The sequence below is a fragment of the Cavia porcellus genome, unplaced genomic scaffold, assembly GCF_034190915.1.
Source record: "Cavia porcellus strain 051 isolate PalLab524CR breed Dunkin Hartley unplaced genomic scaffold, mCavPor4.1 scaffold_8, whole genome shotgun sequence".
Lineage (NCBI taxonomy): Eukaryota > Metazoa > Chordata > Mammalia > Rodentia > Caviidae > Cavia > Cavia porcellus.
Window position 1 is genome coordinate 62,311,897 of NW_026947491.1, and position 246,416 is coordinate 62,558,312.

At 39.0% G+C, this 246,416-nt stretch overlaps 3 protein-coding genes and 1 non-coding gene across 16 annotated transcripts; 2 read left to right on the top strand and 2 right to left on the bottom strand.

The window, feature by feature from the left end:
- Positions 1 to 61,438: 61,438 nt before the first annotated feature.
- On the top strand, positions 61,439 to 180,973 carry Frs2 (fibroblast growth factor receptor substrate 2). Of its 13 annotated transcripts, XM_063255117.1 has the most exons (12): positions 61,443 to 61,576; positions 75,150 to 75,258; positions 113,770 to 113,951; positions 139,597 to 139,692; positions 140,545 to 140,588; positions 164,812 to 164,906; positions 169,149 to 169,177; positions 169,469 to 169,560; positions 171,846 to 172,032; positions 173,081 to 173,239; positions 173,574 to 173,737; positions 175,928 to 180,973. In XM_063255117.1, exons 6-12 carry the CDS (start codon positions 164,851 to 164,853, stop codon positions 176,876 to 176,878), a joined length of 1,638 nt encoding a protein of 545 aa, XP_063111187.1. In that variant the 5' UTR covers positions 61,443 to 61,576; positions 75,150 to 75,258; positions 113,770 to 113,951; positions 139,597 to 139,692; positions 140,545 to 140,588; positions 164,812 to 164,850; the 3' UTR covers positions 176,879 to 180,973. The 13 variants fall into 13 exon arrangements, with proteins under 13 accessions (XP_063111190.1, XP_063111185.1, XP_063111189.1 ...); XM_063255120.1 differs by lacking the exon at positions 75,150 to 75,258 and having other exon boundaries at positions 61,439 to 61,576; positions 113,895 to 113,951; XM_063255115.1 differs by lacking the exons at positions 75,150 to 75,258; positions 113,770 to 113,951 and adding an exon at positions 141,626 to 141,787 and having other exon boundaries at positions 61,439 to 61,576.
- A 4,577-nt stretch (positions 180,974 to 185,550) lies between these two features.
- Positions 185,551 to 197,162, top strand: Cct2 (chaperonin containing TCP1 subunit 2). The gene is made up of 16 exons (XM_003475927.5): positions 185,551 to 185,687; positions 186,520 to 186,594; positions 186,678 to 186,743; positions 187,329 to 187,440; positions 187,976 to 188,052; positions 188,165 to 188,277; positions 189,105 to 189,307; positions 190,138 to 190,238; positions 190,325 to 190,452; positions 191,713 to 191,816; positions 192,612 to 192,731; positions 193,084 to 193,212; positions 193,535 to 193,638; positions 194,052 to 194,151; positions 195,126 to 195,267; positions 196,896 to 197,162. Exons 1-16 carry the CDS (start codon positions 185,685 to 185,687, stop codon positions 196,924 to 196,926), a joined length of 1,608 nt encoding a protein of 535 aa, XP_003475975.2. The 5' UTR covers positions 185,551 to 185,684; the 3' UTR covers positions 196,927 to 197,162.
- Positions 197,163 to 202,233: 5,071 nt separating this feature from the next.
- Lrrc10 (leucine rich repeat containing 10) lies at positions 202,234 to 203,535 on the bottom strand. Its single transcript, XM_003476079.2, has one exon. It carries the CDS (start codon positions 203,440 to 203,442, stop codon positions 202,603 to 202,605), a length of 840 nt encoding a protein of 279 aa, XP_003476127.1. The 5' UTR covers positions 203,443 to 203,535; the 3' UTR covers positions 202,234 to 202,602.
- Positions 203,536 to 210,451: 6,916 nt separating this feature from the next.
- Positions 210,452 to 210,595, bottom strand: LOC111753334 (small nucleolar RNA SNORA12). Its single transcript, XR_002788149.1, has one exon. It is a non-coding gene; the product is annotated as a small nucleolar RNA SNORA12 (small nucleolar RNA).
- Between the last annotated feature and the right edge of the window lie 35,821 nt (positions 210,596 to 246,416).

Genomic DNA, 246,416 nt, shown 5'->3' on the forward strand with positions numbered 1-246,416 from the left:
TTACAAGGACTTAACATTACAGCAGTGATCAGAGAGGTGACAGGATTCTCTGACAACCTATGGGTCACATGCACTTCCAAAAGATAGTATCTGTGCTGGCACCTTCATTACCTATAGATAAGGAGGACAAGGCAGCCTGGCCTGGCCTGTTGGAAAAGATTGAAATCCTTATTTCTAAATAAAATGTCCCAATTTAGAAAACACTGGGTCAATAAAATATCCTATGGGTTGTGTGTAGTATTTGAGCCACCAATTCCACTAACTCTTTCCAGAGTCTGTTTTGAAGCATGGATGACTGGCCAGGGATCTTTTGAGATGTAAAACAGCAAGGGATGCCAGTCAGGTGGGCATTCAGGGTTAGGAGGAGACAAAAGTGCTGGCAGATGTCAAAGGGAAGATTGAAGATTCTGGATGCAGCAGTTCAGGGAGTAGGTAGGAGACACAACATACTTAGGAAGAAAAGAGATCCTTAGAAAGGAAAGACTTTCTCTGTTTTCAGACATAAAAAGAGAGTGACAACAGAGCAATGTTGTGTTGAGGGTTGGGCACAGGGACACATACCTGAAATTCCAGCTACACAGAAGACTGAGGCAGGAGGATCACAAATTGGAGACCAGCCTGGGCAATTTAACAAGACTGTTTCAAATAAAAAGGGCTGAGGATATAGTTTAGTGGTAGAGTAACTATGCGTTCAACCCCAGTACCACCCGAAAAAAAGGAAAAAATGAGCGTTGAGTGAAGAAAGATGAAAGACTTTGAAATTAGTACTATCAGTGAATCTGGAGTATGAGTGAAGCTCCCACTTCCAAGGTGACAGAAAAAGAAGAAACAAGAGTTACGCTGAAAAGACTCAGGCTACACGCAGCCTGTTCATCTCACCAGCTGCACCAAATCTGTGCTCAAAGATAAGGCCATTAAGTTCATCTTTAGAAACAGAGAAGACACAGCTGACAAGGACACTTCTAATGTGTTTCCATCTGTGTGCCTTCCAAGCATACAGAGCAAAGGAGTCAGGAACTATCCTGGCCACACCCTGAGGGAACAGAGACTCCACTCTGATTTAGCCCTTCAAGTGCTATACCGTGGACTTTCGCCAAAGCTCACATAAGAATCAAGTCGGGCTGGGGATTTAGCTCAGCAGCATAAGCACTTGCCTTGCAAGCGTATGGTCATGAGTTCGAGCCCCGGTACCAAAACAAACAAACATACAAAAAAAAAAAAAAAACACCAGTCAGAAGGACTGAGGAAAAACTGTTCTCTAGGGGGAAAAAGAATTGAAATTGTACAAATGAGGAGAAAGAGGAAGAGGAGATGGTCTAGGCGCATAGCTCAGTGGTAGATTTGTCTAAGGCCTTCAGTTTGAGCCCCAGCATTCAAAAACAAAAGGAGAAGAAAGAAAGCAAAGCAAAGCAAAGTAAAAGTTGTGATCACTGGCTGAAAATAAGAGAAATAAAGATTAGACCATGGGATCTGGGAGCCTGGGGAGGATTTGAAACAGTCCCCAGGGTTGGAATTCAGTACATGACAAGTCAAGCAAATAAAGGCCCGCTTGAGAGTAAAAGTACACATGCACAGAGAGTTCCCACTTAATTAGCACTATTTAGGTGGCTTCTGCATTCTGGCCACTAGGCTAAGCCCTAGGGAATTCCAATCAAAGAAAAAGATAAACAATGAAATAAGTAATTGCCATAGGGCTGTAGAGGTCATAAAAGGGTTACTAACAGGGAACTATTGAGCAAGCAGACACTTTCTGGAAGGCTTTCTGATGCAGAGGCATTTAAGTCTATGTAAGATGAGTTGCAGTCATTATAAAGATAGTGAGAAAACCCCAAAGAAGCAATAAACACGAAACACTGGAGGTACAGAGTGTGGTACATTGTGAGAATTTCAGCTAATTCCGTGTGCCTAAAACAGTGCACCCTTGACACAGTGGGAGAAGTTAGAAAACTGTTACAAAGAAATGTGAATGGTCATGAACGTTGGGCTTGCTCTAAGACAGGACAAGCCATAGGAGAATTTTAAACATGACTCTGATAGCATCAGTTTGTAAGAAAAACTACATTAATTAGAAGCAAGAACATCAAGACAGAGGCCAATTTTGATGTTTAAGTATGACTCAGAAACAGCAGGTTTATCTTGATTGTGGTCATCTCAGTTTCTTTGTGCACTGACTGATCTAGGGTTGGATATATCGCCCAGTTTGGGTCACTAGATATAAAGAGATGTCTACAAGAGCCTTTGGTAAATAATTCTTTGATTTGGGAGAAATGCTGGAAAGGAAACTTCTATTCCTCTCTTCCTTTTTTTCCTGGATATTTCTCTGTAAAGACGTAATGTTTAAAGCTACAGGGCCGGGGATTTTGCTCAGTTGGCTCGAGTGCTTGTCTGGTAAGTGTGAGATCATGAGTTCAATCTCCAGTATCAAAAAAATAAAAGTATAATAATCATTTGGTAGGATAAGCCAATAAACCTAAGGATGAAAGTCAACAAATTAAAGATGGCAGAACAAAAGAAAGACCCTGGGTTTTTCTTAACACTATAGGTTTCCAAACCTCTCTGGGTTGACCTCGAATTTACCAGCTCACTAGTGAATGCTTTTGTGGATCATGCTTAGCTGGATTTTTTGTTAACTGACATACTGCCTTATCTGTGGCCCTCATAGGGAAAAAGCTTCGGGAAGGAAAGATCCAAGTCTGTTGGTGGAAGTCACTTATGCACAGTCCTATTTCTGTGCTCAAAAGATAGGGTGCATACTCTTGGTTCATCGTCTACTTGTCTCATTGCTCCATCTTTTATTTCCATGTGTTCTGTCTGAATTAGATAAAGTGGCCTCATTCTTCCACGTTCTCTTATTCCTGGCTTTCCAATAAAGTCACACGCTCTTGATATTACATTAAATTATAGTCAATTATGCGGACAGAGCCTTGTTGTCTTTATCTTAGTATCCATGGCAGAAGGGAAGCTAAATAACAGGTTCTCAATGTGATTTAAATGGAATTTTGAGATGGAGGCCTGAATAAAGAGAACATTGAATTCCTGCCCTCCCCAGTACTGGTTATCAAACTTAGGGCCTCACAAATGCTAGACAAGCAATCTATCGCTGGGCTATACCCATTCTACCCAAACATTGGGCTTTTTAGTGTGTTTCCTCAGATTTACCTTGCTGGACCCTAAATTGCTGGCTAACAGGAGAGCTCAGATGCTGTGACCCCTGGTGTAAGGACAAGCTCTTCTTCACACCCACACAGTAAGAGCTGCAGCAGAACCAGTTCCTAAACCAGCTCAACCTGACGAAGAATAATCATATAATCACAGGTCCTTTCACCTTCCAATCCCAGCTCCGTGCCTCAGGCTGTGACTTCCCCAGTGGCTACCTCCAGGAGTCTTGGATTGTGCAGCAGCCTGAAAGTGCAAAGAAATTACCATCCTGTGGGATCTATTTTGACCAAAGAGAGACACCAGGTGCAGAGGAGCGAGCATATTAACTCATCCCTCTTCCCCCATCATAGACCGCTCATGACTTCATGTAGTCTCACTAAGTGGCCATTGTGTGTTCTCATAAGGCTATAGTCAACCTCCTAATATGTGTACATTACCTGGTTTTAGATTTTTCTCCATCCCTAATTGACTTCCTTTTAACTCACCCTCAGTACTCTGGAATTGTAATCCCTCCTTCCAAGTAAACATTAGCATACCTTGCCTCAACCTTTGTTTTTGAGACTAGGACAAAGTAATACAGCTATTATTCAGAATCCTTTTTTTTTTTTTTTTCATTTAATTGTATATTTGTGATGCTATTTCAGTTCAAATTCTCTTTTAAACATAGGCATCCAGGAATACCAAAATGGGACAGAATTTTAAATTTTTGTTTAAGTAGACCATTATCTGCAAGGGCATTTCTTAATAATCAGTCTGAGCCAGGTATAGTGGTGTGCACCTATAGTCCCAGCTACTTGGGAGGCTGAAGTGGGAGGATCTTTGAGCCTAGGAGTTTGAGACCAGCCTAGGCAACATAATGAGACCCTATTTCAGAGAGAGAGAGAGAGAGAAAAAGAGAGGAAGGGAAGGGAAGAGAGAAGAGAAGGGAAGAGAAGAGAAGAGAAGAGAAGAGAAGAGAAGAGAAGAGAAGAGAAGAGAAGAGGAGAGGAGAGGAGAGGAGAGGAGAGGAGAGGAGAGGAGAGGAGAAGAGAAGAGAAGAGAAGAGAAGAGAAGAGGAGAAGAGAAGAGAAGAGAAGAGAAGAGAAGAGAAGAGAAGGGAGGAGAGGGGAGGGGAGGGGAGGGGAGAGGAGAGGAGAGGAGAGAGGAGAGGAGAAGAGAGGAGAGAAGAGAAGAGAAGAGAAAAAAGAAAGGAAAAGAAAAAGATGCCTGGCAATGGCAAGGTCCTGAGTTCGATTCCCAGTAAAAGAGAGAAAGACAGAAAGAAAAAGAAAAAGAAAATACAGCCTGTCGTTTTAAAAAACAGTTTTAAAGGAGATGAAGTCCCAAGGGTAAGCAAAGATGTGTCTTTGATTTTAAACACTGAGTTGTTTGAGCTTGATAATGATTCCTTTAAAGTGGCAGTGTTTCCCAATCTGTCAAGCCTGTGTTGACAAGTTTCCTGAAAGAGAGTTGGAAGAATAATTTAAAGACATAATTATCATTTGCTTGATGTTTGGTTATCTAAATGCTATCTAATACCAGAAAAAGTTACAGCAAATAATGAGTATCTGAATTATTTTCTTTTCACAGAAGTTGAATTACTTCTAGCATTATTCTGTTTATCACAGATACCTTTTTCATGCACTTGATTTTGTTTTATACTGAATACATGTAGGAGTTATATATAAGTAGTATATATATACTTATATATAAGTTATATATAAGAAAAATCCTCAAGACAGAGAAATGAGACTCGAATCTTAGTGGCATAATCATGTATGGATGCCTCTGCTGTAGGAGTCTGGAATCATTGGCCAAAATAAATGAAAAGCATAACTTATAATAAAGATATTAACCTACACTGTCTCACTGGATATAAGAAACAAAATCTAAAATTTTTTGCATACTATTAAATCATCCAGGACAGGAATATATAAACAAAATGAAAAAGAAAATAAGGATGAATAGTCTGCTCTGGGAAAAAGCACTAGAATTGTACATCTTGAATGGGACTCAGTAAGAAAAAAAATGAAGTACAATCAATCTGGCAAAGACAATCATTTCAGTTTTAAATTACTCAACCCATACTTTGTCTTCCTTCCTTCCTTCCTTTCTCTCTCTCTCTTTCTTTCTTTCTTTCTTTCTTTCTTTCTTTCTTTCTTTCTTTCTTTCTCTTTGTGGTGGTTGTTTGAGACAGGGTCTCGCTATGCAGTTTGGGCTCACCTTGAGCTTACTTTGTAGCCCAGGCTGGTCTCAAACTCACAATGATCCTCTTGCTTCAGCCTCCCAAATGCTGGGATTATAGGCATCAGCCACCACGCCCAGCTTCAGCCATACTTTCTTGAGAGAAAAACCTTCAACTGGGTAGAACTCCAACCGAGACTGAAAAGGCGAGCACCGCACTGAAATGTGAACTACATACTGCGCGTTAGTCACCTCTCAGCCATCCTGCTAATCATGGGAGTGCAGCACCTGCAGAATCAGGCAGCAAAGATCTGCTAAATAGTAGAGATTAAAGAGAAGACTTTCGCCTAAAGACCATTGTCTAGGTTCTTGCAACTATTCTCTTGATCAAACTGGAAATTGCCTGTTGCGACTACGACCTGCATTCTAATGAGCTTGCCCTTTTACAGGTCCTCCGGAGAGGAAAAGATAATGACAAGCAGGAGAGAATAGCCATAGCCAGGAGTGAGACAGGATGGTACAAGGAAGATTTTAAGGGGGCAGAAGCCAATGACCAGATTTACCTAAGAACAAAAGCATAAGGAAAACATTTGTATTTACCTAAAGAGAGTTACTGATTTAATTTCATTGATTTATTTTAAGCCAGGGTCTCACTATATAGTTCAGGTTGGTCTTAAACTCACTATGGAGCTCAGGCTGGCCTCAAATTCACCAAGATCCTCCTGCCTCAGCTTCCCAAGTGTTGACACTGCAGGCATGAGCTATACCACACCCAGCAAATGTTCTTCAATAGAACAGATTCCTATTCGATTATGACCAGCTTCTGGCCATGGAACAGGCAAGGAAATCAAAATGCTGACTTCTTGATTTCAGATTCCTAGCCTGGCAATTGCGAGAGAATTAATTAATATTGTCTTTTGTCATCCAATTTGTGACATATTGTTACAGCAAACCCAGGAATCTAATAGAAGCATTATCTTTTTTTTATTTAAAGAGAATTTTAAAAAACAATAAAAATGATACAGAATTTCAAAAGACGACAGGAAATTAACAATATTATTGTATCACAGATTGTTGTCTTCAAAATAGTTGCTCAGATTACAAAATATAGGCATGCAAAATTGATCAAACCATATATGCGTTGGGTCAGAGATGTAACTCAACAATGTAGTATCTGCCCAGCAATCACAAGGTCCTGAGTTCAATTCCCAGTACAAAAAAACCAGAAGCACTAACTGTTCCTTTCAGTGAACTAATAGAATTAGTAGTACAACTATCTCAGCTATCATGTGTGTGTGTATATATGTGTATACACACATATATATGTATATATATAACCTCCTTCTCCAGAAACACTTGGTTAGAGCCAAGATTCCCTGGGAGTGAGGTAGTAGAAGGACACCAAAAGGAGACTGATATCAGTCTGCTTAATAGGGTCACTACATTGGACAGTCAAACTAATTCAACCAGGAGATATAAATACTAAATCACAAAGAATAAACATAATCCTAATCCACAATGTCTTTATTTCATTTCTCCGCAAGCCCACAGACATCCTCATCTGGGAAGCTCTGACACTAGGAACAGTTTCCCAATGAAATGAAGTCATCCATGCAGCCCCATGATCCTGGTAATGGACCCCCGTTATCAGGGATCATCTGGCATGCTTCCTGTTTCAGCCTACCTTAGTCAACTGGGACTACCACAGCAAAATTCCATAGGCTGGGTAGATTAAACAACAGAAATTTGTTTTGCACAGTTCTGCAAGTTGGGAAATCCAAGATCAAGATGCAGCTAATTCCTACTGAGGGCAATTCTTGGCTTGCAGGTAGCCATCTTCTATGTCTTCATATAGCCTTTCCTTCGCATGAGGTAGTGGAGGGGAGAGGTTGTAGGCCATTAGTCCTATTGCATTAGGATCCCACTCTTACAATTTCATCTGAATTTCCTTCTAAACATCCTATCTCCAATGCAGAGGCTAGAGCTTTAATGTATGAATTTGTTACATTTGAAGGGGTTGATAAGGACACAATTCACCCCGTAGCAAGCTGTAAAGGAAGCTAGGTATAGTAGCACATTCCTATACTCCAGCTACTCAGGAGGCTGTGGCAAGAGGATCACAAATTTGAAGCCAACCTGGGTAAATATCTCAAAATAAAAAGGGCTGTAGCTTAGTCGTGAAGCAATTTCCTAGCATGCATAAGGCTGTAGATTTACATGACAAAATAACAACTCTTAAAGGATCAGTCATGGGTTAGTCAAAAGTACTCAAATATATAGAATAACCAGACACTTAATATATATTTTGAAGGATGCGAGTGGAGCAAATAAAGTCTGTCCTAAACTTTGCCACCAGTTTCCCCTCCTCTACACACAAGTGATATCCTGTGAAACCCCCCAATCCTATGACATCTCTTTTCCAAAGTGTCTGTTGGGGTATGGGAGTGTCCCAGCTTTACTGTAAGACAAAATATACCTACAGTGCATGCTCAGGGTTAAATTTATTTTCTCCCCTTAACATACTGTTAGATTCTTCTCATAAAATATCTGGCTTAATCATAATGCAGATGTCATACTGAAAGACAATCTCAGAGAATTTTTATCACCTCACAAATACTCATAATGCTTCCAGTTATATAACTAAAGATGTATCTATTCGTAATGCCTATATACCAGGTGCCGTGCAAAGAGATTTTTAATATGTTATTTCTCTTCATTATCACAACAGTTTCAAGAAGCAAGTTGTTAAATCTTCATTTAACAGGCAAAAACAAAACAAAACAAAAAAAAAAACCCTGAGGTAAATAAGGGTTTAAGTAACTTGCCCAAATCATACAGCTAATAAGTGCTAATTATGGGACTTGCACCACACAGCATGACTTCAAAGTCCATGCCCTTAACTGGCACACTTGACTGTTGAATTAATAGGCCATAGTGCCAGCTATGAGAAACTGCTAGTATAGTGGTTGGTGCAGGCCATGAACAAGGCAGTAAACAACTGTAAAATCAGAAAGCCAGGTATGGTGGTATAGTACTATAATCCCAGACTCGGGAGCCTGAGGCAGGATTGCCATGAATTCTAGGCCAGCTTGAATTATAGTGTCTAATAATAATAAAAATATAAAAAAGTAGCTACCATACAAAATATGAAAAGTTCTTTGATAAATAATATGTGCAAAGAGATATGGAATCAGAAAATTATTATGCAAACTGTATTCTTTTGGACGAAGCATCTCTCAACCTATTAGTTTCTACAGACTTTGGAGACTATAGAGTAACTGACAGTCCCAAAAGTAAACATGGCTCGCCCTGGAATAAACCTATGTCTGTGCATGGCACCACGTGTTAACTTCGTCTGTCTCTGGACAGCAGGCAGGTTATTTGGAATATGTGAAAAAAGCAGTAGGGCCTTTCTTGTCTGTCATATTCTGCCTGTCCTGAGCAAAGGTCTGGTCACCCTGAAGTTTTGTCCCCAGGGCAGAAAGGGAAGAAGACAGTGTGCCTTCCATTGCCCTAACTAATCAAGTGCCTCTGTGTGCTCCAACAAGAGGTTCTTATTCGGATGAATAGATGTGTAGAGAGGCAAAAGGCCAGGAGTTATGGGCTCAAAAATGTGTAAGATTTATTGGAGCTGCTGGTTAGTACACTGCTGTTTTCGTGAACTGGACCAAATGCTCTCCAAGCTTTCACCAATAAAATAAATATCCTCAGGTGTCCATCGACCTAAGAGGACCCGCTTGTAGTTGATATAATTGCCAAACCACTTGCTGGGAACTTGACAGATGAGTTCTTTAGCTTTCATTCCAGGATGAGAACGTACACCAGAAAGAAGACTAATGCTTTTTTTTTTTTGGTCTTTTTGAGACAGGGTCTCTCTATGCAGTTCAGACTGCCTTGAACTCACTATATAGCCCAGGCTAGCCTCAAACTTGTGGTGATCCTCCTGCTTCAGCTTTCAAGTGCTGGGATTACAGGCGTGTACACCATACCTGGAGACCACTACTTTTTAAAAGAGAAATACAAATTCCTATTTTCTTGACCTTTCATGAATTAAACAAATATTTATTGGGTGCCTATTATGTGAAGGCACTATTCTTGGAGATAGTGATAAGCAAAATCAAGATTCATGCCCTCATACACACTCTACTCAAGTGTCAAGAGGATAGATGATTAGAAAAAAATAATGTAGTGTATGCTAAGAGATAGTAAGTGTGACGGAAAAAGAAACAAAAACCAGAATAAAGAGGATTCAGAAGGGATTAGAATTGTCAACTAGCATTTTACACAGAATTGTCAACATCAGACTCACTGGGAAGATGATGTTTGAGTAAAGACTTAAAGATTTTGAGAGGATTAAACAGGAACATCTGGGAAAGATACACCAGACAAAGGAATCAGCCAGGCAAGGGTATGCCTGGTATGTTTGAAGAAGGTAGCTTGGATAGAGATAGACAGGATTAAGAAGGACCCAATAATGTGAGACCACAACAGGCCTCATACGGGGTGCGACCTTTACATGGGATGAGGTGAGATAGTATTTGAAATTGTGTTTTGTTTTATGACAAGATGTGAGTCTCTAAATTGCCCAACCTGGGCTTGAACCTGGGATCCTCCTGGCTCGGCTTCCCAGAGTGCTGAGATAAAGGCATATGCCACCCCATCTGGCTTATTATTAGGGTTTTGAACAGAGCAGTGAATGCTGCGTTCCGAAAGCAAGTGTGGAAATAGGAAAACCAGAGGGAGTGCGTTTACTGCAAGCGGGGCAAGTTGTTGGGTAGAAAAATCTGGAGTGTAGGAGAAAAGTCTGGATCAAGAATGTAAACAAGTGAGCTATTGGCATACAGATGTTTAAAACCAAAGGCTGATCAACATCACCATGGAAGCAGGTGTGAATAGAGAAAACCAAAAATTATTGCCTCTGAGCCTTCCAATAGCAAGGAGTTAGAAAAAGAGCAGGAAACTGCCAAGTAGACCAAGGTGCAATGATCAATGCAATAGGAAGAAAACCTAAATGTCAAACTCTGAAAACCAAGTGAAAACACATATCAAAGAGAAGATAAACGTCAGCTGTGTCAACTGTGTCAAGTGTTATTGAGAAGTCAAATAAATTAAAGTTTGAAAACTGACAGTTGGTTTTTACAACTTGGAAATCACCAGTGATTTTGCTAACAAAAATGTTGTTAGAGTGATGGTGAAAAAATTCAGATTAGAACAAATTTATAAAAACAGTGGGTATAATTACTATATGTAAATTATACCTCCACACAATTAAATTAAAAGCCCAAAGGTGGAAGCCGGGTATGGTAGTACATAGCTGTAATCCCAATGCTCAGGAAGCTGAGATAGGAGGATCTATGTAAATTTCAAGGCCAGCCTGGACCACACAAAGGAACTTTCTCTCAAAAATCACCCCCATCCCAAATAAATAAATAAATAAATAGGAGGTAGGGAGGGAGCCCTGAAATAGGATAACCAGAACATGGAAATGAAATAGATGTTACCCATCAATGTTAGAACGGATAAAAAGAAATTATGGCATATTCATTTTATAGAATACTGGAAACTAAGCAGCTCTTGGTAAACTATGGTCTGTGGGTCAAATTGAGGACAGGGACTGTGTCAAAATAAAGTTTTAGAGTTGGTGATTTAGCTCAACAGTGTAAGAACTTGCCCAGTAGGCACAAGCTCATGAGTTTGATTCCCGGTACCAAAAAAGTTTTTTTTAAAAAAAGTTTTACTGGAACACAGCCTTGGTGATTTGCTTAATTATTATCTATGGGTGTTTGGGGAACTGTGTTTGTGCCAGACTTTATGGCTTACAAAGCCTAAAGTATTTACTGTTCAATCTTTACAAAATTTTCTAATGCCTGGATTAGAGCATCAAGAATGAGCGAACCATTGCTATTTATTACAACACAGATCAATTTCCTAAATCTAAGGTTGACAAAAGGAAGCTGCGTGCAACAGAGTTCACAACATATGTGTCCATTTGTATAAAATTCAAAAACAAAAATGAGTTTATTGTATTAAAAGTAGAAACAATGTTTCCTTCAGGGGTGATGTCTGAGCCAGGTCAGGAGATAAGCTTCTGGGTGCTGAGAAGACTGGGCTTCTTGATCCAGGTGCTGGTTAGCAGGAGTGCTCATTCTGTGAAAATTAGCTGAGCACTTAGAACTTTGCATACATTTCTAAATGTCTAAATGTTTACTAAAAATTAAAAATAGAGAGGTGAAGACAAGCATTTATAGAAGAGTTTAATGAAGTTTTCTGCAGACAGGAGGAAAAAATGAAAGGTAATTCACAGAGAAAGTAATTTTAAAGAAGAAAGACAGAGAGAGACAGAGAGAGAGTTAGTTTTGAGAAAAGGTTCTACTGTGTAGTTCAGGCTGGCCTTGAATGCATGGTCATCCTGCCTCAACCTCCTTGATGCTAGGATTACAGGCATGTACCACCACACTCAGCTCCAAAAGGGTTTTTTTGTTTTGTTTTGTTTTGTTTTGTTGTATTTTTACCAGTACCAAGAATCAGTACCAGGAATCCCCAGTCCCTCCAAAAGGGTTGTTTAAAACTGCTAAAATTAGCTGGGGATTTAGCTCAGCAGCATAAGTGCTTGCCTGTCTGGCAAGCACGAGGTCATTAGTTCGATCCCTGTACAAAAACCAAACAAACAAACAAAACCCTACTAAAATTAATAGACTTTTTATATGCTGATGGAAAGAGGAAATAAAAGATTTAGGAGAGAAAGAGAAAAAGACTACGGGAATGATGTCCTTAAGTAGGGTAGAGGGGATATGTTCCAGTGAGCAGGTAGAAAGATGGGCTTTGAACCAGAGCACAGGGAATCCATCTGTATCAACACATTTTAGATAATAGAAGCCTGAGGTCTCCTATACATAGTAAAGAATAATTCTCAATTACCAAGAAATTCTTTGATAATCTTCCCAAAGCAATTCCCTGTTTGCCTGATCTCATTAAGGATGGTTACAAGGTGTCATGCAATACTCAATACTCATCTTTTAATGCAAGATATTTTCTGTCCTCCCAATAAGAAGGCACAGAGCAATTCACAGTGATAGCGCACAGTTCTTGTGACCATGGCAGGATTGTAACCAAAGGCTCTATATTCATCAGCTGTGAATGATAAATCAAGAGGCCTATAACAGAAATTTAAACCAAGTGGGATCACAAATTCAAGTTCAGCCTAGATAATTTAGGGACTTAGCAGGATGCTGTCTCAAAATAAAGAATAAAGGGACTGGGGATGTAGCTCAATGTGAAAGTTCTGGGTTCAGTTCCCAGTACTGCAATAAATAAAAATAAATAAATAAGCAAATAACAGAAATGTATTGTCTTAACCCTTCTGGGATATAGAGCCCTGAAAGCAAGAGGGTAGTGGGGTGGTTCCTTTTGAGAGTTGTGAGAATCTTGTACACCTCTCTCCCATACCTAGCCATTTGCTGGCAATCTCTGATGTTCCTTGACTTGTAGACACACACCCTAATTTCTACCTTCATATTCACATTTTCCATTCATAGCCAACTTTCTCCTCTCTATAAAGGCACTAGTCAAATGGAAATAAGGGTACCTTACACCAATGCAACCTCATCCCAACTAATCACAACAGCAACACTATTTCCAAACAGGGTCACATGTAGGGGTCCTGAGGATTAGGGCTGGAGCCTATGTGAATTTCAGAGAGACAAATTTCAACCATAATCATCTCCTAATGCAACAATTACTGTCAGCTTTGCTGGTAATAGATTGGACAACTACAGACAAGCCAGGATTGGAGGGTCAACAAGACTGAGAGGACCTTCCTTTTCCAATGCCTGATGTACTCTCATCATTGATTCTTTGGACTTCTTAAAAAGAGCAGGTGGTAAGACTGGAAAGGTAAAGACTAAAAGGATTTTCTCTAAGGCCTTTTAGCAGTTTGGCCCAGGGCCACAACACAAGTATCAAATACACGTTTGCCTTTTTTTTTTTTTTTTTTTTTTTTTTTGTCTTTTTCGTTTTTATCAGTACCAGGGATCGAACTCACAACTGCCTGCTTGCAAGGCAGGCGCTTATGCCACTGAGCTAAATCCCCAGCCCCATGTTTGCCTTTTATAACATAAACATACAGGCCAGGTGTGATGGTGCATGCCTGTAATCTCAGCACTCTTAGAGGCTGAGGCAGGAGAATCACTGTGAATTAAAGGCCAGCAGGGCTACAAAGTGACTTCAAGGCCAGCCTGAACTGCATGGTGAGACCCTGACTCAGCAAAAACCAAAAACAAAACAAAAACATGTAACCAGGCTTTCCCAAGGTTCTGATTCTGCAAGCCTACAGCCAGGAATCTGCATTTTCATATGCTTTCAGGTGATTTGGATGTCACACTTTGACAAAGATATCTCTAAAGAGTGAATGCTTCATGGTATGGAAAAATTGAAACAACAAAGCACTGGGTTGGATCAAGACTGGGCTTTGCCATCAAGACAGACAGCAGAGAATAGAACCCATGAGGTCCACGCTTCCAGGGCCCATCATGACTATCACGGGCACCTCTTCCTGCTCTAGACAAAATAGAGCCCAGAAATGGTAAAAGCCAGGACGTCCTAAGCACTTCAGAGCAGAGAGACAAAAAAAAAAAAACAGGACTTAAATATAATAAAAGGATTAAAATGGATCAAATGAAAAGAGAGAAGAGAAATACAAGCTGCTGTGCTTTAAGCCCATGTCTAGACTAGCTGACATCTCCTTCTCCCTAGCAGGTCACAGGGACCTGACGTGGCTCAACGTGAGCTTCAAGAAGAAGCCACATCCACACCATTGAGGCAAACCCACGTTCCTGAGGCAGATATTTACTCACAGGACAAAGAATGTGCCATTTTTAATAGTCATTTGTTGGGCTCACTTTTTCTCACAGCATTGCACTATCCTTAGAATTCTGAGACATATAAGACAGAAACAGTTTGCATGTATAATTAAATTAATTGATGACCTTCAATTAATTGTGATTCTTCTACTGTTAGACTTCATAACAATATTTTGAATATAATAATTTATATCTGCATATTTCTTTATTGTGCCATCAGCTTCTTGACCCTGTTTAGTGTTCACAATAATGTTGTAACAGGTATTTCCCTCACTGGAAAGATATTTTAAAGACATAGAGGGCTGGGGATTTGGCTCAGTGGTATAAGCGCTTGCATGGCAAGCATAAGGTTGTGAGTTTGATTCCCTAGTACCTAAAAAATAAATAAAAATAAAGACAAAGATATGATTACCTTCTTTGTCTGCTAATAAACCGTGGTGATTTCCTACTGTCAACCCTTGTGTTATTAATCCTTCCTTGGAAAATATGTTTTAAATTCTTCACTGAAGAGAAAAAGAGGCAGTTTGGACCAGGTGTGGTGGCGCACTCCTGTAATCCCAGCACTCAGCCTACTGAGCCTACAAATTCAAGACAAACCTGGGCTGCAAAGAAAGCCCAAGGCCAGCCTGAACTGCATAGTGAGACCCTGTCTTAAAAAGGCAGTTTGTACAAAAATGTACATGGTAGTTTTATTCATAATATAAAAATTTAGAAGCATACCAAATCCTAACAATACAGGTCAGCACCAGGCATGGTGGTGCATGCCTGTAATCCCAGCACTCAAGAGACTGAGGCAGGATTGCTAGAGTTTCAGGCCAGCCTGGGCTACAAAGTAAGTTCAAGTCCAACCTAAATTGCATGGTGAAACCCTGTCTGAAAAAACCAAAAAAACAAAACAATGTCACAGAGCAACAATAAGCCAATCTTGCTTTAAATACACCAGAATATTCTGTACCTACTTTTTTTTAGGCAGCAGAAATATAATTTTATTTGTGATATAACAATACGAGCCATATGTGTAATTAAAGAAAATTCTAACAGCTACATTCTTTTGTACTAGAAATCAAACTCAGAAACTTGTGCTTGCCAGGCAGGCACTGGTGCCCTGAGCTACAACCCTGGCCTACAGCCACATTTTTAAAAAGTAACATGTGTCATTCATTTCAGTCTGTACCTACATTTAATGATAAGAATCTAGGCTAGGCTTGGGCATGAGTATGTGTCTAAGTGTATGTGTCTGACATGGAATAAATGTAGTAAAAAGCATTAACAAGTTGGTTTCAAGTCTACCAAAATATACATGTACACATTACTAAAAGGAATGTTAAAAAGTGCCGAAGTATTTGATACTATATGTAAATAGGACCTTCTAGCTAAGTGTGACACAGGAGTTTAAGTGAGGGCAGAAATGCCTTTGAATGTTCTGGGTACACTTACACAGGATTTTATACCAAGAAGAGAAAACTGGATGGAATTAAAATCATAAAATCTCCGTGCAGCAGGGTGGGCTAAGAACACGGTGACAGTAGTGTGTTGGGGTGCCAGTGTTTAGGCCCATTCAAGTGAGAAGAGGGGCGGGGCCTGACCGGCCCACTGTGCTTGACTCACATCTGCTCACCCACACACTTGGCCTGTGGTTCCACCGGTTACTGCTGCCATGGCAGTTCAAGGCCAGCAAGAAGGCACAGAGCGGGAAAAGAACGAGCCTATTAACTGAGAGAAAAACTGGTCAGACTTGATCAAGCAGAATGTTAGTGTGCAGTGTCAAACTGGCCTTATGTATGATTTCAAAGAGGCTCCAAGAACAGTTCTCTTCTCTTTATGGGTAATTTTTGTGGTTGAAAGCATAAAAACATGGTGCCAATGGCTCATTACTAATGCAGGGCATATAAATGGCCCACGTACCTGAACTTTTTGTTTGTTTATTTGTTTTTTGGTACCGGGAATCAAATTCACAACCTTGCGCTTGCCAGGCAGGCACTGTGCCGCTGAGCTACATCGCCAGTACCTGACCTTTAGTATCTATTCAGATGTGTTTGTTAAATTTCTTCCATCTCTCTTTCAGGATTCATCTTCTCAACACACACACCTAAATCAAAAGTATGTATCTGCCTTTTGTTCTTTCAGTAAGTGAAGTTCTCTGAGGGCTTATTGTTTCACCGCACACAGGCAAAAGGTAGGCTGGTGGTCTAGTTTGTGGGTTTTCTGCCCTGAATCTGTAACCTTTGGGTTAACTGAGCCATGGGATTTAGCTCAGTGGTTCAAGTATTTGCCTGGTAAGCGTGACTTTGTGAGTTCGATTTCCAGTACCAAAAAACAAAAGCTGCCTCATGAATCCCAAACCATGTCGGTAACCAGAAAACCAGTGTCATCATTTTCAGTGAAGAAAGGTAGCAACTAGTGAGATGATATTTATATTAACCTGTGAGTACATTTTTTCCCCACCAACAAAACAAAATACAAAGTATGTGGTTGCTGTGAACCATAAATTATTGGTATAGGGAAAATGTCTGGGCATTTATTTACAAACTTATCTGCCTAAAATTCCTAGATTCCCTTTCCGTGTCTACTCTAGATATGGGGAAGGTGACACATGCACTAGGAGGCTGAGGCAGGAGAATCACTGCAAGTTTGAAGCCAGCCTGGGCTACCTCCTGAGTTCAAAGCAAACGTGAACTACATAATAAAACTCTGTCTCAAAAAACAAAACAAAATGTCTATTCCTCTAAAGGCCCAGCTCACACCTCACCTACTCTGTGTACCTTCTCTTACACCTGAGCTCTTGAACCACACTGACCACTGTTCCTGCCAGGCTACCATAACTTTTATCTTTTATACTTCTGTTATAGCACCTGTTATACTTCTGTTATATACCAGGAGCTGTTTATACACCTGCCTCCCCACTTTTTCAGTAACTGAGGGAGGGACACTCTGAGCTTCTTTCATTTCCCCAGGGCCTATCATCGCTCAGTACTGTACAGACACTCAGGGTATCACTGCTCAGTGAACGAAGTTACTTCTCTATCTACCTAGGTGCCTTTTCAGTTTTTACTAAGTACTTAATATTCATAGATACTAAGTGTAACTGAGAGAGCAAGAGGCAATGACTCTTGTCCCCTAACCAAACATCATTTGACGATGAACTCATAAAAGCCAGTTGTAGGCCACACCAATGCTTTTTCACCCAGGCTTCTCTGCTTGTCTGCACCATTTCTACTGTTCTCTGGCCTTACTTCAGGCCCTGATTCAAGTATGCCTCAGATGGCTTCCTTGTTTTACTGAACAATTTGGCCTCATTTTCAAGCACATGATTTAGATTCTCCTAAGTTATCTTTGCCCATCTTTTTTGCTCACCTTTACTAATCCACCAGATACTTTTTCTTAAGTATTTATCTATTAGTCTTTTTGAGAAAGGGTCTCCTTATACAGTTCAGGCTGGCCTTGAACTAACTTTGTAACCCAGGCCAACCTCAAAATCACAGCAAACCTCCTGTCAGCCTCCCAAGTGCTGGGATTACAGGTGTGTGCCACCACACCTGGCTCCACCAAGTATTTTAGGCCCATGATTCTCAAAGAACTGGCAGCAATGGCTTCATCTGAAGTTAGAAATGTAGAGCCTCGGGTCCCAGGACTGCTGAGTCCAAATCTGCATTCTAATGACATACCTAAGTGATCTTACACCCATTAGCACTGGAGAAACTCTGCTTCAAATCTTTAAGAATGACCATTCCTGCTAGCTCATGGTTTTCCTTGTCTCTTGTTATTCTTTAGACACCAACATCCATTGTGTTAGTTATCTAATATGTATAAGGTCACTCTGATTGGGTAACTTACACTAACAATTATTATCTCTACTTTTCTGTGAGTCAGGAATCTGGGAAAGACTTATCTGGATGCTTTAGCTCAAAGACCTGCAAACAAGGTATTGCCTGGGGCTTTGGGGACCTAAAGCTCAGCTAGCGAGAATCAAGAATTGACCGGTAAAGTCCCTCATGGTTGCTAGCAGCCTTGGACCCGTAGGGTGTTGGAGGGTCTCCCTTAGATACTTGTTTGGTAGGTCTTGCCTTCGGGCAGCTCACAACATGGCAGCTGGCTTCATTAGAGGAGGCAAGTGAAAAAGCAAATGAAGGCAACAAGATGGAAGTCAGATTTTTTTTTTTTTTTTTGCAGCCTAATCTCAGAATGCTACATTTGATAGAAAGCAAATCACTATGTTCAGCCTATCCCTGAGAGAAGCGGAGTATACATGGTGAGATTACTAGGAGATGGGAATTGTTGGGATTATTTAGGTGCTACGGGCCACTTCCATGCTGTTGAAAACATGGCTTGCTTCACTTTGCTTGTACACCTGCAAGGCCATATCTGGGATCTTGAAGTCACCTGGCATTTCATATTCTCCAGACTTTCATTCCCTGCTGCCTGTAGTGACCACAGCTTGTTATGCTCTCTACTTATCCCTCTTTATCACTCGTTGAAATATGCTGCACAGCAAGGTTGACTACTGGACTTACTCCTTTCAGCCTATCTGGGTGGTCCATTAATGCCCTACCAGTCTTACTCAAGGGCCACATCCAAGGCTGACTAGTTGTGGATGACCTTACACACATCCACACTGTTACAGTTGACACACTGTGTCAATTTAAGAAGTTTAGAAGTTTAACTAAGCCACTCAGCAAGGAGCGTAGTCCTCACTTTGTAACCATCCTGAACCCCTGCAAAGAGGAAGGAATGGAGATGGGGGGGACCTGATTACAATGTAAGGGAGGAAAAAAGGGCTACTCCCCCCACTTTTGCTCTTGCTGCTTTTGTTGTCTTCTGCCCTCTTAAAGTGTTGCCTCTGCGCCATGCCACCCTGCCTTGCAGCCAGCTGATTTCAGACTGACACCTCCACAAACTGTGAGCTAAACAAACATTTCCTTCCTTAATTTTGGGTGTCAGGTATTTTTGTCCCAGCAACAAGAAAAAAGTAACTAAGACACACACACTTTCTTAACTGAGGGGTTGTCACCTTCCTTCCTCCACTTTAGGAAAAATCTGGCATTCTCTGGCTTCTCACCCACTTGTAGGTTGATGCACACACCTGAAGGAAACTGAACAGTCATACTGATTAAGTTCACTCTAAATGAATGCTAACTACATCTGGGTACCACCGCTCTTCAGGAAAACATCCATACACAGTTTACCCAGCAGCATTTCCAGAAATGTATCATTCTCCTCAGTCTCACTCTCATCTTCTTTAATCTTGATTCACTTTTAGCTTACCTCCAGGAGAAGACTGCTCCCAGTTGGTTGTCTCCACTTCAGACTGCTCTCATCTCTTCACACATTATTTCTTGTTCATCTTACCCTACAAGAATGAGTGTTGATTACCTTTTCCGGGTCTTCTTTGCTCCATCAGTTCCTCTCTCTCCCTATTACCTTCCTCCCTTAAGTTGACAAGCAACCCATAGTAAAAACAATCTTACAACCTTGATGCTTGTATTTACTCAATCTACAACTCTATCACTGCCCTGTCTCCACCACTAGCTGATTGTGTGTGTGAGAGTGTGTGTGTGTGTGTGTGTGTGTGTGTGTGTGTGTGGTGCTGGGGATTGAATCCAAGGCTTCAACAGGCAAGTGCTCTGCCACTGAGCTAATTCCCAGCTCTTTAAATATATTATAATTTTTTTCCTGCTCCATCCAAGTGAAGGAAACATTGTTCAAGCCCCAAAGCTGTTTAGAAGATGGGTAAGCAGAGTGCTTCACCTGATCTTCTTCTTGAGGTGCAGGTTGTTGGTGGCTATATTTCTTGCATTAGTGGCTGAATGAGGGTGCAGGTGGGTGACATGATTGTGCTTCAGAGAGAGCTGACTTGGACCGCTGGACAATCCCACCTTGCCCATGAAGCATCAGGTACAGAGTAGATTCTTTTTGGATGTTGTAATAGAGTCTGGCTGTCCTGCAGCCCTTGCTGGCAAGTATCAGATGCTGCTGATCAGGTGAGACGCCTTCCTCGTCTTGGATTTTGATTTTGACATTCTTGATGGTGTCACCTAAGAATAGTGGTCTTGTCCGTCAGAGTCTTCACAGAGATTTACATTTGTGTCTTCCACTCGGCTGCCTCATTCAATATTTAAATATACAGAAAAGTAAGATGCCATAATAGAGTGCAAAATACTAGTACCTAGATTTAACAGTTAGCTATATTTGCTTTGTTTTTTATCTGAGATTATTTAAATGAAATTATAGACATGATACTTTACCCATAAATACTTTAGAATGTACCTCTTAAAAATAGCATCAGGCTGCATGTGGTGGTGCACACCTGTAATCCCAGCACTTGGGAGGCTGAGGCAGGAGGATTGTTGTGAATTTGAAGCCAGTTTGGGCTACATAAGGGAGTTCAAGGCCATCCTGCAATATCTAATGAGATTCTGTCTCAGAGAGAGAGAGAGAGAGACAGAGAGAGAGAGAGAGAGAGAGAGAGAGAGAGAGAGACAGAGAGACAGAGAGAGAGAGAAAGAGAGAGGATTGCATCAGACATTTTGAAGCAATACTTCTGGCCATCATAATTTATAATAAAAAATGACATCAGCTAGAGGTTAAACAGACAGAAACGGGGCAGATAGCTTTGTAAAAATAATTTTTTCAAGAGGTTGTGGTGACCTTTGTATAAGGCTGTGATCTGGCAGAATCTCTTGTGAGAGTTACTATAAGCCAGTCATATGTAAAACCCTTCTTCATAATTTCCCAGCTCTGTTTACATTGTTTTTGTTGTCATCAGGGTTGACAAAGCAACTCTATTTTGTATTCATCATCTTTCACACCTTAGTATTGCATGTGCAGGTTTTCCCAGTGATCTCAAGAAACATCTTTTACAGCAGCTTTTTTGTCAGTGTTCAAGTTATAGGATGTTGTATCATTAATTCACTTTGCATTTCAACATTGCTCCCTTCTTCTCTTTTTTATGTCATTGAATAATTGAAGAGAGTAAGCCAATCATCCCAAACTAATGTTCTGCCTTCTACATGCATCGATTGGGTTTCTTCTTCCTGGTGTCGTTGAACATGTTCATTTATCCCCTGTATTTCCTGTAAACTGGATTTATAAGAGCTAATTTGAATTCAGGTGAGGCATTTTGCTCAGGATATGAATAGTTGGTGCTGTGTACTTTGTACTGCATCACATCTTGAGCACAGTATTTGTCGCTATCTCATTTTTAATGATGCCAACATTAATGATTAGACGAAACAGCCAGATTTCCCCTCCATTAAGTTACATTTTTCCTTTTGTAACCATCATGTAATCCATAGAGTGATACTTTGGCACCATGTAATAGCAACATCCAACTGACCATGTAATTCTTTTGTCTTAAAATGAAACTTTTTTGTGAAAGTCTACTGGTGACTTGCTTATCATTCAAATCAAGAGCCTCTGTTTATCTTTCAGAAAGTTTCTGAACCATTTTATATTATTATATCTTTTTTGATTCCTATTTTAAACTAGGCATGGTGGTGAACACCTGTAATCTCAGTACTCAGGAGGCTAAGGCAGAAGGATCACTGTGAGCTTGAGGCCAGCCTGGACTACTTAAGTGAGTTCAAGGCTGGCCTGCACTACTCTCAAAAACAAACAAACAAAAAAGATTCCTATTTCAAGTGCATCTGCTTGCTTGCTTGCTTCCTTCCTTCCTTCCTTGTTTTCTTTCTTTCTTTCTCTTTCTTTCTCTCTTTCTTTCTTTCTTTTCTTTCTTTTCTTTTCTTTTCTTTCTTTCTTTCTTTCTTTCTTTCTTTCTTTCTTTCTTTCTTTCTTTCTTTCTATGCTTGTTGAATATTTTCTCTTCAAGTGACCAAAAAATGCCATAGTTCTATTTTTGGTTTTGAAACTAGTTTCTACACTGCCCACTTCAATAATCTTACCCATTTCTGTGGCACAAACAGATCATATAAAAATGTGTATCTTAGCTTGTTATGATTTCCTGGGAATCCATCAGATATAACTTAAAGTCAGCCAACATAAAAGTAAATCCATCTTCTCCAACAGCTACTTTTCTTTATCCTCTATGTGTTCTAATGGTAGCAATCACAATTTTGGCATCGACTTTGTTGTCTTAATCTCTATATTCAGTCATTTCCAAATCTTTTATTTTCTATTTCATTTTATTGGGGATAAATTTTATCTTTATGGGGTAAGAGATGTACATGCCATAAAAAGTCAAAGAAGTAGTTCTACAAGGTACCTCTTTTTAAAAAAATACAATAGGGACTACAAATGTAGCTCAGCAGCATAGCACCTGCCTGGCAAGTGCAAATCCTGAGTTCAACTTCCCATACAAAGAAAGAAACAAACAAACAAACAAAGAAACCAAGAAAGAAAATACAGTGAAACCCAGGAACCCAGGTGTGGTGGTGCACAACTGTAATCCCACCCACCATTCAGAAGGCTGAGGCAGGAGGATCATCACAACTTCAAGGCCAGCCTGAACTATATAGTGAAACCTGTTTTAAAAAATAAGATAATTCTTAAAACAATGAAAATAGCAGTCCCTAACTTAATTTTTTTTCACTAGACACTGCTCTGCATCTCTTTTTCACTGTCAACTCTTTTAGTTGTTTCTTCTATTTACTTTTATTCTTTGTTTTTTTTTAAGCCTAAGCCACTCCCACCATGTTGAAGTCTTACTAAATTCCCAGGCTGATCTCAACCTGATGAGCTCAAGTAAAGTTTTTACCTCAGCCTCACAAGTACCTGTTACTACAGGCGTACATGACCACGTCCAGCATTTTAATTCCAATTCACTGTCTACTGACTAATACTTAAAATTTAGCTATGTTCAATCATTTTTCCAGGAAGACATACACTTTCTCTCTTCTACTTCTGTTAGATATAAACCAAAGATCCGTGCTCTCTTCTAGAATCTAGAGTGGTGCTAGACAGTAATACCCACCTACAAACTGTTTGTCAATCCCTTTTCAATCCACACGCCCATTGGCTGAGTTTACCCAGTGAAATGTCAGGAGAAATGATACGCCCTGCTTTTAGGTCTGTGCCACCTACTGAAGATAGAAGGCAGCAGTGCTGTCATCAGCTTGTTCAGCCCATTACAGATCTTGAGATCTGTTTGTTGTGATAGTACTCTCTACCTAGTAAACCCTGCCATCATCCTCCCCTAGGAGGTTTGGTTAAATCAATGTCCATATTTACTTTCCAATGTTCATTACTGAGACGTAGAGCATACTATGATCACATTTCCTTTGTTTGTATGTTTGTTCATTTCTCTTCTTGTTTTTGAGACAGAGTCTCACTATGTAGCCCAGGCTGGTCTTGAATTCCCAGTGATCCAGCTGCCTCAGTCTCCCAAGTGTTGGGATTACAGCTGTGCACCACCACGCCTTGTACATTTTCTTTTTAATAGTGATTATGATAACAGTTAATTTGTTTTTCTGTTGCTTTGTTTTCTATGTACTTGTCACAATTTATCTTTTTCCTCTCCCACAGCTGTAGAACTCCTCTTTATAGTTAAATACATCAGCGATGTATCATTTTTGTAGTTTTCCCCTCTTAGCAGTGGAAGATGGGGGGAGTTTCCTTCATTATTGTGTTCCAACTTCCTATAACTCACTGTACTCTAAGCCAGTTCAGCTGGGCACCTGGGCCTGTGAGTACTCCTATATCCTCTTTCTATAAAAAGACTTTCTCTCAGGGTATAGCTCAGCAGCAGAAGCACCTGCCTGGCGAGCTCAGGGTCCTGAGTTCAAGTCCCAGTACCTACAAACAAAATTACGAATTTCTAAGAAAAAAATAAACTCTCCCTCCCTCCGTCTTTATTATTCCATGCATGTCTCTTTTCTTGATTTCTTCCATTGTTTTGGTAGGAAGCTTTCTCCAATAGCTTCCTAAAAAAGAATGCAAATTTTTAAAGAACTCGCATATCTTAAATGTTTGTATTTCACCTTTACATATGACCTTAGTTTTTAGAATTCAATATTAGAAACCTGTTTTGATGACAATTTTATGCATTTTGTTTGGTTTTGCTTTGCTTTTGAGAGAGAATCTTGCTGTGTAGTTCAGGCTGGCTTTGATCTCACTATGTAGCCCAGGCAAACCTCAACCACACAGTGATTCTCCTGTCTCAACTTCCTGAGTGTTGGGATTACAGACATACACAGCTTTGACAACAATTTTGGAATCATAGTTTTATTGTATTCTAGTGTCCAGTATCACTATGAAAAAGAAGTCTAATGCCATTCTCTTTTTCTCTCCTCCACGATCTTCTCTAAATTCCTTTAGGATTTTATGTCGATTAATTTTCATAAATTTTCTTTATTTCCTTAACAATTACTCTCATTTTTCTACCCTTTTTCCAAAATTCCTGTTAGTTGAATGGTAAAGTGCCTGAGTTGAATTTCGAGGATTTTGTTTTGTTTTGCGTTTGCAATACCAGGAGTTGAGCCCAGCTATTATCACAGCAAGGGGACCTCCCAATCCCCTTTTTGTATTTTTTATTTTGATGTGTGTTCTCAGTAAGTAACTAAGTCAGGCTAGGCTTGAACTTACAGTTCTCCTGCCTCAGGCTCTGAGAGTGCCAGGATACTTCTATTATCCCTTCTTTCCTATTTTCCACTTTTTTAGAAATATTAACATTATTTTCCAAACCCATCCTCTATTGGATTTTCTATTACTACTATTAAATTCTTAATATTTATACATTTTTCTAATTCTCTGAATGTTTTATTTTATTTATTTATTTATTTATTTATTTGTCTTTTTTGAGACAGAGTCTCACTGTGCAGTTCAGGCTGGCCTTAAGCTCACTTTGTAGCCTAAGCTGGTGCGAACTTGCAGTGATCCTTCTGCCTCAGCCTCCCAAGTGCTGGGATTACCGGCGTGAGCCACCAAGCCCAGCTTGAATGTTTTCTTTTAATGGCATCCTATTTTTGTTTCAAAATTCAATACTTTTATCTAAGAACATTAATTATGGTTGCAACTGTAACTTTTATACTTTCTTCTGTTCCATCTAGTTTTAATTATAAATTCATTTTTAAAAGTTTGGAGTTTGGGTTTTCTCCTATTTTTGCATTAGAATCTTTCTTCTAACGTATTTTTACTTCTGGTGGTGCCTTGTTACTAAAAAGGAGGCAATTCAGTGGTAGAGAACTTTCCTTATCCGGGAGGCTCTGGGTTTGTGCCCCAGCCCTGTAATCAGTCAGTCAATGCCAATAAAATGTCTTCGGGCATCTCTCTCTCTGCATGAGCAGCTGGATGGCACGGAACTCTTGTCCTCTCTCCTCAAACACTGCTGTCTTAGAAAGCTAGTAGCTGCCATGACAAATACTATAATATACTCTCTGAAAATGGGGTACTATAACCGGCCGGCAAATGTCTGAAGTCAAAAATATAAAAGCGTCCACTATGTAGCTTTGAACCCAAACTGTCTCAGAGTCTAGAGGCCTCCGGTTCACCCCGACAGATAATGAGTATCCTTGGTTACTGCAAGGGCAGGTGTATCACTCAGAGTTCATTAAAAGAACCAGTTCAGACTTTTTTTTTCAGTACTTGGGGTTGAACCCAGGACCTTCATATTGCCCTGCATCCTCAGATCCTCAGCCCTATTTTAATTTTCATTTTGAGACACAGTCTTGTTAAGTTACTGAGTTGTCCAGGCTTCACTTGAACTTGCAGTCCTCTTGCTTCAGACTTTCAGAGTGCTGGGATTACAAGTATGCACCACCACACCTGGCTACAGATATTTTTAACAGCAAAAGATATAAATCAAGTAATCAGAAGCTTCCAAATGCATTGGCAGGGATTAAGAAGAAGGCTAGGCCTTCTGCACATGTTACATTTGCTATACACTAAACACATACTGCACATGCAGCACCTGTTTGTGGCCCAAGGCCCAGAAAGCCACAACTTCCATGCTTCAGCTACATCTCCATCTATATCTTCACAGACAGGGTCTAGGATTACAGCAGAAAAATTCACCATCTCCATAACAGTGCTAGTCATAAGCAACAGTCAAGGAACAGCAGATGACCTGCGCCTCACTTCTCCCACCCAAAACTAATGCAAGTGCATTTAATTGTAGAACCTAACTTATATCTGGAAGCCTTGATGCAAAAGATTCTGGGAAATGTACAGTGTGTGTTTGTTCTAACTTTTTAGGCTCAGCACAGAGCACTGATTAAGGCAGGCCTTGTAATCTGCCACACTGCACAAGAACAGTGAAGGATATGGGTTTTAACTGCTCTGTGGATTATGTGACGCGAATCAGAATCCCTGTGTAGGTTCTCTGTATCCTCTGTTTGTTAGAAATGAGTCACTAAGTCCAGTCCACATTCAAGGGGAGATTATTCAAGGACGTGAATACCAGGAAGCAAAAGCATCCAGACTTTCCTCCCAGTTGAAAATCACTGTTTTCTGTGTCTTTCCTTATAACGTTCTTGAAATAATACACTACTTCCACAGAGCCTTGGATTAGATGCACACCCTCTCCTCCTGAGAGATGAATAGAATCTGATTGGCAGTGTTAAAACACAAACACTAGAGTGAAAAGTACTATTTTTGGAGTAAAAAGACACAAATTTGTAGACTGGCTGTAGAAATTCTGTGCTGTGTGAATTTATGAAATTGTAAACACTTGCTGAACTTCAGTTTTATCTCCTAAAAAATTAGAATAGTAAGCCAGGCGTAGTGGTGCATGCCTGTAGTCCCAGCACTCTGGAGGCTGAGGCAGGAGTATTGTTATAAATTCAAGATCAATTTGGGCTACAAAGTGAGCTGAAAGCCAGCCTGAATTGCATAGTGAGACTTTGTCTCAAAAGGGACACAGACACATACACACACACAAGAATAGTAAAGCCTATCTAATAGAGTTATTGTAAGGATGAATTTAAATGATACATAGAATCTTTTTTCATAATAAGTAATTATGTTTCAACTCAGTGGTGGTGCACACCTGTAATTGCAGCTCTGAAGAGGCTGAGGCAGGATGACTGACACAAGTTTGAAGCCAGCCTAGACTACATAGTGTTCAAAGCTAGCCTGAGCTACGTAGCAAGACCCTATCTCAAACTCAAATTTTGTTTTGAGACAAGATCTCACTAGGTTGCCCAGGCTAATCTTAAATTTGTGATCATCCTACCTCAGCCGCCAAAGTAGCTGGACCTACCATTGAGTACCACTATACCCAGCTGATACTTTGGTGTTTAATGATTGAGTTAATATGGCACTTCATGATGGGTAAACACTGTCTTTAGAATTAGATTCCAAATTCCCAGAGGACTCTCAGTCCACATCTTTTACATCCTTTTTTCCTCAATAGCTCCTCAATAGCACCTAACACCTTACCTGATCAATGAAAAGGAGAAAAGAGTGTATGGGAAAATGTACTACTCAATGACAAACTGAATAATCTAAAAATGATCCTAGGTGCTCACTTTGGGCTGTCAGGAAATCAACCAACTGCAACAAGGGTTACTATCTTGCCTAGAAAGAGCGCTGTTCTCCAATCTACGTTCCTACGTGTACCTGTTATTCTATGTTTGCTGTCAGAAGTATCTTTCATCCTGAACCTTCTCTGAGATGTCTCTAGGGAATTATGTTTTCCAGTGCCTTTACCTTGTAGGTTGTAAGTAATTTTATACAGTTTCTATGTTGTTGTGTTGGGCTGTAGGCTTTTTTGTTGTTGTTGTTTGTTTGTTTGGTACAGGGAATTGAACCCAGAATCTTGCACTTGCCAGACAGTGCTTATGCCACTGAGCTATATCCTTGGCTGCTTATTCATTTCATTGCTATGAAATATTCCATTGAATAGACATACCAAATTCATGGGTTTATTCTACTATTTGTCGACACTGACCTTCCAGTTAGTGCCTATTATTTACAATGCTGACATGAACACTGTCGTACTTGTCTCATGAAAAAGACAAGTTAATACTCAATTCTCAGGTGTATATCTAGGACTAGAATTGCTTGATTGAAAGGTGCATGCATTTGTAGTTTTTACTAGTTGTCTTAGTTACTTTTTACTCGTTACTGAGACAAAATGCCTAATGACCAAAGTTGGGAAAGGAAAGACTTATTTCTTTCTTTTTTTTTTTTTTTTTAACAGTACCAGGGATCGAATTCACGACTGCTTGCTTGTCAGGCAGGTGCTTATGCCTGCTGAGCTAAATCCCCAGCAGAAAGATTTATTTCTTACAGTTTTTGGAGCTTTCAGCCCATACTCAGTTGGCTCCAAGGCAGGGTGGCATGGCAGGGCCACAGTTCGCAGCAGCTGCAAACAGCAAGGCGGAAACCGGCAAGAAAGCAAGACCCACCTTCTTCCTGCCATTAAATCACATCCTGGCCAGAACTCACACCCCCAATCCAAGTGCTAGACAATGAATCAATCACAAATGCACAATGCAAATGCATGAAGCCTGGGGGCCACAGACATAAACCATGACATTCCACCCTTGGCCCCCAGGACTCATGTACATCCTTTATACAAAAGACATTTAGTCCATCTAATAGTCCTAATAGTTTCACTAAAGTTCTAATAGTTTCAGCATTGCTGAAAAATCCAAGTCCCAAGTCTCCTCCAAGATCTACAGCAAACTCTTAACTGTAAACCCCTGTACAAATGAAACAAGGTTAAACATTTCTGAAATGTAAAGGCACAAAATAAACATTAGCATTCCAAAAGTTACAAACAGGAATACAAAGCATTGGAAACAAAGCAAGTCCAACATCCAGCAGGTCGAACATTAAGTCCTAGAGTTCCATTTTCAGTATGTGAAACAATCTGGTTGCAAGCTCCAAAAGACTTGGGTGACTCTACCCCCATGGCACTTCCAGGGATTGCAGTTCCCGCAGCTTCTCTCTTAAACTCTCTCTCTGCTCACTTTTGCAGTTTTCCTTGGATGATCCACGTTCCTGGCTTTTCCAAACTTCTGGGGTCTCCATTGCACCTTTGATTTCACCCTTACATCTTTACAAATTGCCCTCTCAGTGGCACACTGCTTGGCCTCCCAGGCCCTTTGCAATCAAGGTGGAAGCCATCAAACCCTCAGAATTTGTGCGTTTTCCCTGAACCTAAAATCAACACCATGTGGATACCACCAAGGTTTGCTGCCAGCTGGAGCAGTAGCCAGGCTTTTCTCTCTCTTGGCTGTAGGGGCAGATTGCCTGGATTGTTGGGCTCTGTGAACCTGATTGTGAAGAGAAGTTTCTGTATGTTGCCATCATTCTGGAACCTCATGTGGCCTTATGCCATTCTGGAGCATGGTGCTCTGCAGCTTTCTCTTCTGAGCAAATTCTTTCACTTTTGCAGTTTTGAGACTGCAAAGGGTGGATCCTGCTGCTTCCTGGGATGCCCCAGGGTCGTCTTTCTTATGTCTCTGTTTCTCCTCAGCAGTCAAAGTCTCAACCCTGTCTTTATAATCCACAGCTTTCCTGGAATTTTCCTTTTGGCCAAATTCACAGAGTTGTAAATTATCCTGTTGGGCTCTTTGCTCTTGATTTGCAACATAGAGCTGGCTAAAAGCCCCCAACAATAGCCTGCCACAGCCTCAACATTTGACTGCCTTGAAATTTCCTTTTTTAGATTAATCAGTCCATTGTCCTTTGTCTCAGTCTCAGGCAAAGTCCCTGGGCATGAGCAAAATGCAGACAAACTTTCTGCCAAGCCCAACAACAAATGCAGTCCTTCTTCCCAAGCCTGTCTTTACCATCAGGCTTTCTATCAGCCTTCTGGTCTCCTGAGGTCTGACCAAAATCTCCTCTACAGAACAGCCTAAGCTGCTCCAGCTCTATGCATCCAGGCGACATGTCCAAACCTTTCCAAACTCTGCCCACAAGCCATTTCCAAAGCCTCTCGAAAAACAAGGTCAGGTATAGTCACAGCAAACGACCCCACTCTCGGTACCAAATTCTGTCTTACTTACTTTTTACTCATCGCTAAGACAAAATACCTGATGACCAAAGCTGGGAAAGGAAAGGTTTATTTCTTACAGATTTGGGAGGTTTCAGTCCATACTCAGTTGGCTGCAAGGCAGGGTGGTATGGCAGTTCATAGTGGCTGCAAATGGCAAGAGAGTGAGACACACCTTCTTCCTGCCATTAGATCACATTCTGGCTCCACCCCTAGGCCAGTGTAGCACTCACACCCCCAATCCAAGTGCTAGACAGTGAACCAATCACAAATATACAATGCAAATGCATGAGGCCTGGGGGCCACAGACATAAACCATGACACTAGGCGTGCACAAATCTCCAAACTTGCACCAGCAGCATGTAAGAGTTATAGCTTCTCTACATCTTTGTCAGTAGTTCAGACAGTTTTTCCTTTTTTTTTTTTTTTGAGACAAAATCTTGCTATATAAACTGGGCATGATGGCGCACACCTATAATCCTGGCACTCGGGAGGCTGAGGCAAGAGAATTACTGCAAGTTTGAGGCCAGCTGGGGCTACAAAATGAGTTCAAGGCCAGCCTGAACTGCACAGTAAAACTCTGTCTCAAAAAAATAGAGAAACAAAAAGTCTTGCTCCTAGCTAATTTTTCACCTAGTTTTCTTTATGTTTCCTGTGACATGTAGCAGTACTTTGTAAATTCTATATGTTAAGGCTGGTTATACTTATTTTCTCAGCAAATATTTTTAAGTGCTTTTGATGCTCACTGAATACAAGAACAAATGAATCGAAAAAATTCTGTGTTCATGAAGCATACCTCCTAGTGTAGGGAGAGAAATGATAAGCACAATAGGTAAGCAAAATTCATCACATTATATTTTACCCACTCTTTGATGAATGTTGCAGGGAAAAATAAAGTAGGGGAAAGGGATAGGGTGTTCTGGGGCAACTTAATATACAGTGTACAAGAAAACCCTCCCAAACAAGGTAATATTGAAGTAAAATCATAAGGATGGTTAAAAAGCAGGTCACAGAGACATTTGGGGAAGAACATGTTGGCAGATGGAACAATGACTGTGAAGCCCTGAAGTGGCAGCATGGGTGGTGTAATTAAGGCAGCACAAAGGAACTGCTGTGGCCACCGCCAAGAGGGAGAAAAGAGTCCTAAGACACAAGATTTGAGCGGTGAAGCAAGAAGCACGTGTGTGCAGAAGGCGAAGAATGTCATAGAGCACCGTAATGTCTTGCTTTTTTCTCTTGGTGAGGTGGGAGCTATCTGAGGAAAAGAACGCTTGGGCGAAGGAGTGACAAATCTGCTCAGACAGCCAGCAGGAGGACAAACAGCTCCTCGGCCCCAGTGGCTTCAAACCATCTCAGGTGAGTGACCCGAGATAGATAACAGATAACCAGACCTCTGGCCCAACACAGGGTGGATGCATTTGCTAGGTGCTTGTTGATTAACTTTTGTTTTCCTACTCTAGAGACTTTTTTTTCCCTAACCGTACTGAGGATTGAACCCAGTGCTTCCACACTGACCTAAATCTCCAATCCATTTTTTTTTAATTTTTGTAATTTAAAATTTTTTTATTAGTGTGTGTTTACAGTACATGGTGATTGCATTCATCACAAGCAGTTGGTACAGGGATGTAACACATCATTTTCTTTGGGTTTTGGGGGAGTTTTTTTTGTCTTTTTGAGACAGCGACTCACTGTGCAGTTCAGACTGGCCTTGGGTTCACTTTGTAACCCAGGCTGGTCTTGAACTTGCAGCAATTCTCCTGCCTCAGCCTCCCAAATGCTGGAATTTTAGAAGTGCACCACCACATCCTGCTCCACATCTTTTTTTTTTTTTTTTTTTTTCCTGAAGTAGGCTCTCACTGTGCAGTTCAGGCTGGTCACGGTGTAGCCCAGGCAGGCCTCCAGCTCACAGCAATCTTTAATGCACGTACCATATTTTAATCTTTTTTATTAATTTTAGTTTATGAATACCTGTGTATAGCACATGTTTACATCCTTGTGTTGGACTGGTACATGTGTAAGACACTAATTTCCTTTTCTCAGCCCCTAACCCTTTCTTGTCTTCCCCCTCCCCCATCTCTTGGTCTCCCCCCACCCCACTTCCTTTTTGTTTTCATACATGTTTGCTGTATGCACTGCTATAATCTTTGTTTGCAGGGGTATATTTACATAACACGCCCCAGTTTCTTTTTTCATCCCTTTTACTTCCCTCTCCCTCCATCTCTTGATCCCTTTCTCTTTAAGAACACACTAGCCATGAGTTCGAGGTCAGCTAGGATACATAGTAAGAGCTTTTAAAAAAAAAAAAAGACAACAAAGAACAGATTGTCTCCCTACATCCTATTATAGTAAGTCCCTGACTTACTGCAAACTTTCACAGGTGTACTGATAAAACTCACTTCACCAAATTACAACCAAATTTGAATTATGAATATTCTCACAGAACAGAACTTACTCATAAGTTGGGAACTTACTTTATCTATCTTTTATTTTGCTTTTTATTTTTACTCTGGATGTATCATATAAGAGAAACCATGTGATACTTAAGTTTATCTGTCTGATTTATTTCACTACATCTCAAGGGTCATCTCTTTTCCTACAAATTACTTAAGTTTCTCTTTATGACAAAGCAGTACTTCATTGTACCACATTTTCTTTATCAGTTTGTCTGTTGATCTGTTCATATGCTGCTTCCAAGATTTAGATGTTATGGATTGTGCTGCTATAAACATGGATATGTATGTGTCACTGTTATACAATGTCTTAAACTCTAGATGTCTAGAAAGGGAACAGCTGGGTCAAATGGAATTTCTAGTTTCAGTTTTTTGAGGACTCTCCATACTAATTTCCATAGTGATTGTACTAATTGACATTCTTTTTTTTTTTTTTTGTCTTTTTCCTTTTTATCGGTACCAGGGATCGAACTCACGACTGCCTGCTTACAAGGCAGGCGCTTATGCCACTGAGCTAAATCCCCAGCCCCACTAATTGACATTCTATAGAAAGATCACCAGTATTTGTTATTACGTGATTTCTAGATGATGGTCATTTTTTCTGGGTTAGGATGGAATCTTAGTGTTGTTTTAATTTGCATTTCTGTACTGGCCAGTGATGCTGAATATTTTTTCATGTATAGTTCTTCTGTGAAGTGCTTAATCATTTTGCTTGTCCATTTTTCAGTTTGGTCTTTTATTTGGGAGAGGTCCAATTTTTTTTTTATTCTTTGTGTAGGCTAGATACATGTCCTCTGTATTAAGAATGTACATTAGGGGGCTGGGGATTTAGTTCAGCGGCATAAGCGCCTGCCTTGCAAGCATGCAGTTGTGAATTCAATCTCCGGTACCGATTTAAAAAAATAAGAATGTATGGTAAATTCTTTTACCCATTCTAAAGACCTAAAAGATTGTATTTTCACTCTGTTGGTTGTTTCTTTTCCTGTGCAAAAGCTTTTAAATTTAACATAATTGCATTTGTTGATTTTTTTTTTTATTATTGGTACTGGGGATTGAACTCACAACCTCGTACTTGCAAGGCAGGCACTTAACGTTGCTGAGCTAAATCTTCAGCCATCTGTTGCTTTTTGGAACTATTTCCTATACAACTGGGATTCTCTCAGAAAGTCTTGTCTATGCCTGTGACTTCAAGAGTTTTACCTATTTTGTCTTCAAACAGATTGTTTCTGTTTTAACATTTAACTATTTGATCCATTTTGATTTTAGTTTAGTATGTGGTAAGATATACAGGTCTAGATTCAATCTTTTGCGTGTGGAGAGCCAGTTTTCCCAACATCATTATTAAGAGATTATCTTTCCTCCAGTGTGTATTCTGACCCTTTGCCAAAGGTCAAATAGTTGAATGTATGTGGGGTTGTTTCTGCATCCTCTGTTCTTTTCCCCTGATCATTATGACTTTTTTCTTTTTGTGCTAGTACCATGCCATTTTTATTACCGTAGCTTTGGAGTATAATGTCAAATCTGGGATTGTGATGCCTCCTGCTTTGCTCTTTTTGTTCAGCACTGCTTTCATTAATCTGAATCTCTTCTTGTTTCATATGAATTTTAGGGTTGTTTTCTCCAGCTCTGTGAAGAATGCTGTTGGGGTTTTGACTATATCCATTTTAGAAGTGTGACCATTTGGACTGTATTTATTCCTTTCTGGAAACAGAGGATATATTTCCACTTTTTAATGTCTTCTTCATTTCACTTTTTCGGAGTACTGTAGTTTTAACTATAGAAGTCTTTCATTTCCTGAGATTAATTCCTAAGTAGTTAATTTTTCTTGATGCTGTTGTGGATGATATTTTCTCCCTAATTTCTTTCTCATTGGGTTTATTGTTAGTGTACAAGAACACTATTGAGTTTTGTGTGTTGGTTTTGTATCCTGCAACATTGCTGAATTTGATTATTAATTCTAAGTGTCTTTAGGATCTTCTATGTAGAAGATATGTTATCTACAGATAATGCTAATTAACTTTTCCATTTCTATATTTATCCCTTTTATTTCTTTTTCTTGCCTAACTACTCTTGCTAATATTTCAAGCACTATGATAATTAGCAGTGATAGAGGACATCCTTGTCCTGTTCCTGATTTTTAGGAGGAACACTTCCAGTTTTCAGATGTTGGCAATAGGATTATCATAAATGGCTTTTATCAGATCAAGATAAGGTCCTTCTATACTGTTTTTATTCGAGGGTTTTTTTTCATCATGAAAGGATGTTGTCAGAGGTTTTTCTGCGACTGTTGAGATGATCATGTGATTTTTGTCTTCACTTCTGTTTATTTGATGTATTATATTATTGATTTGTGTATACTGAATCATTCTCACATCTCTGGGATGAAACCTACTTGCTTATGATATATGATCTATTTAATGAATCATTGCATTGTTTGCCAGTATTTGTTGAGGATTTTTGCATCTATATTCACTAAAAAGATTGGCCTTTATTTCTCTTTTTTGTTCAGATCTGTAGCTTGTTTTGGAATCAGAGTAATGATAGCATCCAAGAATGACTTTGGGAACACGCCTTCCTTTTCTTTTTTTTTAATCGGTACCAGGGATCGAACTCATGACTACCTGCTTGCAAGGCAGGCGCTTATGCCGCTGAGCTAAATCCCCAGCTCCCACCCCTTCCTTTTCAATGTCATTAAATAGTTTGATAAGCCAGGGATTAGCTCAGTGGCATAAGTGCCTGCCTGGCAAGCGTGAGGTCATGAGTTTGATCCCTGATACGCCCCCCAAAAAAGAATTTATTTTTAAAAAAAAAGCTTGATGAGAGCTGGGCACCTGTAATCCCAGCAGTCTAGAGGCTGAGGCAGAAAGGTCATTGCAAGTTGGGACCAGCCTGGGCTACAAAGCGAGCTTACTGCCAGCTTGAACTGCATAGTGAGACTCTGTTGCAAAAAGACAAAAAAAAAAAAAAAAGCTTGAAGAATATTGATGTTAAAAGTTTCCTGAAGTTATTGTAGAACTGAGCAGTGAAACTATTTGGACCTGGGCTTATTTTGAAAATAGAAACAACAAGTTTTTTAATAAATTGACAAGGAATATAAGCAAAAATGAGTCATCAGGATGACTATAGTTTTTCAGTCTTAGAATATTAGAGTTTCTATGTGTTGATAATGGAAAGAATCAAAAAACATATTTGATGACAAAGATCTGGAGTTTATATTTGATCTTGGTGAATTTGAGACCTTTTAGAAATCCCAGCATAAGTGTCAAATTGACAGCTGGGTCTATGAAGCTGAAGCTCTGGAGCGTTTAAAGAGAATTTTATTAATCAATATTGTTGATGGAAGTAACAACCATTGAGTCTCCATGGGCCATACCAGTAAACATTTTTTCTTCCTTTTGTTATATACGTAACATGAATCTACAGGTGGATTTCAGGCCTGCTCTAGGCTGATTCAAGTGCCTTTCAACTTTAGGTTTAGGTTGAACTAACAGGCACTGTCTGATATTTGCTATACTCATAGCAAAGGACAGAAGCAAAAGAGACCAAACCAGACAGCACAATCAAGTTTAAAACTTCAACTTACATGTACAGAACATATCATACTTTCACTCTACTGGCAAAACCAGAAACCAGGGGCACTCTTGGAACTCCTTTTGTTTCTCTTAGATGAAAGTTATCTTTCTTTTAATAAATACTTCTTACTTTAAAAAAAACAAGACCCAGAAACAAACAAAAAAATCCTCTGACTCCAGCCCTGCAGTGGAGCAAGGATGCATGTTCTATTTAGAAGGAAAGACTTTAAGGCAAATCCAAAGAGTATAGATGTACAATCTTCACAGAATAAAGAGTGGTGAGCCATAATTTAACCCACAACAGTGATTGTAAACATTAAAGAGAAGAACTCTAAAGTATTCCAATGTTCAGAGGTCATGGAGATAAGGAAAAACCAACAAAAGATACCGAGAAGGAACAGATAGTAAGGTAGGGAGAAAACGCTGAAATTCAAAAGAAGAAAGTGTCTCAAGAAACAATCAGCAATTAACTATGTCATATGTTGCCAACATATGAGACTGACATTGCCTGTTAGATTTAGCAATAGAAAATCTTTGGTAATCCTAAGAAGAAAATTTAAAACTTAGGGGAGGCAATTGTTGTCATTTGGATGTCTGTGCCCTCCCAAACTCAGGCTGAAATTCAGTTCCAGTTATAACAGTATGCAGAAGTTGGGCCTTTAGAAGATGATTAAGCCTTGAATAGATTGATGCCATTATTACAGAAATGTGTTCCTTACAAAAGGCCCCCCTTCGTCTCTGTCTCATTTTCTCTCTGCCCTTTTGCCATGGAACAGCACAGCAAGAAGGTCCTTGCCACTAGGCATGGTGGTGAATGCCTGGAATCCCAGCACCGGGAGGCTGAGGCAAAAGGTGCACCACAAATTTGAGGCCAGCCTAATAGTAAGACTTTGTCTGAAAAGAAAAAGAAGAAAAAAGAGGAGGAGAAGGAGGAGGAGGAAGGGAAGGCCCTTGTCATATGCTGGTCCCTCAATCTTAGACTTTCTAACCTCCATAACTGTGAGTCAATAAATTTCTATTCACTATAAACAGAAATATCTGTAGCACAGACTAGGACAGAAGTGAAAAACCTAATCAATGCAGGTTGATGACAAAGAAAAAGAAATTAGAAACAGTGGGTTTAAGCAGACTAATCTTTCAAGGGATTTTGCTAAAAGGAAAATGTAAGGGGAAAAAAGGCTGGATAGTAAAGTGATGATGAATAGTATATATATTATTAAGATGAGGGAAATAAATGTATGGTTTATGCTAATAGGAAAAATCCAGCCAGGTGTGTGGTGCATGCCTGTGATCCCAGCACACAGAAGGCTGAGGCAGGAGGATAACCTGGGCTACATAGTGAGATCAAGGCCAGCCTGTGCTACATAACAAGACCCTGTCTCAACAAAACAAAACAGTCCAGTAAAGAGGGAAAAGTTGAAGGTGCCAGTGCACAAGGAGAGAGTTTTTTGGTTTAGTGGCACTGAGGATGGAACCCAAGCAGGCAAGTGCTCAACCACTGAGCTATAACTCCATCCAAAGAAAAAACGTTGTGGTTAAGTCCTGAGTCAATAAGAAGACATGAATGAGATCTAGCAGCTGCTGGAGAACTGGTCTTCTTTAAGAACCCTGACAACCCATTCTTAGTAATAGGTGAGGCAGCAGAAGTGCAAGTAAGAGAGTAGGTGCAACAGTGGTGCAACAGGTCGGAATTCTTTGATTGTTCATATTGCTCAATAGTAATAAGATGCAAGGCATCAGGTGCAAGTGAGGATGAGAAGTCAGAGGCTTGAAAGTCAGGAGGAAGTCCAAGAGCTTCTCTTTCTTTCTTTCTTCCTCTTTCTTTCTTTCTTTCTTTCTTTCTTTCTTTCTTTCTTTCTTTCTTTCTTTCTTTCTTTCTTTCTTTCACATAGGTTCAGTACGTACCACTAACCCAAACGAATGAAGACTGGAATGGACTAGGGAAAACTCATGATGAGTAGGCAGCATTAAGGCCCACTGAGGATCGTGATGGTTGATTTTCCTTCTCCCACATTCAGCTACAGTGATACTGATGTAGAGAGTTATATTTATAACAGTAGCAAACAGGCAGGAAGTTAGACTTAAGTGAAAGTTGCAAAATTAAAATAAATAAACAAATACAACAGGGATAAGACAAGGAGGTCTACATTGTATCCAAATCAAAATGATTAATCACAGAATTTAGGTAAATTAGGGAGATAATGGAAGTTGAGGGCAGGGGTGTAGCTGAGTGGTACAATGTTTGCTTAGCATGCATGAGGCCCTGGGTTCCATCTCCAGCACTGGATGGGGGAAAACCAGCTGTTGGAACCTAATAGGTTAGGAGTAATAAAATGGCTGATGTAACAGTAGAGTATAGGGCCCCATAAATATATTCTCTGATGTTTTTGATTAAAAGTGTTAGAGATTTGATTTTCATATGTAAGTTTTAATTTTTCTTAAATTTAATTTAATATATGGTGTGAGATAAAAAAATAATTTTGTTTTTTCTATATAAGGAACCTTTTTTCCTAGTACCACTTACTCAGGACTCAATCTGTCTTTTACGTTTTCCAATAACTTAACCAGCATGTCTCTTAGTGTTCTAGTGTCATATCAGTTTCCCCATGGGCATGACTCTGTCCTGGGTATTCTTTCCATTCCATTGATATGTTGGCTATTCTCAGACTCGAGACATTGTCTTAATTACTACAGTTTACACCGTTTTTCCATCTTTCCCATTTGAAAGAATTAGCTGAGTGTAAAAATTTTGGTTGGTAATGGTATTGCTTCAATTTTTTAAAGATATTGCTCCATTATCTTAATTAAATCTACTGTTTCTGATGAGAGGTAAACTGTCGGTCTAAATTACGTTAACATTTTAAAGTAATCATCTTATTCTTTGTAGCTTTGAAATTTATCTCTATATTCCAGATGATTTTCATTTTATTTTAAAGCACATAGTTGTGAATTTATACTGATTTATCCTGTCTGATATATTCTGTGTGTATGTGTTTCAATTCTGCAATTATTTGTCATTATTTCTTCAAATATTATTTCTTCACCATTCCCTTCATTCTTGTCTTCTGTAATTTTTATTGCATATAGGTTGAAGTTTCTTAATGTCTTCCACGTTTTCCAACTACCATGATTAATATCAGATATGGATAGATAGATAAGGTTTGTATATAAACAGGAATGTACATGAATATAATACAATTTAAATACATATATGTATATAGAGAGAGAGATAGCAAGAGAGACAGAAAGATGTATAACCTCTTTTACTTTCTGTTGTGTAGCCTAGATCAGTGATGCTGAATCTTTTTAGAGCTTTCAGTGATAACAAACAGCCCACTGTAGCATGCATGCCATAGAATGGTTCCCTATTACTGTCTCCCAATTTAATAAGGTACTCTTCAACTGTAACTAGTCTAGAATTTATCTTATTAAGTTTTTAATGGCTATAAAAATGAGCGATTATGTTTGTTTCTAGCTGCTGCTGCTGTCTCCTGCTTCGCCTCCTCCTCTTTGTCTAGACTGTTTTGAACTTGTGTGCTCAAGTGACCCTCCAGCGTCAGTCCCCTGCATAGCTACAAGTAGTCATGCATCACCAAGCCTGGCTTTAAATGCTTCTGTTTTAATTCCAGATGATTTTTGTTTTATTTATACTTTTTAAATAAATTATTTTTCATTTTAATAGAAACCGTTCCCTTATTTATATTTGAACATCTTAAAAAATATTTATTTAAAAGACTTGTCAGCTGGGCATGATGGCACATACCTGCCATCCCAGCAGTCAAGAGCTGAGACAGGAGGAGAGCTGCAAGTTCGAGGCCAGCCTAGACTACATAGTCAGTTCAAGGCCAAGTTGAACTGCATAGTGAAATCCTGTCCCAAAACAACAAAAATTTTCAGACTGTTCTATAAATTAATTTACTTTATAGTGAATTCTTGTATCAATTATCTACTTTATAAGCTATTTTTCTTAGCCTTAGTTTTATTGTAATGTTTTAGTGTTTAGGTCTTGTGGGACATGGTGGTACATTCCTATAATACTGCTGCTTGGGGGGTTGAGACAAATTCATTGTGAGTTTGAGGTCAGCGTTGGTTATACAGTGAGTTTAAGGCCAGCTAGAACTATATAGTAAGACTCTGTCTCAGAAAAAACAAAACAAAACAAAAAAAAAAAAAACAGAATTTGAGCCTTTTGATGCATTTTAAGTAAGGCTGTGTGTGTGTCTGTTTTGTTTGTTTTGGCTTATTTATTTTCTTCCCCTAGCTCCTGTGTTCTTCCCTCTAAATCTAGCTGTGATAGGGCTGCTTCCACCTCCTCCCAGGCTCTGGTTCCTTAACCCAAAACCAGGTCTAACAATGACATTTCAAAATTCCTATACTGAGAGGGCCAGGGACATAGCTCAGTGGCACAGTTACTGCCTGGCAAGTGAATGGTCCTGAGTTTGATTCCCAGGATCCTGTACTGGAGTAAGAGCAGAGATGCACAGAACCGATTACTGAGACAGTGGTCAACTTTGTTCAGTTGTCATTTGCAGTGTACTTATCCTTCTATAACCTCATGTACACAGCTTCATACAATGTCATAGTGTCAGGAAGAGCAGGGACACCAACTTTGGTTTTAAGCCACTCTGTAAGTAGATTTAGAAAAGCTGAGGTATCTCAGAATGTCCTCTTGACCAGAAGTAATTTTATACTTTCAGTTTTTTTTAAATTTTATTTAAAAGGAAAAAGAGAAAAAAAAAAGCAGAACAAAACAAAACAGTGTAAGGGTACAAGCCTATTACCAGGTACTAAATTAAAATCTAAATGGATCAAATATCTGAATATTAAAACAGAAACACTAAATCTATTGGAAGACAAATTAGGTAGAAACCTTGAAGACATAGGGGTAGGTAGAGAATTCATGAACAGGACTCAAACTGCACGGGAAATACTTCCCAGAATCAATAACTGGGACTACCTCTTATTAAAAAGTTTCTGTAAGTCAAAAAAAATCTCCAGCATAGTGAAAAGAAAACCCACAAATTGGGAAAAGATCTTAGTGAACTCCCCCTCAGACAAGGGACTTTTGTCTAAAACATATAAAGAATTAAAAAAACTCAGACCCCCAAAATTCAAAGACCCAATCCAAAAATGGGCATCTGAGATGAATACACACTTCTCAGAGGAAGAAATACAAATGGCAAATAAATACATGAAAAAATGTTCATTATCATTGGTTATTAGGGAAATGCAAATTAAAATCACACTGAGATTCCACCTCACTCCTGAAAGAATGGCTGGATCAAGAAAACCAACAACAACAAGTGCTGGAGAGGCTGTGGGGAAAAAGGAACTCTCCTACACTGTTGGTGGGAGTGTAGACTGGTACAACCTTTGTGGAGATCAGTCTGGAGATTTCTCAAAAAGCTGGGATTGGAAGTCCCATTTATTCCAGCTATTCCATGTCTAGGCATCTTCCCAGAAGAACCGAAAGCATCATACCACAGTGATATATGCGCACCTATGTTTATAGCAGCACAATTTGTAATTGCCAGATCTTGGAAACAACCCAAATGTCCATCAATACTACAAAGCAACAGTAGTAAAATCAACATGGTACTGGAATCAAAACAGAGCAGAGGATCAGTGGAATAGATTAGAAGATACAACCACAACTACAAACACACTTAACCACCTTATCTTTGATAAAGGAGCCAAGCAGGTTCACTGGAAAAACGACAGTCTTTTTAATAAATGGTGTTGGAAAAACTGGCTCTCCATTTGCCAAAAACTATACTTTCAGTTTTTAAACATTCGGCTTTTTCATTGACCTAGGTTTAATTCTGATGCAGTTTTGAAATAAGGAACTCTTTTTCTCCAAATATCCAACCATCTGTTCCATATCGTTTATTGAAAAATTTATTAAATTGCTAATTCTTATAACTGCTACCTTTTAAATAGACTCTAATTCTGTCTTATAACTTATTTCTCATTGTTACTACCCTGCTTTAGGTCACCATTATCCTGCTGACTTTTATCTGGATCACTGCCATGACCTCCTAACTCCTTCTTGGTCTTCAATCCCTGAACATAAGGCAGAGAAAATGACCTGTGTGGAAGCAGAAGTGATCATGTTACTATCTCTATACACCTATCAGTGGCCACCCCGGCCAGTCAAGATGAGCTGCTAAATGAGGTGGTATCTTTCTAGCTAAATCTCTTGCCCTTTATCTCCCTTCCCCTCAACTCTATTCTCAGTCCCTAAGGCTTTGTGTTTTTCCTAGTTCTGGGTGTTGCACCTAGGGCCTTGCACGTGGAGTCCTGCTGAGCGACACCAAAGGGCTGCCTTGAGGCTTTCAGCATGTCTAATGTGCCATGCTCCGCCTCATTTTCTGATGTGTGCTATTCTTTGCCTCTTCCCTACTCCGCTGTATCTTCCATGACTAACTCCAGCCAGCAGGTTTCACTAGACACCATTGCTTACAAAAACCGTTTGTGATCTTCTTTGAGGCTAGAATATGGACTTCTTCTATATGATACTATACTGTCCATTATTTCCCTCATCATAGCACTAATTACAGAGCTACACTTCTTACTTTCCTATTTGCTTCCCTTTTAGTTTATAAACTATAGGGGATGGAATGTTTTGTTCACCTTCTTAATTCCTAATCCTAATGTGCAGTACATTTCCTTATTTCATGCATTTTTATTTTTAATTGACATGTATATATTCTATAATCTTTTTAAATTCAACAAGAATGTATTGACTACACAGTATACACCAGATGCTGTGCTAGGCAATGGGGATACATAAGAAAACAAGAGGTCAAGGGTTGTGATGCACACTTAGAATCTCTGCACTCTCAAGGCTGAGGCAGGAGGATTGTTGTGAGTTTGAGGCCAGTCTGGGTCACATACTCAGACTTTGTCTCAAAAAATAGAAAGAAAGAAAAAAAGAAAGAAAGGCATGATTATTCCCTTCACACAGCTTATCCTCTAGTGAGAGACATCTATACTCTAGTGAAACAGACTGACAATAAACACAGCAAGTAAACAAATCTAGTTTATATTAGGAAGAATATAAACAATTGGCTGTGATGAAGAATGTTATAAAGAATAATAGTGTTGAGGCTGGGGATTTAGCTCAGTGGTGTAAGTGCCTGCCTGGCAAGTGCAAGGTCGTGAGTTCAATCCCTAGTACCAAAAAAGAAGAAGGAGAAGGAGAAGGAGAAGGAGAAGAAGAATAGTGTCTTGCTTAGATAGGATGGCCAAGAAATTCTGCTTTGGAGAATTGACATTGAAGCTGGGAGCTAAAGAAAAAAATGGAGCTGGGTGTGATGGTGCACACCTGTGGTCCCATCACTCAGGAGTCTGAGGCAGGAGGACCGTGATGAGTTTGAGGCCAGTCTGAGCTCCATAGTTTAGTTCAAGGCCAACCTGAACTACATAATGACACCCTGTATAAAAAAAAAAGCAAGAAAAGAAAGATATAGATGGAGTTGGTCGTGTGAAAGGCTGAGAGAAGAACATTCTGAGCATAAAGTGCAAAAATCCTGAAACAGGAAAAGTCTTAGTGTGTTCTAGAAATGTTGCCTGAGGGAACACTTTGACTACAGAGTTCCCAACAATACCTAGCAGAAGGTACATTCTGAAGTTGGAGACCTTACACAGTTAGCCAGATCATGCAGGATATTTTGGGCCATAGCCAGGCACTTGTATTTGTTCTGACAGGCTAGAAATTGCAGAAGGGTTTCAAGGAGAGTGCCATGATCTAATCACACTGTAAGTGTTCACCTGCGTATGTTGACAACGTAAGGTAACCATACATGTGGAAGATCTAGTGGGGAAGCTATCCTGGTAATCTAGGAGAGGAAGAATGGTGCAAGTAGCAACCAGTGCTTACTAGAGAAACAGATTTAATGCAAGATATACAAATATGTAAGAATTTACAAGGTAGGCTTGCAATGGCTACCTGCAGAGTCAGGTGTGGGAAAGTGCAAAAGGGCTGTCTGCTTGCTGGAGATCCATCTGGTCAATGTGGTCGGAGGCCTGGAGCTCACTGTGTCCTGTGCGAGTTCATGTCAGGAGGCCAGAGGGTCTGCACTGGAAGTCCGGAGTGGCGTCCAAGGTGAAGGTGAAGACTGGAGCTTCTCGGAAGAGAGAGGTCAGCCTTCCTTCTTCACTTCCCCTTGAGTCCACTGATTGCTCTCGCTCATATCCAGGGTGAGTCTCTGTCCTCAGTAAATCCTTTCAGCCATAGCCAGAACTATGCTTGATCCAATTTAGTTGGGTGTTTCTTACTCAAGTGAATACAATTAATTATCTATCATATAGCTCAAATAGCATAATCCCAAGTGGAAACAGAGGAAAGTGAATTAACTCAAGATACACTTCGGATTGGTGGATGAATTGACTACTATATGGGTTAAGGAAAAGGATGCTAAGAAGACTCCTCGGTTTTGGGCTTCAGTAGTTGAGTGAGTAGTGTTTGCATTTTTGCACACAGTAATAATAATGAGGAATATCTCAAGGAAGGAGACACAGGGCAGTCAGACATCGTATTTTGACTATTTTGAAGTTTGAAGTGACTTGTGAAACAACAAAGAAGAGATGTCAAATAAAATTATGTATGCATTAATCTGGAACTTAGATGAGGGGTCTAATCTTGACATATAAATGTAGGTGTCAATATTTTGAGTTTTTTGTTTGTTTGTTTTGTTTTTTTGAGGCAGGGTCTCACTATGGAGTTCAGACAGGTCCTGAACTCACTGTGTGCTGGCCTTGAACTCCTGCCTCCGCCTCCTGAGTGCTGGGAGTGTGAGCTAACCACGTCTGGCAGGTATCATCATTTTATAGAGAAGAGAAAATAACATTTAGAAACTAGTATCTAATATCTGGTATTAGGGCTGTTGCTGCTACCAGACCACTTCACTGAGCTAGACATATATGTATATGCACAGATACATTTATTTTTGGTACGAGGAATCAAACTCAGAACCTTTTGCTTGCTAGGCAGGCGCTTGTGTTTCTGATCTATAACCCCAGCCCCCACACACGTGTATATATTTAAAAATATACCTGCATTTATTTCTATGTCTCTCTCTCTTTCCTTCTCTCTCTCTCTCTCTCTCTCTCTTTCTGTGTGTGTGTACTGGAGAGGTTGCGGGTACTGAACCTCGGGCTCTGTGCTTGCATCTGCAGCCTGTCTCTATGTACTGCAAACTGTTATTTCACAATAATCTCTTCTGTCCATTAGCATAGACCTCATTCTGTCTTTCCTCATGCATATTTATACAGCTCTTCTCTGAAAATGAGAAACTTTACTGTCAATAGCCTCCATATTCTGCCCATTTACTTTCTCTCTTTTTGTCTAGCAATCTCCCGACAGCAGTAGGCCATCATTTTGTAGAGCATATCTTTGGGCGGACCCTGGTTCTCATAAGGCCACCTTCTAACCAGAAAGAAAAAAAAATTCATTTTACTTATTTAGTTTCTGCACCTGGTTTATTAAGAATATTCTTTGGAGGGCTGGGGATTTAGCTTAATGGCTTAAGTGCCTTCCTGGTAAGCGTGGCATCCTGAGTTTGATCCCTGGTTCCCCCCCCCACCCCCCGCCAAATCCTTTGGCATTTTGTTTTCATTGTTTTATTTTGTTTTGTTTGATGTTAAGGTTTAAACACAGGGTCTCACGTGTGCTAAGCATGTGCTCTACCACTGAGCTGCACCCTCAGCCTTGTTTTGTTGCTAATTTGAAAAAGCTTTTCTTTTTATTATATTTTCTGTTTATTGCTTGGATTTGAAAAGGCTGTTATAGGGTAGTTTCTTTAGAAATGGCTTGCCAATCAAAAATATTCCAAGTTCTTGCCTTGATCAAAGAATTGGACAAAACAAGCCTATAACAGTGCCAAAAAGTTTATTTGAAAAGTACAGGGTAAAAGGGTATGGGAGAAAACCAACTCTGCAGAGCGAACTTGAGCCAAACAAAGAAAAAAAGAGGGTAAAGGCAAAAATAAAAGTACGTGCAGCATTTGAGAAACACTGTGGACGGGTTACTGTACAAACTCCTGCAGGACAGCACATTTTGTGATGGCTGCTCTTTTTTTTAGTCCTCATCTCGTGGGAGCTTGCAAGAGAAATCTTGCATATGTGTCCTCGCATTGCCCTGGGATCTTGTAATTGGCAGGTCACGCCCTGTCTTCTATATCAAGGCTAAAATATAGTTGCGTTTTTTTCTTGTTTACCAACCTAAAATTAAAAAAAAGTTTATATATCTTACTCTTATTGATTATGGTAATGCTGCATATTTTTCAAATATTTATTAGCTATTTATGTTTCTATGAGTTGTCTGAATCTTTTGTCTATTTTTCCTATTGGGTTCTTAGTGGGCTTTCTTTTTTTTAATTCAGCTTTTGAGTTCTTTATACATTCTTTCAATTAACTCTGTGTGTGCATGCACGTGTACACAAAGGATCAAACCTAGGGCTTTATGGGTGATAGGATTGAGCTCTACTATTGAGCAATGCTCTCAGTTCCTTGTTCCTTTTGTAATTTATGGAATTAAAAGGGCAGATCTGTTGATCCTTTTCTCTAAGACTTGTTAGGCTATTTTTCTTTCCTTTTTTTTTTTTCCTTTCTTTCTCTCTGTCTCTCTCTTTTCCAATACTAGAGGTTGAACCACGGCCTTGTTAACTGTCAAGCAAGTGCTCTACCTCTGAGCTACACACACACACACACACACACACACACACACACACACACACAGAGTGTTTTTAATTTTGAAACAGGCTCTTGCTGTTTTCCAACATGGCCTCAAACTTCTGATCCTCCTTCTTTGACTTTCCCAACAGCTGGATTTACAGGTATATAACGTGGAGCTTCAAACTCTCTTTCCTACCCAGAAGTCAAAGGATCAGTTCAGTTTGAGAGTAGATACGGCTCAGTTTGAGAGTAGAGAGTAGATACGGTTTAGTAACCGACCAGATTATGCAATAACCATGGTAGACCCCTTAGGTCATCTTTCTGATACCTGTTGACCTGGTCATCCCTGTTGCTAGCATTCTACCTTCGATAAAATGGGGGGTGTCTTTTTCTCCAATCCACTTCACAGAGAGTATTTCTCAGGCCTCAGAGAATTATTTGCTTCTTTGAAACATTTTCCAGCCAGGCGTGGTGGCACTTGCCTATAATCCCAGCACTTGGGAGGCTGAGACAGTAGGATTTTTGCAAGTTTGAGACCAACCTGTGCTCAGTGAGCTCAGGGCCAGCCTAAACTACACAGAGAGACCCTGTCTCAAAAAGACAAATAAATAAAGGAAAAGAAAAAAAAGAAACATTTTCCAACAGTACAGCATTCATGAACTAGATCTTCCATGCAGATGAAGCCACATTTACCAAGAAAGTAAGCAATCAAAGGGTCGTCTATTGAGGAAATTTGCTTCTTACTGATTTTACCATATGTATTCTTGTAGTTACTCAGTTACTATTCTCATGCTAGGTACAGTTTCATAATCCTCATCATGTTAATGTTTTTTGGTTTTGTTGCGAGGGCGGGCTTTTTGAGACAGGGTTTTACTATGCAGTTCAGGCTGGCCTGGAACTCACTTTGTAACCCAGACTAGCCTTGAACTTGAAGCAGTACTCCTGCTTCCTGCCTCAGCCTCCTGAGTGCTGGGATTACAGGCATGTGTCTTTTATTTTGATTTCTAGAAGTGTCAGATATTTTGTGGTAAATCTGCTAATCCTAACTGGGTGTAGTGATGCACATCTATAATCCTAGCACTCTGGGAGACTAAAGCAGGAGGATCACAAATGCAAGCTAAACTAGCAATTTAGTGACCTTAGCAAGATTCCATCTCAAAATTTAAAAATTTAAAAAGGTCAGGGATATAGCTCAGTATAAAGGCTCTGCATTCAATTCTTAATGCTATAAACAAATACCACAAAACTACTAATCTTGATTCTTCCCCTAGCTTTTAAATTTAGCAAGATCTTCTGTCTAGGGATGTTTTGTATTTTTTTTTTTTTTTTTTTTGTCTTTTTCCTTTTTATCGGTACCAGGAATCGAACTCACGACTGCCTGCTTGCAAGGCAGGTGCTTATGCCGCTGAGCTAAATCCCCAGCCCCTGGGATGTTTTGTTTCATTTTGTTTCCTTTCCTTTGTTTCTTCCATTTTGTTTCATTTTGTTTTGTCTTGATTTGACACAAGGTCTCATGTTGCTCAGGCCATTCTTGAATTCACTGTGAAGCCCAGGCTGGCCTTGAACTTGCAGCAATCCTCTTGCCCCAGCCTCTCAAAGTGCTGGGATCACAGACATATGTGTACCACCATGCCTGGCTCTATCTAAAGAGTTAATAAACAAACACACTGTACTTTTCTTTTTTCCTCTTCCTCTTCCTCTCCTTCCCCATCCCTCTCCCCCTCTTCTGGTTTTCTTCTTCCTCCTTCTTCCTTAGCGTATGCCTCAAGGGCAACCTTAATGAAACAAAGTCAAGCCAGGCATTGTGGCACACAATCCCAGCTCTCAGAGGCTAAGGCAGGAGGATCACTGCAAGTGTGAGACCAGCCAGGGCTACCTAGTGAGTTTAAGACCACTCTGAACTACATAGCAATACCCTGTCTCTAAAAAACAAAGAACCAATAAGCTAGCCAATCAATTTGGCCTCTTGGGGGAGAGATCTTATAGACCAAGAAAAATGTGAGATTAGGATGAGTTTCCATACCACCACCCTCCCCTCCCCCTCCTACATGAAAACAGCTCACTTCAAGCTTCCTAAGATATATATATATATATATATATATATATATATATATATATATGTAGACCTGACATTTCATAAATGACTGAAGTGAAAGGTGGCCTTCAGATATTCAGTACATAAATGTAGCCATTTCTACAGAGTGAATGAAAAAAAAAATATATTGCCCGATCCAGATCAGATGCTGCTTGTTTCCCTCACACCACAGGTTCTGTTCTGTGTGATTTCCTTTGAAGTCGTGGGAGCAGCGGCAAGGACAGCAACACCGGCTTCCACACACGAAGGTGAGAACCACCATTACGATAAACTGCTCAGCGGTGTGGTGGAGGGAACATTGGTCTAACACACTTGGTGGCTGCCCTGCAGATCCCACTGTCTGTGAGAGCTTTGTTCACCCAGAGCAAACAAGAACTTTTTGAATCTTGACCTACAAGGGCTCATTCAGCAGAGCATCCCCTGTTATGAGAGGGCGTACAGTGCTGGGCAGACCTTGCCAGCCAGCACACTGAGGGCATTTCTCTCACATTCTCTCCATCTGTACAGAGTCTGTTTTCAAGACCCCAAAATGGTTTTCTATAGATTGTAGAGTTGAATAAATATTTTCGTGTGTTTGTACTCACATAGAATGAAGGGCATACTTCAATCACATAAAACTGGCCAGACTTTTTCAATATGGAAAGAAAGAATTCTTTGCAAGTTTTAGCTGAGGAGGGTACTTGGTGAAAAACAGAATAATAGAAACAAGAAATTTTGACATAGAGAACATATTGAAATGAAGAGTCATATGAATTTGCTTTCTATCTCAGGAGCATTTTTTCTCCACCCTCATCCAATGGCTTAGGTGACATTTAGTAGAAATAGAAATCAAATGATTGGCTGCAGGGTATCATTCTGCCCATACTGGAATAAGTACAGGTCAAAGTGCAAAACTGTGCAAACTGAGTTTTTTCCAGCCAGCCTACTCATTCTCTAACTTTGTAATAATGATGTCTCCTTCCTAACTCCTTCGTGTAATCATTCCTTTCCTGTCCAAGGCTTTGCCCACAGTTAGGTTTCCTCAGTGGTAAGCACCCTCCCACCCCACCGCCAGGATGCTGGCAATCTGGATTTCTCCTGATGGACAGCAGTGGAGCAGGCATTTTCAACAGAAATTTTTGAGTTCTTTTTCAGAACACCTATATATTCAGGTTTCTGAATAGCTAGTAGATAAGGTCTTGAGACTTGATGAGATCCAGGGAGGAGTTGCTGAGGAAAGGCCAACTTCCAGAATACTCTAAATGGAAGACACTGAGGAGGGGAAAAACAGGAAGACAAATCTTCGACATGGCTCTGTAACAGTGCACATGGAGCTGCATCATTCTTTGGAATAATAGTTACACTGTATATAACTGAGGCTGAGGCAGGAAGATCACACCTTCAAGCATAATCTGGCATTTAGCTACTTAGCAAGATCCTATCACAAAATAAGAAATTAGAAAGAGGAAGGGGAAGTGGGAAGCTGTATAGGTAAGCAAATGCAGGAACGCCAGGTTTAATCTACATATTGAAAAAATAAAACTAGATATTTCTAGATATGGATTTCCAGGTGACTTTAATTAACCTACTTGCTGAACCAGAATACTGGAGAAAAACTCAGGGAAAGCTAAACTACATTCCCAACCCTTTTTATTTTTTAAATTTTAAATAGCATCTCATTAAGTTGCCAGGTTCACCTCCAATTTATGATTCTCATGTCTCAGACATCTGAGTAGCTTGGATTACAGTTCTGCACCAATATGCACAGCTCATTTTTAATTTATTTTTCATGTTTTTCTGTGTTTTGAAAATACCCTTCAGTAACAATGAAGTTGTTGAGGGAGTGGCACATGACTGTAGTTCCTGCACGCAGGATGCTAAGGTAGGAAAATCAGCAAGTTTGGGGGCAGCATGGGCCATGTAGTGGACTCAAGGGCAGCTTGAAGTACATTTTATATGTACTTTCACATTTTGAGCTTGTCTCAAAAAAAGGAGGGGAGGCAGGGGATTTAGCTCAGTGGTCTAAGTGCCTGCCTTAGGAGCAATGAGGTCATGAGTTCCATCCCTGGTACAAAAAAGAAAAAAAGTTTTAGGTTTCTTTTTTTTTTTTGGTCTTTTTCCTTTTTATCGGTACCGGGGGGGGGGGGGGGGGGGGGTCGAATTCACGACTGCCTGCTTGCAAGGCAGGCGCTTATGCCGCTGAGCTAAATCCCCAGCCCGAAAAAAAGTTTTAAAGACACATACTTTATTTTTTAAATTTTTTGCTTGCAAGGCTGGAAATCAAACCCAGGTCTCCACATATGCAAGGCAGGAGCTCTTCTACTGACCCAGTATTTTTTTTTTTTTTTTTTTTGAGACATGGTCTCTCTATGCAGTTTAGACTGGCCTTAAACTCACTTTGCAGCCCAGGCTAGTCTCAAACTCACAATGACCCTTCTGCCTCAGCCTCCCAAGTGCTGGATTACAGGTATGAGCCACCACGCCTGGCTACTCACCCAGTCTTTAAAAAGCACACTTAATTATGAAAAAATGAACTTTGATTTTTTTTCCCAAAAGGATAATCTATCTTAATTCAGTAGTAATGACCTTTTATTTATTTTTTTGAGGGGGGCTTTTTGAGATAGGCAGCTTAGGTTGGCCTCAAACTCACAGTGAAGCTCCTGCCTCAGCCTCCCAAGTGCTGGGATTGTAGGCATGCACCACCCCACCTGGCAGTCACGGCTCTTCTGACTGGAGGACTAATTTAATTGGTTTAGATTAACCTCTAAAGTTTTCTCCTGCTTGACATAAATCCTTTATTTCTGTTAAATAGATCTGCTCAAGGTCTCCTAGATGTGCGCTGTACTTTCCTACACCTATACTTCATTTGAATGTTAAGATCCTTTTATGTTCCAAATTTTTCTATAATTTCCACCATCTTTTTTTTGGTCTTTTTCATTTTTATCGGTACCAGGGATCGAACTCATGACCGCACACTTGCAAGGAAGGCGCTTATGCCGCTGAGCTAAATCCCCAGCCCCAATTTCCACCATCTTTTAAGGAATTAAATTCCATCTGATATTTGGTCCTAAGACTGTGATGCTGGATGAGGTCTCCAAAAATTAATGAGATTGTTATTATATTGTTATTCATTATTTATCACAGGATGCTGTTCATCATTACAGTTGTTTTTTTCTATGAGCCAATAACTTATCCTCCTGTTGACATTTTTATTCTCAGTGGACAGTTCTGGGACTCGGAGTTCTCTGTGGTGTCCTGAGCCTTGTTCACAATAAGCATTCAGTAAATATTCGCAGTGGTAGATCTAGGAATATTTCAAATAACAATATTGTTAAGATATGAAATAACTCTGGATATGTATATATGTTTGTATTTTTAGCACATTAAGCCTATTGTAGGAATAATAAAAGTTCAGTGGTTAATTTACTACAAAGGGAAACATTTTAAATTCAGTACAAGCTCTTGCTTTAGTATTCTTTCACCAAAGGTCATTGGTCTTTTCTTCAGGGAACGTTTTCCTGTCTCCTGAAACTCAGTGTAGCTTTCTTCTTTGTTCCCTTCTCTCAAATATAATCTCTGCATATCTTTGTAGGTCAAAGACTTGGTGCTTCAGTGCAACTCCATTTCCAAATGGATTTCTGTTGTTTAGAGAATATCATGAGGGCTCTGCACTGGGCCCGGGGTCTGTCTCCTGGGCATCTCTTGGCACCTCTCTCACTGTGTAGAAAGTTCTTGGTCTGCAGGATTTCTCTCGACCATACACTCTGATATGAGTAGGAGAGGGTTATATTACATTGGCTTGAAAATATAATGGAAAATGAAATTCAATTTACCAAGAAAAAACTTTTTAAAAAAAACTTTAGTTTATTAGTACTTGTGTGTAGTACATGATGTTTGCATGCCTTGAGACACTAAGGATCTAGGGGTGCAGTTAGATCAGGGGAATAACATCTAATGTTCTACAGTATGTTAACTTTAGTTGACAACATTTTTTTAAGGCCTCATATATGCTGGCTAAGTGTTCTACCACTGAGCTACACCCCCAGTCCAACAACTATTTTCGAATTTTAAAATAGCTATAAAGATTTCAGATGTCCCCAACATTAAAAAGTGATAAATATCTCTTTCGTTCTTTCTTTTTTTAATGCTGGGGATGGAGCTAATGACCTCACACTTGCCAGGCAGGTGCTTATGCCTCTGAGCTAAATCCCCAGCGTAAGTATTTGAGGTAATAAGTAATAAGTAATTACTCTGATTTGATCATATATATCATAAACTTGTATTAGACTATCATACTGTATCCTGTTAATTTGTACAACTGTGTTGATTAAAAGTTTTTAGGGCCAGGGATTTAGCTCAGTGGCTTACATGCTTGCCCAGTAAACATGAGGTTGGGCATTCAATCCTCAGTACAAAAACAAAAAAAACTTGTTAAAACAGATGAATGATAAATAAAACATCACTCACACAAAGCCATTTGCCAAATGATATGACACGATATTATTATATTTGTAGTTTAAAAAATATGGATGTACGTGTTCAATAAATATAAAGCAAGTTTTAAGTAAGATTTAACAACAACCCTAGCACCAAAAAGCAGACAGCATTATTGTTCAAGATTAAAGACATTTAAACTAAACTGCAAAAAGCTCTGGTTTCAATTTCTAACTATTTGTGAAAAAGCAAAAACATTTTTTTTTGCTTTTGCTATACTAGAGATTAAATCCAGGGGTGCTGTACCAGTGGGCTACATCATTCTTTCTTTTTTGTGATTGTTTGTTTGTTGAGACAGGGTCCAGCTTTGTAGTTTAGGCTAATCTTGAACTCATTAATGCCTAGGCTGGTCTCAACCTCACAGGAATCCTCCTGCCTCAGCCTCCTTAAGTGCTAAGATTACAAGCAGCCATCCCAATGCCTAGTTCTTTTCATTTTTTATTTTGAGAAGAGGCTCACTAAGTTGCTGAGGCTGACCTCAAACTTGTGATTCTCCTGCTTCAGTCTTCCAAGTATCTGGTATTACAGGCATGTACAACCGTGCTGGACAAAACACTAAATACTTTAGCAAGTTTTATTGGGCTTGCTGGTGCCTTAAACACTTACTTTGTCTGTATACTGGGTTTTGTTTATATGAATATAAATACAGCAATAAAGACTGAAAGATAGCACAACAAACAAACCATTTACAGCGATTCCATCTGTGAGGAGGAGCAGGCTGGGAAAAAAGGGACATTAGTAGTAAAGAAAGTACTTTTACATCCCCCCCCCCGCTACTTTCTAATCATCATCTGTATCCAAACTGTACTCATTTATTAAATGCACTATTATTTGGAAGCATTACACAGACTGGGAAAACTAAATGTCTCTTTTTTTACTACTTAAGTTTAATATTAAAGAGTTGACGTCTGATAAATGTTAGCCTGGTAATTCTAGAGAGCAGATGAAACTGTCCTCCCCATTTTTGTGTATTGAATACTTTCTCTTCTATCCAATAAAATGGTTAGAGTATTTATTTATTGGTCTTTTTTTTTTTTTTTTTTTTTTTTTTTTTGTCTTTTTGAGACAAGGTCTCACTATGCAGTTCAATCTGGCTTTGAGCTCACTTTGTGGCCCAGGCTGGACCTGAACTCACAACAATTCTTCTGCCTTGGCCTCCTGAGTGCTGGGATTACAGGCATGCACCATCATGCCTGGCTTTTTTCATGATTTGTTTGTTTGTTTGTAAAATGGTTAGATTGTTATCCACTGGGTTTTTTTTTTTTTTTTTTTTTTTTTTTCAGATATTGCTGAAATGTCATTACTAACATTCACTGAGTTTATAGTCTGTCAGGCATTCATACACCCAGGTATATGTTATACAAGTGTTACTTGCTGAATTCATTAGAAGAAAACTCTGATGATGTAGGAAGGGGCAGGAAGAGTAAAAAGGATCAGGATGTGATGATACACCTGTGTATCAGTCCCCCAAGCTGAATGTAATCAGTATATCATAAACATACACTATAAAATTTTTAAAAAGTAGATTTCTGTTGCTTTGAAAATCTTCTGAGTTAGGTATTATTTTTATTTCATAGTCAAAGAAAGAGAGGCCTCAAAGTTTTGCCTTGCACAAAACTGGGTCACACAGCCAGCAAGTGATAGAACCGAGTCCCTGGCACTCTGACTTCTAATGCCCTTTGGAGAAAAGGAAGGGAGTGGACCCACTTTGTGGTTTAAGTTTTTTACTTCATTTCATAGTCAGCATATGCACTTTTGTCTAATTGGGAGGTGACTAAAGGCATCTGGGTCTGGTTGATGTGTTGGTTGAAAATTACTATTATTATAAGGGTGATTATTATAGTATTTAGTAATTATGCACTGCTTTATACTTCAAAGAACTGTGCTTTACAATCATTTATTAGCTATGTCTCACAACATCTCTACTGTATAAAGATACATTTATTATGTGTATTTTGCAGAAAGAGAAACTGAGAATAGTAGCATGGGCCACTACCTTGATAGAAAAAGAATAAGAGTTGGGCATGATGGCTCATGTCTGTAATCTTAGCATTTGGGAGGCTGAGGCAGAAAGATCACTGTGAGTTCAAGGCCAGCCTGGATTGCATAGTGAAACTCAGTCTCTAAAGAAACTAAACCAAAACAACAACAACAACAACAACAACAACAAACAAACAACAACAACAAAAAAACCCACCCAAAAATAAAAAAACTCCCCAAAAGTACAATACGAATCCCCAAATTCCTGATATTTACCAAATAACTCAATTTGGGCAGTTCGCAATTTTAATTAATGTAAACCTGTATAGGATAGTGTGAAATTGAAGACATGCCTGTAGTAGCTATTCGGTAGACGAGGTAGGTGTATCCCAAGTTCCAAGTCAGTCTGAGCAAATTATTTTAGGTGCTATTTCAAAGTAAAAAGTGAAAAGTAAAAAGGAGAGATTGACATGTGAGCCCAGTGGTAAAGTTGCCTAGCATGATCCACAACCTGGATTTAATCCATGGTACTAAAACAAAAAGCACAAAAACCATCACCAGCAACCAAAATAAAAAAACAAATAAATAAAACAAAAGAGGTTGGGATATAGTTCGGTGATGGAGTGTTTCCTTGGCATGTGTGAGGCCATGGGTTCAGTCCCCAGTAGTGTACACACACACACACACACACACACACACACACACACAGATCTAATACTTTATCTTGACATTTAGTTATAAATTAAATGTAAAATATGCTAAAAGTTCATGACTATGTCCTTTTTGGTTGTCTATTTTTGAGCTTCCACCTCATTTGTGTCACTGTGATATTTTTGCTCAAATTCAACCTTGTTCTCTCTCATTTCTCTACACCAGCACAATTAGACCACAGATAACGGGTTTCCATTTCAATATTACATTGCTTCCATTTTCTTCTATTGTCTGTGAGAGATGCTTCTGTTCATTATAAGCAAAGAACTCATGATAGCTTTCAATAAAAGCACATTGTGTGAAAATTATAAGAACATTATAGAAAGTTTTGGATGCATGGCAGTTTGTACACTTCAAAATTGAAGATTATAAAGCATGCCAGTGTGATTAGGGTAGAAGAGGGAGAGAGTTGAGAAGACTCTGTGTGGGTTTATTACAACTCCCTATAAAAGGCCTGGAGGAGACATATGAATTCTTCTATAAATCTAGTGTTTTTCAGGTGGGAGGCAGACATGAGCATAGTACCTGGGAAAGACTCAATAAATATTAGTTTAGTGGTTAAGGGTATATCTCTGGAGACAGACTGTCTCGATTCTAATCCTGGTTCCATCATTTGCTAACTATCTTAACTAGCCTGCTTGTGTTTTTCCATCTAGAACAAAACAAGAAAAAGGGAGAAGGATCATACCTCTTAGGTTGGTTATCATGATATTTATTAAAGCATTTGCCATGGCCTTTTCAGTTTCCAATGCAGCACATAAACATTAGCTATAACTTCATGGAAACACTGGTGATAGCGATATTTATAATTTGATTCCTGAATTTGCCTTGCATGTTTAGAAATGATACATGATGCCACATTATCTGCTATCCAAGAATAACTACTTAAAATTATCTCAAAATGCCCTGGAATAAATAGTTATAAACAAGTATAAAATCCATAAGGCAAAATTTTATACAAGCTTTTTAAAAACATTCATATGATCTTATATCTTAGTGCCTCAGCTCTACCAAGGAGAAGAGTTTACATGTGAGTGAGCCCAGCTCACTGCACTACTGGGAAAAAACAGCTTGCATCTGAGCTAAAGATGATGCCTATGGATGCCCAGCAGATGTTCACTCCCGTGTCTTCATTTTCAAGAGGTTCCAGAAATTAGGTTTTTTTTTTTTTTTTTTTTGAGACAGGGTCTCACTATGTTGTTCAGGCTGAACCCACTATGTAGTGGGTTGGTCTCAAACTCCAATTGTCTTGCTTCAGCTTCCCAAAGGTTGGGGTTACAGGCATGTACCGCCACAGCTGGCTCAGAGATTAGAATTTTTTACATGAAATTTCTTAATTTTACAATTTTTAATTTATTTTTTTTAGTGCAAAACTGTGGATTAAACAACACATTTAAAGGCCTTTTTCAGATCTTTGTCATATGTGTTTATGCTAAAATATATATGCTAGTATACAGTGCCATTTTTCAAATACTTTTCAAACACGGCAAAGAAGGAATAGAAGGTGAAAAAGACAAAATATGACATTGTTAAGAAAGTCACAAGTCTTGGGTGATGGCAACAATGTCACAGAAATGCGTAAAGAATGTCAAAGTGTTGTAAGATTGAAGTTGGATGGTGAAGGATTAGTTCTGTGTTAAAACAAACAAAAAATAAACAAAGACCCGCATTATTTCAGTGCTTGAGAAAGAATGAACACCCAAGGAGATACCTCTTTTGTTAAACAAACAGCTTAATAGATTTTGGGGGTAGGAGTTAAGCAAAGACACAGCCACAGCCTTGGGAGGCATTGGGGTCTGTGCAATTGGCACCCCCTTGAGCAACATTCATGTGGTATTTTTTGTGAATGGTACCCCCTGGAATTGTGCAACCTGGCAATTGTGTCAATAAAGGTAGCCTGGAGTCTGGCCTGAAAGTGAGGACTGAACTAAATCCTTCTACATAATAAAATAAAAGGAATTTTAAGTTTTCCCTAATGAGTTGAAGCAGGAGGTCAAGAGGGATGGCTGGAATAAAGGGAAGAAAAGGTTTTGGAGAAAAGGGGGATGGTACTGGACCGACTAGGGCCTTACCCATGCTAAGCAAGTACTCTATCACTAAACTAGATTCTCAGCTCTGAGAAAAGGGATCTTTAGAATGATGATGGGTCAGTAGTGTAGCAACAGGTTGGATTTTATGAACCTGGTCATTTTTATTTATTTGGGGGGCTAGAGAGTAAATCCAGTGCCTTGTGTGTGCTAAGGAGCTACTTACCCCTCCCCTTTAAGTGAGATGCCTAAGATCCTCTGTCATCTTTAAGCCTTATGCAACACTGGAAAATGAAGTCATATAATGGGGCGGGGTAGGGGGTCCCACTTCTGTATGAATCAGGAGATAAACAGCAAAAACTTCAATACTCAGGTTCACAGAGCAGCATTTGTCTGAATATACGATAGAATAATAACTTGTGTTTTTAACTGTTTTTAACTGTTTTAACTGTGCAAAAAAGTTGAAAGTGCTTGTACATTTTTTTTTTGTACCCGGAATCAAACTCAGGACCTTGTACTTTCCACGCAGGCGCTATGCTGCTGAGCTGTATCCTTGGCCTACTTGTTTCCTCATTTGTTCTGACATTCCAGTGTAGGAAGGGCAGTTTATGATAACATTATTTATAGATGGAGAAATTTAAAAACTAGAGATTAAATCACTTACTCAATGTTGCATAGTCAGGGTGGCAGAGACCACACACTGAAATTTGGTCTCTGTGCTCCAGCCGTGAAGTGGAAAGTGCCTGAGTTTTGCAATTAGAAGGATCTTTGTTTGAACAGTTCAGTTTCTGCTCCTTAACAAGAATGTGGCTTTAAGTCAATTACTTCATCTAAGTCTCAGTTATTTTCATCTGTAAAATTAAGACCATAAAACGTCATAGTAGGATAGTGAAGATTAATTTAGAAAATGTGTGTAAAGCCTTGGCACTGAGCAGTTCTTAAATAAGATTTGTTCCACATCCAACTCATTATTATCTGGTTAAATTTGAGTACAAATTTAAAGTAATCAAAAGAATACTCTGCTAATTTTTTGCTAGCTTCATCTCTAGCAAAAACATGAATAAAAGTGCTCCAGAATGTCATTTAATCACTGTGAATAACTTCTGCTTCAGTAAAATGACTCCTGAGGATAACTGGAAAGGAGTCTGTGGAAGATATCAGTGTGCACTGGTGCTCCAATTTGATTGCCTATCACAACCTCCTGGAGGGCCTGTGAAAACACAGATTGCTGGGTCCCACCCTGGAGTTTCTGGTTTGAAAGGTGTGGGGCGGGGCCCAGGAATTTGAATCTGTAACAAGCTCCTAGGTGATACTGAGTTGTTAATCCAGGGGCTACACTTTGAAAAGCACCATAAAGTTAAGCAAAATGCTGATGGAGGAGCCTAAGGATTTGTTTAACAAGCATTGTGATGCATGCTCAAGTTTGAGAATAGTTGGCACATTGGAGAAAAGCATGTAAGAAAACAAGACTTGCTTTCAAATCCTGCCTACACCCTCTATCAGTTAATGGCTAGGTTAAATGGCCAAGGTCTAGCTCCTTTGCATTCTAGCTGTGTGATACACCACATCTGTGATTCAGGATTCCTCTAGGCTAACGGTAGCAAACCTTACAGAGCTTTCAGTGATACAAACAGCCCTCTCTGGCACACATGCCATAGGCTTGCCAGTAGGCCCTGGGTGGAAAAAGATCTAAATCTTGCCAGAGTAGGGTCTGTTCTGCATGTCACACTCTCAGGTATTATTTTTTTAATGAAACAATGTTTGAATTGCAAGGTATTATGAAAGTATTTACAGGGCCAGGGATTTAGCTCAGCAGCATAAACACCTATCTGGCAAGCGAGAGGTCATGAGTTTGATCCATGGTACCAAAAAAAAAAAAAAAAAGTATTTACAAATACTCAGGCACTGCAAAAACAAAGATAGTACTTTAGACGGAGTCAGTAGTAGTGGCATTGTTTGCATCTAAAATTTGTAATGAAAGTCCCTCATGTATTTCCATTTCTCCAATTTAGCAGTCTTTGTTAGCAGTCTTATAAAAAAAAACTTCTCCGGTGGTATTTGTTTCTCAGACAAGTACACTTGTTAAGTCTCCCCCTCCTCCTGAATTAAGCCTCAGATACAGAATCTGCCTCCATGTTTGGTGTCCTGATTTTGTGGGTGAGGAATCCCCTCACTCCTTTCTGTCTTTGTCTATCAACTCATTCAGCGGGTCCTCAGACTGTCTTGGCGTAAAGTTTCACAAGGATCCAGGCCTTTTCAGTTGCCAGTTGCTGGTGAGGCATAAAAACTGTTGACTTTTATCTAGTGCCAGATACTCCGAGATGTTTATCATGCATTATCATTTGAAATTCCACAACCCAGAGATGATTTACACATACACACACCAAAGGAGGAAACTGAGGCCTGGAGACATTAAGTAACTTGTCAGGATGAAAAAGTAAAACGGCACAATCCAGGCACTTAAGATTCCAGAGTCCTGCAGCTCTTGTCCTTTATTGAAATCACAAGTGGTGACAAAATATAGAACTGTACTTTCTTTTTTCTTGCTTTTGGTGTTAGGAATCGAACTCAGGACCTTGTGCTTGCCAGGTAGGCACCTGTGCCACTGAGCTATTATATTCCCCAGCTCAGAACTATAATTTTATTTATTTAGTTAGTTTTTATTCTGAGACAGGGTCTCACTGTAGTTCATGCTGGCCTTGAATTCACTTTTGTAGGTTGTAACTTGTAGCGATCGATTCCTATTCTTTTTTTTTTTTTTTCTCTTTTTATCGGTACGGGGAATCGAACTCACGACCGCCTGCTTACAAGGCCCTTGATTCCTATTCTTAAAAGAATTTTAAAAATCTTGTTAGGGGTAGATGAACGTTAGACACACAACATGTGTTATAGTAACATCAAGATCCAGTGTTTGGTTTGGTATCTTTGACAAGTTTCCTTTGCTGCAAGATGTAGAGAATACCATCAGCCTCAAGCGATTTCCAGATGATTAAAACAGTTATTGCACCCGAAGCACTTCATACAGTGCCTACCACATAATAAGCGTCTGGTAACTTTAACTATCATTATTTTTAAGGGGGACAGATCCCACCAGAGAGAATCTAGAAGTCGGGTGAATGTGTTGGGCTCTAGCAGCTAAATTCTTCGAGGCTCGGGTTTTGTCTTCCGTAAATTAGGCTGCTGGAGTTAAACGCCCAGTAGCTCGGGGAAAGCAGCACCGGCGGGCTGCTGGGGTCAGCGAGGCCAGCCGGGCGGCTGGGCGCCGGCGCCCGGCGGTGAGGCCCCGCCTCGTGCGCCCCGGAGGCCCCGGCCACTCCGCCGCGAGCAGTTCCGGTGCCGGAGCGTCCCTCCCCCGCTCCCCCGGAAGTGCTTTCCCCGGGCTCGGGCCGCAGAGAGGCCTGGTAGACACGGCCGCTGACGCTCGGTCGGCTCCGAGCGGGGGCTCCAGCCCGGGGGCAGTGAGGAGGTCCGCGCCCGCCCGCCGGTGCCCTGCGCCCTCCCACAGCTGGGCTGACGGTGAGTGGCTGGGCAAGGGGCGCCGGGGCGGCAGCGGGCCTGCGCTGGGACGGGCACTGCGGGGCCCCCGCTTCCCGCTCTGGGATCCGGGCTTGGGGTCCGGGCTGCGGGCTTAGCTGTCTGGTCCTGGGGAAGGGGGTGTCGGCCGCCGCGGGCTTCTCCCGGCCGCGGGCCGAGGGGAAGCGGGCTGCGGGGCCGCGGAGTGGGCGGGGCGGCGCCGAGGAGAGGGTTCCTGGGGCTGTTGTCGCTGTTGGGGCTCGAGAGTGGGCAGGGGGGGCTCCGTCCGTCCGTGCGACCCTTCATGCCCATGCCCCCAGATCCTCTCTCTCACCGCCTCTCCATTGGAGTTTTCGGTCGAACCTTGCGCTTGGAATCCAGACACCAAACTCAGGCTGGGCTCCGGCGCCCAACTTTCGCCACCTCTGGGTCTGTCCCCGTCGTGCCCCTCCCCGGCTGAGTAATTAGCCTGGGTCCCGGGGGTGTCGTCTCCCTCAGTCCTAGGGTGTGGCGCAGCCTGGTAGATGCCGGGGATCTTTTGCGAGGTTTTTCGTCTAGACGTGCTTTGGAGTAGCCCCGGGTTGACTCGAACTGCTCTCGGAACAGGGTCTGGATACGTAGGTGTGCCTCTAAAGGTCTTGACTTTTGAAAGGTTGCTAACGCTGTTGTTGAAGTCACTTGAAAAAAAAAAAAAAAGCTTACTTGAGACAAATAGGTAGTTCTGATAAATTGCCCTGTTTTGTTGCTGACATGAGAAAAATGATGCTGTTCTCTAACCGTACGTCTAATTCCTGTGGCTATCCGAAGTCACAGTTGTGTGATGAGTTCAGTCAGAGGTTATTGCACGAATTGATTGCAAAGGGTTGAAGAATTGTATCCCTTTTCTCCTAGAGTTTGTTTACTTTTATATTTGGAGCTGTCATTTTCTTTAACTTTGGAAGAAAACTTGTCGGGTTTCTCTTGAGAGGTAACTTGTACTGATTCAGCTGTTGCTGCAGTGCAGAGGTGTTTTACTTGTTTCAACTTACATCATGTAGTGTTACTTTGAATAAACTGAGAATTTCCTAGAGGAGAAAGAGATACGGGTACCAAATTTTAGTGAATAGACTTTAGGTAGTAAACTGCCGAGAAAAGGTTTGTGGGAAATAGGTGAGCAAATCACATTTGATGGTGCTTTAAAATTTTTTGATCTTAAGGAAATGCATTGACTTTAGATTATGACTGAGCAGATGACCATGGTTTTTGCAGTGTAAAGTGTATACAAACCATCTTAATGAAACCAGTGACACTGTCTGCATTTCTCATCTGCTTGCGTTAGGATTTATTCTGTAGTTTTTGGGGATGGAGTGTTGCTTATGTCATTCTCCCACAACTGGAAGAGAAAATACCAAGAATTGGGGAAAATACACAGACCAAAGTGAAAGTTTAGTGAGCTCTACTATACAGAATTTATTTTGGGGCCTTTTTTTTTTTTTTTTTTTTTTTTTTTTTTGGTACCTGGGCTCAAACTCACGAACTCGTGCTTACTAGGCAGACGCTGTGCCACTGAGCTATATCCACAACTCTGTTTCAGGTTTTTTGATCTTGAACAAAGGATGGATGATTTTTAAAGTCCCAGGAAAAAATTGTGAAGGGGAGATTAGTTGCACAACTTTTAATTTAAATAGAAACTCTAGATTCTTAGGCATCTGAAATGTTTTGTGGAGCTGTATGTAGATACGATAATGTACCTTGAAGGAAAATATTACAAGAATGATAGGTGCAGAAAAAGAAAATTGGGAAAAATTAAATATTTTCAAGTATTGTGAATTTTATTACTGTACTCAACTCAGTGACAGTAAATGTTCATTGTGCATCAGACTATGTTAGGGCCACCATGTAGAAGTAAATAAGAATATAGTCATAAATCAAGATTCATATTTTGTTTTGTTTTGTTTTCTTTTGTTTTGAGACAAGGCCTTGCTGTTAATTCAGGCAGGTTCTGAACTCACTATGTAGCCCAGGCTGGCTTTGAACTTTTGAACTCACTGCAGTCCTCTTGCCTCAGCTTCCCAAGTGCTAGAATTACAGGCATGCCCCACCATACTTGGGTGAGATATAGTAATACTTAGGAGAATTTTAGTGCTATTACTTATTGACCACTCACTGAGTACCTGGTTCTGTGCTATTTGTTTTATGTATATTTTCTAAGCTTCACAACAGTGTATAAGCATTTCTCTTACTAATAAGGACTCGAGTCTTAAATGTGTTTAGTAACTTCCATGCAGGCTAGGGGGCCTGTAGGTAACAGAATAGTGCCATTTGAATGTAGATCTGCCTGATGTCAAAGTCCCTGTGTTTCCACTGCAGGGTGCTATCTCCCAATAAACTGGTAACCTAGGGCAGTGTTAAAGACCATAAAATTTTTCTAAAACAAAGATTAGATGATGGGATTAGGTGAATGAAGGAGGTCTTTCAAATAGAGAATGACATTAACAAAAATGCAAAGGTGGGAAAACCCATTGTGTATCAAAAGAAGTTAGTGGACCAGTTACCTACAATATACTGTTTCTTTTTTGGGAACTTGAGATGAAATTGTGGCTTAAGTAGGAGCTGGATTGTTGAGCGTGTTTAAAGGCTGTATTTAGAAGTTTGACATTTGGGAGGTAATGAGGAGTGACTGAGGTCTAATAGTGTAGTCTACAGAATGATTTGTGGCAAGCTGATTTTTGATACAATACTATGAATACTGGGTAAGGACAATGGCAATAGGACAGAAACCTTAGTAGGACCTCACAGCTGATTTAGTATGTTGGTAGAGGAATTGATACGGAAAGTTTTCTTTTTTTGGTACTGGGAAAGGAACTCCTGACCTCATGCTCACCAGATGGGTGCTGTGCCACTGAGCTGTATCCCTGGCCCCAATCGTGAAAGTTTGAAGGAGATAAAAGTTGAAAGTTAGACTTTTTTTTTGGTCTTTTTATCGGTACCAGGGATCGAATTCACGACTGCCTGCTTGCAAGGCAGGCGCTTATGCTGCTGAGCTAAATCCCCAGCCCCGAAAATTAAGACTTCTTAAAACTATGGGCAGTATGGTATTGATAGTGGTAGTGGTTTTACTAGAAATCTGTGCAAGTAGTTGCATAATGGGATCAATTTGGATATGTTGGGTTTTTTATATACTTGCCAGATGTACAGAGGTTTTTAGAAATGTGAATTTGTACTTGGGTAAAGAGGTCAGGGTTAGGCATGTATTAAACATGGAGACAGGGAATGACACAGGTTGGTTGTACAGGAGATGAAAGTGCCATGGGAGAATGTGGAAGGGAAAGGAAAACAAAAACAAACCAAGTCCTGCATTCTAGATGGCATCTGTTTATATCAGGAGGAAGAGATGACACTAAGCCCTGTAGTGGGTGAAAGTTTGATGGTCTGTATGTATCTTTCTCACTTGCAATTCAGATAGAGTAGGATCTGATTATTAAAAATTCATTTGGGAAATTAATTTTTCTTGTTCTTGTCAGCAAGAATGTTGTGCTATTTAAGGAAGACAAACTCATACTCATTTGGTTGAGTGTGTGAGACACTGATTACTTAAGAGCTGTGATTGGTTGTTTCCTTTGGACATTTTTTCTGCAAAGTGATATGTGAACATTTAAAAATAAGTCTCTAGCAAAGAATCCCATTGATTTATGGGTATGAGAGATTTTGGTTTCAATATTAATTATCTCCTCTCCCCGCTTTTCTGAGACAGTCTCACTATGTAATTCAGGTTGACCTTAAACTCAGTGTGGCCCAACTGGCCTGGAATTTGCAGTGATCCTCCTGCCTCAGCCTCTCTCAAGTGGTGGGATTACAGGTGTGTGCTATAACACCTGCAAGAACCTTTGAATATTAGAATAATACTTGGTTCTCTAATTGTAACCATCCTTAATACTGCCTTTTATTGCAAATTATATTTAATTACTTTTTCCAACTCTCTATTTTTAAAATTTGTTTTATTTATTAGTATTTGTGAAACGCAATGCATTCATCAGGGGAGTTGGTACCTGGACCATCTTAAGTGTCTTTACTTCTCTCTTTGTCTCTTCTGTTTTGTCCATCCCTAGATCCTCTTTCCATGTCTTCAAAGTCAGCCTCCCTCTTTCTTTTACTTTTAAAATTGTATTATATTTTGGGTTTCTCATATAAGAGAAACCGTGTGATACATAATCTGTGTCTTGATTTCACTTAGTATTATGGCCTTAAGCCAAACCCCCTTTCTTTTTGTCACTGGGTATTGAACACAGGACCTTCACACTGAGCTATATCCCCAGCTTTTTTCAAAATTTTTTGAGACAGGGTCACCATAAGTAGCTAAGTTGCCCAGGCTATGACTTTAAACTTTGGCTCCTCCTGCCTCAGTCTCCCAAGGTGCTGCATTATAGGTGTTTACCACTATGTACTGTTTCTACTTTTGATTAATATGAATTGTTTGTGTTCTCTGCGTCGCTCTGTCTCTATTTCTGCTTCTGCTTCTTCCCTCTGTAGGTCTCCATGTCTCTTGTGCCGAGTATGAAAAGTAGGGCTTCTGGGAGGCTGGGTAAGTGCTCTTTCACTGAGGTAGGTCCCTAGCCTGAGCTTTTTTTTTTTTTTTTGAGACAGGGTCTTGCTGTGTAGTTCAAGCTTGCCTTGGGTTCCCTTTGTGGTCCAGGCTAGTCTCGAACTTGCAGTGATCCTCCTGTCTCAGCCTCCCAAGTGCTGGACTTACAGGAGTGCACCACCACACCTGTCTAGCCTCAGCAGTTTTATCTCTAGTATTTTGAATATCCTGTAAAATACTTTTACCTGTCATATAATGATATGTATATGAAAGTTACCTGTTTTAGTTCTGATAACTTTAAGAACTATAAATGCATAGAATTTGATGTGGTTTTCTGTTTATTTAAATGCGGGGAGTTTGTGTGTTAATTTATAAAAGATTATAATAGTTTGTAGAATGAGGCCTCGAGAGTAACTTTTTAGAGACAAGTTTATTATTTTTAGACTGAGTTACCATGGAAATGTTTATTTCCTTCTTGAGAATTAATACATTTCTTTTTGTTTGTCAAGAGTCTGTTTTTCACTATATCATCAGCACTTGGAAATGTCCAGAGTCCTGCATCAGTGTGGAGGCAGGAGGTTTTGTGTGTGCTTTGTCTGAGCTGGTTGGCTTAGTTTCAGTGAGCCTGGTATTAATGAGGCAAAGGTCAGAAGTTCCATTTAGCTTTAGCTTGAATGATGACCAGGGAGTGTACCGCTCACTCCCCCAGCTGTCTTGAAAATTCCTTAGTTGTCATTGGTCACAAAGGTGACTGGATGAGGGGAAGTCTTCATATTGTTACAAGAGTAGTAGAGGAAACTTACTATAATGGTTAGGAATTTTGACTCTGGAATTAGATAGACCTGTGTTAAAAATCCTTAAATCTGTGATTTAAACCTTCCCAAGCCCATGTTTCCTCATTATTGGAGAGGTTAATACCTGGTTTGGGCATGTCCTGAATCCTTGCTTTTCCTTTTCTAAGTGGGAGCTAGCTGTTTAGACCTATAGTCCCCAGATACTGAACTTTGTCAGTGTATGACAAAGTTTTTACTTGTTTGAGTGAAATGAGAATTTTGTTAGTTTTTCATGAAGCTAATGCTACTGAATTTATTTTATTTTTATTATTTTTAAAAATTATTTGTGGTTTTGGAGATCGAACCCAGAACCTTGTGCTTGCAAAACAAGAAATCTATTACCACTGGGCTACATCCAAGCCTTCTATTGAATTTAAAAGATAATTTCTCTCTCTCTCTCAACAGGGTTTCATTATGTAGTTCATGCTGGCCATGAACTCACTTTGTATCCTAGGTTGGGCATTGATCTTCCTGTCTCAGCTTTCCAAGTGCTAGGATTACTGGTGTATAGTGCCACAACCAGTGGTATTTTTTTTTCTAATTTTTATCATTTTTGATAGAACATACTATTTTATGAAATAATGGTAACCGATAGTTTCTGTTATGTCTTTGGCAGAATAAACATTGGCAAGCCTATGCTGCCCCACCGAGGTTCTGTGAAATTTGAAAATCTTGGCTTAATGTAGGATAGAGGGAGAATACTTATTCAGTATATTTATGCCTGTTCAAGTTAGGTTTGAGGGTACATTCTGCCCTTCCTTTGTCGTACAGAACAGTGGTGGCATGACATGCATGCCACAAAAGGCATGTAGAGCCCTCTCCTTGGCACATGAGCCAAGTCATCTGAACATTGCCCCAGCGGCCAAGCATTAGAGTTTTTTGGGGGAAGGGGGTTGAGACAGGGTCTTGCTGCATAGCCCAGGCTGGCCTTTAACTCACTATGCCTCCCAGGCTGGCCTTGAACTTGTAATGATCCTCCTGTTTCAGCCTCCTGGATACTGGGATTATAGGCCACCATGGTTGGCAAGCATTCAGGTTTAATTGCAGTGTTGGCATTTTGCACTGAACAAGTGAATTTTGGATTGCGGTTTGGGCACTAGGTCTTTTAAAGTTTTGCTGTCACTGCTATGGAAGCAGTTATTTTCACCACCATTGAACTTAATTTTGCCGGTGTCTATTACTTTTCTCTCTTTGCTAAGACAAAGTATCCAATGCCCAAAATTAAAGAGGGAAAGGTTTATTTTGCTTACAGTTGGAAGTTTCAGTCCATAGCTGGCTCCAAGGCCGAATGATACATGGAAGAGGGCAACAATTCATTGTGGTGGAAAACAGCAAAAACAACAGGAGCAAAAAGGGAAGAGCATAGAGGGAAGACTCTTTCTGATCCTTGTATTGTATGTAGGCTACATTCACCCTAGAATATGGGCAGTTACATCCATGATCCCAGTATTGGACCGTAAATTAACCACAAGTTCTGGAAACCCGCCCCATGACTGCATGAAGCTTTGGTGGGACATCTAAACACAAACCATAAAATTTTGCTCCTGGTCCCCCAAAGACTCATGCACATCCCTTATGACATTTAGTTCATTTCAAAGAGTTGCCAGAGTCCTAACAGTTTCAGCTTTGCTGAAAAGTCTAAGTCCCAAGTCTCTGTGATCTAAGGCAGACTCTTAGCTGTGAGCCCTTGTACAGATGAAAAGTTAAACACTTCAACATTCAATGGTGCAAGATAGACATTTCTATTTCAAAAGTTAAAAACAGGGAGATATAAAGGATTGAGACTAAAGCAAGTCCAAAATCTAGCACTGCAAATATTAAGTCCTATAGTTCCATGTGGAACATCTAAAGCAATCTGTGGCAAGTTGTGAACTCCAAAAGGCTTGCATGACTCTAACCCTGTGGCCCTTCTGTTGGTTGTAGCTCCCATCGTTTTCTCTTAGGCCTGTTCTGCTCAAACTTTGCAGCTGTCCTTAGATGATTCATGTTCCAGGCTTCTCCAAACTTCCGGGGTCTCCACTGCACCTTTAGTTTCATCCTCACAGCTTCACACATTGTCCTCTCAGGGGTACACTGCCTGGCAGGCCTTCTTCTGAAATTAGGATGGAAGCCTTTTTAATCTCAGAACTCTTGCATTCTGCATGCACCTAAAACCAGTGCCATGTGGATGATGCCAAGATTAGTTGCCAGCTGGAGCAATAGGCAGACTTTTCTCTCTTGACTGTACAAGTTAATTGGCTGGATCACTGGGCACTGTGAACTTGATTCTGAGCCATTCTCTGTGCAGCTGTCATTCTGGAACCTGGTGCAGCTGCCACCAGTGTGGAACGTGACGCTTTGTGGTTTTCTCCTCAAAGCCAAGTCTTTCAATTTTGCAGTTTTGAGGCTGCAAAGGGTGGAGGCTTGCTGCTTCTTGTGATGCCCTCAGGCCTTCTTTTATATGTCTTCCTTTTCAGCAGTGGAGATCACCTTAGCTCCATCTTTGCAGTCTACAACTTTACTGGAAATTCCTTTTGTCCAGTGTTTTAAGTCATCCTGCTAGGTTCATTGCTCTTGACTTGCAACATAAATCTAGCTAAAAGCCCCCAACAATAGCCATGCCACTGCCTCAACATTAGACTGCCTTAAATTTTTTTCTGCCAGGTTAATTAGTCCACTGCCCTTAATCTAGGTCTTAGGCAAAATCTCTGGACATGAGCAGACTGCAGACAAACTTTCTGCCAAATCATAGCACACATCATCTGAAGTTCTTTTTCCCAGCAGAAACCTCCTGAACCTGGCTGATCCTTATCAGCAGGGTTTTTTATAGTTTAAAAAAATATGTAGAGGGCTGGGGATTTAGCTCAGCGGCATAAGCGCCTGCCTTGAAAGCAGGCAGTCGTGAGTTTGATCCCTGGTACCGATAAAAATGAAAAAAACAAAACAAAAAAAATTTAGATAAAAGAGGACATAACAACATAGGTCAGAACAGAACAATTTAAGCAACACAGTGTTTCACCACAAGACAACATAACAGTAGCCACTATAGTATCTCTTTCCTTGAAATATTTGAGTATATCTTTATATACTATAGTATCAAACATATCAAGACAGTGTAAGACCATTCAAGAGAATGAAAGAATTACAGGCATTCAGAACCAACCAACATGGGGCTGGGGATTTAGCTCAGCGGCATAAGCGCCTGCCTTGCAAGCGTGTGGTCGTGAGTTCGATCCCCGGTACTGATAAAAAAAAAAACAAAAAACAGAACCAACTAACAGAAAACGAACAATGGTTACTGTGTTATCTCCTTGTCCATAAAAAATTTTGCTTATGCTATCACATAATAAAATCCAATAAGATATAACATGATAAAACCGATGGAGACAGAAGAACAAAAGCTTTGGTGGGACTCCAAAACAAAATGATATTAAATCAGTACTAGCTATTATAATGTCTTGTTTTCTTCAGAATAGCTGTTCATACCATCACAGACAATAAAATCAAACAGCCCAGAATAAAACCATTCTAATGAATGAAAACAGTATAAGGCTTCAAAGCAATATAGTGGGGACTCATTATTACTACATACTTTTTTCTTACACTAGGGAAACTATTCAGTATTTATACATGTGAGTTTGATTTATTTCGCTTATGAGTATTGTCTCAAGCTGCGTCCATTTATTTATAAATATCTCAATGTGATCATTCTTTATAGCTGAGTAATACTCTATTGTATAAAAATACCATGACTTTTTTATCCATTCCTCAGTTGGTGGACACTTAGATTGTTTCCAAGATCTGGCTATTACAAATTGTGCTGCTATAAACTAGGGTGCACGTATATCTCTATAGTACGATGCTTTCAGTTCTTCTGGGAATATGCCTAGAAGTGGAGTAGCTGAAACAAATAGGACTTCGAATCCCAGCTTTTTGAGAAATCTCCAGACTGACCTCCACAAAGGTTGCACCAGTCTCCACTCCCACCAACACCAGTGCAGGAGAGTTACTTTCCCTACAGCCTCTCCAGCATTTGTTGTCGGTAGTTTTCCTGATCCTGGCCATTTTTTAGGAATGAAATGAAATCTCAGTGTGGTTTTAATTTGCATTTCTCTAATGACTAATGATGAACATTTTTTCATGTACTTATTTGCCATTTGTATTTCTTCATCTAAGAATTGTGTATTTATCTCAGATGCCTATTTTTGGATTGGATCTTTGAATTTTGAGGGTCTCATTTTTTAAAATTCTTTATATGTTTTAGACAGAAGTTCTTTGTCTGAGGGACAGTTCACTAAGATTTTTCCCAGTTTGTGGGTTTTCATTTCACTATGCTGGAGATTTCTTTTGACATGCAGAAACTTTTTAATAAGAGGTGATCCCAGTTATTGATTCTGGGAAGTATTTCCCGTGCGGTTTGAGTCCTGTTCATGAATTCTCTACCTACCCCTATGTCTTCAAGGTTTCTACCCAATTTGTCTCCCAGTAGATTTAGGGTTTCTGTTTTAATATTCAGAACTTTGACCCATTTAGATTTTAATTTAGTACATGGTGATAGGCATGGGTCTAGTTTTAGTTTCCGGCATATGGAGAGCCAGTTTTTCAACACCATTTATTAAAGAGACTGTCGTTCTTCCAGTGAACCTGTTTGGCCCCTTTATGAAAGATAAGGTGGTTGAGTGTTTGTAGTTGTGGTTGTATCTTCTAATCTATTCCATTGATCTTCAGCTCTCTTTTTATTCCAGTACCATGTTGGTTTTACTACTGTTGCTTTGTAGTATAACTTCAAGTCAAGTTGTGTGCCTCCTGCCTTGCCTTTGCTGCTTAGAACTGTCTTTGCTATTCTAGGTCTCTTCTGGTTCCGGATGAATTTTGGGAGTGATTTCTCTAGATCTATGCGATATTATCAGCAGGATTTCTATCAGCTTTCTGGTTTTATGAGCTCTGACCAGAATCTCCCATACCAAACATCCTAAGGCATTCCAGTTTTCCTTCAAGCGACATCTCTGAACCTTTCCAAACTTCCTGTAAGCCATTCCCAAGGTTCTTTTGAACCACATGGTCAAATATAGTCACAGCAATGACCACACTTCTCTGGTACCAAATTCTGTATTTGTTACTTTTTCTTTCATGTTGCTGAGACAAAATACTTAACACACAAAGTTTTTTTTTTGTTTTTTTTTTGATACTGGGGATTGAACTCATGACCTCCTGTTTGCTAGGCACTAGAGAGCGCTTACACAACTGAGCTAAATCCCTGGCAATTAATACCCAAAGTTAAGAAAGAAAAGATTTACTTAGCTCACAGTTTGTGGAGATTTCGTTCCCTAACAGCTGGCTCCAGGGCAGGGTGGTGTGGCATGGGGCAACAGATTATGGCAGTGGAAGACAGCAAAAGCAACAAGAGTAAAGAAGCAGGAGTGCGTACAGAGAAGACTCTTTCTGTCCCTTACGTTATATGTACACTATACCCATCTACACATGTAATTGCAGCATTGGACCATGAATTAATCACAGATTCTAAAAGCCTGCCCCCATGATTGTGTGAGGCTTTAGGGGGACATCTAAAGACAAACCGTAATACTCAAGTTCCACAATTGATATTTAGAGCACATTTCATGGCTGGATGTGGTAAGGCATGGCAGTAGTTCTAGCACTTGGGAGTTCAAGGCCAAACTGAACTGTGTAGTGAGACCTTGTCTCAGAAACAAACAAAACCCCCCAAAAAACTTAGAGTGCATTTCAAAGGGCAGTTCAGACTATTTTCAGTTGTGTTCATCTAAATTGTTGCACATTATTTGTTTAAGATTATGTTTAAGCAGAGGCCCCCCCCCAAAGTGATAAACCTTGGGGGCTGCTTGAGGGTGCTGCTTTATCACTCTGTTGATTAGCCTTGCTTTGACATAGTGAAGTAGCAGAAAGTGCTTTTCTTTTTCATCCCACCTGCAGGAAAGATAATTGAAGCTAAAGTGAGAAGAGCTCATTTTATTTAATATAGCAAGTAGATCTTGTAGAAATATCAGTATTCAAAATGCTTTGTAGAGAAAGAGAATAGTGCAGCATTGTGCATAATGGGTTATGTAAGTGGAGCCTCCAAAGTCTTTTGAGGATACAAACCAATTATTAATGTAAGCACTTATTGAAATTGCATCGGTTATCTAGATGAGAAGCTTAGTGCTTCCTGGTTCACTTAGAGTGGGGAACAGGTACAGGAATTTAAGTGCAAACCTAGCCTAGGTGACTTATTTTTTATTTTTTTGATACTAAGGATCGAATTCATGACCTTGTGCTTGCCAGCTAGGCATTTGCCGCTGAGCTAAATCCCAGGCCCCGTGACTGTTAAATTAGGACTTGATGTTTGTTTCCTTTCACTGTTTTTAGTTGGGTAGTTTTTTGGGGGAGTACTGTAGAAATGTAATACTTAAATATGTATTAGAATAACTAAAGCAAATACTTAGGTTAAGTTGAAATAGCTTAGGCTCTTTGTTCTCACATTTAAAAGAAAACTGAGCAGTCCTGCCTGGCAAGTGTGAGGTCCCGAGTTCATATCCCAGTACCAAAAAAAACAAATGAACAGCAAAAAAATAGAAAACTGAATGTCTGCTGCGTTAGATAATAAAGGTGACACTGGTTTATAGGGTTTTGTAGTATATAATTGTTTCTAATAATTAAAAATAACTCATTTATTTTAACAATATTTTAATTTTTCTACCACGTACTTGCCGTGGCAGAAATGAGTTGAAGGAGTAACTGGGAGTCCAGGGAGTCTAGGGAGAGCAGCCTAAACCGTGTCTGCTGTAAACGGAAAAGGCCTTGATGCCTGTAGGCTTTTTTTTTTTTTTGGAGTCAAGAATTTTGTTATATGAATCTTTTTTTTTTTTATTGCTTTGATTTTACGGGTTGGATTGGGGATGGAGAGGCCTTCTACTGCTGAGCTACATTCCCCTCTTTTCTCCCACCCTGCCGCCCTTTTTGTCTTTTTGAGACAGGGTTTCACTATGCAGTTCAGGCCAGTTTTGAACTCACTTTGTAGTGCAGACTGGCCTTGAACTTGCAGCAATCAGATCCTCTTGCCTCAGCCTCCCAAGTGCTCAGATTAGAGTATGTGCCACCATGCAGGACTTTATTTTTTATTTTGAGACATGGTCTTACTACATTGGCAACGCAGGACTTGCATTTGCGATCTTGCCTTTGCCTCCCTTAGTGTTGGGATTACAGGTGTGTGTCACTGTGCCTATTGTTTTTATTTATTTAGTTAGTTTATTGAGACAGGGTCTTGCTTTGTATTCAGGCTAAAACTCACTAGCCTGTGCTGGCTTCCAACTCATTATATCCTCCTGCCTTGGCTTCCTCACCTGCGTGAGCCACAGTGACCAGCTACTCTTTGCTTTTAAAGACCTAAGTTTGTGAAGTGTTGTAATTCTGGGGGAAATGATCTGCAGTTTTCTGAGTTTTCTTTTCCCTTTTGTATGTATTTTAACATTCACTTTTATTATTCTTATAAAAACATACACCGTGGTATAAGAATTATGAACTGGGGATATAGCTCAGCAGTATAAGCACCTGCCTGGCAAGCACAAGGTCCTGAGTTCAATCCCTGGTACAAAAAAAAAAAATAGAATATCTGTCCTTAAGAATTATAAGCTACAATGTACACCAACAGTTATTTCATAACTGAATCTGTACTAGTAATACCTTCTTTTTTGGTCTTTTTGAGACAGGGTCTCACTAATTCAGGCTGGCCTTGAGCTTATTATATAGTCTAGGCTGGCCTCAAGCTCACCATGATCTTTCTGCCTCAGCCTCCCAAGTGCCGGAATTACAGGTGTGCACCGCCAGCCATGTCTAGCTAGTAATACCATTCTTTGAGAAAAACATTTTGTGTTTTTCATTAGTGCATGTTTGTGACACATAACCATCATACTCCTTCTGGAGAACTGTTACATGTATGCAGCATATCTTGATCATTTCAATCCCTGTAGTGCCCTACTAGACTCCCCCTGCCCTTTCTCTATCTGCAAGTCTATCCCTGTTTCCTACCCTTTCTCCTTTATTTTACTCTTTTACTCATGTTTTAGGTTTCTCATGTAGGAAAAAGCATGTAATATATGTGATATTAGTGAGAGTCAGATGTATTTCACTTAACATTATAGTTTCATGTCCCATCCTTTTTGTTTGTTTGTTTGTTTTTCTTTTGGAACAGAGTCTTGCTATGTGTAGTTCAGGCTGGCCTTGAATTTGCTATGTAATCCAGATGGCCTCAAGCTCATGGCAACGCTCTTGCCTCAGCCTCCCAAGTTGTGGAATTACAGGTATGCACCCCCATATGCAACCAACCTCCATCCATTTTTTAAAAGCCAAATGCTTCAAAGATCAAAAAAACTCCAAAAACTGTTATGGAGTAAAAACTAGTGGTCAACTTAACACCAGCTGAATTAAACTGGCATGGTGCTGAGTATAGACGACCCACCTGAGGAAAGCTGTCAGCATAAAAGATGATGTGGAAAGGTAGAGTTCGGCATTGTGGGTTTTCCTAAATGTTGCTATTTTGAGCCATTGGTTCTCTTGGAGGAGCTTGTCATGGCTAGCTTCCCTGATATAAACTCAGCCATTATCGTCAGAGGAGCTTGGGACTTTGTTGCTGAAAGTGACTGTGGTTCGCTTTGAGAGAGCTTTGCTCCTACATTGAGCATTGCTTCCTGGCTCAGGAGGGGAAGGCTTTAGACCTCTATTTGGACTTGTGGGAGGCACTGTCATGGGCTCTGGGTCTTCAGCTGGACTCATGTAGGACATTGCTGTGGGATCCAGACCCTCAACTGAGTCTTCAGGGTCTTTAGTGTTGTGGATAGATTTCCTGTACTTTCTTGTATTTAACTCTGGATGACCATCATAAAATAATATTATAAATTCTGTGTCCTGTATGTAATTGTTTTCCATGCAACCCCCGAGTACAATAAAAACCTCATATTCTGACTCAAAAATCATACATCTAAGGAATTTATACTAAGAATATACTAACAATATGAAGAAATCTGTATGCTCAAAGGTATTTCCTGCAACAAATTTTTTTTTTGTCTTTTTCATTTTTATTGGTACCAGGGATTGAACTCCCGACTGCCTGCTTGCAAGACAGGCGCTTATGCTGCTGAGTTAAATCCCCAGCCCCCCCCCCAACAATTGTTATAATACCAAAAATTAAACATGATAAATAAGGTAAAAGGAAATGGGGGGTAAGCAGTTCATGTCTTGCCTGTGACAGTAGTTACAAGGAACTACATGTATAATGATATTGCACAGAACTAGATATGCATATACAAAGAAATGCAGCTTTAAAATATGGTATCAAGCCTGACATAGTGACATTCCGCCTCTAATCCCACCCCTTGGGAAGATTGATGCAGGAAGACCGCAAGTTTGAACCCAGTCTGGACAACTGAGTGACTGAGCAAGACTCCATCACACATTAAATAATATTTAAAAAGCTGGGGAAGGATGGGGGTTTAGCTTAGTGGCACAATCACCTGCCTGGTGAGCCCAATGTCATGAGTTCGATCTCTGACACACATAAAAAAAGCTAGGGTTACAGCTCAGTGTGCAGGCCCTGGGTTTAATCCCAATGCTGAGAAGAGGTAAAAAAGAAAGAAAAAAAAGGGTTAAAAAAAATACTTGCATGGCTGGATGTGGTGGTGCATGAGTGCTATAACCCCAGCACTCGGGAGGCTGAGGCAGGAGAATTACTATGTGTTTATACCCAACTTGGCTACAAACTCGGTTCAAGGCCAGCCTGAACTGCATGGGGAAACTGTCTCAAAAAGACAAAACAAAACAAAATTAATATGTACAATAGTCCACCTTTTTTGCAAGGGGTAGATAGGAGAAAACAAGCCACATGATAAGTATAATGTATAATAAAAACAAATACAGTGTGCATTTTATTTTATTTATTTATTGGTACTAGGGATTGAACTCATGACCTTGTGCTTGCCAGGTGGACGCTTACGCCGCTGAGCTAAATCCCCAGCCATGGCACATTGTCATTAACCCCCCCTCAAAATACTCTGGGCCAGGGATTTAGTGTAACCGCTTAAGTGCCTGCCTTGCAAGCATGCAGTCGTGAGTTCGATCCTGGGTACCAAAAAAAAAAAAACAAAAACAAAGATACTCTACTTCAAACACACTTGTGCCGCCATTTTTGCCACTTTCTGGAGCAGCTCTAGGAGTTTTCTCTTCATTGTCTTTCGTTGTGCTGTTAGGGATGTCTTGATGTCCTGAATCCACAAGTTACCTTTAATGGTCATTTTGACTTTGGGGAAGAGCCAAAAGTCGTCATGCCTGATCCAGTGAACACAAGGTGGTTGTGGACACACTAAATTTTTATCAGCCTGCCTTTCCACAGTATGCCAGCAACATTACCAGATGTTTTTTTTTTTATCATACCTCCTTAAGACATTCACAGTGGAGGGCTTTCAAAACTCCTTCAGAAAGTGGCAAGGTACTTGACATGGTGGTACACATCTGTAATTGAAAGGCTGAGGTAGAAAGATTGTCATGAGTTTAAAACCAGCCTGAACTACAAAGCGAGATTCAGAACAGAGAAAGTGACAAGAATGATGGGATAAGTGTGTTTGGAGCAGGGGACAGTATTTCAAGGAGGACTAATGGCAATGTGTCTTTCACTGTAATACATTTTTTAAACTGAAATATTAATCGTACTTTCTAAGCACCCCTTGTAGCTGTCAAGGTATTATTATCAAATATTCACGAAAACCCACAGGAGGCAAATAACAGTCTTTAGATTAAAAATAATTTAGTTAAGTCAGGCTTTAAAGAAAAGCCTTCCATAAATGGGCCAATACATTTTCAGACCACGCTTAAACACAAGTTTTTTGTTGGTGTGTTTGTTTTGAGAAAGCCTCACTATGTAGTTCACTATGTAAGCTGGCCTTGAACTCACTATGTAGCCTACGCTGGCCTCAAACTCACAGCTTTCCTCCGGCCTGAGCCTTCCAAATGCTGGGATTACACATATGTGCCATCTGATCTGAAAAATCTTTTTTTTTTTTCTTTTTTGATACTGGGGATCAAATTCATGATCTTGTGCTTGCCAGGCAGGAGCTTGTGCGACTGAGCTAAGCCCTTGGCCCTGATCTGAAAAATCTTAAGTGTTACACACACAAAAAAGAGCAGAAACCCCTTCTATGTTAGCCCAGAGCTCGCAACAACTGTACATATAGTATATACACATATGTATACAGTATATATATATTCATATATTTATTAAAACACAACTGAGTTAGAATTATGATCTTATAAGTAATTTACTTTAAGTAGTATTCATATTTATGTATTTTTCATTCAACAGTATGAGGTAGTGACAAAATAAAAATTCACAAGAAAAAGATCTTGCCCTAAGTTTATAGTCTTACCTAGTAATTTAAAAGGCAACTATAGAAAGTAAAAAGGATCTTCGGATTACAGTACCAGGATTTGAGCTGGGTGTGATGGTGCATATTTGTAATCCCAGCACTTGGGAGGCTGAGGCAGAAGGGTTGGTGTGAGTTCAAGGCCAGCCTGGGCTACATAGTGAATGCTAAGCCAACCTGAACCGCATAGCAAGACCCTGCCTGGGGAAAAATTTTTTTGAATTGCAACTTCTACCTTTCACCAGCTACATCTAAATCTTCATTTCCTACTATAAAGATTAAAATAAAATTATAAAATATAAAAATGCTTGGTGAAAGCATCATACACATTAATGTATATTATTACTGTACTTTATTTTTTATTCAAGAAAAAAATGATAAACCACCAGGACACCTCCCTGCAGACTGCTTATTAGTTTCAAGGAGAAAAATAGTAATCACATGAAGATAATACCTTAACCAAAATTAAAATCACTAACAAGTGGCAAGGGGATATTAAGTGTCTTTAAGATGTGACATCCTGGGGCTGGGGATTTAGCTCAGCGGCAAAAGCACCTGCCTTGCAAGCAGGCGGTAGTGTGTTCAATCCCTGGTACCGATAAAAATGAAGAAGACAAAAAAAAAAAAAAAAAAAAAAAAAAAAGATGTGACATCCTGACAAGGAAACATCACTTTTGTAGTACTCTGACTTGAGGTAAATACTCTGAATCAATCAAATCAATGTAAACTGATCAAATCAGAAAAACCCAAAATTCAAGACTTTCTATAAAATAACTAGCCTATATTTTTCCATTGCACGAAAGACAAAAAATGGCTAAGGAACTCTTTCAAAAAAAGAGACTAAAATGAAAGACCAGATCGATGAAACTGAAAAATGAATTGTTGACTAGATAAAAATACTGTGTCAGCTGGGTGTAGTATAATCGTGTAACTGGGTGGTTGAGGCAGGAAAATGTCAAGTTTCAGATTAGCCTGAGGAATTTAGGGAGACCTTACCTTAAAACAAAAAAATTAAAAAGGGCTAGCAATGTACCTCAGTAGTAGAGGCCACCTGGGTTCAATCCCCACTACCAGAAAAAAGTAGAAAATAGTATGTAATGTTAAATTTCTGGAATTTTGATAATTGTACTGTAATTACTTAAGGTAATATCCTTCTTCTTAAGAAATGCACTAGGGTCGGGGATATAGTCAGCAGCATAATGCCTGCCTGGCAAGCATGAGGTTGTGAGTTCAATTTCTGTTACAAAAAAGAAAACAAATGCACCATTGGATATTAAGAGGTAAAAGCTACATAATCTAATATTTCAACAGTTCATAGAAAAATAATGTGTGTGTACACCATGAGACCAACGCGGCAAGATGTTAAAAACTGGTGAGTACGCATAGGGTTTATAAGAGCTACTGTTCTTGCAACTTTTATGTTTGCAATTATTTCAAAATTTAAAAAAAATTAAAAGAACAGCATACTATCCTTCTAGGACTTATACTTGTAAACTTTATACTATAGGATTTTAAAGGACTGCTAAAAATTACTCTGCAAAATTAATATAAAGCTGCAAAGCACCTCACAGTTAAAAATTGTAAGACAAAAAACTAAGGGTATAGCACTACATTAAAGCATTTGCCTAGCATGTTTGAGGCCCTGAGTTATATACCCAACACAAAAGACACACACACACACACACACACACACACACACACACACACACACACACGGCAAGAAAGCATGGCAGTATGAGCAAATAGCAAGATCAAACCTGCAAAGCCCTCAGATGTTGGAATTACCAGACACAAAATATTAAACTAAAAATATTTAATAGGTTTCTAAGAAGTCTTGCAAATACAATCAAGAACAGGAATAGGACTACCCAAAAAAGTATAAGCAGGGGCTAAAAGTGCAGTTCTGTACAATGAATGAAACTGTAAGATACTGTTAAGTAAAATAAGCCAGATACAAAGGGACAAATACTGTATGACTCCACTTAAATGAGTGTGCATACTCAAATTCATAGAAACAAAAAGTAAAACTGGTTACCAAGGGTTAAGAGATGGAGAAATAGAGAATTATTATCTAATAGGTACAGATTTCAGTTTGTGATGATAAAAATGTTCTGGAGATGACTATATAATGATGTGGATGCTCTTTTCTCTTTCCCAATATTTTGAGACAGTCTCGTTACACAGTTCAGGCTGGTCCTGAACTCACTATGTAGCCCAGGCTTGCCAAGAACTTATGATGTGGGGCTGGGGATTTAGCTCAGCGGCATAAGCACCTGCCTTGTAAGTGCGTGGTCATCAGTTCGATCCCAGGTGCCAATTAAAAAAACCCAACAACTCATGATGCCCCTACTGCCTGTGCCTCCCAAGTGCTGGGATTACGGGAATGTGCCAACCACATCTAGCAAAGTTAACCTATTTTTTTTCATCGGAACCAGGGATCGAACTCACAACTGCACACTTTTAAGGTAGGCGCTTATGCCGCTGAGCTAAAATCCCCAGCAAAGTTAATCTATTTTAATGACACTGAAGTATACATTTTTAAATGGCTAAAATGGTAAATTCTGCATCATATATGTTTTATCACAATAAAAAAATAGTACTAGCCAGGCATGGTGGTACATGCCTATAATCCACCACTTGGGAGGCTGAGGCAGGAGGATCACTTCAAATTCAAGGCCAGCTGAGTAACACAGTGAATGTATGACCATGCTGGACCTGGACTGCATAGTGAGACCTTGTCTCAAAAAAAAAAAAAAAAAAAGAACTATACTAAAACAAAGGGAAAAATATAATTTAATAAACAGGCTGAAAAGACAGTTTGTCAACACTAATTATCCTAAATACAATACAAAAAGGAAAAGAAATGAAAACTATGAGAAACTGGTTAAGAGTCATGGAGAGTAAAATAAGACTAGACTTAAACAAAAAATTATAAAACTAGCCACAAGGCCAGGGATTTAGCTCAGCAGCTTCAGGAGCTTAAGCACCTGCTTGGCAAGTGTGAGACCATGAGTTCAATCCCTAATACCAAAATAAATAAATAAGTAAATAAATAAAGCTAGCCACAAACAAACAACAGATTACTACCTATAAAGGAATGGCAATTACACTAGCTCTAAATTTTTTTTAACAGCAAGAAAAACCAGAAGAAATAAACATAGAAATACAGAAATAAGATCTATAATGAAAAAAAAAATGTACTGCTAATCTAGAATACACATTGAGAAAAACTATCTTCAGGATGAAATTCAGACAAACACATTTTCAGCTGCTGGTGGTGGTGATACATGCCTATAATCCTAGTACTTGGGAAGCTGAGGTGCTCCTGCTGTGGATTTGAGGCTAGTCTGGGCTACACAGCATCACCTTGTCTCAAAAAACCAGAATAGACAAGCACATTTTCCAATAAATGAAGTTTTACAACAGACACTCACTACAAAAAATTCTGACAAATTTTTGAGGCAGAGAGAAAATGATCCCAGATCCCTAGCTGGGTGTGGTAGTACATGCCTGTAATCCCAGCACGTTGGGAGGCTGAGGCAGGAGGATCTTTCAAATTTGAGACCAGCCTGGGCTACAAAGTGAGCTTAAGGCTAACCTGAACTGCACAATGAGACTCTGTCTCAAAAAGAAAAAGAAAAAATATCCCAGATCCCAGATAGGATTTCTGAAATTCAGGTAAGAATGATGAGCAAAGATGTCTGTAAATCTATAGTAAAATCAGTAAGACAGTGTTTAAAATACTAAACTTATAGGGAATTAGAACTAAAATAAAAAAACTATCTACAGTTTAACTTTCAAATTTCAGGTAAAGAAATCAAACTTAAAAAAATAGTATACTCATATAAAATTAAAGACTGGGAAATGGTTAACCCAAAATTCAGATGAGGCTGTGATGACACATGCCTGTAACCCCATCTCTTGAGAGCTGAGGCAGGTGGATCACTGCAAATTCAAAAGTAGCCCGGGGTTACATAGTGAGTCCAAGGCCAGCCTGAACTATAAAGCGAGACCTTTGTCTCAAAAACAAACCAAAGTCAGGCATTACAGGTGGTGCACACCTGTAATCCCAGTACTCAAGAGGCTGAGGCAGGTGGACTACTGCAAGTTCAAGGCCAATTGGGGCTACAAAGTGAGTTGAAGGCCTGCCTGATCTGTATAGTGAAACCCTGTCTCAAAAAGCCCAAAACAAAAAAACAGAAAAAAAAAAAAAGAAAAGCAAACCAAAAAACGCCAAAATTCAAATGATAGCTATTTAAAGAGCATGTAAGAGAAGGATGTAAAATGGTGAGGAGCTAAAGAAGCTTTAACTGTGAGAAGATGAAGAAATACAAATGGCAAATGAAAGATTGTGGTGAGTTTGAGTCTAGCCACAAATGGCAAATGAAAGATTGTGGTGAGTTTGAGTCCAGCCTAGACTGCTTAGTACGTTCAAGGCCAGCCTGAATTGCATAGTGAGACACTGTCTCAAAAAGACAAAAAAAAGGTATTGCTAGTTCAGATTCAGTTTGTTGCTTTGGATATTAGTGTTACTTTTTATCTTATAGATGAAGAAGGTACTTCATTGCTCTAATCTTGATTGTATTTCTTCTTTTTTTTTCCTCCCTTTTTGAGACAGGTTATTGCTATGCAGTTCATGCTGGTATTGAACTGCTTCAGTCTCTGGAGTGCAGAGATCCTTATGCCTCAGCCTCTCGAGTGTTGAGATTACAGGTGTGAGGGCTGGGGATTTAGCTCAGTGGCATAAGCACCTGCCTTGCAAGCAGGCGGTCGTGAGTTCAATCCCTGGTACCGATAAAAAAAAAAAAAGAGATTACAGGTGTGTGCCACTGTATCCGGCTTTGATTGCATTCTCTTATTCTCCATGAAGAGTAAAACTGAATATAATGTTATAATGACGTAACTCTAGATCTCATAGCTTCTCTCTGGGGCTGACTCTGCTGTGTCCTTGTAGTTATTTGTACAAATTTCACATTCTTGGCTTTTCTACCATACTGCACTTTTTTTTTTCCACTGCACTTTTTTTAAAAAAATATTTTGATTTTATTTTATTTTTTTAAAAAAGAGGTAAAACTAAGCAGAACAAAGCAGATCAGAAGAAAACAATGTAAGTGACACAGCTTTCAAAACAAGACAACAGGAGATCTACAATGGCTACCATAATGTTTCTTATTTTCTTCTAAATAGTTATCTATATCTTCACATACAATGAATTCCTACAAAACAAAATAGTACAAAACTGATCAGAACAGGGTAATGAAGGCATTATAGGCCTTCAAAACCAGACAACATGAAAATTAAAAATGGCTTCCATAATGTCTATGTTCTTTTCAAAATAGCTTCATGTATGTTGAAATTAAACAATACAAAACAGACTAAAACCACTCTGAAGAAAGAATAGAAGCATTATTGGATTTCACAGCATGATATTTCATCAGCAATGGATACCATAATGTCTGTTTTTCTTCAAAATAGCTGTTCATTTCATCATACATAGTATAATCAATTCTCATAAACTGTTTAGGAGAAGTCCTAGGCCTGTATAAGCCTCTACATGTAAACCTATCTTTTCTGCATTACAGTGAAAAACAAAACAAAGGAGATTACTAGAAAAACAAGAAACAAAAAAGACAAATAACAATAGCAAAGAGCCCAAAATAATAATGATACAGGCCTTCAAAACACAGTGGTAGGAATAGAACTAAGGTTGATAGACTTCCGGGAGAACATGGCGGACAGATAACAGCAGCCACAGAGGCTCTCTGAGATTGCCAGCTTAGAATCCAGGAATGATGCAGTGTGAGGAGTCCTAAGCAAGAGGAGATATACCCTGCCGACCCAAGAATGAACTAAGTTGAGAGAAACCAACTGGAAATGCAATCCTGGTGCTATAACAGGAACAGATAAAATCTCAGCGCAGAAGCTGGAACCCGCGCCGCTGGAAGCCACGGTTTGAATCTCCTGCTCCCGCGGCTGCTGCCTCTGAATTGGCACACCAGGGAGAGAGACGTGGGAAAGCTCTGAGAGCAGGAATTGGCGAACCAAACGGAGTTTAGAGTGGGGCTGGCAGGGAGCCCTGTATCGACCTGTGGTGAGTGAGAGGAACGGGGACCCTTTCACAGACTAGGAGGCTCCAACAGAGGATGTTCTGGGACCAGGCAAACTAGCCGGAACAGGATGCTACAGTGACTTTAGTCACATATTCCCCTCTCAAGCGGGATTGGTGGGGAGCGCTTGGCCTGGGTGATGCCGCCGACTAAGATCCAGTAGGCTAGCCCAAACCAGGTCCCAGCGCCTAGCAGTGCACCCTAGCAGTGAATCCTTCAGTAGGTTGACCTGGAGGGGCAGGCCCAGCAGAGGCTACCCAGGTCTGTGTCTCCCTAGTACACTGCAGTGGGTGGGAACACCTAGCCGGTGGATCCAAACAAACTGTAACTGACAAAGAGAAAAAAAACTGGGCCACCTATATACGCCTGTATGGAAGGAACAAAAAGTATGGGAAGAGGAGCAACAAGAAAGGGTCCTCCGTCCCCAATCCTGAGAACACTGATCCAGGAAAGGTAAATGCAAAGGAGAATGAGGACAGAAAACATGCAATATCAGACACGGCATCAAAAGACATAAAGCGATTATCTCTGGAGCCTCATAGACGAGTTCAAAAGTGAAGTATTTAATGAAGTAAAGCAAGATATAAGTAGAATAGTTAGAGAAATGCTAAGCACCAACCAAGAAAAAACAGATGGTGGAATGGAAGAACAGAAAAAAAGGGGAGAATTGCTTGAAGGAGAAAATAGAGAAAATATAGAATACGTGAAGCAGGTTCAAAGAGATTACCAGGGAACTAAAAACTCTATTGAAAGCTGGCATAACAGCTTGAAAGAAACTAAGGATAGACTCTGAACTGCAGGACAGATTTGTAAGGTGGGAGCATGAAATGAAAAACTTCTTAAAAATAACGAAATAGCAATAATACGAAGGCTAGAAGATGATAAGAGAATCTGTAACTTCAGAATTAAGAACATAAAAGAAGAAGTAGGGACACAAACAAATGAACTACAAATGCTATTCACAGAAATAATCCAGGAGAATTTCCCTAATTTAGCAAAAGGTAAAGATACTCAGATATATGAGGTATACAGGACCCCAGCCACTTACAACCCAAACAGAGCTACACCCAGGCATATAATAATCAAAATTCCAGAAATTCAGTGTAAGAACAGAATATTAAAAGCCATCAGAGACAAGAAACAGATCACTTACAAGGGAACACACATCAGAATTACAGCAGATTCTCGGCACAAACCATCAAATCACGAAGAGCATGGGGGAAATAATTCAAGCTTTGAAAGATAATAACCTCCAGCCAAGATTGATATATCCTGCATATCTGTCCCTAAAAATTGATGGAAAAACAAGGTGCTTCCAGGATAAAGAGGAACTACGGGAATTTGCAACCGCCAATTCAACTTTACAGAGAATACTGCAGGATATTCTAAAAAAGGAAAAATACCAGGATTCCAGAAACAGTGGCAGAGAGGCCACAATGAATGGAGCAGAAAGTGAAATGAAGATGACAAACTGACAACTAATGACAGAAAAATAGCTCAACAGAAATGAGGCAGAGAAGGTTGGATGGTAGGAAGAGCTATTTTGGAGAAAACACTACATCATAATAGCTAGTGCTGATTTAATATCATCTTGTTTTGAAGTCTCATCAAGATTTTGTTCTTCTGTTTCCATCGGTCTTAACATATTGTATCTTATTGGATTTTCTTATATGTGATAATATAAACAAAAACTTTTATAGACAAGGAGATTATACAGAAACCATTGTTCATTTTCTGTTAGTTGATTCTAAATACCCTGTAATACTGTCATTCTCTCGAACGGTTTTACATTGTTTTGATATGTTTGATGCTACAGTATACGAAGTTATATTAAAAGATTTCAAGGAAAGAGACACTATGGTAACAACTTTTATGTCAGGATTATCTTGTGGTAAAACACTATTTTGCTTAAATGGTTATGTTTTGACCTGCGCTGTTTTGTTGGTATGCCCTCTTTTATCTCAATCTTCTTTTTTTATTATTTACTTTTTCATTTTTATCCTTTTAATTAAGGGAAAAATAAATAAAAAATAGCAGGATATATTATAGTAACCCACTTTGATTTCCTATTAACTTGATTTGAAACCCTGTATTGCTCTAACCATCTTGTTTTGACTGATTTTCCTCTATTTTGTTTTGCTTGATAGTACCAAGTTCGAAAGCATAGGCAACAACTGTGAAAACAATAAGATTCATTATGACGCTCATTCTGGTTGACTATTATCTTCTTTTGAAGTCCTCTAATGTCTCCAATGTTTTGGTTTTATTGGTTTTGTTCTTTACTGTTTTGTTCAATTTATTATAACTGATGATATAGGCAATTCTTTTTAAGATAGCAAGAGGCATTATGGTAACCATTGTTGATCACCTTGTATTTTGTTTTTACATTATGTATTATGTCCATCCTTTTGATTTGACTGACTCTGTTCTATTATGTCACATTTGGTTTTATTCTCTTCAAAAAAAAAGTAATAAGAACTGTGGGAGTAAAAAAACCCAAAATGCGTAATTGTCATTGTACAAAAGAGAGGAAAAGGAAGTGCTCTAAAGGACATAACTGCATGTATATTTAAGTGTATAAGATAGATGACCATATTACTGAGTTTTGTTGGATCATTGAACAGAATTGTGTGCAGTCTCACTGTTTGTCCACTTTAATTTTGTAACTTCAGTAACTATTTCTAAGATGACAATATGTAATCTATTAACTAGTGATTTCCTACTGTTTATTTTTTCTGAAATTCTGAATAACTTGTACCTTTTTTCTGTTTTTTTTTTTTTTCTCCTTAAATAAAATTAAAAAAAGAAAAAGAACTAAGGTTGATATTTTACATAGTGATCTTCAAGAATTCCTCAGGTCACCTGACACAAACATGCAAAATTATTCCAATTCTATGAATATTATCTGCTTTGTTCTACGAACTTACAGAATTTGTAGCACAATCATCTTAGCTGTCCTGAGTGTGTTTATACAAATTTAAATATTTTTTCTTTTTCCTGCTTTTCCCTGAGATACTATTTTTTCCCCTTTGAGAAGATTCTTACTCTTTCACTACTCTTTCACTGTATTTATTGAGGATTTTGTATCTTATGTACCCTTACCATTTCTTATACTAGGGTGACAATATAGTTTTTACTCATGTGAGTTTGGTTTATTTCACTTATGAGTATGGTCTCAAGTTGCAGCCACTTATAAATGTCTTAATGTGATTGTTCTTTATTGCTGAGTAGTACTGCATTGATTCAGCTATTCCACTTCTGGGCATATCGTCAGAAGAATTGAAAACATCATGTCACAGTGATATATGTGCATCCATGTTTATACCAGCATAATTTGTAATAACTAGATCTTGGTAACAACCTGAGTGTCCATCAACTGAGGAATGGATAAAAAAAAAGATGTGGTACTTTTATCCACTGTACTTTTGGTTTCACACTTATAATTTCACATAGAGGCATACTGCCGGGAGTCTCGGGCCTTCTGAAATCAGGATGGGAAGAAGTGTTCCTGATACCACAACTCTTGCATTATGAATACATGTAAAACCAGCATCATGTGGATGCCACGAAGGTCTGCCACCAGTTGGAGCAGTGCTAGGCTTTCTTCTTCTGTCATGGATATAGGAGTCTCTGAGTGTCTGGTTGACTGAGCACTATGAATGGAATCCTGAGGAACAAATTTCCTAGGCTACTGCCATTCTGGAGAATGGTGCTCTGGGGCTTTCCTCTCAAAGCAAGGTTTTTCACTTTTGGGATTTTGAGCATGTAAGTGGTGGGACCTAGCTGGTTCCTCACATTCTCTCAAGGCATTTTTTCCTATTGTCCTGTTGTAAAGTACAATAAAAGCTTAGTTTGCAAACATAATTCATTCTGGTAACATGCTTGTAACCCAAAGCATTCATACATCAATGTGAATTTACCCTAAGAAACAATGGAAACTCAAGACAGTTCATTTCACAGCCCAAAAATACTCACATAAAAATGATTACAATAATACCAAATAATAAAGAAAATAAAAAATAAAAATAAAAATAAGTTAACTTGCACATACCTTTGAAAACTTTAATGGCTGTTGTGAGGGAGATGAAAGAACCGTTATTGTGTAGGACAATTTTTACTATGTTTCACACAATCACTGCTATCTGTTGATTAAATGGAATCTTTCTTCTTTTTGTGCAACTTTAGCAAAGAACCTATCCAGTGGCATTTGCTTTTGCCTCCATTTGAAGATTTTGTGGAAATTACATTGTCATTAAAATGATTCATCATTTGCATTGTGACAACCTTATTTGGGTGGTGTTTTTCTACAAAATTTTGTGGATTCTTACATTTTACACATCTTCCTCATCTCATTTAAAGTGTGTGGGGGGATCCTCTGCTTTTTTTCTCCTCCTTTGTAGATGAGATCTCCTCCATAGCCTCTTGCTGTTGGGAGGTGATCACCCATAATCCTATGCAGAGGGAATGGGAGAGGGAAGGGAGCTATTGATTGGCTCAGTTGTGATGGTGTGACTTTCAGTGTCATGTACTACTTGTATTACAAGGCTTCACTCTTTATCAAGTTAAAATTTATTAGAAATGTTTGCTGATCTGGTGGAACTCTCATAGCACAAGTTACTTGCAATCTATGGTTTTACTGTACTTGACTTCTTTTTTGGCATGGTGCGGGAGGTACCAGGAATTGAACTCAGTACCTCACATTTGCCAGGCAGGCATTGTGCCACTGAGCTAAATCTCTGGCTCCTTTGACTTTTTAAAAAAATTGTTTTGTAAGTTGATGTTTGTAAGTTTCCTATGGTGGATTGCTTTATTGCTAGTACTTAGGATCCTTAGGTGATGATTTTTCTTTAGGTATCTTCCAAGTGATTTGTGGGTTTTAAGTCTGTTGGAAGATTTTATCTCTTCAGTTTGTTAGAGATGAGAAATTGTTGCTTGTGTGGCCTAGTCCCTGATTCTTTGACGCTGTGCCACCATGTTTTCTGTGACCCTTAGTTAATCTTAGTCATGGAATACCAGGATCAATAGCTGTTTAGAACAAGTATGTCAGTTTTGGCTATGGTGGTACCAATAGCGTCAAACACAGCCAGTAAAACAACAAACTGAGCTAATCCTTGATTTGCCACTTTTAACCATATGAACTAACTTTGTGATTACATAACAAAATGTAAAACAAACCAAAAAATTATATGCAGTATGTAAGTCCTTCATGTGTCAATTTTGCTGTGGGGGTTAAAATTTAAAATGGATTAAGGAGAAAACAGAAGTGGAAGAAGAGGAAGACATTAAAAGTAAGGTTGGAGGACAAAGGAATCACTCCAACTTTGGGAAACTGGTGCAGAAGACTGGAGGAAAAGAGAGACAGAAGAGATAAAAGGAACGGAACAGAACCACCCACACTAAGAGGCCAGGAAGCACATTCATACTCATATAAAAACAATGAAAGAGAAAGAGGGGTAAAAAGAAAAACAGTCCACTTCCAGTATTTTCTCTGGCTTCACTGGTAGCCAACCTGTGGAGACTCTTGAATTGTGCTGATCTCTCCCAGAAAGCCAGTAGTAGCTTTTTGGTATGGTAGTGGATAATCTTAGCAGATCTGCCTAAAGACGAGACACATTGGACTTATTGCTGCCTGAGCAGTTTCCATGATGCTAGATGGAGCTGGCAGCAGTTCTGTGTTGTGAGCTCAGCCAGCCTGTCTCCAAGATGGCTTCTGGCCAGTTGCTTTCTCCTGCAGGAGGACTGAGTTCTTTGCACTCACTGTAAGCCAATGCAGTCCTTCATGTCTGTTGCCCAATCTCTGTAGAGGCCCTTGGGGTTGCCAGCTGTCACCATGACCATGCGCCCACAGATTTGAACAGCTCCTCCTCATGTAGTAAGTTCTCTTTCAGGAAGAAGGTGCCACCTCCTCCTTCTTTGTTGAAATTTTTCTCTTCACTCTGTGGGCTTCAGTTTGCACTTCAGATTTTTTCTGGGTCCAGTGGACCCACTTCCCTCCTTCTTGTCTCCCTCATGATGCTGTATTCCAGCGTCTGGATGGAGACTCTTAGGCTGTTTTCTCTGCTGCTTATCGCTCTGCCATCTTGATTTCCCCTTCTTTTTTTAGTTTTCAATTTTTTTCCCCTTCTTGACTTATTTTTTAATGCTAATCTTTTTACTAACCAAATTCTCTTCTGCAACGTGTGCGTCCTTTTTGGTGAAAACTCAGAACTTTTAAAATCATTCAACTATGGCTTTTACTCTTGGTTGTCAAGGGAGAACAGGCTAAAAGCCCCCAGCATTTTTATTAACCTTCTGATCTTCTAAGCTCTGACCAGGATGTCCAGTTAGGCTCAGGTCACAGCATTCTAGGGCCTTTTCTCTAGTCTGCATCTCCAGACCTTTCCAAAGGCATCCCAGAAGGCAGCTCAAAAATTCTTTTGAACCCTATAGTCAGGTAGCCTCACAGCAGTGTTCCTACTTCTTCGCTACCAAAATTGGTCTTAGTCACTTTCTCATTGCTGGGGCACACAACCTGACACTCCCAATTTAAAGGAGCGAAGGTTTATTTTAGTTCACAGTTTGTAGAGGTTTAAGTCCATGGTTGGCTGGCTCTTAAGAAAGGTGTCATAACTGAGGGGGAAAAGTTCATAGCATGCTGGTGGCAAACAGAGAAAAAATCAAGAGGGAAGGAGGAAGATGCACCTTTCCAGGTCACACACCCAGCAACTTACCTCCTCTTACCAAGCCTCACCTTCCAACAACATTTAGCTACAAATTCATGGATGGACTGATTCATTGATGAATGTTATACTTACATGATTCAGTCACCTGAAAGCTTTATCTAGGAGCACATGAGGCTTTAGGGGGGAGGCATTATGTATAAACCATAACATTATGCAAAAAAGTGTGGTTGCTAGATGGTTGTCTTTATAACTAAAAACAGAACTAAGTTCTGTTCTTATTAATTTGTTGCAAGCACAGATCACTCATGTAGAAACAACTGTTCACCTATTCATTTTGTTAAATGTACAGTATTATTTTAATTACTTGCATTTGCTATAATTTTACATTATAATATAATAGGTAGCCTTCATCTTGCTGAACAAATTATGTTTAAAAAGGAATTTGGCCAGGGGCTAGGGGCAAGGGAAATAATGGGGAGTTTTGGGGGAAAAGGAGCTTGGAATTTCCACAGTAAATCATATAAAAATAATTTGTAGCTTACCAGATCAGGCCCTAAAAAATTTAACCCATTATATTCTAACTACCTTTTATAGCATTGATAAAAATGCATTTGTCCTGTTGCAGCCTTTTTAAAGGTAACTTGGTATAGCCAAGTGTAGGATGTTGATTGTGTCTTTGATTACCGGAAACAGGGGAGTGGGAGTAGATAGGGTGAAGCCCCCAAGGAACTAAATACCTGTAGCGGAAAATAATGAGCTGTGGCTAAGAGTGAGGTAGTGATAGGATTAATGCAGTGTTTCTTGCCCTTTTTCATTTGTTACTGTTCTAGTGTTGGGTCGGGCTAAAGGAGGGGGAGCAGGATATGAAAAAAGGTGTTACTATTCCACTGATACATGATATTGAGTATACTGATCTATAAGATTGAGGTGAGTTGAGAAGAATTAGATTTTAAAAGAGGTAATGAGATTGAAAAGTAGAAATGGCTATAATTGTCAGCAGGATTTAGAGTCAGAAAAGGAAATGAATTGCTAGGGAAAACAGAACTATCATGTATGTTAAACATTCATAGCTTACTCTTTTAAAAATATATATGTATTTGGAGGCAGTGAATGAGCAATGTTGAGGGTATTTCTGGGATTGTTTTCGGGAAGAGGACAGTAACATCTTGGGAACATACGGATTTTTTTTAAACATATGGATCTTTTTTTAAGAGTTCTCTAACCATTCTTCCTTGAAGTTAAAACATACACATAAGTTCTGAATTAGAAAATGTTCTGTTATGTCCCAGTTAATTTAAAGGTATTGAGTATTGGTCTCACTGAAAGAGGCGCAGCAGTGATTTTCTTTCCATTTAGTTAGATGGTAGAGCAAAACAGAGTTGACTGTACAACTGTTGTTTTTCAGACTTGTCTAAATTTCTCAGGTCTATTTGTGAGCATCAACAAACACTTTGCACATACTTCTGCCCTGGGTTGAATGAGTGAGTTTATTTTTCTTTAACTTAAAACTAGTAATAGAATCACTGAGGTTTTTGAGAGGAATAGTGTTGGCGAACAATTTTGTAACTAAAGGCAAATTAAGATATCCAGCAAAACGAGATACTATTACTTTGAAAAAGGATTTTAAAACTTTCCTGATACTTGCAAAGTCAGTGTCTTATATAAGCTTTAGATAGGAACTGCTCTTTTTCTAGGATTGTTAGTTTAAAAATAATTGTTACATTTGTGCATTTTAGAAGTCACTTCTAACACATTCAGGAAATACTTAAACTTGGCCTTTTCAGAAAAGTAATTGAGTTATTTGGGCATCAGTGCCTTTGGTCATATTTTTGTCTCAGACCATTTAATGTAATTAAGATGGCTTGTAGAAGGCAGGGATTTGTTTTGTTTTTTATTTTGAAGAGAATAAAATCAAATGAGAGAAAACAAAATGGGGTCAGTCAGAACAGAAGGATGGACACAGTACAAGACTTAAATCCAAAATACAAGGTGATCAACAATGGTTACCATAATGTCTCTTGTTATCTTCTAAGAATTGCCCATATCATCAGGCATAATAAAATTGAACATAACAGTACAGAACAAAATCAATAAAAACAAAACATTGGAGACATTATAGGACTTCAAAAGAAGATAATAGTTAAACCAGAATGGGTATCATAGTGAATCTTATTGTCTTCAAAGTAGTTGCCTATATCCTCAGACTTTATACTATCAAACAAAAATAGATCCGAATAAAATCAGTCAAAACAAGACAGTGATCAAACAAAGCATATTCAAATAAAATCAGTCAAAACAAGATAGTGAAAGAAATATAGGGCTTCAAATTAAGTTAATAGGAAATAAAAAATGGTTACTATAGTATATCCTGCTGTCTTTGGAATAGCTGTCCATGCCATCAAATCTAGTACAAGTAGACAAACTGGAACAGAATAAAACCAAACTAAACAGAACTATGAGTTTCAAATCATAATAAAAGATTAACAGTGTCCACTGCCTTCCCTTTTTAGACAGTTCCTCCCATTTCACTTTCACAGGGTGCATTGTTACATTTTTATATCCCACTAACTCCTTTAGTTTTTAGATTAGGGAGGCAACTGGCTATTTACCTAAGTGATTCTGAACCCTTTTACCCCTGAGCATGATCTCAAGTTGTATCCATTTACTTACAAGGGCCTCAAGGTTTTCCTTCCTTATATTGCATAAAAGTGTTATGTCTTTCCAACCAATCTGCAGCTGATGGGCGAGCTACCCCCACTTTTTTCTGGTTCCCTGTTCCATAGAACATTATTTTCTCATCTTTGACTTTCAGTCTATAAACCTTCTTTCCGGTTAATCATATTTCTTATATAGAGCATCTTGATGGACCCTATCTCCCTGATCCACTCTGCCTGTATTTCTTTTTATTAGTGTGCTGAAACCATTTATATTAGTGATTATCGCCAACCTTCTCTGAAGGCAGGAATTTGATAAAAATTCCATTAAAATCTAGGTGGTCATTATAAATTATTTAAATGATTCTTGAACTTGTTAAAATGTTGCCATTAATTGAATTAAGAAATTCAGTCAAGTATTGCTAAAATGACAAGTGATAGCATTTGTGATTTTGATCTTACTCTTTGTATTGTTTCATTGTCTTTAGGAGCTATTAGCTGCAGATATATAAGATTATGTTAATTAAATCTAATTAATACTGTTTCTTTCATCTTCTATTTGTGTTCTCAACTGTTTATATAGATTTTACCCATCAACAAATGAGTTTAGTACTTACTGTGTTAAATCAGTATTTTGGTTTTTGACTGTCTTTTTTTTTTTTTTTTTTAAATATTTTTCATTTTGGGGGATAAATATATTTATTGCTTGATAATTCTTCATAATGCAATGTATGTTTCATGGTAGCAATTAGATTCTTAAGAGTTTATTTGTAAAGCTGAGCATGGTGGCCTATGCTTGTAATCCCAGCACTCATTAGCCTGAGTCAGGAGGATCCTGCAAGATTAAGGCCAGCCTGGGCCACATACAGGGTCTCACTCTGTAGCCCAGCTGATTTTGAACTCAATGGTGATGCTCCTGCCTCAGCCTCCCACGTGCTGGAATCATAGGCATGTGTTACCATGCCAGGCAGGAAAGGCAACCATGCCTGGTAGGACTTCGCCTTTACATAAAATCTGTGGACTTTTCTAGGAGATACAGAAATTAAATCAATTGTATTACTGTGTGTCATTATCTTTGAGAATGCTAGAGCTGTCTCTAATTTTACTCTGAAGAATACTGTCTAATGTTTTTAGAGTGTCTAATCTTGTCGAAGAGTATCTCAGTTTTTCTTCCTAAGAATTCTTCAGTGTAAGCAAAATACCCATTTTATTTATTTATTTAGGTAGTGAGGATTGAATTTATGACCTTGTGCTTGCCAGGCAGGTGCTTATGCTGCTTAGCCACAGCCTCAGCTCAAAGTATCCATTTTATAAATGAGAAAACAAAGGTGATATAATTTCCTGAAGTTTACTTAGCTAGTAAGTTAAAGAGCTGAAAATCTAATTCAGTGTTCTTTCTTTTGGAGTAGGGCATCTCAACTTGAGTACCTTTTTTTTTTTTTGAGACAGGGGCTAGCTATGTAGTGCAGGCTGGCCTTGAACTCACTACGTAGCCCAGCGTGGCCTCAAACTCAGCAGTTCTCCTGCCTCAGCCTCTTGAGTGCTGGGATCACAGGCGTGTGCTGTGACATTTGACATATGAGCACTGTTGACATTCCCCACTAGACAACTTCTTTGTTGTGGTGAATTGTCCTGTATATCATAGGATGTTAAACAGTATTTTTCACTCTATCCAAGGAGAGGACTAGGGTAGGGAAGGAGGCACTCACTCTCAGTGGTACAGTGCATGATGGGTTCCCAGGAGGTAGATTTCAGATTCTTGTGCATGCCAAGCAAAGACCTCCAAATTATATACATGATGGTAAAAGAAAAAGCAGTTACATTTATTGAAGTTAGCATGGGAAGGTGCACTAAGAACAAGTAAATTTGCCAGCAGAAACAAAAAGGCAGCACTGATGGGGAGAGAAAGAATGAAGTAAGTTTAGGTTTTTGGATCTGAAAAAATGTGTGCTCAGCTAGGTGGATCTCACTGGATCTCTCTGGGTATAACTGACCTAACGATTAACTTGGTGCTGAGTTATCTCAATAGTATTTGTTATGTATGACTTTACCATAATTCATTCTAATTACAGGCATGACATGCAACCCCTATATATGAACCATTAATGAGTTTGAGTTAGGAACAGTTGCTGGAGTTCATACCACTGTATCTAACAGGAATGTCCTCTGGCCAGGATGTAGCTTTAGGAATTTCTTGGGTGTTTGTTGTCTCCTTCTCTTAGGACAGTAGAGGGAGGATTAGACCTACTTTGTTGCCAAAGTTCAGGTGAATTAAGGGGGAGTGGTCTCACAGCCCATTTGGGCTATTTATGCTATTAGGTTCTGAAGAATCTCACTAAAGTAAAAATGACAGTGTAATTTTGGTTTCATAGAACTCTCAGAGCAAATACGCAAACCAAACTATGTATAATAATAATAATGTGCCATGTACTCTGATCCAAGAGGCAGTATGTACAGCTTTTTAGTGAAAATCGTTAGTAGGAAACACTATGGTTTATGGCTTTTTGCACAGGATAACTTTTGGTTAGAGAAGATATTAGTTACTAATTTTTTGCCTGTAAAACTAGTTATGTTTAAAGTATGAGAAATAAGAGCTATGCAGTTATATATAAGAATGTAATGATCTAAGTGGCTGAAATTAATAATAGCACACTTCTTTCTGTGTGCTGGACACTGTTTTGTTTTGTTTGTGCCTTTTTTTTTTTTTTTTTTTTTTTTTTTTTTTTTTGTCGGTACGAGGGATCGAACTCACGACCACATGCTTGCAAGGCAGGCGCTTTAAGACAGGGCATCACTATGCAGTTCAAGCTGGCCTTGAACTCACTTTGTAACCCAGGTTGGCCTTGAAATCAGAATGATCCTCCTGCTTCAGCCTCCCAAGTGAGGGGATTACAGTTGTGTGCCACCATGGCTGGCCCTGGACACTGTTCCAATTATATATCACTTAGTCTTTAAAAAACTTCAGTGAGGTGTGGTTCTTTATTTTTTATTTTTTATTTTTTGTACTTAAGACTCGAACTTAGGACCTTGTACTTCCCAGATAAGCATTGTGCCACTGAGCTATATCCCCAGCCCCCTGTCCTTTTTTTGAGACAGGGTCTCCCTCTGGTGTTCAGGCTGACCTCAAACTGATGGTGATTCTCCAGCTTCCTGAGTGCTGGGATTATATGCCTGTGCCAGCATGCCCAGCTATCTATGTAGAAATTTTATGTGTAAAGTTTTGGAGACTGTCTAACATCAGTATAACAGATTTGGTGTCTGGTAAAGTCATACTCTTTGCTTAATACATGATACGTTTTGCTGTGTTGTCACATGGCAGATAGAGCAAAGCAGCTTCCTTCAACATTTTTCTTTCTCTTGAGACAGATTCTCACTGTGTAGCTCAGGCTGTCAGTGTAGCCCAGGCTGACCTCCAAATCATGGCATTTTTCCTTCTTTAGCCTCCTGAGTACTGGGATTACAGGTGTGAGGTTTTTTTTCTTTTGTTGATACTGGAGATTGAACTCAGGACCTTGCACTTGCCAGACTTATACTGCTGAGCTGTATCTCTCTGTCTTTTTTTTTTTTTTTTTGAGAAAGGGTGTTGGTGTGTAGCGAAGCTGGCCTTGAACTTGCTGTGTAACTTAGGCTAGCCTTGAACTTGAGGATCTTCCTTTGTTAGCCTTTCAAGTGCTAGGATTATAGGTGAGCACTGCCACAACAGGTTCCTTTAACATGGTTTTTCTTTTACTTTATTTCTTTTGAGATAGGCTCTTCCCCTATAGCCCAGGCTGGCCTTGAACTCATGGTGATCCTCTTGCCTCAGTCATCTTAGAGTGCTAGGATTATGAGTGTGTACCATTATGCCTGACTCTCAACTTTTTTTTTTTTTTGCCCCTCCCCAACTTTTTTATATATATATATATATATAAGGATGCTCATCTCATTTATGAAGGGCAGCTCTTGATTTAATCACTTCTGCAAAGGCAAAACCTCTCAATGTCACGTTGGATCTTAGGCTCCAACATGTAAATTGGAGGAAAGACGAGCAGATGGTAAGAGAATGCCTTCTAGAGGTTTCCTGAAGAATCTGGGGGGAGTAGGCTGTGTAGATATTTGTAAAAGAAGAGCATTTCAAGTATTGTGGGTAAACTCACCATAAATTGAAAATATTGTGAGTAAAAATGTTTGTACTATACTTTACCTACTGAACATCATGGTCTAGCAACACAGTACACAGTAGAGCTGTGATGGGGAACTTTTTAGAGCTTTCAGTGAACAGGTAACTGCTGTGGCATGTGCGCTGTAGGTTTGCCACCACTGCTATAGAGCATCAGCTATTTATCCTCAAGGTATAGTTGACTTGAAGCTGTGGTTTGCCAGTACTGAATATTGTTACTTACAATGGTATAGATCAAAATTTGAAGTACAGTTTCTACTGAATGTGTATAACTTTTGTACTACTATTAAATTGAAAATTGAGACCATTTGTAAAGGGGAAAGCAAAAGTAAAGTTGTGGCTGAGTTAATTTGTATATTACTGTTTTCAAGGAACTGCAAGGAGGAAAAAAAGGCTTAATTTTAGTTCCCTATCTTGGAGATAGGGAGATCGTATTTCAAGTCATTGGTAAGAATTTTTAACTTGAGGAAAACAGAAGCCAATGAAGGGTTTTGAATGGAAGAATAATCTGATAAGCCTCTTGTGTTCTGAGGACAGAGAGAAGGTGGTCATAATAGTGTAACACCTAGCATTCTTAAGGGAACAAAGCTAATTCCAGCAGTATTTATCAAGCGTTGGTTGTTTATTCAGGTATTTTGATGTGCATTTTAACCTCTGCACTAGAAACTTGGTATTTTCTGTCTTTTGTTTTTGGTTGAAATTTATCTGCTAATGTAGTATGTTTTTGAATGTAGAATATCTCAGCAATATACTAGGTATTTTGATTACAAAGAAAACATAAGATGCCCTTAACAAGGGTATAGTCTAGCTGAAAAGGAAAAACCAAAATATGTAGATATTGATTGATTGATTGATTGATTGTCTTTTTGGGACAAGGTTTTGCTATGCAGTTCAGGCTGACTTCAGTTTACTTTGTAGCCTACGCTGTCCTTGAACTTGCAGAGATCCTCATGCTTCAGCTTCCTGAGTCCTGGGATTACAGGCATTCATCACCACTCTTGCCCTTAAAACAATTATTTTATATTGAGCATCTATCCTACACAAGGAACTGAATGTATTAAGATAAAAATATTAGACTGTCCTACTGCTTACAGTCTAGTAGACAGTAGGACAGTGTACAATTCTACAGATCTTGTGATGAGTTGATGCTAATTTACATGCTATGAGATGCATGAGGAAAAAGATGCAACAAATAAGGGAAGTCTGTCCTGTGTAGTCTCAGAACTACTGTAATGTGAAGAAGTGGAGAATTAGCAAATGTTATTACATGGTGAGCCAGGCACATAAAGTCGGGTGTATTTGTGACAATGAAGAAACGATCTTTGAGCAGAGATTGTGTATCCATACCTTTATGACACACATGATGTTTGTCATAACAACTTTACAAAGTATTATTAGCCCTCTTTTGACAAATGCACACAGTTAAGGTATCTAAAGGTTAAGTAACTGTCATAGGGTCATACAACTGGTAAATGATAGAACCATGATTTGAATAGTTTGATTCTAGGTATGATAAAAATACTATTATATTAGTAGGATTGGGTCTAGATTAAGGGAGTTTCCAAAAAGGTGACAGAATAGGCAACTCTAGTGATGATAGTATATGGGGAACCACTAAAATTTGTTAATGAGAGGAATAACCTAGTAAAGGTACATTTTTGGAATATTATTCTGGCAATTGTATGTGTAACATATTGAGAAATGACCTTCAGAAATGTATTGAGAAATGACCTTCGGTTAATTAAGAGGCCGGGCAGGAAGGCTTGAGAGTCTGAACTAGCATGCATGAACGAATAGGAATGATAAAACAAGTCTAAAAGAGAACACTGTTTTTGAATATTTTTCCTAATTATAAAAATATAGCCTATAAGCTATAGAAAAATAGGAGAAATTGATACTTATTTTTACTGTGCTATAGCTATGTAGAAATGACCACTGTTGATATCCTGGGGCATTTCTCTTAAGTTTGCCCTAACTCCTTGTATCAGCATTTACTAGAGGAACAGATTTAGTGTTTTAAAAAAATACAGATTTACAGTATAGACTCATTCTAAGCAACATTCATTTTATCACAACAAAGAAACGATATAAATATGATTTATTTACTATAGAAATATGCTTTTGCTTATCTGGAGATTTTTCTGTTTGTAGATTTTTTCAAGCATGTCAGAATTCTTGAACTCAGAGTATGAGTGGTTGTGTAGAAAGAAGTGATGACTTGAATGGGCTGTATCAGCTGAAATAATTTTCCTGTCTTAAATCAGTCTAATATTGGAAATTTGTTTTTTCAAGGGATTGATTTCTTCTTTTTTTTTTTTTCTTCCTGCCTCCCTCCTTCCTGCCTTTTTTTCATCCATCCTCGTGTTAAACTCAGGGCTTAATATATACTAAGGAATACCATTTTTAACATACCAGGCTTTTGTTATATTTACCAGGCTGTAAGCATTCTTTAATGGACAGTATCATTTAAGACATTTATAAAAACAAGTATGAAACAACTATGTATAGATAAACACCTATTTGTTTTGTATTACATTGAGATTATTTGTCAGGATAAACCAGCGTGGGTATATCTTGTCCAGCTGGTAATGGAGTTATTCTGGGAAATCTCATATAAAACACATTTTACTGTGACCTGGTTGTTGACTGTTCCTTCAACAAACATTGACTGCATACCTGTGTGCTCCATTTTTTTTTTTAACTGAGGGTTGAACCCAAGACCTTTGCACTGAGCTAACCCCCTACCCTGTGCTTTTTAATTTTGAGGTAGATCTCACTAAACTGCTAAATTGCTCAGACTAGGCTCAAAGTTGGGATCCTTCAGCCTCTGCAGAGAATAAGAGACCTCTCCTTGTTCTGATGGGAGTGCTTATTCCATTGAGTAAGACAAACAGGAAGCTAATTAATACAGTCTGATAATAGTAACTGAAGGACATGAAAGCAGATTGGTATCTAAGCCTGTCTCTCTAGTTTTTAGGCAAATTCGTGTTGTGCCTCATCTTCCTGTTTCAGTGTTGCTATTAAAGGGAAACATTGCAGCAGCACCACCCAACGCCTTTGCTTCCAGACTCTCTTAACAGTTTTCATGCTTAACAAATTACCATAGGTAATTTGTATATCAAAAGTCCAAGCACAGTATGCTAGTTTCTTGTTCAGAGTATCATAAAGCTGAAATCAAGATGGCAGCTAAGCTTTTTTTTTTTTTTTATAAATGGACTCTGGAGAAAAATGCGTTTCCAAGCTTGTTCAGATTATTGGCAGAACCCAGTTCCTTACAGCTGTAGGATTTAAGTCCTGTTTCCTTGCTTCTTTCTTTCTTTCTTTTCTTTGCTGGCTTTCTGCTGGCAGATCCTTCTTCCATCTTCAGAGCCAGCTATTGGTTATTCCTGATTTCTAATCTCTGTCGCTAATTTCTTTTGACTTCTGTGTCCAGAGGAGATGAATTTTATGAGTGTATATATTTAGTTTATAATTATCTGCCTAGATAATCTCAATAGTCCTCCCTCCCCCCTCCCCCTTCTTTCCTCTGTCCTCTTCCTCTGCTCTTTCCCCTTACCTGAAGGATCAAACCTAGGGTTTCACATGTTATGTAGGTGCTCTGTACTGAGCTGTACCCCCTAGCCCACTATTGCCCCCTGCCCCTTTTTTTGGAGACAGGGTCTTACTATGTAGTTTAGGCAGGTCTTGAACTCCCTGTATAGCCCAAGCTGGCCTCTAATTCACATTGATCCTGCTGCCTTAGCCTCCTGAGTGCTGGTTACCATCATGCCTGGCTCCCTGTCTTAAACTTCTTTTTTCCTTTTTCCTTTTAGGCAGGGTAATGCTATGTATAATAAATGGTTTAGATCACTGTGTAGCTGTAGTGGTTGATTGTGTCAACTTGTGAAATTTAGAAGCTTAACTAAATCAACTCAACAATTCTACAACCTAGGGTGTAACACGTCACTTGGATGATATAAAAGGGACATGAGAAAGGTTGGATTGGCTTCTGTTCTTCAGAAGAACTCCAGTCTTCACCTTCAGGTTGGATGTTGTCTCCGGGTTCTAATACAGACTCTTTGGCTTCTGCCTTGGATCCTTCAGCCTTCTTGGTATCAGCCTTCCATTGCAGGCCCATAGATCTCCTGATACTGACCTGCACAGAATACTGCAGTGAGCCCCAGACTTAGGACTGAATTCAGTCTGCAGTATGCAGATACGCTTTACACGTTTACTTATCCAACTCTGTGGCTGATCATTGTAAGCCAATGTTGCAATTTCTTATATATTTGTGTATCTTGTGTTACATGTTTCTGTGACTGACCATTGTAAGCCAGTCTTGTAATTTCATATATGTTGGTATATCTTGTGTTATATCTGTCTGTCCAGTAAAATCCTGACTTGTGCAGTAGCCCAAGATGTCCTTGAACTCATGTTGATCCTCCTGTTTCAGCCTCTGGAGTACTAATTATAGGTGTGAGCTACCACACTGGCTAAAGTAAACTTTCTTAAAATTAATTCAAGCTCATGTGTGAAATCCTGTTGTATTCAAAATCCTAAGGCAGTAACTGAATTTTTTTTTTTAATTTTTTTTAAATTTTATTTAAGGAGAAAAGAAAAAAAAAGCAGGGAAAGGGTACAAGTTATACAGATTTGCAGAAAAAAAATGAACAGTAGGAAATTACTAGTTAATGGATTACATATTGTCATCTTAGAAATAATTGTTCAAGTCACAAAATTAAAGCTTGTAAAGTGGACATTCCATCTATGATACTGCAAACAGTTCTGTTCAATGATCCAATAAAACTCTGTGATATTATATTCTATCTTATACACATAAATATACATGCAGTTATATAGTTTAGAGCACTTTCTTTTCCTCTCTTTTGTACAATGACTATTACACATTTTGGGTTTCATTGCTCTCACGGTTCTTATTACTTTTTTGGAAGAGAGTAAAACCAGTTGTGACATAACAGAACAGAATCGGTCAAGTCAAAAGGGTGGACATAATAGATAATGTGAAAACATAATACAAGGTGATCAACAATGGTTACCATAATGCCTCCCGCTATCTCTAATAGAATTGCCTATACCATTAGTTATAATACAATTGAACAAAACAGTAAAGAACAAAACCGACAAAACCAAACCATTGGAGACATTGTAGGTCTTCAAAAGTAGATAAAAGTCAACGAGAATGGGCGTTATAATGAATCTCACTATCTTCACAGCTGATGCCTAAATTTTCAAACCTGATACTATCCAGCAAAACAGAATAGGGGAACATCAGTTAAAAACCAGATGGTGAGAGTAATACAGGGCTTTAAATCGAGGTAATGGAAAGTCAAAGTGGGTTACTATAATATAGTAACCTGTTATATTTTTTCTTTAATTAAAAGGATAAAAATTTTTTAAAAAGTATTAAAAAAGTAAATAATGGAGTGGAGATTGAGATAAAAGAGGGCATAACAACGAAACAGCGCAGATCAAAACATAACCATTTAAGCAGAATAGTGTTTCACCACCAGATAATCCTGACCTAAAAGTAGTTACCATATTGTCTCTTTCCTTGAAATCCTTGAGTACAACTTCGTATACTGTAGCATTAAGTATATCAAAACAATGTAAAACCATTTAAGAGAATGACAGCATTACAGAGTATTTAGAATCGACTAACAAAAAATGAACAATGGTTTCTGTATAATCTCCTTGTCTTTAAAAGGTTTTTGCTTATACTATCGTACATAATAAAATCCAGTAAGATACAACCTATTTAGACCATTGGAGACAGAAGGACAAAAGCTAGATGAGACTTCAAAACAAGATGATACTAAATCAGTATTACCTATTAAGATGTCATTTTCTCCAAAATAGCTGTTCCTATCATCCAATCTTCTCTGCCTCATTTCTGTTGAGCTCTTATTCTGTCAGTAGCTGTCAGTTTGTCTTCTTCACTTTGTTCTCTGCTCCATTCGTTGTGGCCTCCATTATTTCTGGACTCTTTGTATTTTTCTTTTTTTAGAATATCCTGCAATACTCTCTGTAGAGTTGAATTGGTGGTTGCAAATTCCCCCAGTTCCTCTTTATCCTGGAAGCACCTTGTTTTTCCATCAATTTCCAGGGACAGTTGTGCAGGATATCTCAATCTTGGCTGGAGATTATTATCTTTCAAAGCTTGAATTATTTCCCCCCACGCTCTTCGTGATTTGATGGTTTGTGCCGAGAATCTGCTGTAATTCTGATGTGTGTTCCCTTGTAAGTGATCTGTTTCTTGTCTCTGATGGCTTTTAATATTCTGTTCTTGTATTGAATTTCTGGAATTTTTATTATTATATGCCTGGGTGTTGCTCTGTTTGGGTTGTAGGTAGCTGGGGTCCTGTATGCCTCATACATCTGAGTATCTTTACCTTTTGCTAAATTAGGAAAATTCTCCTGGATTATTTCTGTGAGTAGCTTTTGTAGTTCATTTGTTTGTGTCCCTACTTCTTCTTTTATGTTCTTAATCCTTAAGTTATGGATCCTCTTATCATCTTCTTGTCTTTGTATTATTGCTGTTTCTTTGTTATTTTTAAGAAGTTTTTCATTTCATTCTCCCATATTACAAGTCTGCCCTCCAGTTCAGATAGTCTGTCCTTAGTTTCTTTCAAGCTGTTATGCCAGGCTTTGATAGACTTCTTAGTTTCTTGGTAGTCCCTTTGAACCTGCTTCACGTATTCTATGCTTTCCCTGTTTTCTCCATCAAACAATTCTCCCCTCTTTTTCTGTTCTTCCATTCCACCATCTGTTTTTTCTTGGGTGGGGCTTAGCATTTCTCTAACTATTTTGCATACTTCTAGCTTCAGGTCGTTGATAACCTCATTCCTGAATTGGTCTATGAGGCTCTCTATATGGTGCTTTATGTGTATTGGTGCGGTGTCCGCTATTGCCTGTTTCTCAGAATTGGGGGCCGAGGAGCCTTTCTTGTTGCTGCCTCTTCCCATATTCTCTGTTCCTTATATATGCAAGCTTATATGAGAGGCCCAGCTTCTCTCCCTGTCAGCCACAGCCTGATCGAATTGCGCCGGTTAGGTGTTCCCACTCACCGCTGCGCACCAGGCAGCCTACGCGGAGACCCGCCCCTCCCGGCCTCTGTCGGGCTCTGGAATCTGGTTTGGGCCAGCCTACGGGGTCCGCCGGCAGCGTCACGCAGGCCAGGCACTTTTCACCAATCCCGCCCGAGAGGGGAATGTGTGGCTGGAGTCTCCACTGCGCCCTGCTCCCGCAGGACTGCTCGGGCCCAGAAAGTCCGCTGGAGTCAAACTGTGGTGGAGTGTCAGTTTCTCTCACTCACCTCGCCACAAGTCAGAACATGCCTCTCTGCCCGTCCTGTTTTCGACTCCGTTCGCAGACTCCCGTTCTCAGAGTTTCCGCGCGTCTCTCTCCTTGCCGAGCCAATGTAGAGGCAGCCAGCCACCGCGCGGCGGGAAACCCAAATCGCGGCTTCCAATGGCACAGGGTCCAGCCTCAGCAGCGAGACTTTTCTGTTCCTGTTTTAGCACCAGGACTGCATTCCAAGTTGGTTTCTCTCAGCCGAGTTCGTTCCTGAGTCAGCAGAGCATAACTCCACCTGCTTATGTCTCTTTAGTCCGCACCATATCTGGCTTCTGAGCCTAGTTTTTCAGAGAGCCTCCGGTAGTTGCTGTTATCTGTCCGCCATGTTCTCCCGGAAGAGTAACTGAATTTTTTACAAAAGCTTTCAATGAAACAAATAGCCTACTGCATCGTGTGTGTGATAGGTTCACTCCACTATCCTAGGGCTTAGCCTGTGAACATTACAGAGCCAGAGATATTTTCTCTTAGGATTCTGCCTACTACAAACATGCTCACTGCATTGGGTGCTAATAAGTATTGTGGTTGGCTATTTTGTCTGTCAAGAGAATTGGCAGTCCTCCTTCATACATCTACCTGTGGCCAAACATGGTAAGTTTCTGTTACAACAGTGACAGATTGCTGAGAGGAGTCAGGGCAGAAGTAGTTGATGGGAACTGGCTAAGGCAGTGGAGTGGTGCCTCTTCAGTGCTAGTGTAAAATAGGAATGATGACTCAGGAGAAAAAAATCAGTGAATATGTAAGTTCTCATGCCTTGTGTCATCTCCCTGGTATCACAAATCAACCATTTTATAGAAATGAGTATATGTAGTGGTTTTTCCCCTTTCAAATGAAAAGTATTATGTTCTACTTACAGATTTCAAACATGAAGTTTTTTAAAAATTAAATTATTGGTACATTTTAAGTACATGATGATTACATTCATCAGAGTGAATTTATTCCTGTAGTTTTTGAATTTTTTTTTTTTTTTTTTGGTCTTTTTCATTTTTATCGGTACCGGGGATCGAACTCACGACTGCCTGTTTGCAAGGCAGGCACTTATGCCACCAAGCTAAATCCCCAGCCCCTATTCCTGTAGTTTTTAAGGTAATTTAAAGCATAAAAGTATAATATGAAAAGGAGTATTTAAGAAAACTGAATGAAACAAAGTATAAATTGTAGAATAAAAGGGCTGGGATTATAGCACAGTGGCACAAGTAACCTGCCTGGCAAGTGTGAGGTCTTGAGTTCAATCCCTGGTTCTGCGTGAGAAAAGTTGTAGGGTAAAATAAGTCTAAGTAACCAACGCTGGGGGTACACACCTGTAATCCCAGCACTTGGGAGGCTGAGGCACGATGTGAATTGAAGGCCACTTTACGTGGTGAGATCCTGTCTCCAAAAAAAAAGTTCCAGGATACTGTGTCAGCAATTGCATTCCGTTATAAAATACATACAATAACCAACTCCTTATCCACAGGGGATATATTCCCAGACCCTAATGTAATGGGTGGATGTGAAACTGTGGATAGTATGAACCATATATGTATATATTTTTTCTATATCTATATATACTTATGATAAAGAATAACCTATAATTTAGGTTAATTAGTAAAAGAATATTTGTAACAATATAGTGAAATAAAAATTATGTGATTGTGGGTTCATATATGTGAATGGGTTCAGATTCATACAATTTTTATTAGGTTACATTGTTACAACTTAACATAGTCTCTCAAAATGTCTTATCTATACTTGTCCCTCTTGTGACGATGTGAGATAGTACAATACTTATGTGATAAGATGCAATGAGCTGAATTATGTAGGTATTTGGGTATACCACTAGGCTATTGAATAAATTATAGAAACATGTGCACTGGGATGCTGTGACAGTTAATCTCATAAGTTGGCTGCTTAAGTGACTAAGGAGTATGTAGCTTATGGATTGTGGATACACTGGACAAAGGGGATTCATGTCTTGAGCAAGAAAGAGCAGAGTAGCTTAGTATTTTATCACAATACTCAGAGTGCTGTGCAATTTAAAACCAATGGATTACCTATTTGTGGAATCCACCTTTTAGTATTTTTGTGATTGGTTATGGGTTTCTGAAACCAAAACTGTACATAAGAGACTACTATATTTTTCTAACAAAGATTCTTACATTAGTGTCCTTTTTATTAATATATGCATTATTGTCACTTAAAAAAATGCAAATCCTCAAGTAAAGTCATGAGAGCCTGATAGAAATAATTGGACAACTAACTTTTCAAATATTTTTCTGATTTATTATTATTATTATTATTATTATTATTATTACTATTTATCTTTTTGAGACAGGGTCTCACTGTACATTTCAGGCTGGCCTTGAGCTCACTTTGTAGCCCAGGCTGGTCCCGAACTCACAACGATCCTCCTGCCTCAGCCTCCTGAGTGCTGGGATTACAGGCGTGAGCCACCATGCCTGACTTGATTTATTATTTTTTAAAAATTATTTTTTATTGGTATGTGTTAGATATATACAGTGTAACATTCCTCATATGGAATATGTACCTGTTCATCATATACCTTGATTCCTTTTTTCTTTTCCCTCTCTTCTTGCTATCTTTCCCTCCTTATTTAAAAAAGCTTTGTTTCCATTTTTCTTTCTATTCTCCCCCCCCCCTTCCTTTCCTCTCCCCTCTCCCTCTCTACCTCTCCTTCCCATTTGGACATTTTCTTCCTATTTCACAGTATGTATTATACATTTTAGTCCTTACTTACATTTTTGGTTTCTTACACCAGAGAAAACATGCAGTATTTGAACATGTGTATACAATTTACTTCACTTAACAGTATAGTCTCAGAGCACACCGATTCAAGTTTATCCTTTATGGCAAAATAGTACTCCATTGTGGTGATAGTAGACATTCTTGTATTATTCTTGATTTTAGATTGAAAGCTTTCAAGTTGTGACCATTTAGCATGATGTTGGCTAGTGGTTTGTCATAGATGATTTTTATCAGATTAGATCCATCTATTTGAATTTTCAGTAGGGTTTTTATCAAGTGGGTGTTAGACTATGTCAAATGCTTTTTCTGCATCTATCGAGGTGATCATGCAGTTTTGTCCTTGGTTTTGTTAATATAGTGTGTTACATTTATTGATTTGTGTGTATTGAACCATCCCTGCCTGCATCTCTAGGATGAATCCTACTTGATCGTGGTATACAATCTTGATGTGATGATTTACTATATTTTGTTTGCCAGTATCTTACTGAGGACTCTTTGTGCCTATGTTCATTAGGGAGATTGGTCTGTAGCACTCTTTTTTTTTGGGGGGGGGGTGTTTGAATCTTTCTCTGGTTTTGGTATCAGGGTAATGCTTGCTTCCAGGAATGAATCTGGAACTATTGGTTCCCTTTCAATTTCATTAAAGGGCTGGAGGAGTAGTAACATTAGACCATCTCAAAATTTCTTGTAGAATTCAGCAGTGAATGTTTCAGGGCCTGGGCTTTTCTTTTTTTTTTTTCTGTTTTCTTTTGTTTTTTGGATATAAGATCTCACTATGTAGTTCAGGCTGGCCCTGATATACTGGGTTATTTAGAGACTTCATATCTTCTCGATTCAGCTTTTGTGATTCCTATGTATTTAGGAACCTATCATTTCTTCTGTGTTTTCTATCTTATTAGAATATAGCTTCTCTGGGCTGGGGATTTAGCTCAGCGGCATAAGCGCCTGCCTTGCAAGCAGGCAGTCATGAGTTCGATCACTGGTACCAATGAAAAGGAAAAAGACGAAAAAAAAAAGAATATAGCTTCTCAAAGTTTTTGGTGAGTTTTTGTAGGATTATGATGTTATCCTTTTCGCTTCTAATTGTATGGATTTTAGTCCTTTCTTTGCTCCATGCCCCCCCACCTTTGAATAAAGTTTTGTTTTTGCTAAGGGTTTGTCAATTTAATCTTTCAAAGATCCAATTCTTGAAGTCATTGATTCTTTGTATGGTTTTCTTAGTTTCTATTGTATTAATTTCTGCTTTAATTTTTATAATTGCCTTTGAGGCTTGACTTGCATTTCTTTTTCTACAAGCTTGAGCTTCAGCATTAGGTTATTTATTTGAGCTTTTCTTTCTTTCTTTCTTTCTTTCTTTTTTTTTTTTTTTGAAACAGGGTCTCGCTATGCAGTTCAGGCTGGCCTTTGGCTCACTTTGTAGCCCTGGCTGGTCTCAAACTTGCAACAGTCTTCTTGCTTCAGCCTCCTGAGTACTGGGATTACAGGCATGCTCCATGACGCCTGGCTTGTTCTGTTTTTTTTGGTATGGGAATTTCCTGTTATAAATTTCCCTCATAGAACTGCTTTCATTGCATGCTGTAAATTCTGATATGTGGTACTGATGTTCTTGTTTAATTTTACAAACTGTCTGATTTCTTCCTTTTCTTTTCTGGAAACAGGGTCTTACTATGCAGTTCAGACTGACCTTGAGCTTACTTTGTGGTGCAAGCTTGTTTTGAACTCACAATGATCCTCCTGCCTCAGCTTCCCAAGTGCTGGGATTACAGGCATGTGCCACCATGCCTGACTTTTTAAATTTCACCTGTGACTCATTGGTTGTTTAGGAAGGTGTTATTTAATTTCCATGTGATTATGAAGTTTTTATGACTTCTTTTGCCACTGATTTCCAATTTCATTGTCTGATACTATGCATGGGATAATTTCAGTTCCTTTGGATATAGTTGTGTGTTCTGTGAGCTAGTAGTATGTGATCTGTTTTGGAGAACATCTTGTGTGTGACTGAGAAGAATGTGTATTCTTAACGTCATGAGGACTGTAGACTATGTAACGTCACTGTAGACATCAGCTTAAGTCCATTTGTTCAAAAATTTGTTTCAATTCTGATTTTTTTTTTGTCTATAGTTGATATATTTGTGACAGTGGAGTATTGTCTCCCATTGCAGTTGTATTAGTACTTCTTTGATTTTTCATTATCTATTAATATTTATTTTATATAGTTGTGTGTTGGTACTTATATAGTTGTGTATTGGTGCATTATATATTTATGATTTTTGTCTCTTCCTCTTTGACTTTTCCTTTTACAAGGATGTACTGGCTTCCTTTGTCTCCCTTGATCTATGTTAGGTTGAAATCTACTTCATCTGCAAATAGAATAGCTGCTTCTGTTTTTTCGGGGTTCCTGGCTCATAAGAGTATGCTTTTCCATCCTTTGACTTTCAGTGTTTGAATTTCTTTTTTGAGTTAAATGTGTTTCTTGAATGCAGCATATTGTTGGGTCTTGTTTCTTGATCCAGTCTGCCAGTCTGTTTGTTTTGATTGGTGAATTGAGGCCATTTACATGGATGGTCATAAACGATAGGTATTGACTTACTTTGTCATACTATTATTATTTTTTTTAGGAGACATGAGAATTTATTCGACAGATACAGAGAGATAGGACACACTCAAGAGGGTAGGGTGAGTGCCCAAAGAAACAAGGCAAACACAATTGGGAACTGGGGAGCTTCTATGTGTTGGAAATCTGTGGGATTTGGTTTTTTTAGTGAGTGTGAAGAGGTAGTGAAATAACTGGCCTTCCTCTAGGAAATCCTCACTGCCTGAGTGGTATAAGTTAATCAGAGTGTGATTAACAGTTAAAAAGTTGGGGGCTGGGGATTTAGCTCAGTGGCATAAGCACCTGCCTTGCAAGCAGGCAGTGGTGAGTTCGATCCCTGGTACCAATAAAAACAAAAAAGACAAAAAAAAAAAAAAAAGTTAAAAAGTTTTCTAAGTTAAAAGCAATATATTTTCATCATTGATTCCCTATTTTTCCTCTGTTTAATTACTTGCCTTGCCTGGTGAATTCATTCTTTTGGGGTTCATAGAGTTGTAGTCTTAATATCTGTTTCTAGAATGTCCTTCAGAGCATTTTGGAGTGCTGGTTTGGTGGTCATGAATTTGTTCAGGTGTTCTTTACCATGGAAGAATCTTATTTCTCTATCAGCTTGTTAGGATTTGTTTGTTTGTTTGCTTGCTTGTTTGTTTTGAGACAGGATGTCGCTATGCAGTTCAAGCTGGCCTTGAACTCACTTTGTAGCCCAGGGTGGCCTGGAACTCACAGCAGCCCTCCTGTTTTAGCCTCCCCAGTGCTAGGATCACAGGTGTATGCCACTATACCTGGCACTCCATCAGTTCGGAAAGGTAGTTTGGTGAGGTACATCAATCTGGTTTGGAGGGTGTTTTCTTTTAGGGCTTGGGTTTTGGGTTTGTGTTCAGAAGTGCTATTCTGATAGGCTTTACTTTTTTTTTTTTTTTTGATAGGCTTTACTTTATAAGTGATTTGTTTCTTTTCTCTAAATTTTGCTTTGTTTTTGTCTTTTTGAGACAGGGTTTCACTGTGCAGTTCATGCTAGCCTTGTACTTAATTTTGTAACCCAGGTTGGTTACCTGAGTATCTATATGTATCTGTTTAGCAGTAGAGTTTAGTGATAAGTACTAAGACTATTTTTGTATTAGAGAACAACTTTGATCTATTACATCCATGAAGTATATATCCTATAAGTATTGATTTATGTTTCTAAATATATGGGTGGTCATCAGTACATCTAAAAGAATAACAGTTAAAAGACTTCCGGAGCATAAAATTCCTGTTAGACAGAGCTGTGTTTCTGCCAGTAACTCAACATTTTGAGGATGATAGCATCCCAATTCTAATTAGAGATGGGGTACAAAAATATCCTAGGGCTGAGAATAGACGTAGTAAATTGCACCAAACAAAAATCTTTTGTTTCATTGGGTTTGCATGCAGAAATGTGACATAAATTCATTATGCTTCAAACGTAGCAGACGGGACCTCATATTTTATGGTGATTATTCTATATGGTTAATTTTTTAGTGCTGAATTTTAACAGTGTTTCTGCACCTGAGGTTTTTTTTTTTTTTTTTTTTTTTTTTTTTTTTTTTGTACTGAGAACTGAATTTAGGACTTTGCACTGCCAGAAAGGTGATGTGCTGCTGAGCCTTCACCCAGCCTTCTGCTCCCATTTCTGTCTTTGGTTAGTGAAAATGTCAACCCCGCTCTTAATGTCTTTCTCTCTTTCTCTGTGTCTCTCTGTCTGTCTTTTTAAGAGAGGGTTTCACTATGCAGTTCAGGCTGGCCTTGAACCCATGTGGTAGCCTTGGCTGGCCCCTAACTCACAGTGATCCTCCTGCCTCAGCCTTTCTGAGCTCTGGGATTACTGGCATGAGCCACCATTCCCAGTCTTGTTTTGTGTTTTTGAGACAGGGTCTTGATGTGCTGTCAGCTAGGCTTGAACTCAGCTGTGTAACCCAGGTTGGCCTTCAGTGGTAATCTGCCTGTCTCAACCTCTTGAGCGCTGGGATTACAGGCATGTGCCACTATATCCAGACCTCCTCCTTAGTTTTTATTTTCATAGTTTCTTTAAATGTTTTTATGCTGACACTCAAATTTCTCCTGGTGCTTTAAAAAATTATGAGATAGTAAAATTGTCTTCAGATGTCTTTTATTTTCACCGTAATGCTGAATTGGCTAGTAAGGCATGTTTATTTTGCATAAGTTTCTCTTCATGGAGAAGAGGCACATCTAGCATTAATACTGAGATTTATTTCAAAATTTAATCTATTTTCTTGATTCTAATACAAGTTCCAAAAGTCTGGTAAGGTTCTTCTTTTTTCTAAAAAATATTCTAAGAAAGTGTGTTTGCGTTTATTTTAATTGAACTGGTTTGAACTATATCCTTCATAAAATTGTCACCAACTTTCAGTAGTCTAATTTGTCCTGCATTTAGAATAGTAGTACTCACAGTACTATTATTATTGTTGTTGTTGCTGCTGCTGCTGCTAAGTTTAGGAAGTACTGATAGGTATTTAGAAGAAAGTATTAATACAGTTAAATACAATTAACACTCCTGATAACTTAAATAAACTTCTTAAATAGAGAGTTGTTCAGTAACTGCTAATGCTGTATTCAGCTATTAGAGAAACTTAATGGTAGCAGCAATGAAGATTATATCATTTATTACATGAAAATATGGATTGATAAGCTGTGGAGGTTTTGTAGCCTCTTTTTATACTTAATCCCACTGTATTGTGATTAAATATTTGATTACTCATTAGACCGTACTTTGATACAGACTAATAATTTAATATGTAATAGCTTGTATAAATTTACAACATTTTCAGGGAATTGCAAATAATAATAATAATAAACTGGGCATGGTGTCATAGGTCTGTAATCCCAGCATTTAGGAGGCTGGAGGCTGAGGCAGGAGTATTACCATGAATTACAGGTCAATCTGGGCTACAAGGCAGACCCTGTCTCAATAAATAAATAAAAATAGTGAATAATAAAGTTCTGAATAGCTGCTGGTATGATGGTTTCTGCTTGTACTCTCAGCTACTTGGGAAGCTGAGGCAGTAGGATATAAATTCAAGGCCAGCCTAGGCCCTCTATTACCTTCCCCTTCTTGAATTTATTGTTTTTTTTTTTTAATTTATTTTTGCAGAAATGGGGATTGAATCCAAGTCCTTGTGCATGCTGAGTAGGTGCTCTGCCACTGAGCTATCCCCAAGCCTTTTACATTTTATTGTTTTTTTATTTTGAGACAAGATCTTTTGCTTAATTGCCCAGGCTGGCTTGGAATTTATGATCATCCTGCTTCAGTCTCCGAAGTAACTGGGATTACAGGTATGTATCACTATTCATGGCCTATACTCATTTCTTGCCCCATCTCCTACACTTGTTAAATTTTAGTCTTTGGATACAAGATTTTTGTCTCATGTACTTCTCTTATGTTGTCTCATACAATGGGTGATCAGTGAAAAAAAAATTGGTGTGTTCATTGGTTGCCTTGTCTATTTCTTGTTTGACTGCCTGGGTGTACAGGGTAAATAATACAACAATTCTAATTTGAGTACTCTTAGCTTTGTAATAGTTGTTTAATTATTTGCAGATTTGTTATGTAGATTGTCCCATATCTGTGTGTTGTAGATCAACACAGTTCATTAGTACCAGTATAAAAGCAAACCAAGGCTCATTAGAGCCTGTCAAAAGCGCTTCCTTTTTTTTTTTTTTTTTTCCCCTTTTGGCAGTACCAGGGATTGAACCAAGGCCTCATGCATGCTAAGCAAGTACTCTACCACTGAGCTACATCCTTATCCTTTGCCCAGGCTGGCCTTGAACATTGGTCTTCCTGTCTTAGCCTCCAAAGAAGTGGGTATTAAAATGGATGCCACTATGCCTAGCTCTCATTAGTATTTTTAAAAAAATCAGTAAATTCTGATGTAGTTCATGGTTTTAATCTTGTGCTTTGAAAAATTTTTCTGGAATGAGGCCTTTGGTTTAGACTGTGTAGAATTATGTTAACTATATTATATTTAGTTGGTGAATTTGTACCCACAAAAATGTGACTAAAAAGATACAAGTTGCTACAGTCCTTGTAGATAAGATTATTTCCTGTTTCTTTTTGCATATTTAGTACTTTGTATATATTTTTCCTATGATATAGACTTTAGGTTTTTCCATTTGTGTAATTTGATATTCAGATGTAAGTAAAGTTCAGCTATCATCACTGGTGCTTATAAATGTTAATCATTCAAAGCATCAAAATTTGGATTTGATCCAACAATTGCAAAATATATCCAAATATGTATTATTGGGAGAAAGAAAGTGGTTTACAAAGTGATTTTAGATAGATACACTTTAGAATTACTATTTGTTCAGTGTATTTTCCTAGTGAATTTTATGCTGTACAAATTAATGAATTGTTACTATAAGAAAGGCATTTAGTGTGATGACCTCAAAGAATTAACAAAAATCAGTAATAATACGGGAAAGTGATGCATTCTCAATGTAGACAATTTCAGATCTTTTAAACATCATGACAGTCTTCTGTTTTACTTTTCTTTATTTGTATTTTAGAAGTAAAATGATATTTGTGCATGTATAGTTCACAAAGTTAAATTGTATTAATATGACTTAAAAAATAGCAGTTTCCTCATTTTTTTCTTCTTACCTCCAATTCCCAATCTTTAGAGCAGTTTGTTTCATTTTATTTTTTTATTTAAAGAACAGAAAGCAAAACAGAAAAAAGAGTAGAAATAATACAGAATTTCAAAAAAATTAATGCTAAGAAATCACTAGTTGATAATTACATATTGTCATCTTAGAAATAGTTGTCCAAGTCAGCTTCAGTTTCTTTAACTTCTTGTTCTGATAATTGTCTTTTTTTTTTAAAGACAGATCTTTGCTGTGTAGCACAGACTGGCCCTGAACTTAGTATGTAGCCCAGACTGGCCTCAAACTTGCAGCGATCTGCCTGCCTCAGACTTCCGAGTACTGGGATTATAGGCATGTGCCACCAGACCCAGGCTCTTTTTGAGATAGGGTCTCACTGTGTAATTCAGGCTGGCCTTAAACTCACCATGACCCTTGTGCCTTCGCCTCTGTAACACTGGCATTATAAATGTGTGCCATCTCACTTGATTGTTTTCATTTTTTAAGTTAGTTATTCTGCATTTTATTGGTTTTTCACTTTAGATAGTAGCTAGTGATTTCAGTGAAAAAATGAGAATAAGTTACCTTAACCTATCACCCTCAAACATTTGTACCTACTTTTTGCCTCATTGTCCTTTCACATAATACCACATCTGGGAAGATAAATTGTTTATTATTTACATTATTATGGCTGTGCAAAATTTTTCATATCTGCATCATAAAATTCACTAAAATTATATTTCTTTTCTTGTTCTGCCTATTCAGCTTATTGTTTTCCCAGGTAATTATTGGTTTGTCTGTTTCTTTATTTTTGGTAATTTGTGCCTGTTCACTTACAATTCCCTGACAAATGTAAATCTCCTTTTAATGTGGTTGGACATATCAGGTAAGCTGTCAGATCCATTTTCACCTTGGAGATAGCCTTCTGCACTGTAAACAGGGTTTCACATAATTTTCCTATTTTTCAATTAGGCACTTTGTCTTCATTTCTGACGTATGTACCAACAAAGAATGGAGTCTGTGGTTCATTCTTCCAGAAGGGCATTCCTGGGCATTTATCAGGAATAGAGATTGATTTTTGAGCAGTCCACTCACATGAAATTTCGATCATCTGGTTAACAGCCCTTGTCTCTCCTCTGTCCTATCTGTATTTTGTCTTTTTTGTGTCTCTAATAGTTGAACCAACTTGCTGCTACTGCCTTTTCTTCAATAGTTAAATATAATAGCATAAAATTTATCATCACAACCATTTTAAAGTACAGTCTAGTGACATTAAGTTCATCAATACTGTTGGGTAACCAATACCACTATTCATACCCAGAACATTTTTAGCGTCCAAAACTGAAACCCTATAACCTTTAAACAGTAACTCTCCATTTCTTGCTCACATATCTCCTACCAACCATTATTTTATTTTCTGTCTTCCTCTGTTTGGGGCTTTCTTTTCTGTCTTCAGATTCAAGATTTAGGTTTCTTGGTCTTGATAGGTTAGTTACCGCTCTTCTCTTTCTGACTTCCATAGTGGTGTTGGTGTCTCTCATTTGTTACTGTGTCTTTTCCCATTTTCTTTATTTTTATGACTTTTACATTTCTAAAAACTCTTTAATCTTTTAAACTCTTTAATCTTTTAAGAATTTCATAGGATCTAGGCAGTGCTGCCTGTATTCCTGCTAGTTAGGTGGAGATAAGAGGGTTGCTGGGACCCAGGAGTTTGAAACCTGCTGACAACATAGTGAGATGAGTCCTTCTTTTCTTCTCTTTTTTTTTTTTTTTTTAAGTCATGTCTTTAGTTTTCAAACACTATGATGATCATATTAGCAGAACATTCAACAATAGTGAGCCCACCTTAGGGATACAGATAGATACGTAAATATATGTGTGCATTACAATAGATAATAGGATGATTTCTACTAAAAATGAAAAATAGGGGATTGTGACAAAATCACAGTCTGTCAGTTACTTTGCAGATTTAGCACATTTTTAATATGTGGGCCATGGTGGGGGAAGAAAGTAGCGTGAGTAATGCACTAAGAAAATACCATGTCACTCTTCTTGGCAGAACTCGCTTCAGTGTATGTCACTCCAGGATTCTCCTCCCAGTACTCTTTCAGGGAGTACCTAAGATTTGTAATTATTATAATTGACCCTCAATCAGAGAAGAGCACTGAGTTTTATTCTGGCAGAAAGTGGAATATGGAATAGTCTCGTGAACAACACTGCAAACGGTTAGGAGGCCAATACAGTACTGGGTAAATCCAGCATCTGTCAGCCTAAAGCCAAACATATCTCATTCCACCAAAACTACTGCATATGTGATACTTGGGAAATGATTGTTATTATAAGCTTTAGTTTCCTAACTATTTCTAATTATTACTGTGTGTCATAAGAAATAGTTCTCAACCAGTAATCCCAAATGATGTATATTAAATAGTATTTTCTCTTGAGGTTGAGATGATTTAATACAATAATACCTGTAAAGTATCCACTTGCACAGTTCTTGGCTATATGTACTCAATAATTAATATTAGTAAATATTATTAGCCTTTATTTGAACTGGCATTCACTGATTAATTCAAGACATTTAATGCATTCTTGATAACAGCCCTTTCTAAAAGAGAAAAGAGAATGTAACTTACGGATATGTCAGAGGGAGTTTTATAGCAATGTTAACTTTAAAATTAAGCTTAGATAGATAAAATTAGATAGACTCCTTCTTTTATATTGACAGGGGTTTGATTGGCCAGACACATCACTGGACACAGTCACTCCCTAGTCCTACCCCTCCTCCAGCACACTTAGGATCCTGCTGTCTTAGTTACTTTTTACTCGTTGCTGAAACAAAACACCTGACGCCAGAGTTGGGAAAGGAAAGGATTATTTCTTACAAGTTTTGGAGCTTTCAGTCCATACACAGTTGGCTCCAAAGCAGGGTGGCATGGCAGGCCACAGTTCATGGCTGCTGCAAATAGCAAGGCAGAAACCTGCAAGAGAGTGAGACATACCTTCTTCCTGCCATTACATTACATCCTGGCTCCACCCCTAGGCCAGTGTAGCACTCACACCCCCACTCCAAGCGCTAGACAATGAACCAATCACAAATGTACAGTGCAAATGCATGAGGCCTGGGGGCCACAGACATAAACCATGACACTGCCTTGGTGCTAAACCACATTAGCTTCTACTCTTAGCACTTACATGGCATTAAGACCTGGCATTGGTGGGGGTGACAGATTTTGAAGAGAGATTGTTAAGAGTGATAAAAGTCTGTTGCTCAAGATGTAGTTGATGCTGGGCATGGTGCTGCATGCCTATAATCCTAGCACTTGGGAGGCTGAGGAAGGAGGATTGCCACAAGTTCACGGCCAGAATCAAGAGAAGATACTATTTAGGCTGGTCTTGAACTACGTAGTGAGACTCATCCCCCACCCCCAAAAAAGTTGTAGTTGATATTTCCTTTTCTAGCTGAGTGACATGACAGGGTTTTTGTTTTGTTTTGTTTTTTTTTTTTTTGGCAGGGGGTGATACTGGCACTTGAACTCACAACCTCACACTTGCCAGGGAGGTGCTGTGCTGCTGAGCTATATCCCTGGCCCAGCAGGGTGTGGTTTTGTCTGACAATTCCCATTGCTTATAATAGCCATCTCGAGGTTTCTTAGACCTTTCCTGAAGTCCTGTTACCCAGGCCTGTCAAATTTGAAGGAAGCAAAATGGCAAAACGTGTCTTAGGTTTGCCACTGTTGCTATAACCTTCTTTTGTCTGTGTATACACTCATCCTGTTCTCTTTTGGGTTTCCTGTACTTTTTGTTCTTGCACTTTAATAAGAGTTTGTTAGCTTCCTTTTTATTTTTAATGTGTTGGCTGTTCCTGTTACTTTGTAGTGTAATTATTCTTTGTGATAGAGTAGCAATTTAGAAGTAGCTATAGGTCCTTTTTAGTCCTGCATTTTCTAGGCCTCTGTTAAAATACAAATATAGTTAATTTCTAAGGCTGATTTGGACATGTCTTATTTAAAGAAGCATTAGATTTTGTGTGAACTTTTTCCTTTTATTCCTTGTATGTTTAGTATAGTATAATGTAGGCAAATGCAAAGAATTTTTCCTTAAAGGAAAATAGGTTTCCTTAATATCTATTTTTTAATTAACATAAATGTAAATAGAAAGATTTTAGTTATGTTATCTTCTCAGGTATGAAGTAAATACCAATCAATATATTATAATCAATGATTAATAAAAGAGCCCTTAACATATAGGCAGATACTTACTATATAACATAGACTAGGCTTTTTATCAAGATGAATTTATGGACACTGTAAAAAAATTTTTTTTTTACTTTTCTTGTTCACCTTTTTTATTTCAATAAGTTCAGGATTTTTATGAATTACCATAAATCGGAACTTTATACTAAAAAGAATATAAACAGTTGGATTTTGCAATAATTTGCCTTGGATATACTATTTTTTATTTTAAAGCCAGAAATAATACTGTCTGTATTTAGTCAACTCCACTTTGACTAACTCAAAGAATGAGATAAGATATTTTAATGATTATCATTCAGGAATCAGAAGACAGGTTCCTTGTGTAAATTGCTCAACTCTAAGGCCTTAACAAATTCAGTCTTTTAATAACTCTAAAATGTGATTGTTTCTCTCCCTCTTTTTTTTTTTTTTTCTGATGGGTACTAGGAATTGATCTCAGGACCTTGCATTTGCCAGGCAGGCACTGTGCCACTGAGCTATATCCCCAGCCCCTAAAATGTGATTATTGTGAACCCTGCAATTCTATGACTTTCCCCAGTCCCAAACTGGTGCCAGAATTCAGAGTTTTTGCTATGACTTTTTAGTATATTAAAAAGACATTAGGCATCAGTGCACATTTCAGTGCATTAGACATTTCAGTGCACATCAGTGCATTAGACATCATACACATTTCCAGATGTGTGATTTTTTAAATAATGTTACTCTATAAACTTTTTTTGTTTATTCATGTATTCATTAAAACAGTCTCCCCCACCCCCCAACCAGAAGGCATATTTTGTAAGATTCCTAAAGGATACCTGATAATTGGTTGTATTAAGCCCAATATATACTATTTTTTTTCCTGCACACGCGTATCTTGTTTGATTTACAAGTTAAGCACAGTAGGAAATTAACGAATTAACAATAAAATGAAAAACTATTACAATATACTATAATAAAGTTACTATCATTACTGCTTTCCAACTTAGGGGCTCTTATTAAGTAAAGCAATAGTTTAACAGAAGCACTGAGATACCGTATGTTAACTGAGACTGCCAGTAGGTGACTGGTAAGCAGATAGTGGATATGCTCAACAGAAGGATTGATTCACATCCTGGTTGGGACAGAGTGAGATAGTGTAAGATTCGTTATGCGGGTCAGACTGGAACACAATTTATAACTTAAACACCATTGGGCCGGGACTGTAGCTCAGTGGCAATGTGCATCCTAAGCATGTGGAAGACCCTGGGTTTAATCCTCAGGACCAAAAAACAACAAATAAAAATCATTTATAGAATTTTCCATTTAATATTTATTTTCTGACCATGGTTGACCATAGATAAGTAAAGCATGGAAATTGAAACTGTTCCCCACGGAGGACTACTGCAGTTTGAAGTCTAGACTATGGCAGATGTGTCTACCTCATGGCCCCATAAGGTTGGTGGGCTCGTTTTCTTCCTCTTTTCTTTTTCTTTTTCTTTTCGAGATAGGGTTATGCTATGCAGTTTACGCTGGCCTTAAATTCACTTTGTAGCTGAAGGCTGGCCTAGAACTCATAGTGATCCTCATGTCTCAACCTCCACAGTGCTGGGACTACAAGCGTGTACCACCACACCCAGCATTATAAATTTATTAATATGTGATTTTTTTCATGACTCCATTGCCTGATGCTCAGGTACAGACTGCAGATAATAGAATGGTAAGAAATGCAACTTCTTCAATGGAGGCAGGCTTCAATGCATTAGTTTCATAGAAACAAGATCAACTAACTCCAGTTTTGCATGTATGTTGTCCTTTTTAAAAAAAATGTTATAATGAAGATATAAATTTTGTTACTTATAAATATTAGCTGTATTACATATTTTATAAGTAGCCCAAACAGTTCCTCTTCACTCAGTACAACTTAGGCAAGCCAAAAAGTTGGACACTCATACTATGTGATAACCTGCTCCTGAGACTCCAAAAAAACATTTAATTTCGTTTCTCTCTTCTTGCAAATTTTGTATCACATTTGTACTGACAAGTAATAAAATGAACAGATTTAAGCTTTGACATTGTAGACACTGGGGAAAGTATTACTGAACTGTGAAAGAGACCTGCAGAGAAATGTGTCAGAGGAAGAAGAGTATCCCAGCCTCTAGGAGTCAAGCATTGACACTCTCTGTACTGTTTTAACAGAAAAGTGAATTGTTTTGCTATGCAAATGTTTTGATGATTATTAGTTAAAAGAGGACTGTTTATGGCCTTTGGGTATTTTTCAAAATTTTGACCTTACTGACTCTTAGAGGTGACTCCTTGATACAGACTTCAGGTTAAAAACTCATGCTGGGAAAGAAAGCTTTTGTGAATACATGGGCAGGTAAGGCATGTTGGAATAAGTTGTTTCCTTGAAGAAGACTACTTTTTGCATAGTTATTTTCCTGTGTCATCATTTCTCTTTGATAGGATTCTTTAAAATAAGTAAAAAGTGGCCTAGACAATAAAGTTTCCAAGAATTCCTAGAATAAATCCAAAGGTTGAATTTGAGCAGTAATGTTTTGGGGTTTTTTTTGAAGATTGAAAATAGTCTTTTCTTTCCTATGGGAAAAGAACAGGAGTGCAATGGGTGAGAATGGTTGTTACCTCTACCTGATGTGTCACTCAGCAAAAACTAATTAAGTATATTTCTTTAAAGAATTAAGCCATTCTCTTAAAGTAAAAACCTATTCAAATATGTCATGTATTTTAAAAGCACTTTGGATCTAGCTCAGTAGCTCATCACATTGTTGCAAGGGGAAGAGATTCAGATTGAGTACTAAGCAACCAGAAACAGTGTCCAAAATCACATTGCACAATTCCCATGAGGATGCCAGTACATCTAGAGACAGGCAGACGCCACAGCCTGCCCCAGTGGCACTGCTGGCTCTGAATGATTCTAAATCCTGCCACCTCTGCCCTAGACTTGACCTTGCTGCAACTGTTGCAGTAGTGTGAGAGCATGTTCCTTCTGGTTTCTGCTTCTGCTCACTTGCTAGCCTGGGTTAGGCGTATGCATGGTGAAATACATATCCTGGATGTATAGGAAGTGTAAGAAAAATTTTAGCTTTCTATAATTAGAAGATTAATAAAATGCTTAAGAGTTAAGATGTAAGAAAGTGTTTGACCTCCTGAAATGAGGCAAGGAAAATTCAGGTAGGCAAAAAGAATGTATAGATTTTTCACTAAAGCTGATTGTTTGGGCATTGAGCCCTCACTATGTGCCAGGCACTGTGCTAAGTATTTTACAAACAATTTTTAGATACCTTACCTTCCCCTCTCCTCTCCATCTTCCAGCGTTCCTCTTAATGTGGTTTGAATTCAGGGCCTCACATGTTCAAGGCAATTCCTCAACCACTGAGCAGCTCACTATCTGATTTATTTTCATATTTTGTGACTATTTTTGTAATTCATGTTGTCATAGGTCACAACCTGATAAAATCCTTTCTGTTTGGGCCTGAGTTACTGAGTTCTTACAGGCAGTCCTGAAGGAGAGGGGATGTAGAGTGAGTTAATCACACACACACACACACACACACACACACACACACACACACACACCCCTCCCCCTCCCCAAGCAGAAGAGACACACGCACTTGGAAGGACTAGATTGAGATGTTGTCCTACAGCAGTGTTTCTTATTTTTCTTCTGCCACTTGTAATAGTATGTTGAAAAGCAATGCAATTCTCCTTTTTGCTTTAGTAAAGTCATTGTCTTTTGTTTTTGTTTCACTTTTTGTTAAAGTTAGAATCAATGCCTTCCCTACAGAAAACAGTAGATCTTCAGCTTTGAGAGAAGTTTGCCGTAAGCTGACTTATGCTTTTCTAATTTAAAGCTAAAAGGCTACATGATATCTAAGCAGTAAGAGGAACTAGTATTTAATTTGGGAAATACCTATCTTGGTTGGGGGGGGGCATAAAGACAAATCTCCGTACTTTCTACTGTGCCAGCCAAACTAGAATATTTCCTTGTAGGCCACAACTCTTTTGTTTTTCTTTTTCTTTTAGGGGGTGGTCCTTGCTATGTAGTCCAGGCTGGCCTTGACCTCCCTAGGTATCCCAGGCTGGCCGGGAACTTGCAGCAGTCCTCTTACCTCCTGAGTGCTGGGAATGTAGGCATGCGCCACCATGTCTGGCCACAACTCTTGTTAATTACTCCTTTAATACAAGTAGGGCCTACAGATTTTCCTTTGCTACCAAAGCAGCACTTTATAATAATGCTATTTTATTGATTTGTACTTTTAAGATGAACTGGATTGTAAAATTGAGTAGATCAAGTGCCTTTCTACACACAGTTTGTAGGCTGTTTTACTGTTGGTTGGGTGCTAGAAAAATGTACATATAAGTTAAATGTCCATGAAATTAAAATGATTTTTATTTCCTTTAAGTATTAAAATTTCATTATTGAGTATGCTTTTTGTCCTAGCCCCATCTGATCTGTTCAGGGATATAAATTTTAATGTAAGCCACTTTTGTCTTTCCTCCTTCCTTCCTTTCCTTCCTTCCAGAACCTGTCACATCTTCCATCTCTTAGGCCCCAGAGGTTTTTTTTTTGTTGTTTGTTTTTGTTTTTTGTTGAGACAAGATCTTTCTAAGTTACCATAGTTGGGCTCAAACTTGCAGTCCTCTTGCCTTCAGGTTCCTAGTCCTGGGATTACAGGTATATGCTACCGTGTCTAGCAAGGCCTTTTTTTTTTTTTTTTTTCTTTTTCAGCTTTTTGTTTTCAGTCTAAATGCAAGCTGTATAAAGTAGGTAAATGTTACTTGGTGTTACATCACTTGCTTTTGCATTACTTTATTTTCAGATTTATGTTTCTTGTGAAAACTGTTGTAGTAAACCAGCAATCCTCAAAATGACCAGTAATCCTTTTTAAATCACCACATTGAAAACAGGGTGTTGGACACTACATATTGTCTCTCGTTTTAGGGTGTTAGCTAACAGTGAATTTAATCATCTTTAGAAGAAATGATATGTTCAGCCTAAGCAGTGATCCATCCAGCCCAAACTACTAAAGAGCTGTACCAAGAGCACAGATTACTTATTAGGAATGCTGTAATTTGTAAAGTGCATATTGGGCATGTTTGACTTCTTTAATTTATATACCATATTCATTCAAATTCTTTAGTACTGCAATCTGTTCCGATTGAACTTTTCTTTTTAAATAGGGCCTCACTGTGTAGTGCAGGTTGATCTTGAACTCACTGTGTATCCTGTGCTAGCCTCGAACTCATGCAATCTTATTAATTTGTTGAAATGGGAAATTAAAAGAGTTAAAAATAATCATTGTTATAATACGAACTTCAGTTCTTTCCTTGTTAATAGGATACTTGATTTTCTTTCTGTCTCTTTGGAGACCACTATAAAGTGGCTCTGAGCAGGATTTAAATTTAACTAATTGGTTTTTTTATGTTCACTGTGAGTCTGTCCTAGGCCTCAGCCCCTTGCCTGGCAATGGGAGCTGATTTATAGTACATAAATCTCCATGAATCACTGGTCGTGGCTTATACCTGTAGTGGCCTGTGAGGCCAGAGATAGCCTCACAAGGCAAGATAAGGCCACAGCTAAAGACACCTTGGCTCTAACACTAATTAAGTAAATAGAGACTGCGGATGAAAAAATTTTACTCCTGCAGTCTCAATCCTACCATAAATGTCATCTTGGAGATAAGATGGTTCTCCTAAATTGGCATAATTTGCTACTTTAAAAAGTCTCTAAAATGACCCCCAAGGTCCTGCTCATTTCCTGCGCTTTCCTCAGTTTCCCTGCCCTTTGTTGTTAGGCCTAATAAAAAAGAGGTGGTCCAAAAGAATCTTGGTTTTAGCCCTCAGAGTCTCAAGCTCAGCTAAAGGGTTTTGACCCTCTTAGAGCCTTAAACTCATACCACCTGTCTCATTTTATTTAAGCTTCTGCCATACACTCGTTTGGGAGATTGGAGATCTAGGTCAAGGCCCGATAACTGGCGCCCGCAGAGGGACCTAAAATCCTTGGACTAGAAATTTTACCCTAACCAAGTCCACCCAGAGTGGAAAGGTTTAGCTACGAGAAGGCCTTCATAGGACAAAAACTTTGCTGGAGACGCCTGGAGAGAAGATTGGGAAGAAAAAGAGTGAGTCTTCCCGCTATGAAAAGTCGTTTTATTCTGGAGTAAAATATGGGGCAAAAGGTTTCAGCTGAGGAGCAAAGATATTTACAACTACTTCAAAGCCTGCGTAAATGCTCAGGGGTTTGTGTGCCAAAGAAAGACTTAACAAAAATGTTAAAAGAGGTAACCAAATATAATCCATGGTTTCCTCAAACAGGCATTATAGAAATTGATATTTGGGAAATATTTGGGGAAAATATTAAAAAGGCACACAGGGCAGGCAAATGATTTCCCCTGAGACATTCTCAACTTGGAATTTGGTCCGTTCAGTTTTAAGTCCGTTAAAGAGCTCACAGTCATTAGTCTCTGATTCAGACACAGGGAAGAGAGATCCCTGCTGAGGCGCCTGCCACCAAAACAAAATCCCTTGAGGAATCACTCAGCAGGGGCCAGAGCCTTTACAAAAAATATCTCATAGGGCTCTATCCAAAAACTTACAGGTATTGCAAAAAGAGGCAACAGCAAAGAAAACAAATAATACCCTCCCTGCTTGCTTCCCAGTTGGAATTAAAAGAGATGCTAATGGTCATGAGTATTTTATTCATATGCCTTTTGAAATACAACCGCTAAAAATATCTTAAACCAAATGTGGTTAACAATGGAGTCCAAAGTCTATTTACTGTGGGACTCTTACAAAATGTTTTGGATACATATCAGTTGATACCTTATGATATCAAACATTTGGCACAAACATGCCTGTCCCCTGCTCAATTCCTTCATTTTGATGTAAAGCTAAAAACTCTTGTTTCAAAGCAGGCTTATAAAAACAGGATGGATCCCAATCCACATCCAGCAATAAATGAGGAAATGCTTTCTGGTATAGGAGTATATGAACCACTTGAGGAACAGATTCGATGTCCTGAATAACTATTTCCACAATTGGCAGAATTAGTAAAAAAAAGCATGGACAACTATTCCAGAGGATGGGGCTCCAGTGATGTCCTTTTTACATATTCTGCAAGGACTCCAGAAACCCTTTACTCAATTTGTGGCAAAATTACAAGAAGCTGTTCACAGGTATCAGATCACAGAAACTACGAACATCTTAACTTTACAATTAGCATATATGAAATGCTGATCAAGATTGTAAACAGGCTTTAAATCCTGTAGAGTCAACTAATGATTTAACAACATATATTTGAGCATGTCAGGACATTGGAACTGAGTCCTATAAGACAACTATGATGGCTCAGGTTATGGCTGGCCTTGCAAATGCACAAAAGAGTAATATGAAATGCTTTAGCTGTGGAAAAATGGGACATACTAGAAAAAATTGCAGAGTTCTTGTTAGACCTGATAGGACAGATGCTGCAGCTGCAGCATGGCAAGAGAAAGTGCCTCTGGTGAGGAGGACTCAGGTTCTGCACCTGGACTCTGTTGGAGAGGCCAGAAAGGGAGGCAATGGGCCAGATGTTGTCATTCTAAATTCTGTAAGGATGGTACACCTTTGCCAAAAAACCGAGATGAGGGCCTTTCCTCAGGTTGGCAAAACTATAGAGGCATGGTCTGTGAGTCAAAATGCCAATCAACTTTACCCAGTGCAAACTCAAAATCAAGAACAACATCAGAGGTGGCTCCCCAGAGAGATGTTAACTCACTCACCAGGGGAACCATTCAACGTGCAGGATTAGATCATCCTGCAGCTTACCGAGTTACTCTCATTGGAGGTGACAAGTCCGCCCCAATTCCCACAGGAATTTGGGGCCCCCCCACCTGAAGGAACAGTTGGTCTTGTGCTGGGAAAGGCTGATCTAAATGTAAAAGGAATAACTGTTGTGCTTCGTGTGATTGATGGTGATTGTCAAGATGAGATACAAGTGCTCGCATGTGCTATAGATCTCTGGGCTTTTAAATAGGGAAACTATGTGGTACAACTGATTTTGTTACCTGTAAAAAAGCCTTCTTTTGTTAAGTATAGACAGCTCAAGAGGGAATAAGATCCTCAGAGCAAGACTACAAAGAGAAATTTATTTTACACAGGAAGTGACTAAAAACAGGCCTATGTGTTTTATAAAGATTAATGAAAATACTTTGAAGGCCTAATAGACACCCGTGCAGATGTGTCTATAATTGCATTAGAATAATAGCCTGCCACATGCCCGACACAAAGGGCTCCTACGTCCCTTATCGGACTAGGAACCCCTCAGCATGTGCTACAGAGTGCCTCACCTTTGCCTTATGAGGGGGCCCAACCAACAAAAGGGTTTCTTTTTACCTTATGTGGCACCTATTCCAGTTAACTTGTGGGGAAGAGATTTGTTACAAAAGTGGAAATTAGTGCTGACTAGTGATTCTGATTTTAAAGCTGAACAAACAAGTGCCAATTTGGAAACTGAACAAATAGATTCAGATCCTAAAATTAAGAAAATGATGATTAAAATGGGATATCAGAAAGACAAAGGACTAAGAAAAAACTTACAGGAAACCAAAGAGCCTGTTAAGATTACACCTAAAAATGACAGGCAATGACAGGATATCAGCATGGTTTTTGTCAAGGGCCATTGATGCGTTTTCCCCCAAAACAGCTCTGCCTTTACAATGGAAAACCAAAGAATCTGTTTGGGTAGATCCGTAGCCCCTTAAAAAAAGAGAAGCTAACTGAATTGCACAAATTAATTAAAGAGCAACTGCAGGAAGACATTTAAAAAGCTCAGTTATCCCTTAAAATATGCTTATTTTTGTTATTCCAAAGAAATCAGGCAAATGGAGGTTGTTACAAGAGTAAGAGCTATAAATGCTTGTTTGCTTCCTATGGGGGCGCTACCACTAGGACTGCCAAATCCAACTGCAGTTCCCAGAGACTGCCCTCTCATCATAATTAATTTTTAAAAACTGCTTTTTTAGCATTCGTATTTTTCCCACAGATAGACCAAGTTTTGCCTTGCCCATGCTTAATTTAAACTTTAAAAAATCAACACAACTAATAATGGAAAAGTGAGGTTATGCTTGTGTCTTAACAGATAAAAGATCCATAAAAAAAATACATCCTTGATAAAAGATACAACCAATGCTAAAGACAGCCTTATGTGACTATTCAGCCTACCTGGGCTAGAGATATAGTTACAAAAAAAAAAAAATTCCACCAACCCCTAAATATCTGTTGGTTGCCTTAATGGCTCTCCTGACAATATCTGTATATATAATAGACACCTATCTCTGGAGTAAAGTAATGGATTATGTCCCTAATCCACCATTACTTAGACTCATTACTTAGATTCTCCACCTAAGATTTATCATAAACTAAATTTGACTTCGTAAATTGTACCATTACAAGGCCACTCATTTCTGCAAACTCCCTTACATTATAACAAATCTTTACATCCTTAGGAGGGTATAAAAAAACACGTACAAGGACCTATCCTATAGATATTGATGCACTCCAAAAAGAGGTGTTGTCAGTGTCCCAACAAACCCAAAAATTTGACCTGTTCAAGATTGCGAAAAATTTTGATTCCTTTGTTTGTCAAAGAAGAGCCAAGATGAGTCAACCCCTAGACAACATTTAACCACGCCTTACCATGATCCAGCTGTTGTTACAAAACAAAAGGGAGGAGATGTTGGAGACCACTACAAAACAGCTCTGAGCAGGATTTAAATTTAACTAATTGGCTTTCAGTGTTTATCTGTGAGTCTGTCCTAGGCCTCAGCCCCTTGCCTGGCATGGGAGCTGATTCACAGTAAATAAACCTCTGTGAATCAGCGGTCCTGGCTTAGGCCTATAGTGGCCTGTGAGGCCAAAGATACCTCAAAGGGCAAGATAGGGCCACAGCTGAAGACACCTTGGCTTTAACACTAATTAAGTAAATACAGGTAAAAAATTCTACTCCTGCAGTCTGAATCCTACCATAAATGTCATCTTGGAGATAAGACGGTTCTCCTAAATTGGCATAATTTACTACTTTAAAAAGTCTCTAAAATGACTCCCAAAGTCCTGCTCATTTCCCGCACTTTCCTCATTTTCCTGCCCTTTGTTGTTAGCCCCAATAAAAAGGAGGTGGTCCAAAAAAACCTTTTTAGCCCTCAGAGTCTCAAGCTCAGCTAAGAGTTTTGACCCTCTTAGAGCCCTAAACTCATACCACCTGTCTCATTTTATTTAAGCCTCTGCCATACACTCGTTTGGGAGATTAGCGATCTAGGTCAAGACCCGATACTCTCCCTTTTTTTGCTATCAGTAATGTAATGTTTGGTCTTGTGCTCGTCACCCAAGTGCTGTACCACTGAGCTACGTCCCCAGCCCTTCTTTAAAATTTTTATTGCTATGTGTTTGTATTATGTAATGACTACTCATGGGGAGTTGGTGCATGTATATAACTTTTGTTTTGTATTTTGAGACAGGATTGCACAATGTTGTTTAGGCTGGCCTTGAACTCACTGTGTAGTCAGGCTCTTCCTGGACTTCTCAAATGCTGGGATCAAGGCTCAGTTGTATACCACCATGCCTTAAAATTAAAAGAATTTTAATTCTTTTTTTTTTTTACCCCCCTGACTCTTGGTCCCTCCTTCTTTTGCAAACTCACTCTCTCCTTATTTCTTATTATCTTTTATTTTGTTCCTTTTTATGTTTTGGATTTTTCATGTAATAGCTACCGTGTGATATTTGGGCGTGATTTCACTTAATATTATGGTTTCAAGGTACATTTGTTTTTCTACACATAACTCAAATTTATCTTTCTTCATGGCAGAGTAGTATACTATCAAGTATAAATGCCAAACTTTATCTATTTATCTGCTGATGGCTATCTAAGCCTCTTTCAATATTTAACTATTGTGAGTTATGTTGCTATAAACATGCATGTATCACTGTAATGTGATATCTTAAACTCTTGGGGGAAGTACCTAGAAGGGGACTACATGAGTCAAATGATTTAATGAGTCTTTTCCTTTTATAATCTGTTCTGGTATTTCTAACATGACCAGTTTTATGAAGTTTTCTCCTTTTTTTTGCTCATCATAGCTTTTTATTTTTTTCTTAATATGGCATTTATGTATAGAATATGAAGGAATTTCTTAATGTATAATGAAAGAGGCACAAATTAGGAATGGTCACTGGATTCATTTGAATTATCTTAAGGCTGTAACTTAAATTTTGTAGATTTTAAGAAAGATAGTATTTTATAGCAGAAATATTTTATAGCAGATAATATTTTATAGAGAAAATAGATATGGCTTGTGTTATGGCTTAAAAGTGCTCCCAAGGTTTCATGAGTTAGAAAAATGGTCCTCAGGGTGGTGATGTGGGTAGGTAATGGAAGCTTAAAGTGGTGGGGCTTAATACAAGATGGGTCATTGGAAGCCCTACCCTCAGAGGAATTAGAGTAGAGCTTGCAGGATCCTGGTTAGTTCTTGTAATGAACTTGTTCTGAAAGAGCAAGGTTGCCTCCTCTCTATTCTCTGATTTCTTGTCTTGCCATGATTTCTGCCACGTACATTCCAATCATTGTGATACCATCTGTCGTGAGGCTCTCACCATATAGAGCCAGTACCACTGTATTTTTTCTACTTTAGGCCTCTGTAACAATGAGCCAAATAGAAAGTAAACAGCACCAGGTATTTTGATACAGTAACAGAAAAAGGACAAAGACAACCTGTGTTGAGTGCTTTGGACCATGGATTTATTAAAGGACCATTTTATGAGACATGAATTTGCTTTGAGCAAGTTTAAGACATTGTTCATTCCTTCTTTCATTGTTCTTTGTACAATACTCCCCGTGAAAAATGATGTTAGCATTTTGTGGGGGGAAATTGTCTTAGATGGGCATGGTGGTACATGCCTATAACCTCAGCTACTGGTTACAGACCAGAAGTTCAGAGTTTGTTGCCACCTTGAGACCCTGCTTCCAAATTTTTGTAAACTTAAAAAGAAAAGGGATCAGAGATGTACTTTGATGGTAGGTTGCTTGCCCAGCATGTTTGAGGTCCTAAATTCAATCCTCAGGTACCCTCATTTGTCCCCCAAAAAGATTTCCATGTCTTATACATCAAAAGATATTTAACATTTATTATGTTAAATGGGAACATTTATTCCTAAGAGGAATTTAGAAAAACAAAATCTTAGCACTTTTGGTTGTTTTCTGTTTCTGAAGTTGTGGTTCATTCCCTAGAAAATAAAGGAACTGGAATATGCATTATAATATTGCTTTCTATACTGAGGAGGTTAATGGAGTAGAGTGACAGTCTCAGGGACTTACAAACAAGTACTGAGTTACTTTGTTATTCAAGTGATTTTAGGTTAGTATTAAACCCACTTTAATGCCAAGCTATTCTCCATAATGAATGTTTTATGTTTTGCAGTAAAATTCATGTAAAACAAAACCACACACTGAAGTTTAGATTTGTGTGTATCTTTTACGCTTATTTTTGAAGATACAGCAGAAAGTTTACTTTAGAAGTTTCCACTTTGATTTTGACATTGTAAATAGAATCTGTTAATATTTAATGTTATTTCTTAATAACAGTGATGTAAACATTTTAATCTTTTAATGATAACAGGAAGCTGCAGCATGCATACCATTGGTGTGCCACCACACCTGTAATTCTAGCACTCTAGGAGGCAGAGGCAGGAGGATTAGAAGTTTGAGCCCCACCTATACAATTTAGCAACTTAGTAAGACCCTATCTCCAAAAATAAATAGATGAATAGATGAGTGGATGGCTGGCTAGAAGGTGTCTTGGTTACTTTTCTCTGGTTGTTGAGACAAAATACCTGATGCCCCACATGAAGGAAGGAAAGATTTATTTCTTACAGTTTTTTGAGATTTCAGTCTATATTCAGCTGGCTCCAAGGCAAGGTGGCGTACCTGCGTCCATTTATGGTAGCTGCGAAAAGCAAGAGTGAACAAGGCAAGAAGAAAAAACATACCTTCTTTCCTCCCTTATATTGTATGCTGGCTCCTCCCCTGGATAGGTACAGTACTCACATCACCAATCCCAGTGCTAGACAATGAACCAATAACAGATACTGGATTCAGCCACCTCCATGACAATATGAGGCTTGGGGGGCCACCTAGACACAAACCATAACAGATGATATAGATACATCTTAGTGTAAAGGCCCTGGGTTCAAATAAATACTAGTACTGGGGAAAAAAGTTTGAAGAGATACTAAATACTTCATGAAGCAAACACTATAAGTGATATCCATAGTACCGATTTCAAAACTATACAGTCCATTCCATTATCTTTGTTTGATTTTAGTTACAAGTTTGCACATTGTTTTCTTGCTGAGAAAGAAACAATGAAATCTTTTTTTTTTTTTTTTGTACTGGGAATTGAACTTGTGCGTGCCAGGCATGCACTGTGCTACTGAGCTAAACCTGTGGCCTAATTCTAAGATTTCTTTTTGTTTTGTTTTTTTAAATAAACTGTTACTTATAACTGGTATCTTAAGAGATACATCTTCTATTCCCTTTTCTTCCTTCTCTGTGTGTATAGAATAATCAGTCATTGAGAATGATTCCAGTTATTTGTTATATTTTGCTGTTTTTGCTGTGCTAAAGATGGAATTCCAGGCCTCACATATGCTAGGCAAGCAGCTTAACCATCAAGCTACATACTCAGCACTGGAAACAAAAGTCCAGGTTTACTCTTAATTCCATCAAATCTAAATGCTGGTGTTCTTTACATTCACCTGTTAATACCAGAACTTTGAAAAATATACCACATTAAATATGTGTACACATAAACATCTTACCACATTGCTAGTTCTTTTTTTTTTTTTTTCCCTTTTCATCGGTACCAGGGATCGAACTCAAGGCAGGCGCTTATGCCGCTGAGCTAAATCCGCAGCCCCTCACGTTGCTAGTTCTTTAAGCCAATCCTTGGCCTGTGCTATTCCTAGCTTACTCTTAATCAGTCTTAACTTTAAGCGTCACTTGTTATTCAGATTTATCAGTTAATGACTTAAATTTCTTTTTACCATATAACTGTGAACCTTTAAAAAGCAACTTTAGAAAAATGGAAAAATGTCAAACTAGTAGCCTGGATTTACATGCTATTCCTATGGGGTAAATGTGGGATTTGTGACCAATAGTTGTGTCCCACGTTACTGTAGATTATATAATGAATGCAGGCCGAAGATTTTGAATCTTGGATCCATCTCTGTTGGGGACAGGTTATTTAACTGTGTGTTTTCTTAATCTTTTACATAGGGAAGTTAAGAAAATTAAATGAGCTAATTATATATTTGGCACATAAAAGTTATTCATTAAAAGTAATTTTAACATTGTTGAACTTGTTAATAGATGATTTTTTAAAAAATTTTATTTAAAAGGAAAAAGAGAAAAACACAAAACAAAACAAAGCAGTGTAAGGGTACAAGTAATACAGAACTACAAAAAAAAAAAAAAAAAACAGTAAGAAATCACCAGTTAATAGATTACACATTATCATCTTAGAGATAGTTGCTCAAATCACAGTATCAAAGCATACAAAGTAGACATTCAAACAGTGAGACTGCAAACAGTTGTGTTCAGTGATCCAACCAAAAACATTAATATGGTCAGCTATTTAACACCCCTAAACACACTTGCTGTTGTATCCTTTAGAGCTCTTTTTTCCCCTCTCTTTTTTACAACAAAATTTACACATTTTGGGTTTTATTACTCCTTAGTTCTTATTACTTTTTTGGGGGGACAGAATAAAGTCAAATATGGCAAAATAAAGCTGTCAGTCAAAACCAAGGATAGACATAGCACATGATGTAAAACAGAGTACAAGGTTATCAACAATGGTTATCAACAATGTCTCTTGTTTCCTTAAAAAGAATTGTCTATCTCATTAGATATTATAAAGTTGAACAAAACAGTAGAGAACAAGACCAATAAAACTTAAGCATTGTAAACATTACAGGACTTCCAAAGGAGACAATAGTCAAACCAGAATGGGCATCTTAGTGAATCTTATTGCCTTCAAAGTAGTTGCCTATACCCTCAAACTTGATACTATTATACAGAATGGAACAGAGTCTAATCAGTCAAAACAAGATCGTGAGAGTATTACAGGACTTCAAAACAAGTTAATAGGAAATCAAAAAAAGTTACTATTATAATATCCTGCTAATTTTTAAAATTTTTCCCCTTAATTAAAACAAACATAAGAAATAACTAAAAAAATTTTTAATGAATAAGGGAGAGATTGAGATAAAACAGGACATAACAATATAACAATGTAGGTCAAAGCATGACTGTTTCAGCAACCTAGTGCTTCACCACCAAATTACCCGACTTAATAGTAGTTACCATAGTGTCTGTCTTTTTCCTTGAAATATTTGAATAAAACTTCATATACTATAGCTTCAAATATTTCCATATCAAGAAGCCCAGAATAAAGCCTTTCCAATTAATAAGTGAAAACTTTATAAGGCCTCAATGCCACATAATGGGGAATCATGATTACCACATATTTTTATATATTTGAATCATTACTTACATTAGGGAAACTATTTGGTATTCACACATGCGAGATTGATTTATTTCACTTATGAGTATGGTCTCAAGCTGTGCCCATTTATTGATAAATATCTCAATGTGACCCTTCTTTATAGCTGAATAATACTCCATTGTGTAGAAATACCACAACTTTTTTATCCATTCCTCAGTTGATGGACATTTGGGTTGTTTCCAAGATCTGGCAATTACAAATTGTGCTGCTATAAACATAGGTGCACATATATCACTGTGGTATGATGCTTTCAGTTCTTCTGGGAATATGCCTAAAAGTGGAATAGCTGGAATAAATGGGACTTCCAATCCCAGTTTTTTGAGAAATCTCCAGACTGACCTCCACAAAGGCTGCACCAGTCTACAGTCCCACCAGCAGTGTAGGAGAGTTCCTTTTTCCCCACAGCCTCTCCAGCATTTGTTGTTGGTGGTTTTCTTGATCCTGGCCATTCTTTGAGGAGTGAGATGGTATCTCAGTGTGGTTTTAATTTGCATTTCTCTAATGACCAATGATATTGAACATTTTTTCATGTATTTATTTGCCATTTGTATTTCTTCATCTGAGAAGTGCGTATTCATCTCAGATGCCCATTTTTGGATTGGATCTCTGAATTTTGGAGCTCTGAGTTTTTTTTTAATTCTTTACATGTTTTAGACAAGAGTCCCTTGTCTGAGAGAGAGTTCACTAAAATCTTTTCCCAGTTTGTGGGTTTTCTTTTCACTATGCTGGAGATTTCTTTTGACATGCAGAAACTTTTTAATAAGAAGTGGTCCCAGTTATTGATTCTGGGAAGTATTTCTTGTGCGGTTTGAGTCCTGTTCATGAATTCTCTACCTACTCCTATGTCTTCAAGGTTTCTACCCAATTTGTCTTCCAATAGATTTAGTGTTTCTGTTTTAATATTCAGATCTTTGACCCTTTTAAAGCGTCTTTTTTTTTTTCTTGTCTTTTTCATTTTTATCGGTACTGGGGATCAAATTCATGACCGCCTGCTTCCAAGGCAGGCGCTTATGCCGCTGAGCTAAATCCCCAGCCCCCTTAATGGATGATTTTTAAGAGTATATTTACTGGGGCTGGGGATTTAGCTCAGCGGCATAAGCACCTGCCTTGCAAGCAGGCAGTTGTGAGTTCAATCCCTGGTTCCGATAAAAATGAAAAAGACCAAAAAAAAAAAAAAAGAAGAGTATATTTACTTAAAAATATTTAAGTGTTGCTGTAGTTTGTGTTCAGATGCCCCCCCAAGCCTCATATAATCATGGAGGCTGCTGAATCTCGTGCCTGTGATTGGTTCATTGTCTAGCAGTGGGATTGGTGGTGTGAGTGCTGCACCTGCCCAGGGGTGGAGCCAGCACACAATGTAAGGATGGGAAGGGGGTGTGCTTTCCCTGTTTTGCCCTCTGACTCTTGCTGTTTGTGGCTGCCATGTACAGTTTCCTTTCAGGCATGCCACCCTGTCTTCGAGCCAGCTGAGTATGGACCAAAACCTCCAGAAAACCATAAGCTAAATAAACCTTCCCTTCCCTAAATTTGGGTTCAGATGTTTTGTCTTTACAACCAGAGACAAATAAACCAAGACAAGTGTTTTCTCTACTCTTTCCCTTCAAAAGTATATTTTAACATTAAATTTCATCATCTAATTCTTGGAACTTCAGCTGATTGTGTTTATTGTAATTCTGGTTTTTGATATTGTATGTTTTATTTGAGGCAGTATCTTACTGTATAGTTTAGACTAGCCTTGAACCTGTAATCTGTCTGCCTCAGCCTACTGGTTAAGATTACAGATGTATATCACTATGCCATGTGGCTCTTGGTTTGTTTTTATACCTTGGATTATATGAGAAACATATAATAAATGTTTGGTGAATTTTAAAGGAAAATATATTGTTCACATGAAAACTACGTGGATACATTAGCTTTGGGGCAATGCTAGAGAATTCTTGTCAGAATTGATATCTTTATTTTGATCTTCAGGAACTATTAAGGGTGACCACTGAGTCATACTTGCTGTTTTCTTTGTCCTTTGGCTCTCTCTCTGAAAACCCTGAAGTTTACCAGCCACAGGATACTTAAAAGTCAGAGTAGGCTTTAGATCCAGGGGTGTTTGTTTATTTAAAGAAAAATAATTAAGTTCAAACATCTCTACCATGCTATAGCAAGTTTAGTCATGTTAAGAATTAGGAAGTTGTTTGGTTTCTTTCTGGTGCTTGTAGTACTGCTGAATTCTTCCTATTTCTTAGAACTTTATAATGTATTCACAAAAAGAAATCCATAAAGAAGTAGGAGGAAAGAGAATTTTTATGTCAGTAGTTGTTTTTAATAAAACTTATTTATTTAAAATCTTTTACCATTTTTTTCTAGAGTTATAGTATAAATGATTTATACTATACTTATCCTTGTATATTCTCTGCCAGATAAGGAAAACTAAAGCAGGTATTTTGGACTTGTCTAAGGTACCAGGGGACATCTCCTAATGCAATGACTTATAAAAGCCTTCTCCTTTCCCCTGCCCCACCCTAAAAGCCGAATCCTAAAAGAAAATGAGTAAGCCTAAGAGATATCTAGTGTTTCAGAGAGAGAGAGAGACAGAGAGAGAAAAAGTGTTCCAAAGAGACAGAGAGAGAGAGACAGAGAGAGACAGAGAAATGAAGGCCCTGAGAATATCTGGTGTTCAGAGAAAGGAAAGAGGCTAGTATAGCTGGAATAGAGTGAATGGGAAGGAGGGTGGTAGGAGATAAGAAGTAGGAGGGGAATATTAGACTGTGGTCCTTATGGGCCATTATTGTAGAGATTTTGGCTTTTAGATTAGTGAAATGGATTCCATTAAAGGGTTTGTTCAAAAGAGTGACATGATCTTTCTTTTTTTGTTTTTGTGTTTGTTTGTGGTACTGGGGATTGAATCCAGGGTCTTTAGACTAAACTATATATACAGCCCTTTTAATTTTTTTTTTTTTTTTTAATTTTGAGACAATCTCATCAGGGTGGTAAATTGCCTGTGAAGGCTTTGGTTTTTTTTGTTGTTGTTGTTGTTTATTTTTTTGGTCTTTTTGAGACAGGGTATCACTATGCAGTTCAGGTCACCTCTGAGCTCACTTTGTATGCTAGACTGGTTTCGAACTTGCAACAATCCTCCTGCCTTAGCCTTTGCTTGATTTGTTGAGGTGAACACGGAAGAGGCCAAGGAATTAAACAGGCAACTGTTACAGTAAACCAGATGCAAAATAAGGTACTATGGAACATAGTGATAAAGAGTTGATTGGTAAAAGTGTTACTACTATGTATCCTTCAAAAGAGGAGCTCTAAAATGAACATTTCATGGATAGTGATGAGTACTTCTGCATATAAATGTGTAGTAGATCCATTTTTAATGGTAAAATTAATCACTGGATTCAGGGTTTTGTTTGGTTGGTTTTATAATACTGGAGATTGAACTCAGGTTCTACCACATGGTAGGCAATCATTCTACCACTGAGCTACATCCTGTCTGTTCCCCTATCCCCACCTTTCCTCTTCAGACAAACTCTCACAGTGTTACTAGGCTGACCTCAAGTTTGGGATCCTCCTGCCTCCCCAACAGCTGGATTACATGTGTGCTCTACTGTGTTGGCTCCCTGGGTTCAAATTTTGTTAGCCTGATCCATCCATTGTTTCTCTTTACCCAATGGTTTTAGCAACCAGTGATCTTTTTCTACATTCATTATTTCATTAAGGGTTGCAAAATGATTGTTTTATAACCCTGTCCTTCCTTTTGCTTTCATTATTTTGAATCCTATTAGGAAGACATCTCACTTACTCATTGCTTGATTACTTGGTATGTCTTTCATACAAAGTTTGTTGTCCTAGCAATTTCTGTGAAAGAAGTAGCATCTTGAGGCTTTGCTATTTTAAAATTCTAGTTTAAGTATTTTATTGACTAAAGTTAATTCATCATTTTATTCATTCTTTCAGTAAATATTTACTGAGCACTTATGATATGACAGTCATTGTTTTAGGTGCTTAAAAATGTCCATAAGTAAAACTGACAAAACCTTCTGGGCGCTTTTTTTCCTTTTTTTTTTTTTTTGTACCAGGAAGTGAACTTACAACCTCACACTTACCAGGCAAGCACTTGAACCATTGAACTAATTCCCTGGCCCAGAGTTTTCATCCTAGTAATTGGTAGAGTAGTTAAACAATTTATTCAATGTGTGATTTTAAAGGTTCCTATCTACCCCTTCCCTTTTCCCCCTTTTTTCTTGTTCAACGTGTAAATGGCATCAGGAATTGTGAGGTTAAAGTGTGTGTGAAAGGCATCAATGATCAAACCACTCTGGACCTGTATGATAATAGCCAATTTTCTATTCCTCCTACCTTATCCTCAGCCCTGTTTTTTGGTTTGTTTTTATTAGAAAATACCTCAAGAATTATTTTTGTGGTTCTCTCTGGTACAAATCAGGTAATTGTCCTTAAAAATTGTAGTTGGTTACATGTACAAGAGCCTCATTCTTAATAATGGTACCTTTATTTCAGAAATGGCCATTAAGAAGTAGATGTCCAGATGCAAAGGGAATGAAACAGTATATTTGTCATAAAGTAAGATGCAGCTGTGGCTTTTCAACCAGATTAGTAAGTGTAACCAAATGTTTTAACTATTATTTTATCAGTTGTTTTGGAGAATATTGAATTGAAAATATGGTGGACATTAAAAAAATGTGACCTTGTATTTGTTTTTACTTAGTAGCACAAATTTGAGTATAGAAATAGAAAATATATGTTTGTGCTATACCTTTTAAAGAATTTTGAAGGTGGTAATAGTAAATCACAAATATAGAGAAAATATATGAAAAAGTCATTATATCACTATCCATATATAGCTTCTCTTATAATTTGGGAGCCTGGGTGTGGTAGTGCGCCCTTGTAAATCTAGCACTCTGGAGGTTGAGGCAGGAGGATTGCTGCAAGTTCAAGGCCAGCCTGTGCTACAGAGTGAGCTCAAGGCCAGTCTGAACTACACAGTGAGATGCTGTCTCAAAAATTTTTTTTAATATGTAATTTTTCTTCAGTCTTCGTTCTACATACTTTTAAAATATAATTTTGATATTTTGTAGAGTATGCTTCTTATGTATCTTTTAAAATTAAACTTGTTTCAGATGCTTCTTTCTTGGAATTAGAAATATGCCCTTCACTATGGGGTTTCTTATTGGGATGATGAAAATATTCTGGAATTAGATGGTGGTAATGGTTACAAAACTGTGGCTACATTAAAAACTTATGTTGAAATGGATGAATTTTATGATCTATGAATTACAACTTTAAAGAAAGCCTTTAGAATATGATTTTGGATAGAGTAAAATTCACTTAAGTTATTGATGTTTTAAAATATGAAAATGTCACATTTGTCTAGCAAAAATGAATTGATGTATTTTTAAAGAGACTTTTGAAACTAACATCTCAACTTTTCTACCTGAAATTTTTTAGGAACAAAATTGTATCGTTTTTTTCTCAGAAGAGAATTCCACAAGGTGAGAAATTGTTAATATAATCATTAGACAAATGTAATTGAATCCAGGCTTAATAGCTCATGGTTATTTTATCCTATTCCCCATGTTTATGTTGTATTACACATTGTATGTTGTAACTCTAATATTGTTCCTAGCTCCATGAGGGTAATTTTACCTTTTTTGAGGAAAAATTTCTTTCTTATTGCAGCTCAGTAGATATTGCCTAAGTGATTTTAAGGAGTAGAGAGTTCTTAAAGTTCTCTATGGAAATTGTATAACTCCTATGTTTAGTTTAACAAGTAGATTGCTTTCTGCCAGCTATGTTACTGCGTAGAACATTAGGTAGCATCTCTGTATATTTTTTTAAAATTCCTGAATGCTTTAAAAATGTACATCCGATGATTTTTAGTGGATTTTATGTGATGATTAATTAGTTGATATTCCTTAGACTTCTGAAGTATGAAATACAAGTGAGTAGATACTAAGATCTTTTTATTGTTTTCCTTGAAATCATTTACTTTGAAGCTAAAGCTGCCAAAGAAGTTACTTTGGTTACATTTTCTCAGAAACTTTGGAATAGTGATCATTTGGTATAACTAACTTTTGGGTAGGTTGTAGTGATCATTTGGTATAACTTAAGAGTTGTCAGCTGGAAATGCTTTTAAAGTAAATTATTTGGACACAGTGCCTGCCTGGTAAGCATGAGGTTACGAGTTCCATCCCAGGTACCAAAAAACCCCAAAACCAAATAAAGTAAATTATTCAAATCAGCAATTCTATTTCTTGTTTATTTGCCTTTTTCAGTATCACATATTTTGAGGGGTATATGTACTCTTATTAGGCAGATGCCTACTACTGAGCTATATCCCCAACCCTTCTTTCCTATTTTTGAAAACACTGTAGTTTTAGGTAATCAGGTCAGTTTTTATTTGGTTTTTGGAAACAAAAGGTTAAAATAAAGGGACCCAGTAACTGAAAAGGAGAAGGGGAGAATAAATACAAAGATTAGTCCTGTTTTGAAACTCCTTTCTCTGTTTTTTTTTTTTTTCTTCTTCTAGTTTCAGGAGGTTGAGGGAGGAGGTCCTGGACCTGTGTGTGGTACTGTCTGACCCCCTAGAGCACTGCTGAAAGACAGTGAAGTGAGGGAGCACTTCAGAAGAAATCTTTATCCTTCCTTTCCTGGGCCACAGTACCGGAAGCAAAAACAGACGTTTCAAAAGGTTAATCTCCATGAATTTAGTCTATTACATCTTAATCACATTTTGACACATGAAATTTAATTCTACATTAGTACAATGCAAGATACCCACAAGAATGATGCATTGTAGGGTTTGATACTATTAGGGCTGACCTGTAAGGTATTTGATACAGTAGTGGGGATTGAGCCCAGAGTCCTCACAGTGAGCAGTAGTATCAGACCCTTATATTTTATTTTTGAGACAGGTTCTTACTAAGTTGCTAAATTGCCCTGGCTGAGCTCAAACTTGTGATCTTCTTTCCTCAGCTTCCCAGAGTATTGAGATTATAGGGAGGCATCACCATCAGCTTAATGGCTTTTATATGTTTGGTGTGTATTCTTTTGTTTGTGTCTTATGAGGAGTTACGTTATGTGCCTATATTTTAATTTACATTAGATAATGAAAAATGTCATGATACTATATCTTGTAGCTTAAGAAACAGATAATTAAGTATTGTTCTTTTTTTTTAAGTATTGTTCATGACTATAATAAACCTTAGAATAAAATGATTTGGTATACATTTTAAAAAAGACACTAGGACTTACTCTCATTTTTTATCTCTTTTCCACCTCTTCTTCCCCTGCATTTCCCTCTTAAGTTCTGGCCATGTTGCTGAGTGGTCATCTAGTTTGTCTAACTGGTACGTTGTGATCTATGTTGATGTTTATGTAAAATTCCTTCAATGTTTAAGACCCCTAAAATTGACATTTAGGAAAAGGCCAATTTGTGCATATTTATTTATATTAGAATTAAGTTAAAGAATGTAATTTAGATACTGTGGATGTTTAGAGGAAGAGATATAAACATCTATTCAGAAAGCTTGCTGTGTAGGTCAGTTAAGAGCTATCAAAGAAAAGGATGGTAGAACAAATACGTATTTTTCTTCTGAAAACTGTGTCACTGTGGATTATCTCACAAAAGCTTAATAGTTAAGTTAGCTGCTGTCCAGGCAGAACACATAATGACAATAATATGATACCTTGACATTAATTTCTTTCTTTTTTTTTTTTTAATTTAAGGAGAAAAAAGAAAAAAAAAACAGAAAAAGGGTACAAGTTATACAGAATTTCAGAAAAAATAAACAGTAGGAAATCACTAGTTAATTACATATTGTCATCTTAGAAATAGTTGTTGAAGTTACAAAATTAAAGCATATAGAGGGGACTTTCAAACAGTGAGACTGCAAACAGTTTTGTTCAATAATCCAACAAAACTCAGTAATATGGTTATCTATCTTATACACTTAAATATATATGCAGTTATATCTTTTAGAGAACTTTCTTTTCCTTTCTTTTGTACAATGACAATTACACATTTTGGGTTTTATTACTCCCACAGTTCTTACTACTTTTTTTTTTTGAAGAAAGTAAAACCAAATGTGACATACCAGGACAGAGTCAGTCAAATCAAAAAGATGGACATAACACATAATGTAAAAACAAAATACAAGGTGATCAACAATGGTTACCATAATGCCTCTTGTTATCTTAAAAAGAATTGCCTATATCATTAGTTATAATAAAATTGAACAAAACAGTAAAGAATAAGACCAATAAAACCAAAACATTGGAGACATTAGAGGACTTCAAAAGAAGATAATAGTGACATTAATTTCTATAGTGTGATATAGTTGAACATTAGTCTCTTCTGCTGATTCCATGAAGCAGAGCTATCTTCTGTGAAACCTTATTGCTGAATCTAACAAACAGTAAAGATTGAATAATAACCAGTACAAGTGCCATCTGTATGGGGATGCAGAGACTACAGTAGTACCTTGGTTCATGAATGCTTTTGTTTGCAAACATTTTAGCATAGAAGCATTTGGAAAAATTGTGTTTTTGTTTGCAAATTCTCTTTTGGGTGACAGACATGACCTTGACCATCTTTCTCACAAACACAAACATAGTTATCTTTTCTACAATCTTAGAATTTTTTTTTTTTTTTTTAAACCAGGGATCGAACTCACAACCTTGCACTTGCCAGGCAGGCGCTTATGCCGCTGAGCTTAATCTCTGGTTTTATGATCTTAGAATTTAGATTCATGAACCAGGGTTCCACTGTATTTTATCTGTAGTAGTGTGGTATCAGAAGGAGAAACTTTTCTTTGATCCCCCTAAGTAGAAATTAACAGACTAGGAACTCTTGTCCTGTCTTGGCCAGCCTTGCTTGGCCTAGCCTGGCCTGTCTTGTGACAGGTTAGCCTTGAACTCATCAGTCATCCTGCTTCAGCCTCCTGAATGATGGGATTATAAGTGTGAGCCACCATACCCAGCTCTGAGTGGAAAATTTTATTTTTTAAAATTAATTTTATTAGTATGTTTTTTTTTTTTTTTTGGTCTTTTTCGTATTTTTATCGGTACCAGGGATCGAACTCACGACTGCCTGCTTGCAAGGCAGGTGCTTATGCCGCTGAGCTAAATCCCCAGCCCCAGTATGTTTTTGATATACATAATGATCATACCCATCTTAGGGAATTTGTACCTGTACACAGTATATCTTGATTCTTTTTTCCCTATTCCCCTCCCTTCCTTTTACACATCTTGTTTTGGCAGATAAGACGTTAACATCCTTATGTGGATGTGAAATGAGTAATTTGATCTCATATTTCAGAATGTAGCAATTTCTTCCTCCTATATTGTGTATAGGGTGAAAATCAGATGCTGGATTTTAAATGTGTGTCTTTTATCTTGAGAGCTTAATTTGGTTCAGTCTCATGTACAGGGAGAGATCAAGATTGGTTTTGAGTAATTTCATGTTATTTTTGGTCATACTAGCTCTTTGAGCCTGTGGAAAGAATATGAGAAATTTCACATGTAGCAGATAGAATAAAGAAATGCTAATTGATTGATAGTTCATTTAATACCTTGGATTTTGGATCTTCGGAATGTAGCTTTTTTGTTGTTGTTAGTGACGGTGGTAAAAATGCTGGGCATCATGGACCCCAGGTCCTTGTGTGCTAGGCAGGCATTCTTCCACTGGGCTACATCCCTGGTCCCTAGTAGCGTTTTTGATATTCAAAGAAAAGGTCAAGATATTTAAAAGGCTCGGGTCTTTTGAGTCTATCTTTTACTGTATATTAAACCTTCACTTATCATAGTTCATTTTAGCTGAATTTAAACTTTATCCATAAATATATAAATGGTTATAATTATTTTAGATAGGATAGAGTTTTGTATGTGCTGGTTTGATTTTTTTTTTTCCCCGACTACTTGCTTTTATATTGAAAAACAAAAAAACCCCAAAATTCAGAATAGGTTGAAACTCCACACAAATTGCTTCCACAGAACAAAAGTGCTGATCAAGTTAAATCAACCCCTGTAATGCGTATTGAAAAGGAAACCTCTCGTCTCTACCCCAGTTTGAAGAACAAGCATTTTCTCTGCCAAGAAGGACTGACTTTAAATGGACCAGCTGTCCATATTAGGAACATAGGGTTGCTAAGGTGACCATGGCTATTTGAAGAAGAATGCAGCTGAGAGGGCAAGTTCTTGATGTGTGAGCTGAGGGAAAGAATGTGGTGTGATTGCGCATCATTTCTCCTAATCACATGCTCACAAAGTGCTGTGTGGGCAGCATGTAGAAACTAAAGTCTGAGTGGGAGCTTGTGTGTGCTTAAAGTCACTGTTTTAAGGTAAAGCGGAGTTCAGAAGGGAGCTGCCCACCTTGTGTGTATGTGTGTGTTGGGACTGAAAGGGAGGGTGTTTTTGAATGAAATGAATGTTTTATATGATGGGTACATTCACTGTTACTTTAAAAAGCGTTTGAGATAAATGTTTTCTCCACTCATCCTTTTCAGCTGTTTATATAGTGTTAATATAAGTTCACTGAGTCCGCGATTTTTCTTTGTATTTTTTGGTACTTTAATTTCAGAATTATTTAGAAAGTCCTAAAATACGGTGTCTGCTCTGTTTCTTATCTTTTTTATTTTTAAATTTTAAAAATATTTGCCAGATATAGTAGCATGCACTTGTAATCCCGGTTCCGGGAGGCTGAGGTAGGAGGGACTGGGTCACAAATTCTGGCCCAGTAGGGGCAACCTATCAACTTAGCAAGACCCTGTCTCAAAAAAAAATTTTTTTTAAAAGAACTTGGAGTATAGCTTTGTGGATAGGCCCTGTTTTTAACCCTTAGCCCCAAATACATACATACAAACATACATGTTCTTTTGGGTTTTTTGAGACAGAGGCTAACTATGTAGTTTAGACTCACCTCGAATTCATGACAGTTCTCCAGTCTCAGCTTCCCAAATGATGGGATTACAGTTGTGTGGTTTATTATTTTTGAGAAACAGGATCTCACGTTGTTGTGCAGACTGTCACTCAATTGCTGTGATCAAGTGCTCTTTTTTCAGGCTGTCCAGTAACAAAGACCTTAGTCCCAAGCCATTATCCCTGGCTAGAGAGCTCTTTATACATCGTTTCTTCCCTGAAGCATTCAAAGCTAGGTTCTAACATTATATCTAGCAACTAAGTAGCTCATCTGGTAAACTAATAATTCAAGGACAGTGGAAGAGGTCATACGAACATACCACTTATCTGAATACTATTTGGATTCTACCAAGAACATCATTGCTAATAATTCAACTAAGGTCTAGATACAGGCGTTGGTATAAAGTTACTAAAGGTTGTGTTCTTTTTATTAAAGTTATTTACAAACTCCTGCAATCATGTGCTGATTTTTGTTTTTCCATTTAATTAATTAATCAATTTTTTGAGACAGTTTACTATATAGTTCAAGCTGATTCTGAACTCACTATGTAGCCAAGGCCTTAAACTCACAGCAACGCTCCTCCCTCAGCCTCCCCAGTGCTGAAATCACAGGTGTACGCCACCATACCTGGCTTTGTGCTGATTTTAAATGCTGGCACAAATACATAATATTTAATATCTAAAGTAGTTAGAATAGCGGCAGTTCCGTGTTACCATTACATTATTTTTTTCTTCACCAGATAATTTAGTTGCTTTGACAAGATTGCTGTTTAATTTTACAGTTATAAAGTAAGGACGAAATATAAAGAATTAAAATTTAAAGAAATCAGTTGGTTATTTGGCATTTCTCCTGTAGACCTTGTTAACCTGTGGTAACATCCTCTGTAACCTGTTCCCTCCCCCGTAACCCAAACACAGCAAAATACATTTTGTATATGTATATATGGTACCTTACAACAGTGCTTAATTTTAATACAGTTAAGTTTATGAGGATTTTCTTTATGGTTTAACTTTAATAAATCTTTTCCTAACCAGAGATCATAAAGATACCCTTCCTTTCATTAGCCAGTGACCATTAAAGGCATTATTGTTTTGCCTTTCATATTTAATACTTAAATCTCCTAGTGGTTGATTTCTTTTTTGAGACTTACCTGTAGGGAGTATAACTTCATTTTTCTGCCAGATGAGCAGTTGTCTATCCTCGCTCTATTTGTTAAATAGCCTTTCATTTCCTCTGTCATCTGTTCCCTATTATTATAAATCAAGTTTATAAATAAAATTTTACTTTTGTACTCTGTACTCATGACCTGTCTACCTTTGAACCATTACTATACTGTCTTAGATATCTTCATATGTTCTGTTTTGTTTCATATTTGGTTCTTGATCATTGCAGAAATTCCTTTCAAATTTCACCACTAAGAATGATGTTTATAGGCTTTTGTTTTTTTAAAGATATCTTTTACAAAGTTAAGGAAGTTTCATTATTTTCTTGCTGGCATTTTGTTTGTTGTTTAAATCATGAATGGATGTTGAAGTACATTCAAAGACTTTGCTAAAACTAGAGGTGGTCAAACTTTCTTCTTGCCTATTAATATGGTCAGCGGTATTGATTTATAAATGAAGACAACCAAGCATTCCTGGGATAAATTTGAATTTGACTTTCTTACATTTTGTTTAGAGTTTTTATATATTTCATGAACTAGCATATTGGCTTGATTTTCTTTCCTCATGTCCTGCTTGGATTTTTAAAAATTTCTTTTTGAGAGGCTGGGGCTATAGCTCAGTGGTACAGGTGCCTGCCTGGCAAGCACAAGGCCATGAGTTCAATCCCCAGCACCCCCCCCCAAATTCTTTTTTAATGCAGTAAAAATATTATGACAAAGTTGGCCATCTTAACGGTTTCTAAGTGTGCAGTTTGTCCTTATTTACACTTTTGGTTTCTTATACAAGAGAAACAATGTAGTACTTCAATATGTATGTCTGACTTACTTTGTATATGTGTAAGCTAAAATAAAATATTTCAGACATGGTTATGTATGTATGCATAACTGGAGACGGACCACAAAGCCTCACACATGGTAGGTAGCACACCACTGCCACTGAGCTATATACTCTCAGCCCATGTGTGTTTTTATTTCCTACTCTAACCCATTTGATACCAGGTATATTTTAAATTGGAGGAAAATGGATTCTGGTGTACTTCCTTAATATCTGTAGCAGTGGAAATAGTGCCTCCTTCACCTAGGGAGTCTTTTCATAGAGTAGATGGTCGTGAGGTGGGGGAAAAGGTAATTCTAACCAGGAGTTCTAAGGATGAAAATAGCTTGTGCCATTCATCTCAGTCCTTTCACACAGATGATTAGTAGTGGTGGGTTGGGGAGCAACATCAGAGTCTGGTTTTGCCTTACAGATGTTGGAAGGCCATTGGCACACTATCAGACATTTAATATGAAATCGGAAAAAATACTTCTAGGATGTTTGACCCTAATTTGTTTCTTTTGGTAGCACTTTTGTGATGTAGTTCCTTCTATGTTTTGTTATGCAGATTTCCCGTAAAAATCACAAAAAATATAGTAAAAAAAAAAAACACCACCCCTTCTTACAAGCAATGATGCCCCTGCAAGAGCACACCTAGAGTTTAGAGCTTGGTAAAAGGGCTCCTTGGAAAAATGGCCAATTATATGAAGGAGCAAGAAATATACAAGATCAGCTTAGATTATCTTGTAGTGCCAAAAAATGCATTTTTAAAAATACCCACAAAGGCAAAAAGATGTCAGAGGAAGATAGCCAAATGAAGCCAAATGGAATAACTTGAGCTAGAAAATAAATATATAGTAGTATTGAATATAAACCAAAATATACAATAAATATCCATGGGCCCACGCTAGTATTTAAAGATTGAATGAATAAATAAATAGAGGAAAGACAAGTTTCCTGCCAGAAGAACTGTAAATAATTTATGTAACACTCTGCCTTCTTCAAGTGAAGCACAAGTTACCATCTTTAAATGTGGGCAGTGTGTGCCCTTCTTCCCAAGGGTGCAGTTGGCAAAGGTGGTGGGGGAGGAAGAACTTCACAGTGCAAAAATATGACAAACACTACCTCAGTCACGTGGTCAAGGTTAACATCCACCATTACAAATGAAGTTAATAGAATCTTTTAAGGGATATAATACGATGCAAATGGTACTTTATCTCTGGGTCTTCCTAAAACCCATAATCATGAGAAAAGTATCAGACAGATTCCAGTAGAGGAACACAATATAAAATAATTGACAGAAAGTCATCAAAATTGTTAGGATAGTCAAATACAAGGAAAGATTCTTGAAATTATTAACAGACGAAAGGACTGTTTTTAGATTTGACATCTAAAATGAGTAAATATGAGTTTGAACTTTTATTAATAATATATCCATATTGTTTCATTACTCATAGCAAATTACCAGTTTATGTTAATATAAGGAAAGATAGATACAAGGTTTATAGCAGTACTCTTGTACCATCTTCTCATTGTTTTTCGAAGTGTAAAACTGCTCTAAAAACACCTTATTTAAAAGAAAAAACAATCTCTCAATCTTATTTCTTTTGGGGGGATGGTACTGGGAGGAGGGTATTGAACTCAGGACCTTGTATTTGCTAGGCGGGTGCTGTGCTACTGGGCTACATCCCTGGCCCTCAAGCACTTTTTAAAATGCAGAAATCATGTCCTTTACAACTTCTATTACTGTTAAGTATGCATTACTCCTGGAACAACACAGCCATTAAAAAAAAATCCAGTAAAAGAGTGATTTGTTTGAGAGTATTGGATAATTGATTCTTGCAAAGAGGGCCAATATTTATTATGTGGTATTTGTGGCCCACAGATACAACAAATGCAAAAACATTGTTTATTAAAATCTTAACTCCTTTAATATTATTTCAAACTTTTAAATCTTCACATTAGCAAAATTCTTATAAAAATACTGATGGTTGAGGCCAGGGATATAGCTCAGTGGCACAGTACCTGCCTGGCAAGTACAAGGTCCTGAATTTGATTACTGGTACCAGAAAAAAAAATACAGTATATTAGACTTTATAATTCATTACCTATTTTTATAGTGAATGTCTATTGGTGTGTTTAGTCTACTCTGTAAAATAAAGTCTGCAGCATTAAGTCTAATTATATCCTGATATGATTGCTAGTACAAAAGTAACATTGTACTCTTTAATTCAGATGGACTGATTATTTTAATCGAATATTTTTCCTATAAAAGTATTCTCTCATTCTTTGATATAATCTTTTAAAGAGAGGTATCAGTTTCAAATAAGTCATTTATTTCTTTTTCAGAAAAATTTGCCTAAGGCACTTCAATCATGATTTGGTTATCTATCTGTTATTATAGCGAATATTACCAGGTTCGTAATGAGGAAAACAGCGTTCATTGCCTCCAAACCCAACTACTTTGGGAGAAATACGCTCAGAGTACTTTCTTTGCTAGTGACTATAATTAGCATTAACAAGCACATTAAGTTTTGGCAATTTAATTAACAGGTGAAAATGTGTGTATGCTAGTAAACTCAGTCCTAAACAACTTCAACTTTATCAACAAAAGAAACTTGATGTCTTATGATGTTTGTGTATTTATAGGATAAAGATGAACTTTTTACGAAATTTTTCAGAATTTGAGTGAATTTTTTCTCAAGGAAGAAGAATATTTGAAGCTAGTATTGTTTATAGCTAAGCTATCAGTTCATTTCAGTAGTCTATGATGTTCTGAAATTGTGCTTTTTCTAATGTGATTGGCAATATTCCTGTTTATTTTCAGTATAATATAAATAATACTTTCCATATATTTTAGTATATTGGAAATGGGTATGGTAGATCATTCAAGTGAACTAACCTTAAATTTTTCAAAGCATTTTTCATGAAATAGCTGTCAGTTTAATAAATTAATAAGTACAAATAAAAATGATTGTAGTTGTATTGCAGGTTGTTTGTAAACAGTATACAGGATTAGGATATTTATTTATTTAACAATTATTGAGAATTTACTACGTGGCTGGCAAAGTCTGCCTTTAGGGAGTTTCCAGTTTGTACTGTTAATGTAGTAAGAGACAAAGAAGAATAAAAAAGTCAAAATACAGCATGCCTCTTAGTAATAAGTCATGTGAAGAATATAGCAGAAACATACAAAATAGTAAATTCTACTGGTATAAAGTCCTAATTTTATTTGTGATTGAAGATCTACTGCAAGTGAGAGAGTAATCTACATAGGCACCTGATGCAAATTACAGGTACAAAGAAGAGTAGTTGCAAAGGTGCTGAAGGAGGAACATTCTTAGTGCAGTCTGAAAGAATACTAAGACCGGTAGTGCCGGAACAGAATGTTGAGAGGGAGGCGTTGTAAAGTACCTGATCAGTAGTGGAGTAGGGGTGCAGGAAGTCATACCAAAATATTCAGGAACCTTGTAGGCCATCGAAGAGTGTAGGTTTTACTTTCAAGGGCCTGGAGAAACTATTGTGGGATTTCTTCCCCTTCCTTTCCTGTCGCCCCCCCACCCCCGCCTTTCTCTCTCTCTCTCTCTCTTTTTTTTTTCTTTTTGGTTTTATTTATTTATTTTTTGGGAGGAGGTCTTTTGAGACAGGGTTTCCCTGTGCAGTTCAGGCTGGCCTTGAATTCACTATTGGTCTCAAACTTGCAGCGATCCTCCTGCCTCAGCCTCCCAAGTGCTGCAGTTACGGGATCACAGCAGAGTATGGAAAGGAAGGCTGCTCATCTCATGGCAGCCAGGAAGCTACGCAAGAAGGCAAGAGCCGGAGAAGCGTGGCTGAGGATGGGTTATAATCCCCAGAGTCAGGGCCCATGACTAGAGCTTTACTACAGACTAGGTTCCACCTCCTAAACTTCCATTGTCTCCCAATAATGCCATCAGATGTTGATCTCATCAGTGAATTCATACAACTGATAAAGTTAGAGCCTTCATGATCCAGTCATGAAGCCATACATCTGAACACATGATATTTTAGGGGAACCTTTTTTTGTTTTTATCTAAACCATAACAAATGCCAAGACCATTCAATGAGGAAAGGACAATCTTTCTAACAAATGGTATTAGAAAATCTGATTATCCAAGTTGCAAAAGGATGAAGTTAGACCTTTCCGTGATGCCACATTCAAAAATTACAGGCAATCTTTGTATAACAAGAGTTACATTCCTGCAGCTATGAGTTAAATGGACCTGTTGTTAGTTGAGGAACTAAATATAGTATATGCAATATTCAGAACAAAGGAGTGGTCAAAGGAAACTCTAGCTTGGTAAGTTTCCTTTTATTTGCATAACATCCTGTAAAGTATAATGGAGCATAAAACTCTGATACTGTACAGTACTATGCTAAAATTGGAGTAATGTGTGAAGATGTACTGCACACACACACAAAAGGATATTGAGGCTCTTTATACAGGATGTATAGAAGTGTACCTCCAAAAGAGGAGTGAGTTACAAGTTTTGAGTGGCACTAAGTCCAAATAGTTGTTAAATGAGGAATATTTGTACTTACAGAGCATGGTCAGGTTAAGGGAAACAGCAAATGATGCCAGCTAGACTACCAACAGACAGGAAGCTATTAGAACTCCAGGTCTAAAATGGACAAGGGGAGAGATTACCTGAACCCCCAGGAGCTCTTTAGTGGCTATTTGACAGGGACCATTAGTACAGCAACCTCACAAAGAAATGGGGCCAAGCCAGCCTGGTTTGCTGGTGTTCCATGAAGAATTTGGACAGAGTAGCGTGGAGAATGTCAAGAGAATGGTTCTGTTGGGTTATTATGTGGTATTGGAAAGAACTTTTCATTAAGCTTTGCTTTTTTTTTTTTTTTTTTTTTTTTGTCTTTTTCGTTTTTATCAGTACCAGGGATCAAACTCACAATTGCCTGCTTGCCCCTTAAATTTTGCTTTTAAACAAACACCTTTATGTTTCTGAAGTCTCAAAAAGCAAAATGAAAAGAACATAATACTTTGATAGTAGAAAGTTATGAAAACTAAGTTGGGTACATCTCAGTGACATTAAACAATTGCTACAGCTAAAAACTAAGTTTGATTTTAAAAAGTTTTTATATTTTTCTTTGTTCACTTTAATGCAGAATAGTTCTGTTTTAGTTTGGTCCTTGAAATTCACTTCCATTGAAATAAAGCTCAAGTCATCTAACTTCTTCTAGGATTGGTATCTATTGGAAGCACTCTTAGTGATTGGAAACTCAGCATGTAAAGGGAACCGAGTAGGTAGAAGTTTGTTTTATTGCTATATATTTCTGTGATTTGATCTAAAGAAGTCTATTTCAGGACCAAGGTAAGTCCGTTATTCCATAGTGAAGACAACTGTCTATGTTCTATTCTTTATACTGCCAAATACTTGTTTTCTCAAACTGACTGATCTTGGTTTCTTCAGTCTTACCTTACTGATTGTTATGCTGAATCTAGGGTGTATGAATTTGGATTAAGAGTGTGTGGTAACCAAATTAGTCCACTGATTGGTTTAAATACAGTTCTGGTTGTAGGTGCAGGGAAGGCCTTAGACATGGGTGACACCAACCAATAGGCTTATAGTCTGAATGGAGTAAAAGAGAAAAGGAGGCTTGCTGATGGCTGCTTACTGCCTCCCACCTGCTCTCCTATGGACTGTTTCTCCTCTGTCATGCCCCCTTTGGAGCCAGTTTTCCTCCAGACCTCTAAAGCTGTTCATAGATAGCAAGTGGTGGCATGCTTTTAACTGCCTGTGAGGAAATGTGAATGCAGACCTAGGCCAAACACCTGTGTTTTACCCCATCATGCTGCCCTGCTGGCGTTACCAGATTAATAGTGCCTGGAGAAATATAGAGCATTAAGATGAACTCTTTTACTTTAGAGACTAATGTTATGTTTAAAGTACATTTACTCAGGGGCTGGGGATTTAGCTCAGCGGCATAAGCACCTGCCTTGCAAGCAGGCAGTCGTGAGTTCGGTCCCCGGTGCCGATAAAAACGAAAAAGACAAAAAAAAAATAAATAAATAAAAATAAAGTACATTTACTCAGTAGACATGCTGTATACCACTTGTTAGTTATATTGATAGTAACATCTTTCTGGATGTGATAGCTCATGCCTATGATCCCAGCACTTGGGAGGTTGAAAGAGGAGGATTGCCATAAGTTTGAGGTCTGCCTGGGCTACATCAGTGAGTTTAAGATCAGCCTAAACTGTGTAGTGAGACTGTGTCTGAAAGAAAGAAAGCAAAAAAGAAAGAAAGAATGAATGAATAACATCTTGATTCGGCCATAGTGTACATTTTATTTAAAAGATTAGTTTCTAGGAATTCAAAATTGTAATTTGCATTGGACAATTTAAAAATTAAAGGCTTTGACATGAGTATTTTATATGCGTAGTTATGTGAAACTAGTATTCTTTGTAGCTAGCTGTTGAATTAAATTTAAGTGTTTTATAAAAGACTATTTAAAGTGCACAGTTGTTCAGCCAATACTGATGAAGAAACGTTTTCTGAGTAGATTAAAACATAATAGAAATTCCAGCTGTTTTCTGTCAAAATTTGTTTTTTTCTTTGTTTCATTAAGAAAACAACAGGAAAGAAAGAAAATATTCTCACAGTTGCTTTCAAGTTGTATCTTGTTGTATATTATGCTCAGAGAGACTATCCTTCACTATATTTGTGAATATCATTGTACAGAATTGCCTTCACTATGGATGATTGGTATTCTGAGTTTAAGAATGATAAATCTCAACTATTTATTTCTTTATTTTTGGTTTTTTGAAACAGAGTTTCACTTTGTATTGTGGGCTGGCCTTGAATTCACAGTGATCCTCCTGCCTCAGCCTCACGAGTGCTGGGATTACAGACATGCACTACCATACATACCATACAAAAATCAAGATAAATGTTAAAGAAAATCATGAACCTTTTCTTCACCTTCATTTTCCCATTTGAAAGATGGAAAAAATAGGAAAGGAAAGAAAAAAAATGGAGAAAATAATTTCTAGAGTCCGAGATTATTCTTTAGATCAGTTTTATCAAGGGCTTATGAGGACATTGATTTTTGAGCCTCTGAAATCCTATCACTTGATTGTAGCCGTCTTTTAGCATCTTGGAAAGATCAAGATATGATAGCATCCCCTCACCCCACCCCAACAGGATCTTACTATGCTGGCCTTAAATCCACTACTGAGCCTAGGCTAGTCTTGAACTCACAGCGAGCCTCCTGTCTCAGCCCCCCAAGTGCTGGGCCACCATGCTAGGCAACAACTCTCATTAGTGTTTTATTTTATTTTGGTGGCACTGGCAATTGAAACCAAGGCCTCACATATGTTAGTCAAGGGATCTACTATTGAGCCACATCTTTAGCCCTTTTTATTTTTATTTTTTTGTGTAAAAAGAGTCTCATCCAGCTGTTTAGACCTCAAATGTGATATCCTTCTGCTGCAGTCTTCCTAGTAGCTGGGATCACAGATGTGTACCACTATCCTGGACTTGTTAGTGTTATTTTTTGTGTGTTGCTATTTTTTTCATTGACTATATACCATATTTCATTGATTCTGAGATACATTTCCTAATTTTACCAAAAATTGTGTATATCTTACATTGTTGTATATTTGGCAGCATTTTTCTCAGTAGTTATGAAATATTGGTCTTAAAGTCAATTATGTTTCAGCTTTGATAAATAATGTATCATTATTCAAAATAACAACAATAACAATACAGCAGCCTCAGGGTCACTTTTTTTATTAGCCTCTACTTCTTAAAATATGACCAAAAATTCGAAATGCAACAGTGGCTTCTGATAGTTAAAATCACTGTTACAGAAGTTACGAAACAAAGGCCAACTATTTCAGCATTTAAGACTTTGAGTATAGGGCCTTATCTTTCACCCTATTAAGAAATATCTGATTATAGAATCCACAAGAATTCAAAAGAGTGAACTAAAAAAAGAATGACATGTATGTTTACTGTGTGGTAGTCTTAATATAGTATCTGCTTTGCTCCCAACTGAGAATGACTGTTACCCATAAACAAAAGATTAAGAAACTATTTTTAAAAGGCAATTCAGAACCCAGAAATGGTACTTAGAGCTGTTTGAGGAGGAGCAAGCAGCCTAACACTTACCAGCCATACCCCTCACCCCCACTTCATCAAAATGCAGTCTGATCCCACTTGTACATTCTTCAAGAGATAAAATTTTTTTTTTCATTTAGTTTGGAGACCACTTGTTCTTGATTAAATTTCCCCCTCTGATGGCTTAATGACATTGCTGAACATATTTTGCCCTGACCATATCAGAAGAAAAAAGTGATAGGCACATGTCACATGTCTAACATAGAATTTGATTCTCTAATCCCACCGATCTCTAAAGTTTGATAATTCTATACTGAATAGCACCTGGTTGCCATTTTTAGGCCAGAAGGCCAGTAATTGGACATAGGTGGTAGGGATGTATTACTAGGGAGAAGTAGGGGAGAAAAATAGGAAACATACTGTGATTGAGTATCTATAGACGTTTTCAATGGACAGTTGTGAACAAAGTTTCCAATTGCATTATTTTTGTTTGGAAAAACCCAGGCTGTGCAACTTTGTGTTAAGTGGCTTTTTAGGACATTACCTTAAAATGTGATCATAACTTCTGCAGACTTCAGGCACTTTTAGCCTGAGAATGTGTATTAAATTGTATGTATTGGTAGATATCCAGCGTTTATTAATTAGATTTTATCTAGTGAAATCTGGCAGTTTCCTTAGCCACTGTGTTCTTACTCTGCCCCAACCTGTTTTGTAACATTAAAGCTTTTCTTCCTGAAGAAAACCTTAATACCTATTTGATTTGTATATTCTCTAATTTGATTTAGAAGTAATTCACACTCTGGAAAATACTATAAAAAAGAAAGAAATGCTTTGCAGCGTACCACAACTTTAGGGTATATTAGTTTAATCTTTTTTCTTGGTTTATTTCTTGGGGGCATTGGCAAGAGAGAAGTATAAAGTTTATTCCTTAAAATAATACAGATCCTCTCAAATCTCCTACTGGATGGGAAAGTAATTTTGTTGTTGTTTGGTACCAGGGATTAAATTCACGACCTGACACTTGCCAAGCAGGCGCTCACGCCACTGAGCTAAATTCTCAGCTCCAGGAAAAGTAATTTTAAAATGAACATTGTTTTGAGAATAGCCATATAAAAAGCAGTACCATATATCCTATATATTGTTTCCCTAATTTCCCTTAATATTAATGTCTCAATCATAAGATATTTGTCAAAAGTAAGAAATTAACACTGGTGTAGCACTAATAACCAAACTATACACTATAGTATTTGAATTTTATCAGTCTTTTCCATTAATGTCACTTTTCAGTTTGAAGATCCAACCTAAGAAACTATGTTTAGCATTTTCTTTTAATAATTATTTTCGTCCTTTTTCTGCTTGACGGTTGGGTTTGGGATGTAGCAGTGATAAGAGTGTTTGCCTAGCATATATGAGGTTCTGGGTTCAGCATAAAGTTCAAAATTAGAGTGACATATTTATAGCTTTGTTTTAAAGAATAAAACCACAAGCCCAATGCTTTTTAAGAATTCTTAGGTACCATACTAAGTAAAATATTGTAACATTTATACTTGGAGTTATGACCCTTAATATTGCTTAGTTTAGTGAAATTTCATTAACTTAAAATGCAAGTGTATTATTGGGAAAAAATGAATGTAGCATTTATTTGGAAATAGTTCATTTGAATTTAACAGTGTTATTTGGTAAATGGTGATTGGGTCACAGATTTTGTATAATGTATGGCTTCTCATAAGTTATATTTATTATACTGTAGGTCATTCTCCATTAGTCCATTAGTAAATTCACAAACAAGTGCTTTATTATGAGCCATAAGCATTCATTTATTAATTTAACATAGTTTTAAAATTAGTACAGGGACGCTTCAGTCCTTGTTGATTGTTATGAGAGACACGAGTACCAAAAATGGTGAGTACTTTACCAAACAAATTGCTCTAACTGGACAGGGTAGAAGTCATTGAGGCAGTCAAGATTGACACATTCTTCCTTGCTTGTCAAGTAAGTACCAAAGGACAAGTACTCAGCAAAATTTTTTGCGTCAAGTATCAAATTTGATGAGTTTCAAAACAGTTAAGTACCAAGATATGGATGTATATGAAAATCAACACAGAAATAGGATTTTGGTGTGTGATGTTATAGAAAAGTGAAAGCACTATTTTTATAACATTACATTTATTCATTCTGAAGTTTAGAATTAATGCTAAATGCTTTGTGGAGAATGTCTGTACTGTGTCCTTTTTTTTGGTACTGGGGATCGAACTCACAACCTTGCTCTTGCAAGGCAGGCGCTTAAGCCGTTGAGCTAAATCCCCAGCCCTTGTCTGTACTTTCTTTTTTTTTTTGTCTGTACTTTCTTATGTCTATATTTTAATCATATTTCTTTTTTCTGTATTGTATTCTTTTTTTTTTTTTTTTTTTTTTTTTGGTACTGGGGATCAAACTCACAAACTCATGCTTGCCAGGCAGGTGCTTGTACCACTGAGCTAAATTCCCCAGCCCCTCTATATTGTATTCTAATGGAGAAAGTCACATGATTTCCTCATGCAGTTCAAGTTTGATGTTGCCAAAGGACAGTATAATTTGATTTTGCTGCATGTGTTTTTATATTACAGCATAAAGCACTGAACTGAGAGTTACTTTGAGGAATTCAAAGGCTGATTATTTTGTCTGTGATTGAAATCGCTGGGGTTGTTGCTCTTGGCACTGAATACATTATTGAATTAGCTAAGGCAGAATGACTCATCTGCTAGGTTTGCACATATCTTAAAGCAGAGATTATGGATGCTCAGATCTGATTGTGTAAATTTCATCACCAGTGTGTCTGTAGATATAAGTACTCTCTTTCCATTTTTTTTTTAGCACTTGTGCTTCCGAAGCAAGCACTGGTATAAGTATTCTCCAGTATTAAGATGACTCGATTGAGTTATGATCAACATTATTAAAGGTAGAGGCTATGATTTAATCATGTTCCATTTAGCTTTTTCTTGTTTTCAGCAAACTATTTTAGTAACATTTTCTAAGTATTTGGTAAATACACAAATTGAAATCTATAGTTGTGTTTATACAGAGAAATATTATATATATTTTATATTTCTGTTCCTAAAAACCAAAATGCATGATTAAAAGTGACTTTGTCAGTTCATTGTGAAATATGAGGTTAAGATAGATGACTTTTCTAGATCTGGATGGGAGGTGGGAATTTGGTCATTGACCTATGGTGATACTCATTATATAAGTCTAGGTACTTGAGGGGGCTGGGGATTTAGCTCAGCGGCATAAGCGCCTGCCTTGCAAGCCTGTGATCGTGAGTTCGATCCCTGGTACCGGTAAAAATACAAAAAAAAAAAAAGTCTAGGTACTTGGAGAGGGAATTCTTGTGTTTGTAGATGGGCGCTGTGTCTTAAAGGTTAGACTTCAAGTGCCACAGACAACGGAAGTATTTTGTTAGAACATTAGTAGTGTCCTTAAGGTTATAGGGGGAAATATGGCTGTACTTAGTAGTACAGAGTTGACTGTGCATGACGGAGCCCTGTGCCTTTTTCCCCACCTATCTTATAATGTTTTCCCATGCATGCCCTACATTCCAGCTCTAACCTTGTGTGCATTTGTATGCATTCTTGTCATAGTTGTTCCTTCCCTAGCTCATTCTCATCTATCTTACAGAACTCAACTCAGGTGCTACCTTTCCCAGGAAACTTTCTTTGACACTTCTGTCTTTCCTTAAACGTTTTGTAGCACTAGGATATAGATCAGTGACTCTTCCACGGGACAATAATAACATCAGGGAATCAGGGAATGTCTTTCATCTTTATATCTAGCATTTAGCTCAATGCTTGATGCTTTAATGGACAGATGAAGAAATGAATGCATTTTTAAATTCCCTCTTTAATATTGATAGTCTACAAATTATTTTTATCTCATTTTGTTAATAATTCATAATACAAACAATTATATCTGAAATAAATACTGCCTTAAGTAGTCATCAACATGGGGTTAATCTGTCTTGATCTATCTGGTTTTACTTGTCTCTTAAGGGAAAATGAAGGAATCTAGCATAAGGTGTCTTATTTATTTATTGAGACTGCATTTCAATATGCAATTAAAACTGGCCTTGAACTCAACTTTGTAGCCCACAAAGGCTGACTATAAACTCCCAGTGATCCTTTTGTCTCAGCCTCCCAAATGCTGGAATTACAAACTTGTACCACCACACCCAGCTGGTTTAAGGAATGTAGATCAGGCATTATTTAAAAAAAATAAATGACTGGGTTGGGGAAATAGCTCAGCAGCCTAAGCATCTGCCTGGTAAGTGCAAGGTCCTGAGTTTGATTCTAAGTACCAAAAAAAAAAAAAAAAAAAAAAAAATCAAATATTGAAGTGATTTATAGGTAATATAATTGATTTCTTTTCAAGCATTAAAAGGGGTGAGGGGCCTGGGGATTTAGCTCAGCGGCATAAGCGCCTCCCTTGTAAGCAGGCAGTCATGAGTTCAATCCCTGGTACCGATAAAAACGAAAAAGACAAAAAAAAAGGAGGGGGGGGTGAGTAGGTGGAGGGTATGAACCAACATTGCCTCAGAATAAAAGGAACAGAAAAATCTATTGAATATGTAAGTATGTTCACATATAACTATATTCAGAGATAGATGCTTAAAAATATGTACTTTTTTTTTTTTTTTTTTTTTTTTGAGACAAGGTCTCACTATATAGTTGAAGCTGGTCTTGAACTCACTATGTAGCCCAAGCTGACCTTGAATTTGTGGTAATTCTGCCTCAGCCTCCCAAGTGCTGGGATTGCAGGCATGCATCACCACACCTGGCTCATGTACTTCTGCAGTTCTATGTGTGTTTGTGTGCTTTAAAATTCCAGCGCACATGGAAACAGTGTTGCAGGTGATTGGTTTTCATATAACAGGTCTGGTTTAGGTAACTAGAAGAATATATTTAAGATCTCCCTTCTTGGCTTTGTCTAAAACTCTTCTACCTCAGAATAATATCACTAATAAAAAAATCTTGATCATTTTTAAGAATAAGCAGAAAACTGGTATGCATAAATAAAAAAAGACCTACCCAATGATTTTTTTAAAACCCAGCTAGAATATTGACATAAATCAGTAGTTTTTGAATACCATTTTCTTGATATTTTAAATAATTAAACATAGCAGTTAGTTGTGCCCTAAATTTAGTTAATTTCTCTGCTTCTAAATCTGCAGATACTCTGCCCTAGCTATATTTGAAAAGAACTACAGTAGGATAAGCCAAATTTGTCCTCAGTGCTAGTGAACTAAAAGAGCAAAGATGCCTTCCTAAGGACCAAGTATATAATCACACTTGTGAAGAGTTCAGTGTTCTCTTTGCTTGTCATTCTGTAGGATGGAGGACAAATTTAGGACACCTTTACTAAGTATTTTAATATAACAGCTGTTATAACAGTAGTGCTTAACTTCTAAGTGTTTTGTGCTTCCAATGTTAAAAAATCTTTGTGAAATAAAAAGACAGGACTTTATCTGAAATGGTGATATAGTGATGCTTTGTCTTCTGAAAGGCGCTTTGCTTTGCTTAGCTTTGCTTGCCTGCCTCCTTCCCTCCCTCCCTCCTTCCTTTCTTTTTTTCCTGACACACAATCTTGCTACATAGTCCAGGCTGACTTCGAACTTGCAACAATCATTCCACCTGCCTCAACCTCAATGCTGGTATTACAGGCATGTATGCTTTTCTAAATTTCGTTATATCTAGAATTTTTTTGGTTTTTCACAGTAACTTAGGCACAGAAAAGTTGACTGACTATAAAAGGCCTACAACATTGTTATATGATAGGTTATTATTTCAGTAGCTAAGATTTTTTGAGTACTTACTCTATGTTAGAAAGTGTTTTAAGTCTTTTACTAATAAAAGCTAGGACTTTTCGGATTCAAATGAGGATTTAATTTTGACTGTTCTTTAGTAATTGACTTTTGGAAAAGTAACTTTTTAAGATACTGGTTTGTTCTTTTATAGTATGGAACTAATGGTAGTAGCTAGCTTATAGAGTACTTGTTTGGATTAAATGACATACTGTGAATGATTAGATATCCAACATATAGTTAAGGAGCTTTAAAATTAGTTTTCTATAAAAAATAGAGTGGTAATAGATACTATAATGTTTCTTAGACTCATGATAATTTTCTTAGTAAAATTATGCCATGCTTTTTGAATAGGCATTATACTTAATGCTATTATATATACCTATTTTATAGGAAAACACTCATTATTTAACAATAGGATTATACAGTGATACCTCAGTTTGTTTCAAATTTGTGTTTAAATACTGAAAAGTTTGAGAATTGAACATACTTTTCCCATCAGAAATAATTGAAAACCAAATAACTGGTTCTAAGGCCTAAAAATTATACAAGAACTATATGTTGTATAAAGGGCAAACAACTTGGAATGGTTTGACAACCGAAGTGTCACTATAGCTCCGTAGTGTCTGTAGCCACCTTTTCCCTTACAACCTGCAAATTACCTTTTGGTTTTTAGTTTCCCACCAGTGGTGAGAAACCCAAAGGGCTTGAGAAGTCATGGAGGGTATCTGAGGCGTCCACCCTCCAAAGTCAGAGACAGTATTCCAGTGGCCCACTAAGTTATGTTCATACTAAGAGTGTCTTGGTATGTCTGTTGTTTGGGATTCAGAATGTGTTTTCTTGTAGAACATTTCCATTTGTTTGTTTGTTTATTTGTTTGTACCAGGGATTGAACTCATAACCTCGTGCTTGCCAGGCAGATGCTTATGCCACTGAGCTAAATCCCCGGACCTAGAATGTTTCCTTTTAAATGAGGCACAAGTCTTTTAATCCCTACTGCAGTTGACAGGCTGAACATTTGAACTGAAGAAATAATAATAAAAATAATAATAAAAAATAATCATGAACTCCACAATACTTTAGCAGTGATCCCCCGCCCCTTTTAAGACAAGGTCTCACCATGCAGTTCAGACTGGCTTTGAACTCACTGTTTATAGCCCAGAGTGACTTCAGACTCACAGCAATACTCTTGCTTTAGCCTCCTAAATGCTGGGATTACAGGCATGCGCCACTCTGCATGGCTTTTTAGCAGCGTTAATAATCAAAATAATTAGATAATAAACTGAATAAATATTAACCTTTAAAAAGCCAAGAATAAAAGTTTTCAGAAATTCAAGTGGAGATTTTCTAATATTTTAAAGAGCTTTATAGACTGGTATACTGATTCTTTTTAATATGTTTAACTCCATTTCACAATTTGACTTTTCCTTGATTTTGAGTTAAAAATGAATGGATTGTTCTCGTTTTTCTTAATTTTACTTACTCGCAAAACTCATTTCAGGATGAGTATGGAATATGAATATAATATATATAAATGGAATGAAGAAAGGGAAATTTGCCGGTATAATTGGCTAAAAGCTTTTAGAAGAGAGAGCTAGACAAATACGTGTTCAAATAAAATTGGTTTATGGCAGATTTAACAAGCAGAGTATATATTTGAGCCTCGGAAAAGAGGTACTGGTGGGGCTGGGGATTTAGCTCAGCGGCATAAGCACCTGCCTTGCAAGCAGGCGGTCATGAGTTTGGTCCCTGGTACCGATAAAAATGAAAAAGACAAAAAAAAGAAAAGAAAAGAGGTACTGGTTTGCTCCCTACATTAAAAGTGTGTGTTATAGGAATAGTTAACAAGAGGTATAAGCAAACACCTGACATGCAGATTTTATGTATAGGGTATTTAAAATCCAGAGTTAAAATTGTTCACTGTGGCTGAGCATGGTGGACCACTCCTCTAATCCTAGCACTTGGAAAGCTGAGGCAGGATAATTGTCATGAATTCGAGGCCATCTTGGACTTCATAGTGAATTGAAGGCCAGCATGAACTACATAGCAAGACCCTGCCTCAAAAAACCAAAAAGAAGTAAATAAGTAAATAGTTTACTATGCACGGCTACCTGATTTTGGAAGTGTTATTTTGGGTATCAGCCATATATGTACATAATTAGTATGTAGATTAAAATGAAATTCTTTTTTTAGCTTCTAACAGAATGTCTGATACAACATAGGTGTTCAGTAAATACTGTATTAATGCCTCCATTTGAATGAGTTTGATTGTTTCTTTGTTGTGAAGACTGAATAAACTGACCGAAAATTTTCCAAAAAATATATTGTAACTTTAGACTTATTTGTTTCTGTAATGTCACTGTCTTGTGACTTCTATGACATGCGTAGTCTTACTGTTTGCTGTGTACTGGTTCTGGGGGGTCTTGTAGAATAGAAAGATGTACATGGTAGGTAGATTTTTTTTTAAAGAGTCAGCTCTTCTGGATGATGGTAAGGAAGGGTTAAAAAAGGTCACTGGAGTGAATAGAGTCTGCGACTGGCCAGACTGGGGCTTTGGAGCAGGAATGGAATCTTGAAGATGGTTTAGACTAACCTCTCATTTTATGGCTCAGGAGATAAGCGTAGAGAAATGAGTTGTTTAGTGTCACTGTTGTAATGCAGAAGGCAGAAATAACTTAAAGATATGATATCTTTACTTTTTGTTTTGAAAAGGAATAGTAGCATATGCATAACATTAATTTGAAAACATGTATATTATATATTAAATTTTTAATAATTTTTCAGACTTTTATTGAGTTTCTTTAGGTTAACTGAGCTACTAGAAATCTCATAAGGAAATCATTGTTTTAAAAGAAATACATTCTTAACTACATTCTGTTATTTCTAGGTTAAATCAGCAAATAAAGAAAACATGGTATTTTGAAGTATGATTAAACTCCTGATGCAGCAGCAGAGGCTAAGAATATTAATGGCCATATCTAGGTAAGTTGAAATTTACCTTTTACAAAAAAGGACCAAGTCTACAACTTAGTTTTTTTCCCAATCTGATATTATTGATACATTTTAGATCTACATAATGATGACATTCATCACAGAGAATTTGTACTTGTACAGCTTATATTTTTTTAATAGAAGAATTCAGTATTTTCTTGACTACAACCATTTTGTCTTCTTACTTACTGACTCTTCCATCCCCCCAAAATAAGGACAAGTGACTTGAATTAAATTGAAGGGTTTACTAACTTTTATTTTGTACCAGGATCAAAATCATGATCTCATGCAGGTGTGTAGACTGCTAAGCTAAATCCCGGCCCCAGTGTTTACTATTTAAAATACTCAACAAACTTGTTATGGTATCAATTTTCCCAGACAGAAGTTACCTTTTATTTTCGAATGTACCCAGCTGTTCTCTTGAAGGAGCCTAATAAGACAATTTTTGTTTTTGCTGACATATAGGCTTGGAGAGGAGTATATGCTGATGAGATCACATGGTTTTTCATGAAGTGTGTACGGTATTTAGTGTATATTATTAGGTCTCACATAACTCAGATGTGGTCTCCAAATATTAGTGTAGTGGTCATAAATCCAGTCTGTCCCTTTGCCTAGGAGTTTGTGGTTAGGAAGAGTAGACGAAAATTACACATTAAAAAATTGTTTTTCCAGAAGTTAGAAAATGGACTACAACTGCCTGTTTTCCAGCATTTTAGTCACTCGTTCATGCTAAGCCCACAAACCTATTCTTTTAACATTGTTGAAGCTACCTACTACTACTTTTGGGGGGTTGGTCTCATTTTCTTTTATTTTGTTAACCCTCTTCTGTCTTTGCCTCTTTCCTAATGAGGGCCAATAATACATCACTTCAAACCCCTGCATGACCAACATTCTTTAATTTCTGTGCCCTCTTACCCCCTGACCTTGGGGCAGTGGAACTGTCTGCCCTCTGGACTGCACAGCTAGTAAACTGCAGCCTCTGCTGGGCTCTCTTTCCATCCTACTTAGTCCTGCTTGCTTTTCTTGGGTAGTTCCTTGATAAATAACCCTACCAGCCTCTTCAAATCCCTCATTCTGCAAGCCATGCCTTCTATTTTTGGGGGGGGCCATGGATCGAACTCATGCCCTCATGCTTGCCCGGCAGACACTTGTGCCGCTGAGCTAAATCTCTGGCCCATGCCTTCTGTTTTACCTAGGAAATTTAGGACCACAGGTGTTGTCTACTTCAGCTTGTCTTTATGCTATATCCATCTTTACTTCTTTCCTTTTTTCCTTAGAGAATGAGGCATCTCTGCTGCTCTGTACAGACCTTTCAGTCAGAGTGCTGGACTCATCTTTAGTTTTCTCCTCCATCTTGATCCATCAATTAGTTCTTCTCTTTCCTTTCTTCTTTTCCTACATTTGTGACCTTTACTAACCTACAATGATACAGCCTGCTTAAATTTCTGTACTCTAAACACAGTAAATAACTCAAAACAACGTTTTCTTTTGAACCTATGTCTATTTAAACTCCAGAACTCTACTTATTTTCTCAGCCACTTTTTGGAAGCATAGTTTCCATTTTCTGAAGACTTTTTGCTCACCTTCCCAGGGTTTGTTTCAGTTTGCCATCCTTCTCTTCAGTCCCTCCTTATTGACGGTCTCGTGAGTGTGTACTGCTTTGATCTCTTCTTTTCCTCCTTCATCAGCTTCCCTCCACTCCTGTACTCCAGCCCAATTTGTATTCCACCAGAAGTTCAGCCACAGACCTGTCTTCACAGTGCCCGCGAGCAGTGTCATCACTTTCGTAGTTTTAGATACTGTATGTGACCAGCAAGTAGGAAGATAATTTCTCTGCCTTTCAATTTTTTTTTTAAATTTTCTTTTTTTGCTGCTGTGAACCCAGGGCCTTTGCACCAAGTTATTTTCCTAAACCTTTTTATTTTTATTTAGAGACAGGGTCTACATAATCTACTAGGTTACCTGGGTTTGGCTTGAATTTGAAATTTTCCTGCCTCACCCTTCCTGAGTGCTGGGGTTATAGACATCATTCCTGGCTTCAACATTACTTTTTAAACATTTATAGAACATATGCTATGTTAAACATTATGTTTAGTACACTAAAGAAGAAAAGATTCCTATCTTCTGCTAGATCACAGTGAAGTGGGTGGTACACAGATAAATACTACAATAGAATGTAATTGCATTGGTAGGGTAATACTGTTCTACTGTGGACATACTGGAGGTAGGCTCACTTCAGGTTGCCTGGTCCCATCTCTCTAGCCCATTGTTCTGGGTGCTTTGGCCCCTGCTTGTATTATACCCTATCACTTACACTGAACGCCTCACTTTCTCTTGAATGCAGTGTCACCTTTCATGACCTTCATGTAATCTGTTTCAGCTGCCTGTTCCTATTTTTTGCCTGGCATACTGTTTCTGCTTACCTTTTAAAGCTTGAATAGTGCTTCTTGCCTTGCCTAATCCAGAAAGTTAGTTGCTCCCTTCTCTGTGCCCACAGTATTCTGTTCATATTCTAAGATAAGATTGGTCATACTACATTCTTTCTTTATGTCTCTCTCTCTTAGACTCATTGCTCTTCATAGGTACAGACAGCAACTTAATCACCTTTGTTACTTTGGTGTCATATTAGAGCAAAATAACAAATACCATGATTTATAATTAACTTTGCCATATTACTTACCATTTATCTTGGTTTGTACACATTATACTCTTCTATCTTCTTAAGACCTAAACTTCTACCAGGCATTCTTGACAAGTTTTTTTTTTTTTTTTTCCCCCTTTTTTATCGGTACCAGGGATCGAACTCATGACCACACACTTGCAAGGCAGGTGTTTATGCCCCCTCAGCTAAATCCCCAGGCATTCTTTATTTTTATCTAGTATAATCCCATTCCACTCACAAAGGGCTTATAGTACCAATGGTGTTGTAGGCATTAGGGATGCAAGAATAAATAATATCTTCCCCTGCTGGGAAGGAGATCAGAGTGGAGGGAGAATACAGATAAGCAGATAACTTATCTCAATTTTTACAAGTACTAAATGTGATAGATGCTGTGAAACTGGAAAACCCAGGGTGTTTTGAGGGGAACATGTGAACGACAACTCACCTAGTTGGTTGCTGGAGAAGACCTTCCTAGAGTCACTGCCTTCTGTTACCTTGAGAAAGGAAAGAAGCAGAAGGAATAAGGAGAGGCTGTGGCTTGTTCCATCTGATTGGGCTGAGGGTGGGGCTTGGGGCAGAGAAAAAAGAGAGTTTAGATTGGATCTGTTGTGAAGGACCTCATGCTGTGTACTCTGAAAAGTTTTAAATTTTATCCTGAAGGTGGGGGAGAATCACTAAAGAATCTTGAGTTTCAGACAGATACATGTTTATAACATTTTATAGCCCCTTGCTTCCTCCTGTTCTCCTGTTTCAAATATTGTTACATTCATTCTGGTTCTTTTCTGCTGTTTAGAAGTGAGGCTTTGAATTTTTCATTTCTGTGTTCACTTGGAATTCTTTGGAAGCTTACTGCTTCCCACAGTTTAGTGTTAACCTGTGGGAAAGAAAGATTAAGTAGACATGCTGTGTCATTTCTGCTGGTATTCTGTGTATTATGTTACTGGTTAAATTCTGGGTTGGTCTCTCTTCCTAGCGTACTCTTCCTAACTTGTTGTGTCTTATTGAACTCTATCTCACGAGGTACCTAAAGGATTCTAATGAGTGACAAGAATTGAAATAGCAATTGAGTGTGATGGTGTACACCTATAATCACAGCACTCTAGGAGGTGAGGCAGAAGGGTTATAAGCTTGAACCCAGCATGGGCAACTTAGCAGTTTAGTGAGACCCTGTCTCAATATAAAAAAAAAAAAAAGTGCAGAGACCCTGGATTCAGTCCCCAGTACAGAAATGCCTGTCAAGCTAGAAATCCGTGGTAGTGCATGTCTGTAATCCCAGCACTCAGAAGGCTGAGGTAAGAGAAGCATGTTCAGTTTGAGGGCAGCTGGGGCTACATAAGCAAGTTCAAAGCCAGCCATTACTACATAGTGAGACACCATCTCAAAAAAAAAAAAAAAAAAAAACAACTGTAGCATCTTTTTGGCAATCTCTTTGTTAAACATGAAATTCTTGATAAGCCATAAAAGATTAATTTCATGGTTAATGATTAATAATCATAAATTACTTAGTATTATAGATGAGACTCTAGGTTTTTAGATTATTTTATTTTATGTAATTTTATTTTTTGGTACAGGGAATTGAACTCAGGACCTTGCTTGCCAGGTAGGCACTGTGCCACTGTGCTACGTTCCTGGCCCTAGATAATTTTAGAATAGACAGACCTTTGTAAATTAAACTAGAAATTTGAGATTTCTGTGATATCACCTCGTAAAGTCTATCCTTTTTGTTATTGAGTGACTACTACCTATATGTTTAGCTTCAGCCAATATACCTTGTTGGGCTTAATTTTTGCATTAAATATTATGCTTGATTAGATGATTTATAAAATCTTTTTCTATGTATGGTTTGTGTACCCTATATCTAATACATTTCTCTAAATTATTTTACATGCAGTGCTCACATGGTCTTCTGAAGAAGCCATGGGTAGCTGTTGTAGCTGTCCAGATAAAGACACTGTCCCAGATAACCATCGGAACAAGTTTAAGGTAAGTTAGCTGTACAACTCTCTGCCTACTTTATATACATCTTTTTCTTTTCTTTTTCTCCTTCCTTTCTCCCTCCCTCCCTTCCTCACTTCCTCTCACCTTCTCTCTCTCTCTTTCTGTTTCTATTGATTGATTGATTAATTGACTGATAGAGATAGGGTCTCACTGTGCATTTCAGGCTGGCCTGGAGCTCACTTTGTAGCCCAGGCTGGTCTTGAACTTGCAACAATCCTCCTGCCTTAGCCTCCCGTACTTTATTTAATATATCTTACTTTATTTTTATTTATTTTTTTCCTTTTTATCAGTACTGGGGATCGAACTCATGATCGCCTGCTTGCAAGGCAGGTGCTTATGCTGCTGAGCTAAATCCCCAGCCCATATATATCTTATCAGCCCATAATATATCTTATCTCTTTACTTTTATCACCAAGCTCTTTTGTTTCCCTCTTTTCTACTCTGCCTTTTCCTGTTTGAATAAATGAAGATTTTTTTTCTTACTGGCAGTATAGTCTTTCTTAAAGTAATGAAATACTTAAGGCTTGTGTGCTTATAAAGAAAAGAGATTTATTTAGCTTACAATTTTGGAATCTGAAAGTTCAAGCAGCACTTCACTGGCTCTGACGAAAGTTCCCTGTGAGTATGTCACCTCATATCCAGTGTTGTCATTGTGACTGATACCATCACTGTGATGGGTGTGCATGTTGGAAAGGAAGATCACATTGAAGACTTACTATACACTAATTGAGGGTCCCACAAGAACTACATTAATCCCTTCTGAAGGCACATCCCAGTAGCCTAAGGGCTACCGCAACATGGTGCCATACTGATTTCTCTAAATACAGCATTAAAAAAAATTAATAAAAACTACCAAGTCTCCAATATATGAGTTGTTGTAGGGGCCTCTGACTTTTTGTTTGGTCCTTTATATCAGTGGAGTTCTGGCAATATTTTCTTTAAAATATCACTTTTTCACGTGTCATTCCAGTCTCATCACCACCTATATTAATCAGGTTTCACAGTTACTCAAATTCCTAAAATCAACCAACTTCTAGAGAGAAAAAGTTTATTCTGATTCATAAGAGGATTGAAACCTCATAAGAGGTTTCAATGAATCACTGGCCCCGTTGCTTTGGGACTGTGGTGAGATAGCACATCATAATGTAAGTACATGGTGGAGCAGAACTGCTCAGCTCACACCCAGGAGCAAAAGGAAAGAAAAGGCTGAGTCCCCTGTCTGCTTCACCCCTAATGGCCAGAAGCTTTCTGTTTGGGCCCTACCTCTTAAAGGTCCAGCTCCTCTCAGTAGTGCCACAGGCTGAGAATGAAGGCTTCAATACATAGCCTTCGGAGGACACTAAAGATGCAAACTGATGCTACATTTCAGTCATTATTTGCATCCATGCCTATATGATTTTATAACTGTACTTGAAGTCTAGTCATCCTGTCATCCATCTTGTACTTGCATCATTAGATTAATGATGATCTTCTATTAATTAATTAATGATCTTTTATTGTTCACTAACTTGTTTGCTAAAACTTCTGTGGTATTCTGTTACATATAGGCTAAACATTCCCACAGTTATTTAGTGTCTCTTGCAACCTGACTTCAGTCTCCAGTAAGCATTAAACTCTGGATCACACAAACCTAGTGTTAGTTATACCCCTGTTACTTTATAGTTTTGTAACCTTCATCAGGTTACATATCACTAAATCTTAATTCCATTTTTATACAAAGGACACTTTTGGTATAGGATTGCTGTGAGGATTAAATGAGAAAAATACGTGGGAAGTACTTTGTCCTGTTCCAGGGGCATAATGTTGTTTGCATAAATGTTATCTGTTAGTCTTTGAGCATTTTTCTGAAGCTCAGCACTACTAAACTCTTCCTTACATGAACTTTGTGCCAGTCTTATTTTGGTCTCTTCAAAAGGAATCTTCTGTGTTTTATTTTAGCATCCTATCTTCTTGTGGTGGCCTGATCTCCTGAACCAACAGATTTTTCCCTCTTAACTTGATTTCTCATCTAAATTTATTTATATCTTAGGTTCAGTGGAAGTTCCTACTCTTCTTATATGAAATTGTCTCCAACAACAATTTAGGCAACAGTCACTGATTTCTGCAGCCTCTGTAACATTTGTCAATTAATCATACACAATATGGTGTCAACTTTGTTTTTATATCCTTTTTTTTTTTTCCAGTGGGAAAATTCCTTACAGAAAAGAACTTCACAGCAATAGTTTTCTTGATGAGTTGGTGAAATGTGTGTTGACTGTTAATTTTTTTAGGTCGTTAATGTGGATGATGATGGGAATGAGTTAGGTTCTGGTATAATGGAACTTACAGACACAGAACTGATTTTATATACTCGCAAACGTGACTCAGTAAAATGGCACTACCTCTGCCTGCGACGCTATGGCTATGACTCAAACCTCTTCTCTTTTGAAAGTGGTCGAAGGTGTCAAACTGGACAAGGTAGGTAGAGCCTTTGTTTTCTACAACTATTATCACATTTGAAATAGTATTTTTTATTAATCTATATGTAGTGTTTAACTTAGTAGTATATTTCTTCTGAAAGAAAATTCCCCAAATAGATGGATTAAGAAAAGCTATAATAGGGGCTGGGGATTTAGCTCAGTGGCATAAGCAGGCAGTCATGAGTTTGATCCCTGGTACCGATAAAAAAGAAAAAGACAAAAAAAAAAAAAAAAAAGCTATAATAAAAGATGTTTGTTTATCAACCATTTATAAACCACATTTTCTATGTCAGAAATTTTGACTCATGTTAAATTTTGGATTTTTAAAAATAGTTTCTAATTTTCCCTTAGATTTATCTTTTTTTAATTAATTAAATTTATTGGCACTTTTTTTTTTTGGTAGCAGGAATTGAACTCATGACCTCGTACTTGTCAGGCAGGCGCTTATGCTACTGGGCTAAATCCCCAACCCCAAATTTTAGATTTTTAGTAAGTGATTGTTCTGCTAAATTGTCTTTATTGCTTTACCTTGGAAATAAGGAAATTTGGAATCAAATAGATCAGTTTGATGTTTTGTTTTGTTTTGTTTTGTCTTTGCTACTTACTGTTTGAATGGCCTTGGGGAGTTACATGTCCTCAGATAACTGTATAAAAAGATAATGGTAATGCTTGTAATACCTATCTTATGGCATTGTAATAATTAAATGATTATAAAACGTTTAACATGAGTTCCCTTTAAAAGGTAAATAATTGCTTTGTTAATGGAAAGGAGGCTCCCCCTGCTGTTAAAAATAGACTTTGTTTTGTGCCATTTCCTTTAAACAAATATGAAAATTATTCTGTGAACTTTCCTTTGGAGTTTATGTTTTTAAACAGGAAATACCATTAATTGTTTTTGGAAATATCATTAATTAACAGAATTTATCAGGCCTGTCTTACTGTTGATACAAGGAGTACTTGCTTGAGAATTTTGTTCTTTGGCACATATTCTTAAAACTTTTTGAAAGGTGTGGTTGTGACTTTTCTCTTTTGGTTTATATTTGTAGGAATCTTTGCATTTAAGTGTGCCCGTGCAGAAGAATTATTTAACATGTTGCAGGAGATTATGCAAAATAATAGTATAAATGTAGTGGAAGAGCCAGTGGTAGAAAGGAATAATCATCAGACAGAATTAGAGGTTCCCAGAACACCTCGAACACCTACAAGTAAGTAGTACTTCCCATCTTACAGCTTGAATATCAGAAACTTTAGAGCTATAAATTATGGATATTTGTAACATACTTGAAATCACTATTTATTTAATAAAGTATAATGGTCATTAGTTTTTTAAAAACAATTCCTACCTGTAAACATTTTAAATGAAAACATTTATTCCATATCATTTAAAACATGGATGGAGGTATTATTTTACTGTAATTTCTATATGGCTTGTCCAAAACACCTTTCTTAATCTTCAGATTCAATTCTCACTCACGTTTATTGTCTGTGCTCTACTCCTACCTATGTCCTGGCTTCTTAAATCAATAAACAAAAACTCAGCTCCAGGGTTTGCTGCTCAGAGCTTACCTAATGGATATCCCCGGTATCCGTCATTTGGAGACGCTTCATCTCATCCTTCAAGCAGACATCCTTCTGTGGGAAGTGCCCGCTTGCCTTCAGTTGGTGAAGAATCTACACATCCTTTGCTTGTGGCTGAGGAACAAGTAAGCATGGGCTACCTGGTAACAGCAATCATGAATGATTTGCAGTTTAAGTGTTTCTGTGCTCTGGACTGTATTCAGTTTGAATTTTAACTTTTCACTGTTGAGTTACTTTTGTAGTGAGCAATTGAGGAAATACTATATATTTGCTGGCATATGCTCAAATATGCACAGGGAAGCAAGATTATAGTAGTAGCTAGGGTTCCTAGGAAGAGTACACCTAATGATTAAGAATGGTCAGCCATTGTAATAACCTCCAATATGCCAAGAATTTGTGCTGCTTTCATGTTTTGGTCTTGGAAATCACTGAACAACTAGAAGAAAGGTAAATTTTGTTGTTAATGTTCTTGTGATTTAGTATTCTTGATCTAGTTTTCACTTGTGGAATGAAGTATCTGGTTGAACATTAATTAGTTAAACATTAACTTTTGGAAACCATGTTCATTGAGCATTGGAGTTTTTAGTGTTTTTAAAGTAAATTTCTATTCCATCATCTCAACTATGACTACATTCAAGTAAATTTGTTTTTGTTCTTTGCATAGTGAACAAGTTCTTATTTTTTTTACTTTTGGTACCAGGAATCAAACTCATGACCTCACGTTTGCAAGGCAGGTGCTGTGCTGCTGAGCTATATCCCTGGCCAACAAATTCTTAAAATATTTACCATAATTACATTTTACCTAGTTTTGCTTTTTCATTTTTATGTCTTTAAAATTTTACATATAGTCTTTCAAACATTTTTAAATTCTTTCAAATACCATTGAACTTTTTTCTAAATAATGATAATTTCTTACTAGATGGTATTTTATATCTATACATTTTACAGAACACTTTTCTTTACTTTTTTTTTTTTTTGATTGATTGATTGATTGATTTTGAGACAGGGTTTCACTATGCAGTTCAAGTTGGCCTTGAATTCACTTTGTAGCCCAGGCTGATCTCAAACTCTCAAAGACCTTTCTGCCTCAGCCTTCTGAGTGCTGGGATTGTAGACATGAGTCACACATCCAGCCTATTTTTTATTTTTATTTATTTTTTTTGAGACAGAGTCTTGATACGTAGTTCAGGCTGGCCTTGAAACCACTATGTGGCCCAGGCTGGCTTCAAACTCATAGCAGTCCTCGTGTATCAGCCTCCCAAGTGCTGAGATTACAGGTGTACACCACTATGCCCGGCAGCTTCATTTTACAGAACACTTTAAACCAAGTTTTTTTTTTTTATAATCGGATCATTGGTAAATAGTGATAAATTTACCTTTTTTTCTTCAGTACTTGTTTTGGAGGTTAGCACTGGGGATTGAATACACAGCCTTGTACTTGCTAGGCAAGCTCTCTGTCACTAAGTTATGTCCCCAGCCTGTTTTATTTTATTTTATTTTATTTCATTTCATTTCATTGATCAATCAGTCAATCAGCCGAACTCACAGTGTTCCTCCTGCTTTAGCCCTCCCAGGTGCTGGTATTACAGATGTGTACCACCACGCCCATCTATTTTTATTTTATTTTGATCCAAGTTACCCAGGCTGACTTAAATTTTTTTTTTTTTTTTTTGTCTTTTTCATTTTTATCGGTACCGGGGATCGAACTCACGACTGCCTGCTTGCAAGGCAGGTGCTTATGCCGCTGAGCTAAACCCCCAGCCCCTTGACTTAAATTTTTGATTCTCCTGCTTCTGCTTCCCAAGCAGCTGAAGCATTTGAAGAATGTATATATTTGCTTGTGTATGTTCAAATATGTGAAGGGAAGCTCAGTAATATGAGTTCACAGGAGAGGTGCATCTATAGATTAAGACAGACATGATGGTCCCTTACCATTCTTACAATCCCCTACAGATTACAGGCTTACACTGTTATAAACAATATGATTTCTTTTTTCTGAATAATATTTTAAAGCATCAATGAGAATTTATAGAACAACAGCAAAATAATTTTTATTTTATTCCTGATTTTTGTCAATACTTTTCATGTTTCACCATCAAATACTGCATATTATTTTAAAGAAGTTTCTCTGTTATCAAATTAGAAGACATTTTTACATTTCTTTCTTTTGCCCTATCTGTTTATTAGTAAAAATTAAAAAAAGTGTAAAAGTTTTGAAGTAAGAGTACATTTAGATAAAATGTTAATAAAATGGTGTGGGGGTTTTTTGTCTCATTTTTAAAAAAATGTTATTGATTGGTTCTCTTTCATTTTAGATACATACCTATGTCAACACTACAGGTGTACAAGAAGAGAGGAAAAAACGCACAGTTGCGCATGTCCCATTGGAGGCAAGAGTTTCAAATGCTGAGAGCAACACACCAAAAGAAGAACCAAGTAGTGTTGAAGACAGAGATCCTCAGATTCTTCTTGAACCCGAAGGAGTAAAATTTGTTTTAGGACCAACTCCTGTTCAGAAGCAGTTAATGGAAAAAGAGAAACTGGAGCAACTTGGAAGAGACCAAGTTAGTGGAAGTGGTGCAAATAACACAGAATGGGACACTGGCTATGACAGTGATGAACGGAGAGATGCACCTTCAGTTAACAAACTGGTGTATGAAAATATAAATGGGCTATCTATCCCCAGTGCCTCAGGGGTCAGGAGAGGTCGTCTGACATCCACTAGTACCTCAGATACCCAGAATATCAACAATTCAGCCCAGAGAAGAACTGCATTATTAAACTACGAAAATTTACCATCTTTGCCACCTGTTTGGGAAGCCCGCAAGCTAAGCAGGGATGAAGATGACAATTTAGGACCAAAGACTCCATCTCTAAATGGCTATCATAATAATCTAGACCCAATGCATAACTATGTAAATACAGAAAATGTAACAGTGCCGGCAAGTGCTCACAAAATAGAATATTCAAGGCGTCGGGACTGTACACCAACAGTCTTTAACTTTGATATCAGACGCCCAAGTTTAGAACACAGGCAGCTCAATTATATACAAGTTGACTTGGAAGGTGGCAGTGACTCTGACAACCCTCAGACTCCAAAAACACCTACCACTCCCCTTCCACAAACCCCTACAAGGCGCACAGAGCTGTATGCTGTGATAGACATCGAGAGAACTGCTGCTATGTCAAATTTGCAGAAAGCACTGCCACGAGATGATGGTACATCTAGGAAAACCAGACATAATAGTACTGATCTGCCCATGTGAGCCTGGAAAGCATTATGTTGTTTGCACCTTTGTGAAGTTTTTTAAAATGAAGATGCAAATGCTTCATTTTCGTTTCTACACTAACTCCTTTTATAGACTGACAATTTTTTCTGAATATTTCATGTGCATCTTTAAAGGGAATTATTGTAGAGCAGGTACTCCTTAAAGAACACTAATTACATTATATACTATTCATTATTGTACAGCAGCATTCCCATTTTCACAGTGCCTATTTAAAACGAGAGTTGAAGTGAACGACATGCTGGTGACTTTTATTTGATATTTTGGACTTAGCGTATCTTTCATGTCTAAATAATGGTTGGCATTTAAAACTTTTTATAAAGCCTCTTGGTAGTATGCATTGCTAACAGTTAACTCTAGGCTTTGAAAGTAATATTTATAGATCACTGTTCACAGTATGTGGCCTCCAGCATGTAACATGAGGAATCCTTTATTTGATGAATTAAAGGCTTTTTGATTTGAGCCAAAATATGTGTAAAGGAAACAAGTACCACACCTCCTTCTATAACCAGTCAGCTCTTTCACTTTCAGTGTTACTAGAAAGAATCTATGTTGTGAATATAATTTGCTGTTGGTGGTTGAAAGGTGGCAGGAGACAAGATTTTGTTTACTCATCTCATGACATCGTTTGAAGGGCACATCCAGATGTCTTACTCTGAATTACAGTAGGCTTAAGAATCAGTCTCAGGTCACTTTACCCAAAAACATTTGAAAATATGAACCATGATCTCTTGAAGTTTCTATCCTATAGATTATTGACAATGTGTTGTTTTCTGGAGACATTTTTGCTGTTAGGTTCCCATTTACCTTCACTTTTTTCTTTGGTGTTTGGGATGACTTATTGTGTTGCTTAGTGTCTTTTTCAATTTAAAATGTTGGAGTTTGTATATAGTTTTGAAATTGGATTATGTGTTTATTGTTACTTAGTTTGCATTTTTGTCAAATTATGGTTTTGAAGGTTCATTTGGAACTTGCTGTTATTCTATAACAGGGTTGCCCTTGTCCAGTATTTATTTATATGCTGTTTACTTTTCAAGTTGATAAAAACATTCTTTCAATTTTAAATTTTACTTGTGTCCATAGGTGATCCCTTTAAAGTTGAGGAAAAAAAACCAAACCAAACCAAAATAAACAAAAAATAAAAAAAAGGAAGCTCCTTTTAACATGCGAAGTTCCCTAAAGGTACTGTTTCTCTGTGGGCACGCTCCCCAGCACTTTAGCAGGGATTTTCTTCAGCTACATGGCTACAGTTGTACTCCATGCACTCTAGTGTTCTTTAGCTCTACTATCCTTTCATTTGTAGCTGGATCGCTGATTATCCCTTGATTTCAGTGGAATGTTCATATTGTTGCCAGCATAGCAGGTACAATGGAAGTCTTGCAGTAATGAAATTGTGTCATAATATAGGATTTAAAATGAACTGAATTTCTATAAATTGATGAGTCCAGATGTCAGAACTCTTGGAAAATCAAGAATGTTCCAGATTTCCAAACACTAGAGAATATAAGAGTGAGAAGAAGGTTAGGTAACCTTGCAGAATATTGCTGTTTCTCTAAATATGTGTCTTAGGGCTGATTTAGCATGAAAAAGTTTGTCTTACCCAGTTTATTCAGTAAATAACCTAGATATAGGTTATAGTTGTAGAACAGTGAATGCATTAGCAGAACAGTAGAGTGGAACCATTGTTAAAAAATAATTACAGGAGTCTTTATCATTTTCAGTGCCATTGGTTTATTAGCATAGTGAAATTTTCTGCCACGCCCTCCCTTGCCCCATGAACTTGGTGCTTACTAAAATGCTGTTCTCTTAAAAAGAGCAGTAGTATAGATGTGCAGTTTCTCCAATATAATTTCCATTTTTAAATGTATTGTTTCATTTATCCTTTCTTTTAAGTAGGTTGCTAATTGTGCCAAACTTATGCAATGGTTTTTGTAATGTGGAATAGGAATTATGACACAACCAATGCAAATGGTTTTCCTTGAAATAAGCAGTCACAGCAGAACATTAATCTCCAAATGAAAGGGCTGATATATTTACTTTGGAGGTTGGATATTTTATTCATTTTTCTTCCCTCATCTTTTTCACTCCCAGATTCTAATTAGTTTTTATACTAATATAATCAGTAAGTTTATGCTTTAAATACCATGTGCTTTAAAAATGAAAATGGGACCAATTGTCTGCTAAGAATTTGATTTTAGGGTACTAAAAGAATATTATAGATATACAACTGGTGTTTCTTCTAGTTGTCTTCTGGGTGTCATCTGTGTTCCTATTTAATAAGAAATAATTTAGAACACTACTTGCCCTTTGCAGTAGTTTAGTAATGGGCATTAAGCTCTGTCCTAGAAAAGTGTACCTATTTCTAGGTGCATTTTAGAATAAGGTATTTTATTGGCATATAATTATGGCCATATGTCTCAGATTTTCTGCAGTGAACCTAACTTTAGGTACTTATTTTTGTTGATGGGTTACATGATCCCATTATTTGGGTATATTTTTCCCTAAAGCCTCTTTTACCCATATAGATCATAACAGCATTCCTCCCAGATCAGGGTTAGAAGCTGATATGGGTATTACCTGTGTTTTTCTTAGTGTGTTTCATTTCCCAGTTGCATCTTTTTTAAAAAAACAAAAATATGGTGCCTTCCCTCCCTCCAGAAGATTGGCAAATAGTTCCTTTTATTTACTGCTGCTGTGGAGTGATGAGATATGCACTTTACTCTTGAAGACTCAGTAAAAAAGCTTTTCACTTCCCAGTATATCCACAATAGATCACATTTGGGACTTAAGAAAATTTGCCAAGCAATCTTTGTTTTTATAGATATTAATGTTGACCCTCAGTTCATTGTTGTCAAAGTAAGTCAAACTGGTGTTTATTCCCCCTCCCCTGATCTGTGGCACAGCATATAAAAATGTACCTCAATAATGTTCTATTAAAAATGGGACAGGGGCCTTATGTTTTCATAATTTCCCAACAATGTGCCACCTTGTATTTGCCTCAAGGGAAAGTTTTAGTGAGCTAAAAAGTACTTTCCAATTTCCCTGTGCTGTTCCTAACCCATAATGCCCAAGTGTTTTGTGCAATGTGTAGTATGTGTATACATATATATATTCTTGAAATAGACATACCATCAGAGACATCATTCAGAAATAACTGATGTATTGGCATCTCATTCATATTTCTATATATGAGGTATATGGTACTAATTACCTTTTCCTTGATGTTTGCCAAATTTGAATAAAGGCATTGGTACGAAATTACAGAATGTATAGAAAATGTTTTTGGTTTGAAAAATTAACAATATTTTATGAAATAATGCAATATACTCTGCCCAAACCAGCAGTCTGTCTTTTTCTTGTTCTTTACATCCCAATTCCCCGTCTCTACTTCCTCATTTTTTGGGGGCTATAACACAATTCTTTTGTAGCTTCATTACAGTTACAATTGTATGACAATTGGATGATTATAGCATGGAAGCAGATTGATAGTAATAGTACAGTAGTCACCAGTGTGCCACATTTGCATTAGTAAATGCAAAATATACATTTTATAAAGGACAAACTTTGTGTTATGTTTTTATTTTCATTACATTGTATAATACTGTAAGATTATTGTATGTCCTAATTTGCATTATAAATGTGTTTTTTTCCTACATAAAGGCATAAATATAGCAACTTTGTATAAAGGTAGCTTATTAGATTTTTAATTTTTTCTTTTATAAAAATTGTCTAACAGTGGGACTACCATTGCCAAATTGTATATGAAATATGAATTTTACCCCCTGTGGCTGATTTCTTTTATAAACATTCCATATTTCTCTAATAAAAGACATAAGTGATACTGTACTATGCATAAATTGTATTTTAATGCTGTTTCATATCAGCATTTTACATTTTGGTTTGCATATCTAATATTGGCAAAACCTAACCACTGTTAACTAAAATAAAACCTTGTGTATGTAACATCATCTTTTACATTCTTTCCTTTCCCATTGTTTGTTCTCTATTTCTCCCTACCAGTGCCAACTCCATACCTTTTGTAGCATGGCAATAAAATATAACTTTTACACTGAGGCCAAGTGTGGCTTTTTGGAGGAAGTGGGGATGGGAAGATTGCCCTCTAGTTGTCCTTTGCATATGACTCTTTTTGCCATATAAGCCATGTCATCAGGCGTCAGAAGTTATATATGATGTAAACATGCTTTTAAGGACAAGTATGAATGTGCTTTTACGCTTTCATTTGTCATAACAGATAACTAATTTTTTATTTTTAGAAAACTCGAAGTTCTTGAAATACAATCAAACCTCTATTAACTGGAGTACTTAAAGAATAAGCTAATTAATTAAATTTGTTCAACAAGGGCTAAGCAACACATTTTAAAGTATTTATTGTAGAGTATATTACTATACTTTACTGTCCTAAAATTATAATATGGAAAAATACAGCCTAATCTTAGGTGATGTAGCATTGCCTTACTGTTATTCTGGCATAAATATTCATGATGAGGTACTCAAGTTGATACTGGAAACTGAGCTGACTATACACTGATAAGCATTCATGCAAAACTGCTTTGTTGAATAAAATCTGATATCAGAGTTCTTATGGTCACTTTCCCTATATTGCCAAAAGTAGATTGCAATAAAACCCCAATAAAAGTTTGGTTGGACACATTTAAAGTTCTAGTGTATTTATATTTCATGTATTACTTGAAACTTTAATGTTTTATTATATCGTCTCCATTTTCAAATTGAATATATACTTTGCTAAAGATGTGTTTGTTTGATACTTCCCTTCAATTTTATCTATACGATCATTCAAATTAGTGGTTCTCAGCTCTGAGATTTCAGAGTGAGGTTGCAAACCCTAGCTGTATATAGCTCCAAGATGGAAGTCATAAGCAATGTGGAGAATAGACAAATCCACAAATTATTGGGGGCTTACTATGTGCCAGACTATAGAGAACTCTCTGAATTGGTTTTAATGTGGTAACAGATTATACTTCAGAAAACCAGGGCATTTGTTTTCAGAATTTAAAGCTTCTTTGCATTATTAACATATTTTTTTTCTGAAGCTTTTGAGAACAGTAATGATTCACATGTTCTTATTTGACAAATGTTTATGAACTAGACACTACACTACACTAGGAGATAGCCATCCTTGTCCTCTAATTTATGGTTCTACCAGCTACCAGCTATAGTTCTACCGTCTAATAGTTCGACCAGCCCTTCTAATGGGGGCAGTGCTTTTAGTGTCTCCTAGAGAATTAAAGACCTAAGATGTATATTGCATATGATGGCATAACTTTGGTCTGATATCTCTAGAATTGTATTAGCTAATAAAATATACCTTAGAACTGGGAAAATTGTCTTTCTGGTTCTTAATGTAAGTGGTATGATAGATACGTATACAAGATACACAGTATGCTGGGAGTGGAAATTTTGAAGCAGAGCTTGGAGATGATTCCTGAGGTGTTCAAATGAGAAGTTTTATAGGTTGCAAGAGGAGAGGGAGATGTCTGAGGGAGAAACCCTGGCACGTGTAGAGGCATAGAACATAATGTTCCATGGTGGTAGGCGGTCCCATCTCACTGTAGCTAGGGTACAGAGGTAGGGTCAGGGTCAGAGAACAAGAGAAACAAGATGGCAAATAGGTGTAGAATGCCTAGGAGTTTATGTTTGTTTCTTTTCTTTTTTAAAAAACTGTAGATGAAGTGGGAACTTGGAGGATTTTAAACAAAGTTACTTAGGTATCAACATAAAGGCTATATTAAAAGATGACATTTTAATAAAACAGGAAGACTACTTCGGAGGTTTTTATACAAATGGGAGTATAAGACTTGATAAGTGCTTATCTAAGAGTTTTGTTAAATGAATGCTTGTTTACTGTTACTCAATAAACCACCCCTGAACTTAGCACAGGGCACAGCAGAGATGGCTCCTCTCTGTTCTACCCAAGGTCTGGAAAGCCGACTTCCTCACCGATGACACTGGAACCTTGGCTAGAACTCAAACGATGCTGGCAGAAGCACTCAGTTAGGTTATGTCTGAGGGTGAGTGCCATCTGGGTTCCTGACTTTGCTTCCAATTAGTCTTCGTCTTTTTTTCATGCTGTTGTCTGTCATGGCAGCTTAAGGTGTCCAAGAGCTCAAAAGTAGAAGTTGCGGGGCTGGGAATTTAGCTCAGCAGCATAAACACCTGCCTTGCAAGCACATGGTTGTGAGTTTGATCCCTGGTACCTATTAAAAAAAAAAAAAAGAAATTGCTACACTTTTTGTTTCTGGTTTTATTTTTGTGATGTTCAGGATTGAACCCAGGACCTCAGTTCTACTATTGAGCTACACCGAGCCCAGGGGTTAGCTCAGTGGTGTTAAGTACCTGCTTGGCAAACGCAAGGTAGTGGGTTCGATCCCTGGCACCAAAAAAAAAGTCTAGTCTATTGGCAGGTGACCAAGTAGGAAGAATCAGTACTTCTGCCAAGAGGAGTGATAGAAATGGAGAGGTCAAAGATCTACTCCTGCTTGTTAGTTTGGGTGACTAGATACTTGATGGTGCCAGTTAAGTAAGATTAAATATATACTTTGGGGTCATAGGTTTGGAAAGAAAGATGGTGGGTTCCTTTGAAGTTCCTGTGGGCAAGTCCATATGGGAGTGTCCAGTAGAGGTGGTTGGATAATTTCTGATTTTCTGTCAACAATAATTTCACCAGTAGTCAAGACATAAACAAGTTTTAAATATTATGAATTTATGGGTCTCCTTTGTGTGTGTGTGTGAGAGAGAGAGAGACAAAAAGAGACAGACAGAGTGTTTGTTTTTCTGGTACTGGGGATTGACTCCAGACAGTACTGAGCTATATCATCAGCCTTTTAAAATTTTCTTTTGAGACAGGGTCTCACTGAGTTGCAGACGAGCCACACAGGCAATATCAACAGGTTTGTAGAATGACCAGTTTACCAAAGGACAGAGTCAGCAAACACTTGTAATCAAGAAGCTTTGTTTCTCATTTCTACTCTTCTCATTCCCAGATGCCTTTTGGGATGAGTCCATCAAAATACATTTCCTGAAAGAAGAGCAGGTCTTCCCACAAAAAACAGAAAGCTATTCATTGATTTAAAATACCAGTTGTCCAGCCCAAACACCCCTTTTCACATTGGGTCTTGAAGATAACATATACCAGAGTTAGTCAGTGCTTTCTGTAAAGAATCAGTACCTAATTTAGGCCTTGTGGGCCCATGTGGTCTCTGGCATAACCACTGAGCTCTCGAGGGCACAACTCTACTATTATAATGTGACAGTATGGAAAATAATGAGCATGCCTATGTTCCAACCAAAGTATATGGACAGCAAAATATGAGTCTAGTGTAATTTTCATGTCTCATAAATGTTCTTTATTTTTTCCTCAATCACTTAAAAATATAAAAACTATTCTTACCTCTCTAGTCATACAAAAGGCAGTTGGCAGGCTGAATCTGACTCTGCATAACTTGCTGACCTCTGGTATAAACTGGCCCATTTGAGCTGGGCATGACGGTACATGCTTGTAATGCCAGCACTTGGGAGGCTGAGGCAGGAGGGCTGCTGCAACTTCAAGGCCAGCCTGGGCTACACAGAGACTGTCGTAAAAACTGGAAGAAAAAAAAAAAAAAAAAAAAAACCCAGTTGAGAGGATATCTCGTTAGAAATAACTGAAAATACTCTCAGTGTTAGCAGTGGTCACACATCTGGAGTTCGCTGTGATCAGTCAAAGAAAGAAAAGTTGAGTATCAGTAGATGATAAAAAACCAACTGTTGTATTTTACTTTATGCATTATTTTTTGGTTTTTTGAGACAAGGTCTTGCTGTGTAGTTCAGGCTGGCTTCTGTCTTGCAAGCTCCTTTTGCCTCAGCCTCCCAAGTGCCACTATTATCAGCCTGCATCACCGCAAAAAACTGGCATGGTTTTTTCTTTGATTTCTTGTAGCACAACGTTTTACTTTAGACATCTTAAGGGTGTCAAGTTAGGGAAAAATAAGCTAAGTTTGTTTTTAATAAACTGATGTATTTGGGATGGAACTTGATCTCTACCGAAGCATCCTGGAGAAGCATATTATTTCTGTTATTGCGGGTCGGGAGGAAGTGAAGTGCAAAACCTCCTGACATGGGTAAACAGGGAAAGATAATGTCTCCTTGAGAGTTCACAGGACCTTGTCATTCTGAGCAGTCGGCGTCCAACTGGAAGCAGCATTTTAAGATTCGATAAAAGGAAAGCAAGTTGTCCTCTGTAGCAATAAATAATGTTTAAAATTGAAATAACAAAATATTTAGAAATGTTGGTAAGCAACCAAAAAAAACACCAAATAACCCGAAAACCTTTAAGTAGTTGCCGCTAAGAAGCAATGACATTGTTTTTTCAAGAAAAGACTTGAATACAAAATTGTGAATTTTTTTATAGTTATAAGTGGATCGCCATCGCTGGGAACCCTTTTGCTGCGGCAACCCCCGCAGCGCAGCCTCTTCCTGGGAGTAGGGTTGTACTCTAAACCCCCTGCCCCGCCCCTACCTCGTGCAGCGGTTTGCGCTCAGAGCCGGAGCGCGAGCTGAGGCCCCGCCCCCTCGGCGTGCAGAGTTGCGTTTCCGGTTCATCGGGCGGCGTTACTCAAAAATGGTACCCCCGGCTGGCCGGAGCCACTAGCAGGCTGGACCCCGCCCCTGGGAGTAGGGCTGTGACGTCACTTCCTCTCTTCTCTTTACGCCGGCTACCAGGCAAGAGCTGTGAGGGACTGGATTGTGTGCGGAATTCTACGGAACCATGGTGAGCCTAGCTCCCTGCCTGTTACCGCCTGTCTGCTGCGCCCTGCCCATGCCCTGTTGTGCTCTTGCAGCCTCTGTTCCTTCTGCTCTACCTGCGAGCAGGCGCTCGGTTTCTGTCTCCCCGGCTTCCACATGGCGCGGGCCGCGGCGTGAGGCCTGCGCGGTTCCGCGGACGGAGCCCGCCACGGTCCCCAGGAGCAAGGCTGGTTTGTAAGCCCTCATTCTTTTCGATGAGGCCTCTCCGCAGCCCGGGACCCCGAGATTTCGAGACCTAGGCCTGGCCTGGAGCAGAGAATTTTCTAGCGCCTGGCAGCTCCGCCCTCCTCGGGCGGGGCCTGGAGGACTAGTGGGAGCCGCCGAGGGTGGAAGATGGAGGACCCGGTCTGGCGGCCGTCCCGCCCGCGACGTGCAGCCTCTGGCCGCCTCATCCTTAGTGTAGCGCTGTCTTTAGTTTTGTCATAACAGTACTACTGCGGTAACTGTGTGTAATTACTTCTGGCTCTCTCTAAGACCCTCTCCGCCGTTTAAATAAATGCCTACTGGATGAAAATTTGTTTGAAATTGTTATGTTGTAAGTGAGTTTTCTCTTAGATACCTACAGTAAGTATTGGTAAACCAGGCGTGGTGGCGCACGCTAGTAATCTCTGCACTCCAGAGCCTTCGGGTTGCCTCGAGTTCGAGACCAGCCTGAACTATAGCATAGAGACCCTGGTTATAAAAAGCAAATATATATATATATGTGTGTGTGTGTGTGTGTATATATATATATATATATATATTTTTTTTTTTTTTTTTAATATGCAAGCCAAATGTTTCTTGTTTTTCCTTCTCAGGCGTCCCTTTCCCTTGCACCTGTTAACATCTTCAAAGCTGGGGCTGATGAAGAGAGAGCAGAGACAGCGCGTCTGGTAAACCTGTTCTTCATTCTTTTAAATATTAAATTTTACCTTTGTCTTTATAAAATTCTGACATGTCTTAATTTTTACTCCAGTCTTCTTTTATTGGTGCCATCGCTGTTGGAGACTTGGTAAAGAGCACCTTGGGACCCAAGGGCATGGTAAGAAAAATAGATTTAGTCTAGGGCCATACCACCCTGAATGCGCCCAGTCTCATCTGATCTTGGAAACTAAGCAGGGTCGAGCCTGGTTAGTACTTGGATAGGAGTAAATAGATTTATTTATTTACTTGAATTGGCTCCTTGCTATGTTCCCCAAGCTGGCTACGAATAAACTTTGAAGGAGTATTGTTTGGTGTCCCGTAGTGGAAATACAGCTAACAATTTTTCATGTTATTTAATTGTAAAAATATGATAAATATATTCTTGCTGAAAATCACGGTCCTGACCATCCCCAGTCCTATTCTCTCTTTGAATGTACAACTTTTCTGTATTTTTTAGATATTTGTATCTTGGGTATTGTATAGTTTCTTAACCTATGTTCATGAAGCAGATTATGAATATGTGATGGTTATATGTACTTTTTCTATAAGCTGTGTTTAAAATTTCAGTGTAAGTATTTTGGCTTTTTCATTGTCAGTATTCAGTACTCTGATTATACCTTCATTGATCAACATATAGTTTGTTTCTGTTTCACATACCCTCTTCAAATTACATTTTAATCTGAAACAAATGCATTTTCTTCAGGACAAAATTCTTTTAAGCAGTGGACGAGATGCTTCTCTGATGGTGACCAATGATGGGGCCACTATTCTAAAAAACATTGGTGTTGACAATCCAGCTGCTAAAGTTTTAGTTGGTGAGTCTGAAGATAATATTGTTTGCTCAATGTTTTGACTAGAATGGCCATATTGACTAAATGTACTATAGGGATTTCATCACTATTTGTGTAATTATTGTCATTAGTTAAATATAAGTTTTCAGAAGTGCATGTAATGGTTATCTTGGTCTGTATTGTGGTGATCTAACAAAGTGGACTGGCTCATTTGTGTATCATAAAGTTTATTTGGCTTGTGGTCCTGGAGGCTGGAAAATTAAGATGAAGGTGGCTGAGAACATTGTGGCTACCATAACGTGGCAGAAAGCATTATACAGATGAGAGAGAAAGAGATTAATCAGGGTTTAAGTTTCCAATATGTGAACTTTTGGGGATATACTCAGACTGTGGTGATGGGGTGGATAAAATTCTTGCATTTCAAACCTAAAAAGAATTCCTCAACACATGTCAGATGAGAGACCTAGACAAGTGAGATTTAGGTTAGAAGGGGTATTTGGGTAGAACTTGTTAAACTACAGAGAGGTAATTTGAGTTAATGCCGAATTTTTTTTTCTAGACATGTCCAGAGTTCAAGATGATGAAGTTGGAGATGGCACTACCTCTGTTACTGTTTTAGCAGCAGAATTATTAAGGGTAAGAGCAACTGGATAGCTTTTAACCTTGTTTTATTGGTTTTCCTGCTACAGTTTTGAATCTCAGAGGTTATCAAGTCTTTTCTAATTTATTTGTATAACTTTATTAATAGGAAGCTGAATCTTTAATTGCAAAAAAGATTCATCCACAGACCATCATTGCCGGTTGGAGAGAAGCTACAAAGGCTGCGAGAGAGGCTCTCTTGAGTTCTGCAGTAGATCATGGGTTGGTATACTAAAATGCTGCAATTATAAATATTTAACCTAGAGAACACTGACAGTCATACTGAGTTATCTATGTCCCATACAGAATCAGAGTCTGATCCTACTGCTTTGTCCTACCTCAACAGTTAAAACCCACATCCCTCTCCAGATTAACCACTAAAATGAAAGTTTAGGTTTCTGTTTTTACATCTATAACCAGATTAATTTGCAAACAAAACAGTTATACTGTAAAGAGGGTTTATTAGCCTCTTTTTCACCTACATGGATAACAAGTATGTGTCTGGGTATTGATACTTTTTTGTAATACTAAGGCATTTGAGTATATGACTAGTATAACAACATAGCTATCATTAGAGACTTTTGTTTTTGGTACTCGGGATCGAACTCATGACCTCATACTTGCCAGGCAGGCACTCATGCTACTGAGCTAAATTTGCAGCCCGAGATTTGTGTTTTAGTTTTATAATGTGATAAATGTATTATTCAAGAAGTGTTTCTAGAAGTATAATTGCTGGGTCCAATGATATATACATGATGTAAGGGACTTTTATGTATATTACCAGATAACCTCCAGAAAAAATGTACCCTCCCACTAGCTGCATAAAAAATGCTTGTTCGCTTGTTTCCCCAATTTGTCTTAACATCATTTGAAATCTTTTGTTTTCTTATGGCCCCATCCTACCCTCTACAGTTTGGCAGGGAAAAGTGTCATTTGTTGATAAGTGTTAGGAGTGTTTGTTGACTTGAATAGCTAGGTAAATTGTGAAAAGTAAAATAGAATTGAGGAATGCTAACAGATACTTTTTTGTTCTAATTGGTTTTACTTAGTTCTGATGAAGTTAAGTTCCGTGAGGACTTGATGAATATTGCGGCGACGACGTTATCCTCAAAACTGCTTACTCATCACAAAGACCACTTTACCAAATTAGCTGTAGAAGCTGTTCTCAGACTAAAAGGTTCTGGTAATCTGGAGGCAATACATGTCATCAAGAAGCTGGGAGGGAGTCTGGCAGACTCCTATTTAGATGAAGGTACGCATGTGATGTGTGTCCAGTATGGGAAACGACTTTGGTTAGCTTCTGAGGGCTGAATACTGTCTTTATAAAGTGAGGAATCTTGTCTTTAGGAACAAGTCATGCAGCCATTTTTGTCACATTAATCTATTTGTTACAGTGGCCTGGTGTTTCATCTTTCCACTCCTTTTTGGCATTTTCTTACAGTTTCTAGATTTCATCCTACCCCAAAAAGTCATTTGTAGTCTTTTTTTAGAGTTGGTGGGGATTGAGTTCTGGAACTTTACATGACCAACACCCCTAGTCTTTGTTTTTTTTGAGACAGGGTGTTACTAAGTCTCTTGAGTTGCTGCCTAAATGGAACTTGAACATTTGGTCCTCCTTCTTCTGCCTCACTGAGTGGTAGTGGTACAGATGTGTGCCACTGTGCCTGCCTTGTATTACATTTTTTTAATGTTAGTGGCAATTAAACTATGTCCTTAGCCCTTTTTATTTTGAGATGGGGTCTTACTAAATTGCCCAGCATGACCTGGAACTTGGGATCCTTTTGCCCGTAGCTGGGTAGTAAATGGGACCTCCAAGTCTGGTTGTTAAATAACCCACTAAATTGATGTTTGAGATCATTGCTTTAATGGGTGCTTTATAGATTTTAGGGCAGTGATAGGAAACCTTATAAGTTTCAGTGATAAGGAACAGCCCACTGTGGCCTATGTGCCCTCGGTTCATCACCACTGTTCTAGGAGCTTGGTAAATCAAACTTAAGTGAATTTTTTTGGTTAGTAATTTGAACTAGACAGCTTTATAAGATTTACTGTTGTAGTCCTGAAGTGTCCTTATTTTTATGGTAGGCTTTCTGTTGGATAAAAAAATTGGAGTAAATCAACCAAAGCGAATTGAAAATGCCAAAATTCTTATTGCAAATACTGGAATGGATACTGACAAAATAAAGGTATGTAATTACATTTCTTGAAATTTAAATTGGTGGTTTTTAGAATAATGAAGCAGATGCTATGCTTATTTTTTTCTTTGTTTTAGATATTTGGTTCCCGAGTAAGAGTTGATTCTACAGCAAAGGTTGCAGAAATAGAACATGCAGAAAAAGAAAAAATGAAGGAGAAAGTTGAACGTATTCTTAAGCATGGAATAAATTGTTTTATTAACAGGTCTGTGTTTATGCTAACAAATTTTTGTAATCTTAACAGTTGATATTTTTGTATGAAAAATTTGTTGAAGCACTTTATATTTGAGTCAATGACATGTTATTCAGAAACTGCTAAACATTTGTGCTTAAAAATACAAATTTTAAAAAAATTACAGATTTTTATGATTAACAATTTTACACACACTCATAGTGGGTGTTTAAATCACTGCCAAGTTTTATGTTGGACAGTATTCTTACCTTATCTGCAGATATGTTCCCCAAGATGCCCTGTGTATAGCTGAAATTACAGGTAGTATTGAACTGTTTAGATAACTTTTTTCCATGCTTAGCGAAGATTAAAAAGTTCAGTTTGTAAACTTGGCACAATAAGAGGTTAATAATAAAGTAAGACAATTACAGCTACACTATAACCAAAGTAACATGAGTGTTGTCTCAGTATCTTTGTTACCTTATTATACTATATTCACCTTTCTTGTGAGATGAAACAAGGTGAATTACTTAGGCATTGTGACATCATATGGTCTACAGGTTATTTGATGAGAGAGACCTTGAGATACATCAGTGATAAGTCTAGATGGCTACTAAGTGATTAACACATGGCTAGAACATGCACTGTGGATATACCATTCAGGGGGACAGTTTAGAGCATAAGAGGCAGCTAGACAGCACAGGATTTTATCAAGCTATTAAGGAGTGGGCATGGTTTAAAAAACTGATGAAGTATTTCTGAAGTTTTTTGTTAAATATTTCTTTAAATATTTCAGAAAACAAATTGGAACTTAGTTGGCAATGAGTAGCTAAAACCTAGGAGAGTGAAACCATAGATAGGGCCAGGGTATAGTCTATGAAAATTCTTAGAAGCAGCATTTAGTTTTCTGGCTGAAGATTACCAGGAATTAAAGCATATAAACATGGATAAGGTTTTTTTTTTTTTTTGTCTTTTTCTTTTTTATCGGTACCGGGGATCGAACTCATGACTGCCTGCTTGCAAGGCAGGCACTTATGCCGCTGAGCTAAATCCCCAGCCCCAGTGGATAAGGTTTTTGATGCGTTACTACTGAATTAACTTCCAGACTTGGTCAACAGTAATATAATCAGCAGCTGTCTTCAGTGCTAATGCAGCTTCATTACAATTAAAATTGCATAGCTGCAAATGGTAACTTGTTCTTGTATTTCTTTGACTTTTGATGAGGTAAGAATGTGTTTGTTAATTTATTTTGACAGTTTTAAGTGTAAATGTCTTTATGTATTTTATTTGCAGGCAGTTAATTTATAATTACCCTGAACAGCTCTTTGGTGCTGCTGGTGTCATGGCTATTGAGCATGCAGATTTTGCAGGTGTGGAGCGCCTAGCTCTTGTCACAGGTATGGGAAAAAGGAATTAATTTCTTGTGTGTGACAAGGTCTCACTATGCAGTTCAGACTGGCCTTGAGCTCACTTTGTAGCTCAGGCTGCCCTTAAATTTGCAGTGATCCTCCTGCTTCAGTCTCCCAAATGCTGGAATTAATAGGCATGTGCCACCACACCTGGTTTAACAGGAGTTAATTGCTTAAAAAATATAGTTATTATTGGGATTTATGAGGGTTGCTAAATTGTTAGGAATATGAAAAAATATCTTTAAGGAGCTTAGGGTCTAAATAGTTACTCTAAAATCTGATTTATACTTGTGGATGCTGCTAATTTTGTTATATTATCTGTGTAAGTAATGTGTGTTTACTGAGTGTGCCACTGGAGCTCAGTGTTCTTTATCTGAAATCAGTGTTTTGGATTTTGGAATTTTTTTACTTGGGAATATTTGTATATGCATAGAGAACTTGGGAAAGGAGCCCAAGTTTAAACATGAAATTCATTTATATTTTGTATACGTGATATGCAGTCTGGTGGTGATATTATGTAGTATGTTTCAGTATACCTGCATTTTGACTGAACTGCCATGTGGTCAGATTTGGAATATTCCCTTGTGGTAGTACATTTTCAGTTTGGGATTTTGAATTTCAGCTAAGGAATGCTTTAACTAGCTACCAAATTATATATCAGGCTTGTCATAGCTATGGATTACTTTTTGTTGTATTATTAAAGATGCTAAGTCCTTTTCTCATGCTTACTTGAGAGCCAATTTTAAATCTAAGCATTTCATTAATATTTATTTATGTTCATAGGTGGTGAAATTGCCTCTACTTTTGATCATCCAGAACTGGTGAAGCTTGGAAGTTGCAAACTTATTGAAGAAGTCATGATTGGAGAAGACAAACTCATTCACTTCTCTGGGGTTGCCCTGGGTAAGAAATGATGTAGATTTTGGTTTAGGTGCTTAAATTTCTGCTGGGCTCTATGAAGTGAACAAAAACATTTCTCCAGCACTAGAATATGATATGTTGTAAGTTTTAACACTTGAGATTTACTTCGTATTTACTGGGTCTTTGTGAAGCATATATATTTAGCTTTTTTTTTTTTTTCTTGAGATTGAGAATCATGAACATGGATTACTAGGAATGAAAACATGTAGTGAAGGACAGCAGCTTACAGACCTCAAAATTACCAACAGCTACATAAATAATAGAAGGCAAACTTTTGTGTTCTATGACTAGGAAGTGGTCACTGTGGCATAAGAATATTTTGTTTTAACTTTAGGTGAGGCTTGTACCATTGTTTTGCGTGGTGCCACTCAACAAATTTTAGATGAAGCGGAAAGATCATTGCATGATGCTCTTTGTGTTCTTGCCCAAACCGTGAAGGACCCTAGAACAGTTTATGGAGGAGGTAAGTATTTAGAAAATAATCAGCACTTATAAGAGTATTTCTTTCTCTCTCTCTTTTTTTTTTTTTTTTTTTTTTTGATTGTTGTTGCACTGTGGATTGAACCCAGACTCTTGTGCATGCTGGGCTGCACCACTGAACTATATCCCCAGCCAGTAATAAACACTATTTCTTAAAGTGTGATAAGCTTTAAATGGCTTTAGTGGTTCTTGCAGAAACTATGGCCTTTGAACTTAAATTTTAAAATTCTTGGCTGTCTTAAGGGAAGTCAGCAATTTCTAGAAACAATTAGGCATAACAGTAGTTTTTTGGAATTAATTTGTAGGCTGTTCTGAGATGCTGATGGCTCATGCTGTGACACAGCTTGCCAATAGAACACCAGGAAAAGAAGCTGTTGCAATGGAGTCCTTCGCTAAAGCCCTGAGAATGGCAAGTTAATAAAAATAAGCTCTGAACTTAAATTTTGTGCATACTGTTTTAAAATGAATGCATATTTCTATCTTAGGAAACAGTTACACTCTTGACTTGAAGAAAATGAGCTAGCTCATACAGTTTTTAAGTTTGGTTTGGATTTTACACTTTCCAAGATCAATAACTAGCCAGGTGTGATGTCTCACACTTGTAATCCCAGCATTTGAGAGGCTAAGGCAGGAGGCTGTGTGAGCCCAAGGCCAGCCTGTGCTACACAGTGAGACCCTGTCTCATCTCCCCTCCAGAATTAATGATTAAAATGATGCAGATTTTACTTTGTATTACATGTATAGTTTAAAAAGCTATCTTTCTAGGTAGGAGTTATAAACTGTTCTTAGAGTAGGTACTTACCTGCTGTCTTTGTTTCATAGTTGCCCACCATCATAGCTGACAATGCAGGTTATGACAGTGCAGATCTGGTGGCCCAACTCCGAGCCGCTCACAGTGAAGGCAAAGTAACTGCTGGACTAGGTAAGTAATCATGTGGAACTGTAGTAAAAAGTAACTCATTCATTTCTCTTAGGAGATCAAAATTCTTAGGATGACTGTATAAAAGACCCTGTGTAACAATTATATGTATATATACTGAGACAATGTTTACCTCCATATTCTCATTACTACCATAAGAGGTATAAAACTAGAAGATTTGTAAGTAGTTTGATACATATATATTGACATAATGTTTGTATTCTGAAGTAAATGTAAACTGTATTATACTGGGGTTTTTTGTTTGTTTTGTCTTTGAGATAGGGTCTCACTATGCAGTTAACACTGGTCTTCAGTTCACTTTTGTAGCCCTTATTGGTCTTGAATTTGCAATGATTCTTCTGCCTCTATCCCAAGTGCTAGGATTACAGTATATTTCTTGAATATAATCAATGTCAACTTTTAATTTTAGAGTAACCTTATTTTAGTAACATTCTTGAGTGTAGATTTATAATCCATAGATAAAAGTGACCAGTAAGGAAAATGTAATACTGCAAGTTTTTGTGACAAGACATTATAGGAACTGTTAAAAGGCAGATAATCCTACTCTTGGATAAGAAATTTGTCATCTCCAAAGATGAAGTAAGATTCTCAGCAAAAACTGGAGAGATGACTTATAAATTCTTAGGATTCTGATTTGCTATAATAATTTTATGTGTAGGTATAAAGACAAATTACTGATTAATTTATTTTTGGTATCTGGAACCAAACTCACGACCTCACGCTCGCCAGGCGGGGGCTTATGCCACTGAGCTAAGTCTCTGACCCTGCTTTTTAATTTTTAAAAGACTTTCCTCAAGTACCGTGTGGACTGATTGCTAACTAAATCGAGGGGTATGTTGGTGTAATTTTTTTTTAGGACAGTCACGTTCAGTTTTATTTATTGTAAATCATTAGGTTTTCATACCACAATGGCTAAGCAACTGTGTATTTAGTAGATATGTCTCTTGTGTTTTTAGATATGAAGCAAGGTACTATTGGAAATATGGCAGTGCTGGGTATAACGGAAAGTTTCCAAGTGAAGCGACAGGTTCTTTTGAGTGCAGCAGAAGCAGCAGAGGTGATTCTGCGTGTGGATAACATCATCAAAGCAGCACCAAGGTACAGAACATGTTTATTCTCAGAGAAAAAATCAGGGAACTCTGTTTACAAGTAGATAATTATAATTAATGGAAATGGAAACATGGCCTAGTTTAAAAGTATATCCAAGTTATTTAAAATACATAATAACAGTTCATAGACCTATGTCAGAAAAGCTTAGGAAAGAGACACGGAAACAGCCAGCGTAGTTCTCGGGCTTGGTATAGTCACGTACCAGGGAACTCCGGGCTGTGGGGTGTGTAGGAAGTGTGGAGTGCTGCAGTAGGTGCCTGTGTCTCTGCCAGGGTCAGCCAGCTCCCGCTGTTGCTCTCGGTATACTTCCACATACATTCGTGTCTTTCCTTTTCTTTTTCCTTTCCTCCTTTCTTTCCCACCTTCTCTCCCCTTATCTTCTCCCTCTTTTTCCTCAGTACTAAGAATTGAACTCAGGGCCTTTGCACATTGCCAGCTCCTTTTTATTTTTACAAAGACAGGGTCTTGCTGAGTTGCCCAGTGTGGGTCTGAACTTCAGATCATGGCTACTTCAGCCTCTAAGAGGGCTGATTTTACAAGGGTATAGCACCATGCCTGGTTTACTATCTTCCTTTTTTTTGAGACAGGATTTTGCTGTGTAGTTCAAGCTGGCTTTGAACTTGCAGGAATCCTTTTACATCCCCTTCTCAGATTTTAGGATTATAGGCATGTGCCCCCATGTCCAGTTGTACCCTGAATCAATAATGACTTTTTGATGCGGATTAGTGTTCTGCTTCTTCCATAAGCTGCTGAGTTTGGAAGGTTTACCTCTGTATAACCTTAGTATAATACTCTTGGAGTCTGATCACTATTTTGTTTGCCTTTAGAAATTGTTTCTTAAATTTGAGCTCCTCAAAGCATCAAATTAAAAACTTAACCTAGTACCCCTATTGTCCCCTTTCCAAAAGATTTTTATATGCCTCTTCACTATATAGTCCTCCAAAAATAAAAGGTACGAGGGATATTGGCATTCTAGAGTGAGTTATCCTACCCAAGTACCAGCTTATCTGTTGGTGGCAGTTTTTTGTTTTGTTTTTGTTTTTGGTCTTTTTTTGAGGCAAGATTTTATTATATGGTTCAGGTTGGCCTTGAACTCAACATTGTAGCCCAGGCTGGCAGCAGCAGTTTTGATCCCGTAGCTTTTATCTACAGTATCCAGAACAATATCTTGTCATTTTACAAAGACAGTAACTATCTTTGACTAATTGGGTAATGTTTATATACTTTATACACCCCCCCCCCACACACACACACACACACACGCCAGCATGAATTAACCTTTTTCTGGAGATTATATCTTGGTTAAGTAGGTTGTAGGATTGAGAAGTTGAAAGTTGCTTAGTATCTACAGCCCTTCATATTCCCCGTTTTCTAATGTCCTATTACTGATAACATAGTAATTGAATGTTAGTCATGAGATAGAAAGATCCTTCTTACATAAGATTGAACTATAATGATTTTGATAAAATTAGGATTCTGGCTGTTTTTATATTTAGTATACAACTTGAGTTAAAATCATGTTTTTCATTTTTACTGTAAACTTTTTTTTGGTGGCAGTACTACTGGGGATTGATTCTAGCCCTCCTTTTTTCTTAGTTATGTTTTTTTTCTTACAGGAAACGTGTTCCTGATCACCATCCCTGTTAAGCATTCCCATGTGTTGTTGATACCTGGACCAGTTCACAGAAGAATTGTGTTAATTTCGTAAAGAAGACTGTGGAATTGATATTTATCTGTGTCCATTATATTCTTACATTTAGTTGATCTTCTGTTTTAACAGAGGTCTAATTTATTTGCTGTTTGATTTTCCATACAATTCAGTTGATAATAAAAGTCCATTTCTCTTACAGTCACTAAAATAAAAAAACTTAAAGAGTACTTAATCTTAATGATCTTATGTGCCTGTTTAAAATCTACTAACTGGAAATGATTTGTGGTACAGAAGTGTTCTACTTAATGATTGATCTTACACTTTATGAAATGAATATATTGATTAATGTAAGCCCAAGTCAAATGTGATAAACACCATACATTAATCTTTTAGTTTTGTTGCTGGGTCATAGATAATGCTCTCTCACACATAACTTCTAGTACCCATTTCAGTTTTGTGTAGTGAAAGTACCTTATTCTTTCAGTACTCTAAATTTTTTGAATATACTGATTTTTGTTAAGGGTTTTGTTTTTGGTAAGTAGATGGGAGATGAGAATATGTATCGGTAGTACTGGATTTTTTTGAAGGGAACTTCAGATATGTAAATTTTTTATTTTGTATTTGGAGATCAAGCCTGGGAGCTCATACATGCTAGATAAGCTCTCAACCGCCCAGTTATCCTTAGCTGAGTTTGGAAGTTAACACTTGTGGAGAATGTACAGGAAACGAGAAGCCACAGTAGTAACTTACATAGTTAGACCAGCTGTCTTCTGTGGTAACATTGAGGATTGGTCCAGTAAAGGAGCAAAAGGGTTTTCAAAGATAATACTGGCACTAACCTTGGGAGCAAAGGAGTGTCTAGACGTTCTTCCTGGGCACAGTGGTAGGTTCCTATAGTCCTGGCTACTCAGGTGGCTGAGACAGGAAGATCATGCAAGCCCATGAGCTTGAGGTAAGCCCGGACAGCATAGACCCCAATCTTGAGAAAATTTGTCTCCATGTTTTCAGTACTTTGCGAGTTCAAGGCCAGCCTGAGCTAATTAGTGAGAGCCCATTTTAACTGCCTACTTCCCCAAGACTAAAACCATGATTTTTGCATAGGTCAGTTTTGAACCCTATGTTAAAGCAGAACAGAAGCATGACAAAACCTGTAACCATTTCAGGGGGATGTAGATAACTTAGGGTTCATTACATCTTAGTATCAAAGTGTAGCTGGGTATGTTTTCTCTGAAGATGCTAAAAAGGATAGACCAGCAAGTATTCTAGTCCTAACAGTTTAAAAACAGAGAAGTGTGGGGACTTCATTATCTATGGATACACCCAGGCCCCTTTCCTGATCCTTTTGTGGTGCCAGGAATGGAGCCTCGGGCCTTGCACGTGACTGGCAAGTACCTAATCACTCGGCTGCTTCTCCAGCCCTGCTTGCACTTCTGGAGTTCATCTTTGAAGCCATTAACAGCCGTTAGCGGTTTTGGGCCTAGAAAAATACCAAGTGTACAAATGTTTAAATCTTTTCATTTAGTAGATAAAATTCCTGTAATGGTTGTAGGATGGAGTTTAAAACCGTTTTGAAAAGAATAGGCTGGTGCTGCAGCTCAGTGGGAGAGCTCTGACCTAATGTGTGAGGCTTTGGGTACAATTCCCAGCACCATAAAAGTAAAAATAATGTGGAATCTACAGTGGTTACCATCACTGTGTGGAAAGTTGTTTTAAGTGCTTGTGTTGTTGAATCTAGTAACCGGTTGTTTTTCTTTGGTAATTGATGTGCTGAGGTCATCCTTTTCCTTCTTGGAAGCTGTTGAGGCTTACCCTTGCTAGCTGTGTCACATCTCCCAGGGGCTGGTGCCCCGTGGTGTAACTCAGGAGGTGCTGACACAAATGGAAAGAGGTGGTCTTTACTCTTTTCCTGTCTTTGCTTTTTCTGGGAGTAGCTGCATCTCTGCAAGACATACTATATCTTTGCTAGGCAGCCGTTCTTTTGGGGCTCTTTGCACTTAACAGATTTGGGTATATATTTCTTTTTCCTGTTCACTCAGCCTTATGGGTGAGTAACATCGGCTACTGTAGGTAACTGTCTGCAATAGTATTGCCTAGTTTTTTCCTGTACTTTATTCTGTCTAGTCATGCAGATTCTTGTCAGGACCCTGAATGATGAAAATGAATAGAGCTTTCTATATAAAACTTACCGAATCAGCCTTTACTTAGGAGTACATTAGAGCAATAAAAGCATAAGTCTTAAGACCATAGAATTACTATAGGACTTTTCCTATTTCCCCCATATGAAAAATAAAGATAAAAATAAATTCCTGATAACGTATTCAATTTTTTTTGATGCTGGGATGGACCTGAGGGTTTCATACATCTTAAGCATGCACACTGCCAGTAAATTAAATCCCTAACTCCCTGATTTAAAATTGTAAACAGTATGTAACTCCTGTTTGCAGAGGAGAATGAAAAGGATTAAGTGTATTAACTTACATAAGGGCCTGAAGATACTACCAGACCTTAATAGTGTCAGCCTATCTCCTCGTCTGGGCTGGTTGTATGATAAAATCTTCAGTATTCAAGTGACATGACAGAACTCACTATGCGCTGGGGATGCAAAACTAAATGAGACCTGCTTCCTCTTCTGCAGGAGTATGGACAGCTCAAAAAGAGCAAGAAAGGCATGTATGCTTTGTTCTTTTAATAAGCATTAGTGTTCTTTTAGGGTAATGAGATTAGAAAGAATATACATTTTTCTTTTTGCAATGACAAGGCAGTAAAGTATCTGGCACCATTCAAGTTTGGTGATTTTTTGTAATTCAGAATCCACAGAAGACACAAAGAGCATTCATTTAGAAATTTAAAGAATGAATTCATGGTATTCAGGTCTGTGTGTTGAACTTTGGTAATCCAGAAACATTTGACCAAATTGCAGTTATATTTCTTATTATCAGGACTAGGTTCTATGGCTGAAAAATTTACTCATGGTGGGGTTTGGGGTGGTGGTGGCTGTGATTCTATAGTTTATGTTTTTCCACCAAGCAAGAAATTATACTGACTTTGGAGTAAATATAAGTGTTAGGCTACCTCGTATAGTAGTAAAAGAATGTTATATGAACATTTATTGTCACACACCAACTACTGTTCTATCCCTTTAAATACAGTAAATGTTTGAATTCTTATAGGGCCCTACGAGGTAGACCTTTACCATTGTACTGATGAAGCAGGTACACAGTGCCAACAAAGGCACAGCTGGGATATAAAGCCGGTGGTCTGAGGGCTGCTGTTATCCAGGATACTAGACTGCTGGATCATTGTGTGTTTGATGCATGCTTTCAGTTTAAAGTTGCTTCACTTCACTTGATTTTTAGGACAAATGCCCCTTTTTAAATGTACTTAAACTATTGTGCTACATTTTAAGACAAAATGAAAAACTTGATGGCAGATTCATTTCATAGAATCCATTTTATTTTAATTGGCCTTGCTCTTATTTCTGGAAGTTAAAAGCCTTATATAAAGGTCTGGAGGAGGCTGATGGTGTGGCTCAGAGGTAAAGCACTTGGCTCACATGTGTGAGGCCCTGGGTTCCATCCCCAGTACCTCAAGATACAAGATACCCTCTGATACATGAGTGCTTTAGGTTTCAACACTCAGGGTAAAAAAAAGTTCTGTTTAGTGCTTCAACATTCTCCCTTTATCTTACTGCCTGTGATGTCAGTGTCTCCAGAAAATATCAAATTGAACTACAGAAATAGAAGTAGGCATTGATACACTATAAAATTCATTGAAAACCTACAGTGAAAACATGTTTGGACAGCAAAATCGTTTAACCATATTATTTGAGAAATGTTTATTTGTTGTATATTGATTGTTTTAGGAGAAAACAGCTTGACTTTAAGCCAAAATATTCATAATTTCCACATCTGATTCAGAACAGTTAGCTTATGCGATGAAAGCTTTTTTTTTTTCCTCCAGTACAAGCTCTTATGGATCAACTGACTTCTCTGTTTTATGGCTATACCCTGCAGCCATGGTGAAAAAGGTGGAGTCATTAATCTTGGGGGTAATGGTAGAGAAGCCAGGTTAAAAGAAGTCAGCAATCCATAAGCTCTGGTGGAGCTAAAGCTTAGAAGGTAAATTCTTACCGGCAAATACTTGATTTCAGCACTGAGTATGTATTTTATTTCCATGCTTAGGAATGAAAAGAGACTATAAATCCTGTCAAATTGAAATCTGGGCTTATTACTAAAGGAAAAATATGATTTACCTATAGGCATAAGCTTATTAAATTTAATGACCAAAGGGATCCTTTGGCAGTTGGATTGGTGGGTAGCAGATGCTTGACTGGTGACAGGAAGAAATTATGTGATATCATAGAAATTCCTCTAGGGCAGCAAGAAATATTGCTAGTACAAAACCACACATAAAAGTAGTCTGCTTCGTTATATTATTTTAGAACAAAATTTTGCTGGGTTAAGATGCTGTTCTGGGAACAGTACTTTTTAAGAGCTCAGTACAGTTTGTTTTGGTTAGAAAAACGCTTCTTGTGTCCTTGTTTCTGAAAAGGTATGTTAACACTGACAGCAATTTCTCTGAAGTTTATGTATTCATGGGAAGGTTAAAGTTCATACCTTTCCAAAAAATAATGACCAGCATACTATAGGTTTATGCTCTGTCAACAGACCCTGTCTTTAAAAATGAAAACAAACGGGAACGAAAACAAAAACACTGAGACCAAAGGGCAGAGAGATGGCTAGCATAACCAAAACCTGCAATTCAAGATTCAACTGAACAGAGTTCTCACCACCCCCCTTCACTTAGTATGAGTCTAGAAATGTGGTTTTTCTCCGAGGACAGGGATTCCATTCAGCCTCATTTTGGTGAACAGGAGGGCTCTGCTGGGGGTAGAAGGGGGTTGGCTAGGAATCACTGAGACTTAACATTAGTGAGACTACATTTCAGAAGTCTTATTTTCCAGATGATTCCTAAGGCTGTCAGTGACAATACATAGTTTGGAGCAGACCCTGAGCCAGACTTTTAAGGAAAAATGAGCAAAATCAATGTGAACCACTAGCACCTGGACCCCACCAAGAAGCCTTCTCCAGTGGGAGTCTTCAAAGGTGTTAAACTGCTGGGGAACATGTTTCATCTGGAGCCTTTGCAAAACAAACAGCTTTTTTTCTGTGAATTCGATAGAGTAGGTAGAAATGTCCTATTGTTAGTAGCCTGGATCAGTAACAATGCATAGATACTATTCACGGTCACTCACAATAAAGAAAACCTGCAAAGTGCTAGAAACAGGCCATCTGAACATTCAGTGGGTTCTTTAACAAGTACCTTATTTAAAGAGTTCACGACTTTCATGACCAGCGACTGCTGCAGAAAGGAGGAGGTCAGTGTCCCTCCCGGCCCCTCTCATCCTTCAGTGTTTCAAGATACTTCCTGGGAGAAACCATTTTCCTGCGAAGTAGTTATGCTCACTCTGAGTAGCTCAGATACTGACAAGGCACAAGTTCCCTTTGAAAGACATGCTGTTGGACGTTTGTTTTCTCAGTGTTCCTTTATGGCTTTTCAGTTGGTTCTCCAATAGCCCCTTCCAATGCCACAGAAGAATCCCTTCCCGTCGAATGAGAGGTCTTCAGAGCATGCAGGAGAGGGTCCTTGGGCCTGACCTACAACTACAGCTCTTAGGAGCTGGAAGGAGGGAGGACAGGAGGTGGGACAGGTGCCTGCTGCTCCTGATTTTCTTCCATCGCCAATGCATAGCGCCTGGCTTTTCTGGGGTCAGGCTCAGGCGTGTCCTCTGCCCATCTTCCCACACGTCGCACACCTTTGCCCACTTTGGGTGCATTCCTACAAGGATTGTGATCATAGATGACCACCTTCAGACTTGACAAGTGGGCCAGGCTGGGGAAGTAACGGATGCGGTTCCGGTCCACATCAATGACCTCTAGGAAGGGCATGTGAAGCAGCACAGTGGGGAAGTCAGTCAGCAGGTTGCCCGAGAGCCAAATGGTCCGAAGCTCACGGAGACACTGGAGCTGGCCTGGCAGCAGACGCAGGGCATTGGAGCCTGCGTGCAAAGTCTTAAGGAGACTCAGCTCACACACCACATCTGGCAGCTGGGTGAGGCAGTTGGCTTCAATCCACAGGGTCCGGAGGTTCTGGAGCAGGCTCAGCTCATTGGGGAGGTCGCAGAGTTTGTTGTTGCCCAGGTAGAGGATGCAGAGCTGTTTCAGCGTACACACTACCTGGGGCAGAGCCTTGAAGTTGTTGAAATCTAAAGCCAGGATCTGCAGGTTCTGCAGCTGCTCCAGTTCTGGAGGCAGGCTGCTGAGATGGTTGTCACTCAGGTAGAGCTTGACGAGCTCTGTAAATGCGCATACATGCCCAGGGAGACGGCGCAGCCGGCTCCCACTCACATCCACCGTCCTGTCCGGTGGCATCTCCTGGAGGTTTCTGACCACGTAGTTCTGGCAGCGGTCAGCAGGGATTAAGGCCATGAGGGCCCTGATGATGTTCCCCATGTGCAGCTAGAGACAGGGAGCCCCTGCCCACTGACTCACCAGTGGGGCTGTTCTGCTCACTGCCCTGAGGCTTCCCTCCCCTCCTTATAACCTAGAGATAGCAGGACAAAAGCCAGTCACCTTGACAGAGAAGAGTGCTCCTGATAGCAACTTGAGTGTCAGATGACAGATCCAGCAGGCAGCAGGGGCTGGAAGGCTGTGCCTAACACGCATACTTGCCTTTAATCACCTAATCCCCTTTATCGCTCTCTTTCTCTTTATTTCAAGCTGAAAGTATGTTGTTTCTTCTAATAATAAAATATTGAGATATTGCATAAAGATACAAAAGAAAGTAAAAATGCAAATTGGTGTACTATAGAGAGACAAATATTGTTTTTTTATTTTTAATTTTTATTTATTTATTTATTTATTTATTAATCAGTTTATTTATTTATTTATTAATCAGTACTGGGGATCAAACTCACGACTGCCTGCTTGCAAGGCAGGTGCTTATGTCTCTGAGCTAAATCCCCAGCCCTGAGAGACAAATATTGTAAACATTTGGATGTATGGGCCTCTATCCTTTTCACTACAAATGATCAACTTGTTTAAAAAATTATACTATATGAGTCTTTTTTATTATAATATGTCATGGACATATTTTTGTTTCAGATATCTAAATAATTATTTTAGACATCTGCATACTATCCCATTATATGGAGGTACAGTGATTTCAACACTGTACATGTCACTGCTGGACATTTAGATTACTTATAATGTACATAAAGTTCCTTATAATAGGGGCTGGAGATTTAGCTCAGCGGCATAAGCACCTGCCTTGCAAGCAGGCAGTTGTGAGTTCGATCCCTGGTACCGATAAAAACTGAAAAAGACAAAAAAAAAAGTTCCTTATAATATTATTATTGTAAACACCTTTTTTTGGTACTAGGAATTGAACTCAGGACCTTGCACTTGCCAGGCAGGCCCCTGTGCCGCTGAGCTATATTCCTAATCCTATTGTAAATGTTCTCATACCAGAAGTACAGATGAGAGCAGTGATCCACTAATTTGTACAGGAAATGTCCTTAAGTCAAAGGCATACATCCTTTAAAGACATGCCGGTCTTCCATTGATAGTCTATGGCTTAAAGGTCTTCAGTTGATAGTCTTCTTTCTACCAAGCCAAAGCTGGACCAGGTGCATACCCAGAAGCAGTGGTTATAGATGTGCATTTGCTTATTTCTTCATTCTTATCAGGTAATATTTTTCCATACTTTAGAAACTTGCCTTTGGGTGGAGATGCAGCTCAGAGGTAGAGAACTTGCCTAGCATGAGCAAGAGGTTTGTCCTCTAGCAATGGATTGCCTGCCCCAGCAAAACCTTGCTTTTGACAAAAGATGAGAAAAACAGAGGCAATAAGGAAAATTATCCTTCAAAAGTTGAAATCCAGGCATGGTGGCACATGCCTGTAATCTCAGCACTAAGGAGGCTAGTGCCCACGGGGAATGCGAGGCCAGCCGAGGCTACGTATAGTGATTTCAAGGCCAGCCTGGACTCCACAGCATGACCTTGTCTCAAAAAACCAAAAATAAATAAATAATAAATAAATCAAAAGAAAGAAATCGTAACTAAATTAGGATGCATTCCTACTGTGCAGTTGTGACAGATGTATTTAAATGTTGGTCAGATATTTACGCCTCTCTTGTGCAGTGTCCAGTCATGGCAAGGAAGTAGCGGTCGGCCAGAACTGCTAGCACTGCTCTAGGATAGGGGTCTTCCAGGCCTGGCCAGTGGGATTGTGGGTAACAGCACTTAACATCACCTTTAGACATAGCTAGATATTGCCATCCAGGGTGACTTTAGAAGCTACCAAGTATGTGGAAGTCACATGTTCAAGTTGGCAGGGCCATGAGTCATTCTGGATTCCTGAATAAGTGCTGGGAGCAAAACACCTGCCTTCTCCCACTCCCCACTCAACTCCCAATTGGATTTAAGTGAAAAGTAAACTTTAAGCCATTAAGATCTGGGGACTTATCTGTTATATTACCTTATGAATAGTGTAATTGTTAAAAATGAGGTAAGTCTCTACATAGTACTGATTTGGAAAGATAAATTGGGAAGAAAAAAAGCAAGATCAAGAACAGTGTATTTTTAATGATTTCTATCTGTGAAAAACTATGCATATATTCTAGTGTATACATTAAAAATATTGATAATAAGAACCTGCATGAAGATTTGGAGGTGACATGGATGCTGTCTTTTCCACTGCATCTTTTTGTACCGATTGATTAAAAAGATTATAGCACATACTATTTAAGTTTAAAAACTCTAGTCTTGGGTGCGCGAGGCGTTGGGCCTCCTCCCATCCTTTATTGTGATAAACAGAGCAAGAACATCCGTGTGAATGGTGGCTTCACTGAGATACTTGGTGAAGCAGCGTCACTATCTACTTTCTGCTTTCGAGATCAGTATTGAAGCCAGTGTTCTTAGGATTTCTACACACTGAATGTCAAGGGCGCTTATCTTGAGTCCTCTCCTTGCTTTACTTGTACCTAATAAGTAAACTAGCCTCTCAACAAGTACCATACTTCCCTCTATTTTTAGCATGGTCAGTGGTGAGCACAGTCATGAAGCAGGAGCTCTGTTGCCTGTGGAAATGATAGTGATAATATTGCTAGTTATATATTGAGTATCCATTAAATACTATTATGCTAGGTGTTTTAGGTGGCTGTAAATTCTTCTAGCATAGGTAAATGTTTTACTGCACTTTTCATATAAAAAAGTATGGCTCAGAGAGGTTTAATAATGACATCAAATATTTATTGATGCTAGAGATGCTATTGATGCTACTATGCTAGAGATTCTGGGAATACTGTAACTACCAATAAGATCCTGACCTCACAGGGTATCCAATTCTATCAGGGCAGGGAAAGGGGAACGGTTTGTTGTTGGTACACACTAGTTGACAAACTTTGCCCTTACAGAGAGAACTTTCATTCTGCATTTTAATGCCAGCCCCTAAGTATAAGCAAGCTAAGTGCTATAGTCTGAGTGTGGTTCATGTGCCCTCAGGTTCATGTGCCTGAAAGCTCAGTCCCCAGTATGGCAGCACCAAGGTTGTGGGCATGGTGGGTCAGAGCCTCTGGACAGGTCTAGTGGAAGTAGATAAGTTCCCGCTGGGGTGGTTTTGCTGAAGAGCAAGACTGGCCCTTCTTCATTTCTTGCTTCTCCATGAGGTCCATCCTCAATGAGACCATCACGGAAATTAGCAGATGCCTGTACTCTGCTCTTTACCTCCCAAATTGTGAGTTAAATAAGCCTCTTTTCTTTAAATGTACTAGTCACAGGTATTGTGAGCAGTGACTGAATCTGGGGATTGATTATACATACAGAGCACCTGAGGTGAGCCACATGCATGAACTGTTCCAGCTCCAAGAAAGCCAGAGATCTCGGAGGTGAGCTGAACAATCATGTTGCGAGGCAGAAGGGTTTCTACTAACAATAGCCTCCTGTGTGTAGCTGCAGTCACTGAGCAGATCTTTTCTCCCTTCAGAGAGAAGGCTCCAGCTGACCTCAGCTTTCTGCGTTCTGCTTCTTGTCCTCATTTCTTTATCCTCCACTGTTGGCTCCCCAGGAAGTTTGAGGACTGTGCGGGACATGGCAGATATTTAGTTATAACAGAAAATAGACTAAGATAATAACCAAACACAAGGAAGGCTTTTACATAAAAAATAGAAATGCAAGTGAATAGAATAAAAGAAAACAAAAAACAGCACAGGAAAGAGAAGAAGAAAATCACAATTAATTATACTGTAATATTTAGAGAGTTAAATATAGTACTTAAGTTGCTTGGCATAGTGTTGTTAACCACTTAAGCCTTAGAACAATGCTAATGTATAGGCAATTCATTTTTTCATTTGATATATAAGAAAATTAGGAAACAAGGAGATTCTGTAACTTGAACAAGCTAGCAGGCAGCAGAGCAGGATTTGAACCCAGGTAGTCTTGTGCTACAGTTTGTATTCCAAATGTTGTGCCTCCTCTTAGATGGCATAATATTCATGAAAAGAGAAAAAAAAAGAAAAGAAAATTGGCAAGTTAAGACCAGCAGCAAGATACAGCCTCTCTCTGACATGGAACAAAGACAACTGAAAAACAGCAACTTAATGAAGAAAAAAAAAATAGATCTTGGAAACCAAGGAAGAGCTGCCTGGAAAATTAGAAACTACAGAGAAGCTGAAGACAGCACAGAGAATAGAAAGAAGCAGGCTGGAGTGCTAACCGAGGATGCCTGTCTTTGCAAACACAAGGTAAGCTGCAGGAGGATCAGCAGTGCCAGAGACAAGCAACAGACTGAGCCAGTGGTGCTAGCCCCATGAAAAGCCCACAGTTATTATAAGCTGCAAAAACAGTGTGAGGTTTTACTCTAAAGTAACTGTTGCATGGCAGACTAAAGCAGAAATCCATCACAGTGCCTGCCAGATTTGAGAGTCTTTAACCAGGAGCCATTTGGGGAAGGGGTTAATCATTTAAAACTAAGCTAATCAGGAATCAGAAACCACAGAACTACACTTCAGAGCTTCTGGGATTACTTCACCACAGTGACTGGGGAACAACAAGAGACAGCTGTGGAAATGGTGTGGGCTGGACATCAGACTCCCTGAGAAATCTAAACTCAGACCAGAAAGGATTCTGCCTTCCATGATGAGAAGCCAAACTGGTAGTGAGTGGTTTTTGGAGGGGACGGGATCTGAAAGTGCTGGCGTTAAGTCCACCAGACTGCCCGATCCCTCTGCTGGCCAATTCATCCAGCACAGAGCTTAGTGGTCTGTGTGCTTTCTGTATCTGCCAACATGATCAGGGATACTATTGGCTTGGATAATTGCCACAGCCTAGGCTGTACAGAAAAGGAACCTCTGGAGCAGGGAGCCGTCTCATAAACCCACAGGCTGTAAAAATAGGTAGAGAAAGCAAGAATTTGGGGCACACAGCGGGACATGGAAACTGGGAGCAGCAGCATATAGGTGAGGGCAGACACTACTGACCACACCCCGCTGGAAAAGCAGAGCAGGTCCCAGCAGCTGGACTGAAAGTCTGAGTGCGGAAACTAAACTCACTTAGCAGCTCTCACCATCTCTCTCCCTGTTTGTGGATTCCAGCGCTGCCGGCCCTGGGAAAGCGTGAAGGAAGCCTGGGGACTTTCCTTTTTCTTTGTTGGTTTATGACAGTTTGGGGTTTTTGTTTAAATTTTTCCCCATCCTTTTGCTCTCTTTTTTACTTTTTTCTTCTATTTCTTGTTCACTCTTTTCTGTTACTTTTCTCTAATTTTATTAACTTTCTTTTACTTTTTAATTAGATCCTTTGCCTTACTTTCCGTCTTCTCATCTTTTCCTTGGGCTTTTGTTTTTTAATACCAGGAATTGAGCTATACCAGGACATCGCACTTGCCAGGCAGGTGTTTATGTAGCTGAGCTAGATCCCCAACTCATCTTTTTCTTTATTTGTTAAAGTTGCTTTCATTTTTTTCCCTTCCTCATCATTTCTGTTTTATTAGTATTACTATTAAGCTTTATTAATCTAAAGATATTTAGATGACTATGCTGCTACTGATTTTTTCTATTATTAATGGTGGTATAGTTGTTGCATTTAATAGATATTTACTCCCTGTTGATATTTGGTTTGTCTTTGTGTCAATATTATTAGTACAGATCTATTTTCTGTTGTAAAGGTTGGGATGATGATAATTTTTATTGGTTCTCATGGTATATCAATATTCATTTTGTCTTTGACTGTATCATTGTTGTTAATTTTTCTTTTTCCTTTATTATCATTATTATTATTTGCTATTGCCAATGGTGACATAATTGCTCTTAATTTCTTTTTTAAAATGTTTTTAAAGGGGGTAAAATTAAACACAACAAAACAGAACACAATAGGATATAAGAAAGCAATGTAAGAGATATAAATTTCAAAGCTAGACGACCTGAGATCTTTACTATCTATCATACTGTCTCTTGTTTTCTTCCACATAGTTGTCCATGTCTTCGCATACAGAGAATTCATACAAAACAACATAGCATAAAACTGATCTGAACAGAATGAGGAAGTCATTTTGGGTCTTCAAAACCAGACAATAGGGAATTCACTAATGGCTGTTGTAGAGTCTCTCGTATAACTGACCATACTTTCATGTATATTGAAGTTCAACAAAACAAAACAGGCTAAAATAATACCATTAATTAGAACAAAGCAAAACAGGCATAAAAGTATTTGCCTTCAAAGAGATGGTAGAAGGAAATTCCCCTTATTTGCTACATTGCCTGTGGTCAGCCTCTCAAGGGATGTCCAGATCACTGGCTCCCACTTGCTAACAGGGCGGGAGGAGGGGTGGTGGAGAAGACAAGATGTTTGATTCTCAGCCTGAGTGCCAGCAGGCTCACAGCCACTCACCACAGGAGAGGGGTTGCTTGGTTTCCCTGTGTTCCAGGTCCCAGCATGGCCATGTCCCAGTAAACACTGGTGGATCCCATGCTGGGCCGCTATTGCCTGCCACGCTCACAGCCGCTCACCAGGGGGCAAGGGGTTGCTTGGTTTCCCAGTGCTCCAGGTCCCAGTATGGCATGGGCCTCAGTAAACACCAATGGCTCCTGTCCTGGGCCACCATTGCCTGCCAAATTCACAGCCACTCACCAGGCAGGGAGGGGTTGCTTGGTTTCCTGGGTGCTCCAGGTCCCAGCATGGCACGGGTCCCAGTAAACACCGGTGGCTCCCATTCTGGGCTGCCAGAGCCTACCACGCTCACAGCTGCTCACTGGAGCGGGGTGGGGTGGGGTGGGGTGGTGTTGCTTGCTCTCCTGGGTGCTCCAGGCCCCAGCATAGCATGGGTCTCAGTAAACACCAGTGGCTCCTGTCCTGGGCCACTGTAGCCTGCCACGCCTACAGCTGCTCACGGGGGCAGATGGGGGGGGCAGTGGGTTGGAACAGGTGGAGTTGTTTGGTTTCCTGGTGCTCCAGGACAAATTTATGAGATAGATTGTGAGAGCCAATATCTGATACAGAAAAGGCTCAAGAGAGATATTTCAGTCTTTAAGCTTTTGCTAGGTCCTTACAATGTATGTGGTAGTCAGACCCATTTGAGAACTTAACAAATGTGCCAGAAAGAAACTACTACAATGCTATGAATTTCTTTATATAGAATGCTGATACTTTGTCTTTGTGTCATCAATACTAACTGGCACATTTCCAGAGAACAGGGTGCTGGACCACTTATACTGTGCCCTATCCTTCCCAAATTAATGGATGTGATCAGATCTTGGGATCAAGGCAAAGATCCATAATTAGACATGCTCAGTGTGCATCACTGGAAAGCAGTTACTAGAGAGATTTTCACACTAACCACAAAATCTTTCCATTTTTATTAATGTTCAATCCTCAGCACAAAAGATAAACAAGCAAACAAAAAGCTTGAGAAAACAGGGCAACAAAATATCTCCAAATACTCTCAACTCCTCCAAAGATATGGGACACCAATGGGTGGACATCAAAGGCAAACTGCTGAATTGTACAAAGTAATGAGGGGAGGAAAAATCAATAAGGTGCTTAGTGAGCTCAATGTCATATAACTAAACTAATAGACTATATGATAGACTTACTAAACAAAATGACCAGTGACCTTACAGAAAACACTAGTAAAAAGCTACTTGAACTAAATAAAATTATACAGAACATGAATGACCAGTTGAGCAAAGAATTAGAGTCTATGAAAAGTGCCAAACAGAAATTCAGGGGAGAGAAAACTCTATTGAAAGTATGGGCAATAGAAGTAATTAATGTACAGGTAGACTGTTAGAATTAGGAGATAGAGCTTATGTAGAGGACCATATACTCAGCAATACCTTTAAAACAACAAAAGATCATGGAAAATGGATGTAACAACTGCTGGGCAAAGCAAAAACTAACCTAAAGTCACTTAGGATTAGTGAAAAATCAGTAGCATAAGAAAAACCTGTTTACAGAAATAATAGCAGAAAATATTCCAAGGATGGTGAAAGAATTCAACATACAAGTAGGCAAGGCATACAGAACCCCAATAGCCATAGTCAGAAAAGAACTTCTCCACAAAACATCATAGTCAGAATCCCAGAATTCCAACACAAAGACAGGATCTTAACACCTTCGAGAAAAGCAACAAATTCCTTACAAAAATAAACCTATTAAAATTACGCAGACTTCTCAAACACCAACATTAAAGGCCAGGAGAGCATTGAGTGAAATGTTTCAACCCCCCAAAAAGCCAAAAACCAAAAATACAACTTCTAACCAAGGCTTCAAAACTAACTTTCAACACTGATGGGGAAATAAGGCCTTTCTGTGACAAAGAGCTCCTTAAGAAGTTCATGACCACCCAACCAGCACTTTAAACATTTTTCAAGGATACCTCAGAAAGAGACAATGAAGGTAATGATGCCAAAAAGTCTAGTAGAATGAATACATCAGGCAGGGTGAGCAATTAAGCAGAAGGAAAATATAGGAAATTAGCAGTGGGAAAATAATGTAGTGCCAGGAGTAAGGCAGTACCTTATAGTAATAACTCTCAAGTGTGAATGGTCTCAATTCCCCATTCAAAAGACAGGTTGGCAGGTTGGATCAAAAAACAAAAGCCAATGGCACGCTGAATACAAGAAACACACTTAATCCAAAAATAAATTCATGGACTAGCAAATAAAAGGATAAAAAAATGCTATTTCATGCAACAGGAACCCATAAAAAGTAGGAATAACTATCCTGTTCTCAAAGTGGTCTTCAAGCCAAAACTGATCAGAAGAGGGAAAGAAGGTCACTATATGTTGGTTAAGTGACAATTCTATAAGAAGAGGAAACAATTATAAACATATGTGCACTGAAAACTGGTGTACCCAGGTTTCAGCAACAAGCACTACTGGATATAAAAGATCACTTATAAACATTAGCAAAATTATAGTGGGGCACCTCAGTTCCTTGTTAAAATAAAAACACAGACCAACTCAGCAAAAAAAATCAATAAAGAAATATCAGAGTTGAACAAATGGACTTAATAGCTGTCACTTGATTTTAGCCAAAAGGCTGAGGAGAGAATGGATTTAATAGATATCTCCAGGGTGTTTTGCCCTGCAACAACAGAAACACATTCTTCTCAGCAGTATGTGGAATCGTCTCCAAAATAGTCCACATGCTGGCTTATAGATCAGGTTTGAATAAATGCACAAGAATCAAACTTATCACATGGATATTATTAGATCATAGTGCAATGAAGCCAGAAATTAATGGCAGAAGTAGCCACAGAAAGACAAATATTGTACTGTATGATTTCACTTATATGAATAAAATTCATAGAAAGAAAATATAGAATGATAATTCCCAAGGGCTTAGGAGAGGGGCAAATAGAATTTTAGTTTTACAGAACAAAAATTTTGAAGATCATTTATACAATGTATACATTTATACAATGTGAATGTATATTGCACTGCCTTTTTTTTGGTGGTTGTTGTTTTTGTCTTTTTGAGACAGGGTCTCACTATGCAGTTCAGGCTGATCATTAGCTCACTTTGTTATCCAGGCTGGTCTCAAACTTGCCAGGATCCTCCTGCCTCAGCCTCCCAAATGCTGGGATTACTGGTGTGTGCCACCATGCCCATCCACACTGCTAATTTTTTCCATGCATAGAGGATCTCAAAAATAAGCCAGGTATGATGGTGCATACTTGTAATCCTAGCATTTTAAAAAAATTTTATTTAAGGAGAAAAAAGAAAAAAAGAACAGAAAAAGGGTAAAAGTTATACAGAATTTCAGAAAAAATAAACAGTAGGAAATCACTAGTTAATTACATATTGTCATCTTAGAAATAGTTGTTGAAGTTACAAAATTAAAACATAAAGGGGACTTTCAAACAGACTGCAAACAGTTTTGTTCAATGATCCAACAAACCTCAGTAATATGGTTATCTATCTTATACACTTAAATATATATGCAGTTATATCTTTTAGAGAACTTTCTTTTCCTTTCTAATCCTAACATTTGACAGAAAAACACAGCAACAACAAATAACTCTCAAAAAGGTGACCTCCCATTCCCATCCTCAGATACCCCCTTCCCCCACATTGAGTACTGGGAATTGAACCCTGTGCTTTATTTTCAGACAATATCTCCCCAAGTCACTAAATTGCCAAGGCTGAACTTGAAATCATCCTGCCTCAGCCTCCCAGAGTGCTGGGATTATAGGCATGCACCACCATGCAAAGCTCCATGCCCAGATTCTAAGAAGCTGCTTAAGGAGTTAGGCACATATATATTTATCAAAACGGAAGATGTAAAGTACAGGAACCAAGAAGCGCAATGCAGGAAGAGGCAAGGGGATCTTTAGAGTGACAGTCACCTTTCCTGGCCAGTCCAGACAGAGCAGGAAGCCTGGCCTGGGCTTGGCCACAGAAGCCTGGGGTGAGCATCTGTCACTGTCCCAGGGAACTGCAGCATGGGGCTCCTGGCTGGAGGGTGTCCACAGAGCACCTTAAGGAAAGAGCAGCATTTGAATATCAAACAGGAAAGAAGACCTATCTGCCACAGGAGACCAAACACCGAACCCTGAATGAAATAACTGCTCTCCTGAGCCGGGACCCTGAGGATCTAGAACGGGGACAGAAGAAGAGTTGGAGGAAGTGAGGGGTGGGCTGGGCACCCCCTCCTCTGCAGCGTCTTTCTCATTGTCCATTACCTGCACCAGGCCAGGACTCAGCTGGACAGAAAGAAGGGAGTTTTAAGTCAGATGCCCAGTTTTAGGTGAAGTGTTTCCATTTTTCCAAGCACTTGGTAGGACATTTCAATGCTGGAAAGTGTCACAGGAGCTGTAGGATTGGCCCAGATACCATCCAGGGGCCGTGGGTGGCCCGGTGAGGATGTCATGAGTGGGTGAGAGAGGAGGAGGGGAGAATAAATTTACCCTGCCTCCTGGGGTTCAGGCCCCCATAATAAACCGGCATCAATTGGTGTAAACTGTCAAGGTGAACCCTAGAAAACTGAAAACAACCTACACTGAAAAGGAAACACATGCACACATGACCCAAAGAAAAGACAATGAACTCTGAAAAAGCTAGAAGAAAAAAGTATGAAAGAAAACAAAATGAATCGTTTTGTTCCGCAGGGAGCCAGCTCTGAGGTGCAGCCAACTTTCCCTTTCCTGAGTATATGGTGTCCTGTGCTGGGCATGGAGGACAAAGCCCACTGTGGGATCCTGGGCCTTCTAGAGAGCAGGCCAGAAGCAGCCCTGGGTCGCCAGCCTGGGCGGGATCAGATGCATCTCTTGGTTTTGGACCCAGACTCCCCCAAAGTGTTTGCTTAAAACATTGGGCCAGAACTAAATGATGCTGGACCTTCCATTGCAACCAAGGTGCAGTTCTAGTGTTGTGGTTCTTAATTTCAATGTGATGGAAACCATGTGGGGTGATTTAGATGAGAATGAATTAACTGCGTGTGTTCAGAAGCTCATGGTGCTCCTGGCACACCAGGAGCTGGCTTAGACCTGGTAGCCAGGCTGCGTGTCCTGGACACAGGCAGAGCTGGTCCTGTGAGGGTCAGGAAAATGTATGGGAGTTAACCTTTGCAAACAAATATTTAGGCCTGGCGTGGTGACGCATGCCCATAATGCCAGCACTCAGAGGAGGCTGAGGCAAGGGCACCACAGAAAATCTGAGGCCAAGCTGGATTACCTAGAGTTCAAGGTCAGCCTGGACTACACAGAAATACCGTGTCTTAAACAAACCACCAAAATAAACTTTTAGTGATGTGAAATAAAAGCAATCAGTCCAGCTGGGAAGGTAACTCAGTGGTATAGCACTTGCCTGCCAAGTATGAAGGGAGTTTGATTCCTGATACAAAAAAAGAAAAATAAATCCATCAAAACGGAACTCCTGCAAGTTCATTTGGTTAGACTGGTTCCATGGCTTTGAAAGTTAAAAATACTGTGTTTTTTACTGTTCTGTAATTTTGACTTTTGATGAATTCAGACGTTTTTACTCTCATAGTTTGGTTAAGGAGACGGCAGTAGAATTTAGCATCAAGAACAGAGACTCAGTCATTGAAGAGATCATCTGCACGTTGAGTCTGGACTCTGCCGCCTATTTGTTTCAGGATTTCGGATACAATTTCTGTTGTCCAAAAACTTATTCCTGGCTTACTGTGAGGATTATTAAAAATATACTTCAAGTAATTATCGCAGTTGCTGATGGTAGTGCTTACTAGAAAGTGGCGCTATTTTGGGGATGCTGCGCTAGGTTCATTTCAGAGCTAGTGAGCCAGGAATCTGCACTCTGCCTCTTACAACAGAATGAGCACCAAGCGATCGCCTGAGCAGCGAGGAAGCTTAGGCAGCACTCCTGTGAGCTGGAGGAGAGCTAGGGTTTTACAAGATTTGATTGAAGTCAGGGGTGGTGGTGCACACCTATAATCCCAGAAATCTGGGAAGGTGAGATAGAAGGATTGCACGTTTAAGCCTTGCCTGAACAGTTCAGTAATTTAGGACACAGGTCAGACCCCCACATCCAAAGACGATTCAGCCCCAAATGTCTTCCATGCTGGAACTGGGACACATGGTTTGTACTAATGCCAGCCAATCCTTTACCAGGCAGCTGCATCAAAGCAATCATAAAATAGAGTAAGCAACTGGTATTTTATCTTCTTGAGTACAGCAATATTTTCCCAGTGTTAGGGAAGACTTTCTTTTTAATTTAATAAAGTGGGGGTGCAATAGTATTAAATCATTCCATACGCAATTTTCAGGACTTTCCTTTGGCAGTTCTGTTATTGCTAGATTGTCCTGATAGGTGACGAGATGATGTTGCAAAACATCTTTGGGTTTGGACCAAGGAATCTACCAGTGAACCATAAATAGTATATCTACTAAATGAACATTTTTGGGTGACTGTGGTGTCAAAGTTGGGCTGATGAATCTTGAAATGGATTTGCCAGTAGAAACAAGACTATACATCATGGTAACTCAGGTCAATCTAAAAAAATTGATTTACCCCCACGATAGCTGGATGATGGCATGGAAGATCCATAGATGACCAGTGATTATGCCTTACTGACAGCTGTGCGTGAGATGATTTCTATGTGGATGTGGGTTCCGAGCTGCTGTCCAAGCCTCAGAGCAAGTAGCACTCAGAGATGGAAGATGCTGTTACACTCTGGGAACACCTGGAGTTGGGCACAGTGGGTCTCAATACAACCAGGGTTCTAGCAGCAAGCAAAGGAGGGTTTAGGTAGGAAATGAACAGTGCTTGCCCCTGATTGGCTGATCTGTGGAGGCCATCAGTTGGGTGGACCTATGTGAGAGTTTTGCTTCTTCTTTCTTTTTTCTTTTGGTGCTAGTGATTGAGCCCAGGGCCTTGCATATTCCAAGTACATGCTCTACCACTGAGCTGCAGCATTTTTTGACTACGTGACCTTGGAGAAGTTGTTTGTGTACTCTATATTTTTCACATGAGGATAACAATAATGCTATTATTTAGAGGAGGATTAAATGACTATAAAATTTGGAACATAGCAGACACTTAATATGTGTCAATTCTTTTCTCTCCCCTTGAAATATTCTCTTTCCTTATTTGGTGAGACCTCACATCTTTAAGGAATATAGACGTTTGTACAAATCTGTGGGCAGCTCTGGTCACATCAATGGAGTGATGCTAATGGGTAGGCATGGCACTTAGACTCTGAAAATCTGTTTGAAGTTTTAAAATTACTATGTGAGCAGGTTGCTTACGTTCTCTTGATCTCTTTTCCTTCACTTGACAACAAGAGGGTTGGATTATGTTATCCTTAAGAGCCCATCAAGCTTGGCAGCATGGACTTCCTGCTGGGAGACCATGAATGGTATTCTTAGAGCTGATGGTGAGATGTTAATGCTTGAACTGCACCTTGCAAAATCTTATGTCCCCTCCTTGGGTATAAGGCCACATTGTGTTGGGTCATCTCAGTTGGGGGGTGAGCTAACATCTTATAAATCTTTTGGTTAAATACTGTGGACAGTGGTTGACCAATCTGCAGAAAGTGAACGGAGGTGGCTTATCCTACCTGCAGGGTCTTAGGACAGAGGCTGCGTCTCCTGCATCAGAAACAGCTCTGGCAGGAGGACGTCTGTCTAAAAATAGGGTTCCAGTTGGAGGCTCGGCTGCTCTAGCAATGGAGAGCTCCTGGCAGCCCTGGGACAGGATACTGATAAGGCTTTCTGCTCCCAGCCCACCTTTTCACAGCTGACTTCCCGATCAAAGGGTTCCTGCGGGTGCTGGCCTTACACCACATGTCAGGTGCTTCTCAGACACTTCAGGGTTCAGTTCAGGCCTCGCCTGCTGCAGGACGTGTTAGGAAGGATCGGCAAGCTGAACTGTCCTCACAGCACAATAGCCTTGTTTAGTTTGCATGTGTAGTTTTTCTTTTTAATGTCTATTAAAATTTCCTTTCCATTATAATTGGGAGGTGGTAGAGCACAGTGGTTAAAGGGGTGAATGCTGGAGCCAAGCTTCTTGGGCTTAGAAATTGTTTTGAACAAACTTTGTTTGTTTGTTTATTTATTTATTGCAGTTTAAAACTTATGGCACTGGGGCTGGAGATTTAGCTCAATGGTGTAAGTACCTGCCTGGCAAGCACAAGGTCATGAGTTTGATACCTGGTACCCCCCCCCAAAAAAAATATGGCACAGTTGAACATGAAATGCAGAGATGTCCTATACACTTCTTGTCCCAAACTCACAAACTCTATTCCATCTCTAAAAATGGAATAATAAATTTGTTAAAATAGATGGTGTTCCATTGACAAACCATCATCTCCTGAAGGCCCAACGTTCATGGTCAGGTTCTCTGTTGGTGCGTTCTGTGGCTTTGGATAAATATGTAATGATATGTATCCAGCATGTGAGATCTTGCTGAGTATTTTCACTGTCCTAAAAGTCCTCTGTATGGACTGGAATACCCTAGTGCCTGGTCACTACTAATCTTTTATTGTCTGTATAGTTTGTAGTGTTACTCAGAATGTAGCCTTTTCAGATTGGCTTTTTTTCACTTAGTAAAATACATTTAATTTTTTTTCCCTGCCTTGTTTTTTTCTGTGTTAGTCACTGGGAGAAGAATACCAGCCACCTGCAATATAAACAAGAGGTAGCTGAGTATTACGGCACAAGTCTTTGATCTCAGCATTCTGGAAGGCTGAGGCAGGAGGATCTCAAACTTGAGCCCAACTTGGGCAACTTAGTAAGACCTTGTCTCAAAATAAAAATAAAAGTTTAAATAAAATAAAAAAGAGTGGGGATGTAACTCAATGTATAGGCCCTGGGTTCAATACTCAATACTTAAAAAAAATAAAAGAAGAGGTTTTTCTTGGTTCACAGCAGAGGGTTCAGCCTATGCAAGGTTGGCTGGCTTCAAGGAAGACAGCATGGTGGAAGCTGCTCTACGTTGGTGGCCAGGAAGCCGACAGAGAGAAGGGTGGAGCTGGGGACAAGAATTCACGCTTCCAGGTCCTGCCCCCCTCCTCACAGCACATTCAGCTATGGGTCAGTCAATGCACTAATCCACTGCTGAGTTCAGCATCCCGTGATCCAATCATTTTCTCAGAGCCGCACCTCTGCACACGGACTTTGGGGGACATTTTAGATCTGAAGTAACAGCTTTCCAAAGTGATAGTTATAGATGAATGGGTTTGCCTTTGACCTCTCCATGCATGCACATATGGCAGCTGGTTTGAACCTGCATCCCCAATCCCCTCTCGCCTTTCTCTCTACCCCTGATGCCCTTTTCCTTTCCTATTAGTCCCTCTTCTATTTTCGGATTGTCTTTTTGTTTTCTACATATGAAAGGAAACATGTGATACTTGTCTTTTTGCTGTTGTTGCCTTTGATTTTTGAGAGAGGTCTTGCTGTGTAGTTCAGGATAGACTGGAACTTGCTGGCCTCAACTTTGAGATACTCCTGCCTCAGCCTCTGGGGTACTGAGATGGCAGATGTATGCCATCACACCATGCTGATACTGGTCTTCTGCGTGTAGCTTATTTCTCCCATGTCTTTTCATGGCTTAGTAGCTCATTTCCTATTATCATTGAATGAGATTCCAGCAGCTGAAAGACATTTTGGTGGCTTCCACATTTTGGCAGTTATGAACAAACCTACTCCAAACACCCATTTTTGGGTTTTTGTGTGGATGTAAATACCAAGGAGTATGATTGCAGGATCAGACAATAAGAGTATGTCTGATTTCATAAGAAATTGCCAAATCATGTTTCAAAGTAGCTGAGCTAGTTAGCATCTCTACCAGCAATGAACGGGAGCTCTTTACCAAAATTTGGTGCTGTTGGTGTTTGCATTCTTGAGCCTGCCTATGCTGCTGCTTATCTTTTGATGGCCCCAGCAAGTCACTAACCTTATCTGCCTTCTTTTCCTGCTTTTTGATACATAGAACCCAGCAGCACTTCCATTATTGGATTGATGTAAGGAATATTCATGTAAGGTATATACAACAAGGTTGGTGGGTGATAGCCATTAGTGCTGATGTTTAGGTTGGACTGCGTTTCTGTTCTAAGAACCACCTGGCATTCTTGAGCACAGAATGATATTTAGGTTGAGGGATGGTTCCTGAAAAGTTACTTTTGATACCTGGCCCCATGCCATTGATAACATGGAAGAGTTTATATGATCTCAGTTGAATACCACTACTGCGACACGCAACAGACACCAGCCTCATTTTTCACTGTCAGATGAAGAAGTAAGCAGTAGCCCCTGGTGCAGGAGGCTCCCGGGTCCCCTTCTAGCTCCGCAGATGGCTGCAGTCTGGGTGTTTACATAAGGTGGTGTTACTTGTATTGTTCTCTGTGTGCTCTGGGGAAATGGCACAGGGAAGAAACAGAGGGCACAGGGGTCTTCCTGTTCCCTGGGGCTTGTGAGTACTGACAGGATCCTGGCATCCTGTCTATCTGACTCTGGAGGCCACACCCCAGGGGGCTTCCTGGAGCAGGCAGTGTCTTAGAACTGAGACAAGGCTCAGACGCTGCTGGCAAGGTGGAGACACTTTCCAGGGATCAGCAGAGAATGAAAAAGAGCTATGGAGAAGGCTGCTACATAGCCCCATGCCTGTGGCATCCAGAGCAAAACCTCACAACGCAGAACCATGGGACCTGGGGAAGGCTGCCCTGGGACTCCCGGGCTCTGAGCCCAAAGCCAGGCTCTGTTTTGACAATCTTCGCTGGACATGAGTCAGCCACCGTCCCCAGTAGTTCCCTCCGGGACGCCTGCCGGAGTACAGTGCCTTTGGACAGGGCCTGTGACCTGTCCTGAGGTTTTAAGTCCATACACAAGTCTCCATGGCAACCTGTCTCTAGGAGTCTCTCTAGGGCAGCTGAGACTGACAGGGGCACTGAGGGGACTTGCATCACCCTGCTGCAGATGTCCCTGGAACTACCTGCCGTCTTGAACAGCAAATCTGTAGGGAACATGTTTAAGAATAAAGTGCTTGACAGAAAGAAATCTTTATGAATGCCCTTCAATGAAGAAGCTGTATTACAAAATTATGGAAGGGAGAAAAAAGTTTGAAAGCAAGAATATTAAAATGCTACCAGTGGTTTTGATAATGAAATCAATTACTTTTCTTCCCATTTTTTCTATAACATGTAATATGTTTACTTGTATAGTAAAAAACATTTTTTATTTTCCTGTACTTGGGATTGCTTCATAGTGACCTACATCCTTGGCAATTTTTAATTTTAAGTCAGGGTCTCACTAAGCTCTTAAATTGTTCAAGGGAGGGCTAAAAGTTTTGCTCCTCCTGTCTCAGCCTCCTTGAGTGCATGCACCATCATGCCTGACTGACCAACTTGTATTTTAAAATTTCTATTTTTTTTCTAGGATGACTTATATTTTTCTTGAGGAGTTAAAGGGGATTGGATGTCCAGAGGAATGATCTTTGGCAATTCCCTCCTTTGTGAAACGGAGAGAGCATCTGAATGGCGAGATTTCAGAGGATTCGTGTGAACACTAAATGGGGTGATCTGGATCAATGTTTATTACAAATCTGTCTCGTGATGACCAGCATGTTATCATCCTTGGTGTTATTATGACCACCAGAGGGCACTCCTGACCCTGGGAGGCCACATTTGTCAAATGTAGCCGGGTGTGACGAGAAAGCCAGCTGCTCTGTACATCTCCAGCCCTGTGTCAAGAAAGAAATCGTATTTAGAGCTGAAAGGGGCTGTCTTTCTCTAGCAGAAACAGAAGTTGCCCAGTCAATCCAAGGAATTCGCATGCAGCTCAAGTAGAATCTTCCTATGGGCAAGGCGGGAGCGCCTTTCCGCTGCAGTGTGGGCGCAGTGCCCTCCAGGGAAGAGGGGAGCAGAAGGGAAGCGGGGTGAACCCCAGATCTCCGCTGCATGGGAGGTGTCCAAAGGGGACACCCGAGTTCCGGGGTCTAGTCCTTGGCTCTGGGAGACCACGTGGTGGCGTGGATTGGTTGAGCTCCTTGGCAAGTTCCCGTAGAAGCGTCATCCTCTGACGCCCCCCAATGGCTCTGAAATGTACCTTACATGCTCCCCCACCTCTCCCCAACTCCCTACCCCTACTGCCACCACTCAGTCCGAGTCCCCATCGTCTGTCTGCATCGCTCTTCACACAGCAGAGTAGTCCACTGCCAAGGTAAATCCAACCCTAGACTCTGGCATGGGAACATCTGAAAGCTTCGCATTGCTCTGAGAATAAAATCCAGTCCTCGCTCTGGATTGTGAAACGTGTGGCCTTACCCACATCCTGCGAGAGCCATCCAGCCATGGTTCCTTCTACTTGGGCCTCAGGTCAAGTGGTACCTCCTCAGAGACCCAGACTCTGCCACGTGTGAGAGAGACCCCTTGCTTGGCCCCATTGCTGTTTTTTTCTTTTTTCTAGAAACCTCACTGCTCACTGCACACTGAAATTAACTAATTTGTTCTTTACCAAGTTTTGCCTGCTCCCTAGTAGCTGATTGGGAGTTGTCAGTCTTCATCAGTGTTGCCTATCTTGCCCTTGGAACACGGTGTAGCACATGTCCTTTGTTAGGTGCGAAAGGGACACAGGACCGGGTAATTTGTGAACGTGGATGTGGGGCGGTTTGGGCATCAGGGTGGAGTCTGGTCTGCGGGCTGACAGGGCTGCGGTGCCCAGCTGTAGTTTACACATCGCAGTCCCCAGCTCTCTGCAGCCCCCTTGCAGTGAGCGGGCTTCTTCCTCTCTGTGCTTTTTCCTGACCTTTGCAGGAAATGCTGGCCATGCTAGCAGCAGGGAACAAGACAGGAAGATCGTTCCTGGGCCTGAGTGGCGTTTGCCCTGGCAAGATTGGTGTGGGTCTGCTCTGTAGCACCCAGTGGCATCGGCAGGGAGCCACTTTTTGTTTTAACAGAAGGAATCAGCAACTGGTGAAGGAACCTATTTTCCTTTCTCTTGAGATGGTAAGCTTTTAATCTAAAATTATATATATATATATATATATATATATATATATAATTTAAATATATATAAAAGTTTAAAAAATATATATGCATTAGCAGAGGATCCATTTTTTGGTTTAACAGGAGGGATCAGCAATTGGTGAAGAACCTATTTTCCTTTCTCTTGATGTTTTTAATTTAAAATTTAAATATATAAATTTTAAAATGTATGTATTTGCAGTACTGGGGATTGAACCCAGTGATCATGTGTTCTTGGCAAGCATGCTACCTACCATTCAGCAATATCACAGTCTTGCAAAGTTGCCTGGGTTGAACTTGAACTTGCAATCCTTGTGCCTCAGCCTTTTGGAGTCCTGGGGTTATAGGTATGTGCCACCATATCTGGCCTTTTTATTTTATGTTTGAGTCAGGGTCTAATTAAGTTGCTCAGGCTGGCTTGCAGCTTAATATCCTCCTGCATCAACCTCCCAAATAGCTGGAATTATAGGTATACTTTTAATATTGAGTCGATGGGTCAACAAGTGGAAGAGGATTCCCTTGCCTCAGGGCCTTAACATTCACTCTTTCCTTTATGGCAGTGATGGTGAAACTTTTAGAGACCAAGTGCCCAAACAGTAACTCAAAACCCACTTACTGTTTGCAAAATGCCAACACTGCAACTAAACCTAAATACTGAGGTTTTCATTTAGAAAAAAAAAAAAAAAAACTCATACATCAACACCTTTTGTCTTGAAAACACAATAGAGCTTTCAATGATACGATTTTTTATTGAAAGGTAGAAGTTTGCATTTGGCATGCTTTTGCACAAGTAATGTGATATTTGCTGTTAGATGCATGCTGATATTTTGTCAAACATTGGCTCCTACTTTGTTAGTTTGAGAAAAACATGTGCAACGCTCAGGTCATCTGTCTGTTTCTTATACTATGTTTGCTATAATTCAAAACTGAGAACAGCTGCTCACAAGCAAAAGATGATCCATATGAAGTAAAAAATGCAATCCTAAGTGCTTTCATTGACTTAAAATTTTTTGGCATAAAATTTCACACTTCAAGGATTTCATTTTCAGAACTACTAGCTGCTGTTGTTTATAATCCCTTCATACTGTCTTCTCTGCCTTCTCAAGCATTACAGACAGGCATAGATTTTTTTTTTCTTTGAAGTTCTGGGGATCCAGACCCAGGGCCCTATGCATGCAACGCAAGAATTCTATCACTGAGCCACATCCCCAGCCCAGAATTTTATTTTTCCAGATAGCACTTGCTTTAAATTCCAATAGCTTCAGTTCCAGATTTCCAAAATCTAACCAGTGTAAATAGGAAAGAACAAGTTCTTCAAATTTGGCTTTATCTAGTGAAGAAAACATGGGGTTGTCTCTGTCATCCAGAGCTGTAAAATTCTTTTTGGTAGCTGCTATGATCATAAAAAATTTCTTGTAGATTTCCCAATGGCTTGTGGGATTATCTTCAGGAAGGATTAGCTGTTGTAGAATTTTCCAAATGCATTTTCAGATTTGGAAAATATTTCAGTTGTCCATTTTTAAGGTCTTTTCCAGAAACCTACAGTTTTCTCTCAAATGTTTTGATATCACAAACATCCTTTTAGCTGTTTTCCCTATTCCTTGTAGTGTATGGTTCAGTAGATTGAAGTATAATATAAAATTTGTAAGAACATGAGGTTGTTAAACCAGGCCATATCAGTGACCTGTGGATATTTCTGCCTCTTTCATTCATAAACAGCTTAATTTCATCCAAGCAGGCTACAAATCTCTCCAAGGCATGTCCCCTGCTCAGTCACCAGACATTATTGGACTTAAGTACAGGATTATACTGTGCCTGAGTTTTATCAAGAATTGCTTGAAGCTGTCAAAATTAAGAGCATGAACCATGCTGTAACTCATCATTTTTGTGACATCATTGAATAAATCATCTGAGTTTTTGCTGCTTTGCCTTGATGTATAATACAATGAAACCGAGTGACTGTATATTTTGCTTCTTTAACTAAAAACTGTATGAAAACAGATGTTTTCATTGTTTGAAACCCACCACACAAGGTTTTGCATCATTAGTCATTGAAATCCCTTTTTCTGGTCTTATGTCTTATGACAAAAAAGCACTGATATCACAGCATAGATTATAGACATTGCAGCACTGTGGATGTCTGTCCCTTGTATTCTAGGCAGACATCAGTTCCACCAGCTCTTCTCCTATGATGTCATCAACAGTATAATGCAAAATTACTGCTAGCCTGCATAATTCCATATGTCTGTGCTTCATACAAGCACAGGGAGTAACAGGCTGCTTTTCGTAGGTCAGTGGTGAGCTGGTGGCTAACATCACCTGCCACGTGCAAGACTCAATCTTTAACAGTAATTCTGCCAAGTGGCATCTCAGAGATGCTTTGTATAATTTCATCCTTGTCTGGGGGGACATCATGAAAAAAGGAATTACTTGCAGATGTCATGGCCATTTTGATAAAATCTCCATCAGAGAGGTGCTTACCATGTCTTGCTTTGCACAGTGAAATTTGAAAGCTGGCAGTTGTCCAGTGATTTGTTTTAGAAACATAATTATAAAAACTAAGATACCGGGAATGGTACTTCCTCAGTTTCCCTTTAAGAAATTCTTTCAGTTTCACCAAGTTTGGCAACACTTGTGGTTGATGTTAAATTTGCTGTCTGACCTTTGATGTGCAACACACCAACACGTCCCTCCCACTATGTGGAATACAAATGCTCTCTCATTGCATTTGGTCACTCCAAAGATTCTGACCAGGTCTCTTGGAATGATCCTCCACTACCTGTTTTCAGGGTTTTTTTTTTTTTTTTTTCTGTAGTCATTTTTTCCTGTTCAAGACTTGGAGTCTACAACAACATAAAATTAAAAAATGAAACACCCAATACAAATCTATCCCTATCCCCAAAATAGCTCACAATATTAGTAAACACCAAAGAATTATGTATTTCCCGAATCAACCTTCTATGACAGAGATTCTCAACTGAGATTCCTCTTGAATTTGCTGAATACCAGCACAAAGGGCAGTGTTCCATGGAGCATCAGCTTTTGGCCTGCTTTGAAAAAGGTATCTGAGTGTGCTTCTTACCTTGTGGAGCAGTCTGCTAAAGTTACAACCAGTCCAAGCAAATATATATATATCACAGCATTAAAAGAATCTCAGTCTCTTAATTAGAACATCTGTATGCTAAATTTTAGATATTAAATTTCAGTTTTTTACAAGACACTCAAAGCTAAAATCTTGTGTTAATAAAATGAGTATATTAAAACTCACAGTCAGCCCAGTGTATATCCTGGGCAGCACTGCTCGGCCCTGTAAAAACTCTGATGAGTTGCAGCTAATGAATCGTGACTTGTGACGTCATCCCGGGAGCTGTTATACCTTTCGGAGCATGCACATGGCCCTGGGTGTGCTCTTATCAAATGGTTCACTGCTGGGGCAGTGCGGGCTCTCGTGCCTGCAGCATACATGCCTTAAGTTTGCGCTACAGAAACTCACTCTCCCTCACTCACATAACTTGTATCAAACATTTACATTGTTGCTCAGTTGTAGGCTTTTTGGTGAAGACTTTTTCCATTACTTTTTCAGAACTGTGATTGCTGTGCTCTCTCTCACTTGCTTTGGTTAATTTTTCCCCTGAACATTATTACTCTCTACTAACCTACAGGTTTATTGAATGCACGTATTGTCTGCTGCTCCCACCTTTTCTCTCATGGGGCGTCCTTTTCTCTCTGGCTTACTATTTTCAGTGTCCAGACTAGTGCCTGACATATTAGATATACCCACAAATATCTGCCAGATGAGGAGCCTGGGCTTTAGAACCATCAATCCTTGCAGTGGGAAAAATTTCTGGGCCAAGGTGTCTTGCTAAGAAACACTATTAGACATGAAATATTACAGAAAATGAAAAATTTAAAAAAAAACACCCCCAACCGACTAAACAAAACCCACTGAAGCTAAATACATTCTTTAGTGCTATAAAATTATGCATCTCTTAGACTTAATGGAGGTACAACACTAGGTTCTTGGAGTGAGTGTACTTTTAGAATAAAGTTTGTTTATTTTGTAGTTTATAATTGCCATAGACTGAATATTTGTGTTTTCTGTAAGTTCATATTTTGAAGCTCTGATTCCCAGTGTTTTGGTAATTGGAGATGGGGCTTTGGGGAAATCATTAGAGTTAGATGAAAGCGTGAGGGTGGGGCCTTCATGATAAAGTTAGTGCCTTTCTAAGAAAAATAAACAGAATTCTGTCCCCCACATGAGGGCACAGCTAAGTGGTGGCTAAGTGGGCCCTCATCAGACAGCAAGTCTTCCAGCATCTTGATTCCAGACATTTGAGTCCCCAGAGCTGTGAGAAATGAATTTCTGTTTATAAGTTCCCTAGACTATATTTTGTTATGTAAGTATGAACTGATGTAGACAGTGGTGTGATATTGTAGGACAGAATTATGACTTCTGCAGATTGTAGGGGTGGCTGAAGCACACTAGACTGTTAGAGGCAGAGGTGGGTATTCTGATGACTGCTCTCTCCTGATTCTCCCAAGCCGGCCATGATGCAGCCCCGAGCCTGAGCCTCATCTGCAACAGAAAGGATGTAGATGAAACATACTTTAAATTCCTAGTCAATGATAACATTTTGTAATTCATCCATTCAGTATGCATGATGATGTTGAGTCACTCAGATCCTTTCTCATCTAACATCCATCTTTTTTGTTTATTTACCAAATGCTCTCTGTCTTGGAGCTGAATAAATTCTGCCATCTGGAGCCGCTGCTTAGGACTGCTATCTTAGTGGAGAATAATTCATTTCCATCTTCGGGCCTTTCATTTTTCTCTTTTCAATTCATCTCCCCATAATCTAGAGTTATATGAAAATAAATGTTAGAATATTTGTCCAAATATCTGAGCATCAAGGCCTAGCCAAGTTGACACAAAACTAATCATCACACAATACATAGTGCTTATGTTTTGCTTCTTGAGCAGCTTTTTATATGTTTATCTCAGTGAGTGTTCATTGAAATGGTTTGTCTAAGGCCACATAGTGAGTGACAATGTGTGACCAGATCCCAGGTCTTGTCATTCTGCCTCTCATGCTCCTTTTCTGCTGCTTTTGCAGAGTTGACCTGTGCTCTCAGGAAGGCGTTGCTCACTGTGATTTGGTACGTAGCTGTGCAAGGCCTCTAGGATCAGAGACATGATCATCACTCTAATTGGGAACCTCTGATCCTGTGTTACAGAAAACAAATAGCTCTGATTCAAATGACTCCAAGAAAGTGTGTTTTTTCTTCTGCACCTTTTATTGTTGTAGGCAGTTTGCCTTCTTGATATCTAAGTTTTCATTTTTTAGGGTGGGCAAAGGCCCTCGTAGTGAATTGTTTCTGGGTTGTATTGATCATCCCTGTACTCAGGTTCTTCCCACTGAGCCAAACTCACTGAAAGAAGTTACTGACAGGGGCTGGGGCTGTGGCTCAGTGGTAGAGCCCTTGGCTAGCATGCGTGAAGTCCTGGATTCAATCTCCAGCACCACAAACAAAACAAAAATAAAATAAATTATAATTATTAACTATTAAAAAAAAAAAGGAGCTGGGCATGGTGGTACATGCCTGCAATCTCCACACTCAGGAAGCTGAGGAAAGAGGATAGTTACAAGTTCGAGACCAGCCTGAGCTACAAAATACACTCAAGATCAGCCTGAACTGCATAGTGAGACCCTGTCTCAAAAAAAAAAAAAAAAAAAAAAAAAAAAAAAAAGTTACTGGCAAATCTCTGTGAAGGATGATGAACAAAACCGCAGTACAAATGCTTTTAGGTTTTTCGGGGGCTCTTTTGCTTGATTTATTGCTCTGCAGTTTGTATTTTCAGCATCATTTCCTTCAGATGTGCCCAAGCATGCTTCGTGTATCTTCTTACTGCCCCGGTGAGTCAAAACTATCAACTAATCATGATTTAAGAGTTCTGGCCTTCTGGGAGTCTCCTTGATTCTTAAAGACTTTTGTGGACCCAAAGAGTGAGACCATCTTCGGAAGTTTAGTGTGGGTGACTTATGAGGTCATCTGAGTAGTAAAATAAGATCCACCTTAGCCCTTGACCAAAACGGCCATTGTTCTGTAGATCATCTCTTTGCTGGAGTTGGAGTGCCTGTGCTGCAAGCCCTGTAGAGTTAGTGAACTAATCCCCGCCTTTTGTACAGCGGAAGCCAATAATATGGAAACTTGTGCTGACTGGGTATTAGTTGGACAAGAAGGGAAAAATCATACCTCTGAAAGCATTCATGGATGATTAGCATATGAAAGGTATTGCATTAGGTCCTGGGCTTGAAGCCTCTGCCCTCACAGAGCTTATGAGCTATAAGAGAAGAGATAAATTCTACAACATTTATTAAGACTTACAGTGTGTTAGGCATTGAGTAAGATGTACTGTCGTACTTGGCATCATCATAGAACTTGAGTTTAATCAGGACTGTGTGCTCAGACAGGAGACATGAAAGCCCATGGGATCCTGTAGGAGGAACCTTGGCCTGGGGAAGCTTTCTAGGGAAAGCCGCATTCTTGGGGATGTGTGGGTGTTAATATTTTGGGCTTGGGGGCCACTCAGACTTTGTGGTTTCAATCAGAAGGACAAAAAGGCTCTGGTTGGAGGAAGTAGAGGCCATAAGTAGAGCTGAACTGTATGCATATTGGTAGGAAAAGAAAAGAAAAGGGGACAGCAAGGCTGAGAATGGCTGGGAGAAGGACTAGGGCAGCTGCAGGAGGTGAGCTGAGAAGGGAGCAGAGGCGGGTGGAGGGCCTGTGTGCCGTGTTGTGCACCTTACTTTGAAGGTTCACTTGTCTGCAATTCACCATGCAATGTCCTGAAAGGTACATTGTGCAACTGCTCAGAGAATGTTTGCACAGCTTGCTTGAGGGAGTAGATGCAAGCTAAGGACATGGACACGGGTGGCTGTGCCCATGGAGATCAGCAGCTCTCAGCTCTATCTCTGGAGCCCTGGGATCCCTGGGGCACTTCAACATCTTCTTTGAGATCTCTTCTCAGATAGTGTTATGTTCCAGGTCTTCAAGGTGGCCTCTGTCACCATTTCCTATCTGGCAAGAAAAGTCTCTGCTATTTTGAATCTTATTTTATTTTATCTTTTATGTCCTTTTGAGACATGGTCTCACTATGTAGTTTAGACTGGTCTTGAGCTCACTTTGTAGCCCAGGCTGGTCTTAAACTCACAATGATCTTCCTGCCTCAGCCTCCTGAGTGCTGAGATTATAGGCATGTGCCACCACACCCAGATGCTATTTTGAATCTTTGGAAAACTTTATTCTGCTCTGTGTGTGTGTGTGTGTGTGTGTGTGTGTGTGTGTGTGTGTGCTGGGGGGAGGGTTTCCTGGTTGTGAAAATTTGAGAGCAGATTTAACTTTACTATGACAGGTGCCAAATCATTGTGGATTCAAACACTTTGGCTGCTGAGAGTGCCTCTGTACAAATCCAACAGCTGCTGGCTTATCTTGGGGTCCCCCCTGCCCCGACTGGGTAGATGAATTCAGAGCTTCAGCAAGGAGAGCCACCTCAGAGCTGAAACACACATGCCTTCCTCTTCTTCCATGTTTGAGTTGGAACCAGCAAAGTCCTTGTGGGGTGGTGACATTCTGCCATGGATAGACTTCATTTTTGTTTCTGTTGCCTGGTAGCTACATGACTTTGAGAACCTTCCCAAGCCTCTGACTCTTTGTCTGAAAGTGGAAATAGTGACCAGCACTGCATAGCTGCTGTGAGACTAAAGTCCTCCAAAAATAGGTGGAAAGAAAACAATAGGGTCAAGGGCAAAATCGTGTCCAGCAGTGCCACCGAAGAGAAAAAAAGTTGGCATCTATGTCTTTGATTTTTTTCTTTTAATAACATTTTCAATATTTTGGTTAAATTCTATTTTTGTAATTATAATTTCTTGTACAGATATCTTTGCCTTGGAGTTGTTAGGATTTCAGATGTTAATAAAAAACATTAAGCCTAATGTTAGTCCTTGAAACTCTCTTTGCTGCTCTGAGGGTTTGTGGTCATGGTACTGGTGGTAATGGGCCTTTGAATATTACCGAAGAAGTGACATGGTCTAGGATGATGTTACAGTGAGTGCCTGTGATGAAATTCCAGGATCTATTGTGATATTAATTAAGGAACCAGCTAACACGTTGTAACAAAGAGATCCCAAAATACAACACTCAAACACGATAGTGACGTTCTCATAGGAGAATGTATATACAAGCTATGGATAGGCTCCGGGGTAGGTAAGTGGCTCTGTCATGCTCAACACAGGCCTTCCAGGACTGCTGCAGTCACCCTGTGTCCTAGTTGGCAGGAACAGGGAAAGGGAATGAGCAGATTTTGCTCACATTCCATTCCCTAAATTTAGTCACTTCCCCACCTCTTGGATGGATACTGGGGACACTTAAACCTTGCTACAGGTTTCCAATAGCCAAGCCTGAAGAATCGTGCCATATAGAAATCCTACAGTTCTTTTTTGACTGTTAAAAACAACAATAATCACTAAGTACAACAAAGAAACAGAAGAAAAGTAGCTGATACTCTCAAGATACCATTCATGTATGATACTTCTTGAGCATCTGTTCTGCCCCAGACAGTGGCCTAGTTTCCAGGAACCATAGGACTCCATGGAGCAGGCCTGAGCTCAGTTATTGTGGGCCACATGAACAGAAGCTGAGTGTCTGTGGCAAGGACGGATTTACACTGCTTTACTCTATGTGCTGGTAGAAACCAAAACCAAGCCACGTCAAATCAACAAAATCAAACCATATGAACAAAAAGAGTGCTGTATATACTTGTGGGTACACATTTGAGAAAGATTATTGTGAGATTAATATCAGGATGATGAAGGGACTTAAGATGATGATATGTAGGGAACAGTTTTGTTCTTGATTTGGCAAAGTTCATAATAAAAGATATGGCTGAGTGTGTGTGTGTGTGTGTGTGTGTGTGTGTGTGTGTGTGATGTTGTCTTGGCTACTTTTCTCTTGTTGCTGGGTCAAAATATCTGATGCAAAAAATTAAAGAGGGAAAGGTTAATTTAACTCACAGTTGGTGGAGGTTTCAGTTCATACTCCAGTGGCTCCAAGGCATAGTGGCACATGGGAGAGGGCAACAGTTCATGGTGGTAGAAAATGGCAAAAATAGCAAGAACAGAAAGGGAGGAGCAGGAGAGAAGACTCTTTCTGGCCTTTATATTGTAGGTCAGCCATACCCACCCTCGGGAGGGTGTAGCACTCACACCTATAATTCCAAGCATTGGACCATGAATCAGTCGCAAATTCTAGAAGCCTGCTCCTATGCCTGCATGAGGCTTTGGGGGGACGTCCAGACACAAACCATAACACCTTGACATGAGTCCTGAATGTGCAAAAGGATGAACTTCTTAGTTGGAATGAGAACTGGTGGCAGCTCTCAGCCTGCCATGGAGAAGACCTTCCAAGTGCAGTCACAACGCAGCCTTTTGAGAGGTGAATTGTCTCTGGCTAGAGAGATTCTGTCTGGATGAATCTCAGCAGGGCTATTGGAGACATTATAAGGAGAATTCCATCACACAATGAGGCATTTAACTACACAACACCAAAATTTCTTTCTTACCACCTTTTTCTAAGAACCGATCAATCACACAGAAAGCCAGTGTGGATACGTTCACTGTAACCAGCTGGAGCCAGTGGGTGCTAGCAGCTCCTTAGTCTGTTCCTCAGTGTCCTGCAGACAAACAGTTCTCCCATTCATTTGTGAACACGGGACCTGCTGGAGAGCAGGATTCCCAGGTGTGCTGAAGGTCAAAGCTCCCCATCTCTGTGCAGACTGCTGCATTAGACCAGTATTGACAGTATCACCTTTTCTATTACCTTTTTCATCTGCCTCCTGACAAGAGAATTCATAGCTGTCCTGAGTTAAATTATAGGCTGTCGATGTCGCTCCCGGCCGACAGGAAGGACACACGACAAAGTCTGGCAGTGGACAACCTTTTCTTTTATTTTCCTTCTCCGTACAGCCTGCCCTGGGATGGCTCCCAGCCGAAGCCTCCTTTGGTCCGCTCCCCGCGGCTCCTTTTAGGCTTCTACTTCCGGGCTTCTTCTTCCCCCCCAGGGGTGGCACCAGTATATATACGGATACAGTGTCCAATCATGTTAAAGTAAGCAAGGCAAGCTGATTGGCTAACATCATCAGTTGCCAGGCAGACTATATTGTTGAGCGGGTTGCTTACGCGGTAAGCAGGAAACTAACGTGCTCGATGGGAGGGGTAATCTACCTCAGGCTTTACTCTTTACTACAGGCCTCACGTCCGCCAAGTGAGGCGACCGGGCTCGGGGCTGCGGCTCCCAACATCTCCCCCTTTTTTATTTTTATTTTTTATAAATGTGCGCATCGTAGCCCTTCCTGGACTGGGTGCAGAGGCTTATGCCCTATGCGTAGGCCCACCGTAGGTCCTTGGCTTAGACCCTGGTCGGCCGTCCCATGGTCTGCCAAGGCCCTGAGGCCCTCGTCCTTTTTCTAGGGCCAGGCACAAACTGGACGGAACCTGGATGCACACAAGCTTGCACTCATTTCCTCTCCGTAAAGAAATCCCCTCGGAGAGAAATTTAGACCTGGGCAGCATCTAACAGTCCAGCGGCTTACGTGCAGGATGGGGTAGGGCCTGGCTTAGGTTGAGTCGCACCGGGGGAGTACGCTCTTACCCGTCATTGACTCTCCTACCCAGCTATGTCATAATTTTTTAGAGGAGGAGTGTGGGAAGCTCACCACCTCTAGACTCAGTCGTAGGCTAGGCGAGCGAGCCATGCATATGCCTGAGGATCTTCTTGTCCATTTCGGGCTATCGCTATTTTTATTTATCTTGTTGGTTGGTCTGTGATGGATCTCCGGTAGGGCAGGTCTGATCTTTAGTCGAGGGCTTTATCGCCCGTGTCAGTCTCTCCGGTACCCACAGTGGTTCTCGTCCCGATTCCTGTGGGAAAACACAAACCGCGCCTCGGTTCCAGCTGACCACTGGATCCGGGCCCATCCATTGTCCTGTCAGGACATCTTTCCACTTCACCCACCCTTTATGGTTGGGGGGAGGGTTGCAGTGCTCCACGGCTGGGGAGCAATTATCATTATTTAAATTTAAAAAATTGTGTGTGAATAGTGCCATGGATAATCGTGCCTTTGGGGCCAGGCCTTGGCCTACTCCCCCTTTTTGTTTTTGTAAAATTTCTTTGAGGCTTCTATGAGCCCTCTCAATGATTCCTTGACCTTGGGGATTGTATGGGATACCATGTTTTAATTGAACCTCCATCATTTTGCAGAACTCATTGAAGGCTTTGCCTATATAGGCTGGTCCATTATCAGTTTTTAATATTTTTGGTTTGCCCCATGCGGCCCAAGCCGCCAGGCAATGATTGATCACATTAGACACTTTTTTACCTGTTTCTGCTGTTGCGAATATGACGTGAGAACAGGTGTCTGTGGAAACATGAACATATTTAAGAGTCCCAAACTCCTGTATATGTGTGATGTCCATCTGCCAAACATCACCAGGGATCAAACCTCGAGGGTTTACTCCCATCGGTATGGCAGGTTTGTATATGGCACAGGAGTCACATAGTCGCACGATATCTCGTGCATCTGCTCTGGAAACATGGAAATGGTTTGCTAGTGTCCTGGCATTGACATGAAACTTATCATGGAAGGCACGGGCTCGCTCGATTGGTGTTAGTAAGGTAAAAATCCATAACGGGCGAGTGGCAGTATCAGCAGCCGCATTCCCCTGTGCCATGGGCCCCGGCAGGGATGTATGTGCTCTTATGTGGGTGGTGAAGACCTTATGGTGTCTGTTCTGAAGCAATGTCTGGATAGACAGGAACAGCCCAGCCACTGTGGAAGTGGATCTAATTAAACCGGCAGTCTCAAGCACTTGCATAGCATTGACCACATACCTAGAATCGGAGACAATATTAATGGCTTCTGAGAACCGTTCAAGAATCATTTTAACGATCTGTAGTTCCACCACCTGAGGCTGATCAGGTTCAAATTGTATGGTAACCGGGGGCTTGCCTAGGATCACATAGGCGCCTATCCCCGTCTTGGAGCCATCTGTGTATATTGTAGTTGCTGGGACTAATGGCTCAGAGGCAGTAACCTTTGGAAAAATTATAGGGTGCTGAGTGACAAATGACAAGATAGGGTCTTTAGGGTATTGATTGTTTATATCCCCATGGAAAACACATCTCAGAATGGCCCATGTATCTATGCAGGCAGCCAGGGTCTTGATCTGGCTGGCGGTATAGGGTACTCGGATGGCTTGTGGTCCTGAGCCAAAATGTTGGACAGCTCTATCATGCGCTTCAAGGGCCAATGAAGCGACTGCCTCCGGGTAATGCTCTATGACTTTTGCAGGTGAGACCTTAGGGTGTATCCACAGTAATGGTCCTTTCTGCCAAATCACCGCTGTGGGCTGTAGACTAGTCTGTAGCAAACAGACATCAAAGGGTCGCCCTGGTTCAATTCTGTGTAAGGTAGCCCCACCTAAGGCTTTTTCCACTCTCTGTAAGGCAGCTCTTGCCTCAGGAGTGAGCCTCCTGTGGGAGGCTATATCTGGGTCTCCCTTTAGAAGGTCGAACAGGGGTTTGAGATCTGAATTTGGTATATGTAAATATGGCCTACTCCAATTAATGTCTCCCAATAGCTTTTGCATGTCATTTAGGGTCCTAACGCCATCCGTCCTAATGGTGACCTTCTGTGGAGAGACTAGCATAGGGGAGATTTTCGCGCCTAAGTAGGTCACCATTTCTCCTCCCTGAATCTTGTCGGGGGCAACATGCAGATTAGCTTGTCTCAGGGCCTCGACCAACTGGCCGAGCATATTATTTAGCATGTCTGGGTCCCTGCCGCTGAGCAAAAGGTCGTCCATGTAATGCACACATCTTATCTTGGGAAAGGATTTCCGTAGGGGGGCCAGTAGGGAATCAAGGTAAATCTGACACATAGTGGGACTGTTGGCCATACCTTGGGGCAGCGTTATCCACTCGTATCTGAGATCAGGGCTTTCTTGGTTAATGGTGGGTAAAGTAAAGGTGAACCTATGAGTGTCCTCTGGATGCAGGGGGATTGAGAAGAAACAGTCTCTAAGATCTATAACATAAACTGGCCAGGATTGAGGGATGGCTGAGAGAGCTGGCAGCCCCCTCTGGACCGCCCCCAGGGACTGCATCTGCGCGTTGACCGCCCTTAGATCATGGAGCAGCCTCCATTTGCCAGACCTTTTCTTAATTATAAAAATGGGGGTGTTCCATGGGGAGGTTGACGGCTTAATGTGTCCTAATCTAAGTTGTGTACTGACTATTTCTGACAAGGCTAATAGCTTCTCCTTAGGCAGGGGCCACTGAGGTACCCAAACCGGATCATTTGACCTCCAGGTGATTTTGATCGAAGTGGGTAGGAGAGCTTCTTCAGCGGCCCCTAAGAAAAACCCAGCCCTTGCCTACCTTTTTTGTTCTCTACTGGTATTGGGGATGTCCGACCCTGTAGGGCATTGCCCAAGCCTTTGCCGGGGGTATATCCCTGGTTCCTGAGTATATCCTTAGCCTGGGGGGAGCAGTTTGACGTAAGCGTGACATCCATCTGAGTGAGGATGTCCCTTCCCCATAGAGACACTGGCAACTGCAACACAAATGGTTGGAAATGGCCCTGATGACCCTCCTCATCGCACCAGAGCAGGGTTGAAGCACTAACCTGAGGAGCTGACACCATCCCCAGGCCCTGCAGCGTGTTATCTGCAGTGTTGGTGGGCCAGTTGGAAGGCCAAACCTTTTTGGAGATAATGGAACGGTCAGCTCCTGTATCTAGGAGCCCTGTTATATTCTTGCCATTGACCTTAAGTGAGAGCATGGGCCTTTTATCAAGTGTCATATGGAGTCCCTCGAAGACTTCCCCTGAGGAACCGAAACCTTGACTTTCTCTAATTTTCTGCTTTGAGGGAAATCTCTTGTGGAGACTGGGGAGCAGCAAGAGCTGCGCTATCTTGTCTCCTTTATTGATTACCATAGTACCCACAAGAGATTGAACCATAATTTTAATGTGTCCTGTGTAGTCTGAGTCTATGACCCCCGGGACTACTGTGAGACCCCGAAGGGCCGTGGAGGATCTCCCGATCACCAGACCCACGGAATTTTCGGGTAACGGTCCCTTAAAGGTGGTTTCAACCACTTGAACACCCATATCAGGCACTAATATAAGTCTGGAGACGACACTGAGGTCCACACCTGCTGACCCAGGGGTGGCCCTTGTTGAAGGCTGCCATCCTGAGCTGTCCTGTCTCTGGGGCGGGGGCCCGCCTGTGAAGGGGGCCCCCTCTGGCCGTTTTTTGGCCCTCTAGCATCTCGTCCACAAATACGGTTGCCCTGAGCATCAAAGACCGACCTACACTCCTCAGCTTTGTGTGATCCCCTCTTGCATCGCCCACAAACATATGGTTCTTCATTCCTAGGGCAAGGCCTAGCATCTGTATTGTTTGGGCAATGACGTTTAATGTGTCCTGGCTCCCCGCAGGCAAAACACCCTTTAGCCTTACATTCCCCTTCTAACCCGCGAGGTCCCCTCTGCTGTACAGCCGCGGCCAGGAGAGCAGCCACTCCCGAGTTGGAGAGCGGCCCCCCTATCTCTCTACATATCCTAATCCAGGCGTTGAGGTCCTTGTTCTTATGAGGAGCTATCGCTGCCTTGCACTCCTTTGTACATTGCTCAAAAATCAGCTGCCTTACCAGCGGTCGAGCCACTCCCGGATCAGAAAATATCTTATCGGCAGCATCTTGCATTCGGGCCACAAAGTCAACAAATGGCTCTGTGGTACCCTGAATTATTTTTGAAAGACACAAGGAGGCTGTTCCGGCACCACTTACCTGCTTCCAGGCGCGGAGCCCTATGGCGTTGATTTGTTCATAGACAGCGCCGGGGAACTGAGTCTGATCATCAGCGTGCCGACCTTCTCCCATAAGCATTTCCTTGTTCCACCCCCGGTTTCCCCGACTGGCGTTTCTCTCAGCCTGCTCTGCAGAGAACTCTGCGTACCAGGCTCGCCAATCCAGGTAACTACCCGAGGGCAGACACGCCTTTGCCAGCTGAATCCAGTCCGCGGGGGTGAGGGGCCCAGAAGACAGGTTCTCCAGCATGGCAATGGTGTAAGGCGCAGTCGGCCCAAAGGTTGTAACTGCATTTTTAAGTTCTCTAATCTGCTTTATCTCAAAAGGCTCCCATGCATTACGTCCCTGGCCCATAGCTACTTGTACAGGAAATATCCCGTAGGGGCCACTATCTATCCCAGGTGGTGGATGTACCTCATGAGACAAACGTCCCCCCTGCCAAAGCCGCCTGTAAAAATACCGACCCGCCGGCAGCGGAGCATAAGACGGCGGCCATGATTGGGCGGAAAATGGGGGCCCGTGCATCACTTCCTGTTCTGGCGAAGGGGAAGGGAGCTCCCGGGCGGCCGCCTCGCGGCGAGGGATCGCCTCCGGGAACAGCCCCCAAGGTGGGGCGGAAGGCTTCGCCTCCCTCTCGCGCCGGGGAGCGCTCAGGAGCTCTCTACTCCTCCGCAGACCAAGTTGAGCGGAGTGCAATTCACGGCGCAACGCTGGGAAAGAACCCTGCGACTCCTTATCGAGCGACTTAGGCTCCTGACAGCTGGTCTCTTTGGCCTCCTTGCCATTCAACTTTCCCTCGTCCTCGGAGTCAGACGACTCCGAGGCCAGAGCCCCGTCCTTCTCCTTAGCATCTTTGTTCCCCTTGACGGGCCCCTCTCGGGAGCTCCCCGACTGGGCCTGCTCAAATACCCTGCGTACTTTTGTAAGCTCTTGAGAGCTTTCTCCACAACCACCCTCGCTCTTAGTGTTGCTACCTAGCATGTTTCCCATCTTTTAATATGTTACTCACCGCGTGAGGCCCAAGGAATCCGCCACTTACGCGTGAGCCTGAGGGGAGTCTAAAAGCCCTGTAGGTGCGCGCCACCCAGAGCCCAGGCTTATCCCCAACTCACCTGTCTCGCAGCTCTGTACTGGAGCGTTGTCCGCTGTCACGTCTCGGGGGTGATCAGTCCCCGTGCGGGCCTCCAAATGTCGATGTCGCTCCCAGCCGGCAGGAAGGACACACGACAAAGTCTGGCAGTGGACAACCTTTTCTTTTATTTTTCTTCTCCGTACAGCCTGCCCTGGGATCGCTCCCAGCCGAAGCCTCCTTTGGTCCGCTCCCCGCGGCTCCTTCTAGGCTTCTACTTCCGGGCTTCTTCTTCCCCCCCAGGGGTGGCACCAGTATATATACGGATACAGTGTCCAATCATGTTAAAGTAAGCAAGGCAAGCTGATTGGCTAACATCATCAGTTGCCAGGCAGACTATATTGTTGAGCGGGTTGCTTACGCGGTAAGCAGGAAACTAACGTGCTCGATGGGAGGGGTAATCTACCTCAGGCTTTACTCTTTACTACAGGCCTCACGTCCGCCAAGTGAGGCGACCGGGCTCGGGGCTGCGGCTCCCAACAATAGGCCAGAGACTGGAAGGAAGAAAGAGATGAGAAAAAGTCATTTTAACTCACAGCTTCAAGCTAAATCAACAAAGAAAAAGGAAAAACCTGCTCTGCACTCCTTCTCCATGTGCTGAAGATCACCCATCAAGGCCTCATCATGGTCTGTTTCCAGAATCAGCCAATGAGGAAGTAGCAAAAATTTTCTCTATGGACTAATTTATCCCTAAACGTTGCCTGCTTCATGGTGTCCTGTCCCACTCACTTACAGCTGGTATAAGTTCAATATAACTTATAACATAACAATATAAACAATAATTTATAAAAATTATATTATGCAGTATATGGGGTCCTTAGGTCCTATGGACATTTTTCAGTTGCCATCTGGCCATGCTGCTGGTGGCTCAGGGAAGCTGAACTAGAACTGGTCCTTCCACCAATGGGTTAGCATCCACAGTAGCTCAATAAGCCCTTTATTTCATGGACCTCTTTGTTTTAGAAGTCTGATAGAACACTTCTTGATTTGATTAAGGTCCCAGGTGCCAACCATTCCAGGAAGGCATGTGTGCCACCTCCTTGATCTTTGATGATTCTCTTGCCTTTGTTGGGTCACTTTCCCCTACTGATATGATCCACAGTGGCCCATTTCTTGAATTCTTTCTTTGGGTAAATGATGCATTTGGAAGGGTTTTAAATGTTGACCAAATTTTTCTTTGCCTCATGAATGTCAGGCAGACACCCTGCTACTGAGCTATTTTTGTTTTGAGCAGTGTTTAACTAAGTTGGTCATGATGGCCTCAAACTCGTGATCCTCCTGTCTCAGCCTCCCAAGTAGCTAGGGCTACAGGTATCTTAGTTACTCTTCACACTGTTGAAACGAAACTCTCAGGCACTCAAAGTTAAAAAAGGAAAGCATTATTTTAGCTCATAGTTTCTAAATGTTTCAGTCCATAGTCAGCTGGTTCCAAGGCAGGGCGGCGTGAAGTGGGCCATGGCTGAAGAAAAACAGTTTGTGGCATGGCAGGCAGGAACAGCAAGCCTGTCTTCTTTCTGTGCCTTTGTATATTGTGGTGCCACCTGCATCCAGGATGCAGGGCTTCCTTTTTCAGTAAATTCATTTATCCATACCTACATCTGTGCTAATCCAACTAGGAGACTATCTGAATATCACACACCCTTAATCCACATTCACACACCCTAGATCCAGCCAATTCTAAAAAGCACCGCTATGAGTGCTTGAGGTTTTGGGGGGACATCTAGATACAAGCTGTAACAGCAGGCATGTGCCACTATGTCTGGCAAAAGTTTTCAGAAATAACTAACATGTGCGTGCTTGGACAGTTCTTAACCCTAACCTTATGAACCTCTTGGGGGGTGTGTTTGGTTGGTGTTCAGAATTTAAGAAAGGGACAGGGCATCTGGGCACTGGGTCACTGAGTGGGCCCGAGGGGTCATACGAGACACTCCTATTTTTTGCTCTTTTCCTTTCTTCTCCCTCTATTCATGCTTCCTGCCTTTGCCAACCTTGGGATCACCTTTGATCTAGAGACACAGGACCCCTGTCCCTAAAGAGGTCCCTCCCCTTCTCCAATCCTCTGTGCTTCAGAGCCCTTTCTTTATGGATTCTCATGTGTGAGGCCTCCCTGTGCTTGGGACAGCTGGGAGGGGGCTGGCCATCCCATCTGCATGGATGCTCTAGGGTTTATAGGTTTGTCCTGTGGTGCTTGGCACAGCTCAGGACCCAGGAGGACTCACTGCCTGGTGATCAGAGCACTCCCAGCACTGGTGCATTTGTTTGTTTTCCTTGTGTGAAATTGGGCCTCCAGAGAAAGGTGCTGAGGCTGATTTGGACTCACTGAGACTATAAATACAGTTGGGCTGCTGCCCACCCTAGGGTGGCCCTGACTTCTCCAATCCCATCTATCTGTGTCTCAAGTTTCCTCCCCAAGGAAGTTGTCAAGTGCCTTTGAGAACCTTTTTAACCCTGAAGAATGAACATCGTTCACCCTTGATTTCAGTGGGATTTACCCAAAGGGTTAGCCTGGGCTTTCTGAAGCTCAACGCGGAAATGCTGCCACCTGGAGGCTGATTGGGGCTGGCTCTTGAGAAATTACTCCACCTTCCCCCATTTTTTTGCCTCCTGGTCTTTGCCTCTGCCAAGCTGGGATCACCATGGTGTTTTGCCAAATCAGTCGTAAGGAAGAAATTAAAGAAATTATGTATGGAGCTCTTTGACTCAGCAAAATAGTCCCTTTTACATTGTCAGGAAAGAAACAGTAAATTTCTCAAGTCTTATTCTGGCACTAGGGTTAGGCTCATTTCATTAATAATGCAGCTCATTAACAATTATTGAGCCATAACTTTGCATCAGATCCTGTGTTGACTGCTTTATATTCGTAACTTAATTTAATATTTTAAAACAACATAATGAAGGAAGTCCTGACATTAATGCCACCTTGTACTTGATAAAATTGAGGCTAAGGGATGTCAGATTATTTGCTCTATGATCTCAGAGTTAGTAAGCATCTGAGCCTGAATAGAACACAATGTCTTACCTTTTAACCACTAAACTATTTAATAATATGATTATGTGAAATTTTAGCTGACATTTACTAAGTGTTTACTACATGAAATTTACAATGCTCTGTAAATTTTGTGTGTGTTAACTCATATAATACCCACAATAGATGGGGTGTGGTGGTGCATACCTAAAATCTCAGCATTTGGGAGACTGAGGCCAGAGGATTGCCATGAGTTCGAGGCCAGTCTGGGCTCCATAGTGAGTTCAAGGCCAGCCTGAAATACACAGCAAGACTCAAAATAAAACAAAACAAAAATGGGCCAAGAATACAGCTCAGTGGTACAGCACCTTCGGGAAGTATGAGGTCCCAATACCAAACCAAACCAAACCAAACAAACAAACAAAAAAACCCAAAGGAAACTAAAACAAAACTCCCACAATAATAGGTACCGTTGAGTAATGTGTCATAAGTAGTGGCAGATCCAGGACTGGACTGAACCACACAATCTTACCTCTTACATTTTATGTTCAAAGACCTGTCTTTTTGCCAAAGGTTTACTAGACCATGTTGAAGTTTGTGCTATGCATGAATGAATAAGTAAAACAAACAGCTCCCTCTTCCTTCTCTGCACCTGGAATGTTGTGGAAGACTGAAGACTGTCAAGTGTGACTTACACTGCCTTGATCATCAGCAGTATGCCCTGCTGGAAACACACAGACAGCTGGCAGTGGGTAGGATGCAGAGATCTCCACAGAGTCCATTGTATACTCTTTTGGATCCTAATGGACTCAGGGATGGCACTGTGTGTGTAAGCAGGTTTTATGTTCTAGATGTTACTCACAACTCTGGACAGCTCTGAAAATTAACAGTCATGTTTGTGTCGGAATGTTACTGGGTTTAATTGGGGGATTAACAGAGTGGGTCATGCAGAAGGGAGGCATTGATTCCCTTTGTCTCAAGCAACCGCAAAAAAATGAAAAGGCCAAAAAAAAAAAAAAAAAAAAAAAAAAAAAAAAAAAAAAGAATTGCCCTGGAGGCCAGGCCCTCAGACTGCATGGGCTGGCGGAGAGGGGCATCTACAGTCCAGCGCTGGGCTTTCTGTGCTTTTCTCCGAAAGCACTGTGGGCCCTTCCCACATATCGCCGAGGCTCTCTGGGTATCTCTGGCCTATATTCTGAGGACAGTGGTATTGAATTTCCTGTTGATTACCCAAAACCATTGCCCATCAAGGAGAGAGCCTCAAAACAGAGTCCTGTCTCTTGTACTTGGTTGTTGTTCTTACATTCAGTCTTTTATCACCTTTTGATTCCTTATATCTTTTAGAAACTTAATTCCCCAAGCGGGAGTGGTTTCATCTTCTTTCCAGTCATCTCTTCCTCATGACCAACAGAGTTTCTCAGCTATCTCTGAAACTTTTATGTTAGTAGTACATATGTGCAGAACATGATTACATTCCTCGTGTGGAGCTGGTACATGTGTGTAACACCTCTTCATTTCTTTTTTTCATTACCTTTTCCTCTTCTTCCTCCCCCTCTATCTCTTTATCTCCTTTCTCTTGCAAAACATTTGTTTCCCAGTTTCCTATTAAATAGCTTCTTTATTTTATTTTTTATTTATTTAAAAAAAGATTAAGATAAAAGAGGACATAACAAAACAGATCAGAACAGAACAATTTAAGCAACATAATATTTCACCACAAGACAACCCGACATAACAGTAGCTACCATAGTGTCTCTTTCCTTGAAATATTGCAGTATGCCTTCACACACAACATAACAAGACAGTGTAAAACCATTCAAGAGAAAGAAAGTATTACAGGGTATTCAGAACCAACTAAAAAAAAACGAACAATGGTTACTATATTATCTCCTTGTCCATAAAAAATTTTGTTTATACTATCACATATAATAAAATCCAATAAGATACACCATGATAAAACCGATGGAGACAGAAGAACAAAAGCTTGGTAGGACTCCAAAACAAGATGATATTAAATCAGCACTAGCGATTATAATGTCTTGTTTTCTTCAAAACAGCTGTTCATACTATCACAGACAATAAAATCAAACAACCCAAAATAAAACCATTCCAACTAATGAATGAGAACATTATAGGGCTTCAAAGCAATATAATGGGGAATCATCATCATCACATACTTTCATGTATTCTTACCATTTCTTACACTAGGCAGACTATTTGGTATTTATACATGTGAGTTTGGTTTATTTTACTCATGAGTATGGTCTCAAGCTGTGTCCATTTATTTATAAATATCTCAATGTGATCATTCTTTATAGCTGAGTAGTACTCCATTGTATAAAAATACCACAACTTTTTTATTCATTCCTCAGTTGATGGACACTGAGGTTGTTTCCAAGATCTGGCTATTACAAATTGTGCTGCTATAAACGTGGGTGCACAAATATCACTGTGGTATGATGTTTTCGTACTTCTGGGAATATACCTAGAAGTGGAGTAGCTGGGTTGAATGGGACTTCCAATCCCATCTTTTTGAGGTATCTCCAGACTGACCTCCACAGAGGTTGCACCAGTTTACACTTTCACCAACAATGCAGGAGAGTTCCTTTTTCCCCACAGCCTCTCCAGCATTTGTTGTCGGTAGTTTTCCTGATCCTGGCCATTTCTCAGGAGTGAGATGGAATCTCAGTGTGGTTTTAATTTGCATTTCTCTAATGAGTAATGATGAACATTTTTTTCATATACTTATTTGCCATTTGTATTTCTTTATCTGAGAAGTGTGTATTCATCTCAGATGCACATTTTTGGATTGGATCTTTGAATTTTGGGGATCTGATTTTTTAAAAATTCTTTATATATTTTAGACAGAAGTCTTTTGTCTGAAGGGCAGCTCACTAACATTTTTTTTCCCAGTTTGTGGGTTTTCTTTTCACTATGCTGAGATTTCCTTTTGAAGTGCAGAAACTTTTTAATAAGAGGTGATCCCAATTATTGATTCTGGGAAGTATTTCCTTTGTGGTTTGATTCCTGTTCATGAATTCTCTACCTACCCCTATGTCTTCAAGGTTTTTACCCAATTTTTCTTCTGATAGATTTAGTGTTTCTGTTTTAATATTCAGATCTTTGATCCATTTAGATTTTAATTTAGTACATGGTGATAGGCATGGGTCTAGTTCTAGTTTTCGGCAAATGGAGAGCCAGTTTTTCCAACACCATTTATTAAAGAGACTGTCGTTCTTCCAGTGAGCATGTTTGGCCCCTTTATCAAAGATAAGGTGGTTGAGTGCGTTTGTAGTTGTGGTTGTTCCATTGATCTTCAGCTCTGTTTTGGTTCCAGTACCATGTTGATTTTACTACTGTTGCTTTGTAGTATAACTTCAAGTCAGGGATTGTGATAACTCCTGCCTTGCCTTTGTTGCTCAGAACTGTCTTTGATATTCTAGGTCTCTTCTGGTTCTAGATGAATTTTAGGAATGATTTCTCTAGATCTATGAGGTATGTTGATGGTATTTTTATTGGGATTGCATTGAATCTGTATAACAGTTTTGGGAGAATGACCATTTTCACAATATTTATTCTTGCTATCCATGAGCAAGGGATATCTTTTCATTTTCTGAGATCATCTTCAACTTCTTTTTTCAGTGTATTATAATTTTCCCTATATAGGTCTTTCACTTCTTTCGTGAGAATAATTTCTAAGTATTTCATTTTTTTGGATGCTAGTGTGAAGGTGTGGCTTCTCTTATTTCTCTCTTTGTGATTTTGTTGTTCGTGTATAGGAATGCTATTGATTTTTGAGTATTGACTTTGTATCCAGCTACATTGCTGAATTTATTTATTATATCTAGGAGTCTTTCAATGGAGTTTTGGGGGGTCTTCTATGTAGAGTATCATGTCATCTGCAAATAATGATAATTTAACTTCCTCTTTTCCTATCTTTACCCCCTTTCTTTTCTCTCTCTTGTCTAATTGCTCTGGCTAGTATTTCAGGTACTATATTAAACAGGAGCGGTGATAAGGGACATCCTTGTCTTGTGTCTGATTTTAAAGTAAAGGCCTTCAGTTTTTGGCCATTTAGTATGATACTGGCTGTTGGTTTGTCATAGATGGCTTTTATCATACTGAGGTAAAGACCATCTATTCCAATTTTCTGTAAGGTTCTTATCATGAATGAATGTTGGACCTTATCAAAAGCTTTTTCTGCGTCTATAGAAATGATCATGTGATTCTTACTTTTAGCTTTATTGATATGGCAGATTACATTTATTGATTTACGTATGTTGAACCATCCCTGCATGCCTGGGATGAATCCCACTTGGTCATGGTATATAATCTTCTTGATGATTTGCTGCATCCTATTTGCCAATATTTTATTGAGGATTTTTGCATCTGTGTTCATTAGGGAGATTGGCCTGTAGCTCTTTTTTAGTTGGGTCTTTCTCAGGTTTTGGTACTAGAGTAATATTTGCTTTCA

Coding starts and splice junctions, on each gene's coding strand:
- Frs2 (XM_063255120.1), top strand. CDS start 164,851: ATGATTAAACTCCTGATGCAGCAGCAGAGGCTAAGAATATTAATGGCC. Junction 169,178..169,468: donor CTCAGGACCTTGCTTGCCAG/GTAGGCACTGTG, acceptor TTTTACATGCAG/TGCTCACATGGTCTTCTGAA. Junction 173,738..175,927: donor TGCTTGTGGCTGAGGAACAA/GTAAGCATGGGC, acceptor CTTTCATTTTAG/ATACATACCTATGTCAACAC.
- Cct2 (XM_003475927.5), top strand. Junction 193,213..193,534: donor TAGAACAGTTTATGGAGGAG/GTAAGTATTTAG, acceptor ATTAATTTGTAG/GCTGTTCTGAGATGCTGATG. Junction 193,639..194,051: donor TCGCTAAAGCCCTGAGAATG/GCAAGTTAATAA, acceptor TTTGTTTCATAG/TTGCCCACCATCATAGCTGA.
- Lrrc10 (XM_003476079.2), bottom strand. CDS start 203,442: ATGGGGAACATCATCAGGGCCCTCATGGCCTTAATCCCTGCTGACCGC.